Source organism: Pezoporus wallicus, unplaced genomic scaffold (assembly GCF_028554395.1).
Source record: "Pezoporus wallicus isolate ANWC-B61680 ecotype Strahan unplaced genomic scaffold, APGP_CSIRO_Pwel_v1 contig_7505, whole genome shotgun sequence".
Lineage (NCBI taxonomy): Eukaryota > Metazoa > Chordata > Aves > Psittaciformes > Psittacidae > Pezoporus > Pezoporus wallicus.
The window spans coordinates 2,738,803-3,027,160 of record NW_026638908.1 but is presented as its reverse complement, the minus strand read 5'-3'; the positions used below and the strand labels follow the sequence as shown (position 1 = coordinate 3,027,160).

Here is a 288,358-nt window from a genome sequence, read left to right as displayed (position 1 = left end):
AGATACGACCTGTGTTTAAATGAAAAAACTGAACTAAGTAGCTTACCATATTGTATAACACAAACAACCTTGCAAAACTAGAATGTCCTCGGATCCAATCTTAGATGAGAGCACGACATTAATTTTGTGCAGCCTAATACCTTCTCCCTTTGGGATTTATCAAGAATCACTTTCTTCACCTTCTGGTGTGGAACAGAGCAGCTATTTGACTGTGCACACAACAGTTTCAGAAAAGAAATTAACACATTGTTCAGAAAGGAAAGCTTTCATAAGCCTAATGTAAACACTCAACAGGTTTAAGATGATTTGGCTAATGCTAAATGCTTGTGAAAGGCTTTACTGCATGTTTAATGGTGGCAAAACTATTGCTTTTGTGTAAGTGCCTGCCCTGTCATAAGCAAGAAAAATTTCCCTTAACAGAATGACAGATAAACCTGATTTTCCCATGGTTAGTTTTGGTTTTACACCAATGTTATTTTATTGAATCAATGGGTATCTAGTTTGTAAAACTGATGCACAAGGGAATAATTAATCCAAAAAGATGTGAACATTGACTCAAGAGAAAGGTATTCCCTAAAATACTGCTTCCCAAACTTTCTTTAGATCAGATCCTCTGCTACATAAAATAACTCTCTAGGTTTTCCATAGGAAAACACCAAATCAATTTAACTTTGGTTAGTTTATTAAAGTTGTGAAGAACACAAACTAAGGTTGTGAAGCGACAGGCCCCTTGTAAATACCATTTACACAAATCACATATTTACCACATGTGACATGATTTTCACAAATATTTTGTTATTTAGTAACTTAGTCATCAGTTTGCAGAAGAGTGACATACCAAATTGTGTGGCTACTTGTATGTGCAATTACTGCAACAGGGCAGTCAGGCAAGGTAAGGAACCTCATGTAACTCAACAAGAAGTGCAGAGTTCTATGCAGAAGATTAAATGAAGATGATGAAAGGTTTGTAGCAGCTCTCCTATGAGGAAAGGCTGAGGGAGCTGGGGCTACTCAGCCTGGAGAAAAGAAGGCTCAGGGAGGATTTTATAAATGTATATGAATGAATATGAATAATATGAAAGGAGCATGCAATGGTACAATGAGGACAGAGACAGATTATTTTCAGTGATGTCCAGTGACAGGACCAGAACCAATGGGCACAAACTGAAACACAGGGAGTTCCCTCTGAGCATCAGGAGACACTTTTCAACTGAGAGGGTGATCAAGCACTAGCACAAGTTTTCCTGGGAGGTTGTGAGTCTCCATCCCTGAAGATATTCAAAACCCAATTGGAAATGGTCCTCGGCCACTGGCTGTAGGTGACCCTGACCAGCAGGATCTAATCAGATGATGTTCAGAGGTCCCTTCCAACCTCAACCATTCTGGGATTCTGTATCTTCATGTATAAGGTTACATGAGGTTATATGTGCACTCTCTTTATCTGTACAGAGGGTATTTGTATTTCTGTACAGCGTATGTGTATAAACACACAGCGTTTTTCACAAAATACAATATAAATCAGTGCAAAGGCATCTGAAGTTAAAACTGGATGTAGTAACATTGTGACAATACAAACTTCATTACTTAAGGTGGGTTTCATCTGACAGTTTTTCACAGCTGCTAGAGGTTTGTTGTCTCGTGAAAAGCTTACGAACTCATAACAGGACCTGTATATTCGTCTGTTTTATCTGATAAGAATAATACCAGGATGACTGGGAAACAATGTGCTGGTCTGACAGAGACTGAGTACCTTGATATAGAGTTTATTCTCTGATACAGCAAGATAAATTACAGAGGTTTATTTCCAGTTTAATACTTTTTCATGATAGCACAAAGTCACAATTGAAAATAAATAAACAAATAGGGCAAACTGTTAATTACAAACTGCATTCCCTCCTTGCTGAGTTTGGTACTGTTGGCTCCCTGTCTTTCTACACTGATTATGTCATTACAGTTCAGCATGAATATTTTACATTTATGGGGAAGAAGGAAGGTGCACAGAAATGTTTTGCTTACTTGTAATCTGTATAAAGTTTTTAAATCCAACATAATCTAAAATCTTTCTGTTGCATCTTCTTTCAAGCAGGAATTATTTCAATGTTGCTATCTTCCTAACTGTTTGGCTAATCTGTGTATTAAAATCACATGCATCATTTAATTTTTTAGTATGAAATCTGCCATTGATTCTTCCAATGTCACTTTTTACCTCTTTACATATTATACATGTATAATTTCATTGAAACTATTTCATTTTTGCTAGAATGCTACCCAAGCATTTTAGTGCAAATTAGTGAGGAGAAAAAATACTAAGGTGAGCTTTAAAATATGGGGCTGAAAGTGAGAAAACAAGTTATGAAATAAAAATTGGAGACAAGTGGACAGGAGAGTGAAAGTGAAACAGCGCTTGTATTTGGAGTATAATCTCAGGCAGATCCATAAGCGCCAGAGTAACTGAAGCACGGCAGGTACAGTCTCACTAAGGAACTCTTGCTTCCAGTTTTGACTGCAGGAGTACGAGCAGATCATGTACAGACTGGCAATCACTTTCAGCGACTCCATTGTTTATGGCTCATCTAAGAAAGGATGAGCAGCACCTGAAAGTAACCACAAAATGAAAATCTTAAAGTCATAACAGGCTGGCTTGTGCCATTTGTCCTCTTTGTTACCATCTGTCATGTGTGTAGATTAATGTAAGGTTATTTCCTACTCTTGTTGCAGCCTTTTGTTATGATAATAAAGTATGAGAATTTGAATGTCTAGCATGTCCTTGGAGTATGTGAGCATTTGACATTTTCCATTTTAGTACCTAGCTCTGCCTTCCCCAGAAATGCATATGGCTGTAAATGTTGGTGAGTTGAATGAGTAGCCAAGCAAAATTAAGAACATTATAAAGGTCAAGGTAATTTACCACTATCATTCTTAGTATGCCATATGCTATCCAACAAATCCCATCACAAAACTGCTGTAAAAGCAAGGCAAGAGCACACAGCGGTTTGGATTAGGTTTGGCTTTTGGTTTTGTTGTTTTGCACTGGTTTGGTTTTATTTTTTCAAAAAAGACAGTGGCAATAGTAACAAACAGATGAAAAACAAGCCACTTCAGAATACACAGATACTAATTGAATGGTCTTTTTGCTATGAAACAACTTCCATTTACTTTTCATGTGAAATGACTTTCAGAAAGAGAATGTAACTGAATAAGGTCCATGGAAAACAAAAGCTATGAGACCCAATACTAATAAACCAAAACTGTTCTTCATAGTACTTCATTTTAATAGTGTGGCTTTCCCCCAGACCCTTTTTTTCCTTTTTTTTCTTTTTTTTTTTTTTAATCTCATATATATGAAAATAGAAAATCAACTGTAATGGCATCATTCTACAAAGAAATGGAAATATGATACTTGTCAATCCAGCCCAAAATGGTTGAAAAGAATTTGAGCATGTTCTCATAAAACACAGCTGTGATATTACTGGAATTTGAGCTGAAAACAAACTGTAATTTTAATGACAAAATGCTTCTGTTGTGTAAAGCTTGCACAAAAACATGATTACATCTAATGTTTTGATCTCATTAAACTGGAGAAAACTGCTGGTAGAGCCCGGACATATGCTTCTATTATTAAATCTAATCTATTTGCACATCGGTCGCACTGCTGTTAGTTCACTGAGCATTGGAAAAATATAGGCCCAGAATTATTTGGGACAGATTCTGTTAGAATAGAAAATAATTAATCAGTGCATAGGACTGGAGAAAGCACTGAAGTAAAAGCATTTCATTGCAAAATAAAAAGCCCTGTGTAGGCAGGACAAACATCACTAATGTTGTTCCTCTGAAGTTTTCTTGAACAGGAAGAAAATCACGGCCATCACCTCCAGTGTGGCATGCTGTGACCACAAATTGCACAGAAAATTGAAAAATAAAGTTGGCCCATCTATCTTCTACAATTAGCTTGCCAGACATTGTCCGTACTAATTATTTTTTTTTGCCAAGCTGACTTTTTTAAACGAAAAGTTTGAAGGAAGTCTTAAGAAAGATGACAGTACTACTTTCTGAGCTGTGCTTACAAGCAGTTTTTAAAAGTTTGGGTTTTGTTTGGGGTTATTTTACTGGTTTTGGTTGTTAGGTTTTTTGGTGGTCAGCTTTTTTGTTGTTTTGGTTTTTTGTTTTTGTCTTTTTTTTTTAATCCAGAAATAAACCTGCTTATGTTTTTAAAAAAAGAACCATAATCAGGGACTATAATTATACTTTTAATTTAACAAAATGCTGATGAGGATCTGTAAAGTAACCAGATTTTGGTAGGATTTGTAGTTATAAAATGGCACACTAATTTTGGATTCTTTTTTGACTATATTGAGATCATGCAGGTTCAGTTACAACTTTTTTACCAAGCTCAACTTGATAATAGTTTATTTTATTGAGTCATGACAAAATCTGAGAGAAAAATTTAAAAATGTTGCAGCAATATTAAAATAGATTTGTGGTTTGTTTTGCTATAAATAAAATAAATCTTTGTTCTGGTTACACCTGGGATGGAGTTAATTTTTTTCCTAGTGTTGTGGTTTAAACCCAGTCAAGCAGCTCGTTCACTCACTCCCCCCCCATCTTGCCCTCCCCCTACTCCCAGAGGAACGGAGAAGAGAATTGTAAAGAATGCGACTCCCACGGGTTGAGGTAAGAACAGTTTAGTAACTAAGGTATAACACAAATCACTACTGCTACCACCAGTAATAACAATGATAAAGGAAATAACAAGGGAAGAGAATACAACACCTCACCACCAGCTGACCGATAACTCGCCCCACCCCACCAGACCAAGCACCGACCGATACCTCCTCCAGTCCTGCAGTCTCAGCCCTTCCGGATCACTCCCAGTTACATCCTGGGCATGACGTGCTGTGGTATGGAATACCTCTTTGGTCAGTTTGGGTCAGGTGTCCTATCTCTGCTTCCTCCCAGCTTCCCCTCCTCCCTGGCAGAGCATGAGGCTCACAAAGTCCTTGGCCAAACCAAAACATCATTGTTATCAGCTCTGTTCCCAGGCTGAAAGTCAAAACACAGCGCTGCCCCAGTTACTAAGAAGGAGAAAAAATGACTGCTACTGCTGAACCCAGGACACCTAGTAACTGGTGCAGTGTTGTGCTTTGGCTTTAGTCTGAGAACAATGTTGATAACACACCAATGCTTTAGGTGTTGCTAAGTAGTGCTTACCCTGATGAAGTACATTCCAGTCTCTCATGCTTTGCCAGTGAGGAGGGACTCAAGAAGCCGGAAGGGAGCGGACACAGGACACCTGACTCAAACTGACCAAAGAGGTATTCCATACCACAACACGTCATGCCCAGTATATAAGCTGGGGGGGGGTGGCTGGGAGGGGCCCATGGCTGCTCATGTCAGGCTGGCCATTGTTCAGTGGATGGTGAGCAATTGTATTGTGCATCATTTGTTTATTCCTTCATATCTCTCTTTATTTTTTGTGATTGTTATTATTATATTTTGCTTTCAGTTGTTAAACTGTTCTTACTTCAGCCCACAGGTTTGTACATTGATTCTCCTCCCCATCCCGGGGGGGGGGGGGAGCAAGCAGCTGCGTGGTATTAGCTGCTGATTGGCCTTAAACCACAGCAGTCTTGTATTGTCTAGATAACTTTACTGAAAAGAAGTGTTATCAAAATAGGTAATGGTTATGAGTGAGAAAATAAACACAAAAAAAAGCCTAAATCCAATTCAACAGCAGATTGCTCTACTGGTGAGACATAAAAGAAAACATATTTTTAGAAACACTGTTTAGTTTTGTGCTTCATTTTTTCTATGTTCTTTTCTCCTTCCTCTGGCTGACATGTACCTTGCTCTGGGGACAACTTGACATCCATTCGCTGGTTAACAGATGTAATTTTTGCTCACAGATGCAGGATCAGAACTGCTGAAGGTAAACTCCATTGGACTGGAAAACAACACAAGTATTATTTGTATCACTGATTATTCATTAATTTTAGGATATGTTGTGCCTTTATATATAGATTTATTTTTCATTAGTTGAATGTTATTTACTTAAATTGAAAGATATTATAAAAGAAAGAGGATGAATCATTATACTAGCATGAAGTTTTATGTTAATGGCATTTCCCCCTTTTTCCCTAGACTCAGTCAGAAGGCTCTAGAGCCTCACACTGCAGGAATCCTTATATTATAAAATTAATATTTCCCAGCTGGATGAGTTTCTCTACAACAGGTTCCCTCCAGTAAGTTGCATAGATGGAGGTTTTCAAGGACATCCTTAAAAATCTTTAATGAAGTGGAAGCACAGGAACAACTATCAATCCTTCATTCAAGTCCTGAAACGTCCATCTGCTCCACTGTCTCCTCGAAGATATAACATGTTCTGCTATGGAGCAGAGGAGACACTTGGAGCTACTCTGGACTTTGTGCTTCACTAACCCATTTGGCACTTTGTTTCTGGGCTGGTGGCCCAATGCCATGTAACCAGCAGATGGAAGATGAGGCAGCTCTGGTGCTTTCTGAAGGTCTTGTCCTGGAGATTCCCCAGTATCATGCAGACTTGCTGGGTTTTAAGGTAATTAGAACTTCAGCTGAACTCAGATTTACTACATTGAAGTGAAAAATTCTTCACAATGATAGTGGTCAAAATCTGGAGATACTGTGTATGGGCAAAGTGGAATCTCCATCCTTGGAAATTCTTTAAAAAGTTTGGACAAGGCCCTGAGCAACCTTATGCAATTTCAAAACTGGCCCAGAGCTGAGAAGAGGATCAAACTCAGCAGTGTCCTGGGGTTCATTCTAGGTTTCACCATAGGTTCATCCAAACCTATGCAATTTTGGGAGCTGGCTCTTGCAAACCCTTGAGCTACAGAGAAATCTTAAATGGCTATGTGAAGAGAATTACACAGAGGGGCCAGTCTTGATTTATCTGGCATTCCCTTGTTGTTCCAAGATGACATAGTCTATGTATGATGAAGGCTTCAGTATTTACTGTCTTACAAGTTATTTTAAAGGCGTAAAAATATTATTCATCATTATTATTAGCAGAGCTTTCATTAAGGAGTAATTATCTGTTAGTAATTCTTTAACCTGCTCTTTTGGGGGCAACTAATAAATAACTAACACAATTTTGGAGATTTAAGTACTAACAGGATGTCAGTTAGCTTCAGGAAGGACCACACAGTGGCACTTCTTCTATCTCAATATCTTTTGATACTGTGCCAGACTCTTTTATACAAATTTCTTTATTTCCAGCTAGTATGGAATAATGTGTTTTGCTTATGACAAGATTAGACTTGCTGGAGTAATGAAGAGGTCATATTTCTTTCTCTGAAAGGGGGAGAGATCATGATATAGATTTTAATAGGGTTGGGTTTTTTTTTGCCTTTTTCATTCGTTTTTGGTTTTTGGTTTTTTTTTTTGTCTTTTTACACCAAATAAAACTAGAAGAAAATTTAAAAATACATACTTCTGGTATTTTCCTGTAGATCAGATGTTCAAATATGGTAACTGTATTTCTGAAGTCAGTATATATCATTTTCTGCTTAAGATACACAGAGGATTTGGGAGACAAGTATTCATAAATAGATTTTTCATTTCTTTTATTTGAAATCCTGATAGGCTCTTCTTTTTTTTTTTTTTGACAGGCTTGCTAATGGCTTTTTGGGTGCTAAAAAAAAAAAATTAAAAAATCTAACTTTTAATATCAGCCATACTTATTGAAGGTTTCCATAATCTGCAGTTTTTCTGCCTGGAATGTGCTGTGCTTATCATAATAACACTGTGATATTTAAGAATGTTATCCTTGCCAACTTGTGGATGAGCCTTGCTAAAAATGATTTCTTTGTTTTGCTGACAAGAAAGGAAAAGAGAGGAAATTGCAAGAGGCTGGGGAAAGAGTGGAGTCTGGTGAAGGAGGACATGTTTCAATAACCTCTTTACCAATTCAAGAGTGTCTTCTTTGCCACTGTGTTCTGGAAGGAGTTAGGGAGCAATATAATCTTGATGTATTGCTAAAAATGTGGTTAAAGCAGCCTGGAAAAAAAGACTGCACGCTACAATGGGGGGCACACTGCAGAGAGAAAAGGGTTCCTCTTCTCTGAGGACAGTGTGGGAGCCCAGGGAGAAAGGGACCCTCCCTAGTCCCTCTTTAACTGCATCCTGCTGTGCGTGAAGACTTCAAATCACAGTATTTGTTGTATTGTCTCTCCTCTAAAACCTAGACAGTAAGAATAGGAGTAATTTCACCTAATTAGTTGTCTGAAAGTTCCCATTTTAATCAAAGTAAGTTATTACTTACTATCAATGATTGAGAGAGCCTAGGGGAATGGAAGAGGGACCTCAGCAGTGCAATTATTCTTATCCCCTTGGGACCAATTCAGACCACATAACACAAACATCTTTCTTAAAATGGGATGAATAGCTCTCCAGAGATGCCCTTCTTTCTCCCCACTGACTGTAAAGGAAACAGTAGACACATAGCATTGATGAGAGAGGGGCACTGGATGCCTAGACAGATTTAGGTAAAATTAATCCCCTTCTGAATGTCTCATATTATTGACACCGTCAAAAGAAGTCAGGCTAAGGAAATGGAATACATCTATTGCTTTAATTTACAGGTAAGGAAGAAATGTTTTCCCAATACTACTCCTAAAGGTGAGAAAGCTCAGAGCTCCATTTTTTCTATAAATTTGCAAATAAGGTAAGATGCTAACAATTTTTAAGGTACAAATAACATAATTTGAAGTACAACAGAAGATTGTGCACTGATCTGGGAGTCATGAGAACTAAAGTACATTGTTTTACTTCTCTTTGTCTCAGCTTCTGTTAACAATTAGGTTTTAGATATCTAGAATCAGAAATCAAATAAAAAAGAGCAATAGGGGGGGATTAAAGATTTGGAATAGCTTACTTGTCATTTTAATCTCCTCTAGAATGTAAGCAATGTAAGCTATTCCAAATCTTTGATCACCTCTTCTGCTCTTTTTCCCTAACCTGAGGGACAAATATGAAAGAGAATAAAAAATGACAGATGCGGAAAGGTAAGATGTGAGCATTGCTTTTTGTGATGGAATGACTTGGAGGAATAGTATGAGATCATTAGGGAAAAAAAATAATAGAAAAAAGGAATACTGCTTAATTTCATCTTGTCTGAAACAGCAGAACTCTCTGCCACAGGATGTTGAAGGGGACAGAAGTTTATATAGATGATATTTAGATCTGTCAAAGTCTATCAAATATAGTCTCTTCCACAAGAAGTCACTGAATGTCTCTTTGTCAAAAGCTTCCATATTTCAGGCAACATATAGCAGTATTGTTGTAGTATTGTCGTGGTTTAAACCCAGTCAGGTAACTTGTTCACTCACTCCCAGTGAGTGGTGCCGAGCTGACAATCGAGGGCCGTCCCCCCCCCACACCGGGGTTCTCCCCTTCCCCACTCCCGGAGGAATGGGGAGGAGGATTGAAAGAGTGCAACTCCTATGGGTTGAGACAAGAACAGTCCAGCAACCAATGTACAACACAAATCACCACCGCTACTATCAACTACAACAATGATAAGGGAAAATAACAAGGGAAGAGAATACGATACCACCGGCCAAGAAAACGAGTTCCACCCGGAAGCCCGTGTCCTTCCGGGTAACTCCCAGTCACCCCCCACCCCAGGCATGACGTGCTGTGGTATGGAATACCTCCCTGGCTAGCCCGGGTCAGGCGCCCCGTCTCTGCTTCCTCACAGCTTCCCCTCCTCCCTGGCAGAGCATGAGCCTCACAAAGTCCTTGGTCAGGGTAAACATCACTTAGCAACAACTGAAAACATCAGCTTCACCAGCACTGTTCCCAGGCTGGAAGGCAAAACACAGCACCGCACCAGCTACCACAAAGGAAAAACATGACTGCTACTGCTGAACCCAGGACAAGTATTTATGTGTACTTTCCTAAGACCCTCTACAAAAGTTGCTGAGCCAGTCAGAGCTTTAATTGGTTTGATTCAGAATAATTGTTCAGATACCCATAAAGCATTCTAGATCCTCAAATATAAAGGTCCATAACATTTTGAGTATGTTATAAACCTAGACTACTAGTTTTATTCACTGAAGCTGAGAAAACATTTTAAAGACAAGTCGTGATCCACTTGTATCAGGCATGATACGGTGTCATGGTTTAAACCGAGTCAGGTAATTCGTTCACTCACTTCCCCCCCTTTCGTGCCCTCCCCCTGCTCCCAGAGGGACGGAGAGGAGAATTGAAAAGAATGCAACTCCCACGGGTTGAAATAAGAGCAGTTTAGTAAGGTATAACACAAATCACTACTGCTACCACCAATAATAATAATGATAAAGGAAATAACAAGGGAAGAGAATACAACACCTCAGCACCAGCTGACCGATAACTCACCCCCCAAGCCCGACCAAGCTCGGACCGATACCTCCTCCAACCCTGCAGTCTCCCAGCCCTTCCGGCTCACTCCCAGTTACCTCCTGGGCATGACGTGCTGTGGTATGGAATACCTCTTTGGTCAGTTTGGGTCAGGTGTCCTGTCTCTGCTTCCTCCCAGCTTCCCCTCCTCCCTGGCAGAGCATGAGGCTCACAAAGTCCTTGGCCAAACCAAAACATCGCTATCAGTTCTGTTCCCAGGCCGAAAGTCAAAACACAGCACTGCACCAGCTACCAAGAAGGAGAAAAATGACTGCTACTGCTGAACCCAGGACATACGGCTCACAGTGAAATAATTATTTTGTCTTTATTTTTATTTTCAAAATCATGTACTCAGAAGGGCCTTCAGGTCTTTGAAATCAGACAACGTACATGTAGATACATACTCCTCAAGACAGCATCTTCACTTGCTTTTTTATTCTTTACTGTTTATTTTTAATAATGTCAGTTCAACTCCCTGCCAACGTGCTATTAAAAACTTAATTTGCCAGCTATGCTACTAGCACACTGGAATTATGGTAACTGTGATATACTTAATGCCTGATTATGACCCCATGACAAAAGGGACAACTCTTTTTCAGGTTTCTGATATGCTATCAATGTAAAAGAAAAATCCTGGAAAATGTTACTGCAGTGGATTTGCAAATCTTTTGTCTTGATCCCAGTGAAATCAAGCTTCATTCAGCTTCAATTTATGCATCAGTAGTTCAATACTAAATATTTTTATATCGCATGATGTGTGGGAATACTAACAATAGTGACAAATCACAATTACAATTCAAAAATTTCTGGGTCATGACTAATTGATTTTATGTTATTTATTATGTTTGGGGCATCCTTCCTACCACTGTAACCACAGGAAGTGGCAATTTTTGATTTGGTAACTCAGAACTGATTGGTTGTTCTTCTGTAATTTAATGTGTTCATCCCTAAAACTTCCAACCAGTTCCATAAGCTTCTATTTTACCTGGATACGGGCTTGAATTTTTAAATAAACTTGCTTTCATTCAAAAAATGTGCTAAACAAAATTGTAGTTTCTTTCATGTTGATGCTGATGGAGTTAGGGTACTACAACTGCCCTCTCTAAGCTTTTCACATACAAAAATATATTTACTTTGATCTGTTGCTTAAACTTCTGGCAATTGTTATAGTATCATAGGTGTCACTGGAAAACATATTAATAAATCAAATGCAAATATCTTCTATGTCAATACCTGCAATTATTTCTGAAATAACCATTCCAGGTTCTTTTTACTGTGACTGGAGAGAAGTAGTCATGCCAGAGCTTGAGGCATCTAAATAAGTCAGAGGTATTGACTCAAAAAATTTCTTTACTTCTCTCTTTTCTCCAAAGACACTCTCACCTGAATCAAATGATTTTTCTTTTGTAGTCATTCGAAGTCAGGTGACATGAATCTCATTTTAAAAATACAACAGCTAAATCAAACTAAGTAAACATTAAGTTGCTATGTGTTTATTTGGTGTGAGTTTGTGTTAGTTTATTTGGTATGAGCACTACAGTGCATGAACACTTTAGTATAAGTTCCCTGAACATTGGCTACCAGATGCTTACTGTACAATAAATCCTTTATTTGAAAAACTGGAAGTTCCTCTGGTCCTTCTTCTTAGTCTGGAACTCTCTTAAATCCTGGGTATCATTACCAATAATACAGCTGGTTTTGAAACAATCTCCTCCTTGTCAAACTTACAGCAAGATGTTCACTGACTAGAGATCAGTGACCGAAAGGTTTATCTCTTATTTTGTTTTTTATAATACACAAAGAAACCTAAAATCTGCTCAATACTTCTAAAAAGTTGAAGCATGGGGAAAAAACAGCACATCTCAGACATTTTGCTTGCTGTACTGGTCAGGCAACTACACCCAGGATCACACCGACTGCTCCTGCAGGTTATGTGCTAACCTCTAAGATATTCTTGTGAACCTTTTATCTTCCCATTTTTTAACATGGTGATAATCAGAACAAATCAATTTTGTTTCTCAGATTGCTAAAATCCTCCCAACACTTTCTTCAGCACCAGTGCTGAATAAATCATTATAATGTTCCCCTGAAGTGAATTGAAAATTAATTTACACAGCTAAGATGATCCTCCTAATAACAGGGTACATAGAATGGGGAAATTGGAAATCATTACCCAGCAAACATTATCTGCATTATTTTTGTAGCTGCTTTAGATTGCATTGTAATAGAAAATTAGGAGACTGGCTGTGAAGAAGTTTAAGAGGGTCCCCTGAAGAGCCTCTGTTTTAAAATTGATTCTTTAAGAAAGCATTAAAAAGCTATTGGAATTGATTGCCTGCTAATATAAAGGAAAAACTCTTTGCCACCATTTGTGTTAAAAAAAAAGAGCATCTTCATTCATGCATGTTATTAAAACTACTGGCCTGAAAGCCCCTGTAGAAAGATAAAGGATATGGATGGGATATTAAAACAGCAATCTGTACTTTATCTGGGATTTAAAGTTAATATGTCGCTTTTATTAATTCAGCAGGAAGTTAGGATGTCAAATGAGGGATTTACAATTAAAATACTATAGAACAGAGGTGACTTTAGTAAACAGTGAGCCAGGAATTCTTCATTAATCTTTCAACCATGAGGTATAGCCCTGCAAAGAATAAATCCTGCATTTACAGTTTCCTTTATTGCCTGGCTTGCTATGCGGCAGCAATAAAATTCAGAGCTGATAACACCCCTGCTTAGCTCCAGTAACTTCCACTTCTGTGGGGTAATAGTGAATCAGATCTTAGCCAGCAACAAAATGGGATCCGCCATGTTTACAAAGGCTGCTGTATGTAACACATTTGTAATAGTTAAAAATTACATGGAAATATAATTTCCTTTCCCAGCTTTGAACTGCTCAAAGCTTTTCATGGTTTTCTAATTTCTAGCACATTTAGAACAAGTTTCCCTTGTCTCTTTTAATTTGGGATAACAGGAATCATTAATGGGCAATGAACATTGAGGAAGAAAAAACTTAATAAGGATCCTATTAGAAAAACAAATGGTATGAGCATTAATGCAGCAATTTACATGGGTTCATTTTTCAGTTTCCTTTTTTAAAGGGAAAGGGAGTTTGTGCAAGAGGGAATACCATCTTGGGAAGCTTGCCCAACACAGCAGTCAAGGTGAAATCTCCTTAGGTAAGTTGCAAAGAAATGCAAGTTGATGAAACTTTACTTCAATTTCAGATTCAGAGAGAAGAGGGAGAGAAACAGAAGAGTGACAGACCAGATTAGCAGCCAATACGGGATTAAAAAGAAATAGCCCCGTCAGGAAAGTGACAAGCCAGACACAGCAGAAGGGCACCTGGCTGATAATAGCAGCTGATAATTATTTATTTTCGATTTTAAATGTCAAATAGTAGGAAAATATTTTCAGAAAAAAAAAAAAAAGGTTGGCAGAAAGCAGGGATGAATTAGATTAAATGGAAAGGAAGAGTGATGAAGACTGAGTAAGGAGACTTCAATAAGGAGATGATACAAGAACAGTAAATCTTTTTCCAATATTTTATACCTTTATGATGGGAAGGAAGATTATTTTGTAACTCAGCCTATGTATCAAAACACATTCTTGGACTGAGCAGAGCTGAAAAGGAAAACGGAAAGGTTGCAGAGAATTAATGGATAGAAGTTTCTGTGAAGTGAGATAACATTCTTGGGAATCCCTATCTCAACATTTATGTATATCAGGTCTGGTTCCTGGAAAATGAGATGTAATGCAAACCTGCAAGAATTTTATCATGGCACTCAGAATTCAGTAGATAATTCAGCTTGTTAGACAAAGAGTAAGAACTTCTCTCCCCAAGAAAGTTCTGGAATTTTCATGTCTGGTTTTGCTAGTCAGTCTAGAGAGTCCTCACATCTTTGCATGAAATCATACATTCTGAAAATATTGATTTATTTAATAAAGGATGATTGAGTGATGTACTCAGTGCAATGCATTTTACATGTCACAATACAACTGACTTTGCTGAAATGACAAAGGTTGATATTAAAACAGGCAAAAATCCATATGCTGTAAAAAATAAAATAAAAGGAGAATGCATTGGAATCAGAAAAAGCTTATATTTACAAGGAAGAAACATTGATTCCTGAGTGGCAAAAAATACATTAGAAAGATCAAAAAGGTATACCTGCAATTCTGAACATACTTCTAATAAAACTTCTTAGACTTTCACCCTCAAGTACTTATTCTATGCTGTGACTGTCAATTATTGAAGGATTTAACTGCTTCTGTCTACCACCAGTAACCTAACTTTCATTGATGAGCAAACACAAGTTACCTACAAGCTTCACCTTGTGATGTGTATGCCATTCAGAAGTCTGGAGAAAAAGGAGATAATAATGAAGAAAAAGCACCAGAAATCTTCTGAGTGCAAACAAAACAAGAGGAAAAGCCAGTTACAAATTTCTTAGGCAGATATGATGAGATGAGAAGCTTAACATGTTGTGTTTCTCAAAAAAATCCTTAACCTTTCATATTATATGCTTTAAAGCCTGTTGTTTAAGATTTAATAATTTGTGTTGTGTTGATTTAGCTACATATGCTGATTATAGCTTATAAAAAATCCCTTCACAGGGAGACAGCTACATGCATAAGTTGTCACAAGGTAAGCTGTGATGTAGATTTACAGCATTTTTGCTGCTCTAACAATAGTCTAGTACTTGCTCTCACTATGCAGTAAAAGTGAGACAGCTTATCCCTCACTGAAGAAGAAAACTACCTACATTTAGCATGGCATATGAACAGGCAGTTATTGCAGAGTAGCTGATATCATAAATTCAAACTATAACTTACAGTTCATTAACCTGTTCAAAGACTGGGAGTCCTGTATGATAAGCGCTGCACAAACACACAGGGATATTCTTTGTCCAAAAGAGCAAAGAAAACCAAGGATGAGTTTAGAAATGATGATATGAGTTGTAAAAATCAGTTGACTTGCTCAATGACACGTGTAAAGACGTGAAGTCATAGACCTGTGGCGATTATCTTTGAAATTCAGGTCATAAGACCATCCTTCCTCACCTCAATAGTATGAATCCTCTTCTGCAAATAAATTGTGTGTATTTAAAATTTACCTGTGTTCCCTCGTTTCAGCATTGCTGTAATTCACCGAAGTCGCTTCCTTACTTAAATCTGAAAAAAAGAAATGTTAGATAATATACTCACCAAATGGTGACTGTAGCACATGGGTGGGATGTTACCTTATCCTGCTGCCTGAGGAGATCTAGGCAGCTTGGACAGGTTGCAAAGGGACAATTTACCTGAGGGACTGCTTGAGAATGAAAAATGTTTGGGCTACCCATATTTGTTTAAAACGATAAATCTCTCAGGTGCTAACCATAGTAGTGCATGCTGAAACAGTTAAACAGGAAAGTGTGCTTTTAGTTTTGACCAAAACAAATGCTGCACTGTGAAAAAAGCTGGTCACCCAGTGCTGCACCCGCAGACTTACCTTAGAGCTCTAGCTGGTTATTCACAAGACCTCATGAGGCATGCCCTTCTCTCTTCCCTCTCTGCTCCTATGTCAGCAGCAAATGATGATTTGGGCTGTCTGAGCCGTCTTCCTCAGTTACAGAAGCAACTGGGAATAAGGCTTGCTTGAGCCTGCACCCTTTGGGAACCTTTTGCCAAAGAGGGCTCAGAACTTCTAGGTCCTAACCCTTGCTCTCACTCTTGGTGGCATGCATGTATCCCTGATGTGCAGTTGCTTAGCATTTTGGAGAGCTATGCCAAAATATTAGGACATTACAGTAAATTATCAAAATTCAAATCAACTAAAAATCATGCACATCTATCACTGATGCATTATGGTTGAGGGGGGTCTTTTTTTTTGAGGGGAGAGGGCTGTCAAGCTGGGCCAGTGTATACTTGGGGTACTGTTCTATAACATGTTGGGAAAATTTACCATGAAATCCAAATAATTATCCTTAATACCCTGTACATTACAAAATTACTTTTATGACAGTGCTTTGTGATACATTTCTGTTATGTCATAGACTATGAAGGTGATTCCACAGTTTTCTTCTTCTTTTCCTGTGTTGTATTATTCCTGTGACTTTCTTGTTTTAGAAATGGATCTGGGCCTTCCAAAGTTATAGTAAAAAGTCATTCTACTTTTCTCCTTTTCTGCGTAGTGTGCTTAAACAGCCCTCTTGTGAGCACTCTATTTTTTATTTGAAAATTTGTATCAAAGCGTAATTCCAGGTGCATTTTGGACATTAAACAGCAACTTTGCATTGTAATTATAAAGCAAATCAGCATTCCCTTGTAATTAAAATAATGACATAACATAGCCTCTTGCTACTTCCTAATGCCTATCTCTCTTCTGCTCTTTTTTTTGCCTTCAGTTACCACAATGAGCAGCTGTGATCATATATATTATACACCTGGCATCTTCAAATGTCCAGATGCCAAGCTTATTTTTCCAGTAGTGGTATTCATTTATAAATTTAGCTTTACTTGAAGTGGGGATTTTGCCTAGAAAAATGTTCCAAGTCACAATTGTTAGAGAGGGGAGAGGCTTAGCAGGAGTAATTAACCTCCTGTTTGAAATTTGTTTTGAGTAGCCACAGGTATCATTATTAAAAGGGGAAGTGAATTATAGGACTAAAGGAATCTTTGCCTATTCAGAATTCATTAATGAAGGCTTTAATGGTTAGTGTTGTACATTTAGGTAAATCTTCAAACTGAGTTTTGCATACACCTCCCTTGGCAAACGGTAAGGTCCCTGATCACAGCTCCACTGATGCTTAATAGACAGGAGTAGGTTAAAAGGTAATAAGATTTGCTTTTCTAGAGCACTGAATTCCATCTAAAAGTGCCAGAAGATATCCTCATGACACCTTCACAAGACAGACTGTATCCTTTTCTCCCCAATTTGCTTCAGAATTAATTGAGGATCAAAGAGGTTAAACTACTTGCCCATGGATTGATACAAACCCTGGGGCACAGCCAGGATTAGAATACAAACTTCCTCACTCCCACCCCATGTTTTTCCACTAGACCATTCAAAATTTGGTAAATGACATGTAACTCAGCCACAGAGAAAATACTGTAATGAAGTGGTTTGTTTTTTTCCATCTTGCAGTACAAACAAGGAAAATCTCAAGCCAAAAAAAAAATGACTGTATTTCATAAGGAAGGGCTGCAAATCTTAAATGTTTCCAAAATTCTTCAGCTCTGGGACTATAAAGTATTGCTCATTTATAGATCATATAAAATTATATACACTGGATGATGAAATAATTGAAGAATTATAAACTCTGAGGGTAGAGTTCACATTGTTTAGGATAGCAAAGCATATGCCTGAATTATTGCAAAAGTGAGACATTAAGTATACATTCATTAGTGTCTGTAGTACTTTTCCCCTCTGGTCTACCAACCTCTGATATTTACCTTCAAGAAGTGGTAATATTTTTGTTAATTCACTCCCTTATTTAAATTATATAGGGTCCCCTCTGTATTGTGTCCCTTTCCTCGAAAAGGTAGAAAGAGGCCGCGCATATCTTATTCAAACAATATAAAGAAATTATTTTGTGGTTGATTTGTATTTAGAATGTGCCACCTAAACCAATCTCAATGTCCAAGTGTACACTGTATGTACACAGTGTGCTGCAATTTTCCAAACTGCAATAAAATCAAACCTTCTCTCTTTAGAAAGTCAACATTTTATGGGAAAATATGATTGTGTCAAATGCATTGCACAAATTCAACTTACCTCCCTATCATTTGCTTGTATATTTTAACTGAATCACAATGAAACCTAATATGGAGCCTAATTCTGTACTGCTTTGTAGCTCTTTTTGGTGCTTTTTTTGCATTAAAGTTATAAAATGTCATAAAACATAGCAGAACATAGCCAAACAGATTATGGCAAATTAATCTTGTAATTTGCGTCCAATCATGCAAAGGGCAATGTCATACACTTAGGAGCTAATATTAAGAACTTATGTTATAACCTCAAAATATTAGAAGAGGAGAGGATCTGTGTGTAACAGCGATACCTTTGAACCTTAGTGATGTATAGGTAAAAGGACTAAAGTAATTCATTTTTGTATCAGATGATGTATTCCCAGAAGGAGCTATGCCATTTGAGTTGCTTTACATGAGGTACTGCTGATCACTTCAGGAGAACTTGTGGAGTACGTAAGACTGTTCAGGAAAGAATAAGTGAAGGAAAAGGCTTTTGGGGTAATCAGAGAACCATGACTCCTAGAAAAGTAAAACTGTGTTTGTTTTGGGTAACCTAATAAAACAGAGGTTAAATGATATTGAGTTACTATCAGTAAATACAGACAGAGAAACACCAGGGAAAGAGAGGAACTTTTTAAACTAAAGGACAACATTGGCACAGGAACAAATGGTTAGAAACTGGCCATAAATTATTCTAATGTGGAAATCAGAAGAAGGTTTCTAGCCATTAAGAGAAAGATATTTTGTGTAATACCTTTCAAGTAGATTTCTTGTCTCCCCTACTAAGATTATGAAAGGGATTGTGAAGAATGACTGCTCACATCAGCTGAGATTTGACCCAAAGATCCAGGAGCTTCCAGCCTAGGTTAAATGTCCATTCTTACCTTAGTAAATAAAGAAAATCTCCAGCACATGACATGTCATCTCTTTGCCTTTGATGATTAATGGGTCAAACTGTGTGGTGGAGGAATTAAATAGAAAACAAATGTTTTGTAAAAGATAAAGATGCCTAACTGTAAACTGCTTTATTAAACTGCCTCTTAATAAGAGAGATTGCATAGAAGGACAAATCCTGTGGCCTAATCTGTAAGAAATAAACAAAAAAGTAGGGACATAAAGTTCCTACATGCCCCCTTTTAAGTTTACTGTAGAGTTGTGCCAGCCTAGAAAAGGATACTGCCTAAACTTTTAGGCCATTATTTATTTATTTGTACTCAGATTTATGTCAAATCAAGACAGGAAGAAACACTAAACTTTATTATAATGAAGCATGACGTTTGACTTCCATTATAAACAATGTGAACTAAAAATGCCTGGAGGGACTATACCTTGTACATCTGGCATTTATGCAGCAGATTACCAGCACTCTCACTGCCCTTGGTAGGTCTGCAGGGGACATACTGTATTTTCATTTAGCTGAGCTGATTTAAAACTCTTGTCTGTGCACATCCATATCAGGGTGAAGCTCAGCTTGTCTCCATCATTGTGTCAAAGGGATTCATCTGAACTTCATGCTTTCAGCAAAGTACATTTGCAAAGGTGTGAAATCTGTTGACAAGTGTATTTAAAAGCCCTCTGCCCCAAAACCCTCAAGCTCTTACATGTGCTTGCAGCCCACTGGATTCAGTGCAAACAATTGTGGGAGTTATTTGTTGCATACACTCAAAGAGCCTATCAGATCAGAGGATGTAAACATTAAGGGTCAAGCTTTCCCTAGGCTATTCTGCAATTGTGGGGAATGGCTGGACACATGAAGCTTTCCATCTACTTACATATTCTATGCAAAAAGAAACATCTCAACTACTTCAAAGAAATAAAGTTTGAAAAATAGGCCACTGCCATCAGACTTGCTGGATGGTAATGAAAGGCCAGATGACATGAAAGGTTCAGGGGAACAGATGCAGCACTGAAAAGTAAGCAGAGACTGGCTTCACTTTCTCTTCTTATCATTCCACTATACTTTTAGAAACCAAGTCTCCAAAAATTCCTAGCAGACTAGGCACCTCTGGGCCTGTATCTCAGAAACATTGTCTGGGTTTTGCTACAATGCATTGCTTTACTTGGAAGATATGACAGTGGTTCCTGTAGCAGTACTCCTAGTCTCAATTTCCCCTATTGTTAAGTTCTACTTACAAGAAGACTTTGAATAGTAAAAATGCAAAGAATGAAAATTTGTTCTTCTCCCAATCTATTTTGTGTGCGTTTACTTCCATCATTGTTTCCGTTATAATAGAAACTTAGTAGGTAGTTAGAATCCAAAGCCTTTGGATTTTCTATGAAATAAAACAACCATTATCATCAATATTGTGCTAAATATTAATTAATTTGCTTCTGACCAATATATATTATTTGTATTTATTTATATATAGATACAAATGTATTGTATCTATATATTGTATAGATAGATACAAATATATATGTAAACCATTATATGAATATTAAACTTGAAGGCATATCTTAAAAGATGTTTCATTACACAATAAAATTACTATCAAAATGTGTTATTGGGAGTGCTGGGAAGGACTGAGAGGGACTGGGAGCACTGTGGAGGATTGGGAGTTGAACACTGCTGCAAGCAGGATGATCTGCAGCAGGGACTGGAAGCACTGGGATTTTTAAACCCCAGCAGTATCTGGGGCTATAGTGGCCTATATTGGTCTCTACTGGTGCATACTGGTCCATACTGCTTCATACTGGGGTGTGTAAATTTGCAGATGTCATCAAGTCAGCTGGGAGCGTTGATCTGCTGGAGGGTAGGAAGCTCTGCAAAGGGATCTGGACAGGCTGGATCCATGGGCAACGTTATGACATTCAAAAAGACAAAGTGGCAGGTCCTGCACTTGGGCCACAACAACCCCATGCAACACTCCAGGCTGGGGGAAGAGTGGCTGGAAACTGCCCATGGGAAAGGAGCTAGGGGTGCTGTTTGATGGAGCTGAACATAAACAGCTTGTGCCCAGGCAGCCAGGAAGCCACTGGTATCCTAGCCTGTATCAGCACCAGTGTGGTGATTGTGCCCCTGCAATGGGCACTGATGAGGCTGCGCCTCAAATCCTGTGTTCAGCTCTGGGCCCCTCACTACAAGAGAAGACATTGAGGTGCTGGAGAGGGGCCAGAGAAGGGCAACAGAGCTGGTGAAGGACCTGGAGCATGTGTGATGGGGAACAGCTGAGGGAACTGGGGGGGTTTAGTCTGGGGAAAGGAAGGCTCAGGGGGGACCTTATAGCTCTTTGCAACTGCCTGACAGGAAGATGGAGTCAGGAGGGGCCTGGTCTCTGTTCCCAAGGAACAAGGGACAGGACAAGAGGAAACGGCCTCAAGCTGCACCAAGGGAGGTTTAGATGGAGATGAGGAACCTAAGGTGCTCAGGCATTGGACCAGGCTGCAAAGGGAACTGCTGGAGTCACTGTTCCTGGAAGTGTTCGCAAACTGTGTGGATGAGGCCTTCAGTGCCATGGGTTAGTGGTGGCCTTGGCAGTGCTGGGGTAAGGGTTAGACTGGATGATCTTAAAGGTCTTTTCCAACCTGGCTGATTCTATGATTCTATGATTTAGACATAATGGGGATTATAACACTTGAGTGCAGCATTTACCATTATAAAGACAGATCTGGCAACTGCATGTAGTGAGTTTCTGAAGAGCTTCATTTCATGAACTTACAGAGTAGAAGAATCTTTGCTTTCACTGAAGAATGCAGTAGTCTAAAGAGCATGTTAACTCAGATATAGCTGTCTAAAATATATTCTAAGAATTACAAAAAAGTATATATCCGTATTTTGAAGTAGTAGGCTAACTGAAGACTATATACATTTTCTGAGAAGTGTTAACCAAATTATGATTCTTATGTTTTTCTATATATTTTTCAAAATTTTTCATAGATATTTTTATCAGAAACTGAAATAACCAAAACCACCATGCAGGTTTGTTCTTGCCATAGAAAAATACAAACTAACCCCTCCGCCAGTCCCAGCAATCCTGACAAGAAAAAAAAAAGAGAGAATGTTGTCTTCATATTTATAACATCATTTTCAGCAGTCAAAAACATTGATTAAAATATTCCCTAAAACCAATTAGCTGGTTGTAATCAATAGCTGCTTCAGTATTTCTCTCATTTAAATAGGTTTTGTTCATCTGACACATTTAATTTTGGCTGCCAAGCACAGAATGAGCTTTCTAGTCATTTAATTACCTGAAATTATGAGTATCTTCCTGTTAGAGAATGCCATGGTCACCATCAGGTAGCTGGGGCAGAACTCTTGGCTTTTGTTCCATAGTCTTTATGTTTCTGATGTGGTGCAAAGCTGACCCACTTGCTTCAGCTCCTAGACCTCGGCCCTTCTCAAAAGTGTTATTGAGGAAAGAATTTTAAGGTCAAAATAACTATAGGAAAGGGTAGAATGGATTGTGCAGTGCCTTATTGGATCCTTGGTCATGAGTAGTGTGTACAGTACAGTACATTTGAGTATCCTAGAAAAAAATCTTAAATTATGGAGCAGGTTTTCTTGACTAGACAGGAATTATGAAAGTATAGGGAAATGGCTGAGAGGTACCCTCTCCCTTGACATTTCTGCAGGTATCTCAAAAGGATAAATTCTATGCTGATACAAGTATAAGCATCCAAAATATAGGATTTCCCATATTCTAAAAGCATGAAACAATGAATGTCTGGGTTTTAAAATGTCTTGCTATATAATGGCAACCAGCGTAGGGTTATTTGAAGCAAATGTATATTTCAGTTCTGCCTTTGGAGTAATATTTTTTGCTAACTTAACAGGACAAATAGTCTTCTATTTTTCTCCTAGAAGCTTGCCTGTCACGCTTATTGACATGAAGGCATTAGTGACTCAGGATGGGAGAACTGTAGATTATAGCAATGCCAGTTAACGTATATTAGCATTTAAAGACTGATTTGTGCCTAGATAAGAAATGAGGCATAATATGCTATATTGGCTATTTCTATACTGTACCAAATCCTTCAGGACACACAATGAGGCAGCATCTAAAATGCAAGTGGTAACAAGGAAACACTGTTTCCATCTATCTTCTTGTTTCAAATACAGTGTTAGTTCTTGGAAGTAAATTTATACAGTTTCATTTATCTAACATATAAAATTTCAAGAGATGCCAGTTTATTTTTCATACATATTTTTGAGTGTATTCATTCTGAGTGCTGGTTTTCATGGTTTTGAAAGTTCGGAGTGCCTGTCTCACACAACTTGAGATATAATTAATCACACAAGAGTAGGATTAGATGTTTGACACTTTGCCCATATTTTGAAAGAATCAAACTCTCCAGAGGCTGCTACGTTTTCAATGTAATAATGTATATAATGTAATATATTATGTAATAATGCATATTCCATCAGTAGACATGTCTGAGCAGATATATGTAGCTTTAGAGCTCCTCGTTGGCTTCAGATCACAGGAGAAAAACACAGGCTTGGTTATATTAGGGTAGCTTGTTTCAAAGAAGTTTCTGATGGGGAAAAAATGTGAATGAATATTTGCTGAAATCTCTTCATGGTTAAGCTATATTTTAATTCAGTATGACTGACATATGATATACATTCACAGCAGGAATATTTTAAAAAACCTAATGAATGTTAGGAGGAAAAATCAGTCAGTGAAACCCCTGGAGATAATTTCTTTCTTCCACAGAAAACATCAGCTACTGCTCAGAGGAAGATCTACAGCAAATCAGGGTGAAAATACCCTTCAGTGCTCTGTCATAGCAGGCACTCTGCATGGGATTCATCTGAACAAATGTAGATTTCTATATCTGAAAAAGGCTTCCTTTTTAATCCTCACAGAGAAATAGGCATTTTTATGATGAAATTTCTCTTATTTTGAACTAAACATCTACATTTCGTCAAATGAATCATGCAATAAAAATTTCTCTCTCCCAGATTTAAAGCTGACCACCCCGGATGCAGATGTTCTTGTACTTTCTGGCCTTTAGGTGTCAAGTATCCCACCTTAATACCACCTCAGCATTAGTGGATAATATATCCTCAGCTGCTTACAATTCCCTCTTCCTCTGACAGTCACTCAGATATATGTCCCAAAAAAAGACTCTCTGTGATGACCAGCCTGAGCTGGGTACTATTGCTGTCCCATCCTGTATGGTCAGGTAAATCCTATAATACTCAACAAGTCCTTATGAGTGGAGTATTGACTGAGTGGATAATGGTACATCATCTCCAGTATAGAAGAATAAAAGCAATGACAAGTTAAGGTCACAAGGAAAAAAAGAGAGAGGAATTCAGAAAAAAAGAATAAAACTACACCTAAAGCATAAAGCTGAAAAAATGCTTCAACTAGGTCTATAGCAAATGACAGGAAATTATGCTGTAAGGTGAAAAACTAAATAATTTTGATGACTGCTATAAACCACAGTCTTTCTCCTTTGCCCTCTGAGCACAAGCATCACAAGGCTGACCTGTACAATCTTTCAAAGGGTGCCCAGAGCCTTCACTCCTCACTATTTCCCCTTAACCTTTAACTACACTTCTCATATTTTTCTCTGAACTTTGTGTTCAAGTTGATACTCCTTGGCTGTCATTTAAAATTATTTTTCACATTCTTCACTCAATCCTCTTACTCCCTCATTCATCCTGGAAACTGATAAAAATGATAAATTGATCTTTTTCTTTTACTCAAATATAGGAACTTGCTGACACTGCTGATGCAGCCCTGTCTTCTCACCTGTTTTCAGTTCCACCTGTGCTGTGGACACGAATTGAGACAGAAGAGCACAGCTGTTCATTAAAACACAATATGTTCTGCAGCTTAGTCTCCTAAAGGAGTCATTCCTTCAATCTGTTTCAATGTGTATTTCTCTGTGAGTGTGTATGTATATATATCTTTCTCTAAAATAGTAGAAAACAAAAAAGAGAAAAAAGAAAAAAGAAGAAGGAAAGGACAGGACAGGAAAGGAAAGGAAAGGAAAGGAAAGGAAAGGAAAAAGGAAAAAAAAAGAAAAAAAGAAAAGAAAAGAGAAAAGAAAAAAGCAAAGAAAAGCAAAGAAAAACAAAGCAAAGCAAAGCAAAGCAAAGTAAAACAAAGCAAAGCAAAGCAAAGCAAAGCAAAGCAAAGCAAAGAAAAGAAAAGAGAAAAAAGAAGAGAAAAGAAAAGAAAAAAGAGAAAAGAAAAAAAGAGCATAATGTTAAGGTTACTAAATTCTACTAGGGAAAGAATATTCATTTATAATGATATAATGCCATCCAGTAATTTCTATTAAAATTCTTCTGAAAGGTGCTTTTCTACATAACAGTAGCTCAGAAGGTAAATATATATAAATAGCTGCAAGTAGTCTATATATTCAGAAACAAAGCCGAGGAGAATCAAAATCAAACATGAATGCATGCTGGGTAAAAGTAGGTTCTGGAGAGTGTCTTGCATTGGCAGTGCCCAAAAGAAGAGTGAAACATTGGAGGTGCCTCCATTGCAGCATGCTGTAACCACCAGCAACCCAAATCAGATAGCAGAGGGAGAGTAGGAACTAGTAAGCACTTTTTGTCCCAGCTAATCCACTAGATTTCAACAGTTTTCAGCACAGGCTATTTCTTGAACCAGGTGGGTTCTGTCTCTTTAGTAACTTCTCATGGTTATCTCTTCCAAGATTTTATCCAGTGTCCTTTTAACCTATGCATCCACAAATCTATTGGTGAGCTGCCCCTCAGGTTTGTTACATAAATATAATTCTAAATTGTCCTGGGTTCAGCAGTAGCAGTTATTTTTTCTCCTTCTTAGTAACTGGTGCAGCGCTGTGTTTTTGACCTTCAGCCTGGGAACAGCGCTGATAACACCATTGTTTTTAGTTGCTGCTTATTAATATTTAGTCTGACCAAGGGCTTTCTGAGCCTCATGCTCTGCCAGGGAGGAGGGGAAGCCAGGAGGAAGCAGAGACAGGACACCCGACCCAAACTGACCAAAGAGGTATTCCATACCACAGCACGTCATGCCCAGGATGTAACTGGGAGTGATCCAGAAGGGCTAGTGGACTGCAGGGTTGGAGGAGGTATCAGTCGGTGCTAGATCACTGCTCGGTCGGGCTGGGTATCGGTTGGTGGGTGGTGAGCGGTTGTATTCTCTTCCCTTTTATTTCCCTTATCATTATTATTATTGGTGGTAGCAGCAGTGGTTTGTGTTATACCTTAGTTACTGGACTGTTCTTATTTCAGCCAGTGGGAGTTACATTCTTTTGATTCTCCTCCCCATCCCTCCAGGAGCAAGGGGGAGAAGGGGGGGGGAGTGAGAGAGCGGATGCATGTTTTTAATTTACGGCTGGGCTTAAACCATGACATAAATGCACCACTTGTGAGGTAAAACCAGGACTGAATAGTAAAACAAAACTAAGATCCATTTATCTTTAATTTTTATAGCATCACCCAGAACAAATACTAAGGATTTTCACAAAACTGTTGCACTTTCAGATACAATCCATCCATTTATAAAATATTTGTTTATTCTGCAGCAGTATTTAGGTTACTGAAAATTTCGTCCTACTCTCTCCAACAGACCCTTTCACATTACTACTAACGGTCATACTCTAAGGTTTTGACTCTTTTTGTATAGACACAATTCATTTGATATTAGAGTCAATGTCACCTGCCCATGAATTTACAAGGCTGTTATCACTTTGACTATTCTCAGTTTGTTAGCTAGGTTTTCCCAGAATACTGTAGCTGGAGCTTTAATTTTTGCAGACTCATTCCAGTAAACTACTAGACCCATCCTGTCTCCAGACTTTTCAGTGGAGAGTATTTCTTTTCCTTTGAAGAGAAACCAAATTGTATTGTAACAATTTATAAGCTGCATGAGGGGCAACCTACCAAATCGAAGTTTTAGGCCTGAACTTTACCTTTTTAGGTCAGCTTTGTAATTTGCTGTGATTCTTTTTCATTTTGAATCTCTTTACTTGTAAGAGAATCTACAGCCTATAAATCACTCTTCAGAAATATCCACAGCAGTATCTGACAAAAAAGGAGTGAGCTTTGTGTTTGAATCTTTAAAAGATACATTTTCAGAAGGATACTATAGAAGCTAGTAGAAGCGATGAATCACTTCAGATTATTTTTTAAGAATAACTTATTAAAGGTTTTTTTGAGAAACAGTGAAAACATAATGCTCTGGTTTCCTGAATAAGTTGTACAGCTTCTCCCTTAATAAATATTATTTTTCCCTGCATTCATTTTTTTTAAGTCTCAGATGCCGGTTTCAAGGAGTAATGATATAGACAGTGTGAGAAAGAACACAGAGGCAGTGTCTTTGCATCTTAATTATAGTAGCCTTCTTCTTTCCAGCACTGAACCAAGTTACACTCAGAGCATGGGGAGATAAATGTGGGAGCTGTAAGCTTGACGTCTAATATCTGCTACTGAAGATTTGGGATTTGATTTAATGCCTCTCTTGGAAGGTTTGAAAAAAACAGGTCTTCCATCTTCTTTTAATAAATTCATTTTCAGACCTGCAATTTACCTTTTTGTCAGTTTTACGATTCAGAACAATGGACCTTTTTTAGTTGTGTAATTTTTTGGCTGTTTCCTTTTTCTCTCACATTTATAAGCAGAAAAGTGTTCAGTAATTTGCAGAATAGGGAAGCAGGAGACATTCATAGCTCCCTAGTCGGAAAAACTTCACCATTATTCCTGATCGCAGAATATGTTGGGGGACTCTTTGACATTTTTTAATAGTGACAAACTGATACTTGCACATTACTAGATCATATTATATTAACTCCATATGTGCCTGTTATATTGGAGTTTCTGAAAAGTAACAAATTCTGAAGTGACAGAAGCTCTCAGCAGAAGGGAAAAGAGTTTTTCTGCAAGGAGGAAAAGAATCCCATAATAGTGTGACTTTGTTATTATTTCTCAGTAATCTAAAAATAAAAAAAAAACATCACAGTGGGGAGTTGAGGGGGGCAGGAGATGTTTAAAAGACCAGAAGTAAGCTCTGGAACCTAGGAATCCTGATGAATCTGAGACCTGATAAGCTCAGAACACTGAGAGTTGGTCAAATCTGTGCAAGCACCAATTTGTGCTACCAACCCACACATCAACAATAGGTTGTGTGACAACACGGCCCACATGAGACAATAGGGTGGCTGCTATGGGCAGAAAAAGACAACAGGAGTACATCTTCACCCCCTCTTGGGGGATTTTCTGAACTCATACCTAGAGGCCACTGGTGCATCAATGTGACCTTCCACTTTTGAGTGGACTTCTCAGTTGGCCTCCTTATTGTAGCTCCCACCAGGTAACTACAAGTGAGTGTGTCTGCATGTGTGTGTGTGATGAAACAAATAAATGTACTATGTGAACAACTATCTGGTACAAATAACAAGTTAGATACTTTTATCAACAAAACTTAATAGACAATAGTATTTCTGATAAATCTTGTTTATGATCCACACCCCTGACTCAAGAACCTGTCATGGAAAAAGAAGATGACAAGAGCAGCCATCACCCCTCTGCATACACGCACCACATCTTGTCTGCTGGTGGCTTTGAGTAACACATGTACTACAACTTCATTTTCTTAAAGAATTGTGCACTCTAACTCAGAAAATTAACAACACAGCAGTTTCTCTATTGCGTTGACCTTCCACAAACATAAATGTATTGAGCACATGGTTCAACCAGCTTTAAGTAAATTATAATTGTTTTTAAACAAACTGTAAATGAGGAAGAAAATATTCTGTATGCTGTATAAATAAAGATAGCATCATATGATTATATGCCTTCTGTCAACCAAAAGAAAACAAAGAACTGCTGAGATTGATGCAGTGATTTAGTTGTGTCGTATTTCCATAAAACTGAAATAACATCATAGTAAATCGGTCTTGTTACATCTACAACTCACAGTAGGCATTCTGAGCTCCAAGTTCCGTTCCCTGCCTAGGAAGCAGCTGCTGGGAATGTCCCTTGGTCAGAAACCAACCCCAGCTTCACAGTTCTTTCATCTCTTGCTTGTACATATACCTAGCAGGATCCTAGGATGTGAGACTGCTCTGTGTACGAGTACCTGTGCTGGCTTCAATCTCCATTGCCATTAGTAGTGCAGATAGATAGGATGATTAGGGTGACAGTGCATTTAGGGGGTTGTTTTTATAGGGAAAATATCCTCCATGCATCAGGACCAGTACCAAGAAAAAGGCTGTGGTATGTTCTTATTCAGGTTGTTCATGGGTGGTAAAGAATGTGGTGGTAGCTACAACATGGATTTATTTTAACCTTTCTAGGGATCATGGGAAGAATCTTGGAATGATGTGCTTAGCATTTATCTGAGAAATGAAGTCACAGCCTTATTCATATAATAAAACATTTGTCTTCACTTTCTCCAAATTTCCACAGAGTTTACTATGTAATTATAAGGGACACACAGCTGCTTTTATATTTCTTTTAAATTCTGTTGATTAACAATAAGAATGAGGGTTGGATCCTTGTTCTTTTGATTCTTGCAGTCAGTATCCTCTTCAGTAAATGAAAGTCCCATGGGACATCTTTGACTTTCCTTTTGACATATTTGTCTAAACCTAATAAGAATGGAAGAAACACCTAGGCTTTCAAAAGAAAAAAAATTAAAAAACATAACCCCAACCACACAAACCCACCTCACTCCAAACAATATAATTAGGACACATAAGGGTCTATCCTCTACTGAGTATGCACACATAACTCTGATTAATGTTATCAGGAAATATAGACTCACATGGCAATAAGTCCCTTTGCTAAGAAGCAAGCATTACTCCTGTATCTGAATGTGTCCTTTTAAAAAACGGCCCTTAAGTTTATCCCACAGCAACTATTTTGCCTTTTACTGCATACTTGAAACTATTTTAGTCTGAAGTGCTGTCAGGAAACTAAATCCTTTTTATAAAATTCCCCACAGCATTTGAACCACATGTTTAAAGAATCACTTGATATTAATTGCAAGATATGTGGAAATAAGTTCTGTGATACCCATGTGGACCATCTCACAGATGGCAAGGGGGCTAAATGGCTGTAACAGGGAACAAAGTCTACCCAGTTTAATGCAACACTATTCAGGAGTGTTCTTGAAGAGAGGAAAAAGGAAAGGAAGAGGAATTAGAAACTCATTTTGTCCACTTGTTTTGTTTAATATCATTATTAGTAATGGTCTATGTATTGTTTCCATGTTTATATGGTGCAGTAACAATAACAAATATGAAAACATCTGCATGCAGATATGGGCTCCAGTAAAAAAACAGCTCTCAGACAATTACAGAATCTTTCTTCTGTTCCAATTTTCCACATAGTAGAAGGGAGGAAACCTATTTTAGCAAGCCATTGACTGAAACAATCACAAAACCTATTTCATTAATTCATGTTCTTTGTATCAGCTGACAAGAAAATGATTCAAGGTTTTGCCTTCTCAGCTCTTTTGATAGGCAAAATATTATACCTCCCTCACAGATGTGCCATGATGCAGGACTGCTTTCAAAACAAGTTTAAACAAGATGCTGGACTACAATTAAATTTAATCCTTCTGTCTAGCTAACATATCCTGAACAAACAATCTCTTCTTTTTGCCAGTAGAATACAGATGTGTTTCTAACTTGCTGCATACACTTGAAGGCCATCAGGTTACTTCTACCTAGATATACCAGAAATGGTCCATTGATTTGATAACAGGCACTGTAATTCACTTGCATATATGCAGTTCAATATCTCTTGCATTCCTCTGTGTGAAGTCTGATATCTCTTCACTGAAAAATAGATGTGTTTAACCCTGATAAAATGTGATTCTTCTAGAAAGTTTACTGAGAATGGAAAGTAATTAAATAACTGTTGTGTGGCCTAAGAAGGCTAATGCTTTTAGATAGAAAAGAAAAAGAAGAAAATCGGGTCAACCGGACTCTTTGGTTGAAGCTAACTTTATATCTAAAAGGAATTATTAAATCTTCTACTCTGAACTCCTTCATATTAATTCTAATCCAATTAGCTTTCCAGTGTGTTCACTAACTTGTTTTTGACTAAAGCATATCTTTCAAATGACATCCAACCTTGATTTAAGTGACTTAGCAGTTGAAGGACCGGTCACATCAATACATATGTTGTTCTAAAGATTAAAATATGTGAGAAAAAGTATTTGCAAACTTGTGCTTTTCAAGCACTTAAATTTGCTTGATTTATGTTTCTAGGAATTGACTGTTCTTTCTTATCATTGATAAGTTTTAGCCTTTAATCACCCACTATTTTCCTCAGAAACTTATTCATGGAAATAAGTAATTTCTCACTCCCATTTTTAGCAAAAAAAAAATCAGATTTGTCTAGTTTTATAAATCTTGATCTAATCCTAGTTAATTAGAAGATACATTGAACTATTGTCTCTAGTTTAAAATTATCCGTCTGTATGAGGCACAAGATACCACATTCTTCTTCCCCAGTTTTTACCACAGATTTATAAACTAGAATAAAAGAGTGGTTAGCAGCTAACAGTCTGATTTAAGCCACATTCAGATGTAAAATTGACTAAAGGTATCTTAAATATGAGTCACTGCTTCCTTATCTATAGTTCTAAACTGTTTCATGCCCTTTTACTATAGCATCACACTGTGCAGTTTCTTGTCTGCTATAACCACATCTCAGAGGTATTGCTTTCTAGAGTCGCAGCCCCTCATTCTATAATAGCAGTTATATTTTTCAGGTTTAGATGTATAAATTAGACCCATGCAAATATCATTCTAAGTTATGATACTACTGTGCATTTCAGGTGTTTTCTAATGATATTGAGATGTGCTTCTCCTTCATTTAATAACAAATTTCTCTACTGGATGTCAGCATGGCACTTAATGCTAGCTTCTTTTAACTCTGAACAAACTTAAATAGAAAATAAAGGCTAGTGACTGGCATGAGTGATTTTCAAACTAGCGAGCTTGTACTTCTGACTAAAAAGAGTAGGAAGTGCTGAAATAGAAGATATATTACATCATTCTCAAATGCAACTGTGCCAGAAACAGCAGCTGGGAAGAGTATGGGGTTCTAATTACAGATTGCATCAATTTCTGTGAACAGAAGCAAATCTCCTTCCTAGGTTTCAGAGTTGCAACTTGCTTGGAGAGGCATAATGAGTTAGGATTAAATGTTCACTTACAATAGGATGACATTATAGGATGTAAGCAGATGTTGCATGTAAGAGCTCTAATGATACATATTTCAGTGTACCAAAACTTCAAACTTCTAAATTAAGTCTTTATTAACCAAACTGTAAGTGTAAAGATCCCTGCATTTATTTTGGGATGCAGAGACAGTGATTGGAAGAATGTTCTCTATGCATGTTAGAAACATCTTAGAAGATATACTGGGAGAGGTTTTTCACACAAGAATGAGATGGTGACTGTTGAATATAAACAGGAGTAGTGAAATTACAGTGTTAAAAGTCAGCTTACCAGACAACACTGACAGGTAAGCTTGCTATCATATTATTTCTCCCATCACAACATTAAGCACCAAAGACCATAAATAAGACAGCACTGTTCTAGTCCCTTCAGAGATATTGTATTTCTGAGAGGTTAATGTAATTGTATTGAGTAAATCTGACCTCAAAGCACACACATTATAGCCCAAGAGTTTGGTTCAACCACGTTTCCATTTTGTTTGGTTTTTACTCCTATTAGTCTGACATCACTGCTGCTGGCTTAAAGAAAATTAAAATTTCTATTTTATCAGGAAGTTTATACAACAACAAAGAACCTATTGAAAACCCCTTTGAAGGGTACATAAAAGCCAGTAACAGGGGTTAGATAGATTTACTCTGCATCATCTGTACCATGAAACCAGGTATACTGATGCCCTTGTCCTCCCCTCTGTTGTTTAAAAGTCTATACCAAAACATGCAACTCTTCAGGTGTTTGGAAGTCTAAGCAGAGTCTTAATAAATGGTGGCAAGGGAGTTATTTAGAGGCAGAAGACTATATACATGAGCCATGTTTCTCCTTCAAGTAGTGGGCAAACCTGAGGGATCCCTACCCCAGAAAATCATTAAAGTGAATGCATCTGAGTTTCCACTGACCTCCAAGCATCACATCTCCCATGAGCATCCTCTCACAGTGGGTCACACTGCTACAATACACCACCTTTCCTCTGCAGTCAGGACTGCCAGGCCTTCAGAATCATACAGCTATAACCAGACACTAACAAACCATCCTTCTCCCATGCCAGGAAAAGATCTAGTGCAAGACTATTGACAGCATAATCTGCTTGTAAAAACATTGTCTGGATTGTCAATTCACTTGATGCTGGACAGACAAACAAAATTAAAAGACTAGGAAGCCAAAATAATTCTTTTTCTCCCATTTGGTGAAAAGGAACAAAATTGCACCTGAGAACACTTTAATTTGATATTCCTAGTTATTCTTTATATAGTAGATAACTATGTGCAGAAAATATCTTGATTAATAAGTTTTCTTGTTTACTGAGAATCATGAAACTACAAATTTTTAAAATGGCAAATATAGCTTTAAAAATATTTTTAATTGAACTCCTTACATAAATTTTATGGTAAACTCCATGGTGGTGTAGAGAAACATCTTTCAAAATAGAAGTGCAGATAAATCATGAGCACTGTAAAAACTACTACTTTCTTCAGCAATTAGAGTGCTTCAGAGCAGAGTTTTACTTCCCTGTTCCTCTTCTAGTAAGAGAGCAGTCCATACATTCATCCTTATGAATGCTATACCTTTTACACCATTTGTGTCAATAAAGACTTTTAAAAAAAGAGGTGTTTCAGGGAGCAGCAGGAGCAGCTCTGCGAAGGAGGACGAGCAGGAAGAGTGTGACTCCAGGACAGAGTGTTGTCCTCACCATCTTGAGAGGCATAACCCTGGACTACCCAAGCAGTCAAGCAGGGCAGGGTGATCACAAGCAGTGGATTCTATCAACAGACCTTTGAAAATAAGATGAACATAAGATGACAAGTCAGGTCTAAGGTCAAGCCAAACCAGAAAATGCAGCCAATATCAGCTCCGAAGAGGCACAGATACATCTAAAACACAGGTTAGCAACAATGGCAGGCTGACCTGAGATGGGGCACCAATGTCCATGAGTAGAGTGTGGGAGAGGGTCCCAGATGAAGCTGGCCAGAGCCACTAAGGCCTATTGGGGCCCTCAGGGCCTTGACCCAGAAAATCTCTTATTTTCCCTCTTTTCCTAATGCTAAGTAAACTGCTTGTGGGATGTACTTGTAATTACTTTTCTTATATTTTGACAGACATGTACAGCTGTGCTCTTCAAGTACTTAAAATTTTATTGACGTGGGGTTATTCATTTTGATAAGAGCAATATGCAATGCATTTATAAATAAATATGAAATTGGGTCATATTATCTCAGTGACAGTGGTTTACTTGTGCCTCAAATCTTGCTATCCAAAATTGGCCAGAAAATATAAAGAAAAATTCTCTTAGTGGTCTCCTAGGATCTGTGCACAAAAGGAGGAGGGTTTGTCCAGCCAACCACTGATGCAACAACAACTGAACCTGAGCCACACAGTCCTCAGGAACCACTAAAGGTCCTGTACTCTCTGAGAGCTCCTCTCCCCCTGCTTGCCATTTGTATGCACACACCTTCTTCCAGCAGCGCGGCTTCATCCCTACAGGCGCTTCCCAGATACACTATGTTATTTTCATTGCTATGTTACGGAGAGTTTGAATTTAACACTGAGCTTGCTTTTATTTAAACACTGCACAACCCAAGCAGGGAGAGCTTGGCTTTGACTGCAGACTGGAGCCTCAGGCTTTGAAAACGGAAGCCAAACTTTGCTCTCTACAGCTTTAACTCACTGCCTTGCTGAAAAATAGCAACTACTCCATGCAGAGCTGTGATGGCCAAGAGACCCTTTTTGTTGTCTCTCAAAACAGCTCACAAGATGGAACAGAGGAGGCTGAGTGCCTGTTGTTGGTGAGCAGCTCGTTATGGCTCGGGCAAACACCAGGGGCAGAGCAGGGTCCTGCTCCACCAAGGTGGGGGATGTTTTCCCGTGTTGTCTGCCCTGAGGCCGCTAACGTAACTGCCCGGACAACAAACTGCTTGGAGACAGCAGTACAAACACTGTGGTGAGCCCGTCAGGACAGGTGAACTGTGTCTGGGGGTTTACCTGATAGCCCCGCAGATGAGTCTTTCCTGCGGGAGGGTTCCGAGAGAGTCTGACCCTATATAAAGGCAGACGGCCACTCAGGGACCTGGTGGGCTTACTGACCAAAAGGACTGAAAGGACCATAATGGAAAGAATGTTAACTCAATGACTGAAAAGGCATCGTGGGATCCAGCAGAGGGTGGTGATCCCACCTCTCTATTTCCTTTCCTTCTTTCTTTCTCCTTTTCTGCTTTGGATCTTTTATAAGAAGAAGAACCTGACAAGACTGTTGTTCCTCCTGACACAGTTTGGGGAAGTTTACAATAAAATTAATCGTTATTTCATTCTGCAGCCTCTGGACGGCCAGTGGCTTCTCCTGTGAACTGCACGGAGAGTGGTAAAGGATCAGCTGTCACCGCACCCACAAGGAAGGATGGGACAAGAGTCTGTGAAGAAGTTGTGCAGCTTCACAAGGACAGATTTTTACTGAGAGAGGCCCCTGCATAAAGAAAAATCTTACTGAGGTACTGAATAAGCATGGTAACACAGAGCAGGGACAATTAGCTAAATTTAGAGCATAGATTCAAATCCCGTCACCTTACATTGCTGATTATGTCTATTTTAGGAACATAGTTGCCACCAGAGGAAGATATTTCCACAAATAAATCAGAACACTAGTGACCTGAAGGTTTTGTGGTTTTTTTTTTTCTATTGTCCTTACACAAAGTCTAAGCAATTCTGTTGATGTAAGTGGTTCATGCCAGGTGATTTTATCTGAGCCTAGAATAGTAACTCATAGAAATATAACTTCTGCAAATGTTTCTTCTTTTCCACCCATGTGTGATTCAGTTTAGAATAAGACAGTTCATTTTTTTTGACTGGATTAGAGTACAAAGGTTATTCTTTTCCTCATATAGGCTGCTCTATGTCCACCCTTCTGGAAGAGCACATCCTTTATCCCTGTCACACATCCATCTATTCTTATATTTCCATCTTGTCTCAGCAACCAGAATGCATCCCTTTTTTTCATGTTTATTTTGGCATGCTTGCTCTTTTATTTTATGTCTAAATGTTACTTATATTACTGGAGGTCTTTAAGGATTTTGTTGACACAGAGAAAGCAAAAGTTTCGTTATATGGGATTTTTAGTACTATTTGTGGATTATTTTCATCAGACCAGTATCTTTTAAACCAGGAACTCCAACACTCAAATCAAGGAGGTTTTTATTCTTCTTATGAAGAACAGATTTTATCATCTTGCCAATATTATAAATGCACTGCCTGGTTGCAATTGTAATTGAACCAGAAACTGGCTTGCAAGTACAGGCCCACTTACATTGTTTTGTTCAAATCTGAAAAGGAAGAACAAGGAGTTTTTGAAAGCTCTTACTATTCTGAATCCATTTAAAAGACTGTCATGGTAATGGCTAGACAAAAGCTATTGCCTGCCTTGTTTTCTTTTCCCATTCTAAAGTAATATTCCTGCACATAACAAGTGCTGTTCTGATACTTCATCTTTAATTTAGACTTCCTTAGAATTTGTCAGCTTAAACCAGAGACTTAACGCTATTTTTATGCAGCCTTTTTGTACTTAAAGGCAGACAATCTATTCTACTGCGGAGCAGTAAACAAGCTCACTGCAAGATGCCAATTGGGAATCACAATGGGAAATAACTGATCTCCTGTGTGATATTAGCTAAAATGGTGTGTCCTACAGCCAACCTTGAGACTTGGTAAAACATTGTTTTGTAAGAGATTAACTCACACTTAATACGAACTACAATAAACCCCATACAGTATCAGATAATACAGAGGCATTTTTTTAAACAATTTTAGTTTATTGAGGAGCAATTAAAGATAGCAATCACGTATATCTGTCGAGCTGCCTGTGTATTCATAGTTGGCGTGTGCATGTGCACGTGTGTATGAACTTAAAAGCAACTTTAAATCTGACCTCCACTACTTTGTTGCTACTTATACTGAGGTAGTACTGAAATACTAATGCATAAGAAAATGTGAGAGATCAAATTTACCTGTTTTCAGGTTTGAGAAAAGGATTTAGGGGGTGGGTGGGGTCATCTGATTATTTTGGTTTAGGAAAATATTCCAAAGCACCTGAAAAAATGCTGGTGATGTCTGCAAGCAATTCCAGTGAAACATTTTTATTTCACAGTAGTAAAATTGAAGGAAAGACAATTTAGGAAAAGCCATCTCTTTATACTCATCAAATAACTTGCTTTCTCAAAAAAAAAAAAAATCATGTGAAAACCTCAGATCTAGGATTCCTGTTTTGTTTCATGATGAAAAATTATAAGAAACAGAACTTACTTTAAACATAACAGCTAATAAACTAAGGATAATGCATCATCCTTCAGTCATTTTTAGCTTATTCAAGTCATGGAGAAGGTAACACAAAATGTGACAAAGGAAAAAAAAATATAAAAGGAAACAATGACTCAGGATGCCTCAAAAATACCTTTGTTTAAATAGATTAGTTGGGGCCACATGATTCACGATTTAATGATTGTTCTTTTGTAAGCAGGGAAGTAAAAGACTTGTTATTCTCAGTTGTTTCATCTCAAAGTAATCCTGAATGTTGCTGCACAAAGCGTTGTTACATTCAGTGTGAAAGGATACTGTAAGGAAAATCAAGGAACTCCAAAGGGTGGAAAATAAGAATTATCTGTCCCAATATCGTATTTTGTACAATCAGAAGGCTGTAATTGGAGACGTATCAGCTTACACCTGTCAGTATTATTCCATTTTCTCTTTCCACCCACTGGCTGAGAATTTCTATCTTGCACTGTTCAAGTTACTCTGCCACCTGTCAGTGTTATCTCAGTAAGTACCTTGCCTTTCCCAGCTAAAATGTATAGTAGGTCATGCATATGAAAAGCATTCCTATTTCTTGTAAATGATCAGAGCACACATTATATCCTAGGGTTATCAAAAAGCCCCTATAGATATGTCCAACTGTTCTCCAGCTCAGGTGATGCTTAAAGTTGCACAGTATGGGCGTCAGGTATTGCTGCTGTTAAATGCTTTTCTTTGACTGGAAATCTCTTAACAGGGAAAGCTATTATCTGCCTTACCTCCTGGACACCACCATAAAGCTGAAGATTCTTTGCTGCTATTTCTACAGAGTACTTGTTACTTTTTAGATACTTCTTCTTCCCTTTGTGTGTATGGATAGATATACATATACGAGTGAAAGTTCCCCATTTCATTCTGCAAATGGAAAATTAACAATTGCAATTATCTCAATTTCTTACTTAATTACACTGGCAGGCACAGAGCCCTTTTAAAATAGCATATAAACAAAATGTGCTATTTGGACACTGATAATATCTATTCCCAAAGCTCACAGGAAGTTATATTTCCATAAGACAAATTCATGTGCAATATTGACTCTTCTACTTCATTTACTTTGGAGGCTTCCTGCATCATAGATTTCATGGTAGGTGAGACAGTAAGATCTGTGTAAGGGCAGTATTAACTCCACATGCCTGGAGAAAGGAACAGCCAGTGTCAGCACCGAGAAGGAAGTCAGCATGTGGTGGAAAAGCTTTCTTCTCTCTTGGGATGATGGTGGAGCCATGTAAGAGCAGCATCTGCTCCTAGGAATGGTTTCACTAAGAAGTGCTTCCTGCTGGAGCTTCACGGTAATCATGAAGCTCAGGACTCAGACGTGTTTCTGGGAGAGCTTAAAATGCAGTAAATGCTGACAGATTTTTATAGGCTTGTACTTTCTCTGTTTAGTGTCAGACATGATTTCCTATGTTGTAATGTGGGCAAGAGTATAAAAATAATGATATTTCAGGCATTATGCAGTTTTGCCAGGCTGTTCATCTAGACCAAGATAGGGCAAGAGGGACAGTTTCCCCCAAAGCCCGTCACTTAGAAGGATTAGAGTCCAAACTTTTTACGGTAGAATATACCACCTATAGGTAAGAGATATACAGAGAATTTGTATTTGTGGATGTAGTGGAGGAAGTCAAAACTTTTGGCCTGGATCTCTTTGATTCTTTGTATGTTGTCACCTTCATGGGAAGGCCTCAGTTAGGCACAAACATCTCCTCCAACTAAAATCTCCTGAAAGAAGACTATGTGGCTAGGTCCTACTTTGAAACAAAACAAAAAAATACACAAAAAAAAACAAACCACAAATAAACAACACTGCATCTTTTTGATTTTTTCATGCATTGCACACTTGTAAGGGCAGAGCAACACTGCCTCATTTCCATCATCTTGCTTCATGTGGAGGTAAGAGTGAATTCATTAATGTCTCCAGCACCTCCTATTCTGAGAAATGTATGTTTCAGAGCAGCCTAAGGAGCTTATACCCCATGTCCCTAATTTGCAAGAACATTAATAGCAATTAGGATCACATTATGAACATGTTTAAAGCTAATCCAGGGCCCTAAATTCAGTCCGGAAGGAATTCTTGAAATAGGAAATTAGTGGCCAAAAATGCAAAGATTTACATTGTCCAAGTCAAGCAATGTAGTAAAATGAGGTCAGATAGTAAGTACTGTTACTGTTACCAACCTTCCTGTGGCTTCTGTGTGTTAAGCATTGGGTAGCATAGCATAGCTGATAATTAAATTTTGTATGTAGTGTACAGCTTTTCAATATCAATGTGATTTTCTTTTTCTCTCAGAGAAAGTTTAGAATCAGCAGGTTAAAGGTCCTGTTCACCTTATGTTTGAACATATCTGTAAATGTTTGTCCTTGTGCAGATTACAAGTCTGGTAATAGTGTGTCAGGTGGGGGTTTTGTTTGTGTTTTTCTCTTCATTGACTAAAAGATGTATATCACTTGGAGAAGCTGGCTAAATTCAATCTGATACCCAGTCCAAGTCTGATTTGTTGCTGCTATCTGATTCAAAGAATTATCATATCTAACCCATGCATTGCTTTAGCATTGGGTTTTCCCAGTAAATATGCTAGAACTTGCAATTTTTCTGAACTCTTGGATGTGTATATGAAATACTTTGTACTTGTTTCTCCTCATTAGCACCCCAGCTGATTTCTCTTGAACTACTAATAAAATGACACTAAAAAGCAGAGTGGCAAAATCATGTTTGTCATCCTCAGAAGCAAGAGGTGCTACTTCTTGCATGCAATAATGCATAAAAGTTCTTATCAGGGGCCAACCAACCAATCAAGTGATAAAAGCTGAAGCATATGAAATAAAAGCCTCTTACATTTAAGGCGAATTGGATAGAAGAAAAGGATAAAAACCAAGACAGTGGAAAAATCCCAGAAAGGAGAGAAGGCAACAGTCACATCTTATTTGATCAGCAGCAGTTGTATTACACTCATTATCTGACCAGGTGCGTTTCACTGGAATCCCAAATCATTTGATGAGCAAATATTTTGCCTTTAGAAAAACTGACTGATCTGATAACAGGCACATGGCACAGTATAATTTTCTTATACCTTAATCCTGTCTTGTTTCACTGCATAACTCAGGATGAATCACTTTTCGTCCCTCGTTATTTTCTAAGTGTGAAAAATTATAGCTATCCTACTTCACAAAGGTGGTATTAGGAACAACTTAATTGGTGCCTATGCAGTGCTTTAAGAAACTTGGGTGGGTAGATCAATGCTAAATTAGAGCAAGCAATTATATCCAGCCTGAGGGAGAGAAATCAATATCTGTATGGCAAGACAGGGGGAACACTTTCATGATCCTGTTTTAAACCTCCCTTACTCCACTCTCACATCACTGTATTTTGTGTTGTTCTTGGACATCACTGGAAAAAGGGGAGTATAGTGAGTCCATACCTCTGAGGAAAAACACCCAAAATGCATGGGACTGGAAGAGAAAGCAAAGAATAAAAGTAGTTACGGCTGAAGCTCTTCTATACTGTACAGAGTATTTTGGTTCCTGCACTTTTACACGGACTTTGTTGGGGGATTTTTATCAAGTTTTACCTTTTAAGGAAATATTTTTATTAAATTTCTAGAGGGAAACTGAAAATGCTGTCACTGAGTTTTTGCATTTTATGGCAGAATTTTTTTTTCCCTTCGTTTGGAATAATGATTGAAACTTTTATTTAGTTACTATCTCTATAAAATGATTCCTTAAATGAAGTAAAGAATTACTTGACCTTCAAAATCAATTCACAGATTTTATTTTAGGACATTAAAAACCACATTTCTAAAGATTATTTTTATGCCAAAATACCTTCAGCAAATAAATATTTTCAAAATATTAGATCTCAAAATAATACTAAAACATGAAAATATTGACATATATTTCTAAAGTGTTTTTCTCATGTACAATATGAGGAAAATGCCTGACAAATTTTATGGAAAACCAGACTTTTTGCAAAAAAAAAACACTATATAAAAAAAAAGGTTATAATTAAATTTGTTTTCATTCACAGGTCCTGGATCTTAATTTTGCTGTGTTTTCTGCACCATTCCAAAGGTTTCAGGGAACTGTTTTATCCAGCAGGTAAGGACTGTTCTGGTGAGGAGATGATCTATAGCAAATTCATAGTTATTACAATAATTCCTTTGAGGAAAGGGGAGAAGTTGGCAGCTGGGATTACTTTAGGCTACCCCTGAAGCTTGAGTCTGCCTTCACTTCTCAGTGCCAGAATTAAACAGCAACTCAGATTTGGGTCTGGAGAGTAGACTGTGTTAATATTAACAGATGTCTTCCTGGAGAAAGCATATATACAAGTGTACAGGTATGTTGCGCGTCATGCTCCTGGGAACCACTAGAGAGCCTTTCAAGTCAAGACTAGATTATATTTGAACGTTGGCCCTTTTTTCCTGATGTTTATTGCTAATGAAACTCATCTTTTGAAAATCTGGTGGAAAAGAACATTGAAATTCCACAGGTTGAAATGGACAGATCCTTTCACAGAAATGTGCTTCTACATGGAATATTTCTCTTTACTGTTACTGATGATGCTGTTGCTTGTTTTGGGGACTTGCAATTAAAAGTTAAGTGAAAGTTTTTGTTTATTTTGCAGTCAAATTCTTAAATATTTATGAAGGACCGTAAGTCTAGCTTGCCTTGAGGAAATACAGATGAATTAATAATTTATGTCGTTGTTTTGCAGAAAATTAAAGGTTGGGAGCAAGTGTTTAAAAATTAAATCATCCACAAACTAAGATAGCAGATGTTATTTTGTTAAAATCTTGCAAACAGCAAAGTAAAATGAGGTGTTCTCTTTGGCCCAACTGAAATCTTAACGACTCATTACAATTGAGCAGATTCTAAAGCCTGAGGCTGGCTAATGTCAGAATAATGAAGAGGAACTTCAATTATGTAGCCTAGATTTTTTTATTTGTTTTTGCTTTATTTTATTGCCTGCAGTGAGAAAGACTCTGTATCTTTATGTTACATAGTGATTTGTAAGATGTTGCACTCCCACAAAAAATCACTGCATATTCCATTAGTAATCCTACAATGGAATCCCCTGCAACTAAAATGTGTTTTCATCTACCTATGTAAATAACAATAAAAATAATAACAATAATAATGATATTTTAGATGGAAAAAAAAAATCCTGCAATTACATAGCTTAATAACTTGATAATTCTTGCTCTTATTTTCCAGCATCACTTTTTTTGTTCTTTTTCTTTTTTGCATTTTGTTCATGACAGTTGTCTCTGTCTCTTACTTAGCAGACATTGTAGACATTGCTGACCAATTTCTGGTCAGCATCATAAGTTAATATACCAGGAAAAATGGCTTTCAGACAGGGTCTATAATGAGTTTCTTTCTTGGCTTTGAGCTACGCTGACAATACACTTCCAAATTCTCTTTTTGTATATTTACATGGCTATTACAATGAAACCTATATTGAGAAGTTGTAATCAGTGTTGCTGGAAGTAAGGCCAGTCTTGCAGTCTTTTGGAGCTATCTTTTTACAATAAAATTCTCTTTACAACTACAGGATCTATATCCTAACCACGGTCTCATGGTCCTGCTTCTGGATCTGTTTCCAGTTCAAGGCTTCTACTAAGGTCGTTACCCTCATAAAAAGTAAAAAGAAATGGCACCAGAACATGGACAAATATACCTTCTATGAATACAAACTGTAGGAGTTTCCAGGATCCAAAGAAACTATACATTATTTTCTCTTCTCATTTTTTGCCTGCTTGACTGTGACTTCATCTGCAAGCATAAAACTGGTCATTTTTGGCAATGTAAAGTCATAAGCACATCAGTCTGTAACCACAACTGCAAATATAAAAGATGTTTTCACCCTTCAAATAAAAGATCTGTACAGCAGAGCAGATAAGGGAATTTTGAGCTTAGATTCCATCTAATAAGAACCCAAAGGATTTCACTGCTATTAAAACTGTAAGTTAAGCAGAGACATCTTCAATTTAAATAAAAAAAATATGAAAAATATAGTCATAAAGGAGTGCTCTTTCAAGATACTATGTGAGGTTTAGCAGTGTGATTCCCAAGATGCGAATAAAGACAGAACAGCTAAAAACTTGTGCATTGCTTGATAATATAATTCAGCTAAGCAGTTTGGCATTTTCTGCTCAGAGGAAGCCAAGTATTGGCAATTCATCTACACTGATGATAAATTATGGTTGGTATAGATATCTAAGACCGTAATTGCACAGTAATAATAAATGAGAAACTTCCACAAAAACTACATACATAACAGTTCACAGACTTAGTCTATTCCGTTTTCCTTCTAAATGTTCATCCTCAATCAATGCTGCAAAATCAATCTTTTTTTCTTGGGTGTTTTTTCCTCTGTTCTGTGTTACTTCATGAGATTGACTATTCCTAGCAATTTCAGAGGAAGCTAGGTTTGCCTAATAATACCATTAATAAAATGGTAGCATTCTGAATAAACTGAAGTGCTTGAAAGTAGAATCACTTTTCTAAATATTAAATGTAAAGGACATAATGAGCAGATTGATTTGATAACATTAGAAGCTTGCATCTCCTGATTTTCTCTAGATGTACATTTCCATATATGTAATCTTTCCTTTTCTTAATGTTCTTTCTACTGAGCAGATTAATCTCACATTTCCACTGCTGAGGTTATTTTCATCATTTATTGTGTCAGTGTTATTCAAGACAGTCAAAACATAAATCTAGTGCCTAGTTTTTAAGGGTCCATTATGAGATGCCAACCATTTTGTTCTCACTTCTGAGACACAAAATGCAATTTACAAATGTGATCAAGTTCCATAGGTTTCCCTCATGAAGCAGAGCATTACTGTGACAAGTAGTAGTACTGCAAAAACAAAATATAGAAATGCTCAGATTTTGAAACATCTGGTTTAATTTGCTGTGAAATGTGTTTTAAAACCACAGTTATAGTACAGAAAAAACACTAACGCTCTGAAATTAATTCTTGTTTACTAGGAGTTGAGACGGGAGAGGAAAGAAAACCTTTTGAAGTCTGTCATGGAACAGAGGAGACTTACATGCCTCAAAATATCTTGCAACTCACTGGTTAGAGAACATGCCTCACACCTTGAAGTTTAAGGGTCAAATCTTTACTCAAAATAATCAGAAATTAAAAACTGTCTTCCTCTTTCCTCATAAAATTTCTAAAAAAAACTTTTCTTTAATTACAATGAAACACTATGTTGTAAGAAACAAAAGACAATTTTGTACCAACTTTGCTAACTGCTTCTTTGCTAAGTACTATAAAAATATATGCAAATATGCCTCGAAAACAGGGTAGATTTAAAATTGTTTAAATGTCTGAAGCTCTGTTGACTTCAATAAACAGAAGCCCTTTTAATTCAATTGATGTTCTGGCCCAAATGATCTAAGCAAAAATGTCAAGTGTTACATTAAAATAATAACTTTCTCAAAAACCTCCTTGTATCTGGAAACCAAAAGTAAAACATAGAAATGTTTCCAGAAGTTGATAATGTATCTGACACTTCTTCTAATTTCCAAATGGTCTGGAATTCACAAACAGCTTGTTTGCATAATGTCTACAAGCGTTGTAGATTAGATGCAAGCTATCACTTTCAACAGGACTAGCCAATCTGAAAGTGCATTCTCCTTTACATTTTAGCAGCTCATTACACAGCTAATGTTCTATTACTCTATCTAATGTAACATGACATGACTGGTAAAATTCAAAGAAGCAGACAATTTTTCATATTAGAAATTCTCTCTTCCTCTTTCTGAACTGCTCATTGATTCCATTTTGAATGCACCAAACTGTAATCTTGCCTAAATCACATATATGAGGGAGCTAGCTAATGTAGCAGATGTTTTACTACCAGATGAAGGAAAAGACAAACTTGAACAGCTTGGCATGTCACTTAAAAAAAAAAAAAACAACAAAAAAAAAAACAAACAGGCATGACATATGATGTTTATTTCTTTGATTTTGCTTTGAAAGCCTGTTATGGTTGAATAAAAGATTTTTCTCTTTTGTTTATGCATTTGACTACCCACATATACAAAATATAATCAGGTTGCACTTTTTTAATTAAGAAAATCATCACATAGATTGATACGAAAGAAAATATATTGCAAAGTTTGATTCTTTTTGGAAGCTGAGTACCAAGAATTGAGAGCAGATGGAAATATGTTAGTCTGCACATGTGACATGTATATAGTCCTTTGACAAATGTAATTCCTGTTAACTTTGGTAAATGATCTGTTTCAGAAATTATTTTTGTCTGTAATAAACAAATACTCCTTTGGCACATCTATCTGGAGTACAAGAAGGGCTTTATCCTAACTTGAATTGCAGCTACACCAGAAACGTCAGGTGAATTGATTTGACTCTGCCTGTTGCGTTCAGCAGGACTAAGATTGATATAGCTGTTATTTCATTCTTAAGATTGGGGACCATTATAGAGATTTCGATCTCTGAGATTTCCAATTGCCTCTCTTCTATGTGAGGCTGGTATCTAGAGGAAAAAAAAAACAAAACAAAACCACAAAATAACTTTATGTCTGAACCCACTTAAGTTTAATATGAGAAATGTCTTAAAGGAGACACAATGAATCTCATTGTGATCTTTCTTTAAGTAACATGTAAAAAGAATCAGATTGACCTAAAATATTTCTAATGCCAACAGCCATTACTAAACACTTCAGGACATTTTCATAATCTCTACAGTGACCAGGTCTGACTAAGACATAGTAAATAGGAGCATTATAGAGCAAGTAATACAAATTAGGCTGGTAAGGAGTAGTAACTTTCTTAAAAAAGCAGGCTCTCCCAAGTTTCTGGTAATCATGTTTAGATAGGTCTTAGAAATTATAGTGCCTGTAGCCAGTGGCATCAAAACCTCTATTTGAACATTGCTGGAAACAAAAGCTGTTAATAAGATTGTTTAGCAAAACCCTATAGCATAAAAAGCTCCCTCACAAAAACAAATTTCTGCTCTATTCTGATGACTAGTGTTTATTTCTTTCTGTATTTATTTTTTTTCCTGTCAGTCAATCAGTATCTTTGGAGACAAATCCCCTGTCTTGGCAGTAGTTGGGTTAGGTATTAATTGGGCAAAGGTATTTTATGTAAGGGAACTCATTTGGGTTTTGATACATCAAAGCTGCACAATCATGAAGGAGGTCTGGAACAGCTGTTTCTTTTTCTACTCAGATTTTGGAAAACTTCTGAAATTGAGAAGAGGGAAAATAACAAAATTGATTCTTTTCTCTCAGTGACTTTAGATACATACTTAGTATTTTTTTTATATTCATCATAGCCTGCTGTGGACTTCATGAAGAAGAACAGTGTTTTCTTCTTCTGAAAAGCAGTTATTTACCATTCTGAGGGGGAAAATTTTCACATTCTGCTTTCCTTCAGAAATATATATAATCCAAAAAAAATAGTCCATATTTTCAGTAGTCATCTCCTTTTCCAAGTCACAGGTTTACTGGCTTCCTAACTATACATATGTATGTGTATATATATATATGTGTGTGTGTCTATATGTACATACAGAATCACAGAATAGATTGGATTAGAAGGGACCTTAAAGATCATCTAGTTCCATAGGGAGACCTTCCACTAGACCAGGTTGCTCAAAGCCCCATGCAACCTGGCCTTGAACAATTCGAGGGATGGGGCAGCCACAGCTTCTCTGGGCAATCTGTACCAGCACCTCATGATCAACACAGTAAAGAACTTCTTCCTAATATCAAATCTAAATCTACCTTTTTTCAGTTTAAAGCCATTATCACTTGTCCTCTCCCTACATGCCCTGGTAAAAAGTCACTCTCCTCTATGTATGTTTATATATATAGACAAACACACGCATTTCAATACCACACATTTTAATTCTGTGAAAGAACATATCTGCGCTACCATGTCAGTGTGCCAGCTGAATTGGTATCCTTTTTTCTTTGTTGCCAGGACTATTACAATGAAATTGTCTCCACTTATGATCTCATATTATAAAGATTCCCAAAGCTCTGACAACTCAAGGCATTGTAATATACTCCTCTTACACTGTTAAGCAGACATAGGGAACAAAGTTCTCTGTAGAGTATAAGTAAAGATTTATAGACATGGTGAAAGAACACTTTCCCTGCTGCCTTCTTAAAATAGTTATGACTTTCCATGAATCTCTTTATAAATCAAGTGTAGAACGACAAAAGCATAAGGAAACAAGCCACAAAAATACCATTTACAATAGGCCCTAGTGGACTTATTTTAGCGGCATAGCACATCGTTGGGTGAAAACCATATACAGTTATCTCAAGAAGACATATGTGCTTCAGTATGAAAAATTAGTATTTATTGTGTCTGACATTATGTTTCAAAAGCTTGCTTTCTGCCTTGAGTTTTGTGGTACTGTAATACTTTCATATGATGGTACTAAATATTGAAGGAGTAAGCAGATACAATGTGACAGACACATAAAAGGACACTATGCAACACAAAATAAACATAATAGATTAACCAATTCTAATAGTCATGAAAAAATATTCTCATTTAGGAAAAAAAATAAGCACCCCTGAAATTTTACAAATGCCATTGCCACTCTTCATACAGGCTGTGAGAGAACTCTCTAATTTGTCTGTCTAGCAGCAGCAGCTTCATGAGTTTATTGATACATGGGGTTAGGTAGCTGCTGTGTGTTCAAGGGTATCAATGACTTTCCACACTATCATTTCTGGCTAAGCCTAATATATCTTACTGTAGCAGTACATGCCGCTGAATTAATACCCTTCATTCTTCATGTTAATTACAAAGAATAAAACCATTCAAGATTAGTTGTTAACTTGTCAAGAAACAGTGGGGACAAAACCACCCTTGTGTTATAAGGATCATAAATGCAGAATTTTCTCTCTCAGGTGCTCTCTGATAGCCTCTCTCAGCTGAACAGTGACTTTGCGGGCTGTACAACCATCCTCACATCTAGCTGTTAAAGCCTTCAGCTCAGCTGTTTCTTTTTTCAATGTTTTCAAACACTGCAGAGGTTTGCTTTCAAAGTGTAGGCCTCTGCTACCCCTTTAACACTTACTCAAGCAATACACAGTACATTTTCTTTTGCTCTCCATATTACATTCACAACATATGACGCATGGCTTTAGTGTAATTAAATGCATTACTCTTGACACTCATACAGAAAACATTCATATTTTAATGGGAAGTGCTGTGTGGATGAAAAATGACCTATTTGTCATCCTTCATTATGTCAATTCACCATAATAAATTAACACGGAAGAAATTTTCTCCATACTTCCACCATGCATTCCATAGCTCTTCCCCTTCAGCGTGTTAAGAGACTGATCTCTTTAGGGAAATGGCGCAGGAGAACTTAAAAGCACTTTGCAATCTGGTCTCTGAATTACAGTCTTGTAAACTGTCTGGCATTGGATTAATATCTAATTTTGCTCCAACAAAAATAAGCAAAACTTATGCCTGCTAAAATGCCTACTTAGGCTGAATATGAGAACATTTGTTTCTCTGTGGGAAATATACATATAAAGCTACGAAAGAGAGCCTGAGCTAAGGAAAAAAAACCATCTACTGGAGATTTGGTAATGGTGGCAGCTCATGCAGCTGTGTACAAAGGAAATTATACAACATATATGAATTTTTTAATAATCCATTTCAAACTCTATGCAATATATATGATCAGTCACAAAAGAAATATGGATATATGAATTATGTTGACAGAAAATATAATTGAAATGGGCAGGAAACAACATATACCCCACATTATATGAAAAGTGTATTCTGAAATGCATCATTAATTAGTAAGAAAATCTTATGGGAGCACTGTACAATCACTGCCCACCATAGTAATCTTGCCTACAGGACTTCAGAGAATATTTATGAAATTATTGCATATTGTAGATAATTCTTGGTTAGATCATGACCTACTTCTATGGGGTTTTTGTTCTTTGAGTCACAGTTGCTTTAGAGATCTTTAAAACAAACCAAAAGTCAGTTGCTCTTTTTGTTAAATGCCTGGGGAAATTAAACTTTTCCCTGACTACTCCCTCTCCTGTTATGACAAGGGACCTGGTTTGGTTTGGTCACTTTTTCAAAAAGCGACCTACTTATTACTCCTAGTTAATCTTGATTCCACTGAAATCAGTGAGATAATCTCCCTGGGGTTTTAGTGGAAAATTATGGGTTCACGAAACTCATGGAAAAGTTCAGCTCAAAAGGAAAGTTTTTAAGCAAGCTGCAGTTGTCCACAGATGGAGAACTAGAAAGGATCACCTTTATTTCATAGAATCCCCACACATCATTTAGTATTTAACTATTCTAACATCAGAGTCATAAATTTTGTTTTGCTTGAATATCTAAGCAACCACAAATAGATTTGGTGCTATGGTATGGGTTGTTTATGTTTTTTTTAAACAGCTGAAAAAGCATTCTCATTGTAAGAAAAACAATGTGACATCTTCCCCTTCTCTTCTTGAGAACTATTATGTGATTATGTGATTTTGCCTTCATTTTTTGATATTGTAACTTTTTTTCCCAGGTAATGTAGTGGATTTTTCTACTTAGTCAGTGGATGGGTACATTTGACATAGTAGCACTTGGTATACTATTAGTGTATCTGAAAAAAAAAAAAAAAAGAATTAATAAAATTGGCAAAGATGCATTTTTAGGGAGAACAGCACAGATGTTTCACTCAGTGGTATCGAGGTTGTTCCTAGTCAAGTTCCACAGAATGTGATCTTGGACTCATTTATTGTTTTCAATCTGTCATGGATTTAGATTTGTAACGATGAAGTTTGCTGATGCCATGAATGTGGAAGGTAGGATGGAGGAGATTAGAACTGAATACCAAAAAATGTGGTTGAACAGAAATAGGACTGGATTGAAATGCACTGCCATGCACACGGAGCTAATAATAAAAAGTCCTCTGGTATGCTGGAGGTTTATCAGGTGGAAATGTTTTGTAGAAATGGGATGTGATACTCAATCTCTGAATGAATGACCTGCCAGTATGATGCAGCATAAAGGTGGCGAATGCAAACTGAAAATGTACTGCAAAAGATGAATCCATCAGAGACAGCCAAGTACCAGTACCATTACACTAGGCCCTGGTTAAATCTCAGCTACAATACAGTACTGAGTAACTTTGAAAGAAAACGGGTGCAGAGAAGGGTATGGAAGAAAACAGTAGAGGCCCAGTTCTCAGGATTAGACTGAAACTGTTTTCCTGGTAGGAAAATATACATGAAAATTAAGCAGAGAGCAAGGTGATTGAGGTCTATAAATACATCAGTGGATAAATAAAAGAAAGAAGAAAGAGCTCACTAAATGTTAATACTGGAACAAAAAGCATTCTGGATGGACATACACATACGGAGGTGGAAAAAAAAAGGCTTCTAGACATTACAACAAGCAGATTTTGCAGTGGCTTTCCAGATAGATTGCACACGAAGAAAGCTTTTAAGAGATCTTCGTAGATCTAATCTCATCATGAATGGGATTATTTGGCATATGACTGACCTAGGAGAGAAATGGGACACATGACACATGCCCGTTCAATTCTCACCAGAAAGATTCCAGAGACACTGGTGTTTCTAAATTAACCTAAAAGGGTAATATATAGTTCTGTAATGCCTAAATGTATATGAACCCATGTATTAAGTGATTTGCGCCTCTTAGGGGAAAATTGAACAATACCAAATATCAGATTACCAAATTGGACTTGAAAGATTAAGATTAATTTGTACACTATCTTCTAAATATGGCATCTAGAAGGACTATGTACACTTTATAGGATGTCACTTGCAATGAAGGTGCCACTTATCTCTATTTCTGCCAGCTACCTGTATCATGAAATGCAAATTTACTAAGCATGTGATGCTGCTTGGATTTGTTACAAAAAAAAATCTGTTAAATATGGAAGTAAATGTAAACAGTTACATTCACAGGCACCTCCTGAAATACATTATTCAACACATAATTGTATATATTTACAAGAGCCTCCTCCATAAACTCAGAGTCTCAGTTAAAGAAATTCATCTATTTCCATTGTCCAGAGCTTGTTGTAGATTCACAGTTCAAGGAGGAAAACACATCAGCAGGGACAGGGGTGTCGAGATGTGTGTGATGAATTTGCTGTATTCTGCAGGGAAGAGCAGAGGGCCCAGCTCTGCAGCATCTCTCCACTCTGAGATATGTGGATTCAAACAGGCATGTGGCTCAGGCAAAGTTTAGAGCAGCAGCCTGCAGGGCGGCTTCAACAGAACTGGTAAACATAGAAAACTGCTGGTTACAGAAATGATGAAAAATACAGGATCCTTGACTTTTTTCCCACAGGCCTGACCTTAACTAGGGTGGTTTTGGATGAATCCAAATGAATCGGATGATTGTCTATCTTAGTCTAGCAAAGCAATTCCTGGCCAACAAGATCCTAGCCAACACGCGCTTGGTGATTTTTACAAAACTGTCCACAGATAGAATTCCTCACCTGTCAGTTTTAGCAGAGGAAAAGGAGACTCCCTATTGTATATCAGTCAGTCCTTGTTAAGCTAAAGGGTTTTGGGTTTCAAGTTCAGTGGAAAATGAATATGAAAATAACTGTAACACTATGTCCTGTTGAAATTCTCTGAAGACATAATTTAGCAAAGGAAGTTTCTTGTCAACAGTAAACTAAGAAATGGTCATATTTCACTTTTTCTTCAACACATTTTCCGAATCAGGAAACAAGAAGGTTATCCTGACATTGCTGTTGTTAGAAAACTTGGAGAGAGAAGCAAAGGATTCCAGCCCCCAGCAATTCCACATTATTTCCCTCTCCTCTAGATCTGCTTGGATCCTTTCTCCCCCTATATGTGCTCAGAATAATGAGATGACAGTACCAAAAGCGAAGTGGGTTGACGACTTCAAAGCTGGAAGTTTTCCAGAAGCTTCTAGACGATACACAAAATTTTCCAGTTTTGCACCATAATGTTCATCAAACTTTTAAGGAGCAGATTTTTCTAATATTTATAGTTTCTCTGTGCTTGAAGAACTAATACTCAGTTATGGCCCAAGTCTAAAACATAGGTGGGTTCCAGTTTAGTTCACCGATGGCTTGTGAAGTTATTTTTTGTTTCTTCAGGAACTCTCCTCAACAGTGCACAGGATGACTATCTCTGGTGACAAAGTGGAATGTATCTTATAACAGTGCTCTCATCTCTTTTCTCTTTACCTATTCTTTTTAATTTCTATAACATATGCAGTAAAAGAAGTTTCAGTGTGCATTTCAATGAATATTTAATTCTTAAACCGTTTGAATGGTGACATGAAGAGTGGGAATACTATCCCCTTGCATTGCTGGGAAGCTCCAGCAGTAAACTGGAAAAACCATCAAAAGGGGCCTGTTTGCATGCTTCACAAGTTATGAGTATTTTATTTTTGGATGCCCTACTTAAAAGCCTGGGTGTCATTTGTAGAAGTGCTCAACTCTCAGCTGAAGTGAGCACACAACAGCCTTTCAAAAAGTAAAATATTAATTCCTAGATTATTTACATTTACAGACAAAATTGCTTTAATTTGTTATGTCTCAGTTCTCTACATAATGGGAATGGTGGAAGCGCTGTGAAAGTAAATTAATATTCATTTGTGAGGTATGCAGATGCCATATTGACTGGTATCAGAGAAAATCCTCTGCCTCTCAAGAGGCAATTAATATTTTTTTCAGTAGAGTTTGAATAAATTGGTAAAAAAATAAAACAAAACATTACACAGCTACATAGTCATTGAGTAGATCCAGTGACCAAATAACTCTGTACTTACCCATTGATCTTCCATTAAAATTAATGTTGTTTTTTTGCATAGAATTTTATGTCTTCCTCAAGTGAGTCACGAATGGACATTTGAGTTTGATTCTAACCCTAGTATCTTTGGAGGTTTGCTAGTGTTGATTTTTGTTTTTTTTTTTTCCAAAAGGAAAGTCTTTCTTTAGCATGCTAGTCATATTTCACTACAATTTTAAATAAGCTGCCTGTCAGCCTATTATGGTTTACCATGTTTTACTGTATATTTAGAAAGAGTTGTCAAAACTCTTAAGTGCTGCAGATAAGCCTGCAGAGCAGAGCTTCAACAAAACAAAGGAGATGGTATAAATTCTGAAATATATAAAGGTTATAGTACCTTTGTTGCTTTGTGTATCTATGATTTGAATTGATTTTTCTGGCATGAAAACAATGGGGGGAAGGGACTTCAGATGTAATGCTCTGTAGAAAGCAGAAAAGTCAATAATATTCAGACAGCTCAAAAATATAGTACTTACTGATTCAGTGAAGCACGTTTTTAGTGGGTTATGATGGCAAGTTCCAATGTAATAGAAGTATATTGGTTAGATCTCTAAAAAAGGTACCTATTCTTGTAATATATGAATTTACATAATCACGTAAGACCCTTAACCTTAACTTTTTATGAAGTTCTTAAAGAGCACCTTTTGTTTTCTTTTTTCTCCAAAAAATGAGGCAACTTCTGGTAAATAATAAAACGTTGGGTTATAAAACACTTCACATGGAACAGAACGCAAGTTTGAAAAATTGGGATAGAATTGCACAAAACATACCTTTACGACAGACCAGATGTTTAGCAAATAACACTCTATTCCAATTTATTCTATCGCCAGAACTATTACTGAAACTTGAATTTTAATTTGAAAATGCAGGCAGAATTTTTCCTGTTACCATTAGCTACATTTAACAACTGAAACCATGATCTATGTGTGGCAGCATGCTCATCTCCCCCAGCCCCCTCCTCAATGTGACCTTTATTTCCCATAAACCTGCTCAAGGGATAATCACCAGCAGAGGTGGTAATGGATGCATCTGGTCATGATGGCTGCATCCCACTCAAAATGGATTCAGGGGAAACAGGTAACAAGACAGCAGCCAAGGGCTAATATGAGCAATGTGCACCCCTTTCAACTGTACTGCTGGTGAAGTTCTGACTCCAGCCAAGTTTAGAAAAAAAAATAACTCTGAAGTTGGTATGCAAATGTGACTATGAGTCAATCATCTTATTCCATAAATAGTGGACAGCCCAGGGTACCCTGAGATCTCATGCACAGCAGGAGGCTGCACAATGTGATCTCCCCTTGAGTAGGGATGCCTTTCAAGGCTACTCTTCAAGGCTGAGAGACAACTTGCTGCAATAGATTCTTGGTAAGTGATTAACAGCATGCAAAACTTTGACATTTTAGCTAAGTGATGTAAAGGCTCAGTTACACATATACAATCCTTTAGAAAGAAACCACTGACCAAGCCTGGAACTAAGTCTGGACCAGCTGCATATAGACTGCTCTCTGAGGAGGAGTTTAGAAAGCAAGGGGGTCCTTTCTGAACCTCATGACTTAAAAAGAAGGGCCTCCCTGACAGTTTTGCCTAACCCCGTCCTCTATGCAGTAAACACTCAAATGTACCTCACCACTGAATCTTATTAAATCACTGTCACATTTCCTATCAAAATTTGTTGAATTGCTGTTTTGTATTAATAAACATATTGCTGCTTCTCTCTTACAAGTGAAGTGCATCACTCCATTTGTGACATGAAGAGTGCCAAAATGGCATGGGTTTTAATGGTCAGCTGTTGGCTTGCGAACTGAATTTCATATTTTGTCAAAACACCATGTTTCAAGCTATCATCTCAGTTCCTTACCATTATATAAGGAACAGTAACCAAGTAGCCATCCTACACCAATCAGTGGTATATACGCTTTACTCTGCTCTTGTGACCTCACTTGCAGCATTGTGTGCAGTTCTGGTGTCCTCAACGTAAAAAGGGCATGGAACTGTTGGAACGAGTCCGGAGGAGGGCCACGAGGATGATCAGGGGCTGGAACACCTCCCGTATGAAGACAGGCTGAGAAAGTTGGGGCTGTTCAGCCTGGAGAAGAGAAGGCTGCGTGGAGACCTCATAGCAGCCTTCCAGTATCTGAAGGGGGCCTATAGGGGTGCTGGGGAGGGACTCATCATTTGGGACTGTAGTGACAGGACAAGGGGTAACGGGTTCAAACTTAAATAGGGGAAGTTTAGATTGGATATAAGGAAGAAGTTCTTTACTGTGAGGGTGGTGAGCCACTGGAATGGGTTGTCCGAGGAAGTTATGAATGCTCCATCCCTGGCGGTGCTCAAGTCCAGGCTGGACAGAGCCTTGGGTGACATGGTTTAGTGTGAAGGGTCCCTGCCCATGGCAGAGGGGTTGGAACTAGATGATCTTAAGGTCCTTTCCAACCCTAACTATTCTATGATTCTATAATGTCACTGTCTTGATCATTTTGACCTTCTTAGAAAACCCTCTTGTGTATCAAAAAGCTCACTTGGTTTAAAGGGGTCAATGAGATTACAAACCAATGCAGTTATGCAACATGTAATAAAGGAACAAAGGCTGGGCATTTAAATGTTACTATTCTTATATATTGCTGCTAGATTTGGCTTTTTTTTTGCAGAGAACAATGGGTTTTGTTTATTATTTTATTATCAGAATATGTTTGCAATAAATGATACATGCTTCTTCAAGTTACAGTACTGAAAATGAATACAATAAAGCTTTTGGGTGATATGCTTTATAGTAAAAAAAAAAAAAAAAATTTTAAAGAACAGAGGGCTCACCTTTGTATTTCCTTAAAGTAACGGTTTAACGGTTACCAAATAACAGCTATTTTTGTACCACGTGAAAAGCGGGAAGCTTGGATAGCCGGGAACTTCACAGTTTTGTATCAGCTAATATCAATGTGATTATCCTATGCAACATATGCAAAGAGGAACCAGTGTATGATGTCTTATACCTCTCTCATATGACAGCAGGTAACTCTTAAGTAAGGGGAAAACACTTTGGACTTAGTGAGGAAAACACAGTGAAAAAGTGGCCAGCTAAAATTTACGTACTTTAAATACTTAACAGGCTACCTACAGCAGCAATAAGCACTCATTCATTTTTTTTAGGTATTAATGATTAGTCTTGCCACAACACTTTGAAACATAGCCTAAATTTAACACTATGCAGTATAGATTTACATCTCTTTCCCATCCCAAATGTTTGCTCTTTATAGCTGGCAGTCTCATTCACTCAAAACATTATGTTAATGTATTAGTCACTTCTTGATTTTGTTACTGATCTCAATGAAAATGGGATCAAGACTTCATTTTCTCAGATTAAAACCATAAAATAGCCATGAAGACTCTTGGGCCTTTATTTCTTCAGGCTAAGACATCATAATGCCAGCTAAGTCTGAGGAGTTGGCTAGGCTGAGAAAAAAACAAACAAACAAACCCTAATACCTTCCTCCTTGTGGTAAACAAATCATGATCCTCTAGGAAATGGGTGAGTTGCATGAACTTAGATTTTTTAACTTTTCCCAGATTTTCATGTTTGGTTATTTTTTTGAGGAGGACTTTTCCTAACCCACAGAGGATTCAGAATCAATGCATGGAGATCCTTAAAGGATGCATTATCCCACGCTCCTCTTCCCCTAATGAGCAATGGGATGCCTTTACAGCACAGCCTGACCATAAGAAAGGACATGAAGTTCTTTCATGTTGCATACTTCATGTGAGATGGCATTTGTCTCCAGGACTGGTTTCCCCCATGGCATACCAGTTTTTTGTATCCACTATTGTCACCCAGCTATGCCTACTTCACATCCTCATCACCTTTCCCATTCCTTTCTCCCAAATCCTCATGGGATCAGTTGTCCTTTTGCACATGTTCTCTTCCACTCCCAGACCAGACAGCTCAATTTAGCAGTGACAAACTCAACTTCTCTGGATGCAGTCTTCCCAAAACAAGTATTGCACATGGCGGTTAGGACCACAGCCTAAAGTTAAAATGTCCTTCACTGAAGAAAACCCATAAAACGTCGTATTACCATTTTTCCACACACGTATTTCCATTAACTAAGTAGCTTTTGTGAAGAATAAGGTGGAAGGTATAGCTTTCATATTCTTTCTGTATCTGATTCTGTGACTTCTCCAAGTGGTAGCATATTTTTATAGCACTCAGCAGGGGGCTGAGAGCTGTGTTTTTAGCTTTGCTTCTTTTCTATACTCATCTTTTAAATAATTTTGTAGTATGTTATTAATGGGTGTGTGTATATATATAATGTACATGTGCACACACATTTATGTCTAAATACATAAATTCAGAGAGAATGTATTTGAATTAAAGGCTATATATGTGTGTGAACATCTATAACATACATGGAAAGGAAAAAAGAGTATTTTCATACTCTGATTTTGCTGGTGTTTACCAGGTTTCTCTCTGTAAGACAACTGGAACTAAAATTCTGGATGGCATAGAGTCTAAAAAATATTCAGTTTAACAGTGAAGGTAAAATTATCCAAAATCCTTGTTACAACGTAAGAATTTTTCACATACTGCTGTCCACCTCTGTACATATTATGTATAGCACTTTATTTTCACCTCATAAAATGAACACAAAGTAGCATACCCCCCCACAGTATATGTCATTTTTGAGGATACCCTTTTTAATTGCGACATAGGAGAGTTTACTGTGAAAATAAAATGGCTTGTCTTTAAATTTAAGAATTTGATTGTGTGCTTTTGTTGCCTGACAGCAATGAGCTAAAGAGGTAAATGGATCACAGATCTGGCAAACAGCCACGCTACTGCTGGGTCGATACGTTTAACTGTGTAATCTGGGTTAGGGTTTGGTGCTGTTTTTTTTCTTTTTTAGTCAGGGCATGAACTGTTGGTAAATAAAAATTAGATTGTATCCAATCTTGTTTTCCTAAAACAAAACTACTTATCAGTGATCTCGATTTCCGCAGCGGCAGGAGGGACCGAAAGCAGGCACCGGCCCCCCACGCTCCCAGGCGCCGTCTGAGCCCCCGCACTCGGTGCTGAGCTGCGCTGCCGCGCTGCCCTCCGCCGCCGTCGGCGCAATTTGCGAGGGGTTACGGCGCGCCCGCTTGGCAGGGTGGAGAGCAACTGCGCGGCACACCGCGGGACTGCGCGTGTGTCTCCCACATACCGAGGCTCGGGGCCGCCGTCGCCGGGCACTACGTGGCTGCCCCCGGAGGGGTGCAGCAATGTGCGCTCCCTCCCTCCCAGGGCTGCCAAACCCCGAGGGCCCAACCCCGCGGGAGCGCGCTCAGGACTACTCTACCTCCCTACCTGCCCCCCCCCCACTCCCCGCCAAACTTCACTTACAACTCAGAAACCACCACCTGGAGCCACCCCGTCCAGCAAGGGGGAGGTGGGAGGGGAGAGAAGTTAGGGGTTTTCTTTGGGGTTTTTGAGAGACCCAGATTGAGAAATCGAGAGAGAGAACTACCGCCAGGAAGGGAAAGCCACACCAAGTGTGTAGCTCCCTCTCCCATCTTGCATGTTTCTTGGCTACGCTGTCGGAGACAGCAGCGTTATAATGCAAATCACAAAGCAAGCAACTTTCATTGCTGTTGCGGCTATTTTTGATTTCTCTCCCGAGAACGTTGGGTTTTTTTTTTTTTTTGGTTGTGTGCTGGTTTTTTTTTTGGTTAGTTTTTTTTTGTGTGTGTGCTTGTTGCCTTTTTTTTTTTTTTCGTTTCCGTATGATTCTTATAATTATGCCTTCCCTCCCTTCTTTGCGTGCTCCCCCGCCTTTCCTTCTCCCCCCAGAAACCAGGCAGTGATGATGCACTGTTCCCGCTCCTCTCCAGCGGATCATTCCGCTGGTGCAGAAGGTGAGCCGAGCGGGGAAAGCAGCATGAAACGATTCTGCCCCGCTGCCCGGCGGAGACGGCTCCTCCCCACTTCTTCTTCCTTCCTCCTCCGCCGCTCCTGAAGCCCGCCGGCGCCTCTCAGGGACAACAGGGTTCCCTCTCTTGCCCCTTGATTAACCCTTGCTGCCGTGTCCTGGACCCGGCGCTACTGGGGGAGCCCTGCCGCTGCCGGCTGAGGGCCCTGCTCTGACCTCGGCCGCTGGGAAAGCTGGGCGACAGCACCTGCCCGCGCTGCCTGCCTTAGCGGGCTGGGAGGGAAGAAGGGAGGGATGGAAGGAGGGAAGGAAGGAAAGAGGGAGGCTCCTCCGGGCGCGGGGAGAGGCTCCAGCTCTAGGCTGGGCGCTACCGGCAGCGGCAGCTGCTGCCGTGCTGCGCAGCGGGCGGTGGAGGCTCCCGGCGCGGAGCTCAAACCCCCGACTTTGGGGCGGGGGGCTCAAACCTCGGCCGAGAAGTAGAGACAAGAGTTTTGCTGGTTTTCCCTTTTCTTTCTTGGCGATTGGGCTTTTTTATTATCGTTATATTTAATCCCTCCTCCCGCTCTCCCCTCCTCCCCGCCCGCGGTGCGTGTGCCACCGGGGAGGATGCGCGCCTTCCCCAGCCCCTTACCCGGCAGCTCCCGCCGCGGCGGAGGGGCGCGGGGGGCAGCGGGAGGCAGCGGGGGACCGAGGGGCCGGGGCCGCGCTGGGCCTCACTGGGCCGCGCCGCGCAAGCTGCGCCTCTGAGCTCCCCCGCCGCCTCCCGCTGCCCCTCCATGCCTAAGTCTCCGCTCGCTTGTGTCCAGCGACGCGCACACACGCGCGGAGGCACTCACTGACTCGCAGCACTCTGCCGAGCTGCCCAGGCTGCCGAGCCGATCCGCGCAGCCAGCCAGGAACATCCCCCACCCCACTCTGTCCCTCCCTCCTTCCTCCTCCTCCTCCTCCCTCGCTCCCGCCCGCCGCTCTGAAGGATGCCCGGTAAGTACCGACGAGTACCGGCACCTCTACCGGTGCGTGATCTGACGGGTTAGGGACCGTTTTATAATGGTGCCTCCCGCCGGGGGGGGGGGGGTGTGGGGGGGGTGGTGTTGAGAGAGGGGAAGGGAGGTGACAGCGATCCGAGGCAGGAGGCGGTGGGGCTCGCCGGGTGCTCCTCAGAAGGACTTTCAGCTGCGCGGCCGGGGCTTGGATGTGGGCTCTGAGGAACGGGGTCCGCGCACCGCAGAGGGCACCGGCCGGGGCTGGGGCGCTCTGCCTGCGCTGCGGGCTGCTGCCTGCAGCACCGCGGTGAGTACGGTGCTCCGTGCCGCGCCGGGGTCCCCTGGGGGCGGGAAAGGTGTGGAGGGTGCCCTGCCGTGCTGAGGGCTCCGTTCCCGGAGGCTCCGCTCTGCGCCTCGCTGAGGACGGGACGCGAAGGGCACGCTGCCCCCGGAGCGCTCCGTGGACGGTGCCCCGCTTTCTCCCCGCCTCGGTTTCAGCGATGTCTCGGGGGACTGCCAACGGGGTCGGTGTTTCGGGAGCCGCGGTGCCGCCGTCCGGGCAGACAAGCTCCGCTGGGGGTCTCACCTGCGGAGGGGAGCACCCAGGTGCTGGGGCAGCGGAGCCTCGGCCGGTGCCAGGCAGCGCGGATAGGAGGTGCAGGCTGCTCTCCTTCCCGGCTGCTCCACCCGTGCTCCTCAAAACGCTCGTCCCTTAGGGAAAGCTTAATGTTTGCAGAATGTTTGCTATCGGTGCGCTTAGCTTCGGTTTGCACACGGGTAACTCCGCTCTGGCTGGGGTTCAGCTGCGGCTACCAAATGCCAGGGACTCCGGGCAAGGAGCTTTTTGCTCTCCTAGACTGTCTGGTGCAATTTGTGGGGTACGTATATAAAAGCTGACTACTGCTGGAGATTTTGAAGTGCATTTTGATAAATCATTTAAATATTATTTTTCTTACTTTGAGAATTTCTGCTTTGACAATAGTATCTTTTCTTAGTGTTTTGGAACTTGGGTATGGTAACTCTCCATTAAAATCAATGGCAAAACTCCCAATGGAGTTCAGAGGAAGAAGGTCCTGGCCAATACAGAGTGAAAGGGACTGGGCGGAAGGCTGAGAGATGGCAAAGTTATAGAGCTGTATAAAAGAAACTTCATTTTTTAAACCCCAGATTTTTAACCAAAGAGATTTAGCTGCACTGTGTCAGAAACATCTGGATTTTCATGCCCACTTTGCAGTGAAGAAATAGAAGAGTGATTTCTTGTCATGTTTCAAGATGGACTGAAATCCATTGTTTTACCTACAGATGCTATAAACTATTGTTAGATTAGTACCTTGCAGTTTTCCAGTGATATATATATATACATATTTTCACTAAAAAGTTAGAGGCAGAGGAAGACAACTGGATGGGCTCCCACTGACTTCAATGGCCTGTGGATCTGGCCCAGAAATGCTCAACAGAGAAGTAAGAAGAGAAATGTAGTACAGTTTGTAAGGAAAGGTGTTGCATAAGCATTTAACTCATGAACAGCCTCCCTCAAGGGAGGAGAAAAATTTAAATGTACATTAATTTTTTATCTTGTTTTTAAGAACTCTTTCACAGCACAGAAACAAATAAGAAAAAATACTTCTGATTAATAATTAAAAGGCCCATATTCATATGGACTGCAAAGCAGATTTTATGCAAAAAAAATCCATTAGCAGATGGAAGTTCTAGTTCACAGAACATCCTCTTTTCAGTGCAGTGTTTAGATTGGGAGCAGGCAGATATATAACGAAACACCAAATAAAAATATCGATATTCAAATGGCAAAAGCTAGCCTCATTCCTGTAACCTGACTAACCGCTTTCAATCGCTTGGAATGCCTTAAAAATGAAAGTATGAAGACAATCTTTTATTTATCTTTTTTTTTTCTCTTTCAATTCTGAGTGTTAAAAGAACCCCCGAAATGCTGCATGTTGTCAACAACTTGTCAAGCATCAGAATTATGCCCATAGACCATGAAGAATGTGACTATTACATTCATAAGTGTGGTGGGTGATCCTGACTGGACACCAGATGCCCGCCAAAGCTGCTCTGTCACTCCCCTCCTTCACTGGGCAGGGGAGATAGAATATTACCAAAGGCTCACGGGTCAAGGTAAGGACAGAGGGAGATCACTCACCAGGTACTGACATGGGCCAAATAGACTTGACCTGGGAAACTTAGTTTAATTATTACAAATCAAATCAGAGTAGGATAATGAGAAATAAAACCAAACCTTAAAACACCTTCCCCCCACCTTTTTTCCTAGGCTCAACTTCATTCCCAGTTTCTCTGCCTCCTCTCCTGCAGCTGCGCAAAGGGATGGGGAATGGGACTTGGGATCAGTTCATCACACGTTGTCTCTGCTGCTCCTTCCTCCTCATGGGGAGGACTCCTCACACTCCTCCCCTGCTCCAGCATGGGGTCCCTCTCATGGAAGACAGTCCTTCAAGGACTTCTCCAATGTGAGTCCTTCCCACAGGCTGCTGTTCTTCAGGAACTGCTCCAGTGTAGGTCCCTCCCATGGGGTGCAGCCTCTCAGGAACAGGCTGCCCCAGTGTGGGTCCCTTCCATGAGTGCAGTCCTTCAGGAACAGACTGCTCCAGCCTGGGTTCCCATGAGGGGTCACAAGTCCTGCAGCAAACCTGCTCCAGCATGGGCTCCTCTCTCCAAGGGGCCACAACTCCTGCCAGGAACCTGCTCCAGCATGGGCTTCCCACATGGTCACAGCCTCCCATTGTGGGGTCCTCCATGGTCTGCAGGTGGAGACCTGCTCCATCATGGATCTCCATGGGCTGCAGGAGCACAGCTGCCTCACCATGGTCTGCACCAAAGACTGCAGAGGAATCTCTGCTCTGGTGCCTCATTGTCATGGTTTAAACCACTAGGGCACCTCCTGCTCTCCTTCTGTACTGACTTTGGAGTCTGCAGAGATGTTTCCCTTCTGTATTTTCACTCCTCTATTCCAGCTGTTGTTGAGCAGCAGTTTTTCCTCTTCTTAAGTATGTTATCCCCTAGGTGCTACCACCATCTCTGATGGGCTTGGTTTTGAGCAGCAGTGAGTCTGTCTTGGAGCCACCTGGCATTGGCTCTGTCAGACATGGGTGAAGCTTCTAGCAGCTTCTCACAGAAGGCACTTCATTAGCCCCCTACTCCCAAAACCTTGCCACGCAAACCCAATACATTAAGAAAAATAACCTGTCTTAGTTATGGTCAAATAATAATGTTCCTTTCTAAGCATAAGTTTGTGTTAATAGGCAAGTATAAAAAAAGTTTGAGAAGTTGCATCTCTTGTTCATTGTTATTTGTAGGCTTCTGCTAGAATTGCCATTGAATTAAACTGAACATGCCACTGATACTTAAATGTGAACAGATTAAGATGTTCATGTTACAATGGAAAAAACCCTGTAAAATGGACTAATGCTTCACTGATTATCTCTTTTCCCTTGCAACTACATCAGGAAGATAGAAACCTCCTTCTTAAAATGTCATATTACAAGTTCCTTTCTAAGTTACCTGTTCAGATGTTTCTTTTATCACGTTCCATCTATGGAGGGGAAGGGTGCATATTTTATGAGACATTGCATGGAGAAAACGTTTCTTTGAGCTGCTTTGTTGCTTCATGTATTCTTCATTTATTCTTCATTTTATCTGCTGTTTACTGATAAGTTGCAATGCTATATTGTTAGGGTTTTTTTCGGGGGGGTTGGTGATAATACTTCAATACCAAGTCAAATGTTAAAAATATGGTGATATTTCCATATTAAGAAGTTTGGACTGGATTTGTTTGGGTTTTTTGGTTTGGTTTTGTGGCATTTTTCTGGGAGTGCTGATGGTTTTTTTGAAGGTCCAAAGCAATGCTTAATCCTCTTTGCTTGCTTGGATGGAAAGAGTCAGCAGTTCTAAAATTGAGGACATACATTTGCGTTAATCTTCAGTTTTGTCCTGAGAGCCATCATCTGAAATTCTATATTCTTTTCATTTTTTGTTCCAATACTTACTATTCATATGTACATATAGAAATACAGCCAGATGCTGTTGTGGACAGCATGTCCAAATAGAAAGTTATTTTTTTTTAGGCTTACCTGTAACTGAAGAGTAGATAAGCTTTGAGTGTTTAAAACAGGGTTGAAAGAAGCCAGAAAATGAAGTACTGGGAATCTCCAGGACATGGTTCTGCATATGCATTAGTCACTTTTAGCATCTTTATAAACCCTGTTCTGTTTTTAGGACTAAGTGCTGTTCATCTTTATTCAGATGTATCTTTTTCTAGTCTGTATTTGCTGTCCTTTGCCTGGCCTGACTGAAACATGTTTATACGATTGTATTGTTATGGTTGTTAAGTCAATGGTAGCAAGCGTTTACAGGTCTCATAGCATTTGAATCTGGGAAGCAATATTAGTGGGATTATTGAAAGTCACCTGAATTTTGCAATTATTACACCTTTAAAACTTTTTCAAAATAAATTTGATTGTTTGTTAGTCCTAGAACATATTTGTCAGATTATTTGTTTAGGACTATAGTCTTCTATCGAGCAATTTAAGAACAAAAGCCTCCACTGTAGCTCAAATCAATCAAAATATTGCTTTTAGGTTATACGTTGTACATATGGAACCTGGCATGTAAAGCAGATGGTATGTAAAATTATGCATAACATGTCTGGAAAGCCATACAATATCTAAATGCAGTGCAACAGAACAAGGAAAGAGTGTCACATGCAACTTAAAATATAAATTACTGGCCTATGTCTAGCCTCAAGTGTATTTTGTTTTCACATGTGTGTGTGTGCATGTTCAATTTTCTTTTACTTTTATCAGGATATTTCCTTCATATGATCTTCCCCAGAAAAGCATGCAGATTAAAATGATATGCTACTGGCTAAATGAAATAAAGATGGATATACAAGAAAAACTAGTTGAGTTTAGTTTGGATTCAGAATACAAATGCTTGGAAATTAAAAAAATAATCAAGAACAGAAGTTTTAATTTTTAGGGAAAACACCCAGACACCATTTGCCACCAAAATTGTGTTTTTCTTTATTATTTATGCACTTAGTTTGCCCAACCCAGCAATAGGACTTAATAGTACTCCTGTTCTGTTGCATAAATACTGCATTAGCTCCACACACCCTCTCTCAAGTATTACAAGTCTGTAAGCACAAAATTTCTTCCTGAACAAACAAGCATTACTGTGCATTGTTAACACAATCAGATGAAATGGTAATTGCAGAAAGATTCACATCAGCAAAGCTGTTAAATAAATATTAATCTTTAAGCATGTGCTGACCTGAAAGGGACCTAATCACATGTTTTGTTGAACAAAGATGCTTTTGTGATCAATGACCATGAAAAGTAATAATTTTCCCAAGTTTATTCAAGTGCCTAAATCTGTGGTTATGAAATATTGTAAGCATCAGACAACCTTAATTTTTAACTGTCAGGGGAAAAGCTTTAACTATTTCTACTTTTTTTCAATTTATTTTTTTTAAATACTTCAGAAATACTGCAAGCTATTAACTGTTTTAGAAAGAGTTGCACAGCTGTACTCTTTAATACTTCTAGTTGAAATGAACTTTTGTAGATAAGATGTGAAGAATGAAGTTTATCATGAAGGACTACCAGAAAGTCAACTCTAGATATGGCATCAGGAACTGATACTGCGTAAGGTAGACTTTAATAGCCGATTTTGTAAGATCCAGCCATTTTTTAAGGAGGCAAATCAAAGGCATGCCTCCATGTTTAAACTATTGAATAACCCCAAATATTTTTTAAGGCTTTTAAAGGTACCTAAGTTGACACAGAATATTTCACACTACAAAAAAATAATTCTAATTGCTGTACTTTTTGTGCACTATCACTCTTAGTCTTTATGCATCCTACTGCTTGCAACAGTATTGCTTTAGAAAATATAGCTCTCTGTCTAGGGGATTAAAGTAACACATTTGTCCTGATATATGTTACAGAACAGTATCTATCAATCCGTTTCTCTTTTGGAGATGAAAGAACTTTTATCCATTCAAATCACTGTAATACAATCTTGTATCATAACGGCTTGAACAATCTTGACTGCACACAGTTGCTGGAGTCTCCAAAGGGCTGTCATAAATAAAACTATTAGACTGTATTATAACAGACACATATTCAGAGTCTACCAGGGGATGACAGGTTTTTATATTATAGCACAAATCGCTAAAAAATCTCTGTGAATACAAAAAAATTACTGGTAGAAGGACTTTATGAACAAATTTATAATCAATATAGATATGTTTTTTTTTCCTTAAAAGTATGTAAAGGAAATATTAATATTAATGGATTAATCCTATGTAGAGTTAAGTGGAAACTGAGCCAATGAATAAGGGATTTGTCCTCTACAACAGGTACTTAAGCTTACTCATCAGCATGTAAACTTTCTGCACTAACTGATGGACATTCAACCTACATCAAAACCTCCCTTTGCAACCTGGCATTTCTCCTATGATGACAGCACTAGAAAACTGGCATCTCATGGGAGACAAGTCAGTTTACATCAGTGGAAATGGATTTACACTGCATCCTGGATTCTGTGCAGACAGGTTTGTTTTTATTTTTTCTCTTACCAGGTACTACTCTAGAAGGTAGTATGCGAGGCATACAGACACAACTGAGTTTAGCCAATCCCTAAATGAACCTAGAAAGAAAGTTGGAAATGGTGGAGACATGGCAAATTGAAGTAAAAATGTGTAAGAATGTGCTTTGTTGTTTTTTCTTTAAGAGGAGAAAATACATACTCTTCGGTGAAAGATCCTTAAGACAGAAGTAAAACATAAAAATGAATGAAATTGAGGTTCAAACCAGAATTACTAAAGTTGAGTTAATTAATGTATTCTGGCCATGGGAAAAGTACTAAAGCTGATGTACTGATAGGATGGGAGCTTCAAAAGAAGACAAAAGCCAGAAAATAACCATTTTCCATGTTAGAAATCCAGATGGCCCTAGCAGATTTTGTGTGTGTTTGTGTACACATTTGTCTGTCTGTATACATGTGCACACACATACATATATCTCTTTTTCCTTTTAATATTGAAATCTGTATAATGCCCTACTTTGTTACTGCCTGGTTTCCTCACCCCAGCAGGGATTTGCTGATTGTTCTTCCTTTCTGACCATGAAGCCACTGAGGAAGATATGACAGCACAATAAATAGCTGAGTGGTTAAACTGTTTCCTGAAGGTAAAACAGCAGGGTCCAATGGTTCTCCTGCAGAATGTTTTAAACCTAAGGCTATAAATAATAGCCAGTGCTGCCAAAAAAAAAAAATAAAATAAAATAAAAGAAGGTAACTGACTCCTGAAAGAGGAGAAAACAAAATGCATCTTCTTTTCAGTGTCTGAAGCCAATGTTACATCGTGTCCTGAAAAATATGAATCTGAAAGATATTTTGCCAACTAAGGCTACTGTCATCTACAATTACAGTCAAGGTCTTCCTGTAGAAACTTGAAAAAGCAACTATGGTCTTACACTGAAGAACCAGGAAATTTTATCTGTGAATGTAATGTGGAGATTTCGGAAAACAGAAGATGACAGTAGAGCAGATGAGTATTTAATACAGCACTGCATTTAATACAGTAAATAGATATACAATATTTTAACATCAGCTTTTCATGCTGAAAAGACAGTTGACTAGAATGAGTATAGGTAAATTTGGTATGATGTCAGAAGTAAGATTTGGGGAAAATAATTTTAGGTAATTTGCTGCTGCATGTCCTCACCTTTGTTAATGCTGTGTAAGTATAAATAATGTCAGAGGTGACAGCAAATCCTTCCTATTTATAATTTCACATTCTTCCCTCTTGTGAAAGGATTAATATCCAATGTAAAGAAACCAGATTTGCAGTAGGAAAAAAGCCTAACAGTGAAGAGTCTATCAGTATAGTTGAACAACACCCTTATTTGTCTTCTAGTGGAAAATTACATTTCTGAATGGTGGTGCACTATCTGGCTAAAATAATGTATTATAATCTTTTTGGTAAATAACTCAAGAAAGAAAATATGACTGATAAGCTTTTTGCCTACCGCAGAGGACACCAGAACTGCACACAATACTCCAAGTGAGATCTCACAAGAGCAGAGTAGAGGAGCAGGATCACCTCTTTTGACCTGCTGGTCACGCTCCTTTTGATGCAGCCCAGGATACGGTTGGCTTTCTGTGCTGCGAGCGCACACTGAAGCCGGCTCATGTTAAGTTTCTCATCGACCAACACCTTCAAGTCCTTCTCCACAGGGCTGCTCTGAATCTCTTCTCTGCCCAACCTGTAGCTGTGCCTGGGATTGCTCCGACCCAGGTGTAGGACCTTGCACTTGGCATGGTTAAACTTCATGAGGTTGGCATCAGCCCACCTCACAAGTGTGTCAAGGTCCCTCTGGATGGCATTCCTTCCCTCCAGCGTATCAACCGAACCACACAGCTTGGTGTCATCGGCAAACTTGCTGAGGGCGCACTCAATCCCACTGTCCATGTCAGCGACAAAGATGTTGAACAAGACCGGTCCCAATGCTGATCCCTGAGGGACACTGCTCGTTACTGATCTCCAGCCGGACATTGAGCCATTGACACAACACTTTGTGTGCGGCCATCCAGCCAGTTCTTTATCCACCGAGTGGTCCACCTATCAAATTGATTTCTCTCCAATTTAGAGACAAGGATGTCATGCGGGACAGTGTAGAACGCTTTGCACAAGTCCAGGTAGATGACATCAACTGCTCTACCCCTGTCCATCAGTTCTGTAGCCCCATCATAGAAGGCCACCAAATTGGTCAGGCAGGATTTTCCCTTAGTGAAGCCATGCTGGCTGTCACCAAGCACCTTGTTGTTTTTCATGTGCCTTAGCATGCCTTCCAGGAGAATCTGCTCCAAGATTTTGCCAGGTACAGAGGTGAGACTGACTGGTTTGTAATTCCCCAGGGCATTCATTTTCATCTTCTTGAAAATGGGATTCATATTTCCCTTTTCCCAGTCATCGGGAACTTTACCTGACTGCCGTGATTTTTCAAATATGATGGACAGTGGCTTAGCAACTTCATTTTCCAGCTCCTTCAGGACCCATGGATGGATTTCATCAGGTCTCATGTACTTGTGGACGTTCAGGTTCTTAAGATGGTCTCAAACCAGATCCTCTCAGATTCCTTCAGGCATAGCCGCACAACCTGCGCTTCAAAAAGCAACTGAAGAAAAACAAAACCTAGACTTCCATTCAGATCTACCTAAAAGCATGTTTAATTTCTGTGTTTGCTTTCCCAGGAGCTCCTTCAGGGCTGCTCGCTGGCTTCTAGTGCGATAGATGCAGGTGAATATGAATCAACATCTCTTTCCTCCCTTTTATATTGGACCTACAGTGTTGTAACTGAATTTTCTTCTCTCTACACATAGCAAAGATATTTACAGTGCAGATGCTTTAGAAACTGTTTTGTATACCTCTACCTTACACAACTTAATAGCAAGAAAAACAAAGTATGAATTTCATGACAGAAACTTCAGTTACCAGCATTATCCTTGAACAGAAGTTGTTTTCTTTAACAAAAGTGGATTGAAAAAGATTTATCTGTCATTCAGAATTGCCGTCTTTCTTCTTAACAAAGCAAAATTTGTGAGTTTCTTTTTGTTTCAAAGCCGTGTAAGTTTCTTAAAGATATGTATGTCATTTTTCTTTTATGCTTTTTTTTGGGAAATGGGGAAGAATTCCACTGAGATAAAGAGGTGGAAAGAAAAAGAAAAAGCAAGAAAAATATTTCTAAACTTAAAAATAAATTTCTCTTTTACACAAAGTAAACATATCTGATTAATGCCTCTCATTTGTCACCTTGAAATAATGAAATAATTCTTGAAAATTCCGTATTTTTAATGTCATTTCAGAATGGATAAAAACTTTTCTACACCAAAATATTGTCTTTGAAGATATTTTAGTCAGCTCTCATGAAAAACCTGAAGCTGGTTGAAATTTCTTTAAAATTTATGATTTTTAGACATAGAAGTTCCTTGAAACCAACTCTGTCTGTAGAAAAGAGAGATTTTCATAATTTTTCTGTGTTCTGTGATTATAAATCAATTAATATATTTTTTTTTATCTCTAAGGTGACTTTTGTAAAAATACAGAAAAATCAAACCCAGAAAAATTTGTCCCCAAAATATTGACACAAGACTCTTGATTTCTCCTTAATAAAAATGTTTTTCTTTTTAATCTTTTAAGATTTTTAACTTCCTTTTACAATTTCCAAAAGGAATTTTGAAAGCTCCAAACATTTTTCCTGATGGGGAGAATACTTCTCACTCAGTTTTAGAGCCACACCATTGAATAGATCATAGTTTTGGTCTAACGGATAAAGTGAAAATATTGGAAAGGTAGCCAGGTGCTTTCTTGGTAAGTTTGCTTACTGTTTTATTCGTGAATATAGCTTATTCATTGAGGCAGACTTAAGGTGAGAACAGAAAGAGGAAAGGAATTGTCTCTTTGCTGTAACTTAAGGAAAATACTGAGTGTGAAATACTGTGTGTCTTTTTAAGGACTCTAAGAAGAAATGTCCTCTGGCTGAACTGTACTTAGGCTTAGGATGTAGGTTTAAAAGACGTTTAGTGGCCGGCTGGAAAGAAATCTAATTTACTTAGTCTACTGTTTCAGGAATTTAAGTTGAATATGTGTTGTTTATGTGACTTGACATGTATCAGTAAGTAGTGCTTATGAATGAGACAGCTTGCCTCTGGACTCGGATGTATGTCAGCACCAGTGCACTGCATCAATATGGAAAGCACAGCATGGAGATACAGTGTAAATCCCCAGCACAGTGGTAGACAGAAGCTGGCCACTCACTTCTGTTTATCCCCAGGGACACAAGAGAACAGATTTGTCGGGGTTTGTCTCTTTTATGCCAGTAATAATGAGAGATTAATTGAGAGTATTTACTGTTGGGAGACTAATTGGGAGTGTTGCTTAGATTTTTTTTTTTCTGTTACAGCTGCATTTCTGCTCCTTGCCTGTATTTTTTTTTTATGAATAAACTGAATGATGCAAGGCCTCCCCCTAGCCTGAAGGCCAGAAAAGCATCACCACTTCCAGATGGTTAAATTCCCTTAGCCTCCTGAGTACAGACTGCAGTTAGACTGCCTCTTGGGAACAGTCCTCAAGCTGGGCCAGTGCCCTAGTTGTGCTCAAGAACCCCTTGGGAGACTACTGGTCAAGTAGTCAAGATCAAAATAGTGTTAGGGACTGCCCTGAGATTTGATGTTTTAGTAAAAAATAATAGTTCCAAGGCACAGCACCATTTAGTTCACTTGCATAGATGTAGTTTTATTTAGGTCAGTATGACTCCAAATACGTAGACAGTGTTTATTCACTTTTCTTGTTAGGCAAGAACTCCACTGATATAAGTGGTGTTGCTACAGCACAGCATGATGTTTTGACAAATAATGTAAAAGGGACTTAACACTTGTTTGCAAGCAGTCATTAACTGTGGTATTTGCAATAATGTTCTGAAAGTAGTGGAAGATTTAAACCTGGTAAAATGTTTCAGAAAACAGTAGCTACAGTTCTGCATACTTTTCTTTGTTTATAGTTACATTTCTCATTGAATGCTTGGGTCAGTTTATCCAGAAATTGCCGCCATAGGAAAGCTAATACCTATTTGCATGCATTTGCTGACAGAAGTTTGCAAAGTATTGAAAAATCTGGTTTAGAGAAGTGAGGGTACAAGCATTTCTTGAAGATGCATTACTAACTTTTGTCAGAGAATACAAATAGAGACAAAAATCCTAATTTGGTAGAATATTCAATATTCTGTATGTCAGAAAAAATCATGACAAATGTTTTAGGGTATAGTCTCAGAAATCCAACACCTTTAAGCTTTAAAATACAGACCTTCTCAGCTAAATAAAATTACACTTGCACAGGATAGTTGGAAACAATTTTGATAACTAATTGTATGACAGTGGACTAATTCATTTAGTTATGAAGGAAAAATACAATATAGTGGTTATTATCACAGGTTTTTATTTCTTGCTATTTAACATCACTGTTGCATTCTTTGCAATATCTGCAAGTCATCTTCTCTACTTTTTCTTCATCTTTTTCTGCTTTTTCAGATTTTATGATTCTTTTACCGATGCAGGATAAAAAAAAGTCTTTAAAAAGTGCAAATCAATCTTGGTGTGGTAAATAAAATGTGCGTAAATAAAAATGTTGTCTAAGAGAGATTCTACTTCTCACTGTAATCCTTCAGTACTGGTTTTGTGGTTCATGGTTTGCAGATGTAAACTACAGTGCTTTGAGGGAAAGTTACCTAGCAGAGAGATAATACTTTCCTACCAGTGGTAAAATAATTGCCTTCAAATGCTGTGACCCCAGGTGTGCAGTAAGACTGAATCTCAAGGGGAAGGTCATGATGTCCCAGCGCCCTTCTCTGGACAATGCTTTCAGTTAGGGCTCTGGCAAGCTGCATTGATTTAATGGGAGAAAGAACAAACCTAAATCTTTTAGCCATATCTCCCACTAAGTGATGCTTTTAGGATATCTCTCAGGGGAGTCTCAAGGAGTATGATTTAACTATTGCATAAGTACATATAAAATGAACCTGATGGGCCCAACCTACAAAAAACAAACAAATAAAAAAATACCTGAATCTGATAAACAGAATAAATAGACAGCAGCCAAACATCAGTTTCATTATTCAGTAGGAGGTATTTGGCTTGACCGAAGAATAAGTGAAGATTTTTCTAGAAAATAGAAACTCAGGGAAGCATACCGGGATATTGAGCTTAGCTTTTGTTTGGAAGTTGGGATGGTACACATATTGCTTACTTTGCTTTCCTAGAGAAATTACTGAATTCTCTAAAATTCTTCATGCTTGGAAAATTATGCGCAGTATGACACTCCATAAATATGTCAAAAAAATAATAGGACTGAAACGGATATTTAAAGGCCCCTGGTAAAATTCTGAGAAAGGGGGGTGTGATTGTTTATGATGCACCTGTAGATACTGATTTTTAATTAATTATTAAATATGTATTGCACACACCCTTACCAAGGTATAAAACCATTTTATCACTAGGTATGGGGTGCAATGATTAAGGAGAACTGAGTGCATTCTAAAATGTTGAACTTCTTTGTCAGTAATAGTTAAGTATTAGTTAAATAAGTAGATCTAAAGCTGGCCTGGAGCTTCTTTGGGGTTTGGCTGAAGCATGTTTACTAAATACAACTGTAATTAATGTTCTGAAGAGTATCCTGCTCCTTGCATCCAGCTGTGATGCAAAGCCTCTGTTACCTCTGCCCTTATTTCTTCTCTCCCTTCAGTTTGTTCTACAGGGATGGTAGCTCTCCATGTATGAATGCAAGTCATGCAGTCCAGAAGAGGAGCTCGTACCAAACAGTTGCTAAGGGACAGTGAACTAGTAGCCTGTCTGAAATCTGGGGCAGACACAAAATTTACCATGAGTTTGAGATTTCTTTAGGTGCTGTTCTTTCAAATATGAGGCTTTTTTGTCCAGCCTATTTCTTGGATAAAGCTCAAAAATTATAACCTAGCTCTGCAAATATCTTTGCAGACTGTCTTGTTATGCAGACGTGGTCATTTGTGGCAATAAGTGTGTCTATTAAATATTCCAGCCTAAGTTAGAAAGGTACTTTGAACAGATGTTAGGTTGAGATATCCAGGGAGAAAGATCATGACACATTTTGTGACAATGTCGTACTGGTGCCAATAGCTTCCTATAAACTATGAAAAAGCAGATGTTACTCTGGCCAAAACTGTATCTTCCTCTTGACTGCTTTCAGTGGGTGGCAGGCCTGACTCTGACCCCCTAGAACTAACCTTGAAGCTGTTATGGTAATGGAGGCCCCTGTATTAGCCTGGTCCTGCAGCTCTTTGGCACACACTAGATCAAAATTGTTCTAGCCTGACTGTGTCAACTGCTGCTTCAAAAGTGATACTGCCTGCTTATAACTCAAAGTACAACTCTGTCATACATATACTTAGTGCAATAAGGTTCTTAAAAGGCATTTTAATCTGCTGGCATTTTAGTTCTTAGGCCTCTGGGATCAGGTTGAAAAATTACACTAAAGCTGAACTTACTCTGATATTCTGGGCAGCCTTCTGTATTTTAAATAACTATCCTCAGAAGGCCACTCTTTTCAAAAATTATCTTTAAGACTACATACAGAATTTTAAGCTTAGTTCAGTTAATAGCATGCTGACATGCAAACTGAAATATATGAAAATGCAGGGTAAGAATCTCTGAATTTATATATACTAACATTTATTTCAGTTTTCATTATCTGAGTATCTGGCCCATAGATTGCTAAATATATGAGTTCTATGTTACTGTAATTGTTCATATTTGCATCTGAATTAACTGTTCTGCATTGTTAGTTTTGTAGTTGACTGCCTATTCAAAAATTTGGATTATTTTGAAACCTATATAAGAAATGATCCTTTTATGATCTGGAATGAGACAAGGTGAAAGATACAGGTCTATTTTACAATCAAAGGCGTTCCTTCATCCATTCCTTTACATGTATATAAAGAAAAAATAAGATTGTCAACTTTTTGTCTTGAAAAAGATTTATGTATTTCTTATGTAGCTTATTCAGTATTGTTTCTTCTCTCAGCACTCTACTTGTATTGTTACTGTTTCTCATCATGGAACAATACTCATACCCCCTGCCCGTATTTTACAGCTGCTTCTGCTGTGGTCTGTGGTCTCTTCTATTGCAAAATTGAATCCAATATCCCTTGCTTGTCCAGCCCAACACTTTGGTGTCCTCTGGTTGTCTGCCCCCTTCAGTCTGACCCTACCCTCATCCTCAGACCCTTTCCAAACTGCAGATTGCAGTGGGCATCCAGCCATGGTATGGGACCAGATTTTGGGCACAAAATAAACCCCACTGCTTCCAGGCAGGGACTGTCACCCGTTAGCCATCTGTTCTGCCTGATCATTAAGGGTAAAAGATACCCAGAGGCAGTTTTTAGCAAGGTCTTGAGCAAATGTACCTTTCTGGTTCATGCAAACCCTCTCTTGCTTACAGCTTTAGAGGCATGCTAAGTCTAACCTTCTCTGTACTGAAATAAAATTTTGGAAATATGAAAACAGTTCCCAGCTCACAGCACATCTTCTTACTTAGCTTGACTGGAACTGTTGTCCTTTGGGAAAAGTTCTTCTTGAGCCAGAGGGAAAGAAAGGATAAGCTCAATATATTCCTTATTCTACCAGCTGCCGCCAAATGTATTCATCTTCCCTCTGAGGAACTGTGAGTCCAGATCCATTCCTACTGTGCACCCTGATGAGACAGAGTGACATCTTCCATGATAGGTGATGAGGCTGTGGTTCCAACCTCTTTTTTCTGTTTCTTTTTTTTTTTTTTGTCACAACTAATGGAGATGCCGAAAAAGATGTGTTTCACTGTTGTGCTTTGTGGGGCAGAATGAAGTGAAAAGCTTAGAATGGCAGCTACAGTTAAATCTTGCAGCATGCCGTGTGTTTAGACTGCGAGAAAAAGAGATTCTTTGGCTTCCAAGATAAGCCACAGTCTTTTCTAAGTGCTTCAGTAAGCTCTAGGAAGAAGGTTTAACAACTGCTCATCCACCCTGTGTTGGAAAAAGCTTATTAACTTCTGAATGTGTCCAGCCTTTTGCTAGTTAGCAAAGAATTTCTAGATTGCTTCTTCAGCTCCTTCTAAGATTGTGCGTCTTATTTTTAGATTGATAGCAAACTGTGCCTGGCAGTGACATCTGCAAGCTATTCTTTCTGGGGCTGAATGGTTGCTTTTGTGCTAGATGTGTGATGCTCTTTGAGTAGAAGGAGGGCAGGATTTGCTTCAGAGGTTTTATTTTATCCTTGTCCTGGTTTAAAATCGTTGCCTCCTTAGGAACTGGATGGGTTTGTTTGTTCATTGGTTGAGGTAAATAATGATTCTGATGATTCTTTTGATCCATATAATGCAAATAAGAAAGTAATTGTAATATTTTATTCATAAATTTATTAATTTATTTATTCTTCCTTTCTTTTTTATTATTTATTAGTATTAAAATGATTAAAAAACAAAACAGATGGAAAAATAAAATTACACAACTTCACAAATAATCCATTACTTCAGTATACAAATTGTTCTGTTAATATCTGTAAGCATCAGTTGTATAGAAGATGTAAAAGTATATAAAAAAGTCTGTCTGGATTTTCATGTTTAGACACCTCTTTTGGGAGTTCTGGTAGTTCTAATTGGACTCTTTGTGAGGACAGAATCCTCACATCAAACTATCCTGCTTGATTAGTTGTCCATTTTCTCATCTGGGGATATCTTTGTTGAAAAAAAAAATAAATAAATCCAAATCGCATTCCATTGCCTTTTTCTTCCTGTTGGGAAGTGCACATGGAGTTGGTCCTCTTTTTGTGAACTGTAACTGTGATTTTTATCCAACAGGTTCAGGTCTTAAATAATGAATACTGTGTTACTTGCTTTCGTCATGCTAAGTGATCCATCTCAAATCCTCATTTATATGAAGAATGAGCTATGCTTTCTTATCCTTTCCTCTTTCCCAGAGTTGACCCAGAATTTCAATGTCATAGTAAGAAAATAGCACCTATGCAAAAATAATCCACTTTATTATATATCATTCTCCGTAGCATCACACTTTCACCTTTTTCAAAATTAGATGGCAAATTAATAAATTGTTATTTTTTTCCAATCATAATGGAAAACTGTGACTACTTAACATGCTCATGCCCTCCATGTAATTGAAATTTGCAAATATTAATGAGATTATACCACTGTTCTGCCAATAAATATCAACTGAGTTAATTTATGTGGAGGGTTTAGGATTTCTGCAGAATGATTTTTCATTGTCACTCTAAAGTTTTCATTATAAATCTAACAGATCCTAACTACCTTTTTTAATTAACTTAAATCCTCTCAAACTCTATGTAACATGTCACTGGATATAACACATACGGCTCTTGCACATGTAAGGAGGCAGGGATAATGCATGTTGAAGTGACAGTTGCTTATAAAGTGTTAAAACTATTTGGAGCCTTGTGTTTGCATCCATAGCTGAATGGCAGGCAATCTAGATCTATTAAATGTGTAACTCCTTCCTGAATTAATATAAGTCTCTCCTGGGCAAAAAAAAACATCCAGTACTGTCTCTGAGAGATAGCCCGAAGCTCCTTAGTTTATATGTAGTAGCTTTACAATCAGAAGTGACCCTGTGATTAACAAACTCCTTGGTTACTCATAAAAGGTGCTAGACAAGAGTGAATCCTTTTACATAGACCCTGGTATAGCCAAAGCTAACACTTGTATGCACACAGAGAAGAGAAACGGTGATACTTTTTATGAAAATATCGTCATTGGGGTAGTTCTAACTACCTTAGTTATGTTTAATAGGTTTGAAGAGTCAATGCTCAGTTTTGAATGGGTTGTAAGTTGCAGAAAATGTCTCTGAACTGAAATTTCCAAGGTGAGACTGTTGCTGTCGGTGTCTGGAAAGTTCAAGGAAAATGTTTTCTCTTTATGGTTTTACCTTTAAGGAAAACTCCACAATAATGTTAATCATAAAGAAGAAAAAGACTTGAATAATTTTAATGCCTGTGAAAACTGAAACTTCCAGGGCTGGAAAACTGAAAAAGTTAAATCCCAAACTATGGCCCAAATAAATCTTTCTTAAAATGTATTTGGTCATTCCATTGACTGAGGTCCAGCTTTTCAAATAGTGTATAGTGCAAAGGTTATTTTTTCTAAACTTATAAATAAGTGTAGTTCTATATATATATATATTTGTAACTATTTGAAATATTCTGAGCAGTCAAAGGAAGGAGAGAGAGATCTTGTCCTCTGTATATGGCTTGAAGGGTGTCCAAATGCACATTTTCAACTTTTCATTGAAGAATGCTGTCCTGTGGACTGCTTACAGAGAATGGGAGAGTCTATATCTGAGACAGGCAGTCGAATGACATTGTATAATACACAGTCAGCTATTTCAAACTGACAAATCATTTTCTCTTGTTACCTTCCTCTCATGTTTCCCTTTAAAACAACATCACCAGATAACCTTAGAAAAATCCTGAGTCCACCTAGTGAGAGGAAATTAAAGAGCTCATTGTGCAAAAAAAAACCCACAACAAATAAACAAAAAAACTTCTTAAAAATAACTTTTATTGCAAGTATTACCTTCTAGTTTTCTGTACCTTGTGTTTTGAAAAAGGTCAGACTAAATTATCATTTTTTTTCCTCATAACCTTAGAATCTGTGACAGTACATTTTATGTTTTATTGGAATCTGGCACTGGCATTTCTCTGGTGCTTCTCTGTTGCTATCTTTTATTTTGAAATAAAAGCAGAAACTCTGGAGGAAAGAAGAAAAAAAAAGAAAAAAAGCTTAAGTATCTAGCTGTGACCATGAAAAAAAAAAAAACTTAAAAAAGAAAAAAGAGAAAAGATTTTGCCTTTTTTCAGAGAGAGTGATTGGCACTTGGATTTTACTACCTGACATAGTCTAATTTTAGGTGTTAATAGTCACATTGCAAAGAATTTTCTATCAGCACTGCGTCTGAATTCTCCTTTGTGATGTGCAAGAATTCTGGCTCCATTTCTACTGCCTGAACCCTGTTAGAAAACTAAACCCCCTCATATTTTTTCCAGTTTATTAAGAAAGTACTTCTGTGCTATAAGAGAATTTCTGGAGAAATGTGACATAAAGGTAATTGAATTAAGGAGCGATTTTGAAAATAATCAATATCCCATCATTCCAATAGTGTTCCAGGAGATAGAAATTCATAAAATCATGGCATGACTTTCAGTATCATCTCTGAATTAATTTAATACCCAGGATATTACCATAGTATACTCATTGAATTTTCTGAAGCTAGATCTATGGCAAAGTAAAATATGAGCTAAAGAATTATTCCTAAAAAATTAATCTTCATTCATTTCAGAGAAATAAGTAAGGAATTCATTAAAAAGATACATTTAAAAATGATTGCAGGAACTATTGCAGTTGATTTGTCCATATTCCAGGACCTCTTTTTAATTTTTTTTAATAAACTTTATATTTTAGTTTAATTATTCTACAGGTTACCAAATTCAATTGCAATGTTTGGTAGAGTGTCAGAAAAGGGAAAGAGGGAAAAAGGTGTGACTCTCTCTATACTGCACCTGATCAAAGTGTTCTTCACTGTGAACTTATAAAATTATCTGGGGTTTTTTTGATCATGTATTTAGGAAATTATCCCATCTGTGTTTTTCATAAGAACAAGTCCCCGGGCTCTGCTAGTATGGGCATCCCTACATGACATTAAATGTTTATTCCATATTTCAGTCTTTCTTTGCGTATATATGCACAGGCATATAATACATTTCAACATGGATTAAGTTTTGGAAAAATGTTGAACTACTACTTTAATATTTAATACTAGCTTTAAAAATTGTATCCTTAAGTATTTCCAGTGTATAAATCAGAAGTTTTTTTAGACTTTTCTGTCATTAAAATTGATTATTTCATGCATTCCCAAGAAATGTATGTTTGAGCAAATTAGGTTTACATCTAGCCCAGTTATTGAATTTATTTTCCTCTCTTTTATAGTCTGTGCATTTTATTTTTTCAAAATGTGGTGTTCCAAATAATTTATAAGGAGACATAAGATACCTAATGGATCTGAAAGTGTTCAACTACTCACGAAAAAAGGACACTCCTCTATTAGTAGGAGGGAGAAATGTACTAGAAATGGTCAACAGCTCCTGTCATTTTTTAATATGATTGAAACCACAGGCTTCTCTTTGATAATTTAGACACTATTTCATAAAACTTTCCCATTTTTCAGTTTACATACCTATCAGTTGAATATGTGACCAATGCCTGGAACAAAGTAATTTTATTTGGTATAATTAGACCAAATTATAGTTCCTTCCAAAACAAGGGACTTGATCTTCAGGATATTCTTTCACAACATGAACTTTATTGGGGCAATAAAAATAAACTTTACCACATCCAACCTAAGAAGTCTTCGGATATTTCCTGCAACTAACATAAGAGCACTCCACAGTATTTGCTTTTTACAAATTTGCGTTTGCTGCACATCCCATTCCCATCATGGTGAGAGGAGCATGGTCCCATGATCAGAGCATTGCTATTGCTTAATGTAGAACCTTTGCCTTGCTTCTGGAGGACACTGAGATCTAAAGATTTAATCTATCATATAAAAAGTTAATTACAGCTTCTGCAGCATCAGTAATTCCTTGTATAGGTAAAGGTGAAGTCTAGGGTAAGATGTATAGGCTTCTTTATAAGTTTTTGGAAGAATCTGATCCTGTATTAAGGTTTTAAGTTTGACTACATTGAAAAGTGAAGGGGGAGGGTATTAGTACAATAATGTTCATATTCATTACAAAGAAGTGTGCTCCCAGGTACCTTCATGCCAAGCCCTGTTGTCACCCTTATGAATGGTGTATAAGACAAAATGCGTATTGTGCAGTAAGCCATGAGTGTGCTCACTGTCCTTAAGGATGACAGCAAAAAAGCATATCTGTATGTAGACAACCATTTTTCAACAACACACTAAGTGCAGCATTTCTTGTTCATTCCTTTCTTCTCAAACCTGCTAGTTTGCGTGTGTTTACCCAGAACGTAAACCCCCAGGTACCCAGGATGCATTCCCATTCCCTCTGCTCTGCTCTGTATAGCAGCCCTCTGCAGGTGATCACTGCAGCTGTGATTCAGGGAGGAGGGTGTCCTGCATCCTCACAGAAATGAACGTGATCAGGAGGGAAGATCTGTAGTTGACACCATTCTCTGTGGCATAAATGTGAACATATGTGGTCTGGGAAAAGGGTGGAAATGCTCTGACGATGAGAGCAGGGTGATAATTCAAAGGAACAGACAATGAGGTTATTGGTTCAGAATTGGGTTGCGTGGATAGCTGGACCACTAGGTACTAACTGACTAAGCATAATTTTCCAAGCACGGTTTGAGGCTGGGTTGAAAGAAAGACGTAGGAGCAGAAGTCAGATTTGCTATCTGCTAGTGATAGCTGCATAATTTTCAGTACTTTCTCAAGAGGACCTGTGGCATAATAGGGAAGGAGTTTATGTGTACAATCAGCCAGTAAACCCAGCTCAAGACTAATGTATCCCATACAAGATATTACAGCTACCTTTGATGACAGGTGTCTCTCTGAATGTTGAACCCAAAGTATATGAGCTGAGATAGATCCCACTTTCTGTGAAAACATGGGAAGACAGTGGGCTCTCTGCAATGGCAGTTCTCCTGTGCATGAACCGATGTGACAAGCAGCGCTTCCAGAGTGACCTGTAGTGTAGACATCCCTTTGAGATTCCCAGGTAGGACAAATTTTTAATAGCTGCCCTAGTAGCTAATTAGCCATACGCATGCTTTGATATGTGGTTCAGTCACTACATGATGAAAAGTCTTATTTACATATTTTCCACCTGTAGCCTGTTTTTCTATCAGCCCAGGCTTTCTGAAAGTGTAGCATAATGCCAAGTTTTCCCAGAGTGATAGTGTGTTTGAACCAGTACTATTTAAAGGACTCCAATTTTATACTATTAAGACCCAAACCAGATGCCTCCCAATTTTTTAACTGTATTAAACTTCATCTTCCTTTTTCTTGAGTCTTCTTTCCCAGGAGGAATTCAGAGTAGTGCAGTGGAGCAGAAGGAGAAATAAGAGCATATCAGCCTGTTGAAAGTGACTTTTTCTTTGTGTTGACATTGAATATAAAGAGGAGATAGTCTGTATTTCTTCTTAAAAAAATACAGGAAAAGAAATTGAAAATAAAAGGACTAGGGAAGTTAATACATTTCTCATTCTTTCGATGTTATTTATACACTAGGTGGTTACTATGACATCTTAGACTTAGTAAATGGCTATGATGGCCATGGGTCCAGCTAAGTCCTACCTTGCTTTGCAAAATTTTGGACTTAAATTTCCTTTGCATATTTATAACTCTTCAACATCTGTACACAAGTAACTGATATTCCAGCAAAAGCCTGGTAGTAAATAGGTTTGCGTAGTAAGGTAGTACTTGTGTTTGTGAAAGAAAAAAAAACAAGGAGGAGGAAAAGACAGGAAATTGCTTTTGTGATGTGTTAAAGTACTCTAAAATGACCCAAAAGCAAACAATTCCCACAATGGGTGTGTTTATTATAGTCAGAAGCTGTGCAACTGTGGCATTCTCATGGGACAGTGGGCTGTCATTTATTTAAACCTGCCATGAGTTTAGAGAAATACATATGTTATACTTTCTTTCCTTTGCTGGTCTTCCTCACCCACTGTAATAATTGCTGAACTTTCTTGCTTCCTGCAAACAGGGCTGATGGATATGTCACTGGGAAGGAATGAAATCCCTGCTTGTCCCTACATATGAATGATGCATCTCTTCAGCATTTTGCACATTCCTGCACAATTCATGGTGTCATATGCCACTGCCCCTAAGACTGACTGCAGCCTGCAAAATGACTGTCACCATTATGTTGTTGACATACTCATTCCTTCTGGCATGGAAAGCGTATTCTAGCTGCATTTTAACTAGGGGACCTGATAATTTTTCCAGCTCGGCAGTTAAGAGATGAAAAATCTCCTGGCCAAATATTGAGGGCAGATGTGAGTGCAAGACAGCACATGTTACCTAGCCTTCCAGCACAGAATAACTTGCCTATCCAACCACCAGCACCACAACACTTTCAGCTGACTAGACAATGTAAACTCATTTACTGGGGTCTTCAGCAGGCCAGAATAGTCCATTTCCATATAGTTATTAATATTTTTCTGGACTGGAATGGACTTGTTTGCTTATCTGTCCCAGGAAATCCTGACAAGAACTCTTCTTTAGCTGCAGAGTCCTTGCCACTATTTCACACCTGTAAGATGATGATGTGATGGAATACATGTGGGTTTTCACCACAGGAGCCTGAAAGCAGGTTTATCCTGCACACATCCAGACACTCCTGGTTCTGCTCTGGACTGTCTCAGTGCTAGTGGAAGTGTACTAAGAGAGAAAGATGAGAAAGATAATTAGCTGGAGAATCCCTAAGATGTTCCAAGTTTATGTTTGAGTTTGTTACACATGAATGACTAATTTCTTCTAAAGTAGTTTTTTACTCTTATAAGGTCTATAGTAGAGCATAGTTCCCCAAGAAACCCATTAGCTGACTTTGGATATCTAAACATATTTTTGAATAATTTAATTTGTCTACCAGTCTCCTTAGAAGCAGGCAGAAAGGGTTTTTAAACATGGAGAGTTAATTTTGTAATTCATATATAACTTTCCATAGTCATGTAAATGTACATTCTACTTAACAGTGTAGAAATCAAATTATTCTGTTAATCCATGACATAACAATAAATCTGATATTTTAACCATGATGAACTATAATTAGATGAACTATAATTAGATCAAAATTCTGTCCTGAACACTTGGTATAAAAGGAAAAAATATATGGCTGCTCACATATGCACCATTATGATAAATTTATTACAAAAGAACATAAGCTAGTGTATTCTAGCTTGGTTTAGCGGTCTTGTTCAGAACACTGCAGGAGTAATTTAGAAGGAGTTTTCTATCAGTTTTATCCACATTATACATAATGAAACTGTCAAATTGAACCATTATTATACTAATTTTGGCTCTCTTAATAATCCTTTTTGTATTGTTTAATCTTATACAATCTTACAATGATGGGGAATGTATATAATTGTTGGTTGCACTAGCAGCTTGTCTGTATAAAAGGAGAACAGATTTTAAAAATAGCCATTACTTTTAATGTATAAGAAACCTTATTTAGTCATCCAAAACCAGAAGAAAACAAAATTTGGGATCATGACATCTAGCTACTAGGTTGTCTTTTAATCAAGCTGTAAGCAAGTAGACAGCCATATATCAAGTGACAAACACTTAAAAATACTAGGAAGGTTTTGAAATCGAGAGCTCAAAAGAAGGAAATGTCACAACCAGGGTACTTTGATTTCAGCCCTCTTAGATGAACGCATTATGGTTCAGACTTCAATTACATAAGTGCATAGTACTTTTTCTGAAGGAATTCTGCCTCATTTTATGTGATTAGAATGGGCTCTCTAATGAGCAACATTTAAATTTTTTTTTTCTTTTTATTGTTTGCTGAGTGAACCTCATTCATTTCATGTTGTCAAGGCTTTATTTTGAAGACAAAAATCCTGAATTTCTCATTGGCTTTTTACAGTATTCATTGTTGTAATTAGCAAAAGTCACTAAAATAATTATTAATTTTCATAAATCCTGAAGAGGAAACAGGTCATCGTTAGTCCATTTTCACTGTTCAGAATTGAAGCTCAAATGAGTGTTAGGATATGAACCCATTTTTGCTGTTCAGATAGAAATTCTGGAACATAGGTATGAAGAGCTCAAAGAGAAAAAGCAAGGAGGAGGTGGACAAGATGGCTAGACTATTTCATATAAGAAAATAAATCTCCTGAAGGAATGTACTGTCTGTTAAAATGTTCAGTTCCAGAATATGAATCATTTCCCATGATTAAAACCCAAACCAAAGAACTGACTTTTCGTTCCTGAAAAGCAAAACAAACCCCCAAAAAAACCAAACAAACAAAAAAAAAAAATTTGAGATGTTGTCATCTTTTTGAAATAAGGAATTCTCTGTGTGTGGGGAGAGAGCTGTTGGGAGAGTGCAATGGCACATCTCTAATCCATGAAGTAGTAATCAACTCAGAAAATGTGTGAGAGTAGATGGAGCTGTGGTTAGGCAATATGTTATAATACTAAAATGCTAGTCTATTTTTTTTTAATAGATTGACTCATTTAATTATATGCTTTACTATAGTCCAGAAAAGACTTTACTATAATCTAGAAAAGATCTAGAGGTTGATCTAAGATTATAATTTGAAAATGCTTGTAATTAAAATACTGGGGTTTTTTTCTGCATATTTGAAGATGTATTTCATCAATATGCTGGATGAATATAATACAGTTTTGCAATAATTATTTTTAATTCCCTTGTTTCCACATACATCACATTAGATACTTTATAGGCCTTTTCCCATAGCAGTTCTTTGTTTGAAAAGAGCTATGTGGTTTATTAATTATGTTATCAATTTCCACTTTTGATGCAAATTCAGAAGCCAAAGGAAAAAAAAAAAAGCTAAGACCTTCCAAGCAATTGTTTCTAGTAGTGTGTCTCTGTTTCTTTGTGTTTTACCTCTCTCTTGTGAGAAACCAATGATACAATGTCCTAGTATGACACTTTATTTTGTAGTCATATGGGCATTATTCTACAAGGTCCTCAGACTCTCATGTCAGAGGGAAAATATGCTATGTTATTTTTCACAAGAGCAAGGATATTAAACTCTGGTGTCCTGGCTATATTCCAGTTTGATTAATCAATATTCTGTATTGTTTCTCTAAAATTTCAATTAAAAGATTGTTCTTTATTTAGATTCTAGCAAACATAGTATTGTATATGTTGAGTAAATGCAGAGAAGACTACATTTCTTATTGCAGTTTAATTTTATGGAGCCTTTTCAACTTTGAGGAAAAATAACAGTAGAAATGTCAGTATGTCAGAAGAAAATACGATTGGCTATTCAAAGCAATGTTAAGCTGTTGCAGGATATCAGCTCTTTCATGGTAAATTCATCTTAATGCAAAAAAAACAGATTTAAATGAGACATTGGTGGTACATATGGTACAGTAACGTGGCAGTGCTATCACATAAACATGGACCAAGATGGATTTGATGATTCCTGTGACCTTACTGACCCCTGTGAGGACAGGAGCAATCAAAGTCCTTGAACACAGATGTGCCCAGTGTTGTGAAGTGGCGCTCTTGACTTGCAGGGAAATGGAGTGTTGCACACACTTTCCTTTCTATTGAACAGCACAGCTGGCCTGTGCAGATCAGAGCATCTGCTGCTCCCTCTGAAATGCTGCTGCTGCAGTCCCCTTATCACAAGCTCTGCATTCTGCTTGATTCCCACACCTGCCAATTGGACAGTATAACTGAGAATGACCCCAGTAAAATACAGAAACTACATGATGCAATCCATAACAGCAAATCTACAGTTATGAAATCCAACAGTTTCATTGTATAAATAGATCCGGAACTAAAAATGCACTAATGAAGATGTTTTTCATCTTGTGTTTTAGGAGACAACAAAGGATAAGTGTACTGTCAATGAACCAGTTCTCTCCTTTATCTTTCAAAATATAATTTCAAAAAGTAATCCAGCTGTAAGAGATGCTTAAGATCAATATCCTTATATTCAGAGTTGTTGAGTCTTTTGCTGTAGTATGAGTAGGAAGAAAGAATTTGTGGAAGAACCCCGGGGATCTTTAGCCAAAGAAGTGATGTGTTCACTTGGATTTGGTTCTTGTGATTTTGAGAGAAGGTGCTTCTGATATGTCTTAGGACTGTAAAATGTGAACCAGGACAGCCTGTGGGCATACCAAATAATTCTGAACTACATAGTCACTCAAATCAAGATAACTAGGGACAACTTGAAAACAGAGCCTGAGGCCTTGACTGCTTCTGAGTGCTGAAAGAGCATTGTCTGAGTTTTCGGATGGTCCCTGTAGGAGATCTGGTTCCTCCACTCCACTGTGCTGCTGTTTTTCATTCAGACAAGGTTGCTGTAGCCTTCCTGGTCATACTGGAGCTTTAGCACAGATGATTAGATGTCTTGTTCTTCATCTGTTGCCTCCCCTTCACAGAGCACTCTGAGGACACAGTGATTTGAGGACAGAATCTCACTGAAGGAAAGGGTTTGAAGGGCACTGTTATAAGAAAAAAGGTAGGAGGCCGTTATGTGGTAGGGCAGCACAGCTCACCACAAGCTAATTGCTTCTCCCTTTGGAGGATGAAATCAAGCAGGAAATAAAACCATTTGGATAAAACAGCACTTATCTGGGCTGGTAGTGGTCTTTTGGCCAAAAGATAAGTAGGTGTAAACCCCTGATGGTTGGAGATAAAATAAAGGGCCTAATACCACACCGTGCTGCAGCCAACTCCAGTCCTAGCCTACAGCAAGGCAGGATTATTGTCAGGGTTAATGGGGCAAGGGAAGACCCCTGCTCCTACACATGATCTCCCCAAACTCTGATGACACTTGTCCAAAAGTTTTAATAGCATCATGATCCCTGATGATACCGCACCTTTTTTAATATCAGGGTTTTGACACACTCAGGTGTATTACAAATCATTATTAATCATCAGTCATACCTGCTGACTGAAAGTCCCTGAAGCAGTGCTCAGAATCAGAAAAGCCAAAAAAGTATTTACTACATATGTTGTCCTTTGGAAAAGTCATTCATTCAGTGCAAGTGTCATGGATCTTTCTTTTGCTCTCGCCTTGCACTCTTAGGATGGCAACAGAGGGAGCAATATATTCCTCCAACATATGCACAAGGATCCTGTGTCATCAAGATCCTTGTATCACTGTTACCGAGTCTCTTAAAAACTCCAGCTTCTTGGCAAGAGTAATTCCTGTGAAGGGTCTGGTCCAAATCAGTGAAGACTGTGTGGAGCCCTGCTACGGAAGGCAGTGCCCAGGGAAGTTCAGATATGCAGGTGTGTAGTGGCTGCACAGGGGCCGCTCATATGGGTCACAGAGCCTGTATGACTGACATGAGAAATAATCTGCCAGAGCAGGACTCTGCCACCGGAATCTGGCTCTGCTGGAGTTCATGGTGGGTCTGAAGCCAGCTGCACAATTTAGGGATGCCTGTCACAAGGTATAACATTCAAAAGGTCTGGTTCCAGTGCTCTGACACACCTCACTCCTCTCCCGTCTGTTTAGGAGAGAATATAATTATCTGGGTCATATGTTACCATCATGTACAGGAAACAAGCTATGATAGTCAGATTTTTCTTTTACATACCCAGTATCTGACCCTATTTAGGGTTTGGGGCATTTTTCCTTTCATTTTTAATTCTTCACTCTTGGTATAGAGATTGTAGTAGGTGAATGACACTGCTGTGGGTTAGGCTATCTTTTTTAGACCAGAACAAGAAAGGGCAGGCAGTCAATATGTTTAGATAGCAAGCTATTAGTTTATAACTTTGTAACACCAATTAATATCAAATGGTCTTTTTAAAGTTTACAGTAGCATAAATGTTTGTAAATAAACACTGAAGAAGAGTATCATTCCCTAGAACTTTCACAGGCTAACTTTGCTCTTCTGCCATCCATTAACAGTGCCCTATTTTGTAAAGTCCCCATAGGTATATGACTATTCATAAGAAGAAAAAAAGGATGCATTCATGAACAGTAAGGCAAATAAACTTAAACTGGAAAAACATCAGATTTTCATACTATAATTTCCTACATGAAACTTCTTTGTTATCATTAGGAAAGCACTATAGGCTAATGTCTTATGAAGATGTAAAAAAAAATATAAAAAATGTGTCTACAATTTTGAAAGTTTCATAAAAGTAATTCACAGACCTTTTTTTAATTATGCTAACTGTACGAATTTTGCACATTGCCTTAATGATAACTGTGATCATTGTATTACATTATGTATTCAGTAACAGTAGCAGAATTTTGTGTGTTAGTCTGAACAACTGGAAGCTGAAAGAAACATCTATGCAGTCCACAAATGCATTATGAAAGTACTTAATCTGAAGCAAACACAATAGTATATGCTTTTACTATGTACTCTTTTGGATTTAGCTATGACAAATTATCTTATAGAACATTCTAAGGTCAAAATTAAATATATTGCCTCAGTTAATCCTGATTTTAAGACATGTATTGGATTTTTTTTAGATATGTCTTGGGGTATATGCATTGGGTTTTTTTCAGATATGTCTTGGGGTTTATGCATTGGGTTTTTTTCAAGAAAACTTTTCCAAGTGAATGCAGAAACTGTCATGAGGTGATACACCATGCTGCCGCTTCTTTTAGGCAAATAGCTGCTTTCTGAATGGCAATTTATTTTTCCCCTCTGAGTTTGCTTAATGATGTTATTCAGAGTGATAATTTGTCACAGTGTGAGGCTGCCTGCTCCAGAGGAACTCAGCAGGGGCTGGGAGCTGCTGCCTCTCACAGGTCACTCCTCTGTGAGGCAACAGCTTGTATGCCTATAGGAACATGCTAACATCCCCCCTCCCTCCAAGAAATATCACCCCTCAGTTCTTCCCCCCCCCCCCCCCCAATACAGAGTAGCATCTCAAAAATCCCTGAAGAAAGAGAAAATAAACTTCTACACAGGAATGTCTCCTTCCCAATATGGATTTTTTGAGTGGAGAGACTGCTTTCTTCTCTTTCTGAATGCAGAAGGTAATTTTTTGACACTTTAATCTGTCAACAGATAACCAGAATATTTATGAAAGGGACACTTTTGTGACCAAGGTGCCAGCCTCTTTTGTGACCAAGGTGCCAGCCTAAAAGTCAATAGTGATTTTGTTCATAAATGAACTAAAGAAGTCTGTAGTTTGTCACAAAATAAATAAATTAAATAAATTAAACCTTTCAATATTTTTTACATGTCTTTTCAATGTCTGCCTTGCATATCTAGAGGCAGTGACAGCATGTACGTGACTGTTACTTCATGCTGACATGAATATTACTGGAAGTGTTATGTCCAAGCAGATGTGTTTGGCACATCTATATTTTCACTTAATTTCTCAAATTTCTTTGGTTGTTAACTCTTGGAGCTTTTTTTTCAGCAGCCATTATTAAAAATAGATGGAAGTTCTCAATTTGCTTTCACCTGTTTTATCAGCCACAAGTATCAGAAAATTATTAAAGGATTAGCTGCATGTTTCTTCCACCACTATGGAACAAATTGTACTCAGTTCAATGGTTCATTTTATAAAGTGGACATTGTAATATGTTCACTAAAAATACCCTATTACTTTGGAAAGCCCACAAACATAGCACTGTATTAGGAGGAGCTGCAATAAAGTGTGAAATGCAAAATGGAGGAGCCTAGTCGGGAAAAACAAAAAAGTCCTTCAATCTCTACTGCCTCGTACAGCTCTTTGGAATTTAACATCTTTGCATATTTCTCCTTCCTCTTCCCTGTCTTCTTTAATTAGTACCACTGGGTGACTACTAAAATCTCCAGCAGCAAAATATTGTTGAAGTGCACAGAAGTGCCACAAGGCCTTAGCAACAGGTTATAGCACTCTTCTTTTTTAAATTACACTTCAGCATCATTGTACCATGGTGCCAAGGCCAGAAAGATGCTAATTTTAGCAGAAATGCCTAGACATTCCACAGAGAGAGGGGCAGGGGAACTGGGTCGTGGACAATTATTTGAAAGCAAGGAACTGGGAGTCATCCTGGAGCTATGACTTTGCTCTTGCTAGTGTTGTGCTGTTAAGATGAATGGGAGATGTGTGGGTTCAGTGACTTTGAAAATGAGGTTATATAAACTCTGCAGGGATCTTTGCTTTCTTTCATGCCTTCATCCCCAGTGCCATGCAGGAGCCGCATGTGTCAAACAGATTATAATTTTCTGTCTCCTAATGCTTTGTGTTTTCTGTCCTTTCTTATCTTGAAATCTTGAGTTCACCCATTGTCTTGGACTGGATTATTCACACACTCCTCACAGTGTCGATAACACAGCTACACTTAGAAAGAAACACATACTTCTTTGGGGGAGAAAAGGAGTGGGAGGGGGAGTGTGTACTATACCTTGTGCTGTTCAACACTGAAGTCAGTATCTTCATCCAATGTAGTGCAATTTTTTCTAGAGTTCCAGAAAACTGTTTTTTCCTTGACTTTATATGTGAAAAGGTGGCAAACCAACATTTTTTTCTAGCACTGAGTAGTTGGGAAAGGTGATTATTTTTTTTTAAATTGGTTTATTTGAAGGCATTTCTGGAAGAACTGATAATTATCTCATTTAAAATTGGTGTTTATAATTGATTGTTAATTTCTCTTTTTCACAATAATTATCCCCAAAAATGAAAATTTCACAATAAATTTTCAGGCTCATTGTAGATCACAGACATATGGATGGATGGATGCATTTTTTACTTCTGGAAAATGAAATTCTTCCAGAAATTATTTCAATGTGGTTGTATACAATGAAATGTAACAGTGATAGTCCAATAAAAAAAACTTAATAATTAAAGAAAAAAATTGAAAAATTAAAATCTAGGCTTATGTTAATTCTAGTAGCACTGTAGACCAATTCAGGTAATATGGAGTAAACTGAGTCTATCTTCTGTTTCCGCCCTAGCAGAATTAAATTTAAGTTCCAGCAAATTGCGTCTATGCAATTCCATTGCAGGCTTAATCTAAAGACATGGGGTGGCCCAGCATTATCTTGGGGTGTAATTTTGCCTTCGGAATTTTTATTACTGGTGATGATGTGTGAAAAGGAAAGAGAACAGTGTGGTTTTCAGAAGCCAGGGTGAGTTTGTTTGGCTGATGCTTAGGAACAGTAATAAACAAAGCCTTTCAAAACTGGTCACAGATGACCAGTAAGTCTCTAGAAAACAATAACATTTAAATTATTACATTTTAGAACATACCCCTTTTAATTTGTAGGTGCTGCAGAGTTTGTGTTGCAAAGTGATTGTAAAATACCTATTTACATGCCGGAAGCTAAAAAAGTTTATTGTTGCAAAAAGCTAGATCATATTAAACAAAGCAACATGCACCAACTATTACATCATTCTCCACTAAACTCAGAGGTAAGATCTCGACTGAGAATTAGATCCATAATGAATAATTTGTGACAGGCTTTTTTCTAACAAGAGTTGAATTAATTTTCCTAAGAAAATTAGTAATACTCATACTAAAGCTAAAATTCTACTCTACTGAGGCTGCACCAGCCTATTTTATTTCCATTTCTATAACTTCCTTAGCTACCAAGAAGACACTGCAGTGGGGGTCAATGATAGGTGTAATTAGACCCTCATATATACCCTTAAGAAACAAAAATTTGGGCAACTGTCCTGAGAACAAAATGCCCAAATGCTTGTACTGTCACCAGTTTTCTGAAGAAACTTATGTTTAACTTCAGGGTGTTTATTAAGATTTGTAAAGATAAATATGCTACAGTTAAATTAATCTCTTGATATCCCTCTAAACAGTATATGTGTGCTGTGAAAGGTCTGACGCAAGACAGAAAAAGTACATGCCCTCAAACTTTACTGGTTTGTAAAGCACTTCCATTATTGACTTCTTCATATTTTGTCCCTGTCGTGGTTTAAGCTGTAGGAGTCCTGCGTACTGGCCAGCCTCTCCTTTCTGTTTCAGAGATTCTTGTAGTGTACTCTAACTTGTTTGTTTTGTTTACCTATAGGCATTGATTGTACTTTGCTTATTGTTTCCCACCCCAGGTCTCACCTTTCCACTGTTTGATGTGATATCCTACACATTTTATCCCACCTTTTCCTTCCTAGACTCTCTTTCCCTATACTAATATCACCAGTAGCCTTTTGCCCAGTGTGTCTCTGTTCTCTTGCTTTCCTTATATGAAGATTCATCATACCTCTTCTTATTTACCTAGAACTTTGGGTCCCCATGGCCAGTCATGCTGGGTCCCATTTTTCTCAGTTCCATGGAAAATGCAATTTCTACGTGTGCCTAAATATTCTTCTCTCTTCTATGGCTCTGACAGCCTCTTCTCCCTCTCTCCTCTTCTTTGTAATCTTATTTTCATCTCTGAAAGATACATCATTTAGAGCATCAGCTTATAAAAATCTATTGGGAAGATGGCTAGAGCCAAGCTGGAAGCATTGCTTTGCTGTTAGGTATTAATTTATGTTATCAGACCTATTCTTTGAGATGCAGATAATTGGAAAGGTTCTTGTAGCTGCTTAGATAAATAGATAGCAGAAGCTTAATGTGTGATATATTGGGTTTTCTTTTTTAATGTTTTGTTTTGTTGTTTTTTTTTTCTCTGAAAAATCAATACATTTCTGCCCTTGAATATTTTCTGGAATTTGGAACACTGATCATGTGATATGCGAAGGTGTTACAGACAAAGAAATGTATCAGGTTCAATCCAAGGCCTTATAAATGTGGTTGGTCAGTAAGCAAAGGTAAATCTTCCTGTCTGCCTTCCTCCATTCATGAGTAAGCAAGTGAGTAAAGAATTAGGATGTTGTTCTCCTTAATTCTTAAAAGTAATTATGGTTATTCACTGAAGTTTAGTTCTCACAGATAGATTTATGAAGCTTTTTCAGATTACCTTCTCGCTTTCCATGAGCAAGTCTCTCCATTTACTGTTGTATTTTATCTTATGTTGGTTATATATAGTAGGATTGGAATTCATTTCACCTGACTTTCAGCCTCTACAGTGTTTCAGTTAGATGGCCTTTATAGTTGAAGAAAAGAAAGAGGCATTTTTAGGGTATGATTCATTTGACCTACTTCAAATGTCTACTTTCAGAACAGAGAAAACATGCTATACAAGTACCTCCACGAGCTACAAAGGAAACCTAAAAGGATTAGATCAAATGTAAAAATCTTATTGTTGTGTTTACATTTATTCAAATTAGGAATCTCAGTTTAGTGACTGGAACTAATTAATGAAACCTACTTCTTTACAGAGTTGTTGTACAAGCAATTTTTATCATGTAAAACTTAACTTGAGAATATATTTTTCTTTTTGGTTTGGCTGGAAGGGACCTTTAAAGATCATCTTGACCAACCCCCCTGCCATGGGCAGGGACATCATTCACTCGATTAGATTCCTCAAATTCCAGTCCGGCTGCCCTTAAATGCTTCCAGGGATGGGACATCCACTGCTTTACTGCACAACCTGTGCCAGTGTCTCACCACCCTCACTTTAAAGAAATTTCTTCCTTACAGCCAGTCGAAGTTTACCCTCTTCAAATTTTAATTGTTCCTTGTCCTGTCACTACAGGCCTTGGTTAAAAGTCATTCTCTGTCTTTCTTATAAGCCCCTTTAAATAATGAATGGCCACAATAATGTGCTCCTGGACTGTTCTCTTCTTTAGACTGAACTACCTCAACTCTCTCAGCCTGTCTCTGTAGAAGCGCTCCAGCCCCCTGATCATCCTTATGGCCCTCCTCTAGACCTGCTCTAGAAGGTCCATGTCTTTATTGTGCTGGAGGCCCCAGAGCTGAGCACAGTACTTCAGGTAGGGCCACAAGAAAGTGAAATAGAGGGGGACCTGCTGGTCTCAATTCTTTTGATGCAGCCCAGGATACAGTTGTTTTTCTTATACAATGTTGAACATTGTTATTTGTACCTTTTCCCACAGCTGAACCCCACCTTCAGAGATAGCACATTGTTATGGAGGGGGTGGGGAAAAAGAAAAAGAATGTCAGGATAAAGCAGAACAGTTGTAGGAATTGCTCAAAATCCAAAGTATAACTTATAATTATATCTTGCAAATAAAATCTACTATAACAAAGCTGAAATAATTTCCAGTGTTTCTTACTAAAGCAAGCAGACCTTAAAAAAAAAGGTCTCTGACAGTTTTTTTACTTAGACCAGGCTTGCCCTTCAAAAATTTGCTGTCGTAGCTAGGCTGGGGAGGGGTGAGATGTTTTCTCCATCCTGAGTGACATAAGTATGATAGCAACTCCCAAGATGTAGAAATGCTTCTAAAACAGCTAAAAAAGCTAGTTTGCAAGTAAAGCGTATTCTATTCCCGGAATGAAAACCCTTTGCTGGTTCTCTATCTCCGTGGCTAGGATTTATGAACATAACTGTAGTGTAAAGGTTTTTCAACAAACACTTGTAAACCTAAAGAAGGCCTTCTGCCCTTCAGAAGTCTACATTCTTAAATTCTCTCTTTTTGATAGCCTTATGAATTGCTTCCAATGAACAAACTTTTCCTTAAGTGACCACATAAAAATATCCCAGAGTCATCTTTGAGACAAGTTCGTTTGATCTTTTGTTGAGGATCTTTTCTGCTATACAGATAATTTATACTAGTCTCATGAGTAGTCACTTACCAGGTATGTATATTAATTCAATAAGGATGTGCTGTCTAGCCGAATGTGTGCCAAAATATTACAACTTCCCCTCTTCATTTCTGCCTAACAAGTTGAAATAATTAACAATTTCTGGCATACTGTCTTTTGTCACTATGTATGACCTGAATGTATCCAGACATATGTTATGCAGAGCCTTCATCTCTTTCTTTTCGGTGGGTGGGAGAAAGTCAATTACTTATGAGGAGACTGCCATGTTTAATTCTTGAGTGTATTTAGTTCCAAAATACAGTAGAACTTGTATATTCAAGACATTAATTTTATTATATCCTGACAATACCTGGTTCTGTAACCTTCTGTTAAATTCACAGAAATTCTTTGTAGCGCTGAGGGAGGAAGGTGTATGCTGCTCTGTGCGCTAGAGAAGAGATGGGTCAGCATCTCTCACAGCAGCAAATTTCTCAAACCGTTTTGAGTACATCAGTTTTGGCCAGAGTCAGAGCACAGTAGGGTTGTTGAGCATTATGTTCTTGCCAGTGAATGCAAACTGCTGTAAGCAAGGATGGGCTTTTAAATGATGTAAGTCTACAGGCTTAAATCCAATTTGTAAATTCCCCTCATTTTAACAGCTTTGAGATTTTTGTGTGAGGTTGGTTTTTGTGGTTGGTTTGTTTTTTGTTTGTTTTCCCCAGTTTAAGCAGAAAATAGAAAACCACAAGAAAAACCCAAACAACCATTCTTGTTCTACCATGACAGTATTCATATGAGGAGTTATACCTATATGACTCGCATGTTGTAAGTAAAAACATCTGTGTTCAGACAAGTCCTTAGAGAGGGATATTATATAGCTCACCAAGCCTCCCCTGCTCTTACAAGTATGGCAAAACTGATGCTGTGCTTAGGGGGATCCTGATCTGTACCCTATGTTAGCATAATGTTCTCTTGGAGATGTGGTTATACCAGGATTTCCTGTACATGGTGTTGTCTCAATGACTGTCTTTGTTCTGTCAGTACAACAAATATCTCTGCTGCTAAAACAACCTCCCTACTTTTAACTTACAGAATCACAGAATCCTAAGGGTTGGAAGGGACCTCAAAAGATCATCTAGTCCAGCCCTCCTGCAAGAGCAGGGTAACCTAGAGTACATCACACAGGAACTTGTCCAGGCGGGCCTTGAATATATCCAATGTAGGAGACTCCACAACCCCCCTGGGCAACCTGTTCCAGTGCTCTGTCACTCTCACAGTAAAGAAATTTTTCCTGATGTTCACATGGAACCTCCTGTGCTCCAGTTTACACCCATTGCCCCTTGTCCTATCACTGGACATCACTGAAAAAAACCTAGCTCCATCATCCTGACACTCACCCTGTACAGATTTGTAAACATTGATGAGGTCATCCCTCAGTCTCCTCCAAGCCAAAGAGTCCCAGCTCCCTCAGCCTCTCCTCATAAGAGAGATGTTCCATTTCCTTAATCATCTTTATAGCTCTGCGCTGGATTCTTTCAAGCAATTCCCTGTCCTTCTTGAACTGAGGGGCCCAGAACTGGACACAATATTCCAGATGCAGCCTCACCAAGGCAGAGTAGAGGGGGAGGAGAACCTCTCTTGACTTACTAACCACACCCTTTCTAATGCACCCTAGGATGCCATTGGCCTTCTTGGCCACAGGGGCACATTGCTGGCTCGTGGTTATCCTCCTATCCACCAGGATCCCCAGGTCCCTTTCCCCTTCACTACTGTCCAGCATGTCAGCCCCCAGCCTGTACTGGTACATGGGGTTGTTCTTCCCCAGATGCAAGACTCTACACTTGCCCTTGTTGAATTTCATCAAGTTCCTCTCTGCTCAACTCTCCAGCCTGTCCAGGTCTCGCTGAATGGCAACACAGCCCTCTGGTGTGTCAGCCACTCCTCCCAGTTTAGTATCATCAGCAAACTTGCTGAGGGTACATTCAGTTCCCTCATCCAGGTCGCTGATGAAAATATTAAACAGCAGTGGTCCCAGCACCGACCCCTGAGGGACTCCACTAGTCACAGACCTCCAGCTAGATTCTGCCCCATTGACCATAACTGCCTTCTTCCTTCCAACCAGTTCTTGATCCACCTCACTACCTGATCATCAAGCCCACACTTCCTTAGCTTATCTATGAGGATGCTGTGGGAGACGGTATCAAATGCCTTACTGAAATCAAGAAAAACCACATCTACCGCTCTACCATCATCCATCCACCTAGTTACTTGCTCATAGAAGGCTATAAGGTTGGTCAAACATGACTTCCCCTTGGTAAAGCCATGTTGGCTGCTCTTAATGACCCCCTCATCCTTGATATGCCTAGAGATGGTGTCAAGAATAAGTTGTTCCATCACCTTTCCAGGGATGGAGGTAAGGCTGACCGGTCTATAATTAGCCGGGTCCTCCTTCTTTCCCTTCTTATAGACCGGCATGACATTTGCCGTCCTCCAATCCTCAGGCACCTCACCTGTTTCCCACGACTTACCAAAGATGATGGAGAGTGGCTCAGCAATGACCTCCGCCAGCTCCCTCAGCACCCGCGGGTGTATTCCATCTGGACCCATTGATTTATAGATGTCCAGATTACTTAACTGATCCCTAACCCAATCCTCATCCACCAAAGCAAACTCCTCCTTTATCCTGCCTCCTTCCGGGGCTATAGGAATCTGGGTCCCCCAGGGAGAGTCTGCAGGAGTAAAGACAGAGGCAAAGAAGGCATTCAACACCTCTGCCTTCTTTATATCCTCTGTCTCCAGGGTACCCACCTCATTCAGCAGTGGGCCTATACTGATTCTTGTATTAGTTTTATTCGCTATGTATTTGAAGAAGCTCTTTCTATTGTCCTTGACCCGACTTGCCAGATTAAGTTCCAAGGAGGCCCTAGCTGTCCTAATTGCTTCCCTACATCCTCTAACAGCTGTCCTATATTCCTCCTAAGTGGCCAGCCCCTCCTTCCATAATCCATAGATTCTCTTTTCCTGTACAAGTTTGCCCAGCAGTTTCTTGTTTAACAATGCTGGTCTGCTGGCTCCCCTACTTGACTTCCTACTCATTGGGACACTCTGATCCTGAGTTTTGAAGAAGTGGTTCTTGAATGCTGACCAACTATCTTGAGCCCTTTTACCACCTAGCACCCTTTGCCATGATACTTCCCTTAGCAATTTATTGAAGAGGCCAAAGTTTGCCCTTCAGAAATCCAGAAATGTGGCCTTGCTAGGTATTCTGTTCCTCCCACACAAGATCCTAAACTCCACCATCTCATGGTCACTGCAGCCCAGGCTGCCATTGACCGTCACTACTTCAAGCAAACCCTCCTTGGTGGTGAGTACCACATCCAGCAGCACTCCTCTCCTAGTTAGTTCGTCCACCATTTGCATTAAGAAGTTATCATCAATGCACTGGAGGAACCTCCTAGACTGTGAGAGACTGGCTGTGTAAGTCTTCCAGCAAATATCGGGGTAGTTAAAATCCCCCATAAGAACCAAGGCATGTAGTTGTGAGGCTGCTTTCAGTTGCCTGTAGAAAGCCTCATCAACTCCTTCGTCCTGATCAGGAGGTCTATAACAGACCCCCACAACTGTGCCACCCATACCAGCCTGTCCCTTAATTCGCACCCACAGACTTTCCACTTGGTCCTCATCTGCCCCTGGACAGAACTCAATACATTCTAGTCACTCTTTCACATAAAGAGCAACTCCACCACCTCGCTTTGCTGATCTGTCTTTCCTAAAAAGGACATAGCCATCCATAACCATAACCAACATAGCCATCCAGTCATGTGAGCTGTCCCACCATGTCTCTGCAATTGCCACCAGGTCATAACCTTTAGACCACACACAGACTCCTAACTCCTCCTGTTTATTCCCCATGCTGCGTGCATTGGTGTACAGGCGTTTCAGGGAGCAAGCAGAGCATGCTAGTGGCACCCTTGGAAGGCAGGAGGCCTTCTGGTCTTCATTCATACTAGAACATTGCCCCACAAGTTCAAACCCAGCTACAACCCCCTCGCACTTCGAATCTAACCTAGAGCTCTGTGAGTGAGCTCTACTAACTCTTGCCCAGGTACCCTTTTTCCCCTGCAGGACAGGGTTTAAGCAACTACCCTTTCCCTCAAATGAAACAATAGATTGAGTTCTCCCTAGTCTGCCATTCTTCAAGCCCTAGCATGTTTCTCTTGGGCTTGTCCTCAACAGGGCCAGTTATCTCCCCTTCCCCCTTCCTACCTAGTTTAAAGCCCTGTCAATGAAACCTGCTAACTCCTGCCCCAGAAACCTTCTCCCCCTCTGGGACTGATGTATCCAGACTGATGTATTTGCCACCAGCAAACCAGGTATCTCATATAGCAGCCTATGATTAAAAAACCCAAACCCCTGCCTTTGGCACCAGTCCCATAGCCAACTATTGATCTGCAGTCTCTTCCTATTTGTCTCTTCACCTTTGCTTGTAACAGGTATGGAGGCAAACACCACTTGTGCTCCAGACCCTCTAACCAGCCGTCCCAGGGCCCTGAAGTCTCTCTTCATTGCCCTTGCCCTGCTTGTAATAATTTCATCACTGCCAACCTGAAAAACCAGCAGCGGATAGTAGTCAGAGGGCTGCACCAGATCAGAAAATTTCCTTTTAACATGTCCAATCCGAGCCCCAGGTAGGCAGCAGACTTCCCTGTGGGATGGATCAGGTCAACAAATGGGCCCTTCTGCTCCCCTCAGAAGGGAGTCACCCGCCACAATTATTCTTCTTTTCTTCTTCATTGAGGAAGTTCTAAGGCATGGGGGTGAGTGACAAGCCCTAGGTGACTTACTGTATGGATCTACCCTCCATCACCATTTACCTGGCCCTGCAGTTCCAAGACCTCACAGCTGTTACTCAAGGGCAACTGGGAGGAAGGAAGGGATTGCGAGGGTTTTCGCTTACCTCTCCGAGGAGGGACCTCCCTCCATACTTCCTTGTCCCTTAAGTTCACTCCTTCTATCTGATGGTAGGAGGGAAGGGGATCTATCACTTGTTCAACCACTTCCCTCTGCCTTTGCCTTAGGGTGTGGCTCCACCAATCTATTTCACTTTCACACTCTCTGATAGCTCTCAACCTTTCTACGCCCTCCCTCAGTTCAACCACCTGCTTTAGCAGGTCATCTACTTGCTGACACCTCACACAAGCGGTGTCACTGGCTCTCTCTGATACAAATGCCAGGCTCAGGCATTCACTGCAACCAAGAGACCTGCACGGCCGCATGTCTGCGGGAAGGCTCAGTCTGGGTACCAAGACTACAGGTTTTGGTCGAGGGGTGACCATGATCTATCTGGTCCATTGGTCTGTCTACATCTCTCCGCACAAGCAGTCCGTCTTTCCTCCTCCTGCGCTCCAGTCGAGTCCTCTTGATCAGGCGGTCACCCCACTCGCCTGCCCGCGCAAACTGCCACTGCCACTGCCACTGCCACTGCCACTGCCACTGCCACTGCCACTGCCACTGCCACTGCCACTGCCACTGCCACTGCCACTGCCACTGCCACTGCCACTGCCTCAACCCGCTCTCGTTTGCCGCGCTCCTGGTCTCCCGCGCTCCCTGGGCAGGTTTTTAACCGGTCACAGCTGCCGGGGAGCCTGCTGGCTCCGCCCCCGGTGAGTCAGCTGCTCCTGAGAGCTGAGCTGCCGGCTCCTGGGCAAGTCCTGTTGAGGACTTGAGGCTCCCTCCTCAATGGCTTTTGTCGCTCTGAGTTGAGGCTCTTGGACGCTGATCTCTCCCCGCTCCACTCCGGTGTTGCAGGCGTCCTCGCTCAATCTACTCACCTCAGCAACTGACAATTTAATTTACAGGCTGGCTGTAGCAAAACGGTAAACCAACAGATTACATTGTCCCCTTGATTACTCCAGCATGACTGGTCTATATTAAATCTATAAAAATTATCCAAGCTAAAGTCAGAGCAAGGGATGTGGTTCTGTGGCAGAAAAAACATGACACTATTCCAGCTGACCTCAGGTTTCCTTAGGATTCAGGCATTTCAGTGTGAAGTTACTTTTGATGGACCACAACACGAGGTGGAGCACAAACTCAGTAAGATGAGAGTGTACCCTAGTAAAAACCAAATGAGAATCTCATTCAGTTGTGTCTAATAGACTTTTTTATGAGAGATGTGCAGAAAATCTCATCTTCTGCCAAGCCCTTAATGGTGTTTGCTCCTGCTAAATATTGCAAAATTCCTTTAGGGGATCTCTAATACATAACCAAGATAACATCACATGCATTATCCTGGAGATGCCTCATAACTTGATGCCCTGTTCTTTTACCTTATATTTGCTCTCTGAGTTAACTCTTTCATAGCCAGCACCATATCAGGAGAAACAAATTTATTACACTCCTATCATGTTAGGTTACTGATAGCTGTTAAGTGCTGTGCCATTTATGTCAAACAGTACAATCCACATTATTACTGTTACAAACCAGGGTCCAAAGAGAGAATAAGTTCCTGCACATATTGAGGGTTTCTTTAGGCAATGAAAATGGCAGGAACTAGAGATATGCCATGCCACTTAGGCTGATTCAAATGGAAGGTTCAATTATCCCTAATTTTATTTTGTTGAACAGCAATGGAAAGAAGCATCTGCTGTGTTGCTGTTGGTGAGAAGAGCTGAGGAACCGACCAAAATAAGATAAGTTTTTGCAAATAAGGTTCTGTCTGTCACCTGGGGCTCTTTAATTATCCAGGAGGCTGAACTCTAATGAGAACAAATCACTAGAGGAGAGAGCTTTCTAATTTTTCTTGTCTCTTTTTGAGCAAGGATATCGTGAATAAAAGATAGTATGACTTAGATGTTTGGATAGGAGCTTGGAAGTTTTCCATAACAATAGGAAGAATTTTTTTTTTTTTTCTTTCTTTTTGCTGTTATCTCTGTGGCACCTTTAGACCACAGGGAAATGAGACATCAACCAGGTACCTCCTGGTGCAGGGGTGAAAATTTTGCAGCACTCACTGCTCCATGTTTGCTGCTGCCCTGCCAAGTGTTGCGTGAGTGAAAAGTCCCTCACCACCTTCCAGGGCAGAGTTAAACAGGCTATTTAAACAGTTTAGATGGCTAGGCTGAACTAAGATGGGTTTATTGTCAGTGGATTAGGAAGCAGTCGTACTAAACATGTTGTTGGCTCTGTAGGAGGGAGAAGATCCTTTGGCCAAAGTTGAAAAAGCAGCAAAAAGAAACAAGGCATTTGGGTGGCTCTATAGAGCCCAGCAGGTAACTTTTCTTCCGAATATGCTGTATGGCTGACTTGTGAACTAGTTCTGTCTCATTTGGTTAGCACTCAGTAAACATGACACATCCAAAATATGCGTGAGAAGAAGAGCTAGTCCCAAATGCAGCCAGTCATTTTGGGAAGTATTGAGAAAATGTGAATTTCAGCCACTTGCTGCAGTTCTACAGTGAGTGGAAGAGGCAGAGCAATCTTCTAGCAGCTCCTCCAAGTTAGATTTCTAATCTGAGTCACTGCCTTAGGCAATCATTTAAGCAGCAATCCCAGTGAATCATATACTCATTCGTACTGCTATTTTTTTAGAGAGAGATTATAGAAAGAGTGCAGCTGAAATATCTTAGCAGCGCAAATCAGACACTGGTTAAGCTGGATTTAGAACTATATTGGTGCTGAGTTCGTTCCAGCTACTGCAACTGCTCTTCCGTTTGATAGCAATCAAATGTCCACGCTGACACTAAGGTGTCCACGATGAGATTACTTACAATTGGCTCACTTCTTTTCTGAAAAGATCCAAGTGTATCACTGAATGACTGCCCCTTCCAGCTATTGCACACACAGAAATGAAATAGCTAGTGAGATCAGTGTCTCTCTGTTCCTCTCCTTTCATCCCTTTTCATAAAACAGTAAAGTTGTTAAAAAAAAATATGCACATTTTCTCCCCATTCTGGATTCATTTCATATTTAGGCAGCAATTCAAGTTACTGAAACAAAAAGCAAAAGGGCTTATAAAATATTATAATGATATATTTTTCAGCCACTGTCCCAGTAAAAATAATTGTATGAAATACAGAGTAGGAATACCAGAGTGAGCCTGACTGTGGGTCTAAAAACCTGCAGGTACTTTAGCTGCACATCTGCTATGTGCATTCTAGACATATAGCTTAGGTAAACCAGTGCTGTCCAGATAATTTCTTCTCCAATACATACCTGCAACTCAGCTCTACAGAAGATCTCTGTGCCTAAGACAGCATGACTTCAAAATCCCTCTTTGTATAACTTCCATCTTTAAAATAGGATTCCAGTGCCTATAGCCAAGAAGTTTCCCTCTTGGAGGATCAGAAACCATTCAGCTCTCCTGCAAGTTCAAGGGCTTCAGCTTTAGCTCACTCCTTTGGAAGGGCAAAAGAAAAAAATGTTACTGTTCCTTCAGCATGCTTAACCAAAAAATATGTTCTCTATAAAAAAAGCTAAAAAAATTATCTAGAATTTCTCTTTGGGCTTGGTGTACTTGAGCAAGGTTTCTTCATGCTTTGAGAATAATTTAACCCAAAGTGTTTATATACAATTTGGTTTTCTTTTCCATTTCAGAACTTCAGTCAGATAAGAAAGGTGACCTTACAGTTGGATAAGGACCAGATCAGTTCCGCTAGTGAATTATTTAATTAGATTTTTACAGCAAGGAATGCATCTGTAATATGGTTGCTTTGATAGATCAAAACCCCATAAATGGCTAATTTTTTTCCTTAAATATTTACTTTATAAATCCATTAATAACAGTGTTCAGACATGGAAACTTGCTCCAGGCTTCTGTGCCTGAATTTCAAATGCAAACAATATTTAGTTATTCTAATATTTATCTAACATTTAATTAGCTAGAATTTTACATAAGGAACAAATTCAAGAAAAGTATGAGGAGCAAGCTTCCTTCTTTACCTTGTACCAGTAATTATCAGCCAAGATTTTCCATTTTGGACAGCATATAATGTGCCAGCTATTCACTGCTTGAAATGTGCACGTTGTTTTGACTGAAAACATTAATAAAATAAACTTAATTGATTTTGATTATAGTAAGTATTTATCTGTACAACAAGGCTATCAGAGACCTATGCATAATTCACAATGCTTTCCAAGTTAGCACTTGTAAAACAGCAAAGGTGTTGATAGACCCATTTTATGCCTTTTGCCAGGCTTTTATGAAGAAATGTTCTACATTTTTCTCATTACATTATTCTTACATTTATTTAATGAGTTTTCCACTACTACCACAGGAGATCCAACAACTTAAAAATCCACAAATTCATTCAGAAGTCCAACTTTAAATAGAATATTCATCTTGAAAGATGGAAGTTCAAGGAAATAAATTTCTTCCTTTTCTTGACTTTTAACTAAAATACAATAACTTTTTAAAATAAACTAGAGTAACTATTGTATGGACTCTAGAGTTTGTCTCTTTTCTAAGATTTTTTTTAAAATATGAATATTATTATGGATTCTTATATATTCTCTATTTTTATGGTCATTACTGACCACTGTATTTTACTATTTCAGTGAAGTGTCCAGTAGAGCTGTTAAGAAACTAAGTCTACTTTGGCAGACTCTTTAGTCTCACAGTTTTAATTTGAATTTGAGTCTTAGCAAATTTTTAAACAATTTCTCAGAGTAAAGGATTCTGCAAACTTGAGAGCACGCAAACTTGAAAACTGTTCAGCTTGAAAACAGACTGAGCAGTTTGCCATTTAACAGTGCGAGTCAGCACTGCATGTATTGATTCCAAACAACGTGGACATTGGAGACGCATGAAAACCAAATATTAAAATGCATATTGTTGATTAGAATGGTCATTTCATTCTGGTGGCAGAATGAACAATATTTGGACCACATCCAGGCCTTTAAAACACTTAATGGCTGCCCTCCTCCAACAGATGTCCACTGTGTTTGTTTTATGGGATACTTTGGATCTGTGCAGCTTACTGCATTACTGGCTTATTGCAACCAGTGTGTTACAGTTCAAAGAGCCAATTCCACAAGTAGATGACATGATGGTGTAATTTATACAAATAATTATCAGCATGAAGTCAAACTGCTGTAAAAGGATTGATTTCTAGTGACTTGAAAGAAGTGTTGGAGTTAAAGAAGGTAGGTTATTAACAGTTGCTCATTCACTGATGGCCTAATTTATTTTGTATTATAATAAATTTGGTAGTTGTTGATAGAAAAAGTCATACACATATCCCTACTTCCATTTATCTTAACAGCACTGCAACATTAGATTGCAGCATGAATGAAAAGCTGGTGTGTTTCAGTGCCTTGGGAGCTTGCTGTGACCTTCAGGAGAAATGAAATGCTCTGTTGGCTAGGGAAACAATTGAGCTGAAACCAGCCAGGCGCAGTAAACTCAGAGATAGTCTTTCCAAATTAAAAGCTGTTAGTAGCAGCGCAAAACAAGGCAAAAAGTGAGACTGTAACATCTTGTTGCAAGGTGACTTTATGTGCAAAAAGGGCAAAGTTCAGATCTAAAGGAATTCTCATTAACTTGAAGAATTTGAAAACGAGATTGGACATTAGCATCCAAAGATAGCTGATGTATGAACACACTGTAGAAGATATAATCTGTTGAAAACGACTGAGATAAATTTAGGCTACTGACCTTTTAGTGCATTAGGGCATGAAATAAATCACTGGCTGCAAGTAGTAAATTTGTACAATCAAAACGCTTTCCCAGTACTTCTACTTATAGAATTTTGCTGGAATAACCTTTTAATATTTCAGTTATAACTGAGTGTTATGGACCCAATCCTGCACTGTTGCATACCCAAAATTCCCATTAATGTCAATGAGTATTTCAGAAGATAAGAAAGAAAAGGTCAGGCTTAAAATCAGCCAGCGAAGTTCTCATAAATTAGTGATTATTTACAAACTGATAAAGAGCCCAGGTTAATCTCTAATAATTTTCCATAGATTTAAGCTACAATTCTTAGAAATACGTTATCCAGTGTTAAGATACACTTCATGAGGATCCCTTTCTTTATTGCATGGGTGTTGCTTCACAGGTGGGCACCCTGTGGGTGCCAACCTCAGTGTGGGAACTAACTAGTTACTGCTGCAAGCTCCAGTCATTACTTCAAACATAAGAATGTTTCAGAAATAGATTTTCTAGGCCTGTTTGTTGTGCCCTACTGACACAGAAGAAGTTGTATTTTCATTTGTTCTAGCAACACAGCTGTAACAAAAGTCACTTCAAGTGCAGGCAATGCTTTCCTTTTCTTTCTGTCCATTCCAGAGCCTTTGTATGGATGACATACAAGTGCTTTCACAGTTTTAAAGGAAAAGAGAAAATTAATGACTTTTATTTGGGGGAAGGAGTTATATCTTCTGTCCTTGTGCATTATTTTTGTTCTGATGCCTTTAGACATGTTTCTCTTTGCAGAAGAAGTAATAATATAATCCATACAGCGCATATTCATTTGTAAATATCAGAGTGCATTCCTGAAGGTGGAAAAAGCTTCACTTTTTCCCTGATAACTGGGGTACATAGAGCATTGATTGGCCATTTTCAGAGGTCCTCAGGAGCTACTGTTATTTTAAAAAATCAGAGGAGTTGTTTGGGTTCAGCATCTTTCAAGAGCTAGGGAAAAGTGCTGTCTCACTGCAGCATGAGACAATGTTGGTTTTATTCTGATAGGCCTCATTACAGTCTCTGTGTGAGGGCAATTGGAAAACTGTATGGAAGGAAGCATAACTCTGCTTTGCCAGCTGAAATTCAAAGTTAGCTCACTTCACCAGGTTAGCAGTATTTCCTGACTGCAGAAACCCTGTCATGGCCCTGTCCTAGGCTGGAACAGTGAATGGTCCCCTTTCTCTTCCAACAGACTATTAGAGAATTTAACAGGTGCATGGTCAACTTTTAATAAAAGGAATTGATCTGTTGAGTGCTATCCTGGTCAGAGTCCTGTGTGTCAAATGTTTTAACAAATAACAGCAATTAGATAATTACAAAAAAATTTTTATAGGTCATTTATTTTCCTTTTAGTATCCAAGAGATCTAGCTATTCATGCCTGACTTGCACTGTTACATGCATAGTACATTTTCCCTTTCCTGAAAAAAATATTCAAGGCATATGCATTTATACTACTCTGGGGAATACTTCTCCCCAGACATCTCTTTTGTGAGATTTTCAGGGAATAGCATGTAGGAAGTGATTTTCAGCACAAATGTCTTAGCAAATCCAGAAGGCTGAAACTTGCAGGTTCCCTTCAATTCCTAGGTCACACTAGCATCTAAAGAGACAAGGAGAAGTCAGGCATCATACACTGATTACTCTTTAAAAATAAATCATAGAGTCATAGAATTGTTAGTGTTGGAAAGGACCTTAAGATCATCTAGTTCCAACCACCCTGCCATGGACACACATACACACAAACATGCATGCATACATACATAAAGCTCTGAGATTTTTATTCAGTCTCCTAGCTTCCTGATCCTCAGTTTAGCAACACTAAGGATAACATGGATAAGTGCCCTGAGATCTGCCCTTAATTGCTAATAATCTAACTTGCAGTTGAAGTGCCATCTTCTGCTAGCCCTATTACCGTTCAGGGAGACCTCTTCAACTTTAAGGTGAAAGTGGAAAGATCTGTCTTCCACAGCATAATTCAGAAAAAGAATTTTAAAAAAAACAACAAAACCAAACAAAATGAAAGCCATTAAAAAAAACCAGACAAAACAAATACAGGAACTACAAAAAATCCCCAAAACCTCTTTGTGTGTCTAATTGGCTACAAGACTATTTATGAGCAACTTTTAAAATTTATTCTCAAATTTACAAAACCTCTTTGTGAAGCTCCTTTCTTTAGCTTTTCTTCAAAGTTTGACTTTCACTATGTCCGTGTAAATCTGAATACAAAACCGTCATGCACCTGTGCTCTCAGCATATTGCTGCTGGATTTCACAGCCCTGTACAGCTTACTTGCCCTCTGCATAATGCCCTGTTTGGCAAAGATATTCAGATAGTGTGTCCCATTTATACAGTGTTCTCAGAGTCTGGTGAAGTACCGAGTAGGAGTATTTCGGAGGATGCTGTGATAATAGTTGACCTTGCATGCAGTGATCAAGGACATAAATAAGTTACAAGAATTGTAATGTACGCAGAAAAGGCAGTGATAAAGAGGAAAAGTTAAAATAAAAAGAGGCACTACAAAGGCAGAATGTGAAGATCTTTCACACTGAATACAGTCATTGAACATGTATATGCCTTTTATTTGAAGCTAATTTTTACAGAGATCAAAGAAGAGATTTTTCATCCTAGCCTCCCCTTCTGTTACTGCTTCTTTGTCTACAGTATTCTCATCTTTCATTTTGCTTCTTTATTTTTAATCTTTCTACTCCTCAGCTTTTGGGGATATTTTTGAAGCTGTGAGTAACATGATCCTTTCATGTTTGCCTGCCCAACTTGGTAGCCTGTGCACTATCAAAATTTAATCAGGGTTTGAGATTATGAAGTGTTGGTTTTGGGAAACAGGCAAGGGTTTTACCTGTAAATTTCAGAAATATTTGTATTATTATGTAGCAATGAGAGAGAGAAAGCAGTGATTGTCTGTTAAGGTGCAGCCTTACTGGAGAAAATATTTACGCTTACAATGTCCTCACATTGTCGAAACAGTAGGCTTGGTAGTTAATATATGTTTCTATTGAATAGGTAAATCAGTGCTATGTATTCAGGATTTGCAGTAGAAAAGAGAGTCAACAGTCTCCAAGTTATTTAGCTTCTCTTAAGCCTGTTGACAAGCATTCTCCTTAATAACACAGGATACAGACAACAGAAGAAGGCCCCAAGTTGCAACATTTTTCAATGCAAACTGAAATTTGCTGAATGTTCAAAGGAACTTTTGTCTCAAGCATATGTGTCAAGCATCCAAATTTTTTCCCCACACTGAGAACATTAAAACTGTTGAAAGAATCTGGACAAACAATACCTGAATAACTGCAGTCTTCTGCATGCCCAGCTTGAAGTATCCTAAAAGTAGAATTTTTATGAAGTTCTAGACACAGGCCTTTTAGAATCAATAACTCGATGTGCTGAGTTTGTGCAAAGAAACTTTCAGGTGCATAAATTGCTAGGGTTTGAAAATCTGCATGTAGATGTTTCTGAAATATTAAGATTGTCATAATATGGAATGGTTTTCTAAGAGCATCACCACTAACATGAATGCTGACGCTGTCTTTGTTCTTGAGCATATACAATAAGTGAATTACTTGAAGTGTACAGTCCATACTTAGATGAACATTAAATGCATATAATACACCTTTAAAATACTTTATTCATTTATTTATTGATGCAAATGTCTTATTTTTATAATGGTCTTTATTAATTTAAAGTGCTTCCGTACTACAAGTATTCTTTCGGAATCCCAGCAGAAGCTGCTGCACACTCCATTATTTAAACCTACTCTACTGCTTTGGGCTCCCTCTTGTCTTCCGTGAATTCATTCCCCATCCATCATCTGTTGGGTTTTGTTTTTTTTGTTTTTTTTTTTTGTTGTTTGTTTGTTTGTTTGTTTTTTCTGGAGGAGAGCTGTCCCTTTCCTCTTACTGATCTGGAAATAAAGAATCAGTAGTGCAAAGTACATTAAAATCAAGACCCTTTGCTTTGCTGGCTTGACTGTACACTGTTATTTGCTCTTGGAAGTAAAGCATGGCTGAGCCTATTTAGCCCTGAGATGGGAAACATGAGATTCCTGTTTTAGCACAAGCTAAGGAATTATGGTAGAACAGTTAGTAGAAAGTCAGTCTACAAAAACTGGAAAAGAAAGGCTTCGTTTAGTTCCTTTGTGATTATTAAATAAATAGTAGGATTCCAAGGAAAAACCAGCCACCTTCATCCAAGACTAATCCTTCACTTCAGAAGAAGAGAAGAAAAAGAAGATATTGTCTTCTTGTCTCCTGTCAGTCAAAACCTTTCCTCAAATCTTCCCCAAGTCCTTCCCAGAGCCACCCGTGCCTATTACTCATGTTCCCACTGAGCCTTCTCTACCTTCTCTTTCTAGTCACTCTTTGCAGCTAAGATGTGACCTTTGAAGCTCTAGCTCATGACAGCAGAGAGCTAACTAATTTATTTGTTCATTTCCAGTTGGTTAACTTATGTCTCTGTTTTAGATGTAGTAGTTAAAAACCTAAATTTTCCTGAATCCAAAATGAGCAATGGGCAGTATCTGAAAGGGTTCTAAATATGAAAATTGAATTCATCATTTAGCAAAATTAATTAAAATTTTTGTTTGTTCAGTTCCTTCATTGTTTATTTTAATAGCAATATTAGGCATTGAGAAAAAAACTGCAGTTCTTGGAAAAATGCAAATTCACTTTTGTTGCTTCAAATAAAAATGCAAATTCCTTCTTCCCACTTATCTCTTTAAAAAAGAACACAGCAATAAAAAAAAAGAAAAAAAAACTTTCTACAGCCTGCACTTCCCTCTCAAGCCTTAGCCACACAGAAAAATTACATAGGTATAAACCCAAAAGATTAATTAAAATGACCTTGCTAAAGAGGTGAAAACCTGTCTGGACACTGTTTTCATTTTAACAGTGTATTTTATTGGTCAGCTGGGACCAGATTTATGCATGAAATAACCCTTTCACTGATATAAAGCCATATACATATGAACACAGATACAGAGGTCAAGACATAAACTAAACCACTACACAGCAACTTCATGTTCATGGAAGAAAAAAAAATCATATTAACCCTCAATTAGAGCAGTGTGGATGCTTAAGTCTTCGGGAAGCTGCTTCATGACTAAAGAATTTGAAGCTATTGAGAATGAGGATGTGATCCCTTGTCAAAACTTAATGTATTCATATGCTTTAAGATTAAAGGGTATGTCCACAATGCAGCTACAGAGGCAAATTCAGTGTAACATAGAGACACAGATCTAGGATTAAAATGGATAGACTACTATTAAACTGTATTGGTAGTGGCAACATAAAACTTAGGATAGAGTAATTTAACCTCCTTGTGTGAAGTATTTAGATACGTTCTGTTTTAATGTCCCTGCAGGTGCCTATCACAGTATAACTATCAACTTTGACATATTAGCAAGTGACCGGGCATCAATATGTTACCAGGCATCAGTGACTCCATGATAACTGTGCATTGTGCATGCTCCATTTCCTCATGATAAATGTGAGGTATCTGATACAGGTTACCCTTTGTAAGCAGGATAAGCTTCTTGACATGTACAGAGGATGCTGCGGAATAAGAGAATGTGTAAGAACATTGAAGCAGCTGATTCCCAGGATTTGTGTGTTAAAGCTTTATGCCAGATTGAAATCGAATTTAAGTTAAACCAGTGCAATTCTGCCCTGCAGGTGGGAGGCTAAATTAGTGCATTAGTACAACTAAAAGCTATATTGGTACAATTTATGATTTAAATAGTCAGCCAGTGTAAGTTGGCATGTATTGGTTCAATAGCATACGGAAAGAGAATAAGTCACACTGGTCTAAGGCCAAATTTTCATTACAGGTTTTATTGACATAGCTATATTAGCCAAAAACATGACAGCGCTTTGGTTGACACAACTATCGGTGTAAAAGCACCTAAAAGCATGTAAAGAAGCAGTTAAACCAAGAATATTAAGTTTTTGCCAGCAGCAGTTTGCATCCAAAGCTAGTCATGCTAGATATAACAATCTTAAGCAAAACAATCATGAAGGCAGAAGTGCTATCTCAAAAGCCATAAAAAATATCTTTTGATAGTATATTTTAAGGAGCTGGCTTAAACTATACCTGCAAAGAAAGCTATTTTATTAGTGATCTATTTCTGTACTACAAAGGAGTGACTTGTAATTCTATCAGTGCAGCTTTTATCAACCAAACTCGTTAAGTTCAGACAGCCTCTCAAGTTAACTTATTTATCATAAGAGGTAAGGTGTGCTGGAGTAAAGAATACTGGCTGGAGTAGAGTTTTTCTGATTTAAGTTGCCTTCTCAAGAGAAGCATTTTGTTTGTCACATTCCAGCACAAAGTACTCTTACAGTGGCCCTGACCTTAGAAAAGTTTTTACTGTACAAGTGGTTTTAGCAGGGCTTATGGTAATATATCACTCTCGCTAAAAACGGTAAAGTAATAACTGCAGTAGCTATGTAAAACTGTATAAAAAAAATCCCTGGGTAGACCAACATTTAGGCTCCAAATGTTTTTCTTTGGAATTTGTGGCTGAAATTTTTTTTTTAGATTAGCACTTCGTTGTTCTGCTTTGGTCCCAGTGGTTAACTTACCATCTCATAAGAGGCTATTTGTAACTTGGCTTTCACTGGAATAAATAAAGTTCTTATTTTGATGACACCTGAGCTTTTGTTCTCTTCTGCTGTGTCCTACTTTGCCTGAGGTCATACCCATGTGCTGCATCCTGAGAATTTCAAAATGATATTCAAATTTTCTGCAAGACAAGTTTCACATAGATCTATTGGCAAATATAGGAATGGGCCAGAGAAAACCCTAAAATTAGTTGGATTTTTTAAATTATTTTTTTAAGAGTAATCTATAGGCTTAATTTAACCAACATTGGTTGAAGAAAATGCTCAAAGCAAACCTATCCCTTCAGAAACATATTTAATTTGGGATTTTAGGAAGAACTTGCATGTGTTTGTTTTTTGTTTCTATTCAAGATTTATCAGCTATTGTTTTCATCAGCATGCCTTCTCAGGAGTCCTGCTCTTCACTGATTTTACTTGTGCTGAAGGATTCAAGACTAAACTAACATTATTACTCCAAGTAACTGAGACATCTTCAGTCTTCACAATGGAGCAGACAGTTAGGGCTCTGAATAATAATCTGATAAAATGATGCCCTGATCTTGACATTTCTAATTCATACCTGAGATGTATTTTTAATTGACTGTGTAACATGGAAGATTTACTAGTTTTCACGTATGTCCCATGTCTCAGAAAAACTACACTTCAAGAAAAGCATCAGCAATTAAAGTGATGCTTACCTGTAAACAGCCTGTACAAAATTAGAAGTTCAAGTGGGGTACTTTTTGGAAAGTAGCCTTGTGCTTTTCCTCCTTTCAGTTCAGATGCATGAAAAGACAGCCAATGTTGCTTGGGTATTTTGTATTACAGATTAATATTGTTCACATGATGCTAACAGGATCACAACCAGGATAAATTTAATATTTTTGATAAATTCAGGAACTATTGTACTGTGATATTCTTAAGAACTATTCATAGATAACCAACATTCCTTGCACAGCTAGTCTTGTGTAGTTTTGTGTTGAGTGGGTGGCTTTTTACCCTGGAAGGAAGCATGGAAAATGTTGCACAATGAGTTCATTGACAACAGTGAATGACATTCATCAAAATTTAGGCAATACTGTTTTCATTTTTGTTCAAAATGCTGTCATGGGAAGTGTGGTCTTTTTCTTTCTTTCTCTTCTTTTATTATTTTTCTTCTTTTTTTAAAATTTTTATTTTTGTTTTGGTTTTGTTTCTTTGGTTGTTTGGTTGTTTGATTGATTTTGGTTATATGGGCTTTTTTAAATAAAGAAATTTTAGCCAGTGATTTTGTAGAATCTCATCCAGTGAGGTTTTGCATCCTTACCTGAGATTATTATAATATCCTTGCTAGTTGTGGAGTCCCAGTGTGTAAATAAACAGCTTTAATTGTGGTTATTCTGTCTGTTTTCAGGTAGTGATTTTAGGGCTCTATTGTTAAAATGAAAAAGGCGAAACAAGCAAAAAATATTACTTGTTGAATCAGTCTAAAATTAGCAATAGTATGAATAGCTTAAGCACTTACCCACTATTCATAGTTTCCTGCTTCATAACTGAAGCAAGTCCTTACAGGCTTCGCAAGCTGATTAAAACGCTCACTTGTGAAAGAAATACATAGAGATCTATAAAAAAAATAGGACATTATTAACATTGCACAACATAAAAAAGAACTTTGCTGTGGTGAAAAGCTGGACCAGATATATTTGGGGTTGATTGTTATCTCTTGTCAAGGTTTTCTAGGCTGCAACTAGATTGGCATTCTAGCTGCTACTGATAAGTAGTCTGGGACAGGGTAAAGACCTTGTCTATGGTCAGCCTTTTCCATGTACCTAGCATGGACTCATAGAATTGTAGAATCACAGAATCATAGAATAGTTAGGGTTGGAAAGGACCTTAAGATCATCTAGTTCCAGCACCCCTGCCATGGGCAGGGACACTGTCGTGGTTTTAGGGGGGGGGAAGAGAGAACGAGGAGATCAATCTGTAACTGACTGTGAACAATCAATTGAGATAACCCACTACAGACACCTCCCACTAAACCATGTCACCCAAGGCTCTGTCCAGCCTGGTCTTGAACACCGCCAGGGATGGAGCATTCACAACTTCCTTGGACAACCCATTCCAGTGCCTCATCACCCTCAGAGTAAAGAACTTCTTCCTTATGTGTCATCTAAACTTCCCCTGCCTAAATTTGAACCCATAACCCCTTGTCCTGTCACTACAGTCCCCAATGAAGAGTCCCTCCCCAGCACCCCTATAGGCTCCCTTCAGATACTGGAAGGCTGCTATGAGGTGTCCACGCAGCCTTCTCTTCTCCAGGCTGAACAGCCCCAACTTTCTCAGCCTGTCTTCATATGGGAGGTGCTCCAGTCCCCTGATCATCCTCGTGGTCCTCCTTGGACTTGTTCCAACAGTTCCATGTCCTTTTTATGTTGAGGACACCAGAACTGTACACAGTGCTTCAAGTGGGGTCTCCCTTTATGAGACCAAGAAGGAATGCTTTCCCACCACAGACCAGTAGAAATTATTACACTTCTCTGCCCTGTGTAGTATAAGTCCTGTAGTACTGGGCATGCCATACTTGTTCATTCAACTCTCAGTTATTGCTAGGGATGTGATAAAACGTGTCAACCTAGTTTCTTGGCTTGCCTACAACAGGTTAATCACCTGAAGATTAAAAAAAAAATAAAAATCAGTCCACTCAAATATTACATTCTAAAATGGCCAGTAGATGACATTTAATGAGATGTAGTGTTCAGGAGGTCAGATTCAATGATCAAATGTTCTTTCTGTCATTAAATTGCCTGAAATCAATGACACGTGAGGAAGCAGTGATGATAAAATGAGTTGAACATGTTTTCCATAAAATAGCGCAGAAGACTTATACTTTGTCCAGAATCCCTCAGTTCAAAATATAAGTTACTTAAAACTTATGTGAGAATTAGATGGTGTCATTTTTAATTTAAGTTCCATAGAATTAAACTGCACCAGACTATATGTGAGCACAGTTAAAGGTAAAACATAACCCTTTACCTCTTCAGAAGCTTTTGACAGTCCAGAAAGATTAATGATATCAGTTTCCCTCAACTATTCTTGCTCAAACAAATGCTTAACATGCTTTTGGCCATACAAGTCAATTTTATACTTATGGCAATGTATAGATCTAAATACCATTTAATTACAGGTCACTGTGATATTAGTATTGTAAAAAGCTATGATGCCACTGACAGAAAGAATTGCAGGAGGATACATTAACTAACTGGGGAAAAACCCTAATTTTTTGTGAACTTGCTGTCTGTAAGATCAGCCTTTGGAGTCCTTTTATGCCGATGTCTCCCAGTTGTGACTGAAAGAAAATGTATGAAAATAGAGTAATAATACAACTTGTTCCAAAGAAGGTGAGCTTTTTGTGAATTAGGAACCTGAAGATATTGCATAGAGATCAAGGATCACATAACTAGAACTTTAACAAATCCTATGTTCATATTACATTCATTATTATGGTATGCTTAATTGAAAGGAAACTCTTTTCATTGAAAAGAAACTCTTGTTTGTTTTATAGAGAGATCGATCTATTTTTAGCTGCAAAAAGTTTGAATAAATTACCCAACTTTAATTTATTTTCTGAAGGTGCAGGCAGTTTTTAACCTGCCTTCCTAATCTACTGTAAGGTTCATATTGCTCAATGAATTCAAGGGAGCACAGGGGAACAAACCAAAAAGTTAAGAGACTAAAGAAGACTTCTTTCTTATGCATACTTCTACTCGGATGAAGGACAGAAACTAACTTGCAGACGAGTTTAAGCATCCTCATGCTTTAAGCCTCAGCAAGCCTAGCTTGTTTCTTCCCATAACAGGGACCTGTCACTATGATAGCAATACTATCATAGTGATAATATACTATATGATACAGCTGTCATGCAATATACACTTGGCAGGGGAGCTTCACTTGAACTTCTCAAAAGCCACAAGATAATCTTCCTTAAATAAATGAGCCCAATTTGGTGGCTACTTATCTTCTCCTATATGACAGATGAAAATTCCTGTAGTTCTTCTACAGTAAAAGTCAATCACTTAATTTCTAGTTAGGATTTTGATGGTACCATTTTGCACAGTGGCCATTGTACATAATAAATCCCCATTCCTCTTATCATATCCTAAAATAACTTCAAAAATAATCTCTAGGTTGCTAGCTGGTTTTGCTCTCTGCTGGAAAATATTTAATAGTAGAGTGAAGATGATTAATAATGGAGTCCATGGGTACCACCAAATATTCAAAATATATTTCTTTTAATGGATGAGAAGGATTTAACCAGGACACGGTAGCAGTCTCTTTTCAAATACTGTTCTGACATGTGTTTTTTCCTGTCAATAATGTCTGAAGAGGAAACTAGAAATATATTCATCGCAGTTATTGCACTTGTACATTAATACCAACTCAGACATTTAAACATACAGTTACATTGTACTGTAACATGTACACACAAATATACATACACAAAACACCCCAACACAGAGGAGTGGTATTCCACACACTTTAGTGTTTAGGACATCTTAATTTAGTTCCCCAGGGTGTATATAAGGACACTGGGATCATCACACAGTCACAGCTTACTTTCCATGCATTCTTCCAGTGCACAGAAGAGCATCATGCGCAGCTGTGGTTTACTATGTCTACCCAATATCAAATGTGTACTAGCCACGCATATTCTGAATATAGTGGTGTGTTTTTCTTACTTGAGGGAACAGTTATATATATTAGGTAGTGAGAGCACTGTAATACTATACAACTTACAGAGAAAGTGAGTTGCTATTATCTGTCTGGATCAGCATTACAGAAGAAACAAGCACAGATTGCCAGGTGATTTTACAGATACTTTGACAGCCATTTCAGGCTCTTCTCCCAGACTTCTGCATGGTGTTCATTAGACCATGTCAGTTGCTTGCTCCTCATCCAATTTGTTAGTCTTTCTTATCTTGATTTATTCCCATGTCTTATCATATTATGAAATGTCTTTCTCAGACCCTCTGCAGCAGCAGATTCTGTGACTCCTTGCATTTTAGCCACCTCTTCACCCATCTAGTCTCTTTTTTTTCTTATCTTATTTTGACCTCTCTCCCTTTCTTCTCAACATCTGCAGCTTTTGGGTTGTCTTGGCCATCCCATTCCAACTTTTTTATCCTGTTCATCTCTTCAAGTTCTTAGACTCCTGGCTCCACATCTGCTTCGTCTTTGTCTTTCCAGGTATTCCTGCTGAGTATACCTCCAAAGCACATTGACGCTCAGGAAATGCTAGTCATTTAATGGATCCAAATCAGAAACCCTCTCCTCATCCTGTTCCCATCTCCTGTCCTTTTGGTTGAACTGTCTTGCTGACAGCCTCTTGTTCCATGCCCACACCACTTGTTCAGGTTCCCTCCTCACCTCCAAAGCTTCTTCTTGCTTTACGCCCCCTCCTCCATCAGCACATGCACATTCATGCAGTGTATCTACTTCTTATCCACTTGCCACTTGAGCTAGGTGGCTTTTCCACACAGTGTTGGCTGGGATGCCAGCTCCCTCTGCTCACTTCACAGGCTCAGATTAGCACTTAGTGGGGTCACACAGCCACCCAGAGGTGGTGCCTGCTTACTGAGAACAGGATCTTCAAGAAAAAAATCAGCTACAAAAACTTAACCTATTAAGTATAAAAGTATTGATTTTTGTTTCCCCATGAAAATATATGCTTGAATATAATAAAAGCTAAAAGGCATATCTTTGGCACAAGGTCATATCTCTACAAGATTTGGGACTCTTGCTCCCAAAACACTAGATACTCTGACATCTATGAAATGAGTTGTCCCCACAGGTGTTGTGATATTCTGTTTTGCTTTGTTTTGTTTTTTATTCTTTTTTTTATTTATTTATTTTAGCATTGTTGTTTCCCAAGTCTCTTTTTCTGATATGGCTGAGACAGATATTTAGGATGAATGCACTAAACCCCTATTATTTAAATTTGGGAAGGTTACAAACAGCTGAAATTAAGATTTTATGGTGGAAAACATTAGAGAAGTTTACCTTTTCTGTGACTGAAGCAAAGTTCAGACTACCACCTGATTAATAGCTGTAAAGTCAATGAGTAGAAGACATAAAAAGAATTGATCTGCTCTCTATGGATTCTTTTGGATAGCTTAGTAGCTTTGGCAAAAGTTTATAATAGGGTTTTTGAAATGCAATGTACACATTGAAAGAAGACTTGGGCAATGATCCTGCCCCACTTATGATATTGTTTATTCTCTTTCTTTTTTGTTTGTTTTTTTTTTCCCCTTGGCATCTAATGCCTTAAGAAAAATTAGGCTCTAGAATTTTTTTCAAAACTTAATCTACCAAAATTATTCACTTCTTTTTGTGCTGATGATCTTAATATCTAAAAGGATATGAAATTGCACTGCATGTATTATTTATATGGAAGAAGTCTAAACTTTTAAACCGTGGTATTCAGGATTTTTGGCTTTATGAATCTGTTTCCTTTTGGCTTTTATTCCTTCAGTCTCTTAACTTAGTACAAACTGCTTCAGTAAACAAGAATATTATACTGCAAATTTGTATTTTTATGTAATATATCAGTAATGTAAAAATTAGGCACAAGGAAGCTTACACAGTTCTAAAATCTGGAGAGTGTTGATTTTTTCAAGACTTAATCTACCAAAATTATTCACTTCTTTTTGTGCTGATGATCTTAATATCTTCACAGCCTCCCTAAGCAGTCTAATCTGCTGCCTGTCTACACTGTTCAGAAGTCTAGAGTAATGCCTGAACTAAGCCTGCAATTTCTTTATGCTCCTATTCTGTCAGGAGCATATCACGTGTAAGATCTATCCCTCCCCACAAGTGGCCATACATTCCTCCCTTTGAGCCCTGAAGTTTATTTGCACCAATTCAACATATAAGGCAAGACTTTTCTTCCTTTTTTCATTTTCTTCTTTTTGAACACTGCATTTCACAGATCCAGTTTAGAGTGCAGCCATATAAAGAGCTGAATCAGCATAACTGAGAGGAGAGAAATACCCAAGGGCGAACTGGAACAAGTGGTTAAATGTAGAGAATGCAGAGAAGATGAATGGTGTTTGAACCATTATAAATGGCACTATTAATGTTCAAAAACAATCTGAAGGTCCCTCATCATAGGATCAGACCCTTACTTGCTTCTCAGTTCCCAGTGGGTTCCTGTTCCCAGCGGGCTCCTGATCAGAAGTTAAATTTCAAATAGAGAGTAGTCAGGAGGTCACAATATGATGGATGACAGATGGCAGAAAGATGATGAAGCTGAATCAATTTAACCACACAGATAGCATGAAAGACGTGGTTCCCAGACTATGAGCCTGCTCTGCTATTCTTTCTTGGTCCGCCTTTGAACTAGTCCCTGCCCCCTTCCCCCACTCCTATTGCTCCCTCCCTTGTACAAGCTCTGGTGCACCACCTGCCTCAAAGTGCTCTTATTCAGTTCACTAACCTGGTAGAAATTTACTTGCTCTTTTTGCTGGACTAATGATCTGCAGTGGTTCAGCAAATGAGAGATATGAGAAGCAGCATGGAGGTGGGAGGGGGAGAGCAGGAATGGCAAACTGCACAATCACTATGTGCAGCTGCCCCATCAGAGGGGTCTTGAGCTCCCTTATGTCATAAGCAACATCAACATGTTATTCAGCCCTTGTACTAAATAAAGTATATGCCAATGATGCTGTCTTATGTATAGCACCTTTCATGAGCAAAACCTGAAGACTTGTACAGCTGTGACTGCTCAAGTTGCAGTATAGTTCAGTCATGCTTCATTCTCATTTGCGTGACTAGACTCATTGACTTCAAGTAAACTCAACACAGTTGGGAAAAATTATTAGAGAAAGAGTATTTTAATCAATAGAATGAACTTAATTTTCCTTACATATAACAGAAACACACTGACTGCAAAACAAGGCGGGGGAAGGAAGGGGAAATATAAGGCATGCACAACACTGTCTTAAGTAAAAAACATTAGTCAGACCTTGCCTTATTTCTTTCCCTGAAGGCAGCAAGACACTTGAGCTTGAGCCCAGGTGTCTCCCTGATATAAGGGTCAGCATGCTCTGCCTCTCCCCTTAGGATCTTGGTAGGTCAGTGGCCTCCCTCATCCTGTTACGCCCATTCAGCTTTGAGGAGAACAACACAAGTCATTTGCAAAGGGCAAGCACCAAGAAGAAATCCTCACCAAGAGTGTAATTAGGGTATCCTCCTGTAAGGGCGCCTTAACCAGGTAGACTTGGACTATGATGCTGGCATTTTTGTCCAGATTGTTGTACTAGAAATAGAAATAATATTGAAGAGACCAACACCTGAAATACTCTTTTCCCCTCAATTCCAGTTTTAATTGTAAACATTCTCTTTTCTCCACTTTTCATCTAAAGTTTTAACTCCTATATGCCTAAACATCTGAAAGCCTAATATTTGTCCTGGTGTCTAGACTACTTAATTTTAGTCAAAATACAACAAATGCATATATCAGAAGATACATATAATTTCATATTATGTATAATCTTGCACGAATGATTAATGAAGTGCTCTTTTTTCATTATTATTTGGCTTCATGTTGATGGTAATCTGAGCAGCTAAAGGTTAGATCATTATATAATATGTCTGATATTTCACATTTGTCCTCAAGTTTGGGTTGCCTGGGAAAAGTGGATTGTACATATGGAAAGCAATAGCTAGCCATAGTCACTGATTTTCTGTTTCTCTCCTTTGAAGTTTTTGTTAAAATAGGATTGGTATTATAATTAGCTCATCTTACAAAGTTACTGCCTTCTCTAAGACTGATTATACATACAATAAGATTAAAAAAGTGTCTGTATAAATATTAAGGGTGTTAGGATTTTTTTGCTGAACTGACAAAAAATCTGTACTTCATTGTGTTTCTCTATGACAATGTTGCATTGTGCAATAAGAAGAAAAAAATCGATTTCAAATCCAGATATACATTCTTACAGTATTATTTCTAGTAGGCTTTATAATGAAAGAAAAAAATCATTTTGGTAGTGGAGAATTGTTCATTTCGCACCCCCCTGTCATCTCTCAGCTTTGAGATTCAAAGTCCAGTTCTGCTTAGGATTCTCCTGGTGTTCTGACTAAATTCAAGGACTGAATTTTACCCTTAAACCAAATTGTTCATAAAGAAATGAACAGTTCCAATGACTCGATTACTTTTAAATGTCCTAAAATATTTATCAATAGAAGATCATTCCTACTAAAATGCTTTATTTTATGTTTCTATTTATAATGACCATCCATAAATTTCCATGATTTCACCTTCAGTATACAAGTTGCTTCTTCAAACTACCTTCCATGGTATATTTGAAGAGAAATGTTACTTTCACTGTTGCAGAGTAGTAACAAGGATTCCTTCTCCCCAGTTGCTGCTATAGGGCTGTTGAAAAAAGTACAGGGTTAAGCAGTAGTCATGATTTCTTGCTAATAATATTGGATTCCTACTCAACCTGTGCAACCAAAAAAACACTAATACATTGTTTCAAGTCTAGCTTGTTATGCTGTAAAATACCTATCATGTGGCAATGTTAATTTCTTTAAATACTGCACTAATATATAACATGTATTTTCTTAGTTAAGCAGGTTTTCTGAGGGCTGACTGTTTATCAATATATCAGTATATAAAAGGTTGATCAAAATATTTATTTTTTATCTTCATTTTGCTGTATTACTTGATTAGATCCTTCTTTATGCAGGCCCAGTTTTATGCAAAGTTTAAGGTAAAAAGTGTAGTTTGCAGAGGGCATTTAGAATTTTAATTTATTCCCTTATGATGTCACACAATTGCATCTGGAAGAAATCTTTGAATCTTCCTTTCTAAGTTTAATCAACTGCTAATTAATCCAAGCCTACAAAAAGAACAATAACAAAGTATTTGTCATTTTAAGCCCCCAGCACAATATACAGCAGTTATTCTTTTTGGTACAGTGAAGACTTTTAAAAGCTGATTCATGCAGTGTGTAATATCTCTCTAGACTGCTTTTTGAACGTAATTAGTTGAATCTGAAGATGAATTAGCAATAGCTAACTACACAAGGATTTATGTATATCTTACGTCATCATATTGGCACTGTAGACATGTATGAAAGAGAGAAGGAAGGTTAAAGACAAGCTTGATTTGTGATTGCTTACTTGATTTTACTGACAAATAAAAGTGAACTGGAAAGCTGCACTACCACAGAGAGCTTCAGTAATTTATGCACTCATGAAGACTGTCAAGAAGTGTGCCATTTATATTTTTTAACAGAAGTTGATCCTTGCTACTTTAAACTAAAAGCCAAGATTAGTTCTGAATAGAAAAAAATGTTGAAAGCAGAGGAGTAGATACATTCTGAACATTGAAAAAGGGTTCAAATCTGGAGAAAATATGTATAGATTCCATTTGCAATCCATTTTAACTTAGTACTTTTTGTATTCAGAGTAGCACAGACACTTACAAAGGAGTTCATTTTAGTATACCCTGATGACATCTGCAACAAGACTCTACTGAATGAGGGAAGAAGGCCATTCTGAGACTAAGGGTCCCTCTTTAAGAAGATCTTGCTCTTTTTCTTCTCTATTTAAATCAGGGAGAGGGCCTCTTGTTAGTGACAATCACTGTGCTGCACATAGTTGTTGAGCTAGGCAGAGCACAGACTACTGCTCTTTTTAGAAGGAGGAGGGTAGGGATAAACTTGTGATAGAAGAAATTCTTTCTACTAGCCAAATTTTCAAAATTGTCTTAAGGTAAAGTCTTGTATAGAGAAAGTTACAATTTTTTAAGGGCAGAGAATTTAATTTGAATCAAATGTGAGTTTGATTTACTATTCACGCTGTGTGATATCTTTGGTCTTTGCAAATATTTTCCAGTACAGCTGAAAAAAAAATAACTCACAGCAGTCTGAAAATGAAGGATACATATCAGGATACCTAGACAATTAAGACATTTCAGAAGTTTTTGCATTAGAAGGAAGAAAGTTTATTCTGCTAATTATTAATATCTATTTCAAAGAGCCACACATTAACTTAACATTTGATTTTCTATTCTGGGTTATTCTATTAAAATTCTATGTGACAGAACAAGTCTCACAGGTATACTGTAACTAATATCACAAATCTACTGTTGAAACAGGTTAAGTCAGTATCCCTCCTTAAAACCAAGACTTTAGAATTTTATCTATATTTGATTGGGGTTGCAATTATTACTGACATCTTGCTATGGATAAATCATATTAAAATCACCAAAATTTACAACTTTTTCTGGGAATTATCATCATAGTTTATGATGACTATATAGAACTGGTCAGTTTTAGAATATGCATATATTTTAGAATTTCAAACAATCAATAGTAAGCCCATTATTATGAGGCCTCATTATAATTTTTTTAATTGATGATTTGATGACTAATCAATTGACTTGGGTCTTCTGATAAATGCATTGTGATTATCTCAGAGTTCAGAAGACCGTGAGAATGTCAAACAAATACAAATATAGTCAAATTTAAAGGTCATAAAAGCCTGATGATGTAAAAATGGCTGAAATGTTTGTCTAGTGTGTAAAATATAAGAGCATGCTGACTGTATTAACATATTAAAATCAAACTCTTAAGTTACTGCATTTTGATTATCTTATTTAAATGAAATATTTCAGCAGGGCAGAACACTAATTTTTTTAATGAGAAAAGCTAACTAATAGAAACAACCTGTAAGGGAAAGTGATACACTCCCACATAAGGAGATACAAAAATTTAGAACCGTTGAAAAGATGTGGAAACTGATATATAATCTATCTATATGTAGTGGATGGTGTTCAACCTCCAGGTAGCCACCTTCAAACTGGATGTTTTCTGGAGATAAGTGTGTGGTTACACAGAGGATGCTACTAACAGGACTTCAGTTTGTCATACCTGAGATAAGTTCCACTGGTAGTGGGGCAGGGATGAAAAAAAAGAACTTAATATCTTTACAAAGCTTGTGAAAAGGGTTTTACAGGTGAAGGAAAGAGAGGCCTGAGGAACAGAATCTCAAAGACAATGATAAACAGCAAAAATCTGCATAAAACCAGAAAAAATAGAAAATAAATTTTAATGAGAATAGGGTCATATGAGGAACATGAAGAATGATAATATATCAGTCTACTGAATATCTAACATACATGAAAATATGCTAATGCAGAAAATATTAAGAAAAAAAACTGGAAGCCTCACTACAGGATCAAAATATGATTTCACTTGTATGAAAACGACATACCAAAAAGGCCTCTCAATTCATACAACACAAACATTACAATATAAAGGTTACAGTTTGTCCAAGGACAGACAGTGTAATAAGACAAATGTTATTTGTCTGGTATATCACAAATGCTTCCTTTTGACTTCAGACTTGAATCACTAGAAGACAATAGACCCAATACAGATGAGATGGATGAGAATTTCTGTGAATATTTTTAAAGAATATGTGGCAGAATTACACAGTTGTGGATTTTGACTAGATAGAGAATACTACAGGGATATGAAGTCTAGCAATTTCTAAGAACATGACCGTGAGAAGATTTGAATGCACAACTTCAAGAAAGGATCTAGAGTGAGACATTTTTCTGGACTGATTCCAGCCAACAGAAAGATACTCATTGATACTATGAAGGCTGAAGACAGTTTGGATTAGAACAATAGTAAATTGACAGAGTTCACAGCTTTTTAGAAGACAGCCTAGAGAGAACAGCAAAACAAAAATAAAGAGAAAAAGTCAGCAAACACTAAGATTTGGGAAGTAAGATTAAGGGGAAAGGATTTAAGTAGAATGAACAGTTCCTTTAACAAACATTTTTAAAAGTAGACGTTCAAATGGCTCTATTCTTAAGGAAAGGTAGAAAGGTACCAGTATGTCTAAATAGCAACCTGTTTAATGATTGTCAGACAAGTAGAAAAACTAAGGAAAGGGAAAAATAGATTGGATTACTATGAAAAAAAAATGTAAAAATAAAACAAAACACCACAGAGATATAGCACACAGAGCTGCAGTTAGAAGGGACCAAAGCCTCTTTCTCTCAGACAAAAAAGTACATTTGAAACAAGATTAACAAGCAATACTTGATATTAATAAGGAGACAAAACTACTAATAGATGATTCTGGAAAGGCAAAAAAGTTTAATATTGTCACAATAATAAACAGAAACCAGCACAGATTTCTGAAGAAGACACTGCACTTAACTTTATTCTTACAAAACACTGGGCCATATGGAGAGGGGGAAAGGCTTTAATGAAGTTCATGACATGATCTCATACACTGTTTTTAAAAAAAAGAGAGATTTTTGTATAAAGCCATAATAAAGGTACATTGAATATGCGAGCATATCTGGCTATTTCTATTTCCCTTTCATAGGAAAATGTAAAGTAAATACTTGGAAAACGTAATATTAAAAAAAACCCCAAACCCAAACAAACAAAACCAAACAAAACTAAAGACCTCTTTCCAAATTCATGTCAGATTCAAACAAAACAATATAGCTAGATAAAATTAGTTTATCACTTGCAAAATTTTAGAGGTTATCCAATTTAAACAGAGAACATAGAAGAAATGTTCTTTTGCTTTACCAGACATACATGGAGGTGTGTGAATATGTAGCTGAAGTGGATTGTAATCCTCCATAATACCTGAGATTGATCACTATTGGAAACCTATGTTCTATTCAATCAAGCTGGTCCCATCAATTAAGAAGACACTTTGAAATGGATGGAGTGGAATGAATTTTTCTAGTGTTTTGTGTACTTGCTGAGCAATACTGTATGTGACAGAGAAATTCCAGATACTGAGATTTTTCTGCTTTGGGAGAGCCGAAACATCACTTCTCTTGTCTGGTGTCAGAGAGAGCTGCCACTGTCTGGGACTTGTCTAAAATAATATAGCTCCAAACTCAGTTAGCCTATAGTATGTTCCACAGGAAAACCACTCAATTTCTTTTTATTTGTGACTCATATTCATATCTCATTCTTCAGAGGTGAGATGCGAGTAGTTGAAATCAAGGCTTTTCAGACTTTAGGTCTGCATTGGACCATGTAATTGCTTTGTTGTTGATACAGTCAAAGTCCAGACACACCAAAACCTTGACAAACTTCCCCCCTCCTTTTTTATCAGTCTGCTCTTTGAAGTTATTACTCCAATATCTTGATATCTTTGATGACAAAAAAGTGCAAGACGGAATCATAAGTTGAGCCAAGGTATTGCTCACAGCAGAAAATATCTTTCATCATCTAGTAGAGAACTCTGGTTGGGATTTTTTTTTTTTTTTTATTTTTTTTTTTAACTTTAGGATCATAGTTCTTAGGAAAAACAAGTGGGCTAATAAAAATTTAATGCCTTTTTTATGTATTTGTCATTTGGATACACTGTATCCACACTATCATGATTTGCTCATCAAACACATAACAAACATTAAAAATTAATCACATTAAATGGAAATTTCTAAATTCACAGTAGCATGTGAAAGCAGACTGTTCTGTGCTGTGCTTATATCAGAAGGAATAACAGGGAAAAATATGGTAGAAAAGTAAATAAATCCCATGAAAAACTATCTGACTTTCCTGTTCATTCTGTTCACTTGTTACAACTTATTTAATTTGGTATATACAAATGAGATTTAAATTATATTACCTGTAGCCTAAAGCAATAAGCATTTATTTTAATTTGTAAAAGGGTAAACCATATTTTGCTGTCTGCTTAGTTCTGTGTTATCTAATTTTTTTATAAACATTGACTACAGAAAGAATTCTGTCTAATTCTATTCTGCTTCAACATTCCAATCCTCTGACAGGAACACATATAAAAATATACTAATCTTTTAATCAAAATCTAGTACATGTTCAAAATCTAGTCTAGAGCTTAAAGCATGAATTTCCATTTTCTAGCTGCATCTGGAAAATTACCCATTGATTTGTTTGGCAGTTTAGTTTCTACAGGATAGCTCCAATTACACAAAGGAAGTGGGTTTTTTTTGCAAATGTCAGTATTCTGGATTTATAGTCTACTCACAAAAATGATTTAGGCATTTTTTACTTCTTTTTGGAATAGAAGGTAATAAGCCAGTTACAGAAAAAGAGTCACTAATTCTGAAAAAAAATTACATTTTTCTTCCAATAAAGGAGTAGAGCCGGTGGTGTATTGCAGAGATTGTCACAGGTTCTTGGTTTCTGCTAAGACCACGAACAGCTGTTGGTGCTCTCTAGGATTAGTGCTCTGTATTCAGAACAAGGATATGATGGTTTTCATAATATTTAAACTACATTTTTGTAATAGGAAAACTACTGAAAAGTTCAACATGATCCTAACACACCAGGAACCATAAAACTGTAATACATTTGAATCATCCAGAATGGAAATACAGTATAGAAAATAAAAGGGAAGCTTAAAAATCATTTTAAGAAAGACAAGAGAAAAGCAGAAGCCGTGTATGCTAAAGCAATTTGATAAGTAGTGTAATTTTGTGAAATATTTCATTCAGACACTCCAGATTTGAGTGGAAGTGTTGCTCTGAAATTTGTAAATGGCTGGAAGATGACCTTTATTGCACAGAACTGAACAATACTTGCGCCATCCAGCACATGGATAAACTTTTAGAAGCAATTGAATGGTTCGTGAAATTCCATTAGCCACTGTACTGCTTGCATAAGCAGGCTGTCTTCTTATTGTACTCTCCATTCTTAAACCAGCAATATTGCTACTGTTACAGAACTTTTCTTACCCTAATGCACATAATGTTGAAATAGCAGTAAAAGATTTTTCATCTTAGCAAGGTCATCAATACTAGTTGGAAATAAATATTCAATCAATTTTTCTGCCTTGAAAATATTGGCATTATGCCTTATATGCCTGATACTACTTTGATCAATAAATTTTCCTAATGGTTGAAGAAATGGAAATCCAAACTGGTTTTCAGTCTTCTGGTTTTGGTAATTTTATGTAATACTTATTATAAGATATTTTGAAAACTAGCCACCTGTCTTCTCCAGACCATAGGAAAAAAATTATCCTGTTGGTCTTTAAATGAAACATAGATAGATTATCCAACTACATTTAGGGGAAAAAGCAACATTGAAAGTTTTCCACATTAAATAATTAACAATTTCTAACTGCCTCTGAGTGCAACACTGGAAAGAAATCCTGTAAAGTTCTACATTCGAAGTCCTTTATTTTCTAGTATGTTTGTTTTCCAGGTACATTGAATTTTAGGTATTGTGAGATCGGTTGGATGTCTGAAAATTTCGCAGCTTAGTATGTCATCAAACCAGAGAACACCGACGAAAGCAGAAATCATAAATTAAGAAGTCAAATAATATTGGTGTTGGTCTATGTGTCAGTCTCTAACAGGAGACTGACAGGAGACTGTCAGTCTCTAACAGGACTAATTAGTTCCTTATTTCATTTAAAATTACATTTAAAGCAGCTTGGAAAAGAGTAAAGAGAGCATTTTTATATTTTAAAATATTTTTCTAATTCTAGAATACAGTAGATAGTGTGTTCAGTCCAGTATCCTTCTCATCAGCTCCTGTTTTCATAGCTTTCCCTTCTGGTGTTTTAGAAAACACCATGTATGTAGTGTTTATAAACAACATTAATTACTAATTTGAAGTTAAAGAACAGACCTCTCCAATATGTTTAATCGTTGGCCAAAGCTCAGAACATCTCAAAACGTATCTTACAAACCCATGCCCTACCCTAGAGATTATGGAATATTATACATCTGTGCAAACCTTTAACACGGTTTCAGAGTAAGGAGACTATAGAGACTGAATCAAATTTCTGTGTACCTCTCCCTAGGGTCAGTGACAAATCAACAGCTGCTTGTTTCCATCAATAATAGTCCGTCTGCTGCTGCTGCTGCTGCTGCGAAAATGGACAAGTTTAAAATCTTGTGATTCAGCTCAGGTGAGACCGTGAAGTGGGTAACTGGGTTTACAGATTTTAGACCAGGTGCATTGTAGACAGATAAGCAGAATGAATACTGCTGATGCTTAATTACTATGTACTTGCATAAGTCATGGATCTCATAGTAAAAAGAGGAAGAAAGATTTATAAGGTAATTCATTCTCTTTAAGATGATCTATATAATATAGCAACACAGTCTTGAGAATAGAAAGCTTTCCTCCTTATGAAAGCTGTCTTTTACCCACTGCCACACCTGATTTTTATATGATTTTCTTCAATGTGGTTGTATTTCTAGAAGGTACTAATTTACTAGTACAGGTAAAAAGACTAGTGCAGCAAAAATTTCCACTGGTGATGATAATGAGATTCATTGATACCTCCTGTTTCTCCTTTGGAGAGTGAAAGAGTGGAAGCTTTCAGAAACCCAGTTATAGTTGTTGATTCTCAAGGGCTTTTGGAGTCAAAGTACTTTCTTTTCCATGTTTTTCCCAGTCCTTTGAGCACCTGTCTGCTGGGAGCTGTCAGAAGGGGTCCTTGTTCCCTGACACCCTCCTGGTAACAATGACCTTTCTGCACGGAGAGCCCAAAATGAATCTAGTAACATTGAAACACTCCAACAAATTAAATAATATTATAAGTAGCCTTCTACTGATATTTATCATAACTCAAGTGGCTGGGACACGTTAAAAGGGTATACCGTCCATTTCTTAAATACTCAATTTCATATTACAAATACCTCAGAACAAAGGGTTTTTTTTTTTTTAAAAAAAAAGTCTTTCATAAAGCCAGTCTAAACTCTCTCAAACCAAATATCAAAGGCTTCAAAGATTCAAAAGAAGTTCAATGAGCTTCAGATCAGGTTATGGATTTCAGCCTGCTTTCCACTACCAAGATTTGGACTACCAGCCAGGTCTACCCACCAGAGTTGTACGTGTGTGTGATACCACCAGAGGTGTTCCTGACATGATTAGATCACTCTTAATGACATTTAGAATCTAATCACATTCGTAGGCTTATAAAGACCCTTTTAAAAATACTTAATTATTTGAGAAACTTAGAAGGCAAGTGGGTAGGTCCTCTCAGCATCATACAGATTGGCTTGCTCAGAATTTTTCTAGGTCTGCCAAAAAATGAATCTTTAACTCATTTTAAACTGGCTCAAGTCCTAGATCTACTCACAGCTTACACAGAAAAAGGCAGTTTTTCTGGATCTAAATAATTTGGGAGTTAGAAGTTCAAATGCATCTCTTAAAACAGCCAAAGCAGTTTCTGAACTCTCGTATCTGTATATTCACAATAGGATTTGTCCCATAACGTTCAGGAAACAGAATTCATAACTTGCTTTAGCTTTGAAATGATTTCACAAATATATGATTTCACACAGGCTGTATTTTGGCAGCCTTGTCTCAAGGTGACAGAGTCACAGATAAGTGAAGCAGTGCTCCCATCTGAAAGATGATTTTATCTCACCATATAAAGGTGGAAGAACTCACTGCTACTTACTTATCTACATTTCCAACTTGCTTCTTTCTCTTTATTAATATCAACACTCATCCAAGTTCCAGTGTCTGTATGAGTATCCTGCACATATTACAGACAGTACATTCCCTTTTTCCTATCCTTTTGAGAAAACTTGTGCCATGAATGATGGATAGGAAATTGATTTATTAAGGAATTAATAATCTGTGGTTATCTTAAAGTTTAACTTTCCACAGCCTTTAAAACATAGCTGTATCTCAGTCAATCGAATGCCCATGTTTTTCTTTTACATTCACATAAAAAGCTAAAACTCAGCTAAGCAAACTCAGTAATAGACATCCACTGTTTCCTTGAAGCAACAGGCATAGAAATCAGACATTTTCTCAGCTACACATACAAAGCCTGCAAGGGGCACCCTAAAATTCATTCCCTAACATTGAAAAGACTGGACCTGGGTTATATCTGAGCATGGTCATCATTGTGCTACTTGTGTCAGCTGTGTGCTTTCACAACAATGAAGGCGAACTACAGACCAGACTGCATTGTCAAGTTATTTGCAGTCATTCAAGTAAAGTGACTGTTTCCCTAACACTGGCACTTATCTGGAAAAATATGTCCAGTTTGGGGTCCCCAATATATAAAAGACATCAGCATGGTAGAGCAAGTCCGGAGGATGGCCACCAAAATGATAAATGGTCAGAGCACATGAGGTTTATGGAAAAGCTGATAGCAGCAAATGTGGAGCCAGGCTGCTCTGAAAGGACAAAGCAAAAAGGCATGAGTTACAAAGATTGATATTCCAGTTAAATATTGAGGGGAAAGGTTTTTTGATCCTTTCAAAGTAAGGGAAGTCAAACACTGCACAGGTTGCCCACGCAGGCTGGGAAATGATTCTTCTTTGGAAATATTAAAAACTTGAATACATATTACTCTCAGTAACCTTATCTAAATTCAATGCAAGCTCTATCTTTAAAAGTGTCCCTGCTTTGAGCAGGGAGTTGAACCAGGTGACCTCCATAGGTCCCTTCAAATCAAAATCATTCTATGATTCTGATACAAAATGCATGCTTCACAGCTTTATAATCTTTGCCTACTAGTGCCTTGAAATCTTTCTTCTCTGTAGATTTATGGAAGACCTCTTTGTTTCCTACTACAATAACTTATAACAATCAAAAATGTTACATCTTACCTATTGAGAAAAGATCACAAAATTACTTTCTTTACTACCTACTTATTAAAATATATACAAAATGAAAATTCTCAGCCATCTTCTCTTGTCATTGAAAATGTCTGCAAGCTGTATTCAATTTGTTTACAGAAAAGCTCTTTGATTCCAGACAAGCCAGCTATCCAGGCTGCCTTTCTGACCTAATTATATGCTCTAAGATCCAGAGTGCAACTTTTCCTAAAGCACACTTGATGTGATATGGATTTATTATCTGCTCCACATACAGAACAGTGGGAAATCAATGTGCACACAACTTATTAATCTTCTAGGAGCTGATAATAATTTAAAAAAAAGTCAAAGTACTGACCATGCATTCATATTTACTGTCCAAAATGTGTTATGTGCAGTGTGGAAGAGTAATAATAGGGGACTGAAAGGTTTGGGGCAAACTTTAAGGCAAATCATCTGCTAGTATAAATTATCTAAACATTCTTGAAGTCAATATAACTATGAAAATTTACAACAGCTACAAACCTGTCCCTTCCAAGTCTTAATTTCCCACATTTTAGTTAGGTTTTGAATCAAAACACTTTAATAATCTCCTTTGGATGTCAGCCAAAGCTCGCTGAGGTCAATTAAAATGTTCCCAGCAAAGAGAAGGGTCTTTTGATCTGTTCTATTACATTTAAGTTATTTTCTTTGAAATTGTTACCTCAGTTCTGTCAAAATAACTTTATTTATTGGGGGCTGCGGGGAGCAGGGGAGAAAGGAGAATCAGGAGTTCTGGTATACGCAGAGATATTATTTTGATACAGAATAATGAAAGAAACTAATGTTAAGATTGGTGCAAATGCCTTTGCAACCTAAAGAATGATATGTCATTAGTCAAGCTTTGATGTTTTCTGGAAATAATTTTTATGGAAGGTATCTTTCTTTCCTCTTTTGGTTGCATTATGCCAATATCTCAACCCCCCCCTTAGGGTTTGCACACACACACACACACACACACACACACACACACACACACACATACACACACACACATCCCTACCTGTAAGACCATTTTCTTTGATGAAGTTCTAATGACGTATCTTTTGACAGCAAGGTTATCAGAAAACTGGCATATTGATAGCTGAGAGGCAGTTCAGGAGTGTCACTGCAGGGTCTCAGAAAGGGGGAAAATAAGGTTCTGTTAGAGAAGGCATCATGGTTTGTAAATGGATAATGGAAGTAACACACTGTAAAAATCCGTACATCCCTTGTTCTGCTACAGTGAATAGATCTAAATGCCTATCTCTTTCCTTTTTCTTTTTTTGTCAAAGCTTATTGAACATCTTCCCACATAGCCGTAAGGGAAGGAAGGGTGGCATTGGAGAAGAGGGAATATTTCAGGTTTTTTGATTTTTCAAAACCGATTACCCTTATGATTATAAAATTTTAAAATGTTAAATAATAAAACTGTCACACGAAATTTGGCTATGATGCCATATATGATGCAAATTCTTATTTTTACAGTATAAAAGAAACGTCTTACACTAGTTTCACATTAGCTGAGTCATGAAAGACTTGGAATTTCTGCTCTATTGGTGCTCTGCTGATGTGTAACTTTTAAGAGAATGATAGGCACATAAAACAGCATGAAGGGAAACCTGACATTTAAGAAATATTTTTGCTACCTAGTTCTGTATCATTGTTCATACTATTAGCAAATTTTACATAAACTAAGGCACTTTTTAAACTTCAAAAGACATCTTTTGTATTCCCTTCTCTGTTACTAGAAAACTCACATGGAATCAGCAATTGTGTCCCCTACAATGGCTTTAGATATTGGAATTATTTCAAAGTTTTTTGGTAAAAAAGACCTCTTCAAGCATACTGGAAAAAGCACATTTGAAACTTTTTAGTTTCAATGGGACTATTCTCAAAGACTAATATCTGCAGCACTGAGGCGACAGTTATTAGCCTGATGTAGGACTGTGAAAGGAGTCTCATGGCAGCTAGACTTCTTCCTGATAGTAAAATTCCTCTGCAATATATAATAGGTATGTATTATTATTGTTATTACTATTATTATTGGCCATTTGTGTTGTCTGTTTCTGTGTTATTCCACTAAAGTCATAAATAATGATACAGTTTGTAATATATATGATATAACGTTATTTTCATATATGCTATTTGACTCCTTGCTCTAATATAGATGCATATGCATAATATTAAATTAATTAAATTAATTAACAAAAGTATGAATTCAGAATGGGGGAAAGAAGGAAGCAACCTTTTTTTCTTTTCTGAAAATTTACTTAATTAAAACTTCTAAGGTATGTCATGGTTTAAGCCCAGCCAGTGACTCAAAACTACGCAGCCACTTGCTCACCTCTCCTCTTTTTTCCCCACCCCGAGCAGGATGGGGAGGAGAATCAGAAGAGTGTAAACCCCACGGGTTGAGATAAGAGCAGTCCAATAACTAAAGTATAATATAAAACTACTAATAATAATAATGATAAGGGAAATAACAAGGGGAGAGAATATAAAACTAAAAGGGAAAGGAAAAGAAAACAATAAGCACAAGTGATGCAGAATACAATTGCTCACCACCTGCTGATCGATACCCAGCCCAACCAGAGCAGCAGTTGGTCTCTTCTGGGCAATTCTCCCCAGTTTATATACTGGGCATGACATGCTGTGGTATGGAATACCCCTTTGGCTAGTTCGGGTCAGGTGTCCTGTCTTTGCTTCCTCCCAGCTTCTTGTGCCCCTCCTCACTGGCAAAGCACAAGAGACTGCAAAGTCCTTGATCAAGGTAAGCATTACTTAGTAACAACTAAAACATCAGTGTGTTATCACACTGTTCTCAGACTAAAGCCGAAAAACAGCACTGCGCCAGCTACTAGGGAGGAGAAATAAAGTAACTGTTACATCTGAAACCAGGATAAAGTAGCACAGAGGTACTTCAGGTATGATTTCAGATAGATTTTGTTCATGGAGAATATTGTAGGGATAATTGATCTATGTTATCAGCCTTCAGTACTGCCAGTGGAAGAAAAGGTTCAGTTCAACTGACTCAGTCTTTTTGATAGGGAAGTTCAGATGTCCTGAGTTTGTAAGGATTGGGCTAAATTTTTTATGGTTTTCTTTTTCAGAAGATTTTAGCAGATCCCCTTTGAAGGGTTTTAAACTCAGTTTTCTCTTGCTAGGAGGACAATGAAGATGGAAAGATGATTATGAGTGACTGGTGTAATAATGGGTAATAGGTTAAAAGTGAAGAAACAAGACAAACCCCTGTGTTTTCCAAGGTAGAATTTGCCTGGTGCAGTAGTACAGTAACCAACGGAGTTACAGGTCTGATTTGTACACATTGATCCAGAGAAAGATTTGAATCTGTCTATTGAAACTAATGCCAGCTGTCTGCAGAACCCCTGGGACAAATACGCCAGATGGAGGTTGACAGAAGAGTATAACCATGTCCCTTCCCTGCCAATATGTTCCTTTACACCAGTGGGACTTTGGGAAAGCGCTTGAGCTAACTATGTCACAGGGGAACTCCTCGGCTGGGCTTTCCTCTTCCTTTGTCCAGAAGATGTAATGAAAAAAAAAAAAAGGGGGGGGGGGGAGGAAGGGAAAAAAGCTAATGACTATACAATGACTATATCTCTGCATCTTCCTGATCATATTTAAGTTATCATCATCACCAGAACTATGGTGCAATAGTATTAAAAATAGTATTGCAAAGCTGCAAATAAGTTTCTCCTTTGTTCTTAGCCTGGCAATATTTTCCTTAGCATTTCATAAACTAATGTCATTTTCAGTATGCTTCTTCTGTTTGTTTTGCCAATAAGTAAGATTCCATTATGGTCTCCGTACCATAGCCTGTGAAGTGATTGGTGTTTAAATCCTTTATGTGCAATTTTTCTCAGGACTTAGTTTTCTGAATTCCAAAATGGTTGCACTTGAATTGCACTTGATTTCCAATTCATCAGGCAGCAGACTGTGTAAATCTACTGCTAAATTTGATCATTCCCTACTCCTTTTCACTTGCATGTACTGCACACATTCCCATTTAAAGGTAAAGAGCCCTTTTGCAGGCTGAAGAACTAGGGACATCCAGGACTCTATCCTTAACCAGTGATGGGGTATGACTATACTAGTGGCAATTTGATCAGATTTAATAGTCAGCTGTTAACACAACCAGACCTAAATGGGTGGTTGAAAGTGCTTCATACAAGCTCTGTTCTACTTTGCCCTACTGAGACCTTGGCTCTCCACATTTCTAGAAAGACTTTTCTAAGTTTGCAGCTATTTAGAAAGCACAGGTGTTGCTTCTTCTTGTCCCTGTCAAGGGTGCATGGGAAGCGGCAACGTAACAGTGAGTTATGCTAAAAAATTCTGCTGTCTGTATCTCAGGTGCACAACACAAAAAGACTAATTTTGTATGGATTTTCCTGTTTGTTATCAGAGGCAAAATGGGACTCATATTCAGGTATATAAAAGTGGTTTTCCTCTTCTTTTCTTTCCTTCATTATGTACAGTGAGAGAAAAGGATACCTGCAATTCTTTACAGCTATCGGGAAAGACATGTTATGTTACCCTGATTGTAAGTCAATAATTTAAACTCAATGCATTTGCTTTTGAATAGGGAAGTTATCTGGCTGGCAAGTTAACTGTACTGTGGGTGAGGTGATGCTCTGTATTGTAATGCTTCCAACGTGAGTTGCCATTTCTCTATTTCCCTATCACCTAGGATATCTGTGGTCTGCAGTCAATACTGTTTTCTAACTCCCATTTTAATTATATGCTCTGTGTTATCGATGTTTTTTTTGTATTGTCTGGGATCCTCCATTATCCCAGAATGTCAGGAGATGACTGTAACAAGTCTCTACTGAAAGCAGTAATAGGCTTTTAGTAGGTATGTTCATGCGTAAGGTTAGAACAGCGGTTAGAACAGCAAAAGCAGTTTCCAGCGAGTCTGTCCAACATACAAACATTTGCCTAGTGAAACTGCCTTCACCCCATGTTACTGTGAGGAGGGTTAGAAACCATGAAAGACAGAGTTCTCTACAAGGAGATCATGTTCCCATGCCTTCATTCATGATGAAAAAAAGCTGGGAGCTACTGGCTTGCAGTGGTACACAGGCAAAGCTGCAGAGCTTCATGGGGACCCACAGTGGCCAGCAGAACTCCAGGCAGCAAGGAAAGGCCATAGATGGCATATCTGTATATTTACCTGATCCTGTGCATTTTCACATTGTATAAAAGACTGCTGAAGTTCTACAGCCTCAAAATAAGCACAGCTGCAGTTTCTTGGCAAGAGGCTGCATAACAAACTCACTACCTGCTGCAGGCTTCTTTTAACTGATTGGTCATTACTTCAAGAAATATTCAGTTGCACAGTTAGTGTCTCTCCCCCTATCACAATGATCTTTCCTTCCTTTTTGTAAAGAAAGAAACCAGCAATCTTAATGTTAAATATTGCAGTGTATCGTGATCACTTCTAATTTTGCACTGTTGGGTTTTTTTACTCCTCCCAGAGTGATAAGCTACTGCTGCGCTATCTAGAATGTCTGACTCTGCAGGCTTTTTCTTATTGCTTCACTTTTCATTTTGAAAAATATGCGCACTTCCATCTGTTACTTGAATACAATCCTTCTGAGATCTATGTGTGTATGAGCTTTTTGTGCTGAAGAGGCAGGTTTCTTAGAACTGTATCGTTTTATGTAAATGCATTTTGACATTAGTTTTCTGCATACACGTACTCATCCTACCTGCGTTTTATGTTTTAGGTGCCACTCAGAGTAATCACTGAACTTCTGTAGTATTTTAATGCAATTGGGTAGCAATATTAAGTACAAGTGAAGACAGAGCTGATCAACAGCAAAATCTCAGGTTTCTGTTTTTAGCCAGGGTGTATGTGCTTGTGCTCTACAGCAGATGTTTCTGCCTTTGAGGCAATTTCAATGCTGAGCTATTTTAAAGACAAATTATTCTACATGAACAAGTAAATTCATAATTAATTCTACTTTCAACTTTTCAAGACTATTTTTTGGCCACTGAGGGAAAACGTGTTACTGCCTAAAACAAGCTCTGAGAATTTATATAATCCTTGTTTCCTCAGACAGTGTTTCAGTGGCAAAGGATATTGCATTCTGACCAGACATGGCTTTGATTCATACCTAACATTTGAGAGGTAGGATGTGAGTCAGATAACTAAAGGCTGTCATTATATAACTGAAGAGGTGCATGTGAGCCAGACCCCATTAGAGCACATTGCCTAAAAATTCTGCCTCTCTCTGAGATAGGTGATATTGACAGCACTTTTGTCTTCCCTCTCTGGCCACATAAACTTTGTTTATTAATTAAGCCTAGGACAAGACTCACTTAGTTTTGGAGACCCTGAATATGCAACCCCTCCTCAAAACCCTCTGCCAACTTTGCTTCGGTTTCAGGGTACCCACATTATGGTAAGAGAGGTCACTTTGCTGAGCAGAAATAAACAATGTTGGCAGCTCTCTGCATGCACTTGTACATTTTCTGGAAGAGTATTTCTATAGCTTCTTGTAATGTGGTAAATATGAGATACTGCGGTGACCTGTGTTAGTGCTCTCTTATTCTGGCCTTCTGGAATGGGAGTTGGGGAAAACTGTGGAATTGCAAGTGGTGTTATCTTGCAATTCCACGTGCAAGTGGTTTAGCATGTGATTTAGCGTATGTCCTTACTGCAAAATGGGAAAGGTGCTTGTCCAAATGAAACTCTTTAGATTTTAGTCATCTAGATAGCAGAGTCTTAAACACCAGCAGATTTGGATGAAATGTTCTGGATAGAGACAAATGTTCTGGATAGAGAAAAAGCCACATGTGAAAGTGCAGACTCTGATGCCTTTTCAGCGAAACTAGTAAGATGCGTCAACCCCAGGTGAACTGACATGTCTCTATAGCTCTGTGCAGGGTTGTATCCCACGGGCAGCACAGGGAGATGTAGGGCCAGCTGCCCTTGGCATCCTGCTGCACAGACTCAACTATATCTCTGTTCCAGAGATGTAGGTTTTCCTTAGCTCAGATACCTGAGTGGAGCAGTACAACATTACACAAATAAACCTTTGATGTGAGACACTCTGTTAGCATTCTTAAAAATCCTGCTGTTTTGACTTTGCTTTTTTCTTTACTCTTCAATGGCTGACATTTTGCTTTTTTTCAGGCAGTTATTAAAATGATGTAATTATAGTTGTGTTCCTTTCAAGGGTTGCTGGTGTCAAGATTATTTTATTTAGGGATAATTACTATATTGTAGAATTTCTGAGAAAACAATCTGAAGAATGTGGTCTTGTGGATAAAAATACATCTCTTAATGGGGCAGAGTAAGTTTTAGGCCTTGGAATAGCTTCTTGTTTCACAACATGGTGATGTACAGTGATACCAAGCATCCCTTAAGGAAGAAAGGAAAAGCCACAAATGTTGACAGCAGAAGCAGTTGTTCTGCATGGCCTTATGGATTGAATTTTCCTTTTTTTCATGCTCCAGTGTGTATATTTACAGTGTGTGTATTCTTGAGAATTTCTGTTTTGGAGTTCAAGTGCAGCTTTAGACAATACAGCAACATTTTCTGTTCATCTCTTTTTTGCTAAAGTATAAAAACTTCTGTGGTTAATATCATATTTTATTTTTTATAGTCTTCCAAAACTCCTATATTCTACAAAGAGCAGGGGGAGAAAATTTTGGGACTTTATAGTTCTAATCCTCTTTTATGCAGGTCACAAGTTTTTTTTTCAATTAGATTTTTCTCTTTCATAAATACTAAGGCAATATTGGTTCTAATGGTCAAATAAAAATACTATCAACTAATTTAAGAACTAATCAACTAACTTAACAACTCCAGTATTGGAGTTTTAGTGTCACTGTTTCCCTCCTGAATATCATTCTTCTTGTAGAATAGAAAATAGCAAGTGAGGGGAAGATGGCAATGGTGGAATAAAGAAGCAGGAGTGGGTTTGGGAAGCAAAAGTTGTGTGTCACTTGGCTACAGCAGGAAATGGCAATCAACCATATTTTATTAAACATAAATGGAAAAGAACAAACTTGTAAATGCTGTATTCACATAACCCCTAGTCAGTGAATGACTTAGTATGAAAGACTTTGTTTTCATTTCAGAAACTGGTGTCTCAGACACAGGCTAATTCCTGGAGGCAGCCATTCATCCAAATGCAACTTGTAGGTCAAAATGAATGGCTTTTAGTTCTTAACAGAAAAGAATAAAAGACAAAACTGTGGAAATAGCAGATTCCTTCTCTCCTCCTCCCCCTCCCCCCAAAGAAAACCTTTTGCCATGAGTTGCTTTTATTAATTTGGTATTGAATTAAATAATACTGTCAAACTTCTTGTCCAGTTTGCTCAAAACAGAATTTAACCAAGCTGACAGCTATTACAAAAGCCTTTACTTGAGACCAAATCATCTTTTCATTGATGGTGAAGTGCCTTAGAGAATCTCAAACAAAACTGAATAGGTTGCATTTTGTAACTATTAATAAGCCTTCTTTCTAGATATATAAACTGTCAAAAATGGTAAAACATTATATAAAGAAACCAAACAACTCATGCCTATTTAATATTACCAGATCCCATCAGTTTTAAACAATCATTCATGTTATATCAGCTTTATATGGGGCTGAACATGGTACAGGATTTCCCTTGGCTTTAGCCTACTTTTACTATTTATGTGAAGTAACTTTAATATATATGAAAACCACTTTTTCCTTATGTACTTTGGACCTTATTTTTATTTTTTGGACATACTGTATTTATATTGTGCTATATAGAATTATTTATTCATTTTTTGTCCTGAATCAGTAATTACTTTTGAACAATTTGAATAAATTAATCTGTAGGTGAGTTGTATTTTAGATAAGTAGAATATAAATTAGCTTATGTAAAGGATAGACCAAATCCCAGTTCCAGAAGATTCTTGAGAATGTCCTTAGTTTTCAGTCCTTAAATCGTACTTGAGTATAATTCACTCCATTGCACTTCCCTGGTTTACATCAGATTTCAGCTCAAGTTTAGCAAAGCATATAAGCATGTGTTTAAGCTTTGCTGTTAAAAAATCAAAATGTAAAAATAAGTCAAAACAAGCAAACAACATTTGCACTTGTTTTTATTTGCCTTCTGGTTTTGTATATGTGGATAATATTTTCAAATATTAGCACAGCTATTGAGACCAGCAACACGCTTAACAATTATAGCGATTAAGTAAAAATAACTCCCATGAGCTAGCTCTTTAAGAAAAGCACTTCAGGACTCTCACAGAAAGTTATGGGCACTCTCAACATGGAGTTGTCTCAAACAAACTACTTTAATGCTGAATTATGGATGACATCTAATAGCAAAATGAGTAAGCAAATGTTTTAACAGACTACTTCTGCCAACCTAGCTTTTTCCTCGGGCTTCTCTTAAGCTGGATATGAATCAGCTTTGGTCCAGAAACTACATAACTATGTCTGTGTGCTGCTAATTTGCTCTGCTATGTCTCACTGTCTTCCTGGTTTGGGAGGCTGGTGGTTCAGCCTCCCTCTCTAAAATGCTGTAACTGAAGGCTTTTGTGTTTTGTGTACTTAATCTGAAACTTTTTGTATTTCATATTTCTTTTTTATTGTTTTAAAGATGTTCTGTTTTTCATTAAAATCTGTACCCTATGCTGCAGTTGGTATTTTTTGCAGCACTGACTGCTTTGAATTGGATTCATTTTCATTAGACAATGGGTAACAAATCACTATGCTGAGGAGTCTCCCTAACAGTTAATGTTTTATAAATACATGGTCATTATGTATCACAGTATGGTACTTTAAAAACAGCTCTATTCATATCATACTTACAGGACAAAAGAGAGAATAAAAGGTAATTATGTGATGCTTCACAAATCTGTATTTAAAGTGATTAAAAATTGGGATGATGTTTCCCATTGTGAATCTTCTGAGTAATGACAATCAATAATGAAAATACACAAAGAAATGGAATTAAGTCTTCCACATTTTTTTGCATATCCTGTTTTTTCAATTGTCTAAATAATAGCTTGGTTTTTCAATAACTTTTTTTTTATTTATTTCTCTTTCGTGTTGTGGTTAATTACTTTTATAATGATCAAAGAAGTCTAGGAATCTTGATTTACAAGTTCTAAACTATAGAGTTTACTTCTCAGAGTTCTGATTCTTCTGTGATTATGGTCTAATAATGTTACCAAAGGCTTAAAAGTGCTTCTGAGGCTGAGGCTTATTTCAAACGCAGTGGAAGCTGTGGGAAATATTGGAAAGACTGAGCACGAAAAATTAAGTTATTCTACCAGAACAGGCTATAATCATGTTCCTACTGTGTATTGGTTCGAATCTTCAGGGCTGTGCACATAAGCTAAGTATTTAAAAGTCTGATGTTAGAAAAGGGTTTCTGCCAGCTCTCTCCATCTCAGCACTGCCTGAGGGTGGGATTTGTTTGACCTAACTCCAACTGTCAGAAAATTAAGTGTCTAAAAAATATCAGTCACCTATTGTGGCACAAAGGAGACATGTCCACATGCACACAAATATATCAGTGGGGTTCCTAGCTGGTGGCATACATTGACAGTCAAAATAGCTTTTGGGGAAAGACAGAAACAGAAGAGGATAGAGAGGAAAGAGAAAAGGAAAACTATCCCTCTTGACAGTCAGGGGAAAGAAGTGACAGGGTCTGCAGCTGAGCACTCCCTGGCCTTGCTCCCATCAGCAGCAGGTGGTTTACCAACACATAACTGAAAAGCTTCTGTAGTAACTATATGGATGTCTTCAAGATCTGCTCAAACTGTCAGTTGTTTATGGGCATGATGCTATTAGTACTGATAGAAGCACACTTTGGGGGCAGGTGCTGCAACTGGTTAAGCTGTATGCATGCATTTTATTTGGTCCACTGAGTAACCAAAATATAGGGAAAGGATGGAAGAAGAGTGACTCACATCAACAGCAGTTATTTCCCGTCAGAATGTACCATAACAACCTTTAGGCTTGTAGATGCAAGGATGTAAGAATAACAGTGAGAAAATACTGCCATAAGGCTTTGGGAGAACACTGCTGTGGTGACTTTGATGGGAGGCTTTGGGAAAACACTGTTGTGGTGACTTTGTGAGTAACAGACAGGCTTCAGAGTAGCAAGCAGAAGGCCCTTGGTGATAGAAAACACAAAGACACTGTGTGACACTGCAGCACTGTCTTGAGAAGGGATGGACCTCCCCAGGGGGATGCCTGTCTCCACTGGCAGCAGCAGGATTCCCACTGAAGTTTGTTGCTTAGCTTTTAGCTAATGCAAGTTGAATCCTACTCCATATACACACATCTGACAGCATGATACCTTTAATATGAAGCTATATATACCTTCCTTCAGGAATCCTCATAGGCCATGCTCCTGGTAACACTATATTTTTCCTGGTGTGCTTATAGCTATCTTTAGCTTAGCAGCTTTTAGTAGAATACTTTTATTTATATCAAAATTACAGATACTATAAGGAATTGAAAGTCTCCTAAAATGAACTGATAAAATGGCTTTGTCCACACTCAGCAGTTGCAGCACTTCAACTGTACCAGGAAGCTGAAAAAGGCTAGCATGCAATAACTGAAAATTATGCCTAAATATTTCAGCAGCTCAGGTTGTTATATCATCAGTTATATCTTTCTTATCCAGGCTTATTCCCATAGGTTTTAATGAACTGCTTAGACTGGTAGTACTTCAGTCCCATTAGCAGCTGGAGAGGTAAAAAAATTTCAGTGGAAGGAATCCCTTCCATCACACAAATAGTTACACAGGCACAATACGTCATGTAAAGCAGGGATAAGAAACCATTGTAGGATGATTTACTGACTACAGCACTGGGTTTTTATTCTCCTCCCTGTCTTCTACCACCTGCTGTATCCAGTTTTTAAGTTGGATTCTTCCTTTGACAGAGCATCACTCATGCAGATCACTGTCCTGTTAAGGTTATTCTGATATATTCCCTTTGTGTGACTCCCTCTCTGAAGATCAGGCTCTTCACCCAAGCCTACAAGGTTGAAGAACTGCCTGCTGTTCTAGCTATCATCTTCAGTTCAGGAGTGAAAGAACTAGCAGGAATAAAACTAGTCCCCAGGCTCTTTAACACAGAGTACCTCAAGTATAGTGAACTGGCTTATCTGATCTCAGCTTTTGCCTTGCTCGTCTCTACTTCATTGAACTGGCTACTTTCATCTTTTGATGGGTGCTACATTAATCTGTAGTTCATATTACACTACCATAAACCTACAAACACACAGATGCCAATAAGCAGTTGCATCCAGGAATGAAGCTCAGATGGTCAGATTGACATAATCAGTAATCCACATGTCAATCACTTCCATGTGATTCAGTGGCAGCTTCTCTTCCCAAGGAGAATAGATAATCATTATTTCTACCAACAGTAAGAAATATGCTCAATGACCAGCAATGGGCTTTGCTTGTTTGGCTGAAATGTGTAGATAGTATCTTCAGCAGTAATGTAGTAGCACTTTTTAAAACATTTGTGTAAAATAATTATCAGTTTTGCAGAGGTAAGAGTATAACAGAATAATGTTTTTTGACAGCTTAACTAAGTTTGAAAGCATCAAGCACCAACACTTAGATAATAACACTGGCAGGAATTTTTTTATTGCATTAGATGCCAATTAAATGACTGATTTCACAATTATAAATCAGCATGTTACAGTCGATAATTAATGTTGTCACACTCAAGTTGAAATACTTTATATACGCATAAGCTTTTTCTCTGTTGATTTGCTAATTCAGGAACCAGAAAATATCGTATATCATCTTTTAATATTTGAATACATGTCTTTTAGGAGTCCTGCTCCTGCCTGCAGCCATAGCTGCACACTGTGCTATATAATGGCTTAATTTAACAAGTGTGGACAGTGTTCAGAAGGGGCATAATGATCTCCAGGGAAAGAACTCTTCATATAAAGTTAAGACTTTATTTGGGGGAAAAAAAATCCAAAATACTTAAAAATAATTGCCAGATTTATAATTTCACCAATAAGAAAACCTGTTAGAAGGAGAAGTTGTTGGCAGCTCGCAGTAGCAAGGACTTGGTGCGGAAAGTTTTGTTTCTTACTGTGGAGTTGCTCTGAATTATAAAACAGATTGTGGAAAGAGTTGTAGAATAAGGTCTTCAGTCCTATAACAATAATGAAGCCTAATGCCCACTGTCTTTTCTGCTAGCTGAATTTACTTGTCAAGCTGATTCATTTTCTGTTGATAAGTCATACTAATAAATGTAGAGAACCTGACCATAGAACACAGGGCAAACTATGGATTAACACACTATTGCCCATCTTTGAGCAGGAGATGGGGTCTGATAATATATTTTTTTTCTCAGAAATAAAAAAGCTAATGATAGTTGACCATGTGTCACACAATAATTCTACTTGTAACCACAGATGTGTCCTATTGATTTGGGCTAGGAAGTGGTAGGCCAAATCTCAAGGCCAGTCCCATCTTCAGGGAATTTAAAATCACAGCTCCCCTCACCAGGAAAACACCATCAGACTAATGGACTTTTTCTGCAAAAGCATCTTTCATCTCTTTCTTGCAATTGGGCCACACAGAAACTAAGAATGCTGAAGTGGTGGGCCTAAAAGAACAAGTACAAGATACCCACTTCTTGTATAAAATTGAAGACTCTATTTCTATTAGCCAGAAATGGGGTTCCAGCCTCTGCTGTTTATGCCTCTGTTATTCAATATTGTTGTATTAAAAATATACCAGGGCATATGTTTTATGACCATGCTTGAAGCATGGTCATAAAAAAGAATGAAAATTACATGGGCCTGTCAAAAGTTGCACATTCTAGTTTGTAAGGGAATCAGGCATGCATAGGAGCAAAATAGAATCAGAAGTTGCTTTAGGCCACCATTTGTCTTTTCCATCTACAGGTTTCTAATGCAGCCACACTGCAGCATGCCTATCAAGGTTGCTTTATTTTCCCAGGTCCTTCATTTCTTTAGTTTTCTTCACAAAAGGAAGGTTCACAGAATTCTGGTCATAAAGTAGAATTGCTTTCCTGACTGCTCAATAGGATCTTAAACCCTCCAAGTATTAGGCTTGAAATTGTGGAACCAAGAGTGCCTAGTGTACACAGCAGTGGAGAGTGGCACCTGCTGACCTGATCTTTCTTATTCACAGTAAAAAAAATCTAAGAAGAAACTTCACATCATTATAGATGTAAAAAGATGTGATTTTATCAGTTCATGGCTTTATGGTAAATGTGTATGAATTTAAACAGGAAAAGAATGAAAATAAAACTATTTTAATGTAATTTTTCACTACTTTAAATGTTATATTCTTGAAAAATGTCTGTGTTTTCTTTATCAGATATAGTGGAAAGATAATTGTGATGCTTTTATGAGTAAAGAGGAATGATACAGGGATTATTTCCAGTGTTCTACATACATGTGCATTCTCTCTTTTTGACATTACACAGCTGTGAAACCTTTAGTCAAAAGAGTTAGTCCTGGGTGGGTTTTATGCCATTAATAATTTTGTAGTCCACAATTTTCAAAATTGAAAACCAAACCTATTTTGATTATTGAGACAAAAGCAACACTCTCTTTATAAATATGTATATACACCTGAAGTTAATCAGTTCTCTGTTCTGGAATTAGCTGGCTTGTTTGCCTTGGTGTGTTGCCAATTAGCAGGAACCCAGGGATACTGTCAGCTGACAGCTGGAGAGAGATCCCAAGCCCTGCAGCATACGGTTTGTTGTGTTGTACAAAACCCTGAGCTCATGGTATTAATGCTTTAATATCAGTTATTAGAATCTCTATCATCAATCTGTATGCTACTTTTTAATTAGCAAAATATACAACTAGGACCCTGCAAGGAGCTGTTTTCCTCAAAATCATATTTAATTTGCTGTTTGAAAACGTAGCTTTTTGTAGTTGGTATTCCAGAAGGGGCTGGTGAGGAGCAAAACAAAACAAGAAAAATCACAGCAAGATAAACAGAACTGGGGCAAAGGGGAGAAGAAGGAAGGCATTTTACTGCCCAGGAAGTTACATAATTCAGAATGATTTCTCAATAGAACACATTTAGAAGGGCTTTGTTCATAGGAAACTAGCTTTAAAAGAAAAACATATACTTTGAAAATGAAATATTTATTATTATTTTATGGTTGCATTTTTGAGGTCTAAAAGTGGATTCAAATATTTTTTCAATAAATGGTTATGAATGATTGACTTTTTTCTAGCATGGAATATGCATGCACAAATACAGTCTACTAACATAACAGGTGCAATATAGAAACACAGTTCCCTTCTTTTAAGATTTAGAATAAATCACAGTTGTTTTCATAGTCTGTTTATGCTTGAAAGGCTGGATAAATAAAACAAAATCACCTCATAGGATCAGAATTTTAAGCCCCACAAGAGTGAGCAACTCTGAAGGTATGTTATTTATTTTCCATCTTTAACTTTATTCTTCTCTGAAGAATATATTCTAAAGACTATATCCTCTATATACCCTTAAAAATATTTATAGAGAAGGCAATTCTCCTTATATTTTGTATATGATCCATAAGAGTGCCGCTGATGTTACATACTCCTGAAAACCCTGCCGTAACTGTGAAGGAGTAACCAGTTCAGAACCTATGGCACAGGTTGTGGCTGGAGTCATAAATATAAGAACTCCATGAGAATTACACATAAAAAATTCCAGATTAGTATTGATCTATTTTTGCATTACTTACAGTTGCCCTTGAGTGCATGTGCATGGTTTTAATGGAGCTTAGCTGCATTAGGATTCAAGCTAAATATCACATTAGAAGCCCCCCCAGGGAGAAAAGCTTTCTGAGTACAGTAATAATAGAAAACACATATCTGTGGAGTGCTAGAGATGACTGTATAACCTCCTGTGTTGGCTGCTACATAGATTAACACATGACTGGGTAAAGTAATAGATATTTGTTGATAAGTTAGAAGTAATATATGTAGTTAAAGTGCTAAAATTAAAATTACCACATTTCTTCCTTTGTCTGAAGAAGTTTCATCACTGAATTAAAACATCAGAGGAATAATAATAGAAGTGAAGAAAACTTTTTTCCACAGAGAAATATGAAAACAAAAGTGTGATGGGAGTGAATGACCTTCCATGTTTCACAAGCTTAAATAGGCTCCTGATGGCAGCAAGCTTCTGAAGGGTAGGTAACAATCCCGCTGTTTCCTTCAGGGATTGCAATCACTGTCAGAGAGCTTGTCATGTGTTGCCTATGGGAGCAGCAGCAGAGAAGAGTGTAGATTTGAAATCAGTGTTACCTGTCAAGAAAGAGATTTCTCTGTGAATTATTTTGAAATACACACATCCCTCATTTTATTTTGGCAGTTTGAGCAGATCCACAAGCAGAACTGCTGCATCAGCACTTTCCCTGAAAAAGATACACAAAGACACTTAGGTAGTGTTAGGAAAAAATGTGTGTCCTGTGCAAGTAGGAAATGACCACTTGCATGGGTGCACCCAGTGCTCCACAGAGAAAGTAGGGTTGTGTGTTGTCATGGTTTAACCCCAGCTGGCAACTAAGTACTACACAGCCACTGTTTCCCCTCCCCTTGTGGTAGGATGGAGAGGAGAATCAAGAAAGAAAGGTAAACCCTGAGGGTTTTAAGAGCAGTTTAATAATTTAAACAAAATATTATATTAATAATAACAATAATAATATAATTAAAATAATAATAAAACTAAATAGAGAGAGAGGAATAAACCCCACAAAAAACAAGTGAGGCACAGTACAACTGCTCACCCAGCCCTGCCTGAATGGTGATCTGCCCTTCCAGTTGACTCCCCCTAGTTTATATAGTGGGTGTGAAGTGCTGTGATATGGAATACCCACCCCTTTAGCTAGTATGAGTCATGTGTCCTGTCTCTGCTGCCTCCCATCTTTCTGTGCTCCTCCTCACTGGCAGAGCATGAGACTGGAAAGTCCTTAATCAGGGTAACCACTACTTAGCAACAAGTAAAACATCGGTGTGTTATCAGCACTGTTCTCAGACTGAAGCCAAAACACAGTACTGCACCAGGTACTGAGAGGAAAATTATACCATCTGAAACCAGGACATGTGGTTAGTAGCAGTTAAACTTGGCAGCATTGGTGTCAGTCAGACTTCTTGATGGAGCACCTGGAAATATGCTGCTGGCGCCTCATTGTATCACTTTTTTCTGGGTATGGTCTGCTTTCTGTTTGTGAGCTGCAAGGATAACAGTCATCAGAACAGCCTGACTCTGTACCATACAATGTTCTCCTTTTCCCAGGATAATTTTCTTTCTCAAGTTGTATTGGCATTAGGGAGCAATATCTGTTGCAGTATGACTAAAAGCTGCTCCAGCTACCTGCAGAATCTAATACCCCAAGTTAATGATTCAGGAAAAAAGGCAAGTTCTTTACAGGATAAGAGCATAAGACTTGCTAGCATGGGATTCATGAATATTTTTTAATAGTGGATGTCATGTCACCCAGTATTTGGGTAGCAAGAGCACTGGGGCAAAAGTGTGTCTGGTGCCTATGTTTCTGGAAGGAACTAGAGGAAGGAAAGGAGATACATGATAGGAAAGATGGTCAAAAGGCTGCCTATTACTTTTACTGAGAATGTCCTCTTCTGTTTGGCTTAATTCTGATTTCAAGTGCCTAAGACCATGCTGAAAGACAGTGAAGGACAAAAAAATCCTACAGAACTTATATATGAAAGTCATATCCTTGACTTGAGACAGTACACGCGTTTTCAGCAATTTGGAGGACCTGAGTGGACATTTTTGCCTAAATGAGTAGGTTTTTCTGAGAAAGCCTGAAAGCATCGCCATGGCTATACAGCTCCTTGAGCCAGCTCAAATGCTTCTACTTCATGTTGTCCAATACATACAACTCTAAAATTTTCTTTAGGCAGAAAGTGGAGCAAAGGAGATGCCTATCTGTACCCTCTTGCTTAGACAAGTTGCTTAACTTTATGCAGGTTCTGCTTCCCAGAAGCATTTTACTGGTTGTTCCATCCTGGAGAGATATGGCAACAGAACCGGCTAGAAGTCCTTAGAAAGTCAGAGAAAGGACATGAGGGATTAACAATGGTCCCACCACCATCAACACTGTAAGTCTGAAAAATTGAGACAGCTTTCTGCTGGCCAGAGTGTTCTACAAGCACCAGAGTCTGTCAGATTGCAAGGAATGGCCCTCATACACCTCCTAGGGCACATGCTCACCATCAACATTCATTTCTGCATTCCCTGAATTATTATAAAATTAATTTTAACACCCTGCCATATGCAGATATCAGTTTCATTTTTGGATTTGTTTTTCTGATTTTGATGAATTTTTCCAGCTTCTTTTTTGTTTGCTCACACCTTATTGATTTCATTTTTTCTTCTTTCTGAGTGCTCACTCCCTTGTGGGTAAAATGTAGTTTAGTGCTTATATGACTTAGCTTTGCATACATGCCTGTGCCCAGTGCAAGAGCTGATGATGGCTTGACTTCGCAAGCAAAGATTTGGGAAGGGCTTACCCAAGCTTACTACAAGCGCTCTGATGACTAAAAAGGCCAATATGGGATAGGCAAATCTGGTTGCAAAAAGCACAGCTAAAGGCCTCCTTGGATGGTATAGGTGAGGCACGAGTCTTTCTATGTTATCTTTTCTCCACAAGATTAATTAATTCTGTGTGTGTTCTCAAAGGAAACAACAGTGTTATGCATGGTGTTTCTCCAAGTCTCCCGATTGGAGGCCAAGATGGACCACTGATGGTAGTCAATATGGCCAAGGCTGAAGTATTGTTTCAGGGAGTCCTTATATCTCCTCTTTGGGGCACTTCTCTTGCAGCAGCCAGTGGCGAGTTCACCATAAAACACAATCTTAGGGAGGCGGTCATCCTCCATCCTAGAGATGTGCCCTGGCCAGCGCAGCTGCGATTTCAACAATATGGCCTCGATGCTGGTGACCCCTGCCTGTTCGAGGACAGTAACATTTGACACATAGTCAGTCCAATGGATGTTTAGAATTGCACGGAGGCAGCACTGATGGAAGCGTTCGAGGAGTCACAGGTGATGGCGGTAGATAACCCGTGATTCAGACCCATATAAAAGAGCAGATACTACAATAGCTCTATAGACACTAATCTTTGTACTTTTCTTTAGGTGTTTATTGCACCAGACTATTTTATGGACTTTTCCAAAGGCTCTACAAGCCTTTGCTATTCTGTTATCTATTTCTTTGTCGATCGATCGTGGCATCTGAGGAAATAATGCTTCCCAGATAGCTGAACTGCTGAACTGACTTCAGCTCTGACTCATAAATGGTAATGTGGGGATGATGGTAATCTTCTTGTGGTGCAGGTTGGTAGAGGACAACTGTCTTCTTCAAGCTGATTTCCAGCCCAAAAAGCTCAGCTGCCTCCACAAAGCGCAACGTTAAGCGCTGCAGAGCTGCTTCTGTGTGGGGCAACAAGGGCAGCATCGTCAGCAAAAAGCAGTTCATGGACAAGGTGATTTAGGGTCTTGGTGGACCAAAGACTATATGCACACAGTTAATACTTTGACTTTAAACATTTTTTTTCACCAGTGGCAGTGCAGAAGATCTAGGCTTTCTTTTTCTCTGTTTAATCTTTGGTGTAAGGATATTGTCACACATACTCTGAAAATGGATATCGCTGACTTCAGTGTACTTCTAGCAGTTCACAGCTGGCTTTTCATACTGTATTTATTGTTTTGTAAATATGCAATAACACTGGCCAAGTATTGCATAAGAAGGCATGAGGGACCTTAAAGATGTGTCAGTCTCATCAAAATAATTTTTCACTGAAGGGATTTTTTAAATTAGTCTTTAGAGCAATGAGCTTAAAGCTTGGTGAGGCAGTTCCATTCAAGGAGGTGCCTTGTTTAGAAAATGGACTCCCTAGTTTTTGATTAACTGTCATCACAGATTTTGAGTTTTTACACTTATCATATTCCAAGCTCCATGGAAATTCTTTGAAGAATTCATCTTAATACGTTTTCAGATAACATTGGAAATTTATAGTATTACCTTCTGTCTTTAAAACCCATCAGGTTATGGATTCCTTTCTATGAATTTCTGATAAGGGCATCCAGAATAAGGGAAAGAAGAAGCTATATGCCAACGAATCTCATGCAGTCTGCATTCACTGTTTAAATGCTTACTTTGTAGAGCTAACCAGATAATGAAAAAACTGCCAGCAGATCCATGAATAAGAAACATATTTTGGTTTATATATATACTGCTGCAAAGCACTTTTTATGATAAAATATATCCTAGTTTATTAAAATAAGAAAAATTAAATAACAGAAAACTTTCAATTACTTATTTTCATCATTCAGTTCTGTCCCTTATGCAAGTGTCACATTAGCAAACCAACTAAACCTGCAAATCTGTTTGTTTCTAGCAGCTGGTCTTGGAACTGAGGTTTCCCTTGGGACATTGAGGAAGAAATCCTTGGGGTCCTGCATGCTATTATAGATGCACCAGCTGGATCATCTGGGCTCCCGTGGTCCATGGGCTGTATGTGTGTGACACCATGCAGCTCTGTTACATGCTACCTAGGCTCTTTGGAGACTCATCTCCTTTTTGAAATCACGAATATGTATAAAACAATTCCCTGTTTAGTACAGCTTGAGTGGTGAACAAAGCAGAATATTGCATATGGGTACGCAGCATAAAACTTATCTGATTTATCTGTACAAGTTGCATTTCACTTCACCGTGGTAAGCTTGATATGCTGCATTTCTGGAGCCTACCTGTTCCACACAAAGGTGTCACTTTTCTTCCTGATGAAAAAAGGTAAAAAGACTAGAATACGGTTTCCCTGGTATTTATCTGCCCTGTGAAGATATGAAAGCATGTTCAGAGAATGTAAGAAAAAGGCAGATAAAATGCAAGTGATATTATGGAGCTATCACCACAAAAAGGGAGAAACAATCCAGTGAATACTAATCTTCAACCACTCTAGCAACAGTATTGAAAGAAATGCTGGGGTTTTTTAAGTCTTCATATTTTCTCAAAGATTCATAGCAATCTTAAAGGAAAAGAGAACAATTATTATTCTTTTGAGCTCACGTACAATAGGCCACTAAAATGTAAAAACTAGTTTTCTGTGTTTTGTTATATATTACTATGATAGGGGAAAAATCAGTTAAAAGGAGTTAAATAGTTTGGGGTTTGGTGGTTGGGTTTTTTTAAACCTATGATTCACTAAACAATGTCTTATGAAGTCTTGTATTACTTGTTACAAGCACTTTTTTATGATGATTCATAGCTGTGACAATTCTGCTATTGACATCAAAACCACTTTGTGCTCCTTTGTTCCACTGACAACATGCAAAACTTTTCTTGTATCACTCGGGACGTTTCACCATTTGAACTTTGAAATTTCTGAATTCAGTCATCTGTTTATTCAATATATTTTATAAAACAACAATGCTCTAGGATTGTTTTCTGCAGTTCCAGACACCATTAGCATAAGGAATGACAGCGGTTTTGTGAGTTTAAGTTAAAAACAGTGGTTTTACTAGCTGTTGCAGAAAACTGCATTTCCTTTGTGTTTATATTTTGGATATGTTACAAAACTACTATAATTATGTAGAAAAGAAAATTATGATTATTTGGTCAGCTTTTTACATCTCAAAATTAATAAATATTATTTTTATATTACATGTCTGAGTTACTCTCATAGAAAAGTAAGGGGTACAACTTTCCTTCTTGCCTTAAATCAGGCTGTTTGTGGTATATTTCAGGTTAACCTCTGTAGGTTGTAATGACTGCAGTAAGCCCTTCAAGAGTCTACATGGTGAGCACAGTGGATGATGTAGGGACCTAATAGGAATAAAAGAAAAATAGCTTAGAATATGTCATGCTTCTATAAAAGGTATGAAATTAGAAAGCAACTAGAACCTTTGAAACTCTGAAATAAGGCTGAACTTATTTAGCTGGTCTGGCAACCAACTCCTCATTCAAATCTCATCTCCAGTTAGATTTTGATCACTGACAAATTCAAACAAGAATCTTCTTTGTATTTTGATCAGAAAAAGAACGCATGTGAGCAAATTTGGCATGTGTACATTTTTAGCTGTTGCCTGGACAGGCAAATTAGATTTTCTTGCATTAATTACTTTCATAGGTTGCTTTCTTGCTTAATAGAAGTTTTGCATCTGTGATGCTGGTGAAAGAACTTTTTAAATTAAAAATACTCTTTGCCCTGACCATACTGTGGGTTCCAGTTCTATTAAGGTGCAAGAGGAAAATGCTATCTTTAAATAGTCACAGCTATGACTCCCAGCCATGGTACATTCCCAGCTTCTAAACCAAAGTGAACACTTCTGAGAAGTGGCAGGCAAGTACACTGGGTGCCTGGGGCTTTGCTGTATTCAGTGGGGAAAGTAAGTGTCCTACTTAAAATTGCTGCAACCTAAGGAACCTCATTGTGTGTAACTTTTGAGTCCTAGACAGGGGATAATGTCAAATAAATCATACAGCAAATGGTTTGCTTGGGAAATAGAGCCCAAACGGAAATTTCAGAAATTTGTATCTTTAAAGTTGTTTTGGTTTAATGGAACACTTGTTTGAAACCTTTTTTCTTCTCTCTTATCAGCTTAGTTTTCTCTGTAAGCATAGAATTCAAAATTTAACTGGATAAAAATACAGAAAAGCTTCTTTCCTAATGTCAAGATAATCTTTTAAACATAATACCCAGTGGATAACAATATGAATGCTACCTCAAAAACTGGGTCACTCGTCACTCTTCTTAAGAAAAGTTATATTCCATTCTTACAGTATATCAGGAAAAAAGTGCTTTGATAGGAGTAAAAAACACTGCTAAAACAGCAGGATAGGTTTCAAATTATTTTTATTATTCCAATCCACCTTGTTTCTCTGAAGATATTTTCTGGAAAATTTTTTTGAGGAAGGAACCAAGTAAAGTCTTTTCTAATATTCTTTAATTCCTAAATGCTGGTAACTTTATTTGTATCCGGAGTCATGAAGCCACCTAACTTGTTTCCCATTTGCTGCCAGGGGTTTTCTAGACAACTGAAGACTTTTTCAGAACACCTTCTATGTTGCCCTTTCTTTATCTTTATTACAGTGATTATCTCAATCTATAGTAAGTTAAGGCACAGTGGTGAACTTCTTTCGCCCTTCCTGCACTTATGCTCTGCATGGCTCAGGGTGCAGATGCTGAATGTACTTATATGCTAATTCAGAACTTCTGGTCCCCTTAAGAAAAGCTAAATAAAGTTTGAAAGGGGGAGGGAGGGGGAACATTTCTTCAGTAAATGAATGCAGCATTTTTTAGGTCAGACCCTCATTAGTGGAAATCAATGTATCATCATTGACTTCCATGGAGCTATGGCAAATTACATCAGCTTAGAGTCTACATGCAGCGATGATATTTGCATTTGTTGAGGCTTTGAACAAGATCTGTAGAGCTTTCATATGGAATAGATTTGTTTCACTGGGAGTTCTTATATTCTCTTTTTGGAGTGTTTGAAATTTGCGGGTTTTCAGATTTTCAATAGTGCTAGAAAATATCATATTACTTATTCTGTTGGGATTTCCTAATTAGCAATGTTGAGCAGGAATTGTTTTAGATGTAGTGTGAACTGCTGCACCCCTGTTCACTTTGCACATTTTAAAATTAATCTGTTTGATCAAAAGTGTTTCTGTAGAAATTAACTAAATGATGGCAGCTGTTACACCCGAGTTCTTGAACCTGAAAGTTTGTCTGTGCGCGCACTCATTTGAGAAGCTGTAGTAGTCTAAACCCAGCCAGTAACTCAGCACCACACAGCCGTTCGCTCACCCCTCTCCTTCCCCCCACACCAGGGGTACAATGAGGAGGAAAATCAGAATGCAAGCCCCACAGGTTGAGATAAGGACAGTTTAATATCTAATATACAAGATAATAGTAGTAATAATAATAACAACAACAATAATAATGATGGGAATAACAAGGAGAGACATATTAAACTAAAAGGGAAAGGGAAAAAAAAGAGCAATAAGCACAAGTGATGCACAGTACAATTGCTCATCACCCACTGACTGATACACAGCCTGAACTGAGCAATGATAGGTCCCTTTCAGGTAACTCCCCCTAGTTTATATATCAAGCATGATGTGCTGTGATATGGAATCCTCATTTGGCTGGTTTGGGTTTGTCCTGTCTCTTTTCCCTCCTGACTTCTTGTGTCCCTCTACACTGGCAGAGCATGAGAGACTGAAAAGTCCTTGATTAGGCTGAGAATTACTTAGCAACAACTAAAACATTGGTGTGTTATCAGCATTGTTCTCAGACTGAAGCCAGAACACAGCACTGCACCAGCTACTGGGAGGAAAATTAACTCTACCCCAGACAAAACCAGGACAGTAATATATTTAATATGCATAAATATATTTGCAAATAAGATTATTATTTTACCTTTCTGCAAAGCCTGTTTGAAAGTTAAAAATTTTGATCCCTAAAAATAAGGAAAATGTTTCTCCTAAATTGCTTTAATTTTTTTTTTTTTTTTTTTTTTTACTAGCCCTAATTTTAAGCTTATTTGATGGCAAACCATCATTGTCCATATGAGTCACCATGGGGCTTATAACCTGTGGGCAAGCTTCAGAAAAACACAGGCAGATTCTTCAGAAAAACACAAGCGGAGTTTCAGAAAAACACAAGTGGAGGTTACATGCATGCTGTGACAGCAGCAAGCCCAAAGGCACAGATTTCTATTCTGGAGAAATAAGGTGTAGGTCCTTTGAATTGTCTGTCCCACAATTGTCTGGTCTCTAGAGAAGAGTATGAAAAAAAGGAGTAGCACTTTCTGGACACGAATCTTCTCAGACATTGATTTAAGAATGATTCCTTCTGTGTACCCCTGGAAGTAGTCCTTCTAAATGAAATAAACTTGGTAAATTAAACCATTTTCTCAGACATCCATCAGTTCCTGCTGGCACTGAGACCTCAGGGCAGGGTTTGAGGCACAGCTGCAAATATGTCTGTACTAGCCAGTGCTTAATTCAGCTTTGCCTGTTGCTTTTCCCATTGCCTTTATCTTGATCCTTCAAAAAAAACAGAGGTAGAAGAGGAATATTCGCTGAAGGGCAGTAGTGTTACTTTAGCCTGAGTGAAAGAGAGCGTAAGAAACACAGTTGACATTAGCCTTTTGGTAGCCTCACACAACTATTTCCATTTTCTGGCATCCAGCTGCCTCTGACATCTGCTGTAGTCTCTGCTGCTGTGTGCAGAGTGAGCCTTAGGATCTGGGGAATAGCCTTTGATGATCTTTTTGGGTCACAGGTTGTGACAGATCAACCAATCTGCCAATAAGCCAGCATTATATATGCTGTGTATAATGCAAAATTTACCTAAGGAGGAATTCTGAGAAAACAAGAGTTCTCTCTCCGTAAGCACCGGCTTTGAAAAGATGGTGTTTTGCTGATGGATATTTTGTTTCATGCTTTTTCCAGTGTTACCAGTGCTCTTAATTTGACTGTAATGATATTTTGTGGTCTGGAAAGCCCCGAGTCAGGTCAGCACATAAGAACCTCATTTTTCATTGAAGTATGAATTAAAATAGGCCTCATGTTGTAGGAAAAATAAAACCTAGAAAACATGCCCTGATTGCACAGGGAAAGCTTGGCCACCAGAAAAGGTTACAAAATGATGCCTCTTATCACAAGTGTGATAGGTGTGTGTGGAGAAAATCCTTTTTTCTTATTTTAACTCAAAGGAGGATTTTCAGCTGCAGATATTTTTTTTTTGTGTGTGCTACATCAGTGGTGAAGACTCCTAAGAAAAATTTATATTCTGAATGTCTTTAAAGCTTCTGGGTAGAATAGCTCCCAGAATGTGGAGCTAAATCAGTGCTCTTCATGTCCAGCCTGCTATACTAGGATGAGAGGCTAGCAGAGTTTCTGCTTAACTTCTTTCACACTATTTGCAAGCTCTCTGTGCAAAGTATTCATATTAATGTAAGTGAAAGTCTTTTGCTGGGAAAGGCCAGATAGGGCTGCCTTTAAGGCTTCTTGACTCCATCATGTATCTCGTCGTTTTATAGATGAATTCAGAGATGTTATGGGGGCAGACTACAGCTGAAAGAGCAGATCTGCTGGCCAGGCTTTATGGCTAAACAAACTTTCTATGCATCCAGAGAATTTCCACCACTCTTTTGAACAGCCTGCTGAAACATTATCACAAGTGTCATTATTTAAAGAAGAGATTCAGAGCAGCTCTGCGGAGAAGAACTTGGGGGTGTTGGTTGATGAGAAAATGAACATGAGCTGGTAGTGTGCGCTTGCAGCCCAGAAAGCCAACCGTATCCTGGGCTGCATCAAAAGGAGCGTGACCAGCAGGTCGAAGGAGGTGATCCTACCCCTCTACTCTGCCCTTGTGTGACCTCACCTGGAGTATTGCGTGCAGTTCTGGTGTCCTCAACATAAAAAAGACATGGAACTGTTGGAACAAGTCCAGAGGAGGGCCACGAGGATGATCAGGGGACTGGAGCACCTCCAGTATGAAGATAGGCTGAGGAAGTTGGGGCTGTTCAGCCTGGAGAAGAGAAGGCTGTGTGGAGACCTCATAGCAGCCTTCCAGTATCTGAAGGGGGGCTATAGGGATCTGGGGAGGGACTCTTCATTAGGGACTGTAATGACAGGACAAGGGGTAACGGGTTAAAACTTAAACAGGGGAAGTTTAGTTTGGATATAAGGAGGAAATTCTTTTCTGTTAGGGTGGTGAGGCACTGAGATAGGTTGCCCAGGGAGGTTGTGAATGCTCCATCCCTGGCAGTGTTCAAGTCCAGGTTGGACGAGGCCTTGGGTGATATGATTTAGCATGAGGTGTCCCTGCCTATGGCAGGGGGTTTGGAACTAGGCGATCTTCAGGTCCTTTCCAACCCTAACTATTCTATGATTCTATGATTATTTCAACATGTTTACAGCTTCTGCTTATTTTAAGTTCTTGTGTTGCTCTTACCACCCCAGGCCTGAGCACCCTAAATACACACGCTTAATTTCCCAGGCTGACATGCATGAGAAGTTATGTGCTCACTTGCTAATGTTAATTGGCTTCTAAAAAAAAAAATAACCCAAACAAAAAGTTCTTCAGTTAGTACTGGTCTTGATATCTTGAACAGAAATAGAGAGGAAATTATTCACCAAAATGAAAAAAAAGTCATTTCAAGCATTCATCTTCTTTTCTCAGTGAAGCAGCTTCTGTCACTCACTTGCCTATCCTTGACAATCTTCATTTATCACATACCTCTTTTTTGGTTATTTTCCCTATCCTTTCTATCAGTTTCAGCTGATGAAACACCGCAAGACAAACATAGCAATTCTTGGTGGTCTGTTCTTCTGGTTTTTACAAGAGCTGGTAAAAATGTGCATAGAAATGACACAGAAAGTGAGAGCCACTTAAAGTGACCCTGGTTTTGTTTCAATTGCTTTCTCAGTTTATAATGAACATTGCCCCCCTTTTTTGAAGAAAGATTTCTTTTATTTAATTTTTATTTCAAAACTGTCTAGTTCTTAATCAGCATTGGATAAAGAAGATCATATATACATGTAAAGCCAAACATCAGCGCTAACTCTGTATTTTGCTGGATTGATGTTCTCATTCTTCCAGGTAACCACAAAGAGCAGCAGATCTCCTTAAAAAGATTGTAATTAGTATTTATTTATTTTTTTCCTCATGAAAAAAAGTTGGTACATTGAAGCTGTTTGATCAGTGTTTGGGCTTTTTTTTCTTTGTAGTCTTGAGTAAATATGACCATAGGGAGCAAGTATCTTATCCCAATAGGCCTGATGCTGATCTCTTCTGTGCCAAAGTAAATCAAGAATAATTTTACCAATGTCAGGACAGCCACATCAGTAAAAGTCTAGAGGGAGTATGGAATATGGCACAGTATCTCTGTAAAGAATAATGAAAGATTGCAGTGGGAATTGTTGTTCCTGTGTATATCTCTGCAGGAAATCAGTAGAATTTGGTATTTTAGATGGTTGAATAAAAGAACCAATAAAAGAACTATTCTAGTTTTAATTAATCAAGGATGAGTTAATTACTCTGACACGTGACTGGAGAACACTGTGAAACTTTAACCCTGTCATCTGAGACTGGACTTGAATACCTCTGCTCTGGAAAACAAGAATGCTTTTCAAATCTGCTGTTAATATGATAACAGTCGTCAGCATTTGGGCAGGGTGGGAAGTGAAATAAAATCAAATTGGAAACAAAGACTGCTGCTCTGTCTCAAACGTGGCTGTTATGTGGTGTAGAACAATTCTTTCTGTGTGTGTTTGTGAAGGAAACCAGGAAACAGAGATAATTTTGTTAGTACAGGCAACTTTTTTGCATTCCTCATGGCTGACAGTGTCTGCTCACAGCACAGAGATGATTTCTGAAAAAGTGGCCATTTTGACTGTTTAAACAACTGACTGGGTAGGGATAGGCTGTTTTTATGGGCTGTACAGATAGATACACAGTGCATCCATACCCACAGCATTGCCTCATGCACCTGGCAGCTGTCCCTTGGAGTGCCCATGGAAAACCAGTTTCCCAACCAGCTGCAGGCGTTGCAAGCTGCTACTCAACAACCATGAGAGTGGAGGGGTCTGTAAACAACACAACGAGATCAAAGGATGCTTCCTTTGAGGGATGGGGGTTAAACCAGATCCCAGGAGGTTCAGTACAGGATTAAATTTTTTTCCACTGGCTGCCTGGAAACATACGGAAACCCCTCGCGTTGAGATGTGAAACTGCTGAAAACACAGATAGAACAAATAAGCTGTCCAGTCAGAGAAAATAGAACTGGAAAATAATAATTCATCTAATTTATATGTTTGTCAGCTTAAGGAGAGAAGGTGGTCAACGAAAGGCATTTAACCTATTTTATAATTGGCCTTTGCTTCATTCCCAAATGAGTAAAAAAACTAATGGGCAAAGGTAGTGAAAAGATAAGCCATTGTGATACTTAGTTTGAAAATGTATTTACTGCTCTCTGCAGTCTGTGCATCTTTGTAAGTCAGCTCAGGTCTGTGAGATTGTTTGCATGAGGGTGCACTTCTGGGAAGCTGATGGGGCTGAGACTCTTTGGGTCACATGCATATGATCTGGTTTGGGATTCAGAGTACTGCTGTGTGGCTTCCACTCTAAAAGATAAGAAACACTTTCCTCATAGTAATACCCAGAATTCTGTGGGAAGTGGGTCTGCAAGCAGTGTTTGATCTATCGTAGCAGCCAGGACTTCTGCTCAGCAGAGTCACCTGGTGGGGTAAGTGGCCTGCGGGTGCCACTTGTCCAAATCCTGCTGGAAGCAAGCCAGTCACATAGCATGTAACTCAACCTCATCCTATGGAGTTTTGGGTGTCTCCAAGGATGGAGATTCCACAACCTCTCTGGACAGCCTGCTTCAGCTGATGGCCTTCATGGTGAAAATTTTCTTCTTTTTATTTGGCCAGAATTTCCTGTGCTGCATGTTGTGGCCAGTGCGTCTCGCCCTCCCATTGTACATCTTTGAGGAGAGCCTTTTCCACACCCTCTTCTTATGTGACTGCAGACCCCATCAAGGTCTCTCATTAGACTTCCCATCTTAAGGCTGAAAAATCCAGTTCTCTCATCCTTACCTTGTGTGCCCTATGATCCAGTAATGGGTCTTCTGGTGTTCTGTCCTGCCTCATTTTAAAAACTTCAGGTAACTGAAATATTTGGAAGCTGCGGTTAAAGGGTAGGACACCAGACCAAACATACAGTTACCCTCACACTGCCTAACGTTAAAATAAAGGAAAGCTTTCCTGTGAGCTTTCCTGTGGACTTGAGCCCATGGATTAGGAGACACAGAGCACCTATGGCATAGGAGTGAAGAATCCCCTGATCCCCTGTGGTGTTTTTTTCAGCTATGCTTTCCCACTTACAGATTGTATCAGGCACTACATAGTAAGATTTAGTAAGTAGCTCTGGAGAAGTGGAGCAGCTGATATTCACATGTATTCTGGTTTTGAAGTGATAAACTTCTGTAGCACTTAATCATAATGTATGCTGATTTACCCTATTCCTTTCATCCAAAAATAGTGTTATGAGTACATGTATTTAAATACATGTGAACATAGAAATACATATATTATGAGAAATATTTTCATAGCAAATGTCTCTTTTTTAAATATAGACACTTTAACAGCATTCATGAAATCTCTGGACAGGGTTGTCAGTTTGCAGTGTGCTGATGAGCATGTGTGAGTTTCACTGGCACTCCTCATCTTCACACTGTCACACAAAGCTGACAAGGGTCAGTATGTGCTGCTGCCTTCCCTTCCTAGTAGGCATGGTGCACCCCAGCTGCCACGGCTATGACATGACTGGTGTCACAGTTCCATCCACTCCTTGTATCCCTTTGCACTGTTTCTCATGTTAGTGTGATAGGAAGGCATCTCTCTGCACAGGGCATGGATGCTAGGTCACTGGCTGTTCCTTTTTCTGATTCTCATAGAAAACAGATTTCCTGCTAAGAAAATTCATGTTGGCCTTGTGTCTGAAGGGGGATCTCCCCCTTGAGAGAAAGTTCACTATTTATTTCATCCAAGAACTAGTGATTTCCTCATAAAACTGACCAATATCTGTAGATCAAGTGCCAGAGCTTCAGCTGCTGTAACTGGCTGTACAGTTGTGCTAATGTGCTGAATTTACATTAGCAGAGAGCTCCTCTTGTTTCAGGTAGCAATTTGTATTGAATAGCTCTTGCAGAGCTGGTCCACAAGAGCCCACATAAATTGTACATGCTACGTATGCATTGCATATATGGTGTTTAATGTGGAATATGTTGGATTACAGGTATATACATGCTCTTTTGTGGTACTTTAAATAGTACTCATATAAATGAGGTTTGGGCTGTTGTAAATACCACTGTTGAAGGGTACTTTGAGGAAGTTTGTTCATGATTACTTTATTCTTGTTTTTATTATTCAACTATTGCCTCAAGAAATTTACTGCGCGTTTTATACTTTTTTTTTTTATATATAATTTAATTTTACTCTGGAATTTTTTCTTACTTGTAACTTTCATAGTGCAGACATACTGCACTAGGTTTACACCGTCATACCACATGACTCTCTTGGAATTCTGATGTCACTTTTGCCTCACAGCTAAAACAGAGAAACAGAAGGTTTGTACTTATTTTGAAATTTGGACACACTAGTACTGTGTGTTTACCATCCTCTATTACACACCGATGCCAACAGTCCAAGTCATGTTTTATTACATTAAAATTTGGATTCAAAAGGAGAAGTATCTTTTCAAAAAAGTAGGTTTCTGGTATTCGGCTTTTTGGTGGCAAATTAGTGAGCTGCTTGAAATTAATTCCATCATGCATCCAAAATTTAACTTGAAGCTGAAAATCTGGTAATGAGCACAGTGGTGTGGTGGTCATGATGACATGTCCTGGCTTCACATGTCTCTAAAGCATTTTGAATAACTGAATAGGCAATATGTGGCATGTCAAAATTTGTGAAAATGGAGGATTGTTTCCCTGAAGGTAATTGCACTTCATACGTATGTGACAGATGGCAGAAGCAATCTATAGAAATCCCTCCCAGTTTTCATTAAGGATTTCTAGACTACGTGTGGTCAGCTTTGCAGGTCTCTGCTGGTGGGTTTTCCAGTGCTACTGCCCCAAGGCATACAGTCAGAAAGGTTTACCCCAGAGATACAGACACTAGCAGTTCTGGCTTCTAAGAAGTTGGGGAAGTCTGATTGTCAAGGTTGGACAGATGCCATGGGCTCAGAAACTTTTTATTATTTTGAAAATTATTTTCATGGAGCAGAGGGAAGTCAAGAGGTAAAAAAGTCTGTGTGAGAATTCCACATATTTCAGGTTTGTTTGGGTTTGTTTTTTTGTTTTTCTTCATCTGTCCCCAGTCACATAATTATGGCCCTCTTTATGTGTTTTTATGGCATTCATGGCAAATTCATTGGTTTTGTAGGAACCAGCTGTGACTGTGACTTGTACCTGCCAGAGCAGCACTGACACTTGCTGCCAGGACAGCATCTTCCACTGCCATGGAAGCAGATATAGCTGCTCTTTGTGCTGTTTTCAGCACAGCACAGCAGTGCCGAGAAGGAAATGTAGCCAGTTGGCTGCTTCTTATTTACTTTAACTTTTACATAAGTTTCAGTAAAAATACTAGATGCGAAATGCTTTAGAAGGGCATACATTAACTATTATATTATTAAATTATAGTATCTGGATGTGGGCTCAAAATAGCAGTAAAACCAAACACAGAATTGTTACTTAGTCTGAATGACCTTTGGTGTTTAGACTTACCTCAGGTACTTACCACTGCAAAAGACCACAGTGATAAGTAAAAGAGAAGGAAAAGCATCTACTCTTTGAAATTTAGTACCTTCTGTCTCGCTCTGTTGAAGCAGCAAGTATGATTCAGCTGCCATGGTTTAATCTAACTTCTTTTATTTTATATTGCAATGGACTAGGTGTATGCCCATGACCATTTTTTGTGTATTATTTGAGGAAGAGTAGCTTTCATGTAAGAATAAAGAGGAAGTCACTTCTTAAAATGCAGAAGTGTTCGTTTGCTGATTTCTGAACTTAAAAAAAAAAAATAAAAATTCCTATTTTTTCTTAAATTCTGCCTTCAGAATCAGCTTGTCTTTTCAGCTGTTTTTGTAAGTTTTTTTGCAAGGTGCTTTCTTGTACTTGAAACATACAAAACAAATGTGTCTAGAAGATTCAGAGAAGGAAACAAGTAAACCAGCTCAAGTCCATTGTTTAAAAAAACTTACATAATTTCAACAGATCTTGTTTATTGATGTGCCTCGACTTACAATTTTAAATGGCTGGGGTCCACAGTACTGGGCACTTGTGTAGCCATACAGCTGTGCAGTGTCTAGCTGCCTTTGGTAGGAAGAGAAACCAGTTCAGCCTGGAACATTGCAAACCTTTATGCAGTGCAGGTGACTTCTCTTGAATAGTTTCTAATGCAAGACAATATCCATTGCTTTGAATTCAATGAGCTTTTGAAATGCTTTTAAGTCATCAAGTGGCTGAGTAAGGGTTTTGCTCTCTTAATTGAGAGGAATGATATATCTGAATCAATTGGTTATTCCTTGGTTGTTTAGTCCTGCTGTCCTCCTGTCTTTCTACTAAGTGAATGGAGGAAGGGCAGAACATGTATCATAAGGACATGTGGGAGCATGTGAGGGCCACAGCTGGCTCGGTTACAGTCAAACGACTGTGTGGGACAAGAGATGTCAAGTCTGGCAAGGTCTATTCCCTATCGTCTACGGGGAGTGATGTCCACTGAATCTATGACCAGTGTTATGCCCGGGACCAGCTTGTTTTAAAAGGGAGCCTACAAGCAAACATAAGGCAAGTGGGAACAAAGGACTAGGACGTAGCATCAATTCAAGGACCAGAACAGTAGCTGAGGTTTTGCATGCAGGAACTGCTTGGTTCCCTAAAAATTCTTCTTCTCCATTTATAAAGCCCCTGGATATGTCTGAGTGTATCTAGATTATAAAGAAAGCAGCTAAAAGGCTTTTTGTGCAAAAAAAAAAAAAAAGGCTGGTTAATAGTGTTGACATTAACACTAGCACCCTTACAAGAAGAGAAGTCAGTCTATTAAAAGGAATCCTACTCTGGGAAAGAACTATAAGTGATCCTTTTGTCCTTTTGTCAGGCATAGAGACCCATATGGATCCTTGGCATGAAGTCTGAAAGGACACATTGGCCAAAGAATCTAGTCTTAAGCAGAGAGGGTAAATGGACATCAAATGGACAGTGACTAAACAAAAATCTGTAGTGTTCTCATTAGCACAAATAAAAAGAAAGAGTTCAATTAGAAATCAAATAAGAAGGAAAAAAAATCATATTACTCCACTTAACTTGATTTTTCACTTCATATGTATTCATTTCAATGGCTTACCTTAAATAAATTGATGACATTTGTCATCATAATATGTAATTACATCTATTGATATTTGCATATATTCCATGTTGAGTTGTGGCTTTTATTGGTAAATCTGTCATTCCTGAAACTTATTGTTTATAATCAATATGAGATTTCATCAAATAACAGAAGAGAATTCCTATCTATTGCTAAGTTTGAAAACAATCTGTTCCTGGCAGAATATGTGCGTTCATTTAAACTGAACGGTATCCATTTTATAAATAACTGCATACTGTCAACACATTACTGACTAGTCTCCTTAAGCCTGATGGGAAAACAGTCCATTCTGCTATTACAGAATGCCTATAAGATGATAAGACTTTCAGCAACATTATTCTTAGGAAGCTTAAGTACTGCTCTGGAAAATTTTAAGTTGTTTAATCTATGTAACACACGTGTAAGAAAAAGAAGACATGTATATATGTAGCTTTCCTCCAAAAGCATTTTCAAATCTCCCTGTTTCTCTAAAACCTCAAAGGTAGCAAAGATTGTCAAAGCACAGCCCTAAGAATACGTTTTATTTTCCTCGTGATCAACTTAGCAAAAAATCCTGTAACTCAGAGCATGACTTATTTCTAATATGTCAAGAGCCCCTGACAGCTCCCTCTTAAGGAGTTTATCACATTTGCTTCCCCTTATTGTCTGTGTGGCACATATGAGTGATGACAAACACTCTTTGAATCTAATGGTGGAATCTATATATGTCACAGATATCAAAAGAATCAGACCCTTCTGATTTCCAAAGTCCCATTCACACATCTGAGAGAGGAGTTCATTTCTCTTCTTCATGTGACTATTAGTCCCATTTCCAGGGAGAGCTTGTATACATGCAGAGAGGTTTCGTAGGGTTTGTTTGTTTTCTGGAGCCAACTTATTAGTTTTCAAAGATACTGTTCATGATACTGGCATGATTTCACAGAGCAGTAGTTGAGATGTTTTATTAGTTATTTCAGCTGAACGTTTACTCTATGCAACTGAGTTATCAAAAGAGGGCTTTTGGGACATTATCAGTTCGGTCTAATGTATGAGCTCGAATTATTGTATCATTATAATACGCTGCTTGGTATCTTTTGCCATTGATTTGCTTACATTTTTTTAAATTGCTCAGTCAGACACTATTTATCTGATAAATTATTAACACATAAATGTTTCTGATGGAAAAACAAATAATTCATCATGGTAAATCATATACCATACAGGCAAAAGCAGTCAGAAATAAACTGCTCTCAAAGTAAGTAAGTAGTTTGCGTATTGCAGTGGAAATTATGTAGAGAAATAAACACTTAACTGCAAAGAAAGGATGGCTGTTATTTTCTGAGACTTATGCCCAGTTATGCAGTTTCTGCATTGTACATTTCTACACTGGTGCATCAAACATTCAATAAAATTTAGTTTTATGTGTGCTCTTGTTAGATTCTGGTCATACTGTAAGGTGCTCAAACTAGTCATTCTTTGTGATATTTCTGTACAAATCTTTTGATTTAATTCTGTTTCTCCACTCAGAAGTATTTTTTCCTGAATAACGGAATAATTACAGAGTTAATGTCTTTTGGCAGGTCATATTGTCATTGATGATTTTGAGGGCTTAACTGTATTCCAAATTCCATAGGGCTTAACTTACTTTGAAAGAAAGTAGATACATTCATGCTGAAAGCTAAAAAGTGTAGTACAGGCTTTGCAATTAAATAGCCTATTCACTGTAGTGTCTGTGTCCCATTTCTTCAATATGGAAGCATAGATAGATCATAAACAAACAAACAGAAAAAAGAGAACAGTCAAACGATTCTCACTAAATACTATTAACATTTTCTCCAGATGGGTCTGGCATTGTTCTCAGTATAAAAGTGTTTTTTTTCAGTGATTTACAAATGGCTGTAAAATACATTTCTGGGCAATGTCAAGTGTATAAGGGAGCAGAGTAACAGTAGTGAGGATAGCTTATCACCTCTTGACAGTGTAGATCTAACATTTTTTTCCTGTAGCCCACTTAATATACATGTAATTAGCAGTTTTCTGTTCTTGGGGTTGCTTTCGTTTGGCTTTTACTATTGTGAAATGCATTTGGTGTGATTTTCCCTTCCCTTCCCCCCCTAACCTTCCCTCCCCATTCCAGGCTGCCAATGTTTACAAGACAGACACAGTACTTGCAAAAACTTCAGCTGGCAAGTACTACCACTCATGCCCTACTGCACAAAATTTCTTTTCAATCTTAAAGAGGGAAGCTGGGTGTTTTATCATTGGGTTTTTTTTCAGATATGCAGCAAGTGCCTTCTCTTTTCATACAGGCTCAGCGACTTGTACATCATTTCAGCAGAGATGTCTGATCTTTCCATCTGTATACCTGGAGTTGCTTTATCCCTTGAGTGGTCTTCTCAGTAACCACTAAAGGCTCCTTGAGACTGAGCACGAGAACTGATGAGTTAAATTCTTCCTGAATGTTCTTCATCAAAAGTAGATGTACTGGACTTTCTGGATGTGCCTAAGGACACAAAGGTTAGTGTATTCTCTAAAAGCCTGAATGAATTTTTAGGACTGTTTCATTTAACCATTAACAAGGCAGACTATGTTTCAGTTTATTGATTACACATAGCCACAGGTGGATAAAATGATGATTGATATCACATATGTAGTTGAGATCGTGCTTTTAACTGCTACTGAATAAATATACTTAGTGAGCTGGTGCAGCTTAAAGCCCTATACATGACTTGTTGGACAACATGAGCAAGCTCTACCCATGCTCTGAGTTTGACTGCCATTAACCATTTTTGTGATATTTCTTTTAAGATTGGGTTTAGTGCATTGCAATCACACTCATCTGATTTAAGATTGGAAAAAAGGGAACAAGAAGAGTATTCTACTTAACTCTGTTCACAAGATGGTCCTTCTTTACAGGCAGTGGTAATGTCCACCTGTGTGCTAAGTTCTTCTAGGTGGCACATGGGCTTCAGGGGAATGCCAAAGACATATACAACTTGTTGGAAAAAATTAATTTCTTCTTAATAGCAACTATTCACTTCCTGCAAGCTGTGAAATTTCAACAAAATGTTAAATTTAATGTTAATTTAACAATATGTTTTCTCTATCCCTTGGTTTCTGTTAAAATATTACTATTACATAGTCTGAGTATTAGTCTGTCACCACAGGAAATCACCCTTGATCAGGACAATTCACTGACGTCATTTTTCTGTGGTGCAATCAAAAACGCACAAGAAACCTTTCTTGCAAACAGACACATGCTCAGAAATGAGGTGGAATGTGTGTGGGCATATGTGCACATCAAGTCATGTCTCAAACACATAACTGACAAGGAAAGTAGCAAGATCATAAAGATTCATCAGGATTTCAGCAGCAATCATAACATTATAAAAATGCTTGTAATGATTTGGATAATGCTGTGTGCTGTAAAGAAGAAAAGTGAACAGTCACGTAATCTTGATTTTCTATTATTGCCATCTGTTTTTCATATATTGCAAATATTCGTCAGGATTATTGCTCTACCTAGGTTTTGGGGAGGAGGAGGTAAATTTTTTTTCAGTTTTGCTCTGTCAACTTTACCTTATTTGAAATTTCCATTTTTTAAAAAAATAAATTGTTTTACAGATACAATTTATTCTTATTAACATCTCCATAACATCTTAAAATGTTTCAGGAAACCTATTGGCTAAAACAGCATCACCTCAAACTTGATGCAATTAGAACTACATTAACTGAATTCTGCTTTCTCACTTTTGTGGAGAGAGTCTTGTGATAGCACATGAATAATAGCTTTCTAATAGATCTTTTTTCTGTCTGCTACTCTAGCTAGCATTTCTGTTTGCATTCTAAATGCCTACTCCCTTTATAAAGTAAAGAGAAGACAAAAATATCATCCCTCATCAAAAGGAACTGTTTCCCTTTGGCACCAAATGTCTATTCAAGATAGGAGAAGAGGAGAAGAAAAAAGAGTAGCAATGCAGTTTTGTTTCATCTAAGTTCTGTTGAAGGTACTGAGAGATTTTGTAATTGAGTTCAGCAAGAGCAAGAACATGGATATAAAAATACAGATTCCACTTAAAAGCAGAAGGTTAGAGGAGCTGCAAGATTCTGCAAAGATTTCCTTATGGAGAAGTATATTAGTTCTTTGGGGTGATCTCGCTGTAAAACTTAAATATTGTCCAAGAAAGTAAAATTCATATGGGACATATATTGTAGCTTTAATCTGTAGAGTGCTGTTCATAGTACTACGTCTTTTATACATGTGTGTATACTAAGGGACGAATAGCTCATAGATTTGCAAAGCTCAAATGTCAAAAGTGTTGTGAACTCCAACTCCTTGTAATGCTTGCATGTTAGTACTTCTTGGGGGATTTGTACAATATGCATTTGAGTGGACTGTTATACATATATATATAATATATAGGATTACAGGTTTTGCAAACTCAGTACAATTGCTGACAGAGCCTTGTTTTGTTAGGATAGGTAATTCTGGAAGATCCTATGTAGCTTTAATTTTGCTTATGGTATTGCTACTAAGCCACACATTCATTAATACCAATATATATATAAATTCGGATGAAAAATTATGCAAAAAATGCTTTATTCTTCACTTCTGTGGATTTTATATGGCATGCTATGACAAATATTACACGTTACTTGCTAGATTGGAGAAGAAACTTTCTTAGATTAGAGAAGAAACTTTCTTTGATAAGCAATGGATATGCTCATTTAAACAGTGCAAATCACAAAGAATGAGCTAAACTAAACTAAACTAGCAAATCCAGTGGAGTTTCACCTGTCCAAATTTTCAATGATTAGTTTTGTTACTGACTGACTTTTATCTTTTGCAAGAACACAAGTGCAGCTAGGTTTATCCACAGGGCCTGCAGAAATTTACGTAGTAAAAGTAAGAAATTACCCAGATGTAAACGAATGATGTAAATGATGTTTATACTGAATTGAGTGCCGAGCTTATTAAGTCAAAGGAAACATTGTGCATTTAATGAAGAAGCACACCTGAAAAGAAACAAAACAAACAAAAAAAAAAGGCTTCTGACATGGGAATGTTTGACATGACCCCAGATTTAAAACTGATCCTGGAGATTGCCTGCTAAGGCTACGGCATACAGAATAAGTCCTGGTGGTTACAGCTTCCTCCCAGAGACTGGGAGGAGAGTCCCCTGAATTCTGCTTTTCTGTGTCTTGAGAGGTTGACTTAGTATGCAGAAAAAGATGTCTTCTGTCAGATGTATTTTGCGAGGAGGAAAAACAGAAGCAATCTATCCACCACTTCAGAAGTAGGTCAGAGCTGTGAATCCTAATCCAAAGCAACATGAGTGCAAAACAGCATGAGGCACTTTAAGTTCCAGAAAAGCTAGTTGTGTTTAAGATACGTCTCTGCCCTTGTCATCACCTTTTCCTGACTTGCTGGCTCTCCTGAGAGCCATCTTTCACACAACAGTAACCATACCTTCTTCTCAAGCATTATGCCTCATCAGCAAACTTTAAGCTATACACACCTGTCAATAGCAGCAAAGTAGGGTTTGGGCATGAATTTGATTCCTGGCTCCTGCTTATCAAACCCATCTGTCCGCGTGTTCCCTAGCATGCTTTTACCCCACAATCTTACACAATGCCAGAGTTGAGTTCAAGGAGCAACATGGGATAGGGACTATTTGCCTGAAGCAGCTAAGTATATGGCCACCTTGTTTTTGAGTGGAGAGAGTGGGTCACCCCCACTCTGGGCAAGAAAATAAGCCCTGGTCTGTTTAACTTGCACATATGCGCACAGCCAAGTGTAGCAAAGCTGAAGCCTCCTCTGACTCTAGCTGTGGGGCACTGATAACCATACAAATTGTTCCATCACCTTTCTTTATCTTAAACCTTCTCACTGGTCACTAATTAAAGGACAGAGAATTTGAGGAGGATAATCTGAGCTGCCCCCTCTTCCATTTTGGACTCTCAGAAAGGATGAAATGCAAAGTATTTGCAGTATTTGTTGCTTTTACGCAGTAGAACATAATTGTTCATACAACTATGGTGACCTCTAATACTTATCCGCAGGCCCTTTTCTTTCTTTTTGGTGTCATTTCTAGCTTTAATGAGATAAGAGTTTATATGAATGAAATTATGTTTTCCATGCTTGTGGGGGAAATTCATTCACTGTGTCTGCTTGCTAGTTCATGGTCCCTTGCTCATGTTTGTGCAGTATTTTCTGGAGATGTTGTATATGAATTTTAGCTTACTAGCATGTTGAGCATCACACCTACCAGATGATTCTGCCGAAATATCTATATTACAATTTCTTTTGGACAAAATAAGAAACTTGTGAAGATGTTTTTTTTCAGTAATAAAGTGATGAGGGGCATATAATGCTAAGCTTTATCAAATAATAATTAATTAAGGTAGAAGTATAAAAACATGAATTCTTGACCCTTTGTCCCTGTCAAACAGCTTTGACTATCAAAAAGCTTTTACAAGAAGAAGTGAAAGATATTATGACTTTCGCTTTCTCAATAATTTTACTCACATTAGATTTTAAAAATATTTGATGTAAGAAAATGTGGACATTTTTACTCACTTTGAAAAAAAGCATTTTAAACAGCAGGATATAATTTCAGACTATTTGCAGTCAAGAGGCCTCTGCTGAGCAAAATACTCATTCAATTTAAGAATGCAGATTATAATAATTTTCCTATCTCCCTCGCAGCAGGATTCCTGCCATCGTTTTGCAAACTCAGAGGTTGCAGTACTGAATGACTAGCTAACTTCAGTTCCAGGTAACACATGCTTCAAGCATATTCTCATTAGCTCAACTTAGTTATAATGCAAAGCTGCTTAGTTTCACCAAGTGAAATAGGATACACTTAAATTGCCTCATCTAATATAATACTCCTTCTTAATACATGCAAAGTGGTTTATGATGGCAGAGCTTGTAGAGCATGAAAATTGGCAGGGAAAGTAAGGTTTGTCTGACTAAAACTGTCAAAAAGAAGTCCTACTTTATATCATTTCATTTTAAAGAGGTTAAGAATGAGGAAGGAGAGATTGGAGTAAGAAATAATCAGCCTAGAAAAATGTAAATTTAGTACATTAACCTTTTTAATACATCAGCTCTACCAAACAAGAAAATTATCTAGTAAAACTGTTCTTTCAGTAATGTCTTCTGCACAGCAAAATTAAATACACAGTGGATAAAATATACTGCAGTAAGAAATGATAGTTTTTATTCTATTTGTTTTATCCAGAGAGTTTTATATTCTGCAGCATGTTTCTATCTGCTAGTATTATTAATTCAGTTTCCTGTGGCTGTATGAATTTGCAAGGCCTTTTTAATTTCAGATATGAATAAGGAATTATTTGTTTTTTCTTCTTCCTGTAAATGCTAAGTGAATACATCCCAATCTTGTATACCTTGCAGATACAGAATCTGGTTTCAATAACACCCTGAAACAACACTGGGAAAATTGTGGTTTTTTTTCACAGTATCCTGCACCTGTATTCTAAACATAGGGCTATAAATCCTCTCCCTACATCCCTTTCCAATAGTTCCATAAAACTGTTCAGAGATTGGCTGAGCTGCTAAGTTGATACAGGCTTTGCAGATGACGCCCAAGTGCATATCTCATTTTCCACAGATGTAACCAGAGCCATCACAAAGATGTTGCACTGTTTAGAGGAAAGTGGCTCCTGGAGAAGAGCACCTGGCTGAGATTGAACTGACAATACTGGTTGAAAGACAGAAACGATCCAGACATCCAGTTGGGCAAGGTTTCTAGACGTATGCCTTTAAGCATTAGTTTGCAATGAGGCTGTTCACATCCCTGGATAAAAGCAGGGGTAAGCATGTTACTCAGTTGTGACCCCAGAGAATGAACCAAGAACTCCTCCCACTCCAATTAAAAGCATCTGCAACACAGGCTTTTCCAGTATTACTTAGTTTTTCACCAAGGTTAAAAAATAAGGTAGCAAAACCAAAAAAGGTCTAGAAAACTCTTCTATCTTTCCAAGACAAAGGCCTGGATGCAGAGATATCTGCATACTTTTTAATAACTCATAGCATCCAGGGCTGTTTCACTCTTTATTGCTCCTGAACCACAGTGCCTCTGAAGCTCACATTTGCATTTGGATATAAAGCGCTAATCTTGTTCTCAAAGGTATGGTCATTTTGGACCTCTTAATATCCATGATTACTTTCTCATTTTCCACAAATGGACAGCTTCTACAAAAAACAGTTTAAAATTTTCTGAGTAAAGTGAGCTCCTGAGAGAGGCATGGTGCATCTCTTCTGGTTATGCAGTGAGCTTTTAGGGTCTGCACACACACTGCAGAGTGCTTTCAGTGGAGAATTTGACTTTCAAAAGTTCTGTGCATCTGCTAAAATTAAGCGTTCTGCTCTTGGTAGAAGAAAGGTGAAAGAGGTGATTTAAACTCTGGGGGCTCATACAAACAAACAAACATCCCATATCTGTGAAGCGTCAGGTTACAACAATATCAACCTATAGGAATGAATAACTGGGGGTTAGAGGAGAAAATATATGTGAAAGCTGCAAGCAAATAATATCAAATGAAAGCACACAGTCAGAGAAGCTGCATACAACACTCTGTAATAAGCTAGAGTCCAGTTTCAGGATGGAAGAGGTCTTCACGCCTGGTCACAAGTATTAATAAAAAATTACAAGCATCTTTATGGAGGAGAAAAAACTGTAAAACTGTTGGTATTCACTGCCAAAATCCTGATCATTCTCCCTGATAGCATTATCTTTGCTTTGATAACTTCCTTCAAGAGAGAGCAGAAAAAAGGCATCCTGGGGTCTCACTCATGAGGATTTCATGGGTGCAAGCAGTTTATTACCCTGGATTTTTCTGGGGTCATAACATGACATAAGTAAGACATGCTCCTCTAAATACTTCTCTTGTGTTTCCTCCAGTTCACATTCAAGACTAAGAAAGAATAAAATGATAACACAGGTCTTTAGCTTGCTTTTCTTACTGGTGATGTCATGGTTTTGATTTTTGGTAGATAATTGTCAGAGAAATAACTATCTCAAAAGCAGTATTTGAGTCACCCTGTTCTCCATATATCTTACATAGATGAACTGGAGCACTAATCTTAATTGGTCAATCTTTGGGTCTCATAAGGGAAATACATTCCTAGAACATTTTCCTCCTGATAATTCCTTCCTTGCAGTCTCGTCACTAGCTCACCAGCTGTGCTGCTTATCACAGCTTTATTCATTTTATGAAAACTATTTAAAATGTTCTCCATCAAAAGCTGTGTAGAAAACTCAGTACATGTTTGTGAGGCACTTGTAAGAACATGTAGTTATTGGGAGGAATAAAATAAAAAATGCAAAACTACTATTCAATTGGCATGTGTACAGCCATGCTGTACTTATTGCTATCATGAATAAAGCATTTGTTTTTCTAAATTGTGTGTATATTCCTACTGGGGTACTTAGAGCTTGTTAGAGAAGGCATGGAAACAATGCAGAATTTCTACAGTTTCAGTACTCAAATCATAAGGTATAATCATAAATCCTGACTGCAGTCCGACCAGCTAAAAGGCCACAGAGGACTCCTCCAGAAATCAAGGAATTTCTTTTCCTTGACTGTTTGAGTAACCCAGCTCCTCTGAGGAGCAAACAGACAACCCATGCATTTCAGGGTCTACTTGTATTGTCCACTCCAAAAATGCGCTGTCACTGCTGGGAGTCCCAGCAGAGCTGGGGACAGTTAACACCCTAAAACACTTTCCTGGTCAGTCTCTGCCTTCTGGAGACTCTGCAAACCAGAATGTGAGATGTGAATATTTTTGTCTTGAAGGGGTCTAATGAAACCTGATGTGATTTGATGTGTGGGGAGACTCACAGGAAATACTGCCTTAAAAGTACTTGGGGAATTTACGCTTGCTGTCTTGGTGCAGATTTTTAACTGTTACTCTTAAACCTAAATTCTCCTTCCTTTCCTAAGTCAGAATTACAACCTGAGCTGCAAGATGTGTATACAAAAAGATGTCAAATGTTTTCTGTGCCCTTCCTCATTATTCTGCTAGAGGGTGGCATTTTTCCTCCTCTATTAATATGATGGTATCTTGACCGAGATCAAGAAAGCTACTGTCTTAATGGGACTGACAAAGCAATCCCTGCATAGTGCTTCAAATACCTTTAAATATTTCAAATATACCAAAACTAAGTACAAATTGTTTACAAAATGTAATTACAAGTTTCTTTTTAAATTATTAATGCAGAAGGGGAAAATATTAAAATAGTTTTCCATATTGTACTTCCTTTTACAGCCGGATGGACTGTGTGATTTCGCCACATGGTATCATACTCATACTGCTATGTGAATACCTGTTGCAGCTGCACCCTCACCTAGTCATGAGGCTTAGCATAAACAAGTCGGGTATTAGTTTTTTTAACATCTTGTACATGTAGCATTCTAAAACTGCATAAATGTGTACAATGGATAGAATTTTCTGATGTAATTTTGCTGTCTAATGTCATGTAACATGAAATTATTCTTAAGTTATATCCTTAAGAACAAAAGTCAGTGTCCTCATATATGTTCCTGGATTACTGGCATGGTCCTAGGAGGATTTAAATTGCTGAAGTATAATGCAAGCAAAATTTGGATACAGAAACCTACCAGCATGATTACAAAAATAAGCCCAAATTCTTCAGTGCCCATTTAGTGTTTGAGGATTCACAAGTATCTTAGCTTGCAGGAAAGATTGTCACTTCAAATCCTGTGATCACACAACCCAGAAGCATTGCTGTATTGGCTGTGCTGTGCATTCAGCGAACTCATATTCTGAGGCAGTTCATATATCACAGGAAAGGTACCTCCAAAAACTTGGGTTCTGCACTGAAAGATTCTCAGCTGTCTCATGCTTCCTACCTGCGAACATGGGCAAGTGTTTCCTAGTTCAAATACTTAGGTTTTACTTAGATGAAAAATACTTAGATGAAAAATACTTAGATGAAAAATACTTAGATAAAAAATAGGGAACAGAGACTGAATTCTACTATTTACATCTCTCTCATTTCCAGAGGTAACTGACACCAAGTCTGCTTCCCAACACCAAGTCATACGGAAAGTGTATTCACTAAAATACTTCACTGTTTCAATATTCACTCACTTGTGCTCATGCATTTGTATTCTTATCACGGATAAAAACTATATTCAATGGTGAATGAAAAATGTGCAAAATAAATGGGTTATGCACTTTATCCATGTTTGCTTACTGTCCCATAGCACAAAAGCTTATTTAACATTTCACATAGCTCAGCAGCTTAAATGCTGGATATTTTTAAAAAAAAAATAAACATTTTCTACTTTTGTCCTGTTTTGCAAAATCACCCCATTTGTGTTAAAAAGGTTTGGTGCTTTTCAATTTCATGTTCTAAAAATGGCGTCGATCTGAAGTTTATTAATCTTATCTTAAGAATCAAAGCAAAACAAAACCAGAAAGATGGCTTTGCCCCACCTAAACAGCTATTTCTTTTATCAATTATATCAGAGATTTTAAGTCATTTTCAGAACATATTATAGCTTATATATGATCCTCTTATTCACAGTAATGCTTGGAACCTGGCAGCTCAGTCAGGTCTGAAAAATAATCTCATTTTTATAATCACTCTAAATATGCTGGAATATGTGTTTTCAGTAAACAGATGACATGAAATAGTTTTCTTTTTTTCAATCAATATTCATTCCATGATAGTCGCATTACTTACAAATGACAGTGAACTAAAATAGAGGAATGCAGCATTTCTGTGCTTATAGAAACTGTGGTGGAGACTTAAGATATGCATTTGGATTGTCTCTGTTTCTGAATATCATGACTCCTTATTTAGATTATGACTATATCTCAAATGCAAGCTAAAAATAAAATAAGGAAACATTTTCCTCCCCCCCCCCCCGACAAATTGCATATTTCTCACAGGCCCAAACTTGAATTGTACAATCTGTTCCTTAGTCTCATTGGAGGGACTGGGGAGTTTTCCTGCCTAGAAGCATAAGCATATAGCAGAAATCTCTAAATAGAGAACTTGCTCATTTTAAGCTGATTCTGTAATCAGCAGCCCAGATCTGGATCACATTCTGGAAATGTTTATCTCTTGGCATTAATTATAGGGAGAATTTAAGGTGACTTCAGATCCCAATTTAGGTACTTAACTAAGAAAGTCTTCATGATGGAAGGTGGATCCAGACCCTAATGTTGCCACAATCCTACTCCAGATTCTATGTGAAATCCTGGCATAGTTGAAGCTGACGGGAGTTGTGTTGTTGACCACAGGCAGCTAGAAGCTTTCTTCAGGCCTTGATTCAAAACTTGCCAGAGTGTTTAACCTTGGTAAATAAGTACATATGGAAATACTGACACAGCCTTGAAAGCTGTAACTCAAATGTGTCTGCAGTAAAATGTATCAAGCTTGTAGCTTTGACACAGGAATGGGATGATGCATAACTCAATGAATACAAGAGGTCTTTTTCTTTGAAACTCCAGACAGAAGTGCTCTCTCAGCAAAGCTTAATGATACATAAATATCTCTTTGTCACTGTCATGAATGCTTGTTTACAAACCCCACAAATAAGTGCAAATAAAGAGTGCAAATAAAAATTGACAGGTAACATTATAATTGAAGGTGCATGCATATATGCTGCAGTGTTCTTTATTTGTGCAATATTGTGTTGAGCTGTGCCAAGCACACTGAAGAAATGGAACCATTGCAATCATTTTAACAAGTTATTTGGCTGCATGCATGATGTGATTTACTTCTGGGTCTCATTAATGCATTCAGCTTTACTTGTTAACCTAGCAGAACATTATTTATTAATGAGTTCTTCATGCTTTATTAAGCCTAATGTCAAAACACCTCTGTGGGACTCTAGGCATGTTCTCTTTTTGTGATAAAGCCTTCTAAAGAAAATGAAAAATTATGCAGCAAAGCTGCAGATAAAACCCAATAGATATCAGTTCAATTACTCTTGATCCTGGCAGATGATGTTTCTGAATATTTGTGAAAGCATAGCATCTGATTGTGTGCTGGCTTAAATTAAAGCATTCTGCAATCTCAAATGAGTGTAATTAGGGCTCCTTAGAAACCTAACAAGGCTACTGTGGTGTCCAAAGCTGAGTGGAGTGCTCAGATGGCAAAAACTGACAAGTTCACCATGGAAGTAGAATTTATGCTTTTTTCTATGAACTGATATTTTGTAACAGAGGGGGAGCCTTCTTCATGGGAACATTAGAATGATTCAAAGTAGTAACGGTGAATTATATGTGATTATTCTGTAATTCGAGAGGACTTCTATGCCTCAGGAAACTAATACTGGAGTTCAACAAACTTTTCATCCTCGATCTGACTGGCTGTCTTTGTTTTTCTGAAGGCAGAGTTTCATTATATGTTTTAGTGGAGAGTAGAAATGAGATGCAGAGCCTTACTTTTACTCACAATTCAACACACTAGCCTACATTTATGTATCAAATAAATGAGGTAGCAAAATCTGACCAAAAATACAGGCCATAAATATTGGCTCACTCTGCAACTCTAGCAACAGAAATCTATGGAGAAAACTTCCTGGAGGGAGTTGCAGATAGATGATTTGGACACTGCATAATCACTACCGCTTTATTTCCTATTTTCTGTTTATAATTACTACCAGTTATGAATATTTAATGTAAGCTTGTTTTGAGATTTTCCTTTTCTTTCATCTTGCTACTTTCATCATCTTTCACAGCATCTGAGAGATCAATGTAAGGCAATACGAGGGTAGGGGAGCATACCATATAGTTACCATATCACAGCAAACACAGATAACTGGGGGGAAAGATCCTCAGCTGGTGCCTGTGACAGATCTCCCTGTTTTGGTAGAAGATGGCTGGTTACAGGCTGTCACACTGAGACCTTTTGGCTTAGAGGTTTTGGTAACATAAACCAAAGAGTGCCAGCTCTCCCACCCCCCGCTGTAGTGCTTTCTCCTACTTTCTGCCAAGGAGCCACTGGAGCCTGGTTTGCTTCTTTCCAAGTGGGTGCCTACTCGTGAGAGAAAGAGTCCTGCTTGTTTGGTGCATGTTTCTTGTCTGGCACTAGCTATAAAAATGTGAAATAAGCCAGGGATGGTGGAAGAGGTCTCTGCTGTTTCTCTTCTGGTTGTCTTTTGTGATAAATAATTGATCTTGCTACAGATGTTAGTCTTTAAATCCCAATGGGAGGGAAGAACCCCCTGCTAGCCCAGGAAAAAAATCTAAAATAACAAAGACCCAGGACCAAAATTTAAGCCACATCCTTTCTATTGATGCTTCCTATTATTTCGTTTGGTTAACTGCAAGGGGTTTCTCCTACAGGGTTTGGGGTCTTTTTCCCCCATGTTCAGCTACCACAGTTCTTACTGATTTTCCTCTTCCTGATCTTCCTCATGCATTGCCTACATTATATACAGAAGACAGAGCGTAGAAAATGAAGGGGTGTAAAGCATGGCATTGCAGTACTGTGCCCATCTGCCTGCTCTGGATCTGTCTCAAGAAGTCTTGGACTGTACAAGTAACTTGGCTTCCTGAGAGCCATAAGGCAATGCAGGCTGGTCACCAGCCTACTGCAGTTGCAGGCACTGTTGCTTTAATTGCTCTATTTGCTAGTTTTACACTGTTGTTTGTGTATGCTCAGAGACTTACAGATTGAGAAGTAGCTGTCACATGGAAACCTTTATATATATATATTTTTTTTTTCTTTCTGTGTAAAAAAGATGTTTATAAAATTGTATTTGTTTCACAAACAGCTAAACATAAATTGTCACTAAGACTTAACTGGAGTCCAGAAACTCAGCAGTAACTTGTGTTAGACCAAAGGGAATCTGTTGAGAGCTTGTTAGGTTTCTCTAGACTATGAGGGAGGCAAGCAAGTCTGCCTTGTACAGCATTCCCAATGGGACACAATTAAAAATCATACTGTTCAGGAACTACTTTATATGCTTTTGTTTTTAATAAAGCCCTTTGAGACCAGCAGCAGTGTGTAATATTCATCCTGCTTTTAGTCTGTGTAGGGTCTTCATGCTGCTCATTGAGAGTCTACAACACTTTCTTCTCGATTGTTTGGTGTCTAATGAACAAAGTCATCATTAAATAGAAGGTCACTTGTTCCTTTACACAACCTCAGTAGAAACACAGCATGAAGAAATGCAGTTTTATTTATTTGATTTCCACATTCACAATTCCAGCTGATTATTGTGATTTTGTGATATGCACATTCCTGTGACCACATAATTTCTTCAAAATGTAAGTTGTCTATTTACAACTTGAGCTGGTTCAGGAGGTGGTGTACATCTTTTACTGAGGATAGCAGAGCCATGGTAAGCCTCGGTGGCCTCAGCCATGAGCTGATTTTGGTACAGACAGTCACTGACATTAATGCCTGGTGCACTGTCACATCTCCCTGTACCATGCATGTGAGAGAGCTCACTGGGAATGGTGAGGCATGATCTTGCCTGTGGTGGTGTTCAGAGGAACCTGCTTGCTATGGAAGAAACCATTAGCTGAGACAGGACTCTGGTAAAACTGGGGTTCAGCCCACCCCTGTGAGCTTGCAGAGATGAGGGCACAAAACCCCTTATGTCTTACATTGGTACAATTTTGTGACATTTGTGCGGGAAATCAGAAAGAGAGTAAATATGCTCAAAGAAGCTGGGTTCTGTGCAGTATAGTCATGAGGAAATTTTGCTTAGTCATGAAATTTTTACCCTTTGTTGTATAGAGGAGCAGCCCATCATTCTCTATCAAATAGTAAAATATGACCTATTACATATGCAGTAATGAGGAGGGAGAAACTGCCCAATCATGTAAAATTAATGCTTTAATGATTGTACTTCTGCTTTGTTTTGCTTACATTTGGGAGAAAAGCATATTTGGAAAGCTCTGCCTTCAATTACTCCTGCTCCAGGCTATTTATGCTGTTGTAGCAGTTCCGATAAACCCACAGAAGAGAATCACCTTTACTGTTGATGGCATATTTGCTGGTATTTTTGCAGCAGTGCAGTAATGTCTTTATTGTGTAGTGCTGTATTAATAGTCAATTAAAACTCCCATTGAACTGACAAAATGGACTTAGGAACTTCTGAAAACTATTTGGCTGCAAGTACTCATGAGACTGTTCTGGTAATCACTGCCATATTCAAATGACTCAAAAGCCTCACCTTATCACAACAGGAAAAGTAGTGAGACAAGAAAAAAACATATTTTTATAAAAGAAACCTATTGTTGAATTAAGTTTCATCGCTGTGTCTTGCCCATGTCTCCTCTTTTTTTTTTTTAATTTGTCCTCCAGCACCACCACGTCTCTTCTGCCTTTTGTCCATTTTCCCAACTCCATTCTACGTTGCCTCTCTTTTTTCCCCCCATTTTCCTCTCTTTCTTATGTTATCTAATAATAACAAATGGTGCAGTGCCTTTGTGATAAGAATGGGAAGGTGATGAATAGTTCTGTAGCCAGATTTCAGGGGCTTCACACAGAGTTTGTGTAATTTTATTCTTTTCATAACGAATGTGTTTACAGCCTGGAGCTTAAGATGAATGAAAGTAACAAAGAGTACATAAGATAAACTCTGTATGAGTAAATACACTGGTAACAGGGAATGGGGCTTCCAAACACATGAGTCTTTCCAATTCATCCATTGCTCACTTCTGCCATCCCTGCAATGTTATCTTCAGTCCCATGATACTTGATGGGTTTCTTAACACTCCAGCTGCTGGAACTGCTTATTGCATGAAGACTTGCTTTCACTCAGTGAACCTCTCAATTGTCCCAGTTTCATTAGAGGATTTTTTTTTTCCCAGATGTCATCGGTAGATACTCTTTTAACACTGTTGTAGTGATTTCCTCAGGGCCTCGCCCATGCAATGAGGTAACAAGATTATGTAGTGTAGTGCACCGCCAGATGTGTTGGGGGATCATATTCATAGTATTTAGCAACAATTCAGTTGCTAACAGAAGCATCATGTTGCAGCTTTTGCAGTCGAACTCCACAAGCAATTCAAATGACAAAACTCAGGAAAAGCCACAAATAAGAAGCTCACAATTTAAGACACAAATCCATAGGGCTACTGTGTGAGAGAATAATAATAATTTTAGCCTTTTGAAAAGACAAGGGCAGACTAGAACTGTAAACAAAATTTCAGTCTTCCTTGTTCTATTGCCTCTGGCCTTTTGCTTCTCCGGAATGGTGTGCAAATAAAAGTGAATTGGCACTTTCAGATGTACTTCTGTAACCCTACAGATGTGTCATTAATGTAGATTTTTCAAGTTTCAAGGTACAAAAGGACTGTGATTGAATTATATGAAAACATAAGTAGAATGGGCATCTGCTTACACAGCATTCTTCCTTCTATTATTTACTACAGATTGTGAAGACTTATTTGGAACAGAGATGAATGTTGAGGAAGCACACAAAGAAGCTTTTACAAGGAATAAAAACTGAGCCATGATGGGCAGGGGAGAGTGAAAAGGGTAGCTTTTTAAAATGGCAAAAGTGATGAAACCCATGGGAGAATTGATGCAGAGTGAGGCAAGGGCTTGCTGAAGGCAAGTATAGTGTAGCAGCAAAAAGACGATCAGCAAGAACTAAAGCCAGTTTAGTCCAGCATTTTTTTTTTTGTAGTTAAATTGTTCATTCCATCTAGTGAAGTGTTTGCTCTCTTTTCCCTGGTGGGACCTCCATGAAGTTGTGCACAGTTTGGTTTCAATTACACTCTTAGAGTAAGGAGAAAAGACTTATGCCATGTGGGGAACCAGTCTGAGTGCTCCTTGGCTGCAGTGACCCAGACATGCTGCTGTGTGCTCCAGTGCAACTCTCAGCACTCCCATGCAGAGGAAAGAGCACTACAGCACACTTCTTACCTACAAGCCCAAGCATCCATGGAAAAAAGGGTGCATGGAGAAATGACAAAGTTTTGCCCTGAAATGTACCCAAGGTAAGCCCCCAAGGATTAGGGTAGCTTGGTGTAGCACTCACTTACTCTCCTTGGGTGTATGCATTATAGCATTGTTTTTAGTTTATGAATACATGCTATTTTTTTCAGACTGTTGCTTCATTCACTTCACAGGAGGGACTATGCACTGCAAACAAACCAGAACCACATGGAAATCAGTATGCTAATCTCTGCAGGATATCTCTGTAAGATAGTATGTGGTAAAAATGGAAGTTATATGACAGCTAAGGCAGAAAAATGCAAGAAGAAAAAATTAAAGCACCTGAGGCTTCAGAATTCATTTGCAGCAATTTCAGCAGTTACTGTCCACCAGCTGTTTGTTACTATCCTTTAGCTGGAGGTTTTTGTCACTGCAACCAAGTTGCATTCACTGCTGATGGTCAAAAAAAAGTCCACTGACTATGCAGAAGCAGACTCCAGCACTTGATAAGAGTATTAAAACTGTATCTGTAGAGATTGTAACAGTGGGGAACAGCAAATTCTTATATTGCTTTAACTCTATCCCAAGGAAGTACCTTGAGAGAACATTCTACCTTGGGTTTCTCCTGGCCTCTGCCACAGACTTCCTGATGATGGTGAGCAGGTGACTAAATGTTTTCACTGCTGTCCACTAAGTGCATTTAATTTCCAATTAATCCCGCTGGGCTAAGCATAAGAAATACTGAAGGTCTGACTGACAGAAATGGTGGAGAACACCCAACTGTGACCGAAGTTCATGGGCATCCTTCTCTAAGGGTGCCAAAAGAATAGGTCCAAGTTGCAGGCTTCTCTGACTGACATTCAAGTTAGCTGATACTTTTGATTCCTCTTGAATCCCTGAAAGTTGCTTCCTTTGTGGGAACACTAGCAATACTCTCATCTCATATGGGCATTATTAAGACATATTTATTGGGTTTTATAAAGCACTTCATTATAGAAAGCCTTAGTTTAGTGAAACTGCAATTCCTATTAGAGATATAGACTGAAACTCAGCCCATCTGTTGTGTGCCTCTGTCTGATTTCAGCTTTTTCTCTTACACTTGCAAAATTCTGGAATGTGACAAAATAATTAAAAAAAAAAAAAAAGACTTTTTTTTTTTAATTACTCTTCAGAACATGATGCTTGGATATCCTTTTCACACTTGCAATGTGTGAGTGAAAGAATGTATAGAGACACTTGTCTGCCTTTTCTTCTTTTTATTCTTTTGAGTGTAGAACACATTCTTTCCCCATATTATAGTGTACCTTTCTCTGTGTACCCTGTTTTCTGCATTAGTTAGCATTATTCTGTCAGCTTGTAGTAGTGTTGATTGGGAAATTGATACGGTTACTAACAAGCTATATTTCATGTGTTTATTTCAGCCAACTAGACAAGTTTTCTCAATACTAGATAAGCTGCTAGTATAGTAAAATGCAGAGTTGATTTATTTTCTGGAAATTTGCCTTTTATCATCCCTAGATGTAACAATTGTTTACATTCCTATGATCTGATCATCATACAGTGAGCCAAGCAAGACCCATCAATGCAGTTATCTTCCTGGGTGCTGCTTAATAGTGACTCTGCATTTGTAATGAAGAGACAGCAGTTTGAAAGATCCCCTACAGACAGTGCCAAAAGAAAGCTGGAGAATCTCCAGAATTCTCTCATTTTAAAAACATTGCTGAATTTCTTTGTGAATGTATGAATATACATATCTTGCTTATTTGAGAAATGAATTATTTTTTTTTTCTCACTTGACTGTACTTTCTTCTTGTAGTACATATTGGTTCAGAAAGAGATTAGAACTTACCTCATGTTTCAAGGAGGCTGAGAGGTGGGAATTTTAGTGTTATGCATATTAAACTTAAGAATATATAATTTTTTAACATGGTGCATTTTGTAAATATGGGGAAAGATGATAAAGGCATACACCTGGTATTAAGCATGTCTGAACTGTCATCAAGAATTGTTCCAGAATTGAAGCATAATTGTATAAACCAGGATACTGTTTATAAAACAAGAGTAACAAGTCAGTGAAATCAAAAGGCCTGATTTTTACAAGAATTGCAGCCCCTTTTGTTTCAATATAAACAACAAAGCAAATTAGGAGACACACTTTTGTATGTGGTCACATGTGGAGGAACATTTATACCCTTCCTTAGTTGACGCTCTGTATTTTTGATTCTGATAGTGGGGCGCAAGCCACAGAGATACCTCAGGCTTTGGAAAGGAAAAGTCAGACTGTCTGATCCTGCTGCACCCTCCAACCAGCATGTGTGGAGGCAGATTTTCACTGATCAGAATCTGACCTAGCTTTACCCCTGCCAGCAGCTTCAGTTCAACCTTTGTCATTGCTCAGGAAGGACAATCATAACTAAAATTACAAGGAAAAAAGCCTGAAGGTGCTGGAGAATTCGTCACATGGATGTATGAATGGATGGAGGAAAGCATCCTCTTTTTCCTCCATTGTTGAGCTGTCAGTCAGCCAAAAGAAATTAAAAAGTGAAAGTTATGGCCCATGTGATACTAAGAGAAGGAAGCACAGTAGAAATGCCCCCTGATTGCAAACCCAACTGAACCGGATGCAAATTTACCAATGTTATTGCTCAGTGAGGAAGATTTTTAAGGGATAAAAAGCAATAAGCACAGAAATATCTTTGGGCAAGTGTTAGTCTCTTGTGTGACCTGAGCAAACTTAATTTTATTGTGAGCCATGTTAACAAGGAGCTCAGCCCATAAGCCCTGTAATAATAACAAAAAAGCAATATATGCAAAAAGGAGGCAATTCTTATATTATCTAGAGAATATGCAGTTTTATAAGTGATTAATTTCAAAAAAAAAGAGGAAAGGAAAAAAGGCTTGCATAAGTTATTTAAAACCCTTTTAGTGGGCTGTTACTGGGGAACTATTAAGAAAAATAGAAAGGGTATGGCACTTGAGGAAATGGCAAAGCATTGTGGGAATAAAGTGTGAAAGAAAGCAGAATTCATTTATGTAATTATTGCAGAGATGCACTAGTCATACAGTAGTTAAAAGTTATGCCATGATTCCCCAAAATAAAACTTGTCTTCATGAAAGTTTGCTTCTTTATCCTTTATCTTTTCTATCTGGTGTTTTTATTGAAGCAGAATAAATCTAATATATAATAATAAATAGAAAATATATTTATTTATATCATATATAATATTCATATATTATTTATAATAATAAATATTAAAAATGAATAATTATTTCTGAAGCACTTTTCCAGGTTCAGGGTTTGTTTTGCTTTGGTTTTGTTGTCTTTTTTTTCCTCATAACATCTTCAAAGTGATTTAATCTGGGCATTGAAAGCATAGCCACTCTGAAAAGAATTGTGTACTGCTACCTTTATGTATATTAATCAGAGTTGAAAGACATATAGGTTCACATTTTCAAAAGCAGCCAGTAATTCACACTGAGTGGTCCACTTGATATGCATAGAAAGAAAACAGTGAGTATTAAATCAGCATTTAATATCAGGTTCCCTTAAATGTGTAAACTTAGCTACCTGACATCATTAATCAATTTTGGTATATTAGGTCATAAATATTTACATTCATTTTTTAAGTAATAAACAGTCACATTTGCTGTTACCATACAAGATATTAATTATGGTTGAGACTTTCAAAAGTGCTAAAGGATAATAGACACCCTGGGTTAAATCAGCCCAGTCATGAAAGCTGGGAACAACAATAAAGGACTTGGAATGCTTTTCAGAAAGTAGACATAGGGATTTCCCACCAATATTTTTTAAAAAAGAGCATCCATATTCATGTTGCCATTTCTGAGGTGCTGAAAATCTTTCAGTAGTTGTTGCTTGTTTCAGTTTTTAAAGTTCTTTATCCATTTTTTTTGTTTCTGCAGAGGCACCAAAGGACTTTGGACTTAGGGAATTTAAGTATTTCCTCTATATGGGAAAGCGTATTAACCATAAACCTTTAGTTTTAATTTGCTGTAGTGACAACACAGTCAGCAGACTGTTTAAAGCACCCAATTTACAAAAAACAGGTCTGAAATAAAGCAGCATCTTTCAAAGCTTCTAGTGAGTTCAGACCTAATTGATGCACATTGGCTATGTGTATGTACCTTATTAACTCCTCATCACTTTTCTTAGCTTTGTTTTCTAAATCCCAGGGTCATGGAGATACCTGCCCATCACATGAGCTAGGTTCCTCCCTCTGGACTGGGGCTGGGATTTTGCACATGCCCCTGTGCTTGGCATTTCCTTCTATTTGGCTCAAGCAGCTCACTCCCAGAGACACAGCTCTGACTCTGTGTTTCATTACACATCAGATCATAAATTATGTTTCTGACTGTATTATGGGCCCAGTATTGCAATTTCTTACTGAAGCAAGTCTTTGCCCAGGACAGTGCTGCCACAGTTGAGGAAATCCTCAAAATGCCAACCTCAGCTGGTGAAGCAAGAATTTAAGCTTCCTCAGAAGAACTTGCAGTCTATCTCTGTCAGTATCTGAAGTCCCAAGATACCGAAGCTTCTGCTTTTGCAAATCTTGCATACACCGAAAGGTTTTCCAGGTGAATGGTTAAACCCTCATTTAGGTGGCTCTTGGGCCACAAAGAAGTTATTAACAGGCATATTTAAGGCAAAGGCAAAACCTAGAAAAAGCCAGCAAGAGCCCTGGCCATGGTGCAGAGGTGTGTCAGTTGACACAGTGGCACCCAAGTGGCACATCCTTCAACCAGGAGAGGATTCCATCACCTAAAAACTGTATGAACTACTTTAGGAGATGGTCATGGCATGCAGTATGAAGGGAAGAGAGGAAAAGGGTGTGAAAAAGGCCTGCAGCTATTGAGGCAAAAGTCTGCTGCCCTCAGCTTCATCGTGGCATGTGGAAGCAGCCTTAGCCCCTGTAGAAGTAACAACTGGAGGATTATCTGTAGTATTTCAGCACTGAGAAAACAACCACCATATTTTAACTAATCCCTTGGATTTATGCCTGATTAGAAAGACACTGTTGATGGTATGATTAAATACTTTCAGAATATATGTACAATCAACTTTTCACTCAAATTTTATAGTTTGCAGAGAAAGTGGCAATTGGATAATGTTACGACTGCTCCTTCAAAACATGGCCATCAGTGAATTAAATAGTAGCAGCTTTTAAAAAACCTGGTCATGGTTTAAAGGCATTCTTTCAGTCTAAAATATTTATTCCATACTACAGTTTTAGAACAAGAGCAAATTATTTCTGCAACTAAGTAGTTTATACTTTCCTTTAATTTATTCTGTCTCCATCATTATATTGTCCTTGAAACTATTTTCTGTCACTGTCAAACATGATAGCCTCAGGACAGAAATGAAAGTGAGATAATATATCTCCATGAGCTTTTCTGGTGAAATGTTTTTAAAAGTTTTCAAATGCAGACATTTGGCTTTAAGCAGAAGATGAAAGAACCATGAAACTAGGAGATTAAAGGAACAAAAGCAATTATTTTAAATGTTATTATTCTAACATTCCAATATTAATCCTCCAACACCATTATAATTACACCAAATGATTTGTATGAGTAACAGAAAAATTATTTTGTGTTATTTCTCCTACTCCCCTAGAATAGGATAAATTTTCCTCTAGAAGACTATAGTCTTCTCTGTCAGTCTCTTTTCTCTTAATTATGATTCCCAGAAATGTGTCACTATAACATTTTTCTAAATATGGTCTTAGAAGTCTTAACTTTAATGTTTCATAAGCATATCAAACCAATTCTTAAAAACGTGTAATATAGTCATGTTCGGAAACCAATGTAAGTTCAATTTGTGCTGTTTTTACATTTCAGAAATAACCTAAATGTAAGAAGCAAACCCAAAAACTAAGACTTAAATTGTCAGAATGGTGTGGGAGGAAGAGTGAGGGGCAGAGATTAGAAGATTTATGATTTTGCCCTATTTCAGTGCGTGTTATAGAATTATCAATTGCTTAATTTTCATACGCTAGCATTTTAAGAGATTATTTTTTGAATAATTTTTACTCTGCTTAACCACTATTACATCTTCTAAACTGGAATGCCTGTCATTTAAGCTTTGAATTTCCACAGACTGACATGCTTAGAGGCAGAGTGACTGGCTCTATCTTATATTTCAGGAAACACGATTCAGACCTCCTTGCATTGCTTTGAGTATGGCAGTTTTCTTTATGAAGAATTACACTTACATATTTGCTTTGCCTTTTCATTTTCTCCTTGTTTAGAACTAGCAACTTCATCAGCCCCTTCTAAAAAGCAAATAAGCATAGTTTGTCCTTCAAAGAGTCCATAAAACAGGCATTTGTGTAGGTGCTGAGAGCACAAGCCCTCTTCACTATCCCCAGGACATAGCAGCTGATTTGTGCAGACAGGATGGAGGAGCCCATTTATTTTGTTGTTTTCACCATGATACATTTTCCTCATCCAAAGGAAACTTGCTTTGTAGTGCTTCTCTTAACTTACCACTTTAACTTCTTAATAATTTCCCTACCAGTAATTACTGTCACTACTGAACAAGAATATCAGACAGGTTTCGGTCTTTTCCTGAAGAGTGATTGTTGGGTATATGTGAAAAAGCAGCAAGCAGTTTAGCTTACCTACTATTATATAGGACCCAGCTGCTTACTATTCAGCCTACCGACACAGGAAAGGATACTATATGAGCTCATGTGTACATATGTGTGTGCATGTGTGTATGCTCATACCCTTAAATTCAAGAAAATTCTAGTGGTGCTCAAAGTTGTTCAGATATTGCTGGTTTACTTGCTTATAAACACATATGCAAGCATCCACATCTATCTTTATATAAATCCATGCATCTTCATATTCATAGATGCATAGACATGCATCTATGTATAGACACATATTTCTGTACATATTCACCAAAATGTTTTAATTACAAATGCATACATTTAAAATTGTAATTAACTGCTCTCTTATTAAAGTGATTGAAAAGCATAAAATATAGTCTTGAAAAACTACTGTCTGCAAATACAGTTCTCCATTATGTCAGCATGCTTTTTTCAACATTTTTTTTCCTAGCGCAAGATGTAGATCACTGGCACCAAGCGTGCATGTTCTATATAACAAAAACTGTTTACCCACACAGATGAATGTATGTGTATGACACTGAATCACACTGTAATGAAATATTTTTCATGAAAGAACAGGCAAATACTAACCAGTATTTTTCAAACACTTTCCGACTAACACAAGAAATAGTTATACCAACATTATTAAATAACATGTTTTAAAGAGAAAGAAACTTAGGCAAAGAAATCTTTTTGAAAGCGCCTATTAATTTGGATAGTTCAGGAGCCGGGTGCCCATCTGGGGTGCTGCTGCCATTTAGGGACACCTGCAACTGTGTCTGACCCTGGGGTGCTTCACGGCACTGGCAGAAACCCCCGAGAGGCAGGAATGTGCTTTTAAGATATTTAGAAAGTGCCAGCAGATGGCATGCATGAGTCCACAACGGTTTTTCGCGTGGGGGGAGAGTGTTGAAACACCAAAACTTTCCTGAGTACCTCAGGTTACTCAAGAGTGCACAATTTCTTAACATCACTCTGAAAACTGAGATTAATGAAGCCAATATGCTATGTGAGGAAAAAGGAAAAGAACCCCAAACTAATGAATATATTTAGGAAAGGATCTGACTGAGTCATTAGAAAAATGTATCTGCAGTACTGAGAAAGCTCAGTTCCTATTACAGATAGAAATTAAACATGCTATTGGGATGTACAGATTAAACATGCTATCGGTATGTACGCCTGCTTGATCTTCACACTTATCTTCTTTGTTGGAGTTCTATAAAAACACATTTAAAACATCAGAATTGCAAAGAAGGCAAAGAAGGATTTAAAAGCAACCTGTCTTCTGGAAAATGTTTGTTTCACTGATGTTTGAGCTTGCACAGAAGAAGTAATAGAAACTGCATTTCTGATCACTGAAAAATGGATTCTTGTCAAAGGCGCTAACTGTCCTAATAGTGTGATGCTGTATCTTGCTCTGTCTCACTGCCAAGCTCAGCTATAGAAACAGCATAATTATATGACTAACAACAATTCCCTTATCTAGTATGAGCACTTGCTCCTGTTAACTATATTTCAGTGTGCTGAAGATGAAGCAGGGAATTAAAATTTAAGCTGAGTTAGTTTGGTCTGTTAATCCAAAGGAGGCTGATTTTCTGTTGGGGGCTTAGTAGGGGTGTTTAGTAGGGTTGTTGGGGGTGGGTGGGGGGTGTTTGGTTGGTTGGTTTTGATTTTTTTGTTGTTTTTTGGTTGTTTTTTTTTTAATTACACCCTTCAGAATCTGCCACCCAGCCCCAGAGCAGTGCTGCTCAGGCCACACTGCCTCATGTGGGCACTCATTTCTTCTCCACAAGACTCCCTCCTGTACCTCCTAAATTTCTGTTCTTTCTGACTTCTTGTGCCACTGCCCTTACAATGACCTTAGCACTATGGGATCTGGGAACTAATTTTTTCAAATAACTTCTACAAAAAATTCTCCATTTCTGTCTCTTTTTGCCCCATAAGTATATTTGCCAAGTGTAGACATTACTAGTAAATCAAGCCAGGTATCTTCTTAAAGATATTCTTAAAGACAATGAACTAACAGCTCAAAATTCCTGATCCAAAGCTTATTAATGTCAGTGGAAGTTGACATTACAAAACTCTGAATGCCATATGAGGCAACCAGAATAAGCATCTTCTAATCCACCAAACCCATGAAGCTATATGGATATTCAAATCACAATAGTGAAGTAGTTGTAATTATAGTAACAATTAGTGAACTTTTGATATTAGAATATCTAGTTGTTTGAGTATGACAAGCAGTTATTTTCAAAGCATCTCACAAAATCACTGAAACAACAAAGACTCTGTAGAAGACAAAAAATAAATACATTTCAGTTAGAATCGGGGGAAATGGAGAAAATCTAGCTAAGAATGATGAGTCGAAATTCATTGTATATCGAACAACCTAATTACAGTGATTATGTTTTTTGTCGTAGTAGAGTTGATGAATATTTTCTGGAGCAAATGGAAATTTCCATCCCCGTCATTGTAGTTGTCTAATATTGCTGTGTATTAGTATCTTAGAGCACTGTAATATTGGCAAATATAAACAGAATACTGTAGACAATCACCAGCCAAAAACAACAGAGGCCAGATTATATCTAGGCCTTCTGATGATCAAAGCTTTAATATGCTTCATACGCTGTTTCATAAATAATGAATGTGAAATGGTTGTGGCAGTAACATCAAGGCTTACATATTTTTATAGTAATTATTTCTAAATCAAATATAAGTAAACATACTTTAAATGACTGTATTTATTAAATATAAAGCCCAAAGAGCCAAACACAAAGAAATAGCTAGGAGATTTATTATCTGTAGGTCACTTGTATCCTATTTGTAATGATTCCTTCCCTGCACTAAAGAGAAAAGCTAAAACAATTTCATAAAAGTGTCATCTAGTAAAAGATAACCCCTTCTTTGGAATTATTTCTGATTTGTTCACAGTTTCAGAAGGAAACATGACAGCACCAGGATTTATTTTCCCATTTTTGTTTCATACAAAATGCTGATTTATGAATTTTGCTGATCTTGTTCAAATAGCTTACTATCTTCTGTGAACTAAAAAGACTTTATTAGCACTAATGATACCAACCATTCAAACTGTAATACATAAAACTATTTATTATTTCACATCACAGAATAAGCATCCTTATTTCTATAGACTATACAAGTAAACAACATCTAAGTTTGAAGTTGCCTGTATTAATTTACATGGACTTTTAAAGAAAACTAAAAGAAAAGTAAGATAAATTTTCAGTGCCCCGCCAAAGAAATTCAGGTGAAGGTTCAATAAAGTTAATCATCCTTTCCACAATAATGAGGAATTAATACTCTAATTATCTACATTTGATACACTTTATATTCAGCAACGTCATTTAAACCTTAAACCTGCAAGAATTATGGGAGCATTCAAGCTAATATTGATCTAATGCCTTCAGCTCAATGAATGTGTCAATTACTTTACCTTTTCTTTAGACAATATGGGAACTACCCATGCTGTTAGAAACAGTATGTGACAGAAACATCCTCCATCCAAAAATAATTAATTTCCTGATTTACTTTCATTGCAGCTGATTAAGACTTTAACTTGGAAACACTTGTAAGTTTTCCTTATGTAAAATGAAGAAACAGCTTACATGTATGAACTTTGACTATTTAAGGAAATTGGTTTAAGCACTAATTTAAAATCCATTTTCATTTACTTTCTATTTTTATGGTTAGAACTATTGTTCCCTTCCCAGTTGTTTCTGTTTTAGGATTCTGTAACTTACTTATCACTGTCTGGTGCAATGTCTACATTGTTCTATTCAAATTCAACACCTGAAAATGCTTATGCTTGCTATTGCTTCTCTCAGTCCTTGCAGAGAAGTGAAGCAACAGGATTCCCCTCATTGTTTGCATATATAAGTTTATCACTTCATTTAATATCTCCTTGCTGCTTTATGTCAGGACTTTGCTAAGCAAAATTATTTACAGGAGTAGATAACATACTTACCAGTTTATCACAGGGAATAGCAGTAGGGCAGTGCATTTCAGCTGTTTATATCTAAGGCTATACAGATTCTTAACAAAATATGGGTCAGCAAATGTGAAAGATGTAGCAGGTGTCTGCCAGAGCATCACACTACTGTGCTGGACACACTTGTCTCCTGATTTCTCAAAACCTTCCCAAGTGCTCCATGAGGCAAGCCAGATGCCTTCCACTGCTCAGACAGTGCCCAGCCTCTTACAGGCATTACCAAAAGCAGGTTTGTATTAGCAACCTGTTTACATATTAGCAAACCAGCTATGGCAAACAGGTTTTAAATACCAGGTGTTTGCTGCTACAGAGCAAAAAGGTGTTGATTGACTCCAGTCTGTTACCTCAGGGCCAAGAAAATTCTGAACATTCTCTTATGATCACTCTGAGAGTGGTGTCTAAAACAAGTCCTCTTGGCTGAAGCTGTTTTAAATTGATTACATGTTTATTATTAACATACCTGTAATAGTAACATCAAGCACGAACCAAAGGACAGTTCAACAGATAAATTTCCTCAAACCCAATCTAATCTTAGTGTCTACTTCTCAACAAGAATCAGGACAGAAACAAAACTGTTACCTGTTTTGGGGGTGATGAATGTTTCAGAATGATTCAGAATGAATGTTCAGGGCTCTCCTGTGTTGGAGTGGTGGGTGTTGTGGATATGCCTCTGTAGGTCTGTGCTGCTCTGGCAGCTCTGTGGGAGTTTCTCACAGTGGCCCACAGAGTAGCCAAATTATTGCTCTCAGTGGTCCTTTATATCAATTTCTGATTTATTGTGATGAGTTACTGTGCGCCATGGGAGTGCCTTCAGAGTTGATGCGGCCACGCCATGGCTAAAAGTTCTCACTTAAGGCCTGTCATATGGCACCTTCTGGTTTTGAATGTATTTTTTGTTGAGAACTACTGAAGCACAATGCCCAGACTGTCTTCACATCCTGGAAAATGATGATTGCAGTAAGAGACCACACATCACAGTCAAGCATTACTGCAGCTGGTCATTGCTTGCGAATGACTTCTCAGTTCCTTTGAAAGAAGAGCAGTTGCGTATTTTGCAGTATCAAGTGTATGAGTGTTTGATAATCGTTTTCCTATAGGCACCAACCTTGGAAAAAAACACAAATAAATATCTTAAGAGCTGAATTAATTTAGTGCGCTGATACAGCATTACAGAAAGATCTCATGGAAGAGTAGTTAGTATGTCCTCAGTTAAAAAATGGCTTAGTGCTTTTACCTGCTTGTTTGACACGTACAGAGTATCTGCTTCTAGATTAACTCACACTTTTGAAGATTGTAGCATATGGTCATCTCTGCTAGAGAAAACCTGTGTCTAGTATCAGCAACTGCTACAACATCTCTGGTTTGACTTTGACAGTCTTGGATTTCTACTAGCACAAGACTATTCTTGATGACTTTCCTGAATGATGACCGCTACAAATATTTTTCTGTCTGATTGACTTCAAAGGCCTCTCAGTGTCTTTCCTCCATTTTACGTACACCTTACAACAGTTTTTCAATATTTGATATTGCTGAGAAGCGGCAATATGTAAATGACCCTCTTCCTTTCATGCACTGAATTTCATGCTTATACTTAAATCCACATGGAATTGCTACCTCCTAGTTTTTAACACAGCACACTAGTGCATTTACATTTGTTTGACTTCTTCTGGAACATGATACATGGATTAGCAACATGTTCTTACACAGTTCTCTACTCGATTTCAAGCACTGGCTTTCTTCACTTTCTTTGGAAATGCTTCTTGGGCTGAACCTACATTAAGTAGTATTGTGAGTAACTATATTCTCTTTTGTCAAGTACTAAATGTAAATATCAATTAAAAAATACCTTGTATTCTTTTTTGTCTGATGAGTCACTCACTTGCCTTATCCAAGATACCAAAAAATAGGGCAGCAGCTAATTATGGGCCAAATTTTGTAAGCTACACTTTTCGGTAAGTTTCTGTATCACGTGGAGATGAAATAAAATCTGTCTAACTGTATAACAGTGAGACAGTCTTAGTTCTATATTCTCTGCTTTGTTATTCTCTAAGACCATTTATAAAGTGCACCTAATGCCTTTTAAGTTAAATTTTTTTTTTAGCTGAGTTGATAATACATGGGGGATTTAAAATGTACTTTAAAAAGTACTACTGAATCTACTGAGTCTATGATAGTATCGTCTATAATATATTATCCAGAAAAATGCCCTAATCTATGAAATATATATATATGCCTTTTTATTGTGCTGGTTTGCTTACTATGTCTTAGTGGAAATGGGATACAGAAATCCATCTCTGTATTACTTGTTTAATGAATTTATGACCTAGACATGCTCAGAAATTGATTTATAGTCCTTTTATCCTACTGTCTTTAAGTAAAGCCTTGTACACAAGTAAGCAGAGTATCTCACTTCAGCTTCTTCATAGAAAGTATGGGTGAGTCTTCGGGAGAATAACATAAGTGCAGTTTTGCTAGACAAAAGGTGCACATCATGAATGTAATTTCCCATGGAAGTATGTGGCTGCTCAGGCAAATCTTAATACAGTTCACCTCCTTCTGTAGCAAACTGTTGCCATTTACCGTTATATCTGTCCTGAAAAATCTTGGCTAGCCAGTGCGCCCTTCAATTGCTTTTCTTTACAAATTCTGCTCAGTCCTAATTTGCATTTCTCATCCCCTACCCTACACCTTGTGTGCTCCTTGCCACAGTCTGACCCTTCTTTCAGATCACTCTTTTTCCCCTCTGGATGTAATGGTGTTCTAGGCTAGTTTTTTTATTTGTTCTTTGGTCAAATGATGCTGAGAATTTACTGGCTCATTGATAGTCTCTTCTTTACGTGTATCTTATATCCGAGCTCACTAATTCATGGATATCAGCAACACATACATCGCCCTTGCAAGGAGTTTTGGTTTCTCTCAGATGTTGTGTTACCCTATATCATTCTTTTATACCATTAAATGTATTGACTTTCTTCTATGTCTGAAAGCTGTTCTATTCCTTCTAGCTATATCAGCTAGTTTAAAAAAAGATCTTACTCTCCCTGAAAACCTCCCCTGGTCTTTAACCAGCAATGCTAATTATGCCAGAGATTGTTTGCATGAACCTTTCAACTGTTAAAGCTTTGGGAAGACATATGTACCAATCCTATTTAAGTAAGTCCTGCATCTTCACAGTATTACAAGTTTTATACCATTCCTTGCCTGAGACCAGCATTTTTCTTTCTATTTTTTAGAGATATTTTTGGAGATGCAAGGGCCTTCAAAATGACCATAATATTTTAACTTCTTCCTGTAGTCAAAGTAATGAATTCTGGAAAAGCTGAATTCCAGCAAAAGTAGTAATTTTTATCAGTAGTGCAATTGCATCTCTCCTACAGACACTGGATTTTGTCCTTCTGGCATTTTCACACTCTCACTCTTAATCCCCCATTTTCTTCCTACCAGGACTTCCATGTTTTTTCAGTGGAATATTCAGTGCTGCAGGAATAAAAAAAATATGTACGATATTACAACCTCAGACCCCTCATTTACGAAAATGTCATTTTCATGACATGTCAACATTTTTGACATACAGGTATACTAAGCATGTTTTGTTTGGGAGGTTTCTTACATATTTATTTATTTCATAGATGGAAGAGAAGAGGAGAGAAAGAAATGCTGCTTCATGCAATATGGTCTGCGAAGCTGAGCTGTTGGCGTAGCTGGTATCTCATTTTAACTTTGCAGGTCTTGATGAAAAAGGATCTGAGTTCAGGCAGTTATTGAGCGTATGCTCCAGTGACTGCCAGATTGATGCTTCTGTCATACAAGAATGTGACAATAGTTGCTATGGGTTTCCTGATTCGCTTAATTAGATTTTTCCCTGTATAATTAGCACATCTTTAGTCTGAACTTCAAAATATGTCACCAATATATTTTGAAATTAGAGAAAGTGTTGGAGAGGATTTTATTCCTCTCATTTCCTGTAAATGTCTGTGCTAAGACCCACTAGGAATATCACAGAGGAAAATTGTTGAGGGGTCAGTATGTGATGTGGAGACAGGCTGTTTGACCTAGTTTGGGCTGTTGCTTAGACATTTGAGCTCGCTGAAGTGCGGCTGTAAGGAGAATCTCTGTTTCATTTCTCATGATTGAGGTGAAGCTAGTGGGAAAGAGTGGGGTAACTTTGCAATTATATGAAACAGCTATTGAGTTCTAGAGGTCATAGCAGACACAAAAGTATTGTCACAGCCGAAGAAGAAGTGGCTCACCATACAGGTAGGGAAGGCGTAAAGCAGCACTGCAGAGCAAAGAAAGGTACATACACAGTATGAGACTTTGTAAGTCCTTTTATTCATATTGGTAACCACAGGAATTCAAAAGCCTTTGCTTTGTCCAGTAAAGTTTCTATCCTTTCATGGGCTCTTGCAGAACTATTGTAAAACTATCAAAAGTTTAATTTTAAAAAAGCCCTGTTTTCATACTACACATTATATTACACAGTTATGACAGGGGTGCTGTTTGAGGATATTTGGCTGAGGTGATGTAGTTAAGCTGGAGTTCAATCTATAAATCCACAAACCTTTATTTTGATCTATTTTTAACATAAAATCTGTTGCTGCTTTAAGGCTAAACAGTATAACTTATTCAAAGAGAAATTTATCATTTATTATTCTGAAAAGCATGTCAGCACTTTGCTTTAGCTAAGACTTTGTTCTGTGCATTGCCAGTACTTCTTAAAGATTTCCAATAGACCAATACTTCACTACAGAATTGTTTAAAAGCACATAAGCCTGACCATACAAAAGCCTGACCATACAATTCGGTGGAGTGGGAAGGGGTCAGGAGGGGTTACAATGGGATTGTGACATCCCCATGCATGACCTGAATTAATACACACCAAAGGTTGAAACATCCTCATGTCTCCCTCCCACACGACAATCCCATGGATTCTCTGGTGTCTCTGCAGCAGGTGCTGTCTGCACTGTAGCTCCTCTCACCCTGCTGCTTTCCCTTCCTTTGCAAATACACACTGTACTGAACACATTTTTTCCTCTGCTTGTATGGTGATGAAGCTCAAGTGAGCAGCCTTTAGGATGGTGCTCCATAATATGTCAGTCCATAAGCAGGCTTTCCAATGGGAAGTGACAGGGAGCTCTGCTTCAATGCAGATGCTGCAAAACAGGCCAGGTCACAAAATCTGTCTACACTTTCTTTTTTAATGTAATTTGTTACCCCTGGAACACAACTTCCATACCAGAGTAGAGGGACGGCAATAAATAACTTTCTGCCACCAGTGATTCATATTGCACTGCACTGCATTGCATTCCATGCCACCACCCAGCAACTCAGAAGTCACAATGTCCCAGGACAGGATTAAAGGGAACAGCCTCCAGTGTCACTGGGCAGAGATGGCCTGGGGCAGCCTGAAGACATCTGAGGAAGTCCTTTAGGTGCTGGATTTACTGGTACTGAGGCAGGAAGGTCAGTGGCTGGTTGAGGCTGCTGGAATTCTGTGCTTCCGGCAGCACCAGCTTCTTAGCTCATTGGAGGAATGGCAATCTTTTTCAGCTGGATAGCTGTGGCCAGACCATAGGAAAGCCTTTTTGAGGAGCACTGCAAAGCTCACCATCCTCTTCCCCCACCAAGCCAGGGGCAGCAGCGGTAAGCAATGGGATGCAGATGTTTCCAGAGATCCCAGTGCTTTGGAGCAGTTGCTGCTGCCCTGCAGTGGTAGAAAAGATTCTTGCCCCCAAGACCAATCAGGCTAGGGGCCTTTGGCTACTCTTGAAGACCCTGAGGTGGCTCCAGGTTGAGGGAGAATAGGACCTGTGCATCTCCTGGGAGGCATGACCAGCCTGTGGACCAGAAGCAGGTCTTGCTCACGTGTTCAGGAAGTAGCCGATCGCCAGTGCTGGGGTCAGGAAGGAATTTTCCCCCCGGCAGATTGGCACAGGTCCCTGTGGTATTTTGCCTTATTCTGCAGCACTGAGCAGGAACACTTGTCAGGGCTCCTCTGGTCCATCCTGGCTGGGTTACTGCCTGCTACTCATGCACCAATAAGGTGGCTCCTCATGTGCTCCAGCTGGGTGGGGGGGAAGGCTTTTTCTCCCTTTTTTTGCCTCCCTCTGCAGCACTGAGCAGTCCCTTGACAGGGCTCCTTCAGGCTATTGTGTCCCAAAGGATGCTGCTCCTGCTCCATGCAGGTGGCCTTCGTGCCCTGCATCTGGGGGGAGAGGAAGCTTTCTAGATTCCCAGGTTAGCCCTTGGGGATTGTTGCTTGTCCTCTGTAGTAATGAGCACAGCCCCTTGTCAGGGCTTCCCCGGGCCCTTTGGGCTCGGTTCTTGCTTGCTGCTCTTGCACCTTCAAGGCACCACTCGTGCCCTGGCCCTCTCTGGCTCCATTGACAGTGCAAGCTCAGACTGGGAGTGAGTTCTGCTCTTCCCTTGGCTCCATTTCCCCAGGGGTTCTTGCTTGTGCGCAGCAGCCTATACTTAGAAAGGCTTCAGCCCTGCTGTCCCATCAGTAGCTGCCACTTTTCAGCATTCCTTGAGAGCAACACCAGCACCAGGCAGGCACAAGAGCACTTTTCAAGCATTCCTGGACAGGAAGCACAGTGGATGAGCAAGTGTTAGAAGTCAACAGTGTGCTTGTCTTTGGTAGGTGTCGTGCTCTGGGACATACCCCATGGTAAGACACATCTCTTCCTTTTTGAACATTTTTGTGTGGTCAGTGCCGACTCTCATTATTCACGTTGTCTTCAGGAGACAGACACTGCTTGGCCTGTAACATAATATAAAATTAAAAGTAACAAAACCAAAATCAAACAGAATCATAAAATATCCTGTTTCCACTTGTAAGATTTGTGATTTGTGCCCTTGAAAGTGTTTTTGGATCTGGTATTGCAGGGAAATAATAGTCTCATCATTATTCAGCTCAGGGTGAGTGAGATTATGGAATGGAATAGAATGGAGAGGAATGGAATTGAATGAAATGGAACAGAAAGGAATGGAATGGAACATAATGGACTGGACTAGAATAGAATAGAAATAGAATAGGTTATGCTATTTTATGCCTACAGCTCTGCATGACAAGTAGTCCTGGGTTCAGATGTAACAGCTATTTTTCTCCTTCCTAGTAGCTGGTGCAGTGCTGTGTTTTGGCTTCAGTCTGAGAACAATGTTGATAAGACACTGATGTTTTAGTTGTTGCCCAGTATCGCTTACCCCAGTCAAGGACTTTTCAGTTTATCATTCTCTGCCAGTGAAGAGCGGCAAGGGAAGCCAAGGAAGGAGACACAGGACACCTGACCCAAACTAGCCAAATGGGTATTCCATACCACAGCACATCATGGCCAGTATGGAAACTGGGGGGTGTTACCTGGAAGGCCCAGATTGCTGCTCGGATCGGGATGGGTATCTGTCATGATTTAAGCTCAGCCATAAATCACACAGTCGCTCTCTCACTCCCCCCATTTCCTTCCCCTGCTCCCAAAGGGATGGGGAGGAGAATTGAAAGAAATGCAACTCCCATGGGTTGAGATAAGAACAGTCCAGTAACTAAGGTATAACACAAACCACTGCTGCTACCACCAATACCAATAATGATAAGGGAAATAACAAGGGAAGTGCATACAACTGCCCACCACCTGCTGATACCCAGCCCAAGTGAGCAGGGAACTAGCCCTTCCGAGTAACTCTCAGTTTACCTCCTGGGCATGACGTGCTGTGGCATGGAATACCTCTTTGGCTAGTTTGGGTCAGGTGTCCTGTCTCTGCTTCCTCCCTGCTTCCCTCCGCCCTGGCAGAGCATGAGGCTCACAAAGTCCTTGGTCAGACTAAACATTTGAGCAGTAACTAAAAACATTGGTGTTATCAGTGTTGTCCCCAAGCAGAAAGTCAAAAAGACAGAGCTGCACCAGCTACTAAGAAGCAGAAAAATGACTGATACTGCTGAACCCAGGACAGTATCAATCAGCGGATGGTGAGCAATTGCATTGTGCATCATTTGTGTTTATTGTTTTCCTTTTCCCCTTTTAGATTTATATTCTCTCCCCATGTTATTTCCCTTGTCATTATTGCTATTGGTGGTAGCAGTAGTGGTTTTGTGTTATACCTTGGTTACTGGACTGTTCTTATCTCAACTCATGGGATTTACATTCTCTCAATTTTCCTCTCCATCCCTCCAGGAGCAGGGGGGAAGAAGCGAGAAGCGGAGGAGTGAGCAAGCGGCTGCACGGTTCTGAGTTACCAGCTGGGCTTAAACCACAACACAAGTCATGACCTAGGTCTAAGGCATCCACCCACAAGGGGGAATGGCTTCCAGCTGACAGGGGGTAGATGTAGATGAGACATCTACATCTCTTAGGCATCACTGTGAAGGTGATGAGACACTGGCACAGGATGCCCAGAGAAGCTGTGACTGCCCCATCCCTAGCAGCATTCAAGGCCAGGTCGGATGGGGCTTGGAGCAATCTGGTCTAGTGGAAGGTGTCCCTGCCCATGGCAGGGTGATTGGAATTAAACGATCTTTAAGGTCCCTTCCAACCCAAACCGTTCTATGATTCCCTGATTTCAAGACATCAGAGCTCATATTGTTTGTAACCCTTCCTTGTTTCTCAGAAAAAGTACTAAAATTGCTTATGTAGTGCGGGTTTATGTCGCTGATAGCTGGTTTTATAAACACCGCTGACTAAATTTCATTACTCCAATCCTATGATTTCAAAGCAGAAACACAGGAACAATGTAAACACAGATGGCCTTGGTATTCATTTGAAGAAAAAAAGGCAAGAGATTTTATGAAAGGAAAAGATAAAATAAGTTGACAGACTTAGGATGTCTTACTTGTCTTTAGGAAGCAGTTTTGCATGTGTGCCTTGAAACATATTGATATCTTCAACTTTAATGCCATTAATTTAGTATTACTGCACATACAGTTTCATAATGGGAAGCAACTTGTGTTAGTCCTTCTTACTGTGAGCTATAACTCCCAGTTATGGTTTTCAGCTATTTAGGTCCCAAGAATATCTTCAAAGTTTGATAATAATTTATGTTGTCGTTCTATTAAGTCAATTTTACAGCACAGATTGTGCCATGATGCCTGAGGAGTACTTTGGTTCTCTGTGAAGGCTGTTTGATATCTACCTTCTTTTATGGTTGACCTTGAAGGAGAGTTCAGTTTGGTAATTTATGGCAAACAGCATCCAGGAAGACCCATTTGCAAGATTCACTGTCACTTAGTGCTAAACAATCGCTCCTGACTCTAAAGACAATCTGAGTCCCTGACAGGGCAATCCCATAAAAAATATTGCCTGGTCACCCAGGTGTCTTTTCCAATTATCTGGAGTAGAAATTAATACTTTTAAAAGCTGCTAGTTTTGGAAAGGTTATTGCAATTTATTCCAGTAGTTTCTTTTACACATTATGATGAATTGGTTTATTACGCTGTTATTTTCCATGTCAGCTTTTTAGAAGATTGAACCATAGTGTTGAAACATTAGAATGAATGGCAGAAAATATTATTTAACATCTGAATAAAACATCCCTTCTAAAAAATTGTGCTCTGTTTTTAATAACAGGTAATTTTAGTATGATGTTGCTTAATGTTGCTGTCCCACATTATTTATTTCTATGCAACAAGGAGTGGAGAACTTCCTTTCAAGATGTCAGTGGTAGCTTGGACAGGACACAAAATATATGAAAGTAAAATAATACAAATTGTGAACTATGCTGGGAAGCACAGCAATTCATGACTTCTCAATATCAGTTTAATATATGGAGCAGCTCTAGGGAGAATAAATGGTTAGCCTCACTTTAGTGGGTTTCTAAATTTAGAAGCAATGTTTTTTAATGTCATGTTTTCTTCTTTGATTTTTTTCTTTCTGTGATAATCTCTGGGTGCTATTTTTGTTCCCCAAATCCTCTCCAACTGATCTATAAAAGGACAGTAATTAACATTTTCATGGGAATAGTTGAATCTCATTGTTTTCCCTACAGTGAGCATATTCCTATTTATGTAGAGCTCAGCAATACTCAAAGACATAAGAAATTCATCATTTCATCTTCTTTTTTCTTTTCTTTTTTTTTTTTTTTTGGAAGCTGGGAGAGGGGGATACAGGGTGGAGGAGAAGAAGGAGCAAAGCTTAAGCACTCATCCTTTTCAACGCTGTATCTGCATGTATGACAGTTTCTTTTTCCAGAGTGAATTACATATTTTTGGCTTTCTATCATCAGTTCTGCAGGTGGCTGAATACTTTGAACTCCCATTGACTTCTTTCACAGCACAATAAAGTTTCCATCCTGAGGTGCACAGCAATGCCTCATGTATTTTTTAATTGGAACAATTATCTCAGAATGGTTTAGTACAAAGTACTATTTCAAAAAGACAATTTCCTGTAGGTAAATGGTGTCAATTTCAGAAGTTGTAGGTTACTGCTAATGAGTGTCTGACACTATTTTTCAAGCAAGTGCATGTACAGATAAAGATTTGGAACTCAGCCCAAATGTTTAGAGAGTAACACAACTACAGCCCAAATGGTCAGATAATGGCACCAAAAATGGTCTTCCCTCAAAACCACAATTTCCTCACCGTCACTGTCAGGAACCCTTCTTCAGTTGGCTGTGTAAAGGGCAACAAACTGCACAATCTGAGCACCTCACATATTACTGATTTTCACCCTCCATTTCTTTAGACTGATTTGTATGGCAGCACGAAGGGTAAGGACATGATGGATATATCTTCTGTGTGATGTAGAAAACTAAGTTAAGTTTACAATATGTAATGTTTGGATTCCTGCTTCATTCCTTCACCACAAGTCCTACATAGTGCAATAGTGACCAAAGGCAGTATGGTTTTCTGGGTAAGAAACAGATTATATTGTAGGAGAACAGGGCACGGTTCTTGCCTTAGCTGGGACAAGCTGTCAGTGCTGTGTGTGAGACTGTGAAGCTGATCTGCCCCTGGGCCTCACTCAGACCCCTCTGCAGAAGACTCTGGAATGCGCCACCCCTTTCACCCTCCATATGGTTCAGATATGGCTTCTGAATATTTGTAAGATCTGACAAACAGTGATGAACTCTGTGTACACCAGCAGGCTCCTGCTTCTACCAGACCACAAATCCGTAAATCTGTGACTATGTTGACCAATCTGTTCATTCTTAAAAGTAAATGCTTCCTGACTCTATTCAGTATATTCCCTAGAAATGCCGGTGGAGATGAGTTAGGAAAGATGGTTTTCCCCAGTCCTACAATTTTTTTTTTCCTCTTTATTATATTAATATCAATGGAAAAGGTCCCATAGCTGAAGTTCAAATGCATGGAGAGATTTCCAGATATTTTTGGTTTAAACACTGAGACTAGAAATAACGATATATATACATAGTATCCTCTTGTTTTTCTGAATATCAAGATTTATTTCCCCTCAAGATAAATATTGACCTTGGACTTAAATTGGTCAGAATTAATATTTCTGGTGAATAAATCTTGGCATTCCCTTCCACAGAAATCAATACCTGTTTAATATATCAGATTATTGAACAAAATTAATAAATTTAGCTCTGCATGAAAATTTTCATAAATAGTGAACAGTCTAAACTGGGAGCCTTCCAAAAGGCTCACAATATACTATATGGACTATTTCAGCTTAATATTAAGAAACTGCTGAACTATGCATTAAATAAATTACTGTATTGCTCAGAGAGCTACAGTAAGGTCTATTAAGTACTTATTTAAAGACTTGGCAACAGTGAACAATAATAAATAATTCAGGTAGCACCTCTAATCTTGTTTTCTTTCCCCTTAATTGGTTTTACAGCATCATTTTGACATTTACCCTTGAATTTAAAAAAAAAAAAAAAAATCCTCACAAAGAGGAAAATGCATGCTGTGCAGTAATCCAGCTGCCAATCGAGTACTTACATATTGATGCATCAGAACAGCAGAGGAGCTCCACTCTGTCTTCCTAGCTGGCAAAGCTGGTGTGAAGCAGTATGAGTTTCTGGGCCTGCAGAGAAAAACTGAGATGAAGAACTGTTTGTTTTTATAGATGCACACATATAAACACAGATTTATTTTAAAATTAGAGAGATATTACATCATCGTCTCAGAGAGACTCCAGAACAAGTACATAAGAGGCCATATTAGATCTATCGCCCAGAGAGGCATCTAGCCTAAATTTTGCCAAGAAAGACAGACGGATCCAGAGGAGCTTAACAGCTGGAAAACTCAAGAAGTAAAGGAGAGCCAACACTTGCTGTCCAGGTTTTGTCAGCCTGCTGAGAACTCTGCAGTGACTCTAGCCTTCAGGTTTTGAATTCAAAGGGACTGTGTCAGGTCATATTTGAATTCAGTTTTTAGAACTGGAGACATTATTGCTATTTTCGTTTTTAATTCAGGGAAATTAAGATATAATTTGGTTTTTGCAACAGTTTTTCAAAATTTTGTGTCTATTTTGTGTTAATTGGCTTTTTTCTTGAAAATATTTAAAGACAGGATTTCTTTTAATTATTTTCTTTTCTGAAGAGAAGAGAGACTAGGTAAAGGAAAACCAAACATTAACCTTTCTTTGTGCTTTAATTTTGATTTTTTTTTTTTTGAGGCTATGTAAGATATAAGTTTGCGTGTAGGTAAATAAAAACATACAAGGAAATATGAAACACTAGATTATACTGGCTGTTTTGAACAACGTCTGAATATATTCCAAGCATACATTTCATGAACACCAAATTGGTAAAAATATGGCACATGCTGCTTTTAGCTATCATATTGGCACCTTTTGGAACTTCAGATGGAAGTATTAACACTTTTGTCGTGTACATAGCACCTCCATGTATATTCATATTGAGACTTCTATGCATAATAAGTAATTTTTTTCTCTAACAGAGATTGTATGGTTTTGTATGTTATCCACTGTTTAAAAGAATTATATTTTCCAACACATCCTTCTCTTTCTTTAATTAAAAAAAAAAGGAAAAAATCTTTTGAAAACAGCATTCTTATTGTCACTAAAAAAAGTTAAAGACAAAGCAACCATTAATCAATATAAAACTGAAGAATATGTTTTTACTACCCAGAAAAGGGTGGAAATATTGTTCCTGCCTACTTATAACTTCTCATGCTCCCAGCCTTCCTCTTAACAGGATGTAATATTTTAAAAAAAAAAAATGCTTCTTTTATACCTAGCCCATCAAGGTGTTCCCAGCATGCAGAACCCCTTCAACTCCTCCCTAGAGAGACATTCTACTGAGTAGTGGAAAATTGCAGTAAAGTTAATATATTCCTGTCTGACAGTAATTAATTTCCTCTCTCTTTTTTGTGAGATTTAGTTGAGGTGATACATATTCACACCTTCCCAGTAAGTCCAGACACTAAAGCTAAAGCCTACCGCTCTTATTTCCCATTCAGTTTCCTATATTTGTCTATCAGTAAACATCCTTGTTAAGCTTAATGTTCTTACCATATTAATTTGTTCACCTACATTAGTTATATTTAATATTTAAATCACCATGAAACAAATCTAATTAGTTCCATACCTGTTTCCAGCCAGGTTATTAACAATTCATTATTAGTATAAAGTAGCTTTTACATACCATATTAAGCCATCCATAAGCAAGGACTGCATTGCTAGCTCTGCTGATAGTCTGCCAAGTAAATTGGGTTAAGTCATTTCACTCTTAATCAAGAAAGAAAAAAATTTAACATTAAGTCCTTAGAGCTTTTTCTGAGCTCTGGGGAGCAAAACCCCTATGCATTTTTAATATTTGTGTTGCAATAGTGAAACAGCCCCCCAGTAGAATAACTAGGTGGAATTCATCTCATTTGGCACTGACTGAAGAACTATGGGTCAGAACCAGTGAGTTAGCTGGCTTACCATTAAGACCTGATTTATAGAGAGAAAGGCAACCTTCTACAAGTGACAGGTACTATCTCAAGATGTTATCATAGGCTGAGATGAACTGCCTTTGGGGTGTACCTGTTGAAATGACACAACATTCAGAGAGCCCCCATAGCTTGCTTAAATTTTAAACCTAGGGAATTAATAAAGTATCTAAATATATGTCCCTAATACATTTTGAGGTGTCCCAGAGTATCAAAGCACTGAAAGGTGGAAGTCCCCTATTGCTCCTGTGTTGTGTGTGGTAGCACCATGCATATATTTTGAATTATCACAGAGCATCTCATGACTATGTCTGGTACCTGAATTACTATTCACAGTTTTAGGACATGGCAGTTGAAGGAATTCTTCCTTCTCCCCACATAGCATGCAGTCTTACACATAAATGCTATGTTATAGCACTTGAACAAGAGATTTCCTGAGAACATGTTTTCACATCAAAAACAATATTTCCTTGAAATTAAAAATACTATTCATTCATATAAATAAATACTTTCTCTCAGTCAATTTTATGATTATCCACCCTAATATGCCACTGGTATTAAGCTTGCCTTAGGTAACAAACTTAGTCATGGTAGTAGGACTAAAGCAATGATTCTGCGGTTTGCACTCTTATATTAATTATTCTGGTCTGCTTTTGTTTTCTTTCTTTTTTAAGAACTTGTTCTGTCTGCAAACACATGACTTGTTTTCTAAAAGACTTCATCTTTCTCTGAAAGAAAAAAATCAAATAATATTGATCTAATTAATTGTGCACGTACTAACGAGTGTCTCAGGAAAGCAAATAATTTGGGAAAAGGAGGTGACATGTTTGTAGTTTGGCCATATCTATTATCATCTTAATTTCATTAAAGTGTAGACTGACCTTCAATTGACCATGCAATTTATAAACTCAGAGAACCAGTTAGACAAAGAGATCAGCTACCACTCAAGAGACAAAAAGCAGACCAGTGACTTCAAGAATAGGTAAAACATACGCCTATAGATTTTGCATATAGTTTTAAAAGAAATTTCTACAGTGGTTTTGCTTTGCAGCTACAATGCAGGCACTATGTGATTAGGGCAAATTTATAAATTCCTTTGAACTTGTATTTATCAATCTAACAAGTTTAGCTTTCATATCCTTAGCAAAACATATTGGGAGGTTCAATCTCTCTGATGGCTTAATTCAGTTCCCATTAAAGTCAATGAAACTAGCTTGTTGGCTTAAGTGAAAGATGAGTTATATAGTACACATAGAACATCTGTGCAGGATCAGCTCAAAAGTGCATTTACTCCAGTATCGCATTTCTGACAAGAATAAATATAGTGTGCCTATGGAAGGAGTCTAACAAGTAGGGCAAATACAGAATGATTCTTTAACTTGTACCCTTGCTACTCCCAGTAACCTGCATTTCAGAGACTTTGCAAGCTATATGTTGTAATCACTTTACTGCATTTAACAGCTTTTGATGTTTTTTTCATTGGAAGTCTTCAATCTGCCTTTGAATCCACTTATACTTTTGACATTAGCAAAGAGTTCCACAACTGAATTATGTCTTATTTGAAAAAACTACTTCCTTTTGTTTATTTTAAACCTCCTAATGATAATCTCATTTGGTTCTTCCTAGTTCTTACATCCTGAAAACTAATGGTAAATCAGTCTCTTGTTCAGTATCTCTATGCAATTAATAATTTTATAGATTTAAATTATATTTTCTTTCTACCAATATTCCTTTTTCAACCGGAAAAGTTCCAGGTTTTGTAATTACCCCTCCCAGGGAGGTCGTTGCCCATCCTTATTATTATTCTTTGAAGACTTTGTAATTCTGCTTCGTCTCTTTTGAAGTGACACATCCAGATCTGCAGGATCGAAGATGTAGGCACACCAGGAACAGACACAGTGACATGATTATGTTTCCTCTCTTATTTTCCCTCCCTTTTCCACCATTTCATTCTTATTTCAAATACCCTGAGCACCAAGCTGACTTTTGGCACAGAGCTGACGGCCAAGAGCTGATTTCATGACAGTGCTTTAGTATGTGTTCCTAGCAACATGCATTGGTTTGCCTTTTTCAACACTGAGTTTTGTCTGCCATCTAATTTTCCTGTCATTTAGTACCAAGAAATTCCTTCTGTAACTTTTCTGAATCGGGGATTTTTTTTAGACTAGCATGAAATTTTTATCATGCCAACTGCTTCACTGTTCAGCTTCACTATTCAACTCAGTTTCCAAGTCAGTTTTGTCTATGTATAATGACAAATCAAAACAGAGGCTTTTTAAAGAGATGGTTATTTCTCATTAGTGATTACATTTTTTTCATCAGAAAGAACCAGAATTTTGGTGTAGTCCTATTGCTGAAGTTTTACAGTATTCTGTCTGTGAAAATGCCTCATCTGAGATGGGTCTCTGTGTGAATCCAAGCTCCTCAAAATTTTCCTTCTCTGGTACACCCTCACCCCAGGCAGGTGAATATGCCTTCACATTTTTAATTTGGGATTAAATAAACCAGTGTTTCCTTCTTTCAGTGGCGACTGTGAGCATTCAGGGGTGATTCCCTCAAGCCAGTCCAGCCACCCTTACACCAGGCCTATCAAGTGGCCACAGTAACACCCTCCAGTGAAGTTGGACTCTGTTCTCTGAAGTAACCATGCAAATACTAACGCCTTTGAAAGCTAAGTCAGTACTAGCAATAGAGCTTGTCTGAGCAAGGTATTTGACAGGTTCTAGTCTGGGTGGCACATTTTGGGGTTTGTGCAAGACTGTTTCCCATAACCTTTTCGTATAAAAGCCTATCCTGTGTTAGATCTGTAAGTGCTCATGAGCTAGTATACAAGGGTATTTGTTTCAGATCAAAACTTGGATTACACAAGAATATTTTCCTTGCATAGGTGGGCAAAAGCTAAAAGTTACATGCATTGCCATGGCACAACAACTTTTCTGCATCTATCTATAGTACTGTCTAAACAGTTCCTAACAAAGGCCGTATGGAAGCACACAGAGCAAAATAGGTGTGTAAAGGAAAATGGCATAGCTCAGTACAGGAAGTAGTAATCAGGGGGAAAGGTAAGAGAAGCTTACTGTGCATGAAGGATTTGTCCATATTCTAGAAGGAACGGTGGAGCTCAATCTTTTGAGTCAGAGTTAGCAAATAAGCAGTATGCAAACTCAGTGCTGGGGCTTTCCAAAATATTTTAAAGTCTTGGATAAAACTTTAGATGTGAATACCAAGTCATCAAGGGATTTAAATAGACAAAAGATATATGAAAAGTAACAGCAGAAGAGCTAGCATACTGTATGCATTACTTGGTAAAAAAGCAGAGATAGATTAGGTGCATCCCTGCAGGGAGCTGTGACAACAACAAGCCCCTTGAAGTTAAAATACTATCTAACATGCTTTAATCAAAAGCCATGTGGACCTTTTGGATGCTCTCTTCCGTCATTGCTGTGATTAACATCATCTGTTCTTTCTGGCAAGCAAATAAATAGATAACTAAAACATGCTCAGATGCCCTTGCCTGAAATGTGACAAATATGCCTTGCCAGCAGATGAGAAACATCTTTTTCCCAGGGATGGACCAAAGTCTAAAAGTTGTGCTTTCTTTTTCAGTTTATATATGCATGTGAAATTTGGGAGTTCTTGAGTAAAAAGCATCGCATATGTCAGTATGTCTCTTGAGCAAGTACTGATACTAAACATGTCAGGCTATATGAATTACTTGATTAGATGACTGAAATAATCTGGTTTTGTATCCCTTCTTTTTTTTTTTCTGAAGAGATTGTGTTTTACTTAAATATTCTATCCATATTTGTCTGGCAGGATTTTATGCCTTCCTATTAATTTTTGAACCCACTAACCAAACTTCACAGAAGGTGGAAGTCTCAGTAATAGATATGAAGAGAAAATAATTTGGGTATAAAAATGGCTGTTTTCATTATATTTGCTCCTACTGTGCGAAAAGGTTCTGTGCCTGTATTAAAATGTGATGTGTTAGAGGTCATAGTTATAATGAAAATATCAAGGTTTAATTCATTTTTGTTATCTGCTTCATTACCTGCTTTAGAATGATATTTAGAGTGCCTCTGTAGAGGGAGGTGAACATGGACAGCACAGTGCAGGCTGCATGTTCTGTAGTATCTCTGAAATTTTTACATCTAAAGAACAGCTAGATGTCCCAGGTGTGTTGTTGTAGCATTTCCTTTGAGTTAGTTTATCCTTCTCTCCAACAAATTGCAAGATTTCACTCCGCCTTATAGGCAGAAGCAGCAACAGCCGCACAAAAATGAAAAGAAAAATGTTTCAAATGGCTAAAACTGTAACATTGCCTGTGTTTAAAAATAGCCTTTATTAAAGATTTCCACATATTGTCTGAAATAATATCAACTGAATACTGTATTTCCTGGTAGAGCAGGACATATTTTGAATTTCCTTTCATGTAAAGTGTGAAACACAACTAGCATACTACATGTCAGAGTAAAGAGCTGTGATTTTCTTGATAGTACGTAGCACGATATGTGTGAGTTTGTGTTTAAAAAGGAAAACTTACTTTAAAGAGGCTAGATATTGGCATATTTTAAAATGTGTACATTATAGCATCCCCCCCAAAGAATAACAGTTATTCACATGTTAGCTGTCATTTCAAGGAAAGAGGTAATGACTCAAATGATTCAATTTGTTTCACAAGTTAGATGTCAGGCGTCAATCTTCAAGGCAGAAAAGGTTACCTGAAGATTGTAGATTATCTACTGGTAGTTTTCTTGACGACAAAGAATTACGTAGACCTCTGATTTAATCTACCTAGGTAATTACTATGCCTCCATGTTTCTTCTATCTCTTCAATGTAGCTCCATATTGATAGAAATCCTGATAGTGTTGTCACTACACACTTTACACAAGGAAAGCAGATTTATAATTGTGGGATGATTGCCTAACATAGAAACAATGAAAAGGTGAAGTGAAAGTTTCCTAATGATAGGTATGTATATGTGCTGCCCACAGCAATAGAGCACATCAATGGCATAGTTAACAATAACCACTTTCACAGGTGTTTTTACAGATGTTTTCACAACAGTCTGTTCAGATATCCTTTCAGATAACCTTTGTTCTTTTAAAATGCTTTTCTTTGAAAGAAAACATTCAGGCAATTTTCTTTCTCAGAAAACCTTTGCTCAATGCCATCTGAGATTAAAAAAGGAGTTTGCTTCATGCTCAGAGAAAGGACTTTGTGCTAAAGAAGTCAGGAAAACACTCCAATGCAAGTAAAGACTGATGAATATAAACAAGGAGAATCCAGCCTGTGATGAGGGAAGGGACTCAGGTTTCCCTACTTGTACAAGTGTACCTTTTTAATTTGAAGGTCACACACAAAATATAGTAGTAAGAAAAAAAAAATAAGAAAAGAATATTCATCTACAAGCTGCAATTGACAGTTGGCAAGATTACATTATGGAGTTAAATTTGGTAAGATATTTCAGGTGAAAATTTTTACCTCAATATTTGGGGTAACTTCAAATAATTAAAAAATTAACATAAGATTTTTTTCCAGTTTAAAAAAAAAAAAAGATTTCTCTTCAACACTCTTTAAAGAGAGTATTTCTTCCATGTGATTGTTCCTTATTTTTCAAAACTTAATATCAGAAAGTCAGTTCATGGTTTGAAGGTTGGAGGTGGTCTGCATCTTTGGAGTTGTCTACAAGATGTCTGAAGTCATGCTGAAGTCAAATAAATGGTTTGCACACCTATAACGACTTTTATTTACAAAAAGTAGGTAATCGTTCCCACTTCAACAGACATGGTAAATTGAATAAAGTTAGGGCACAGACATGTTTTCCTAGTAAAAGAAACAACTCTTTAATGTTCTCTCAAACATAATCATGAAAAGGTGACAATGAGACAACATTACCTTATTGCCTACCCATTTGTGGCTGCAAATCAACTTGCATGAGTTTGATGAAAGACTGCATGAAATAACTCCTAGACATATACTACACTCTGAAAAAGGTAACACGATTAATTTCCATTTTAGGATCATCCTAGCACTCAGTTCAGATCCTACCCTCTGCCTCTGTGCATGCTTATTTCTCTGATACTCTGTCGCTTTTCTTGCTAGCTTCTGTACTTCTGCCCTTTTGTTTGTTCTCTCCATCATAACTTCCCTCTGCTTTTTCCATTTTTATTTTTTTCTCAGAGGCAGAATTCAATACTGGTTCTCATTCTCTGAAACAACCAGGTTATTTTGACTGTGAAATTCCCATGCCTAAAACTGAGGATCAAGAAGACACCAGATATAGAAAACTCAAGCCTGCTTCTTCAAAATCCAAGAAATTTTGAAGCCACAAAAAACATGCTTAGTGCTAAGAAATATCACAAGAATTTTAGTAAGGTCATCATTATCTATCTCACCTTTAAGTCATTCCTTTCTAGTGGAGCAGGGGATGCGCCTGAAGAGGTGTATCTGACCAAGACCAAAAACTAACCCATTCATTTCATTGCCTGACTAATGCCAGGATTTCACTCCAAATCATTTCAGGCTTTTGATACTGAATTATTTTTATTGACAGTGGGTTCAAAATGAGATAATGCCTTTCAGGCCCTTCCACGAGTGACCATTAATAATAACTTGGCCAGGCAGAGATAGGACCTGAAGGAGAAATCCCTCTAGGCAAGGTATTCAACTCCCTGGATAGAGAGGCTTGTCTCAGGGTTGGCACACTGGAAAACAGCTGTACCTGAAAGCTGAAAACTCCTTTGTAAGCTCAAGTGCTGGTGTCAGGGCAGCTGTGGGGCTTGGGGTAGCTTTACCCTTGTCAGCAGTTGCTGTAGATCATAGAGGCATAGAATCAACTAGGTTGGAAAAGACTTAACATCATCAAGTCCAATCTTTACCCCAGGACTGCCAAGACCACCACTAAACCATATCACTGAGGGCCTCATCTACACATTTTTTGGACACTTCCACGGACAGTGATTCCATCACTGCCCTAAGCACCTTGTTCCAATGTCTGAGCACCCTTTTGGTGAAGAAATTTTTCCCAATATCCAATCTAAACTTCCTCTGGTGCAACTTGAGACCGTTAACCCTTGTTCTATCACTTGTGACTTAGGAGAAGAGAGTGACCCCCACCACAGTGCAACCTCCTTTCAAGTAGTCGTAGAGATGCTGATGGCTGCCTCTGAATCCTGCTGCACACCTCTCTAGCTCCCATTCCCCAAAACTGAAGAAAGGACAAAACCAATCCAGTCTCTTCTCCCCACCACCTTCATGGGCCCTTTTCTATGAAAACCTGCCTCACCAGGCAGGAGGAGAGGCATGCTTCTGGTAGACAAAAGTCCAGGTCCCTTGCCTGAGTCTGAGTGGTGTGTTTCCTCAGAAGACATCCCTGGTCTGTGCTAGAGCAACACAAACCCATCCCCTTCTGCAGCACTCAGCACTGCCACCTTGCAATGGACAACCTGGGTGGCACCTGGAGTGTTTCAATGCTCTGGGGGAATGTGTGCCACCAGACAGGACAGAGACACCCATTTTCACACTCAGGTGTCTAGAGTGAGTGCAGCTCAACAGGTCTGATGGATGCAGGTGTGTCATTTTTTGTGTGCACCTGAGAAGGCCTTAGATAATGTGTGCTCTGTCTGCAATATAATTCACTGGATTAATTTCTCTGATTAATACAGACTATTTTTCCATTCTATCTAGCAGGGAACATGAGCTACTTTGTATTCTGCAAGCAGTAAATCACATTATTTTCGTGAAAAAAAAAAAAAGAAAGAATACATTTCAGGTTTGCATGTTCTCCAGTAGCTGAAATTTTGAAAAATATTTAGTAGCTTAAATCCCCAAATGGTCTGTCTTATCATTCATCTGTAAAAGGCAATCTGAAACAGAAAGTTTCATACATTATTTAAAGCCTTGTAGATTTGTTATTTCCTGAAGGCCATTCTAATTTCATGATGCTGTTCTGTTAGCTAGAATTTTCTTAGCACAACTGCCTTGAAGATTTACGTTAAAAATGACAAATGTATCATACAGATAGTATGATTCCTGTACAAATTGGTAGAGGAAATTCAGAGGATTCTTGAATGTTAAGAGCAATGTGGAGGACCGATGCAGTAAAGCAGAGATAAATTTTAATTTCCAGAGACGTCAAAAGGATCTTCACTGGTTTGGGTTACTGGTATTACTCTTAAGGGATGCTTTGTCAGTCAGATGTTTCAAAACTTCCTTAGATAGACTGGTAAGAACATGGCCCTTTAAATCTTAGAATCATAAAATAGTTAGGGTTGAAAAGGACCTTAAGATCGCCTAGTTCCAAACCCCCTGCCATGGGCAGGGAAACCTCCCACTAAACCATGTCACCCAAGGCTCTGTCCAGCCGGGACTTGAACACCACCAGGGACTGAGCATTCGCAACTTCCTTGGGAAACCCATGCCAATGCCTCACCACACTCACAGTAAAGAACTTCCTCCTTATATCCAATCTAAACTTCCCCTGTTGAAGTTTGAACCCATTACCCCTTGTCCTATTACTACAGTTCCTAATGAAGAGTCCCTGCCCAGCCATCTCTGTAGGCCCCCTTCAGATACTGGAAGGCTGATCTGAGGTCTCCACGCAGCCTTCTCTTCTCCAGGCTGAACGGCCCCAACTTTCTCAGCCTGTCTTCATACGGGAGGTGCTCCAGTCCCCTGATCATCCTCGTGGCCCTTCTCTGGACTTGTTCCAACAGTTCCATGTCCTTTTTATGTTGAGGACACCAGAACTGCACACAATACTCCAGGTGAGGTCTCACGAGAGCAGAGTAGAGGGGCAGGATCACCTCCTTCAACATGCTGGTCACGCTCCTTTTGATGCAGCCCAGGATACGGTTGGCTTTCTGGGCTGCAAGTGCACACTGAAGCCAGCTCATGTTCATTTTCTCATCGACCAACACCCCCAAGTCCTTCTCCACAGGGCTGCTCTGAATCTCTTCTGCCCAACCTGTAGCTGTGCCTGGGATTGCTCTGACCCAGGTGTAGGACCTTGCACTTGCCATGGTTAAACTTTGTAAGGTTGGCATCAGCCCACCTCACAAGTGTGTCAAGGTCCCTCTGGATGGCATTCCTTCCCTCCAGTTTATCACCCAAACCACACAGCTTGGTGTCATTGGCAGACGTTCTGAGGGCGTACTCAATTCCACTGTCCATGTCAGCAACGAAGATGTTGAACAAGACCGGTCCCAACACTGATCCCTGAGGGACACCACTCATTACTGGTCTCCAGCCGGACACTGAGCCATTGACCACAACTCTTTGTGTGCGGCCATCCAGCCAGTTCTTTATCCACCAGGTGGTCCACCTATCAAATTGATGTCTCTCCAATTTAGAGACAAGGATGTCATGCGGGACAGTGTCAAATGCTTTGCACAAGTCCAGGTAGATGATGTCAGCTGCTCTACCTCTTCCATCAGTTCTTTAGCCCCATCATAGAAGGCCACCAAATTAGTCAGGCAGGATTTCACACAGCACCTGTTCTCATGAAATCTAATAAGTAACATCCCAGTTATATTTCCATGAGTGTAACTGCTTTTCCCTTAATAAAGCATCTTGGACCCCCAGAAGGATGAAAGCAGGACCTGACTACACTGAACAGCACATTGCATGCAACAACGCAGATAACCACAGTTACAAGTTGTTCGGCCCGATGTTGTTTTTCACTTATCATTCTTGTCCAGTGTGCAGGGAATTGCATGTGAGGGTTTTTTATAGAAAATCTCAAGTAGAGGTCTTTATAGGATCTAGGCTTGCCTTGTATGAAAGAAGTTCCCCTTTTTGAGAGGGCGTCATATACCCCAAGTAACAATAACATCCCTAGCATAGCCAGGAAAGGAAGCAAGAAATCATGCTGTCTAATGTACTTTACAATTACAAGAAAAAACAAAAACAAAACCAAACACAAAACAAAACAAAAACAAACACAAAACAAACGAAACAAAAACACAAGAAAGCACAAAATTTACCTTGATACAAGGCAAGTGAAAGTCAGTACCCCTCAGGCCGCGGCTGGCTGCAAGCATCAACTTCCTGGAAAACAAGAGGTGTGGTCAGTGTTGAAGTGATCCTTGCTGCCAGCAGAAAAGAGTCAGGAGCTCCTTGCAGACATCAGGTTAATCTGTAGTGCAAAGAGCAACTTCCTAGTATGAGTTCCCACACCGGCTCACTATGCTGGGGCTCTTCCCTGCTTCAAAGGCTTTCTTTTTGATCTATATGTAGAAGAAATGCAGATGTCAGTCATGAGGGGGTGGAAGGAACTGTGTAATAGATGCTTTCCAAAACTGCAGAAGTTAAGGCGCCTGCAATAATGCACTTGACTCATCCTGTACTTGGCACTGAGTCAGCGTCCTAGAGCAAAGGAAGAATTGCATGCAGCAAAGTCATATGCAACTAGTGACAATCAGCCTTATAGTGCTAAGAAGCAAGCCTAGCTTATTTTAGGCACTTTAGCAAAATCATTATGGAAAATAATCACAGACATCTAAAGGGATTCTGAACACTCCTTACCAAATTCATGTCAAACAATGGGAAGAGGTTGTATGCTGAGAGGTATTCCTCAACATTGTGCTTGAATCATGCTCTCACTGCCATGGCTTGACTGAATGAAAGAAGCAGCGCTGCCCTATTCATGCCCTTGAGACCTCCATCACACGCACTGATGCTGGTGGTGATACCAGATCACAATGAACATACTGGAGACTGTGCTCTGACTCTTGAACTGCCTGTGCATTCATGTAGGAGAGAAAGGGGTCTTTCACCACTTGTTTCTAGTATGCTACTCTTGGTCTTGCCTTGGAGAAGACATGATAGGCATGGATGGGAGAAGCCTTATGTCTTTCCTCCTTAATTCCTCCCAGGCATGCTATGGAAATGGAAATTAGCTAGGCAAGGGACAGATAGAGGCAGCCCCCTCTCTCCATAGACCAAATGGAAAGCAAAGACACAAGTTTTGCTTGCACACATCTTGGTTCTATATAAACCAGTTGTCAATTTTCATAATTTCTAGCTCTTAGTTTTCTGCCTTGGGGACTGTGTTTGTTTATTACTGAAAACTGGTCTGTCTCTTCAACTTTTACCAGGGGGAGGATGTGTTTCTAAAATTACCTTGCAAGAAAGATTAGTATAAGGTTGCTTCATTTTTCACTCATATCCATATGTACCTGAACTTTTATTTGATTCACAGCTATACACTGGAAGAGTTTTTAAAAGGGATGGCACTATTGAGGAATTTCAGGTACTAACTCCCAAGCTGATGTAGAAATACACAACAGACTCCCGGCTCTCTGCTCAGCTTAGTTGTATGCAAGGCAACTTGAGTTCGACATAATTGTTTCACCAGCCTACAGGTAGAATCAGGCCATCAATATCATATTCAGTTTTCTGGAAATTTTTCACCTGAAAAGATTTTTAATAAAAACCAGGAGTATTATTGATGAAAATGTTTGTGATTATAAACTGCATTATGAACTGCCTCTTGAAGTGATTTTTTGTTTTTGCTGGTATCTGTCCAGCTGGCTAGAGAAAAACAAGTATCTTCCATATTTTCTTTCTATTTTTTGTCAGTCTTCTGATGGAAAATGTGGCAACAATGTGAAACAAAGCATTTTTCAAAGTACTGTTTGTTTAGAAAAAATGCCCATTTCTCACTCCTTGTAATTTTAACAGCTCTATTTCTTATATATACATGAAAGAAGAGAAGAATTGTTCCACTAGCTTGTCCCCTTAAGCTGAAAAGCTTGCCCATATGTCTTGCTTGCTCATGGCTCTAAGCCATTTTTCATCATATTTTGCCCACTTACATCCTCTCTCCACCTGCTCTGTAGCCCCATGCCATTTGCAGAACACTTGCAGGTGCTGTTTTCCACTCGTGTCCCCCAGGCTGCTCCTATACGAGGGTGACTGCTTCATGCAGCATGCTGACAGGGCTCCACATGGAGCACTCACCAAGATTTCCCCCCTCTCCCCCTTCGTACCTAAATGAACGCAAAATAAACTCAGCAGAAATTTGCATTCAGGCTTACATGGACTGAGTGTGGAATTTTGGTGGATAGACCCAACTTTACAGAAATTTTCACTTTTCTTTCATGGTTAGAAAGATTGTCACATTCTCAGTTTACTCTATAAAAGAAAAGAGCTGCATAGAGTTAATGAAAGTCACAGGAGCAGTTCAAGTGTGCTGTTAGGTTCAGAGCATGAAAGATCATATATCACTGTAACCTACCTAACCTTCCCTGTACTAAATGACAAACTGCTGGAAATAGCCTTTGGGTCAGGTCTCACATTCACTAAAATACTTGTCCTTCAGCTGAGGACTCTGTTGAACTCATCTATCATTCAGCATCTTAAATCACACGGACTTGCATAAATGCTAAATACTGATTAAGATTTTTAAAAATTACTGAAAGATAAAGTCCATGAAACAGGACAAATCAAGGCTGAATTATATTTAGAATTTATCATTTTAAGCCACCTTAGGAAGATATAAGACTGCAATTTTCTACGAGTTTATTAGGTTGCTACTGTACTTCATGCTGCAACTCGTATCACCCTCAGAACCCATTCAGAATACATCTTGTGCTCATCCAGAAACAGATTTACACTTGAACACTTCAAGAAGCAGGATGCGGTAACATGGCTGAACTCACAGGGGTTTGGCTGGTGCTGAGAAGCTTTTCAAATTGTTTTTACATAGTTTGATTAATGGATCTCAACAAGCACTTCTTAAAAGGTTTTATTTCAAAGGTTTTATTTCACATAGAGAGCATCATTTGCTGGGAAGATGTTGTTGTTTGAAACATTTCAAGGACTTATATAAAAATGCATTTTGGAATAAAACAGGAACTATAGGTGGTGGCTTGTGCAGTGAGGTACACAGTGAAGTAAGTAATTACTATTTAAATGCTACTAGGTGCAAGATAAATGCTTTCTGAGCAATGTTTCTGCCCTGAGGAGCAAATACACTAAGAGAAGACAGATAAATAGTCTGCAGACAATAAGAAAGGGAAGATGGAAGACAATTTATATATCAAATCGGTCATTTCCCTGCAAGTAGCATGGTAGAAGTGTTGGGGCTTTTTAAGTGGCAGTAGGCAGGAAAGACGCAGATATGTTCAGGGAGGTTGGGCAGTGAATACTGAGGTTTTAGGTGACGGAGAAGCTGACAAACTGGCTGCTTTGATGTGAATTGAATGGCACCAGGGTTTTCAGAACCGAGTAACATGACTTTGTGTAGGGCACATGGTATAAATAATAAAAAAGAGGAGACATTGTACTGAGCCATGTGTTTTGAGATAAGATACAAGCTGCTGGCAGGGAGATGCAGGACTTATTCTGAACACAGTTGCAGACGACTCAGAGAAGAGAGGTAACCAAGGAGGGGAGAAGGAGATAATGGTGCAGGAGGTCAGGCAGAGTTTTTGCATACTCATGGCAAGCACTTTTATTCTGCATTTCAAACTGTGATGGTAGCACAGCAGCCATATTTGAAAATAACAATAAAAACAAGTCTTTTCCCGCCTTCTCCCCATTCCTAGAAATTAGACACAAAGGGTGGCACAACACTACCTCAATTTACTGTCTGTCATATTTTCTTCTGCACACGGGCTGCTGCAAGTGTATTATTACTGCTGGCCTCTAAGTCTAATTCAGCAGCTCCTGATGCAGAGGTGTAATCCCCTCTGTCAGCTGAGCTATGGTGAGTGCTGTGCTGTCATAGTTCACAGTTGTGGGTTAGTCCCTACGAAACTATTACCAGCCAGTGGAATTTAGAGAAGGTCCAAAGCTGCTTTGAATTACACCCCAAATATGATTAATGAAGGAATGTTGTGCAAACTGAGCTTCTGTAAAACCTTCAGGGCAATGTTGTGCAAGGCAAGGCAGGAAAGAACCCAGGGTAATTTTCCCCCTCTATTGTTTAAAAAGTCACAATATAGCTGCAATTTTTTAAATTACACTTAAAAGGAATTCAAACAAAATTATGATTCTTAGGTGTTTGATATGTCTTCTGATTAGTCTTTGTTGGAATTATCTGTACTGCAGAATAATTATCCATCCACAATTCCCTGCATTACCATTATAACCTAATCACATCTATATAGCTTTCCATGTGACTTTTTTAATTGGTTCTGTAATAGCTTCAGTGTTAAAAACAGTAACCAGAAGTGATTAGTCATTCATTATTTTCCCTGTTGCTGAGTCAAAAGAAAAGAGATGAGCTAATCAAATCCATACCACTACCCAGCCTTTTACAGAAGTTGCTAGAACAGAAGTTGCTTTTACAGGGCGGAAAATCGCTTCAAGTTTTTCCCCAAATGACTGCACAAAATTCGATGTGGAGCTCCTGCAATGCCCTCCTTGAAACCATTATGGGTTTATTTACATCAGAAAGAGAATTCACATAATTGCGTGTAAGGCAAAGCCTTATTTAACAAAAAGGAGAAACATTCTTTTTATGTTCAGCCCTATCTTATTTACAGGATTTTTTTTACTAGATTAATAAATATTAAAAGGTAAAATATGGTACTAATCAGACATTATAAATGAAAAGAACATATGTAATATTTACAACAAGCAGTTAACTACACTCGTTTACATTCTGGAGCAAGTTAAACTGGCATTATCTCACAAAACTAAGAAACTAAAAGCATTATGGCTACATAGCTAGTTCTGTATCTTCAGGCAGAAAAAACGGGGCTACGTGTAAGTCTACTGCTTCATAGTCTTAATTTAATATATAATTTTATACATATGTGCCATATGTAGTTATAGGCAAAAAACAAAAAAGTATGAGTATAGTATGCAGGCCTATAACAATATTTCATCTTTTATAAGATTCATGTGCACTGTGACAATATTGTTTTATATTAAGCATTATTTAAAGGTATAGGTGACCACTATTAGAGGTTAATACTATTAAAGATATATAGAAGACGCTATTTAATTTACTAGTGCATATGTGGGCAGCTCACTCAGTAAAACACAACTTTGTATGTTAATCATTGTACATAGCTAGAGAAAGTCCCTAGCTTAAACAGTTTAAATATGATTAGGTGACATGGAGAAAGGAAATATTTTAGGATATGATGTTGAGACACAGATATATTTAAACACTTCCCCAGTCACTTGATAATCATTAGGTGAAGGGGAAACTGGACTTGGATGTCCTGATTCCTAATGAAAGTATCTTAAATTCAATGACCATCCTTCCTTGCTAATGTCCATCCTGTTCTGTTATTCTCCTTTTTATCTTATTTTACACAGTGCTGTTCTTCTTTTTCAGGCAGAGGATATAACGGTCAAGGATAATATTGGTGCCAGAGGATAAAACTTCCATTAACAAAGCGAGGATGTCAGATGCTACCAATATATTTATTTAAAAATACAGATCTGTCAATGGAAAACTAAAAGGGAATTTATATTTCCCTGAGTCACACCTCAAAAGATTGTTGCGCAAAGGTTAAGGAGCTGTTTCTGAGCATCTTCACAACCCCAGTGCTCTGAAGGTTTGTCTTTTGTGGGATCCCTCCCAGTGTCCTGCTCTATCTACCTCTCCTGTCCTGTTGGTCTCTGGGATGTCCATTGAAGAGGTACCCTTAGGTGCCAGGACCAAGGAAGAGGCTTTACAGCCTTATCCCTTGCCCAGAACCATGCCACCACAAGCCTTTCACTGTCGTGTCCTGCTGAATAGCTGCCTTCTGAGACTGGATTTACTTTAACTCAGCATGTCAATATGAGTCAGAATACCTAGTTAGGCCCCAAAAATCACAATATTGCTAAAAATTATTGGAAAAAAATAGCTTTTAAGCCTTGAGCTTAGCTTTTGGGCAACACTTCAATAATGTTTGCAGGCTATTCTCTATGGCCATTAAAGATGGTTAATTGCCTGCTGGTACATTCAGCGGGTTTCTTTTATTGTTTCCCCTCTTTAATCACATGGATATAGGAAATGAGGGTTTATTAAAGAAAAAATAAAAGTATATCACTGAATATTATCAGATGCACCATAAAAAGATGAAGGTGGGATACAGAGAGAAAAAAACAGCCCTTCCTGAGACAAACAGTAATTTTATGCTTTTAAGGGCAGCAGCTGGGATTCAAATGGAGTTGTACCTTCAAGAATATTTCTGTCTGCAGAATATTCTTTTATGTTTTACCCAAATATCATTAATCTGTTCCATCCAAATGGTCACAGTACTAATAGACCAGAACAAGGTTTCTATGTCCTGTTATTAAAACACCTTTTTTCTCCCTTGCCTGTATATCCTTTGTCATTTTGACTAGTGACCTTTGGCATTTTTTAAAGCTAGAGCCTACAGCATGAAATTTTTTTGCTGTGATTTAGATGCCCAATTAGTGTAAGCACACGTCGTGTCAGGAAGTACCAGGGAAAATAATTACAAGATGGAGGAGAAGAAAAAAGGTGGGCAGTAACTGTGAACCTGAAGACTGACAGGAGAAAACAGAACACCTGTCTTGTCATTGTGTTAGCCTAAGCTAACTCTGCTACATTATTTTCTATTAAGATACATTCATTTAAAGATACAGCATTTTAAATGACATGAGAGATTAAGAGGAAAACAACACAGGTTGAAATCTTTCAGCAGGAATTCAGTAGAGCTATTCACTTAAAACTAAATGTAAGAGCCCTTTTCTTATTCTCCTAGGTACTGCTGCCTGCTAAAAAAAAAAAAGTTATTAAATTTCCAGATTAAATGACACCATTACAGCAGATTTTATCATGAAATAGGAATGAGGTATCTCCAGAATTTAAGAGAAGCAGACATACATATATACAATATATACAAATCTTTTTTTACATATATGTATGTGTATGTACATATATAAAGTCCTTTGTGACCTTCGTACTTTTCCCAGGGAAAAAAATCTTTGAATTTGAGCCATTCCAAACCCTAATCTCACCCTCCCACCACACTCTAGTTTATCAAAATATTTGTCCTAGGAAACAGCTGTCTGTTGAAATTCAAAGCTATGGGCTACATTCCGCACTTGCACACAAGTCTGCCTATTTCAGTTGCCTTTAAGGAAGGCTGCAGGGCAAGTATAGCACAGAACTCACTGAGATACTCACTGCTATGCGGGACAGGGCAGCATTTGATTTCACAGAGGGTCAGAGCCTTAAAGAACACACAAGCAACAGTTGAAACTGGATACCTGATTTATTTACAACAAATTTCCAAATTCTGGCCACAGCTGCAATTTTGGGAGCTGGGGGAAAGACAAATGGCCAACACTGTGGTGGGAGAGCAGTGTGGTAAGTCTGTCTGGAGGAGCTGTTTTGCAGAAATAAAAGAAATAAAGAAATAAAAGAAAGCAGCACCCTTGTGCACTGAGGGAATAGCAAAATACAAAACTACAGAGCACAGGGTGCCACCAGTGGAGCTCCTTCTGCTGGCTCGCAAGCCACATACTCTGCTCTCAGTAAAGACTGCCGAGAGAAATGGGGGCTGCTGCTTTACCAACCAGCCTCCAATCAGCAGCCTCTGCAGCAGTTTATCCTGATGGCCCCATACACCTCAGTCCCTTCTACATATATCTGGTAGTTTGGTAACTTCAGGATAATGAGATCAGTTTGCAAGGGAAAGATGCCTCACGTGTCCTTCTACAGACAAGGACCATATCATGTATTTTTTTCTACATCTAGGCTACATTCACAGAACTCTGTGAATAGCTAATCATAATATGAACAACAAAAGAATCTTTGTCTGAAATGGTCAATGGCTGCATAAAATCAACTAGGTTGGAAAGACCAAGGTCATCGAGTACAATCATTACCACAGCACTGCCAAGTCCACTGTTGCATGAACAGTGACAACTAATGCAACAGTAGTTGAGAAGCACTAAGGTATACCAAATAAAACAGCTAGTTTACATGAACTTTACTTCTAAAAATTATCCATGTCTGGATCAAGACAATGGCAAGAAATGAAGAACAGGTTATTCTCACACCCATACCTTTCTCACAAACAGCTGAGTAATTCTTCTGTTCAGAGAAGATTGGACACTTCATCAAGAAGTGATTCTTAAGAGAAAGCCCTCGTGGGAAAAACACAAACTAACATGTCACTTTAATCATTCCCTCCTAGAGAATGGCTCAGTAATTGAACTACAATTATCCTTGACTTTCACATTTTTTTTCCTATAGGAACATAAATGATGATACTCAACAAGTTTGTTTCTAGGCCTGGTAAACACAAGAGAATTTTCATTTTGTGGAACAGTAATACTGCAAAACCTAAGCTTTGTTTCTTCAAAAGGATCTGGTTTATGTATATTTATACTTAGCTGATGAATGTAAATGTCCATAAACCAAGCAACCATCTGTGTAAAAGTCAGGCAACACAAAACAAATCTTTCACTAAATCAATGCCAAAAATTGGTGAAACTTTCATAGTACTTCATAATTGTATTGTAAATTCTTCAGGCAAGAAATGAGTGGAGAGGTGGATGGAGACTCCATTTCTTCTTCTTCTTCTTCCCACTCAGTCCCTAGATAATCTGTTTTTTGGGAGATCTTTAGCACAGTATGATTCAGGGAATGCTTTTCTCCAGCATGTAAGTCTTCCTATCTGGGTATATTCCTTTCCTCGTACCCCACTCCCAGCACCTGCACACTCCCAGCATTCCTGCTCCAAGACCAGCTTTGCTGAGGGAAGAAAAGAAAGGTTCTGGCTGGGAAGTACTGATTTGTAGTATCCCCACCTTGCAAGAGATTAAGCCAGAGCTACCCTGAGAGCAGGCAGCACCAGTGGGAGCACATAGCTGCTACAGACTGCACCCACACCAGCAGGAGAGTGCCAGGATACAGGCCTAAACACTATCCTGCAATTGTTCACTAATGCTAGTGTGCTCTCGGATACGCACTTGCGTACATGCCAGCTAGCACTTCCTAAGCCAGTGCTCCAGCACCATCCAGGAGGCTGTAAGAAAAATAGATCCAGTCACCCTCATTTTAAAGACAATTGAGCTGCCTGGGTGCAAACAGCTTCTAAGGTCAGACAGCAGGCTCTGGACTGCTTTATTGACTACTCCAAATGTAGTAATAGATACAGCAATAGTGGTGACACTTCATGGCTTTAACATCTTTCAGTACCATATACATTCAGCTTTGTACTGCTACTACATGGTGAAATATCTGCCTTTAACATGAAAGAATTGTGCATCCAGCCACACATGTTGTTGTTGTGTGTGACCACTATGGATATGCTGAGAGAAGTGTTCATGTAGGACAAGTAAGCATGAACACTTTATACTGGAAGATCCATCTCTCTAATCTTGTATCTCTAGAGGGCTATTTAAAATGTTTTTATCAACATAAAGATGGAATATTATGCTCACTAATTCTAAGGACTGTTTGTGGCAGGAAAAGTGTTCTCCTAATCTCTCACTCCTGAGAAGCATTAAGGGAAATAAAGCCATTGCTATTAGTGCTTGGACTCTGAAGAGATGCCATTCTAATTTTCTCACTACTCTACACAGACCTGTTCATCAGCATCAGATTTTTAATTGTTCCAGACTAATCCAGAATTCAGTTAATTGTGTGTCTTTTAAAAACTCCATTTCTACATGAAAGTAAGTTAAAATATTACCTTAGTATGTTCCTCCTTTTAGGTGTTTACATTACCTGGTAGGCATGTCTGTTATCTTTATTTTGCTTTCTGAGTTTTACTTGAAATAAAAAGACATAGATATCTCTGCAAACACAGGATATGCAACTTTCATTTCTACCTTTGCGCCTACTTATCTGTTTATGTCTATACCTATAAACACTTATAATGCCTTACTTACCACCATGTGTCTGGGCCAGGATTATAAATATAAACAGGCAGGCAGTTACTTACTTTTTCAAATGCAGACCCCGTCTGTCTGCCTTTTCCATGTGCAAGGCAGCAGTGTCTCACAGGGGGCCACACTGCTCACAGGTGGAAGAGGGAGATGCTGCTGAGTAGCAGGCCTGCTGCGAGCATGCACCTCTGAGCAGCAAAGGAGAGCAGTTTTTTCTCCTGCTCTGGGATGCTGTGTGTTAAACACAGTTTGTTGGTACATGAGGCCCACCTTGACACTTGAGGCCACAAAGCTGCACAAAGGGGATGCAGCACAGTTCTGTGACAGGGTGATGTGCACACGTGTTTTCAGAGGAAAAGGTGGCAGGTGCTCATGAAGGCAACCAGACTCTCAGGACAATGCTCAGAATTGCTTAAGCCTTAAAGTGCTCATGGCTTCACACAAAGTTCTTCTGTTTCTAGCACCAATATAACATAATGTAGTCAACTGCAAAAGTTTGACAGGTGAGATTTGTTTAATAATAGTAAAGAAAGAAAAAAGAGGATGCTTTCCAAATACTTTCCTTTTAGCTGTATCTTTTTTGCCTTTGGATTCTGTGGTCTGAGGGTGGGAGCTGTTGCAATTCTGAACTTCAGAAAAGCCAAAATGGAGAACAAGTCATGAGCAGGATTTTGTCCTGGGCTCTCTGATGTTCCCATTGAGGTCAGAAGTGTTCAGCTCTTTGGAGGTTTCACTTCAATCTACGTTCACATTTGTACTCGGATCAGACTGGTTGAGACAGGGTGGATTTTTCAGTTGCATTTCACCATTAATGAATGCAAAGCTTGATTTGATTAATAACCAGTGTGTTGCAAGCCTCAACTGACTCAGGAATAAATGATTAGTCAATGGAGCTTGCTGTCAAAATAAATGATTGAGGACATGAACTGAATAGGATTAAATACATTTGACATCAGAATTCTAAAGCATGTAAGCAGAAAAGTATCACATACCAAGCATAACCCAGTCACTGAGAGGGTTAACTTCCCCATTAAGCAGGTTCTTCTATAAGTGTATACTTTGATTATATTTCACTATGCTGTTTCTTAACCATTTTGTATCATTATGTTACAAGGAGAGGGAAAAGGAGTTCAAAGGAAAAAGTCATCATGCTTTGGACTCCACTGGAAACTGCTAAGAGTAACTCACTCAGATTGCCTCAATATAGGGAAAAATAATAGTTGTGACAATCAGGGTCCATTCCTGCATGCCCGGCAGCAGCAGCAGAGCCAGGGCTGCTTCATGCACATCCTGTGAACACACAATGGCATCAGGGAGCAGAATCTACCAGAGGCAGTTTTTGTTGAGCAGTTGGACACTGTTCAGGGTGCTGGCAGCTGCTTGAACTCTCCAACCTGCTCACAGCACAGCCCTGCTGTGACCACTATTTAGGCAAGCTGTCAGTCTGACTTAGTCTGGTAATATCCCTTTTCCTAACAGCAATTTCTAGGATTTTAAACAGTGTAATGAATTTTGATAATCCTAATTCATATGTACCTGAACAGATTTGTTGTTTAACAGTTTTTAAACTTTTGTGCATGTAAACAGACGTAAAAAACGCAAATGGCTAAGAACACCCAGTGAAGTAAGTTTTTTTGTGTTACATCAGTCTTTAATAATCTCTTACTTCAGGAAATGTGGTCTGAAAGAACCAGAAAACTTATAGTTGATTATTGTATTGGAAATCAGCCTAAGTATGGCATTGGGTCTGGTAATTTGCATGCATTTTGCCAAATACATTGTGTCAAATGTTTTACGCCAAATGGCAACCCATTCCAGCACTTGTACAATGCATGGAAATCATCTGCCTTCTTGAGTGATCATAAGGCATTAAAAATATGTAATACTTGAATCCTGGAAGTAAATCCTGGAATTGGAAGCCCAAGAGAGAATTTTCTTTTGCAGATTGTGTGCCAGGCTTTTTCTGAATTATTATCACAGATGGTGAAAAATTCCCATGGCCTTATCCTCATGTTCTTTTTCACTCCAAATGGAGTCCTCTGTGAAATACCAGTATAACTGCATATGTTTGAACTCTGACTGTCCACTTAAACGTATGCTGCACTTCAGTGGTGTGGTCTCTGGGAGAGATTTTTAGGCTCTGGGAGAGAGATTAGGCACTGAAACTTTGCTTAATACTATCTCTGCTAGACTATACCACTAACAGAACAGTCAGAGTTGAAACACAGTCTGTCACGCTGTGTTTAATCCAATAGAGCTGCAAGCTTCAAAAAGACAATTCCAGTCTCTCCTTGTCCCCTAAATCCATCAACATGTGCCTGTCACTTCCCTCAGCAATTCCCAGTGATCTTTCAGCTGCAGAGTTAGTGGGATCTGCTCACTGAGCCAGTGGAAAATGATGTGTGCCTGGCTCTATGATCTCTTGGTCATTGGTCTGATGGATGACCTCAGACAAGATGCTTCAACTACCCCTCCTTCCCACTTATACCTCTAAAAAATAGGGAAATAATAGTGGTAAGGTCTCTGTAATTAGTTTCTATCCTGGTGAAAGATCTTCAATGGCAGTCTATTTCTCAGTAATTAGGGTGAGCCTATTCAAAAGACAGGAAAGAGGAATTTAAAATTACTCAGGTGATCTTACCTCTTAGACCTCAGATTTTCTGATGTTCATATTAGACCTCAGATTTTCTTATGTTCATATCAAGAGCCATATAATGCCCATTTGTTACTTGATATAATAGGTATTCAGAATGAATTTTGAAAGCACACAGTATCAGAGATCTTTGAAAGAAATCACAGGAGCTGTGAGTATTTTTACAGTGGGTGTGAAATTTCATATCTGCTATAAATTTGTGGATTGAAGTACTGCTCACAATTTGCAGCTAAGTAGCTGGTGAATTTCAGAAGTGGTATTGGGAGAGCTGGGCAGCCTGACTGCAACCTTTCTGGTGTGCCCACTGTTTGTCATATGATAGGAACAGAGCTGACTGCCCAGCAGTCCTGCCCTCATCCCTCACCCTCCCACTGCCACTGCCACTGTCGCATAGCACTGCTCACTATGGCTGTGCACTGCCTGCCTTTGTAACCCCTGGGTGATAGCCCATCACACTATACAGGGGTAATTTACCTCATCTCCTGTTGGTAAAGCAGTATAAAACAGCTGGAGTGTGCTTATGGACTTGGCATTTAATGGGCTTTTTGGTGAGTAGTGGTACAAGCCTTATGTATCTGGTACTGGTACATGGTGTACAAGCTGTACTAAAATGGATCTGTTCCACAGGAAATATGATTTTATGCTTTCTGATTAAGCAATTAATTTGTGTTTTGCCTACTCTTTGGCAAATGTCAGGGGACAAAGTTGAGAACAAGTGCATGCTGTATTTGCATCAGACACTGAAGGCTAAAGAATTGCTCAAAACTGATAGTTTGCGGAATTGACTTCCAGATTAAAGTTTGAATGCATTAGAATATATAGTTAACTTTACTTTTTTCTTCACTGATTTGATATAACCTGGTTTGAATGCCCCCAAGAGAATAATAATACAGATTTAAAGGAAGTCTTGACTGACTGATCTCTATGAGTGTCCTTGAAAGTCCTTCTTTATTCTTGTTACAACTCTGTTCTTTTCTATTGGGAAACACATGTTTTCCTATAACTCTAAACTCATAAGAGACAAATGTCAAGAAAGCTTGGATGGCTAAATAAAAATTGATTTGCATGGACTGAGTCTGACAGCTGTTTCATACCTTTTGGGCCAGTCTATGGAAATTTTGAAAAATTAATAACCAGCAAAATCTGTCCCAAGTAAAATATGCTCAGTGTGTTCCACTGAAATGATACTACTTTTATCCCCTGAAAATAGTCTTGAATAAACCTTGGTTCATTCAATGCCTTTGCTTAATAAAGTGATAGTAAACTTGTTTAGAATGAGCATGTACTCATTCATGCACATTATTTTATTATTACATGTATGTAGATAATTAGAGGCCTAATCCAGAAAAGCCCCAAGAGGGAGAGTTGACATTGTGCTGGAAGCTACATCAGTTCTGCTCCACTGACAAATCCACTTTTTAATAACAGAGAGCCCCCATGAAAATAACGAAGGCAATCAACAAGCTACTTCACGCATGTGAGAAGATTCTGGTCATGTAGGTCTAAAATGTGCTATTTTATGGCATGTTGGATTTCAGTGTCTGCTTCTATCAAAGACCATTTCTAAGGCATTGCATGCAATAAATGAATCCACCAGGCTCTTGATTTCAATGCTGCATGCATTTCTTTGGTGTGAAAATTTCTGTGAAGGCTTCAAGAGCTAAAAATTCTCTGAGGTGAGGTGCTGAAACTCTAGGAAACAAAACTGATAATGCTGTAACTCAGGGCATCTGTACTCCTGCTCTTCTACATTCAAAAATCAATGTACAACAAAGATGTGGTTTTAGAAAGCCCACTGTATGTGAGTGGCTATTAAGCCAGTATTAATGGTATCTTAGGCAAATTGGCATTTGTTAACCATATGGGTGGTATTATTAGCGCGACATATGCCTGGCATTTGAGTAACAGTCATCTCATCAGTATATCTGAAACAGAAGGTCCCTGCTTCACGGATCAGTTCTCTGCTGAAATCTGTAGAGACTTGAACTGAAACTAAGCAGTTACAAACCCAGTACAATTTGGAGAAAATACCTGGTCCCTATATCTCCCATATAAACCTGAGATAGAAGGAAAAGCTGCAGTTAACTGAGAAGACTTGTTCAACAAAAAAAAAAAAAAACAAACCTGTGCTGATGTGGATGCCTTCATCATGCAAATAAAAACATGTAATAGTAGCACACCTGCAGTGTGATGAACTGCCCCTTGTGTGTGTGTGGCAGCAGCTCCACAGGCTGTGTGTTTTGAAATTAAATCTTTCTTCCTTCTATTGACTTCTTGCCCTGTGGTACATTGAGTTGGCTGTTTGAGATGCTTTCACTAAGTACAAAGTCAATTGACTGTAAGTGGTGATGAAGAAAACATTGTGTGATTAATATTACAGTTCAGGCTCTTCTGATCAGTCACAGAAAGAACAGTCAAATAAACTCAACTTCATTTCAAAGAATCACACACTGTTAATGGTGAACAGTCTGCCTGGAGCCCAAAGGGAAAAACAAGCCACTTGAGGCAAATCTCTCTTCCTTTACATAGAACAAACTAGTTGAGCAGTGTTAAAAGCTGCCTATTGATTTGTGCCCAGACTGAAAGCCATGCAGTGATGTAAATGAAAATGTGTCAAGAGTCAATATTGATTTTTTTTCTTTTTCTTCTTCTCTTTTTTTTAAAGCAAGGCCACCCCCCTTGGGAAATACTATTAGCTATACTGCTAGGCTTGTCAGTGAGTGAAGTAAGACCCTTTTCCACAAGACTATGTAAGTCCTTCTTTTACTGAGGTAATATGGACAGCATGCTGAGAGCAGCTATGTGACAAAATTTCCTTTCTTGAGAAAATTGTTAGGTGAAGAAAAAGAAATGGTGAAGAGATCAGCTGTTACACAAAACAAATTTGCTGGGCTGAGCTTGCAGTCTGGTACTCACAGAGTAAACCCAATTTTTAAAAAAACTTTGTTCATTATACAATACATTTGTGTAACAATATAAATTGTACTCAGCAAGAGCCAAGGCCAAAGAAAGGGTAGAAAATGAGTCCTTCTGTTCCTAGAGTTGTGTGCACATAGCTGGAATAAACCTGGATAGAGTTTCCCTTCAGAAAGATGGAGGCCGTAGCAAAAGACCTACAAGAGTCTTTCTTTTGAATGAAGGCTAGAAGAAGAGAAATTACCAGAAAGGTAATCCAAATTTGTTGAATTCACAGCATCCTCAGCTAGGGATATAAAAAGCAGTTTAAGAAAATACAACTAGCATTTTCCTGTTTTTTTCCCCTGAAGAATCAAATGCAAATTGCAAAAATCACTGTGCTCAAAATCAATGTTATAGCTTTTTCTATTAGATTATGAACTGCAAGAAGGTTCTTTTAAACAAAATTTGTACTTCACTACCTCTTGGCAAGTAACATTCTTTGTCTTTGACAAAGACTCATTCTCTGTAGCTTTTAAGTAAGCTCTTATCAACCCGTGCCATCAAACCTGGCAACTAATTGCCTACACCTCACTTAGAGGTAACAAGAGGATATGGCAGATAGCCCATTGCAGCTCTGATCATCTCAGAATGAACAAAGACCCTCAAGGGAGGGTTGGATTTAGCATGAAGGCGGTCTGGTGAGAGATGCTTTCTACTTTATTGGCACTTCTTAAGGTTTTGGATACTTCCATAGCTCCTAGCTTTGCCTCCTGGACAGAAGAAACACTGTGTCACCCTATGGTGGTGGCTTCCTTCTCTCCTTTCATCGATCTCTATGGCCCCTCTCCATAAAAGAAAAATATTTCTTCCGAACCCCAAGTAATCCTCACCTCAACTTTAGTTTTCCTGGGGTCACCAAAGAACTATTTCAAACTGAAAACTAATAAATGGAGAAATTAAATCCTAAATTGTATAGGGAACCAGAGCAAGTACCATAGCAGCAACTGGCAGTCTTCCAGCTACTGGCAGAAAAAGGTGTCCCAAACTAGAAAGACGCTGTGGCATACCAAAAGTGCAACCCCAAACATAATAAGTGTGCAGAAATACTCCTATTGATTCCATGTTGATAAGGTTCAGGTTCCAGCTGATTAAAATAAAAGTTCATTTTTAAGACTCTAGCAAATTGAATTTGGCCTTCTATTAAAGGCTGCTACTGAGTTATAAATGGATTCCTGACTGATGAACTGAAAACAGTTGAATGAGAGATGTACACATGGCTGCCTTTTTATTTTTCATCATCTCAGACAGATTTTTGATATTTTATTTTCCCTTTCTTTTTCTTGGTTTTGTTGTGAACAGAATGAGAACTGTAAATGTAGTAACTGTTTTTTTTTTTCTTAAGAGAAGAAACTTGAGGATAATAACATCTCCTGTATAAACTAGTTGTAATCTGTCACAAATCTGGAAAATAAGGCAATACTGAAGTTATTCATGCGTTCTGCCTGGTTTGTCAGGCAGGTTGCTTTCAATTTTGTGTTGTAACCATTCAGACTTATAATTAAAATTCAGGCAGAGAGACAGAAGAAAATTATTCCACTGCTATGTTCTGTACATAATGTTCAGAGATGTTCACTCAGTGGAGTTTTACTATAAAAGAAATTAACAAGAAATATGAAAGACAAAACATTTATGAATTCGATGCAATTTATAAATCTGTTTTAAAAATGTATGAATGGGAATGATCTGACATTAACTACTTTTTGAACATTTTACTTGTCTCATAATAGTGTTCTTTGCATAAATGATTTTATTTTGTCAACACTACAATTTCCAGTAATGTCTCACGTGTTTCTTTTCTGGACACAGCAACTGAGTTTGTTGAGTTTACGAGTGATTTCATCCAACTTTGGAAACACCTATTTCTTCTGTACATCTTAAGAACTAAACAGGAGAAGTGCTGTAAGTTAGACCCACTTCTATGCTCAGGCATGTAGAAGACACATACTGACATGTAGAGGATTTAACTAGTATTTCCTGGACTCCTCAATCCCTGGTGTGGTACTCCATCTTCAAACTGAAAAGTAAGCTACCTCAACTAACCAGGAATGCAATGAAGGGGAAAGAAGCATCTGCCTCTGGGCAGACAGACCTCTCCTTTCTCTTGATATTCTTGGTTGCAAATTCTGCTATCATTCATTCATTCACTCATTCATTCATTCGCGCAATGTGAACACACACTTGTGATTAATTCTCTCCTCTGGAACAAGAACTTGAATCTTGATGACCCAACTGAGTGACCTACCTGTTGGCAATACTTCATTCCTGTGACTCTTAACACTGGCCTTAGTCATGTTCTGAAGGCAACTCTGTGATCTGGCATGGCTAGAAAAATGGGTGGAGAATTGCCTTGTTTGAGAATTCAGCTTTAGGGATTCTGGATCTGCCTACAACAAGAAATGACCAAACCGATGCCACACATAGGAACCTTACCTGGGTGGTCATCACTTTTCTTTAAGCGTGCCACAAAAGAGGTACTGATGCAGTCATAGCATCTCCTCTACTCTACAGGAAGAGAAGCCAATCTAACACCAGTACAGCGTAAAAGCAACACAATTGCCACTGAGTCATGAGCTTTCTGAGACACAGTTTGACTTTTAAAGACACTCAGCGAAGCCGTGGTTCGAGCAGATGGGAGTCCTCCTGCTGCACCTAACCAGTCACCTGGAAGGTGAGGGCTCACATGCTTCACCACCCAGGGCAGAAGGAAAGACTCAGTTATGTCTTTTATTGAGAGCGGTCTAGATAGCAAATAGTCTTTGAAGCAAAGAGACGAAAACAGATCTCTTTCACAGCTGAGTGCCCTAATTGCTGCCCTATAATCCTGCTTTATCTTTCTGTCTGGACCAAGGAATCCTTAATTATTTCATGTAAAATAAAACAGCTTTCTTATGAGCAGCACAAAGTTCTGTCCATCTCTCTGTCTCTGGATATTTGTGTCTCCACATAAAGACACCAGCCCACAGGTTGCAATTCTCTTGAGAGGTGATATATGTGAGTTTGAATCCTCTTAGGCTGGAAGGCAAGAAAGGATTAATTGTGTTTTGTTCCTAGTCTTATACTAGAAGAAGGTTTTAATGGGAGGCTTGAAGGAAGATAGCAGAATGACCTTGGGAATGCTGTATGCATGTAGCATTGGGTTGAATGTTAAATTGTGGAAGGGAAGAGAGGATGACAAGTAAGGGAAGAGGCAAATCAATTCATCTCAAAACTGTATCGGTTAAATTAATCATTTAAATTATCCAATCTGGGTGCTTTATAAGATGTACACTTTTATGTTCAAGTCACTTGTCTTTTTTACAGATGAAATGCTTTGAAGTCAGTGTAATGATATGTCCCATTCCCAGCACAGGACATAGAGGGTAGACACGATAATAGCTTATCTGTTTTTATTTTAAAAGGAATCTATTTGAAATACCTTCAAGATGCAAAAAGAGAAATAATAATATAGATGAACTAGCAGCTGTCCAAGAGCTGCACTTTCTCTGAGAAATCTTTATGAAAAACAAGATAAACAATTGTGTTGTTTAATGTTTCCTTTGCTTGTTCATGTGTTACGTTCAGGAGTGAATTCAGAGTGAAAAAGAAGAGGCCTGTGTTTCAGAAAATAGCATAATATGTGACTCACATTTTGGAGAGAAGAAAACATTATTCATTTTTCTCTCCTCTAACCTAACTCTTTAACCTTCTTTTGACACTTGACTCATTTCAAGCACATTCTCTGTCCTCTTGAATACAATGCACAGTCCTCATTAATCTGTCGCCCCCGGAAAAGGGAAGATTCTGCCTGAGCTCCATTGCTTTGGGGTGTGATGGAGTAAGGAGAGGGAAAACAGAGTTTTATGTTCTGTTTAGAAAGAAAGGAGACAGATATGGGGAAGGAAATAGGAATAGGAATAAAGAGTATTCGTTCAGAAGCCTTTCAGAAATGCAGCCCTCCTCCTTTTCCCTCTACCCACTCCATGAAATAATTCTAGCTTCTTTCTTTTCCTTTGTTCAGTGACACACAATTTTGTGACCCATGCCCTGAAAGGTATCAGTTTCCATTTCTTTTCCTGCTTAACTCGGACCAGGAGGAGGAACTGCTTGAAAAGCAGTGGTTATCAAACAGATTTTTAATGTGATCTCAGTACTTTTTGTGAACGTTTGTGCCAAAAGAATTTAACCTGCCTGGTGACTTAGAAACAGAAGCAAATACAAATAGACTGGGAACACAGTTAAATTGAGATTTGTAATTTATTGTAGTGGTTAAGAGCACATTTTAACCCAATTTGCCATGATCTCCATGATTACTATAGGCTTGTCAATGAGAAAAACTCCTCCCAGTGAAATATCTGGATTCTTGCCCTCAAATAAAACAGTTTATATTGTTTATGCGTTTTAGTCAGGATATTGTTTACAGGGCAGATAACTGTTAAGTCTTCTTTCCATTATTGACTGCATGATTTATTTCCTTTTGCAACTGCATTTAGATGTGCTAAAACCTCTCTTGACTGTTTATAAACTTCCCAGTGCCTTGCTCCAGAATGTAGATGCAACAGTGTTATATCAAAACTGCTGAGCATGGAGCAGAGTTCAAGCTACCGGTCATCCAGGTTAAATAACTGTGGCAGTCTTTTTGCTGTTTGTTTTCTGCTCTGTAGCAGATCGTGTAAAGATGCTCACAGAATAGTGTGCTATTAGACATAAGTATAAAGACTTCATCAGCCTAATGGAACAATTAACTCAACTACTCTCTTGCTCTTGATCTTCAGAATTTTGCTTTAAGATTAGGGCGATAAGGTGAAGATTAACACCTCTGGGTCAGTGGGGCTGATGAGACAAGATTAATTAATCCTCAAAGAAAGCCTTAATTGGACACTGGAGCAGTCTTTCCTCCATTGTTAAACACTGCCAATTCCCTGGATAATTAGGGTAGATGGTGAATATGATAGAGGCTTGTTGTAATTAGATGCACCAAAACTAAGGTAATGTTTTTTTTCCCCTGGGAACACCATGTGTTATTTGCTCCAAATAAATCGGTGTCAATGTTCACGAACGCATGAAAAACATCCCCTACAAATGGTCATTGACCACCCAAACATAACTTATAGAAGGGAGCTGGAGAACAGGATTCGTAAGAATCCTTTGATTTAGAGGAACTGTCTTAAATCCTGGCCTTCAGAGGACAGAGAATTTACTGTTCAAGCAGGTTAATGAGCAGGTTGATTTATTCTTATTTTTTTACCTATCATTAGTCATTCTTTCATCAGGTTCTTTCCATTAAGAGGCACTGATTTATAGGAAGAAGCACTCTAAGGAATTTTGTAGGTTTTGAAACCAGATCTCAGAAATACTTTCTTTTTCAAAGAAATGTCTTTCTGCAGGCAGTATAATAAATGGGTTCATTATAATGCAGCATGCAGCTAAAGATGGGAGAAAAGTCCATAGGCATACAATTCTAGCTACTGTACCCCAGGCTCTAGCAACAGAGCTGTGTGACTTGAGGATTCATTAAGACGCTTGGTTTAGTGCAGCCCTGATGAAATAAGTTAACATTCTCATTAGGGGGTTGGAGCAATCATTTGGAAAAAGCCTCCTTTGCTACATTTGTTTACTGTGTCACAGGAAGCATGTCCTCAGTCAACTGGGATAATCATTGTCAGCATTTTACATAGTTACAAAGCAAACTAATAAGCCAGATTGTCGAATTATGTCAATCATGCCTAAACATCAACAAGCAAATTGCTGTGTGCAGATGGGAAATTTGTAAAAAAGCCTAGATACTCAGTACAGTGTGAACACTGCACATTGCGAGATCATGATTTAGGACTAATATCTGGGGGAACGTGACTTTCCACAGTGTGGCTCTGAAGACAGATTGCTGTCTCTATTAAATTGTCTGGTGAGACTTTTGACATTTAGGCCCTGACCAAGAAGGACTTGTATCATTAAGCATTACATCCTGCTTCTCCTACCCCACTACGTTATCACGCTGGTTTATTAGTTGTCTTCTTGTTGCCTCTGCTGGAGTCCTCAGGATTTATTGCTACTTCACACCCATACTGACCTCCCCAGGCTCTAGCCAGAGGAGAGATGAGAATCAAAAAGAGGTGTCAGAATTTTTTCTGCTAAAGACAGCAGAAAATTATACATATTCCTACCCAGACCTGCTAGGGATTTGAGTTAACTTTTAGCCCAGAGATTCCAATGTCAGCTTTCTGAGTGACAAATACTTTTGGCACTTGTCATCTTTGCGTCAGACACCATCATAGGGAGGCAAGGGACCTGTTTGTGCCTGATAGTTGCTGAGCGCTTGTGTGATTTCACCCCTGCCTAGGTTGGTACCGAAGGGACAAAAGAATGAAGAGTGTAAAAAAGGCTATAAAGCTTTCAGAATGCTTAAATAGACCGAAGTGAAGATTGCACAAGAAAGACAAAAATTATGACATTAATCAGTAGAAAGAACTAAAGATCTATTAAATTAATCAATAGGTCTTTCACAGTGGCAAATATAATTTAGTTAAAGAAAACAAAGAGAGTGCAAAAAGAATCTAATGAGTTTTCCACCTCTCCTAAAAGCAAGGAGTGAGAATAGCAGTTTTTGACTAACAGGTATTTTCTTGAGAGAGGAAAAGTATATTCTGGAGGGTGAGTCCCAGAGCTGAGCTGAAGTTACAGACTCCCCTGCACTGTACTGGCCAGCGGGAGCACAGCCTCACAGTAGAGAGATATTACCTGACCAGGAATGTTGGAACAAAACACACACAAAAGCCAGTTTCTGTCTTCCCTCATGTTAGAAGGAAATAACAAGGAAGAGACAGCGATTTTAACTGTCTTTTGGGAACATGACAAAATAATGGGAGAAAAATTAATATATATTATGAAGAGTGACAACTACCCAGGGTCCCAGGTAATGCAAGACCTCCCTGTTACTGTATGTAGCAGCATAAGTCACTCTTTCCACTAGGTTAAGTCCCAAACGGTTTGATGTTGGTTCTGCCCAAAACATAAATTGGATTATTCTGTCTCAGTGAAATGTAGAGTTGGTTTTTTTTTACTGAGAATATCATGAGTCTTTATCCAAAGTTTTTATATTCTGATACAGAAACTCCATCATTTTGATGGTCATTTCTTACTGACGAATAACTGATTTAACGTTTATTTGTTTTTACACTTGCTTAGCTATAGATTTACCTGTATCACTGTTTCATGGTATTGATTTCGACTGATTCATGATCATTACTATTTGGGATTCCTTCATCTGTCCTGGCTAATATGGAGTGATTGGCCTTTGTTGTTTCTTCTTTACTAACCTCTCTTTGAAACACAATCATGAACTACCCAGATCTCAGGAATCTGGAGACTCGGACTTTTGCCATAGCTCTCCCCTGTAACATCAAAAGACTAAACTCCAATATCATCACTTATACTATCACAACTTCCCAAGAGTTTAAATGTCACAGTCTGAACAGAGGTGCAGTGCAGAATGTCCCTCCTTCTAATACTGATTGTTCATGGCCAAATGCAAGCACCTGCTATTCAAGAACAGTTTCCTGAAACCTGGGCAAGAGGAAAGCCAGAAGCACTAAATTAAACTATTAGTGTAACACACAGAAAGGGTGGGGGTGAAGAAACTTAACAATTGTATCTTGTCCCATTTGACTAGAGTACTGATGTTATTAATTTAAAGCTGAACCAGCTGTCTGGGCTCTTTAGCATCCGTGTATGTTATGTCAGAGTCTGATCCTCAGAAAGGGGGAGCCAGGGATAACTTAATCTTCTATTCTGAAGAAAGGCAATGATATTTTCTTCTCTCAGTGTGAAGCAGCCTTTGCTGAGCAGGAATTTAGGAGGCCCATGGGGTCTGTATGTGCCAGCAGGCACAGAGGTTCATTTTATCTTCAGATGGCCCTTTGGGAGAGAGTGAACACATAGAGCAACTTTCTTTCCACATTGCTTCATAATACACTTGAGAAAGGAACATGAGCTTGACAAATTTTGCTGTACCATTCTAATTAAAACAGATCTTCCTTTAAAAAAAAAAAACAATTCAATTTAAAAAACAAAACAAAACCCAAAACAAAATATCTCCACGGTTCTGCTTCAGTCTCAGTCTCACTAGGAAGACAAGTATCAGTAAGCTGTTGGATCTTGTGAAGAAAAAGCATACACAACCTGACTGAAATTAAAAAGCAATCACCAAGAAATCACAGTTGAGTTTTTTGATTGGAATTTAAAGGGTTTTGTGTCCTTGCCTATTATTAATTAGCTATAATCATAGTATTGTTCTTCCACAGAAATTTCAAACAGATCTGCTTTCCTACAAGGCAGATGTTCAGTACTGCTCAAAGCACTCTCAGTCACAGCAGAGGTCTCAGCTCCATTACTCTATTAGCTGGCAAGGGAAGGCTTTAGTGGCAAGAAATGGTAACCCTGCACAGAAGAAGCTGTCAGTGGAACGAGCTTACATTTTCCAAGCTACAACCTGAGAGACAGCTACAGGCAGGAGGGGCTACAGCATTCTCACAGCATTGCAGCCATCAGGGCTCAGATGCTGGGGCCCTGCAGGGGAATGTATAGGAATGCAGCAAGGTAGCAGCTAGAGCGTGCTCTAGAATTCCACGTATTAAACTGGTGTCAAACAATCTGATCAACATTTTTATCTAAAGCATTAGGGCATACCTTCCTTGTCCAAAAGCAAACTCAACTGCACTATCTTCTGTTTGTTCAAGGGATAAGCCTTGCAGCTGTTCTTGTGTAACGTTTATATCTTTACAAAGGCTGCAATGACAAGGGAAGCTCCATGTGCAGGGGCTGGCCCTTCAGTGACCTTGGAAGGAGTGGGATGTACAGCCCGGTGTAGAGGTCTCCTGCTGAGAGGAGGTGATTGGATTCTCTTTTTTACCTTTACACTACAGACTAAATATTAGAGAACTATTTCCATTAATACTCAGCTGACTTAATTTTAAAGCACGTATTTGTTATTTTCATGGATGGAAAGAAGCCGTTAGTACTCTAAGAGATAAAAGACGTTCTGGGTTTTTTTTTCCTTTTTTTTTCCTGGTGTATCAAAGGTTACAAATACATTCGTATTTTATCCAATGTACCCTGGTAGAGCTGTGAGGATTTAGGACAGGAGTGTGAATGTGCATGGAGTGTTTGTTTCTTTTTAATCAGCCCTGTTCTTCACACAGCAGTGTGAATAAAGCCTGAAGCTGGGTACTGTGAAAACTGATGTGGAATGGCACTTTTAAGGGTAAGTTAGGCAGGATGATGCTTAGTGACAGCTATTATGTAGTACTACCCTAAGGATCCATACAGAGATCCACAACCTGCATATATAAATGGCACAGGGAGCCCCAAGGGACCTCAAGGTGTCCAGGTGCAGGAAAGTGCCCTCTCACTGTGTCTTACTAGGCTGGACTAGGCAGTAGGGGACCAGCTACATGGCCTGTCCCTGGCAGCCTGGGAGTGAGGGCAGACTGGACAGAAGCCTGACATCTTCTACATGGGACAGGCTTCCTACCAACAGGTGACAGTGATCAGCAGGGAACAGCAGCGAGCAGTTGCCTCACAGCAGGGAATTGCTCTTTGCCAAGGACATGCGTACTTGCACAAAAACTTTACTTTTGGAGTCCCAGCAGGACCAAGGAGTGGTTCCTCTGATGTGAGGTAGCTTGAGAAGCCTACTGTTGCTGAAGCTATTTTGGCATATAATCTGCAGGTATTAATACAGCTGGTGAAGGCACTGAACCAGCACCTTTCAGAGACAAAAAAAAAAAGAAAATACACTTGCAAATACAAAAAAATACATACTTACAAATACAAAGGAGAAGTACAGAATCATGTGTTGCAATGAAAAGCAAGGTTCTCTGCATATATTAAACTTCAGCTCCATGGTGCCTTTCTATCTACTACATGCCTGTGTTTTACCAAACAGAATTTAGCAACTTCCTTAGCTCACCTAATACAACATAAAAGACATCTCTACAACTGCATAGAGTGTTAGGCAACAATAACATAGACAGCATCAGGACCAATAACTTGGAGGTGGTAAGAAGTGCCCTATCTCATACCCCACCTTCCATAAGACTGATTCTGTTGATAATAACACAGCCACTGACATCATCCCACCTGCTTGGACTCTTATTTGTGATCAGTTCCACAGAACTACTAAATACATTAAATTTAATCAAACACAACGTATTTAGTGCTCTTAGAAGAGTAAAAGTGCCTGCTATTCTCAAGAATGAGAATTTCTCAAGGAAGTAATAGAGGACATTAATATATTTATGCACACAAAACCCACAAATATTTCCAGAGGAAAAATAATGCATTTAGTAAGCAGCAAGAATGTTCAGTGTCATGACAGAAGCATCTTCAAAGACTGAACGATTAAAGTGAACCTGCAGATAGGAAAGAGTGCTACTTGAAAGAAATCAGTGAATTAATCCATAGCTGGTACTAGAAAAATGATCTTAGGTAATATTGTAGCATTGATGCCTTATTCTAGGCTGTGATCTTCCATTTGCACAAAACAGGGCCTGTTGCAGAGATGCCAGGAGGCGAATTGTTTGTCTGAGTGGCTGTCAGCACAGGGGAAGGAGTGTGGCACTGCCATCCATCCTTCATGCTGACAGGGGCCTCAGGTGGGGATGTGCCACTGCTCTGTCTCACAGGCAGCTCCATCACAGTCTCTCACAGCCAGCTGTTCAGTACTGTTACCACCTCACAGACATGTTTTTTTAAGCAGATAGCACCAGTTCTTCTTTGCATAAAGGGAACCACAGCTGGACAGAAATGCCACAAGCCCTCTCCCACTAGACCTTCTCCTTCTTCCTCCTCCTTTACAAAAGGGCTTCAGCTGAGGAGCCTTGGGAACAGGCAGGAAACAGGTGTTCTGCACAGGTTCTTTCCAGCAGAAGGGAAATTATTTTGGACAAGAGTAACCAAGTCTGCTATTATAACCAAACAGTGAGGATAAAGTTTTCTGACAGGCTAAGGTATGATCTGACTCCACCCCCTTAGCATATTGTTTTAGGTGTAATGCTACCTGTATATATCTTTACATGGAAATCTGCCTCGTAGCCTGCTACCTGGTAACTGCATCAGCAGAGAAGGGTGAGAGATGGCAGGAAGGAATATAAGCATATTATGGGAATAGAACAGGAAGAAGTCAATCATAATAAACATTTTCTTTACTAATATATTGTACATTCTGGAATGGAAAAAGATTAGTGTCTTCTTTACGCTCTGTGAGATGAAGCTGTTCCTTTCAGATGCTATTGTAACCAGGAAGCTACTAGATGAGCTGCCTCAGAAATTATCTGCAAGGGGATAAAGTATATAAAAAAGGATCCTTCTCTGAACTTAACGAGCACAGCATGTAATTCACTAAGTTTTAATGGTGAATTTATGATGTGGAAAAATTTATTTCCTATCCCATCTTCCCATCTGAAAAAATAAAAAAAAAAAAAAAAGAGAAAGGAAAACAGAAATATTTCTTACATAAACATTAGTTACGTCTTCTGGTGAAATGGCAGGATGAAAAGAGTAATTAAGGTTCAAGGTCAAAATGAAATTCTGTTCACATCTTAGGCTTTCACACACAATTCTGCAAAATGAGAGAACTGAACAGAGGAGGAATTAACTAATTCCTTTAAGTTTAGTAATTGCAAATGCAGAATGAATATCATTCTGCAGACACGGTGCCAGAGGACAATGAAAGCTAAAGAAATAATGGTAGTCCTGATAAATAATTTATGCATATCAAAAGTCAAATGAGATAAAGAAATGGAGAATCCATTTGAAAATTTGGAAATTGCTCAAAGCTTTTCCTCCAGTGGCTCCCAAGAGGGTGAGCACGGAACACTAATAAACTCTGTGACCGTGTATAATTCATAAACTTTCCCTCTTTTTTTTTTGATTTTCGGTGCTTACAGTTTATAGTTAACAAAGGAACAAAGAGTATCAGCTGATTCCTCCACTTAGTCTATTCATAAAGGGCAACTGTTTTCATCCCAAAACTGCACGTATATCCACCATTAAATTTGGCTCATTGAAAACAAAAAAGACCCAATCCCTTCTGCCCACATCCTCATGCCTACTTTACATTTGTAATTTTATGACAGCTATTACAATGTGAGATTATAACACAAAAAAAAAGCCATTTCAGGATGATTTTTATTAACAGTATTCTGCTATGGGTCTTGGTTAATGCTCAGACTGGATTTGTTATGGATTCATTCGATGGCAGTAGAGCAAACTCAGAACAAACCAGTGGATGATGTCTGATGGCAGGGGGCTGTTTCTGAATGCATTACATAGTAAGAAACTTCCCCCCTTCACACAACCACATTGGAAAAATTAAACCTAAAGATTATGTTCAGATAAAAATTTGCCTTGAAATTGTTTTGATGGTCACATTGACAAACCTGTGAAGTCATATTCTGAAAACAAATGCTGGGCAAGAGAGTTATTTTTAACTCTTCACACATCAGCAATTTGGTGCTTGATTTCAGGCACAGCACAATTCAGTTGCACAACCAGATTTTTGTAATTTAGTGTGGATCTGAGAAGCTTGAAGATTTGCTTTTCAAGGATGCAACATTAAATACTTTGGACTATTAAGAGTTCTCAGATGCCTTGGATTTTCAATTTTTAATCTTGCAGTCTGGAAACAGGAGACAGTGTCCTGTGGCTTTCTGAGGAAACCCTTTGCTTCCTATTTTGAGCACAGAAGCAGAACACAGCACACTTCTCAGCTGCATGACAAGTTTCAAGCTGCTGAACGGCTGTGATAGTGCCCACAGCCTCTGCTGCCATGTGTCAGAGTAAGTAACAGCATCTGGCTTGAGTGATCACAGCAGGAGCCCCTGGAATACCAGAGGAGGAACCTCCAAACAGCTTCCCATCAGCATCAAAGACACAAAGAAATCACACAGTGCTCTCAGGGCACCTTTGCAAATCTGTTGTCCTGAGTAGGTAGATGGGAATGAAGGAGACCAATATCAGCAGCTACAGATCTGGCTATAAGTCAGTTGCCCTTTGGTGATCCCCTGTGCTCGTGCACAAGCTGTCATGAGACTGACAACAGGGATCCATTCCCTCAGTTCCTCTCTGGTGTCCTGCCTACCTCTGGGAGCCTCTTGAATATTATTTGAATATTGTTTACTTCATTAATTTCCTCCTACCATCAATTGATGAATAAATTATTCATAAGTAAATTTATAAATTATTCTACCAGTTCTATTGATGATTGAATAATATTGACCAAATAAATTATTCAGTCTGCTTTTCCCCCACCAAATAACAAATAAATTATTTGTGAGTATTCTTTTTTTGATTATTAGATCAACTCTTCCATCTATTGAGACATTTATAAGATGCCACTCATTCTAATAGCTGCACAATCTGTAAGCAGGACCCTTTAGGACTTAATATTTTCACAGACAAACACAACTAGTTTAACTTTATTGTATATTGACATGGCAGTTGCTTTAAATATGAGGTCCTTCAGAACATGAGGAGGTGGTTTTGTATATTTCAAACCCCATTAAGAAAAACACAGATATTCTGGAGTTAATTCTTACCCAATCAATATATTTTTAAATGTGCAGGTTATTTTGCAGTTTTCTATATTTGTACGCAATAGTGTTGTGGCTGCAGCCCATGATCCTAAAAGGCATCAGAATCATAGAATCGTGTAGGTTGGAAAAGACCTTTAAGATCATCAAGTCAGGATGTAGGTTCTGTAAATAAGCATCAGGAACAAAGCCAAATCAGACAGAGACTGTGACTAATGGACACTACAAACGTGACTACGTAGGCCAGAAGTTATTTCAAGTTCCTGGAAAACAAAATTACATCTCTAGGAAAGTGATACTAAGTCATAAGCACTCATAGAGAAAGGACTAGATCCTCTCTATTCCATGGAGCTCGAGTTAGATTAAGTCGACCAAATCAATCGAGATCCATTAGCATGAAATCAGCATAAGGACCGTGAATAATACACAAAACATAGTCTTTAAAAAGTTTCTCTAAAAGAGACAGAGAAAGAAGGCATCTCATGCCAGCAGAGGAACAGCCCTTCTGTAATTTTTCAGGTGTTACTGCCAGTAAGGATAGAAACACATATGTCTCTCTGCTGGACTATTTCTTGCCGCAGAGTCCCACCAGTAAAGCATGTGCAAAGGGGTTTTGCTTGACTTTTTATGTTTTTATTTTTTTAATTTAAAACCATGGTGCTAAGCTGGATGCATGTAAGAGAGTCAATACAGCCTCAAGACAGTAGTTACTTCAGCTCACACTGTCCAATGAGAGGAAGATGTAATGGGCTGTGCAAGGGAAGCAGGACTGTTACTGAGCAGAGCTCATTTATGGGGAACTCTCCAGCACCATGCAGCTTTGTAACACCTGGCTGCTGCAGACAAGAGCTGTCTCTCTTTGTTTTCCTTTTCTTTTCCACCCAGATGGGGGTATGAGGTTTCATGCAGACCAGTACAGCAGTGTAATGCTGGCCTTTAAAACACATGCACAGCAGACAATCACAGCTCTTCCATTTTCAGAGAAAACTGTTAACAGGTCTCCCACTCTCACAGAGGCATTGTAACAAGTTCCTGGTTAAACTGCTATTGATATTTTCACTTAGATTTCCACGTTAAAAATAGTCAGCACTACTTAAGGAAGTGTTGTGGTCAGGGCTTACAGTTATTTTTCAAAAATAAATGAGTGGCCTTTAGGATCAAGTTTTTAAACTCCCTTTCTTCCTGTTCCCCCAGTAGAAACCCCATGGAATACCCAGACACAGAAATACATAAAAAGGTATGACAGAGAAAGCGGAAAGGTAATAAAGGGTGGCTAGACAGATGTGGTGTAGTCAGAGACATGGGCTGGAAGAATGCCCTTTGCAGCACTGTTCAGAAAGCATGTGAATGGACTACAGTTGTACTGGCCAAGGCCAGAGAAAAGACCACCACAGCAGTTAGGATAAAAAGGTGAAGGGAAGTCACAGCAAAATTTAAATATTTAGGTATGTAACAGACTCCGTCTTTGGGACATTTATGCAGAAAAAAAGCTATGAAATTTGGCTTGCATATAAGGTTTCAGAGAGTAGTCTGAGCTATGTCTCAGATTAGGGGGCTGAGTAAAAGCCAAAGATGCTGCTGATCCAGAATGAATATAGGTGCTCCATATTAGTGTGATGTGTATTCATCAGTAATGGGGCAGTCCAGAATATGAGTTTGGACAAGAGAAAAGAGATGAGCACGTGTGCTACATGAAGACATGCAGACAGGCAAGAGAGAGCGGCCTGGTCCACACTACACCCAGAGGAAGCTGAGACTGTGTAAGAAGCAAATCACAGAGTCACAGAAGCTGAAGCCGAACAGGACCATGAGAAGATGTCATTATAATTAGTTGTCTTGCAGTATCTTGCAGGATTATCTCACTGCTTGTATCACTGCTACTTAACTCTATTTTAGCAGCCAGAGTAAGACATAGCTGTGCAGGCAGTATTAATGAAGAACACAACATGAGGGCTGACGGCAGTCTAGCTAGGCCAGTGTACCTGGCCTGAGGAACAAGGACTAAGATTAGGCTGCAACAAAATTTTCAGACTCACCCAAATTACTTTTTTATAATATAACCATATATGCACAGAAGGGGGGGGGTGGGGGGGGGTGGGGGGGGGTGGGTTACCTCAGACTGGATTTTTTCCTCACTGGGAGGTAAAAGCCATGGGCAAAAATCTATTTAGGTGTTTTTACTGTAAATGCAGTGTACCAGCAAAATATATTTGCAGCTTGGTTAAATTGTTTCTGGTAGTCTTCCCATCAATGCTTTTGACTCCTAGTAATATTTTGTATTTAAGTCACTTTTGCTTCTTCTCTAAAGGAAAGTCACAGAAAACAGAGACTGAAAACAAAGCTGCATGAGGCCATCTAGATTTGCCATCATAACAGCTAAGAGGAGAATTAGCCTAAATTGTCTGCCAGTTTTAATTAATTAAAGAACCTGAAAACAGTTTTCATATGTTTTATTTCAGGTATGGTATTATTTGGGAAAAGCCAATTTTTTCTAGCAAAAAAAAAAAAAGGGCAGAAGAAAGCTCTGCATATGTACCTGCTTACCTTTCTGAGAAAAAAAAAACCTGCTTACTCTCAATGTGACAGTGCTATTTGCCTCCCTTTGTGATTTCTCTTTTGACTTATGCAGTTATTCCTCTACTCTTCCATTTCACTGCATTTCCTCCTCAATCTCCTTTTTCCTTTTTGATTGCTATTTTTATTTGCAGTTGCAATGCCAGCTGGAAAAAACAAGGCTGGTATTCTCTTTTCAAGACTGTGAAATTAGTATATATTATAAATTTTCTACAGTCAGAAATGCATTTCCACAGGTCTTCCATCTTAGTGTCATCAACTCCACCATTCCTGAGAAATGGAGGAGACGAATAAGGTGATCATTTCAGAAGAAAAGGAGGGAAGTAGCTGGGGAAACATCATTAATTCGAAGAAAAGGGCCAACCCTAGGAGATTAATCTTGCGTTTTATGAAGAGCAGTGCAGGGTAATACACTCAGGATGCTGGCAAGGATACAGGCATCTGTATTTTGGACTAATGGAGTCCTATTAAGATCTATGTGCTTGGAAGTGTTCCTAGAGCACTGTAGCTAAGCGTGGATCATGGCAACCTAGTCATCATTCAGCAGAACTCGGCCGCCTGACTCTCCTGCTCAGACGCAATAAGGCAGTTTTCCTAAGCAGATGTGTCTGAGACCTCAAGGGCATCAAGGCGTCTGAGATTCCTAACTACTCTGACAATCTGGCAGCAGATCTGTTTGGCACAGGGCACCACAAAGACAATATCAAGCTTCGGAAGTTTCTCTCTTCCCAGCACCATCTTGCTCAGTGTCTTTTAGTAAGATGCAAAAAGCAAGAAGGGGTCAGGCTGAGAAAACAATGTGATAAAGAGCTGGTTATGGCCTTCTGTACTGTTGTCACTTGACGCAACAGCTACTTAGAGATAACACAACTATGGATACATGAGTCTTGAAGGTGTCTGGTGTTAAATGTCACGTGGGCAGTGGACTAAATAAATAGCCATTACCATTCTCTATCGGCTTGAGAGAACACAGATATTAAGGTGATGAGCTTGGGATTACAAATCACAAATGCTCTTTCAGCACTGATAGTGTGCTAACTTCTGTGAAATGAACATAGGCTTTCTTATCTAGTATTCACATACAGATGCCGATTTTGTGGATGGGCTCCCAGAGTATAGCAGCCTTTCTGGAGAAAGCATCTTACCACTTCTTTGCACAAAGAACTGATGTGAAGGGCAGCTTAAAGCTAGTCCTAGATGCCAAAGCTTTACAATAGCAGGCAAAAAAAAAAAAAAATATATATATTTTTAATTATTGTCACAGCTGGGACATAAGAGTGTAGGAAATCTTTATGTCAGAGTTTATCTGCATCATTCACTCTTTTCCACCAGCTTTTTTTGACATTTTCATCTCCACTGTTTCAGTTAATATGAGTCATGAGGAGAAAAGGACTTGTTTAGTATACAGTAACACTTACCTGAAACTGTGAACTTGTTCTATGTTTTAAACATACTTCCTTCTTTTCTTCCTTCATAACCTGAATCAAGAGTGTGTTAATCTTATTTTATCCAATCTCGCTCTTATGCTAGAGAGAAAAATTTGAAACACTGTTACCACTCCTCAGAATTAAATTTCTTTTCGATATTAAAAAAATGAACCATTAAGAAAAATATCCAAATTCTATTTTTGCAGACTCAGCACTTAGCCATTCCCTCAGAAAAATGGCATTTTCAAAGCTTTCAGTTCCCATTATCCATTTCATTTTACTGTGTCAAAAATGTGAAGAATTTTGTCTGTTCTTAGGCTATTCAATGCTATTGAGAATAATAAATCTTTTCCCCAATGAAAAATCATGTTCTACTTTGTCATGATTGTTCTACCTCTTTAATACAGCCCACAAGGTGCAGTAGAACTGCTGTAATTGAGCCACCAAAGTGAAGGGCCTGGGGAAGAAGTACAATGGGACTGTGTCTTTTTCTTGCCACTGGTCTAGACTTCCTTCACTGGTGAGATAACACAAAGTGAAAGGGAGGACCTGGAGGAGGTTAAAGAAGGAGCAGGAGCATGACTGGCTCTTCCAGCCAGACCATAAGGAAGATCATAAGCTGATGAGATGATGCACACAATTTGAGGGATAAATCCCCTCCTTTCCCAAACCTCATGTGATTTCCTACTCCAGAAAAAGTCTAAATGCTTGATTTGTATGAACTTTACTCACAGTGATAAATGCAGGAAGCTGTAGTTAACATTCAAGAAACATAATACAAAATCAAGAGAAATGGAAATGTGACAAGTGATCAGTTCTGAGTTGTTTTCTCAGTCACAGTGTTTAAATTCCACATTAACTCAAAGATCTTTCTGCAGTGTACGAAGACAAATATTTGTTGGTCAACAGATGACCCTTGTTAGTGTGCAAAATTAAAAAAAAAATCTATGCCAACTGATTGATAAATTAATCTAAAAAAAAAAGCCTCTTCTTTCAGCATCCTTTGTGCATATTTGCCTGTGGTTTGTACTTCTCTTTGATTAATCGCATCACTCCATCAGGACTGTTTCTCTTCAGTCTGTTTATGAAAGGATTATATGTTGCCTTTCTTTCTTACACTTCTATTTATAACTAACCACATGCTATTCATTTATCTGTAGCATCTTCTCATTTTGACTCCATGTGTCCAAAAATTTCCCTCTGATCATTTTCAAGCAAGCTCCTTGTGAACTTCTTGTCTCATTGTCTGTTTATTCAGAATAGGTTATTACAGCAACAGCTTCTGTTTTCAGTGAGTCTGCACAATTTGCAGTGTTATCAAATTTAGACTTTTACCAGTAGTACCATCACTGGTGTGCTCTTTTTCTGTTTTCTCTTACTCATTTGAATTTGACCTGACTCGAACCTAAAACTAACTTTTATGGGAGTTCACTGAAAATTCACATTGTTTATCCAGGACATGCAATATCTTCCTTTATCCATGATCACATCGTCTTCTTAGGAAAAGTCCATGTGTTTTTTGGTTGGTATTATCAACAGAGTTCTACATAGTTGTACTGTGTTTTCTTGGCAATAACCCCAGTCCTCTTACCAGCAAGTACATGGGGAACATGGGGAATGGAGTTGGGTGAGGCATTCACATCAATAGAGAGAAGGCTGCTTTCTAGGGCTAAATGAAGCTTCTTTATTTAACTTTATTTAACTTTACCATGTCAACCTAAAAAGTTAGATCAGATGTGCATCTGAAATCACAAAGCACATTACATTTTTTTCTCTACATGATGTTGCACACACTTTCATTTCTAGAAATTATGCATTCCATACTGTGGGTTTTTTGTGTTCTTTGTGCATCATGACACTCTTGGATAGCAAGGAAGGAACTTGCTTTGTATGCATATTTAACTAGATATTTCTGATGTAAGCCCACTGGAAATGTTTAACTCTTTTGGTGGAAAGTTCTACATCCAGCATCCAGCACCTGGAAAAGTTCTGCCTGCAGTTTTCCCAAACCTCCTCAGGCTGGTCAGTATCTTGTGTGGCAGTTCAGCTGTCAACCCTAACAGACAGCAATTTTTTTTTTTTCTTTAAAAAAAACCCCACCCTTATTTGCCTCAAATAACTGCTAAAATCTTGTCACTTTGGATTATATTTTATCTTGCCTTCCAGCTTCTTGTTAAGTTTAAAAGTATGCGTTCCTTACAGAAAACTTTGTGCACCTTATAATATGTCCTGGAATTTTCATTTCTTCCTTTTCATTTCTTCTTTCCATTTCATTTAAGTGTTGCCATGTTAGTCTCCAGCAACATTTCTGCCTTAGGGACCTTCACCTTAATCACATTCTGGTTGTATTTACTCTGTGGCTTAAATAGAAATGGTTTTTTTTCAGTCCTGTCCTCTGTCACGTAGACCTATCTCAGTATATCCATTGCAAGATGCAGCCTTTTCTGAAGCTGAGATATTATTTAACTACAATTTCTTTTCATTAAAAAAAAATCCAACATCTGAGGAAAGTATTATAAAGGTCACAACATCTCTGGAATGAAACTCCTTCAATTGATTTGGAGAAAACTCCAGGAACAAACTTGCCAACAAAGTTTTCAAGTTGACAAGCAGGTATTCTTTATTGCGGCGCCGGGAGTCACAGGGGATAGCTCCTCCTAACGTGTGTCCCCGTATTGCTAGACAAGCCAGCCTTATATAGTCCCTGGGCATACATACATATGCATGAGGCTACATACGGATTACATAATTTTCCAGAAAGTTCCCCGCATGCGCACAAAACTGTGATGGTGGTCTCTGAGGGTTGTTTACTTCTTCCAACAATCTTCATCACTTCTGGCAGCCTTTGAAGCACACCCAGTAGATGCTCATACCAGTTCAATTGGTTCGTTAGCACCAGAGACATAATAATCCTCCTATCCTCCTACTTATCAATTAGTTTAACTGTAGCCCACCCTGGACACCTGCCATTCCCAGATACTCCTTATCCCTGCGTCCTGTTCTTCTAGACTGTTTTTCTTAACATTCATTTTGTACTGTCATAGGGCCTAAGACTACGTCAACTATAATGGTTTATCTTGTACAAGAATTCTCAGTATGTTCTCTAGCTGTACTCTGTTTTTTTAATGTGTATCATGCACCTCAGTAATTTTCCATTGCTACTATTACAGAGCCATCAAACTTAACATTACTTAAAATTGATTCTAAAGGTTTGTATATTTCATTTTGTAATTTTGTGCCTCCCCTTGTCTCACCACGGACTTTAAATTAGATGCTAAAAGTGATAACCAAAATGAAATAAACAAATAAATAATGTTATATTTGCATTTCTAGCGGGTGTTTACTACTTGTCATTCTGTGGAAGATTTTTTGGTTGGTTGGTTGGTTTATTTTTTTTCTTTGAATCTTGTTGCAAACATTAATGTCGGGTCATGAGACTTTCCTTCAGGAAATAGCTCTTTGTTAATTTGATTTCATTATGACCTGATGAACTCCACAGCCTTAGTGAGGCCTGCAGGTAGGACTTAGCTGAGGTCCAAGAGCCTGTACAAGAGAGAATGTGTGGAAAGCACTTTCATTTCATGTACAGAGGGATGCATATGTACGTGTTTTCTGAGAAATACAATTTAGAACTAATTGTTGTAATGCTGAAGTGACAGTTTTACTTAGGGGGACCAGCCCTGAAGGATTTAAAACTGGAAATCTATGAAAATTTGCTATCATCATCATCATGATGTCCTCTTTCCTCTTCTTTAATTAAATAACTTAATTAAAAGAGTAATTAGCAACAACAGATCAACATAGATTTTTCTTAACAATTAATCTTCAGCTATTCTTCCTTGCTTGGTATCTAGAATTCCTCATTTATATGTCATTTTTATGTTTATTTTTCAATGCTAAAAAAATATATACTACAAAAAAGGCACAAGGGTGTCATGTAGTTAAGGCACTAGACAGGGAGTCAGACATTTCACACTGAATCCCACTGGTGCTACAGGTTTTCTCTGTGACCTTGAGCAAATCACTTAATCTCTCTGTACTTCTGCTCCTCATTTATATTTTAAAGGATGATAATACTTCTTCTGTCTCTGTGTTTACATTGCAAACTCCTTTTACTCTGTGTTTTATATAATTCTTGTTGCAATAAGAATCTTATCTAAGAATTCTTATTACAGAGTTGCTTTTACTATGTGAAAAGCAATATATTCTATATGATGAGTTGTCCTGTATGATAGGCTATCCTGAGCTATGACTTAGCTGTATAAGGAGTTACTATTAACACCAGAAGTTCTAAATTTGCAGACTTTGTTTAACAGTGGCCAGTCAAACCCTGCACTCTCACTACCCACTGCTTCTGTATATAGCTATGTGCTTATAATCTATCCCAGTCTTGCCTGCTGCAAATCCGAAGGCTGGAAAAGAAGTGAGCTCAAAGTGAGCTTTGCTAGAACTAAAACATAAGAAACTTGACATCAGAAATTGTTCAAAGTAAGTCAAATCAAAATTCAGTTGAAAAAAAAAAGCAGTCTCTGTTGAAACTATTCCATAATACATGAAACATTCCTTGGTTGAGGGAGTGAGACTATGGATGAGTAGTTCAGGTGATTTATGTTTTTGTTTTTTGTAACAAAAGGATCAATTTGATAATTAAAGCATTCATTTGGTAGGTAGGCAATATAACTTTACATCCCCTGAACTAGTGAGAGGATTTGAACTTAATTCTCCTGTATATGTATAAGAAAACCCAGGACAAGTACAGAGTGAAGAACCACATCATCTTAGACTGCGCTTTTAAAGGAGGAGCTTATCTCTATCCTCAGTTCTTTCAAAAGGTATTACACATGTAATTCTGAGTTTCCTAAACAAGTCTACAGTTCTGAACACAAACTTCATGCCTAGGGAAGATGCAGGCTAAAGACAAACAGTCTTACTCAGCACCTCTTTCTGCCTTACCTAGGGACCTCCTGGTTATTCTGGTTGCATATTTTTGGCACAAGGTCATATCTTTTGACTCTTGCCTGCCTCATATTTAAGACTATTTGAAGCAAAGCTCATTTGTGGGGTTTTGATGGTCTCTGGATCATATCAGAAAAGGAAATTTAAGTCTATGCTTTGATGTTGCTAAAATTTGGGGATATAGGCATGATCAGTTCAGGGATGCTATTTTGTGTCCCATCAGGTTTTGAGATGACAGCCAAGGCTGGTGTCAGCCAAATGAGGTGCCTAAGATGTTCTCCACAGAACAGACCAAGCTGACACTCATCACAGGGAAAGCTTATAGGATGTGGTAGTGTTGAAAAACCATCATTGTACCCACCCCAGCTGCATGCTTCTCAGCTCTGTCACCATGGGCTTGCTGGCAGAGATCAGGAAATACACTAGTTTAGATTTCTCTCCAGCTTGCACTCTAATAATAGTAGAGACAGAGTAAACATGCCCCCATATACTATGTGCACAGGAGCTGCAAGCCTAACTCCTGGTTACTGCTGTCTCACGTGGCAGCAAAGCATTTAAGACTGTTGAAATCTAGCCCAGGCTGATTCTGAAGGGCTTAAAGTCTGATAACATTTACCTAACAAAAGATCCTATTTCAATACAAGCCTGTACACCATCAAGACCCAGAATATGGCTATCAGACAGCCCTAGTAATGGTGGGTGTAGATGAACTGTCACTTCCAGAATTATCACCCTATTCCAGATACATTGCCTGGAGCTACCATGTGGGACAGAAAAGCACTAGCAAACAAAAAAGTTTTAACTACTTATTTTACAGTTTAAAAAGATTTTGCAAGCATGGCTTAATCACTTGCAACAACTGATTAAACGCTACCCTGCATATTGCTTTCTGGTCAGTGCTTTATGTGTTCTTGTCTCTATTCTTGTCTCCATAGACTGAAGAAGTCCTGAAGATTGATGGAGGGCCATGCTATTCAAACAGCAGGCGTTGCTGAGACAGAAGCTCTTTGTGCTAGGCAGCCTTGCTATTGGAAGTCTCCTATATCTAGTTGCCAGAGTTGGGAGCTTGGATAGGTAAGTCACTAAGTAGCAGCTCTCTTAATTTTAAGTGGGCTCAGGCTGAGATTTTGCTTCAAGGATCTGATTATCTTAAATTTTTTTTTAGTGTCTACTCATATATAGAAAGACAGAAGACTGTCTATTCTAGTAGTGGTTTTCATTGTTCTTTTCTCCCCTTTGGAGAAGAGAGTAGGAAAATAGAGTCACAAGTCATCCCTGTCAAAGTATTTCTATCTGTCCATTTGTATTCTAAGCACACTGACACTTGTTTTCAGAGAAGAAATAAACCAGCATCCAGTAAAAATGTCATTACAGTAGGTCATTTTTGTCTGTGTGCATGTGTGTTGATGTCTAGTTTCAGCAAAACAGTTAAGATGTATTTATATATATCATCTTTTCTAAATTTATGAGCAAGCAATTAATGTGCTACAGTGGTAGTTAAAATTAAGTATGAGCCTGCAGAGTAGCTCATCAAGTTTTGAATACTATTTCACTTGAAAGATTGCTTTAGGGTTTGAGAATTGTATCTTAATTAGCCAGTATTTTCTGGAGCTGAATGTGCCAAATAAGTGGGTTTTCTCTGCAAGTCATTTCCTGGAGAGCCGTAGAAAATCCAGCAGAGGAAATCAAAGAGTATTTGGCACTTTTGACCAGCCTGAGTTTTGACTGGTTACTGAGAGTGCAACAGTAGCACTACTTGCACTGACACTGCTGTTTTAGTTACCTTCAAAAATGGCCTGGGATGGCTTTCATAGGTGCTACTCAAAGACAGGATTAAAAAAAAAAAAAAGCTGTTTCAAAAAGGTTGACTGAAACAAGGCTTCAGGATTTCCAGAAGCTGGTAGACAGCTTGTCAGTGCTAATGCTCTATTAGCATCCCTCTTTTAAATTATGGAAAATATTAGTTGAGTTCAAAATTGTGATACAATCCTGTGGGAATATGCAGTGCATGGAAAGTGAATTGAAAACAGATACCTAGAGTCCATTGCTAGGTAATGTTGAGCTCCACCTAAGGTCACTGGGCACCTTCTTCAGCTGCTTAAATCCACTCTAGAAGAGGGAGACTGTACTCAGCTAGGACCAAGTGCCCTGGAAATTAAGCCCCAGAATTTACATCTTCTTTTCCCTGGTGGTCAAAGCACCTCTGAGCTTCAGAGGTGAAAACTTCACTGAGTCTAATGTGATGCTCTAAATGGAGGCAGAAATCCTTACCGGTCCCACAAAAGTATATTTTATGCTCAGAGGCATGAAATCTAATTAACCTCGTGCTATTATCTATGCTTGCACATCTACAGAATTTACTGATGACTATAAAATTATCTCGCCATGGTATTTGACTTGCTGACCTCCTGCAGCAGTGAATTCCACTGGTTTCATATATAATGTTGCCAATGGCAGTAAAATTCAGTTTCATTCTCTTGCAGTACCGAGTGTGAAATATACCACACTGATACAAAGCAGCCCCCTTTTATTTTTTTTTTCTTTGTCATGAAAGAGAGAAAGAGCCACTGGAAAGGATGAGACAAGCATCAATTAACTGGAAATGTTTTTCTGCCTCAGCACTAGGGCACAATCTAAAGTTGTTGAGTCTGTCAGTAAAATGATGCTGAGTGGTTTCAATAGACTTTGGAATAACTAATTGTTCAGGAAGAAATCCAGATTCATTTATGTTTAATTTATGCTGATCTAATTTGAACAAGAGAGCTGGGGATGGCCCACGTTTAATAGCCTCATATTAGGCTCTTCAACAGGAATGTTTTTGAGTTTTCTTAGGCCTGAAGGGAAATTACCACTAGTTTGTCTGATTCATTGAGTCAGAAGGTCCAATAAGCTGAGCACTTCCCTCCAGGGGAGGCCACTGTCCTTCAGATCCTGAGTGTATGGAGCTGCTTCACATGTGGAAGCTCAAACACATTCTGTGCCTAGCAATTTTTAAGAAGACCTGGATCATTCTTGTAAGTTGCTTGACTCCCTCGTTGGAAATACAGGGAGCCTCTGCACCTGATTTCCATGCTCCCAATTGCTCCTGCTGGCATCAGGTTTACGATCCTTTATCGCTGTGACACCTCCATTGGAAGATAATTAGCAAGTATTCTGGATCAGGAGAGACAGCACTGCTACTTGTCACGAAGATTGCCCAGGTTTATTTTAGCTGCTTTGAAATTTTTCAAAACTGAAGTTCCCTAAGATAAATTGTTTTACATTAGGTTTTCTCAGAAAGAGTATTTGTGGAGTTTCACTGTAGTAGTTTGAGAAATTCCCTGTTCTGGGAGAGAAACTCAGTGATATAATAAATGTCATACACTATTTCTTTGCAAAGGACTGTTATTTTAATGAAAAAAAAATTACTCAGATAATTAAAAAAAAAATAACATCTTGCAATATAACAGTAAATAGTTACATCTGGAGATTCAAGTACCAAGAACAGACAGCCTGCTTACTACCAACACTGCCAAGATCTTTTAAAGAGTATTTTTTTATTGTTTAGAAAAAGGAGAAGAAAAGAGAAAAATTAAAAAACCTGAAAAGTAACACTTTTAACACTTTTAACAACATCCAATGTTAGACTAGAGGATATCTTGGGTATTTATTTACTTTTAAAGGAAACCACCCTGTTTGACAAGCTGTTGTGTTACACTGAAGGCAGTGATAAGTGTCTTTTGAGCAAAAGAGATAAAATTAGTTGAGATGGGCCTGAAACTGCTGTTGTGGAATCCTCCTTGCTGAAAACAAATAACAAATACACAGAAGGAGAGGGAAGAGGAGAAGAGAGAAGGCAGCTACAGCTTCTGTTTCTTTTGCTTTTAACTGCCACCTTGCTGCTGCAGAAAGACTTTCCTACGAGCCACACCACAATCTGACCAAACTGTATCACTGTTAAATCAAGACATTGCTTTCTGCGTGGTCTTTTATGTGATTTTGTTGTTGTTTGGTTTGTTTGTGGTTTGGGTTTTTTTAATTGGCAGGTTTGCAGCAACATTTGTTCTCTGCCACCAAGTCAGGCTCTTATTCAGTAGACAGCAGAGCAAAGGACAAGAGCCTAGATGCTGAGAAAAGAAATAACATGAGCTCACTCCTCATCACATTTTCTAATTAGTCTGCAGGACTTAGCTGGAGCTCATGTGAACCTAACAATGTCATCTGGGCTGTTCTTCAGTTCTGTCTGGACAGTCTGTATCTCTCAGCATCTGGATAATCAAGGAAAAAAGCTAGTGGGTCAGCCAGGGGGATCAAACTTATTTTGTTCCAACCATCCATTGTCCTAGCATCATTGTCAAATTAGAGACCTCAAGAAGCAGTGATGGATGGAAAAGCCATAAAGAAATAAATAATTCTGTCCTGAAAGCAGGGTTTGAATAATATACAGTAAATGAGTGAGGGGCCACATGCTGAGAGACCAGAATAAATACTGAATACCTAAACAGCTATTAATGAGCATTGCCCATCTGGTATACTGGCTGAGGCAGGGGTCCTGTGAAAAATAATGGCATGTGGCTGTGTAATTTAAGAACTGTATCATAATATATATGCAGAGCAAGCTCATATTAAAATTGCCTATGCACCCTTTGTTCTTACATATCCTTAATTTTGGAGAGCATAGCTGTGCAAACTTATTAATAATATTTTTTTTAGGACTTTAGAAGCTGTCTCTCCACATCAATTTCATCTTCAGTGCAATATTGGTCTGTATAATTACTAAAGCGCTGAAACAGGAGTGGAGGTGAAGGCTTATTTAAGGTTCTGTAGCAGCAAAATGTTAATGTTTTTATTACTGAGTCATTTCTTAACATTCAATGAAATCAAATACAAGAAAGAAGCGTAAGAAAAGTGGAAAATAGGTGAAATAATTGCAGATGAATATAAAAGAATAGCACAAGAATGTGGGGCAAAAACGCCCCACAGAAGAAAAGAAAATGAGGTTTTGTAGGAGGAAACATTTGTGATGATAAGAAAATCATTGCTGTAATGATGCAGTAAGTGCATTTTTAAAAACTTTTCTTGCCATTCTATCTGTGCCTTGTTAATCATGTCTGATTCAGAACCCTGGTCTTTCTGATTCACAAGGAAACACTGGGCAACTTCCAAAGAGGAAGGAAACTATTGAAAGGTGATGCCTAGAAAGCTGTTTCTCATCCTGTTTGCTTCTCTTCAGTAAAAAGGACAACTCTGGATCAGCAGCTAATAACAACACCACAATGGGAAGTGCAGGAAAGAATTCAGGCCAGAACAGGAAAAATGTTGAAAAGAAACAACTTAAATGAACTGGATTTTTAGATCAAAATAACCAAATAAAATTTCAAATTAATGAGTAGTGTGGGAGGTTAAGCAAGTCTCAAGAAGCCCTGAGAACTGTAATCATAGTGCCTATGCTTCAAAAGAGCAGGAGGGTGGAGTTAGGAGTTACTCAGCTAAATCACAGCAAAAGACCAGAACAAATAAACAATTTTCAAGCAATTTAATCACTGGCAGAATTAAATAAAAGTTGATAGCTGGGCTGCTGACACTGTATTGTAAAAGGTTTCTAAGAGCATGATTGCCTTATAGAGAAAACATGCCTTAAGAGATAGCCTTTTTTTACAAATACCTCTTATTTTGCTTGCAGACTGCAGCCCCTCTGCCCCATCGATGGTCGATTTGGACCCCGTAGCCAGGACGAAATCCCACTGCGAGCTCTGCAGTTCAAGAGAGGGCTGCTCCATGAATTCCGAAAGGGCAATGCCACCAAGGAGCAAATACGACTGCACAATCTTGTCCAGCAGCTTCCCAAGGCCATTATCATTGGGGTGAGGAAAGGAGGCACCCGAGCACTATTGGAGATGCTGAACCTTCACCCTGCAGTGGTCAAAGCTTCTCAAGAGATTCACTTCTTTGACAATGATGAGAACTATGCCAAGGGGATTGAGTGGTACCGGAAAAAAATGCCTTTTTCTTACCCACAACAAATAACAATTGAGAAAAGCCCTGCATATTTTATCACTGAGGAAGTACCTGAAAGGATTTACAAAATGAACTCATCTATCAAATTATTGATCATTGTCAGGGAACCTACCACAAGAGCTATTTCTGATTACACTCAGGTGCTGGAAGGTAAGGAAAGAAAGAACAAAACTTACTACAAATTTGAGAAGCTGGCTATTGATCCTAATACATGTGAAGTGAACACTAAGTATAAGGCAGTGAGAACCAGCATCTACACAAAACATCTGGAGAGATGGTTAAAATACTTCCCAATTGAGCAGTTTCATATTGTGGATGGAGACCGGCTCATCACAGAACCACTGCCAGAACTCCAGCTGGTCGAGAAGTTCCTAAATCTTCCTCCGAGGATAAGTCAGTACAATTTATACTTCAATGCCACCAGAGGGTTTTACTGCTTGCGATTTAACATTGTCTTTAACAAGTGCCTGGCGGGTAGCAAGGGACGCATCCATCCAGAGGTGGATACCTCTGTCATTACCAAATTGCGCAAGTTCTTTCATCCTTTTAATCAAAAATTTTACCAGATCACTGGGAGGACATTTAACTGGCCCTAAACTAAACTTCATACAACACTTTCTGTTGCACCTGAGACATGCAATAAATGTCTCTGCTAAAATATGCACTTTTCATAGACACGGCTGTCAAAGTAACTTTTTTTCATGCATAAGTGTACATACGCAGTGTGTGACCAAATATATGTGGGAACAATTTTTTCTACAGAGTAGTAACTAACATAAATTTACTGTCAGCATAGTTGCATCTTTTAAGATATAATAACAAAGGGAAAGGAGGTATTTAGGGAAATAAAGTCAGACACTGTTGAAAGGGTCAGTGTTCCTCTCGCTTAGTGAAGTGTTTATGTGACATACTTATTGATCTAAGCAGAACACTAGTTTATGCCATAAAAATTCATGTCAAAAGTCTGTGAAGCTGTGAGAAAGCATAATCTTCAGGCTATATTTGGTATGTATATTGCTAAAGGAATACTGACGCTTTAAACACAGTGCTGAATTTTTACAATGAGAGTGGATAGTACTATTTTCTTATTATTTGAAATTAATATCTGATCTCATACAAACTACATTGTTTCAGAGTTCCTGTGGTGAGTTTGCACTATTGTTTTATTGTATGGACCATAGTGTCACTTGTAGCATGTCAATCGTGTCAAAAAAAAAGTCAAATAATTTTTTTCTTCTATGCTTGTGTGTCAACAAAGCTAAACATCATGTACATAGTGTACAATGTTTGTAAATACTGGTTTCACACTAAGTAATTCTATTTTGTAAACTGAATATGGCTATTTAATTTATTGTGAAAATTAAATTTATTGTGGTATTTAAAAATGGAATGGATTAAAATTACCTATACGCGCAGTGGCTTTTCAGCTTTACTTGACGTACATCACTGTGGTCGCTTAGCCCAGACAGATCACGTGTATGTGTGTGAGAGAGTACTGTGTGTGTAAACTTAGTTTCTAGACAGTTGAGAAAACTGAAACGTGGTGTAGCTGAGTTTATTAAAAAACTCATCCATCTGGGAATCTGGTTTAACACACACCTCAAAGAACATCATTGCTGTTCTGTTGCAGCACTTTGCTGTAATTAATTCAGTTGCAGTAGCGTGTGAGCTAAAAAATGACTGTAGAAGCTTACTGTAACCAGGTGTATCAAAAAAAAGCAGAGCCACCATTAAAACCAAAACAACAGACAGAAAAACATGATTAGAAGAAAAGTTATAGAGATTTCAGCACCAAAAGATGGTGGTGTTTCAGAAGTCAAAGTAAACAGTTGTCATACCTCTGCTTTTATCTGGTAACATATGCACCTGCTCCAAACAACCAAGCACAGTGTTGTTATTACTGGTATAAACATACAGCTAATGTTGCCATTCAGTAAGTGCCAAGAAATTAGTTCAGGAAATAAGTATTTTCATGCTTTATACATTGTGTGGCTCTTAAAAGATTCATAAGCAAAAGAATAAAAGCAATTGGAAAATGTCTTTTAAAAGAAGAAAAAAGAATGAAAAAGAAAACACAAACTACCCAACCAAAACAGAAAACAAAGCACCAACCACTTCAAACCCAACATCTAAAGATTAATGGGGACACAGATTTTGGAAGGCATCCAGAACGTGAATATTCTGAGCTATATGGTAGCAGAGTAGTTGGTGGTTCAGATTATAATAAGATCACATTTTCCCTGTGGGCTGTTTATCTTGCTCAGTGATTTGGAAGCATCGGTTTTCTAAATAAGTGATTTTTAAAACTCTTGTGAGAGATTGCTACTTGTCTTGCTGTATCTTTAATCATATGTGCTAGCACTGTGAGCAATGTGCCCTTTCTACATGCTGCTTCAAAGCCTTGCCAACAAAACATGGTAGAACATATGTGAAATTTTTCCCAGTAGCTACAATGCTACTCACTGTTTTCCTGTATAAGACTCCTTTATCCTGCCCACGTCCAGATATAAAAGCTGAGATATTTAACTCACCTAATAGTGTTCAGTGAGGAGATTTTATCCACTTTAACATTTTTATGATTTTCAGGTAAGCAGACAGATTCCAGGTGGCTTTGGTTGATACTTACTGGCTTTATATAGCCCTGACTACAAATTACAACTGAAGGCTGAGAAGTATTTTCAATGAAAGGGACAAATGAGGACAAAGCCATCTCTAAGCATAAAATATCCATTTGAAATGAATATCTTTCTGCATTGATCAGAAAAATCACAGAGCCTGTGATCTAACAGGCACGACTACACACATTCCTGTTAAAGTCAGCTGGCTTAACTCCAGTTTATCATTTGCAATTTTGGAGACACACGGATAAATTTAGGCCATATCTTACACAAATCTGGTTCAGAAAGCACAGAGGAATAGTCAGGAATAGCAGGGGAGGAAAGAGGATTCAGATGCATTGCAATGTATTAAGAAACCTAAAAGAGCAGGAGAGTGATTCACTTTCACTGAGCCTGCAATGCAACGTCCTCAAGTCTTTTTGACATGACATAGTGAAAAGAAAATTTCCAAACTGAATCTTAATACATAGATCCAACACACCACCCAAAGCACACTCTTAGGTTAATGGGGATTTTGCTGCAGTATTCATAACGGGTTTGAGAAGTTCTGACTTTATGGTATTTACTTCTTCAGGTGCAATTTGTTAATAATTCATTTCAGCATCTATGCTTTGCTTTCCAAATACTGAGTGAATCATTTCTATTCAAATTGATCATGAGTGTTCAGACTGGAAAGAGCACTCTTAGCTTGAATTTATGATTACAGAGTGATGCACAGCTATATGAAGTTGCAGCTGTTAACTCATGGCATTCAAGTTCTCTAAACACTTTGCATTTTTCGCATTTTCTGTACCATAAAATTGCAGGCTTCCCAGCTCTGATAAATGTTTGGATTAAAACTGCTAATATTTCTGTACATTTTTATCAAATTTTCTCAGCTGTTATTTAAACTACATAGAACAATAATTTGCAGCACAAAAGAATATCTGAGATGAATTTGAAATTGTATTTTCAGGAATCACTGTATAGATAGATAAAAGACTGCCATTTGGAGATCAGTGATTCAGTTACCCCACTATACTGCCTTTTCTTAAACAGAAAAGTGAGCATAATTAAAATGTATTTGCCCCATTTTAATGTTTGGGTTTTTTTTATTTTGGCGTGATGTCTAAGAATACAAGAGAAAACATTTTTAGCAACAAATTAGTTCAAGAGGGGCAATGGGCACAGACTGAAACACAGAAGGCACGTCTGAATATCAGGAAAATCTTTTTTACTATGAGGCTCACTAAGCACTGACACAAGCTGCACAGAGTGGTTGCAGAGTCCCCATCATTGGAGATACTCAAAAGCCATCTGGTCCTGGGCAACTGGCTCTGGGTGGCCCTGCTCAAGAAGGGGGAAGGAGCCTCCTTTCAACCTCAACCATTCTGTGATACTGTGAAGATCTCCCTCTACCATTAACATTCATCTTAAATATTGCCCATTAGTTCAGCATCCCACAGACCACAGAGGAGGTCCAAGCCCAATGTCACAAGCCAGTCCAGTCATCTTTCAAACTCAAGCTATGAAAACACTACTGTGCACATTTACTCCCTGGTGAGCTGACATAATTCATACTGGAACCTATGGAACTTATTGGGACCATCCAAGTGGAAAAAATGAGGAAGTAACTTAGAGAAATCTTCCTGTTTTTGCATCCTGGATGACCTCAGCAGTGAAGTTGAGTGGCAGAGGATACTGTAATATAAGGCCCATAGCAAGTAAACTTCCAGAAAAAAAGAAGCCCACAGTGAGCAATGCATGGAATTCTGTACAGCAAGACACTGATGTATACTCAGAAACTTGGGCAATAGAGCCATTAAAATTTGTTTCACTGATGTCTGTTATTTAAATTTTCTGCAGTACCTACTTATATTAGCAGCTACTTATACTGGATACATGCCTTAGGGATATATCCAGACTGCTGCATGAATGCAAAAGATTCATGTTTGAATGTACGTGCTAAAGATTTAACTTACATTGCTTCTCCTTTTTGATTTGAGTAATATATAAGATCAAACTGTAGATCGTAATTTGAAGAAAACAGAAGCAAAAGTTCAATCAACCCACAAACACGACAATGAAGTTTTAGAGAAACTTCATTTCCTTGTCCTCAATATAGGCTCCTTGACAATGATGAGACTTGTTGAAATCATTATCTAGCAAGATATATCTATTTTACTCTAAACAATGAAATGTTAGCAACAGTGAGAAAATAAAGGTCCTATAAAATTACTGTGTGAAACTTTCAAATGATACTTTCTTAATGGATGAAACTTTTTTACTTAAATGCTCAGACACCTGTCTAAGGTGCTAGTTCAGAAATTTCATGGATTTAAGGATTCTCTAAATTCTACAATTCTGCTTCCAGACATTTTCGGTTTGATGGAATAAACTCATTGTTACACTGCAGTACCTAAATCCCATGCTGAAGTCATTGAATGCAGTTATTTTGCAAATATGATTTCACACATGCAACTGGTTTATCTCCCATGCAGTAGAGTGCTCTAGCAAAAGGTGTTTGCTTGCAGTTTAAGTGATACCTCTCATTGAAGTTTTAGCAGTGCTAGAGAATGTTCTAGAAATAGCGTATGTCTGAAAGAAGTTATGCACTTCCTTTGAAAGGCCAAAGACAGAGCCATCCTTGGAAAGGATTTTTAATACCCACTCAGAAAAGTTCAAGGCCTCACTTCTCCTAAAGCAGTTAGTGCTGGAGCAAGGAGAAAATGTCAGGAGTTGAATGTTACAGGGAGTAGTATTTCTGCTTTCATTTAAAATAGGATAAAATGCTATTTCTTTTCTGTGTACAAACAACTTTAGAAACCAGGTTTGTAGAAGCCTACAATCCCATGGCAGTTTAAATCAACCCACTGATGCCTGACAAGATCCCAACCTCCCTGGCCACATAATGTGTTCTTTCCTTCTCCTTTGTACTGACTCTCATGCTTACTGCTTCTTCCACATGGAGCTGCTTCACTTCACTATGCAAGCAGAAGACTAACCTGTCCTAAAAAGGTGAGTAACATCACTAAAAAATATCCTGGGTCAAAGAAAGGTATTTTCAAATCAGGATCTGTCACTAGAAGTGGCCAATAACTAATGCCTCATGAAGGCCATAAAGACAAGGAAAGCATGAAGACAGTTCCAAACTAATGTTTTGCAGTCATCAAATGTCTCCACTGTGAGAGGGATCTAGAAAGCCCTTGAACCCCCTGACAAGGTGCTCCTGAGCTACGTTCTATATTCTCCCCTGTTACTGTTTTTCAAGACTGGATGTACAAAATGAACCAGAGAAGATTGAGTAGTACCTTTAAAATCTGATAATGAATATAATGATATGGCAATAGAAGTTTTATTTTCCTTCCTAACTCACTTTGAAAATGCTATTACTTGTTTTATTAGTTTCTTAAAAATACTTACCATGCTACTTTAGACTCATTGGAGATCCCTGACAGATGTGGTTCTCAGATTTGTAAAAGACTGCAGCAACAGAATAAGGTATGGTAAATTTTACTTTTTAAAGAGCTTTTTTTGCAGAGAAAAGGACTTATGATGACTGTTTTAAAGATATTTTTAATAGTAATCTCCAACATTTTTTGTTATTGTATCTGTAAAATCCAAGGACACCAACTGGCTACTAGGCTACAGTACTTAGTCTTCTAATTCAGTGTCAGTGTTCAGTCTATTGTGTAAAATTTACTGCATGGAGGAGAAAAAGAATATTTAAAAACATTAACAACATAGATCTGGTCAGTCTCAGATTGCCGTATAAGGATTTTGTTACTGAAGGCTCATGCATGTTACTGAAATAGTGATGTACCCAGGCTAATCATCATTACTCCCTTAAAGTTGATTTTTCCTTCATTTATTAGTTTCTCTAAGGAGATGCTTTATGTGTGATATCCCACAACACTCTTCTACCACCTGATCAGCTCTGGCTATTCTGTTCTTTAAAGCCTGATTTACCTTCTGACAACCTTGAGACAGACCTAATAAACTCATCTTCAGAACTACCAACTATTACTAACTGCATTTACCTTCATAGGGAAAGGATTTTCAATTCTTTCTGCAATACTGCACCGATGAAAGAGTCAAGCCCTTAGAGAACATCCATGTGTTATCAATCTGGATACCAGCCTTTTTCCCAGGGCTTGAATTGACAAGTGCAAGAAAAGCACAGAAAACACTAGAATGCCGTCATCCATCTGCTGCACCGTGCTTAGCATATGGTAAATAAGATTACCTGCTGTTCTGAGATTGCTATTAAAACTGGCAGTATCAAGACTTTAGGGGCTGATGTTGACCAAACTACATGACTCTTTTTCTAGCTTACTTTCAGTTTAAATTTGACTCTATCCAACTCCATATCAGTTACAAAGTTCTCTCTCATGGTGCACTGTCCCTGAAATGTATGCTTTGTGAGACTGAAAAAGAAACAGCAGCAGAGGCTGACACCATCTTTGCCACTGTGACTGCAGAGAAACATTGCAGCACAATGAATTTAATTCTGCTGATGTCCTTGTGTTTCCTAGCTGATTCTCTCTAACAACGTCCAAAACAATCTCCCTGCAGCAGCAGCGATCACTACTTTAGAAGGTTAACGCTTCTATGAAAGCATCCTGATTATTGATCAGGATTCATGCAAAATATTAAACATCTATGTATTTTGAACAGATTGCAGTCTTCTGATGCAGTACATATACTGTACACATAATACATGGCAAATCATAGGACATGACAAGGAAACACTTCAAACTATCTAATGTTATGCCTCAGGCTGATTAAATAAACAAAAAGAAACATGACAGACTCATGCACATCTTACTCTTGGCCTTAATTGCAAACAACTGTTTTGTAATGTATGAGGCCTTTGCCATCCAATTCCTTGGCTGATTTTCTACTGATGAAAGACTTTCCACTTCATTGAACTGTGAAGGCATCATTTCTACTCCAAACCCATGGAGACAGAAGAATTAATTTACAATTCCCTACTATATGAAAAAAGTGATAGGCATCTCATAAGAGGTGGGACTAGCAGCAGCACTATTACAAACTTCATCCTCAGAAAATTGTTCCAGCTGTTACAAGCTCCTCAGTGTAGCTCCACAGGAACAGAAAGAAGTCTTTTTACTATGGACGGCTGTGGTACATCACAGTGCCTTGCAAAGAAGCAGCCCTGATCTATAGGATTGGTGAAGCAAAACCATCATTTGTTTTAAAAGACGAAAAGCACCACATATGCTATGCATTGAAAGGGCCAGACTCCATCAAGGAGGTAAAGGAAACAATGGTTTGGTTTGTTTTTTTTAAGTGAATGGCCAGTCTTGCAAGAGGTAGTCATGTTTAATTATCACTGCATCAAGTAGTAATTAGCAATGCATATCCGGCAGTTAATGTTACACCTTCAGGCTCATTTGGATCAATTTGCTCTGAAGGCCCACAGAATTAACAGGAGGAGAAACTTGCACTCACTGCTGATTAGGGAAAAATTCTGACTATGTTTCCATCCTGGAGTCTAAAATTTCCACCTGCATACACCTGGTCTGCCCTGGTACAGTGGACTACCATTCTATCCGCTGATAACAAAAGGGGAACAAGTACAGCTACTAACACAAGTTCATTTATAGTTAAGATCCAGTAAAATTTCCTTTTGCAAAGCCACAAAGGCTTTATCCTAAAATGTTGTAAATTGACATTAAATATTTCACAGCTGTCATGTTCACTTCTACTTTTGACACTTAGATATTAAAAGAAATCCAGAATATAGCTATTCAGGTATCTTATCAAGATCAAGCCTTGCAGCTACTTAAACACTCCAAACTTCAGCTCTTACTCAATTTAATAGATTGCAATAGCAATGACATAAAATGCTGAGTTACTCAATAAATAAAAGTAGCAGCAATGCATTTTTATATTGCATAAAAGAGTAGAAACAATCACAGGACTAGGCTAAAATTGTAGGTACTTTCTTAGAATCATAGAATGAGAGAATAGTTAGGGTTGGAAAGGACCTTAAGATCACCTAGTTCCAACCCCCCTGCCATGGGCAGGGACACCTCACACTAAACCATGCCACCCAAGGCTTCGTCCAACCTGGCCTTGAACACTGCCAGGGATGGAGCATTCACAACTCCCTTGGGTAACCCATTCCGTTGCCTCACCACACTCACAGTAAAGAACTTCCTCCTTATATCTAATCTAAACTTCCCCTGTTGAAGTTTTAACCCATTCCCCTTGTCCTATCACTACAGTCCCTAATGAATAATCCCTCTCCAGCATCCCTATAGCCCCCCTTCAGATACTGGAAGGCTGCTATGAGGTCTCCACGCAGCCTTCTCTTCTCCAGGTTGAACAGCCACAACTTTCTCAGCCTACCTATGGGAGGTGCTCCAGTCCCCTGATTATCCTCGTGGCCCTCCTCTGGACTTCTTCCAACAGTCCCATGTCTTTTTTATGTTGAGGACACCAGAACTGTACACAGTACTCTGAGTGAGGTCTCAAGAGAGGAGAGGGGCAGGATTTCTTTTCCTGTTGTTCCTAAGTGTTAGTCTACTCTTCCTGCCAACATTTTTGTTCAACCCCAAAAGTGCACTGAGCTAATTCCAAAGGCTGTTTATACTTATGCTGTGGCTAGGATATTCTTTGAACATATGAGACAAGCATTCAAATTCTCCCAAGCTGATGAAATTCTTAATGTAAGGTAGCCAAAACTGTACAAAACAGAACTGCTGGTGAAGCAAAGCTGTGTGCTATGAATCCTTGCTAGGCTTGCTAAGCATCAGCTGATCTTGTACAGCCTCCTCAGGAAGCCTAATGGATGAATGCCATAAAGTCATGGAGAGGCAAAGGGCTGTACTGATATATCTGGTGTAGACATTATTGGTTACTAAATCACTGAAGGCACTGTCCTCACTCACAGTAAGGGTAACCTAGCACCTATTCCTGGATTACAAATTCTACAAGGTTATTGCAAAGTTTAGGCATTGCAAAAGTGATCCCCAGTACCCCAAATGTCTTGGAATAACACCCTTGAACAAGAAAATCTTATGTGAGAAGCCATGCTTTAGGTCTGAAATTTAGCAGTTAACTAAAACTTTCTAAGCTTATGAACACTGCAGCAGCCTGCACAGTGAAACCAATGTTATCACTGTTTCTAGAAGAGAGCTGAGACCATATACTCTGCAGTAGTTCACCTCTGAATTCAGGGCTGACATTACAGGCTTCACATGGTATGGGGAAACCTAAGTACTCTGACTACTTTGGTCAAATGGTCAAGTGGTAGAATTGCTCTATTAGCCACCTAGCAATCTCCAAACCTAGTAATGCATTATGAAAACAGCATTAGAGTTCGTTTGATTAACACTGGTGATCTCATTTCATTTCGTTTATGGCTTTTTATTAGTTACAATTCAGCAGATCTGATGTCCTTTTAACTTTCACAGCTTTCTGTGTAATCAAGCCAAAGGTGTACTGGCACTTTATGTTCCATTAATTCCAGTTTTTCTACTGCAGCTTTTTTGGAAGTGTATTCTGAGAATCTAGAAGGAGCTCATTTTCTCCCACAGAAATAGAAGCCAAATCCAAGACAGAAGAGACCACAGGAATGAAACACTTCTGCCTTTAATTTAAGAGATGCTATCTGCCCCATCTACAGCAAAATCAGTGTGAGAGAGTGCTTTTAAACCAAACTTTACAGTCCTGTAGAGAGAAGAGGGAAGTTTCAGGTGTGAAAAAGAGGAGAGCATGACAGCTCCTAGAGCCATTATTCAAAACAGTGTATTCTCAAAGACAGGCCAGGGATGTGTAGTAAATATGCTTTGTCTATATTGATTTTGGTCCTACCATATCCAGCCAGTGTATCCCAGCATATTTTCTGCTTGCACCTAGACTGGGAGACTCCACTGGCGTTACACTGACATGCCCTGAGTACAGTCAGGTAATGGACAGAGAAGTCCCCTCTCTGGGGAACATACATAGACCCCCTGGGAGCATGTGTGAACCCATTCTCCTCCTCCTCCTATTCCACCCCCTTCCCACTCTGAATCTGCATCATTAGGATCCCCATAATCTCTACAAAAAAGGAAACACAAATCCAGAATAATGACTAATCCAATGTCTTCCATGAGGGTTGTTGTGGGTGGTGCTGACTCACACCAAGCGGATGAAAACAAGGAAGCTCCTGGCCTCAGTGCAGCTGACAGGGTTGGGCTATGTTTTCCAGCTAGCAGAGAAGGTTGGCTTTGCTGTGGGAACCCAAATCTTCAGTGGTGGGAGAGCAGGAGCAAAGCAGGTTTGTTTACTGATATACCCTGGCCCATCACTCAGTAAAGAGGTGTGCTTCTGGGGGTGGGCTGCTCTCATCTTCTCCTTAGGGGTATAAGGCAGGTTTCTCCCTTGCTACATAACCTTTCTGCGTATGTATATGCAGAGCAAGCCTTATTCTAAATCTTTCATATACACCTGCTGTTTCATAGTCCCCAGAGCTCACCTCCATGTCTGAGCTCTTTCCACTTGGGAGATAGACACCTGGTATGGATCTTATCTCAGTCTTTCCCTGAGGCTGTTTAAAACAATCTCTTGGTTTTGGTAAGATTTGTTTGTTTGCTCACATATATTGTTGTGGGTTTGTATTAAGGAAGGAACTCTGAGACTTTTGTGTGCTGTCCTTTTGTAAAGTGGTAGATATGTAGTTGCTCAGACTTCTCACATGAGAATAATCTTGCCCTTTTGCTGGGTTTTTTGCTTGACTCACCAAATTTCCAGGGGGACAGAAAGGGCAGCTCTTTATGTCAAGCCAAGGGTACTATGAGCATGACAGACAAAAGATATTACTCTCGTAATAAAAATATAGGAGAAATTAACCACTTAAAAGGGAGCTAATTTGAATTGTCGGCTCAACATTACAGATGAAGGGAGATGTCTGCATATGTTTTGAGCTACTCTAAAGCAGGCATGGCCAAGCTGTGACTCCTGACCCACATGAATTTTACTCAGGGACAGTTCATGCATGCCTTTAAGGCAAGGATTATGTTATTTCTCCAACACCAGGAACGCCATTAGGCCGCAGGATGCAAGGAAACCTGTAAAAGTTAATGAAAAAGATGAGAAATTTTATGCACTGAGCTAGCCAATTTGAATTGTCCAAATGAATCATTGCTATAACCCTGCAGGTTGCATCTTGGAAGGATAAACAGCTACTGTATCTCAGAATAAAAGCCGCATGAAAAAAACTTGGAGAAAATAAAAGTGATAGACAAAAGACACTAGTTACTTCAGAAGGAAAGAATACATAGAAGCAAGCACAGATGTAATTTGACAAGAAATAGGAATAAAAATCTGTGGCTGTAATTATGAAAAGAATATTTAGCATAGAGAAAGGAAAGAAAACAAATCAGCTGCCATATGTGAGAGCACAATATAAGAGACGGAAACAAGCAAAACCATTTCATGCCAGTCAAGGTATTTAAGATGAATCAAACAGGCTTTTACAGGTATATTGAAGAAAGAAAATTATAGAGAAAATAACTTGATAAATAAACCAGGACATATTCATTCTCCAATGGGTTGAAAAAATACCAAAGAAGATTTGAAATTACATTTAACTCAAAAAAAAAAAAAAACCTGAAATAAACTGAAGACTCATATTGTAGCTTGTCTTTTCTGATAGCTTTTTCTCTGTATATACCTTTGCCATGTAGGTTATGCACTCCGACATAATCATGAGTACCTGTGCCAGGTATGTGCTATCTGATGAGACTGGCTGAAATCTGTACCCTTGTATTTGTGTGAATGAAGGCAGAGGTCTGTCAACACAACTATTCTGCTTTCCGGTTAGGAATACAAGAGTCTGCAAAAGTCTCATTCCTTCTCAGTGTAAATAAGAATAATCTACCTGAAGTAGACACATTCAGTATAATACCAGATATCTTTTCTATTTTCCCTCTATAAGCCAGACTTTCAAACTCACTTAGCTGAGTGCCCCAGTTCAGCTGTGAGAGTTGGCCTTCCTCCCCTGCTCCCAGCAACCTCCCACATCTTCGTGCCCTCAGTTCACCTCCAGCAGAGAGACCAAAAAGCATCTACCAGAAGCTGGATATTTAGGTTTAAATTTCCTCAGCTTGTGGAATCTGAAGTCTTGGTCTCCACCTGTAGCTCTCGCCATCACCGGGTTTCATAGCAAAGGAAAGCATAACAGCGCTGAACATGGGTCTCTTTGGAATAGCACCTGACTCTTGTTTCTCTGCTCTTGAAGTGCCTGCTGAACTGGATTCACAATTAGGTCACTTTTAAGCTGCTACAAAGCCAGGTAGTCCTAATTCTGAAGAACTAATGCAGCTGTAATTCTAATAAAAATAACCACAGCAACAGTCATAATAATGAGCTGGATTATTCCACTAAGCAAGTGGAGAAATCTTTCTGCTCATCACTCAGAAGCAGAGAAGTTAGCTTTCTATCCAAAGGCCAGAGTCATAACTAAGATGAAAATCCATAAGCAACAGGACAAGCAAGACAGCATAACTCACAAACTGAAAAACAGAAACCATTAAGACTTCAAACTATGATCTTATCCTCAAACTCCACTGCAGAAATGCACTGTAATGCTCTAGCACAGAGAGAAACTTGTTTGACCCCTTACCTGCCACAGAACTTCAGATTATTTCTTGTCAAACTTGTATACTTTGAAAGTTAGCTGTGATAGGGTACTACTGTGTAACTGCTTCAAGCCACCAAATCTACCTAGAGAAAAGGATAGATGTCTCCTTAACAATCTGTCCAAAAATTATAAGGCAAAGTGACATCGCAGCTCATGATTTTGTCCAAGGGCATTTCCAAAAAATGAGGGAAAGCTCATCAAATTGAAAATAACTTCAGTGGTACATCCTTTCAATATGTTATTTTAAATACATTATTATTTAATAATTAATTACGTTTTAAAACAGAGAGTTCAATGGTTCCATTTAATGTTTTACCAACACTCATGAGCATGAAAGCCTTTTCCCAGCCATTTCCAGATAACATAAAAATTAGCAAGAGAATAAATAATCAGGAAGTCAGCTACTGTTACCCAGTGATTGCATTTTTTGTCATTTTGACCAAAAAGACATCATTGGTTTATTGAACTTGACAAAAAAAGAAGAACAAGATCAGTTTTTTTGCAGAATTGCTCCATCAGTGTCAAGACCATTTACATAATGCCTCCTTCAGTATCACCATCTCTCCTTCCAATTTTGTTATCTGATAGCACACAAGTCCCTTCTGTGTCATCTTCAGGATAAGTTATCAGGATGCAAGGTAGTTTTCATAGATCTCTGGGGACTACTATATTTCTGCTCTTTTGCAAATGTCTTCAGCATATTAGATATCTCCATTCTGCACAGCAGTCATGCCGACATGCAGACAATCATCTGGTGGCTCAACTTGCTCAGGCACAACAGCTTCACTTCACACGCTGACTATTCAGAAACCCCAATCCAATGGTCCTTAAATCGTGGCTGGGTCAAAATTGCTTGTACTGAGTTAAAATTTCTAGGCCAAAGAAAAGCGCACATGCTCTAGGAGAATAGCTAGTTCATCGGTTTCATGAAGAAGCCTCAGAACTTATCCCACAAAGCAGATGAAAGAAGTTTGTTTGACAGCCCCATTAACTGAAAGCTGCTGTGAATGGCACCAAATAGGCAAGAGAAGTGTGAATTTCGCTATAGTTACAATAACTGCAGGACAAAGAAGGACTAGAGGAGAGAGACTGATCTAGTCTTCATTCCCCTTTCAGTCCTTTGCTTTTCAGCTGTTTCATGTGAGAGGGTCTCCTGTTCATAAAGAATAAGACTTTAGATTCTCAAGCATTTTATTTCAGTAAAACGAGCCAGGAATAAGGGCATAAGCTGTCATAACCAAGGTTTCTAAACATAATAGCAGTTATTAACTGGTGAAAATTTTAGTGGTAGTTTTTAATAAAAGATCACTGAATAGAAGTTCAACAGAGACCCCTGAAGACTGAAAATGGACTAGTTTAATGTCGTAATTAAGACAAAATCCCATGAGTGTGCCAGAGATTATAGAACAGTTAGAATAACTTCTTTTTTAGTAAAGCATTAGGTACCATTTTTCAGACATCAAATGGTAACAGTTTAAAAAAAGAAAAATGTCTTGATTTAAAGATAGGCAGCCTTCCTGAAGAGAAGCATAACCGTGTTTCACTTAGAAAGGTAATAAGAAGCAGTTGACTCCCATTAATCTTGAATAGATCAAAAGGACACAGACAGCATAATAAAAATTTCAGTGAGTGCATAATAAAGTTTCACAGTGGTTGTGTGAAGGGCTAAGAGTTGTGAGAAAAATGGAAGAAATCTGTCTGGTATTAATGTAGCATCAGCTTTTGGCAACAATAATACTTCTATGACTATCTATCTGTATGAGTTTGTCTATTTAAAGCTAGAAAACAAACTGCTTCACAAGATTAACATTAGTGCCAGTTTCTAAATTGTGAATTAAAACATAGGGAAACTATTTTTACAGGTGGCTTTCCCACTTTCAAGGGTTTATTTTACAACTTGGAGAAAACACCAACAAAAGAAGCAGCAAGTCAGCAGCTGAAGAAGCAGCTGAAAAGCAAGATATTTATGAAAGTACAAAAAATATTGATATATGTTTCCAAGCTTAGGCATTCAAGCTAGAAATGATTGGCTTTTAAGAAACATATATAATCCAATAAAGAGGAATGCTCATCTTAGTAATAAGGCTCTGCCTGAAAATGCAGGTGCTGTGGGTTGATATTTGTCTCTCCCTCACCCTCCCTGCATTACCTTTGGCAGGTCACTTACATCTCAGTTTCTTCTCAACAAAGGAATCACGTTTCTGCTCTGTGTAGAGGTTATACTAGGTAAATTCATTAACATCTAAGCCTGACTGCACAGCAGTAAGGAGCAAATAAATTAGACATGTATCATCAGAGAAGTTGGTGGCTACAAAAATCTGTGTTAGTGTGACAGAAAACCAGTTTCACAAATATGTTTTATAATTCTTTTTCCCTTGACATTTAGAGTATCTGGACTTTTACCAAACTGCAAAATGTCTTCAAGCTTCAGTAGCTTAGCTTCAGCCTGATAAGGTAACAGATGCCACATGAGAGAAGGCACCTGTTATGCACCATGCCTGCATTAGGTAATTATGTATAAAGCAACTTAGATATGCAATCCATAAAAGTAAAACCATTACCTCTGTCAGCTTTTTGAGCTACTCATGGAGGCAGCAAGAGTGTGCTGAATGAATCTGAAGAGACGTATATCTCCTCAATGAAACTGGTGTGCGCCTGCAAGTGTGTGTGCTGTTGTTTCTGTGTGAATCTATAAATTCATAGATACAATGCTTTTCCCCCAAGAAGCTGGTGGATAAAGCAGTAACAGCAAGCTCATGCTTGTGTAAGTGAATAGGAGCCAGATGGTGAAATATTATAAACTGATAAGTTCATAAGGTCAAACAGACATATGGTTGAAATGCCAAAGTGTCACATTAGGTCAGTAAGTGTCACCACAGTAGTATTACTGCTACTTTGCAAAAGGATTAAGAAAGAGAAAATAATGCATCACTGATGTCTTCTGCTTTCTGCTCCTCGAGGTCCCAGATCACAACTGGCTCTAGTCAATAGCATTAACTTAACCAGTGAGTGCAACCGACTGGAACAGCTTGTACCTCAGAATGAGGAAGATAACACTATCATTTTTTTAGTTGAGATAACTTTATAGTAATCTTAATTTTCTTTCTCATAAGCTTGTTTTACCAATGTCAACTTTTCATCTTGTCAAACATATCTGGCTTCCCCATGGTAGCATGCCATAAACTATGCAAGTGTCATGATCCCCTCTGCAGGGGGTTCTACTTCAAGAATTTAGGAACTTATTCTTTTATTCTCAGTCACAATGGTCAGCACCTTTGAAGAATCAGGTTTGAAGAGCATCAGGATCAAGAGAGACCGCATGGCTTAATGTCTATGTTTGCTTAAGGGCCTCTTTCCCATCAGGCTCCTTTTCCATGTGTAATTGTAAATTTAATAGAGTTTCTTTCTGTGATAGTTCTATCACCATATCAGTAAAGATAAAGAATGTAAAGACAGGAAAGAATGAGAATATAAAGTTTTTGTGTTTGCAACTAAGACCTTAAAAATTATTTGGGCATCACCTACCCAACCCACAACAACACATCCAGAAGTATCAGGAAAATCAAGCTAAATGGTTTCACTCTGTTCCATGTACTATTATGCAACCAGCTGTTTCTGCTCATTTTAGAACACTATGCTAATCTCCAAACCTGAAAATTGGCATCAGTCGTAACGTGGAAAAACAGCTCAAATATTTTTAACATATCTTTTGCGATGTGGCCTGTGAATATTTCATGAGGAAAGTACCAATCCACAGAAGAAATATACATTTATATTGGAACTAAAAGCAAAGAAGTATTTATGTTTTTCATATTTTCACATTTGAATCTAATTTGTACAGCATGCCTAATGAACCATACATGTGCAGAGAAAAGGAACAATTCAGCTTTGCCTGCTGCGTTCTGTTTCTGTTTGATTTGTGTTTGTTTGTAAGTGATGCTAGATTCCCAATTGCTAGGTTTATTGTTTATTGATTTTTACTATTATTGGGCTCTACATATATATAGGAATTCATGGTCCAGAGATGTTTACTAACTGTGCAGTGGGAACTGTATACAGGCACCTTGCTCATCAAAGTCAGTGAAATACCAAGGAGGGCCAGATCCTGGATAATGCCTATCACTCTGGACTGAAGGTGCTCAAAGGTCTCACAGGTGGAGTTATGAAGGTAAAATTACACAGAATCAATGAAAGCTGAAATGAAGCTGAAATTTTGTCCATGCTGCATATGCGCCATAGGCTAAAAGGTTTCCTGAATGCTGTAACCAGCCATACTAGTGTGAGCACTTAGTCATTATTAAGATGCTATTCTATCTTCCAGCCTTCACCACAAACAGCCAGAACCAGATCGTTTGACTGTGTGTTGCAAGAACTGTAAGCTGTCACCACAGAATCATTTAATGTTTTTACTTATAGAGAGTAGTCAGGAAACTTTTATGCTCTGTAACAGCTGTGGAAAGACACGTCCTGTGAAACATACGCTGCACTCAATGGCACGGTTGTCAAGATCTTTCATTAAAACTTGATACATAAAAAAGAGCTCATGTTACTTTTCCAAAAACCTACAAAAAAGACATTCAGGATTTTGGGGTTAGGGAAGACTAACTTGCCACTAGTCAAATGAAAAGTCTCAGAGATATTCATGAGTGAGGAACACAAAAAGTTTCAGTTACTTATAATAAAGTCTTCAAGAGTTGGATCACACACCTACTTAAGATGATAGTTATAGAGCAAGCTAGACAAGCAATTTATCATTTCTGAGTTGCTCATCAAGGAAATAACTGATGCCAGGAAATTCTGACAAATGTGGAAGAGCACCAGGTTTAGCAAGATACGTCCTTTACAAGCAATATCCTATCCTTGTGTGATGTAAAGGGAAGAAATCAGAAGAAGTCATGTAGGAAAAGGTGAAAACCAACTAAATCATTCAAAGTACCATTTGAAATAAAGTTTAAGGAAGTCCTGTTAAGTCTGGCCTGTTTCAGTCCAGCAACCTTCTGCCTTTCATGATAAAGTCTTCCTCATCATGATGAACAATGACTTTGGCTATATGTTCCACAATAGAACAATGGTAGTAAAGTGCATCTTTGGACTAATGACTGCCTTATCACTGCTCAACTCCCTTATGTTTGTGTATGGAAAGCAACTGAAAAGGGATAAAAGGGTAATACATCATATTCAGGTTGCTACAAGGTAAATTAATCTTGTTGCTTTTATTCACATAGAAGTAGGTATAGCTTAAAGAAGCAAAGATTCTTTCCAGCTTTACTGAAGCTCATTGATGGCTAAAGCCTGTCCAAAACAGTATTACAGCAACCATGTGATTAACAAAGACCGTAAAATTAAATACTTGCTGTTTCTAATGCATTGCAGAGGATGTAGAGGCAAGTCAATGGTATGATGATTCATGGCTTTTGTATCCAAGCACTAGGATTTTTTTGTTGTTTTGAAATACAGGATAATGAGGACAGGAATGCCTGAGGTCTCAATTTTTAGCAAATCAGCCTGTTCCTAAGCATAAAATGCAAAATTGATGCCCAGGCACACCTATGTGGGTAATCGATTTCCTTTTCAAAGGCAGTAAGTTGTTTTTCTTTTTAATAATCTTGGATGTCAATAGTTTTGTAGCAGTTAACTCTTAAAGTGCAATTTTAATTCCATGTTAAAATGAACCTTAAATTACAAACAAAACCAAAACAAAATAAAAAACACATACACAAAAAGAAAACAAACAAGAAAAAAAAAAGGAATAAGGGAAAAATCTCTCTCAGTAAAAAGATGGTCCAGGAAGAAAAATTACAGCTGAAAGATTCTATCTTCCTATGGAACCCCTAAACCTGCAGCTTAAAATGCAGTACTACATTCAAAAGACCGTGGTAAATACTCTGTACAGAAAGTTTAGCAGTTTTGTACTTTTTTTCTCAAAGTTTAAGATGAATAACATTCCTTAAAATATTTAACTGATTTAACTGATTTATCTTTGTGTGTCACAATTTAATTTTTTTTTTTTAATTTAACTTAATGGAAACTTTTATTCCCTGGAGAGTACACGGGAACTCACCAAAAATAATATGTTCACACTGAGCTGGGAGAGGCTGAGAGATTCTGTGCACACAAAGAGCACAAGCTGAGAGCAGAGGAGACAGTTGGACCATCGTGCCTCCCCGAAGATGACACAGAAATCCTGGTTACAGAACTTTACTGTATACTAATCGAAAGGAGACAGCTGGAAAAGCAGTGTATCAGCTAGAAAATTAAGCTTGTTACATACGAGTGAGAGATTTGTTCCATCAGTTGGCTTATAAGCATCTCTTGAAAACATTCTTTTACTTTGTAGGTTTTTCTTCAGTGGATTTCATCTTCAGTCCTTTTCATTAACTGGAGCTCCCCCTCAAGGAATACAATGGGAAACTAGCTTTGCAATAAAAGAGATAGATTTCTCATTTTGACTAAAACAATCCCAATATCCTAACCTACAAAATCTTCAGAGATTTTCTTCAGCATATTCCCTCACTTACGGTTGATATATAGTTTGCTAAGCAATTTCATGTAGAAGTGAGGCTGTTCTTAAATAAAGAGACCTAGGCCAGAAAATATTAGAACATTGATTTAAGTGACTTCAGGGACTTTAAGTATGATTTTACTCAAACTACAATTCTTGTACCATAAAATGGATGATACCCACGCTGCTACAGTACAAAAAGCCTTTGTTCTGGCTCAGCCCTGTCCCTCACACTTCAGTGAAACTTAAATGAGAGCTGCTAGATGGGTCACTGCATGGAACTCTTAGTGGAGCACCTCTCCAGCAGCCACATTCCCCATTGCCTACCAAGGATGCACGTGTAGAAGAGATGATAGGTCAGAAAATACCCAGTGGCAAAAAGGGAGGATACAGGAGGATGAGACATCTGCACTATGTCAGGGAGGTCTAGGCAATGGTGTTGGTCAAAGAGAGGAAGAGGAGAATGAATACTCAGTACCAAACAGCTACTAGTGTCTTTATTACAAAGCAGGTGAGCATGAGTGAGAAGATCATCAGCATCATTAGGAATGGGACTTTGTTTCCTTCTCAGTGCTTCCAGTATCCTCAGTGCCCCTTCACTTGTCATAAGTCCAGTCATACACCCATGAAACTAATCTCAGATGGGAGAAGATGTCCATAACTCTTAGGATATGACCAAGATACTCTCTGCAATAGTTCTGGTAGCACTAAGAGCTTTCTCTGCCTGCCCACACTCAGTCACACTGTGGTGGTAAAATTATTAATATTTAAGATTTTGAGAGGTCTGACTAAGAATTTTATCCTAAATAAAGAACATTCCTGTTTATTAAAAGCTAACATTGTGACAGTTTCTACCTTCCTGCTCTGAGCTAATACTGGTGTGCCACTCCTATAGTCACATTATTTACTGTTTGATTTCTTGTGGCAGTTAGCAAGATACTTAAGGAGTCCATCCCTCCCAGGGATGGATACCTGGTTTTGTTTAACATAGAAATGATTGGTTTTCCTCAATTTTTTTTTTCCTTTTTCCTTCTGAAACAGCATATAGGCTGGGTCTCTGATATCACTTGGCAGAGAACATTGGAGCAGAGGGGGAGATGATGGCAGAATGCTATCTCAGTCTGATCATAGTTGATAAAGCTTATGTCTGATCTGTGCATTATGATGCGCTTGGAGTCCCCAGGTCTATGACAACACCTTAGGAAATACCATTTTTCAGGTTTTCCAGGGACCTGGTCCTATTCTTAACACTCTGTGGTATTTCTCAGCATGGCATGATTAGCTGCTTCAGAATCTGGTTTTAATTTCACTTCTTCCAGAAGGTGGATAAAGTCACAAAGCTTAACCTGACACAGTATCTATCACTTGGTCTTCTTTTTAATGTTGTACAGTAGATAGAAAAATGCCACACGTTACTGGCCCCAGTAATGTTACTCTGCCATTCATCAGGCAAACCCCTTAAAAGCTACAGTTGCATGTTATCTTTCTTGCACAATAATTATTTATAGCATTTTGCAGGCCCTCATAGCTTTGCTGCAGCCTACAGTGAGTACTGCACACACAGCCGCGCCATGAGAGAGGTAACTGCCTGCCCCTGCACTGGTTGCTCAATACAGAGCCTTGGCTGTATTGTATTGCCCCTTATTCCTCCTAAGCAGCCAGAGTGAATGTTCAGTCATTAAGGAGCCAGGTTGTCAGAGATCTGATAATTAATCTTTGTAAATTATGCTTATTTATTCAACTGAAATTGCAGGAGGACACAGCCAGTGTAACCTGAGGGTTCCCTGGGAAATGCTATACCAACCAACCCTGTATAGCACAGCTGTAGAGTCTGCTGAGACAGAAAAGTTGCTTTTGCTCAGTTTAAAAAACAGGAGTAGCAAGTGTTTGAAAGTGAAATATGCTGCAGTTAAATGGACAGAAGAGGTTTAATTGACTGACATGTTAAATTTCAATAATTATTGTTCAGCTGGTGGAAAGCTACTGTTCTATCATACTGCAACAAACTGTAGAACTGAAATACCCACATTTCCCAGTACTCCCAAGAACTACTTTAATGCTTAACTGGACTCTCCACCAAAGCAAGACCTCAACCTGCTTTCTAGATTTAATGTTACCCCTCTTCTATAATCATCCAGCAATAAAAATTCTCCCCCAGTTCTTCAGTAGCTCTTTTATCTTGTGGCACTATGGACCCTCAGGCTCTCGGCTGAATTTCAAGTAGCAAATACAATACATTGAGAGGACAGCAGAAACTACACTTTTCCACAGCTGGTAGTCCTTTTCTGCCCAACCACCCTTTTCTAGGAAAAAATCAGTGTTGCGCATCTCTATGCTATGGTCTCTGGGATATGATCTAAGAAGTCCAAATGCTTCAGCCTACACAAGGAGAGCTGGAGGGAATGTTCAGCAGCCAGGCATGTCTCTACTCAGAGCCACATGAAGCCATACTTCATACTTTGAATGCAGTGCAATTGAAGTAGTATTACTTTTTAAAAGTAAATTAATTCCCTTAAGTAAAGGAATCCATGTCTCCCCTTAAAACATAGAAATAGCCTATAGACAGTAACACTATACATAGGCTGTCTTTTTTTTTTTCCCAGAGAATGTATGCTCTGATTCTTCTTACTGTCTTCCTGCTAGCTAACTAAAACCTTTCTTTCCTCACCCATGGCTTTATTCCCATGGATATGCAACATACAGACTTTGCAAAGGGTTCAGTTATGCTATCATTGTATTTATATCCCATATCCTTGTTATTGCTAGCCTCTGATTTGTCACAAGCAATGTGCAACTAAGCAAATGTAAGCTTGTAAAATCCAGGCTGCATCACAAATTTCTATTCACACAAGAAGGAGTAATTCTGAGTCCTGTGTCAGCTGGCTTGGTGGTTTGTAAAGGCTGTGGTATCAGGGGTTGATTAGAAAATAATGCAGAAAATGCAGTTGTTTTTGCTATTGCTACCACTGCCAAAGCAAGCACTTTTCGTTTGTCTATGTAATGAGAGGGAGCCTTCCTAAGTCTCAGGTACATTAAGAAAGAATGTGTACATGGGGAGTCCCCACTGTGCAGTTATCCTAATGTTTTCAGGACTCTTCAGATGGCTTTCACTGAATTAAATGCATAAAAGAAGAACTAATCCTGCTGAATCAGGAAATGAGACGATGGGGATATTCTGTATGATTCCCATTACCTTTATATTATAGTCTGCAAAGGCTACAGCTCTGAATATATGTTACTTGTCCAATTCCCACTGAATTCAATGGGAGTTTAGGGTACAAGTTCAAACAAACTGCATGGGGAATGTGGAGGACCCTGGTGAGTGGAAAAAGAATATTTTCTGTATTATTCAAGTATTTAGAGTCCATATCTCAGTGCTTTGAGTCTCATCTATAAAATGGGATTATCTAGGCTCCAGAATAAAACTGAGGAACAATTTACAACCTTGTTCTCTAATATGCCTTAAGCCTCTGGTGGCATACCATTAAAATTAAGAAATGCTAGGGAAAAGTTCCATTTTAGAGCAACAAAGTTCATTTTAACTGCAGGCCATATGCTCCAATATCACCTATCTTTCCATATTGTTAACTAAACTACTGGCATCAGCTTGATTTGTTGAACAAATAGATTAATTAATCTAAGAGAGACATGGTATGCATCTCCATTATCTTCCATTCTGTGCACAAAAAAAGAGCAATCATGATGTGCACTTGAATTAAATTTTGTTAGTAAAATATGCTTCCTCGATATTGTAGGCATTTGCATTTTATATACTTCAGTTACCATCTGCTAATGGTAATTTAATCATTCAATAAATAACACTAAAGAGAGCAACATTAAAGAAGATTGGAGAATTTTTTAATATAATGAATATTTTTTGGTTTATTTCTGAGAACTGCAACTGTAGCCAGCAATAAAAAGGATAATCCATTAAAACTAGAGCACAATAATGAAAGCTGTTGTTATGGTTCTGGCATAGTGGATGACCAAAGGGGTTTGTAAATTCCCAGAGTGATGACTTTCCCTACCCTTTACTAAGGAATAATGTGTGAATCATTATGCTATAGACAGATGGGACTACTCTGGAGAGGCTGTGATTTCATGCTAGCCTAGCAGAAGTTCCAGGAGGTATTCATAGCTTCAAAAACTCCAGTGTCTCTGGTGAGGCTAGAAGAACCTGAGTATGACCAAAATCTTTTAAAGAGTGGAGGCTTTATATCCCAGCTCAAGAAAAAGTGCCTCTTAAGGAGGGCACTTAAGGCCTGCTGAATTGTTAAGTCATCTTGATTAATACACAACTTTAAGCATAAGCACTGGCAATAGGCTTTTCTTAATAAATGTATGCAGAGATGGTATGCTTATAGATATTTCTTTGCTACCTTAGATTTTCATTCGATTTTTAGTTCGAAACATCAAAGCATGAAAAATCTTCTTCAAAGTTTTAAATGTCCATTGAATGTCCATTGATCCTGTTTTCTGATGTAGAGCTCAGAAACTAATCTTAACTGAGAAATTAATCTCTTAGTAAAATGGAAACAGGCTTAATCTCAAAGTAAAGACCTCTGATGTCCCCCAGTCCACCAGAGCCTGTATATCCATGATCACACCTTCTTCATTAGACATAATTTGTAATTCTGTTATGTGATGAGTTCATATTGCAACTCCTTTTTGCATAGGGGCCCCTCTATTCCTGCGTTCAAACAGCATACATGTAGCTTTCTGACAGATCCATATCTGAGTACACTACAGTTGCTTCAGACAAGAGTGCCTATGCTCATGACAGGTGAGCATCCTACCTATGTGCCAGTCCCATTATTTTGCCTGAAATGTTTTCATGTGAATAAGCCTCCTCAGGGGAACAAATATCCTGTTACCTTTTCTCACTCGCCCTGTAACTTTTTGGCTTTTACTCTAAGACCTGCTAAGTAATTACTTGTCAATGAAATTATTTTTTCCCATTGATTGATGCCATCCTACTATAAAACCAGAAAACGATCTCTCATCCATTCTGTTATCTTCAGAGGTAAATAATTTTCCATATCAACTACTTCACTAAATAATCCATGGCTAAGCTTCCAGCACCTCTGGACTGAGGTACCTTCATTATAATTTTAAAATAAAACACAATAAAATACTTTATCGTTGTCTCAAGTAAATTATGACCTCTCAGACATGCGCTTCTGAGACACAGCAGAGAAAAGATGAAATACAGGCAATAAATATAGACAACTGTACATAGAGTGCAACAATAATGCTTTTGGAGGAGAAATTTGCCATTCTTTCCAGTGGCAAAGACCAAAGACAGAAACTTTTAAAAAAAAAAAAAAAAAAAAAAGGAATGATTGCTGCAGGAAGCATGTGTAGATTTTGGCTCACATGTCAGACCAGAGCCGGACAAGAATGGAAAGACAGTAGTAGTGGTAATGGCCAAGAATCTCTGCCTGGGTGTATGTAGCACAAGCAGATGCCTGAAGGATTGAGGCTATTCAGGGTTATTGCATCTATGGTGGGTGAAGAGGGGTGTTGAGGGAGGAGCAGCTACAGCAATTGCAGCTCTCCTGTGGCTGTTCATCTCCTGAGAACCACCACAACTTCACACGGCAGTCTGTGCTGCCAGCAAACTACAAGCCCATCTCAGACTGGGCTGGGCAGATGTGCAATGGCTGTGGTGACATATTGACTTCTCAGGGCTCATTGCTGTGGTGTTTCACCCCCATGATCCCTGCTGTAGCTGCTGTGCCTAGCTTCTCCTCAGCTTCATGCAATGCTCCATACCTGACACCTAAAGCCTCCTGCTCTAATGTTGGCTATTGGTCAGCTCAGAGGGTCCTCATGAACCTGCAGACCTCCAGCTTAGTGCTGCTGTCCCTTCCCTTTACATGTCTCAGCTCATGGCCTGGCTATTGTGTGTTACACTACTGTACATGGCACGAACACATATATATCCATTCAGCATGCTTTATCCCCTCTGCTAGCACCCAGGTGAACCCAGAGGGCTGCACTCAGGACATCCTACATTTTCTTCTTCTGAATTCAGGCCAGAAGCATTTTGGGCATAAAAGAATTCCACTGGACAATGCCCCACTCTTATCACTTCTTAGCCTATTTCCCAGCCCTTTAGCCCCCACAGAACTGCTCTGGCAGTGAACAGCCTCTGCAGTTTCCACTGCTTCTAAACAAAAGGGATATAAAGGGTTTTT

General features: G+C 38.4%; 1 protein-coding gene across 4 annotated transcripts; it reads left to right on the top strand.

Annotated features, from left to right (window-relative positions):
- The first annotated feature begins 60,242 nt into the window (after window positions 1-60,242).
- Window positions 60,243-263,817, top strand: HS3ST5 (heparan sulfate-glucosamine 3-sulfotransferase 5). 4 transcript variants are annotated; one of them, XM_057413202.1, is made up of 5 exons: window positions 60,449-60,632; window positions 135,280-135,378; window positions 168,358-168,565; window positions 257,341-257,479; window positions 262,068-263,817. In XM_057413202.1, exons 4-5 carry the CDS (start codon window positions 257,373-257,375, stop codon window positions 262,996-262,998), a joined length of 1,038 nt encoding a protein of 345 aa, XP_057269185.1. In that variant the 5' UTR covers window positions 60,449-60,632; window positions 135,280-135,378; window positions 168,358-168,565; window positions 257,341-257,372; the 3' UTR covers window positions 262,999-263,817. The 4 variants fall into 4 exon arrangements, with proteins under 4 accessions (XP_057269186.1, XP_057269185.1, XP_057269183.1 ...); XM_057413203.1 differs by lacking the exons at window positions 60,449-60,632; window positions 135,280-135,378 and adding an exon at window positions 60,243-60,323; XM_057413200.1 differs by lacking the exon at window positions 135,280-135,378.
- The last annotated feature ends 24,541 nt before the right edge of the window (window positions 263,818-288,358 follow it).

Coding starts and splice junctions, on each gene's coding strand:
- HS3ST5 (XM_057413203.1), top strand. CDS start 257,373: ATGCTATTCAAACAGCAGGCGTTGCTGAGACAGAAGCTCTTTGTGCTA. Junction 257,480..262,067: donor AGAGTTGGGAGCTTGGATAG/GTAAGTCACTAA, acceptor TTTTGCTTGCAG/ACTGCAGCCCCTCTGCCCCA.